This window comes from Sorex fumeus, unplaced genomic scaffold, assembly GCF_029834395.1.
Source record: "Sorex fumeus unplaced genomic scaffold, SorFum_2.1 ptg000097l, whole genome shotgun sequence".
NCBI lineage: Eukaryota > Metazoa > Chordata > Mammalia > Eulipotyphla > Soricidae > Sorex > Sorex fumeus.
In genome coordinates, this window is record NW_026606154.1 from 1,367,057 (window position 1) to 1,652,936 (window position 285,880).

Consider the following 285,880-nt stretch of genomic DNA (forward strand, 5'->3'; position numbering starts at 1 on the left):
CCAATCGTTCTAACTAGGCCACAGGAAGCCTGTTTCTCTTTAAGAACCCATTAGCAAGCTGGCAAAATTTCATCCCATTACCATGTAAATAAATAAGGATAAATTTTCCCACCTCAGCCTTCCAGGACTGAACCAGAGCTCTCCCTCTCTGCACATTTTTTGATAACCTGCTCATTCTGGAACACCTTGCAATTAAAGATAGCGTGCATGGAAAGTCAATAATTCATTGTGGGGTGGGGGGGGAGGGGGACGGGGGAGATAATTAACATTCTCTGGCTGGCTTTAGCTAGGAAATAGCTTAGTAAGCACAAAGACATTTTTCGGGTTATTTCCATCACGAGGGTAGAATAAATAAAATAGATCATTTTGAATTCTGAGTTTGAAGGATGCATCAGACTAGTTGGCCTCAGGGCTCAAACGAGTTGGATTAGGCACCCACCTGCAGTCAGAGGCAGGGTAGGTGCAGGGTGGGTGATGGGGTGGGTGATGGGGGAAGGTATTTCCGTGCTGTTCTTCTTCAGCGTGTGGTCTACACCCCAAGAATCAGCTTTTTCTGTGAATTGCTTCCAAACCGTCGTGTTTCTTTTTCCATTTGTGATCACCCATTCAAACCTTGTTTTCTCACTGAGCCTTCCTGAGATCACCTCCCCATAAGCCGGGAAAGCAGGCAGGGCATAGCAAGCAAGTTGCTGAAAACGGAGACCTCTTTGCAATCCTTATCATCATCGTTGATGATGGGACAGGTATTCTGGTGTGTTAGACATAGCATGTGCATGACAGCCTCTGATGCCTCACAGAATAAATGGTCACTCTTTGACCCTCACCCTAAGTAAGTGAGGTTTCAAAACATAAAGATCTGTGTTATGGGTTGGGGAATAAACGAATGAACACATAACCCCAGGGGGACGATAGTGAGGGCAGTCGGCTAGTCTTTGGGTATGTTCATGCGTGGCTGAGCCATAAATGGGTGCTGGGAGATTCCTAACCTTTATGGCTGACGTCAGGGGAAAATGGTTTTCTCTGTCTTGACCAAGACGGAGGGACGGCATGACTGTGTCCTCCAGTTGCCCCTCCCCTGGGGCCTCTGTTGGCAGCGGTGTCAGCCAGCAAGGACAAGGGGCCTGTCCCAGTATGGCAATTCCTGGGTTTTATGGTGTTGATTCTGGGATTTCAGTTTTCTTCAGCTCTGGATCTATTTTCTGTGTGGATCCACTCACCCCTAGCCAAATCTCTCTGGTCCTTCCAAAGTCCATTTTCTTGACCTAAGTAGCGGAGATTGACTATCAGGAGTCTTTCAATATTCAATCATTTTAGCCACAGCCCAAGGACTCATCCCCCACATTTAATCCTACTTATCCATCTTCTCCCCCCCCCCTCCCCCCACCCCTGCTCCCATATACGCCTGTCTTCGCCTCCTTCCCTTAAGCCTGAGAGAAGCATCATCTGTGGTCTGAGGGTTAGCCTTGGTAGCACTTTGGCCCCTTCCCCAGCCTGTCTCTCAGAAACCACATCTCACTCACATGGTTCCCTTCAGTCCCTCCTCTTCTGCCTCCTGTCTCCTTCCCTACAGCGAGGTGACCTACTCTCATCTTAAAAAATAACTACATAAAAGCCTTTCTTTGCTCCTTAGGCCACCCGACCCAGCCTTGCCAGCCTATCTTATCTCTTCCTTCCCTTCCAAACCCATGATGTAAACAAGTGTCTTCCTGCTTGAACCAAGTGCCTCAACCCCCATCAGGAGAGAGGGTGTCGGTGGTCTGGTTCCACTCCACTTAGCTGCTGCCTTCCCCTTCCCACTCCCCCGTCATCTCACAATTAATTCTTACGAATGAATTCATAGCTCAGTTATCACTTGCCCTCTCTAAAAAAAAGTCTTCCCTGCTGTGAGAGGTGGTAAAATTGGCCTGAATTCTTCACTCCTTCCTCTTGCCTTCACCCTGCCTGCAAGATGGCTTAACATCTCTGGATGGAGGTAGAATCTATTTCCTCACACCTTGGTTCTGAGTTTGGTCACATAACTTGCTTTGGCTGGTGCCATTTTTATAGTTGTTGTTTTGTTTAACAAAGAAAGAATTAGAAAAATGCACTTGCCTTTCCCCCCCGCCCCTTCATCCTTCACCATGAGGACCTGCCCAGGCTACCTTACTGAAGGAAGAGGCACGTAAAGCAGAGAAGACCCCAGCCAATGCCATCATGGACCAACCAACAGCCAACCGTGGGCACCTATGGGAGTGATCCCTAACAGGACCCTCAGAACCAACTCAGTGCAGCTCTCTAGTGAGCCCAGCCGGGATCCATAGAGACAGCCAGTGAACTTAGACCTCATGAGATGAATGAATGCCTCTAAAGCCACTGGGTTTGGGGGGTGATTTGTATGTAGAATTGTACTGATAGCAGACAACCTGCTTGGATTATGCTCCTTTTGTGTTCCACGTCCGGTGAGGTGTGCCACACTCAGCAGGCATCCTGCTGAAGTGCTCTGTTCTCTGTACCATCTTTCTCTCTCTCACTAAGCATGCATGGACCACGAGACCAGGTTCAAGACCGAATTCATTTTCGACTTTGTATCTCAGTGCCTACTGTAGCAGCTGGCACACAGATACCCTCAATCAAAAGTCCGTGGCTAGACTCTCCTAGCAAAGCAACTGCAGTGGCGTTATCTTTTTCTGCTCTCTCTGTGATTGGCAGTTGCAGCTGACTTTGTGCTTTTGTTTATCATTCAACTTAATTGAGCTGATGTCCCACCCTTTCAACCCAAAGCACAGGCGACCTGGTGTTGACTGGTGGATAGCCCAGCCACGGGGACGGCATGCACAAGGCCGTGGTGTGGCCTGAGTTGGGAGTGAGTCAGCCAGACAACGCCTTTTGCTGGAGAAGAGTATCATGAGAATCGTGGTTGGAACTCACTCTCAACCCGGCTTCTTATTTTACCCTGAAACAACACCACAAAATACCCTTTCAGCCTCGGTTTCGTCTCTTTCAGTGGGGAGAGAAGTAACCTCGTGGGAATGTTGAGCAGGTGGGCCTTTGGAAGTCAGCCCCCCACCCCCAGGGAGAATGAGAGTACTCAACAAGAATCCGAAGAATCATTTTAGCAAAATCATTCTAGCAAAACAGGAGCTGGCCCTGCAGACTGGTTCACTCAGTCTTCGTGCCCTCTTCTCTCGAGTGTGCAGAAGCTGAAAAGTGAAAATCTTTTTTTTCTCCCCCCAGACTCCCTTACAGCCAGTAGGCTCAGAGGTGATTTTAGTTCTGCCATTTAGATGTATGGCCGCAAGCTACAGCTGACTCCGGGAGAGAGGACAGTGAGGGACAGCGGGTGGTGACAGAAGTCTCATGGCTCCGGCATCCTTGTGGCAGTTTCCGCACTTTGCTACTCTGTGGGGGTCCTTTCTAGGCTGTCATTTATAGAATTGTTCTCTCCCTGGAAGCTGGCCCTGGACTCTGTTCAACCCATGTAACAATTATATGAACTATTTAGCAATAGGCCTCCAAGAATAACAACAAAAATAGTCCTCAGCACTGTTAATAGATATTGATGACTCCCTTTCTGTTTAAATTAGCTAGACTGGACTTTGTGGTCTGCAGTTGTTGTATCTGTCCAATGTGAAAGAGGATGAGGAAGGGAAGAAGCAAAGAGAGGAATAAAGTGGTCAAAAAAAGAAACATTGATTATGACAGCAAGGGTTTTTTTCTCTTTTAAATTTGTGAAGAAATATGGCAAACTCGGGGAAAGAAGGGCAAAAAGGGGGCAGCTTTTTAAGAATGTGTACAAGTAAGAGCCAGGGAGCTAGCTTGGTGGGGTAGACTACTTGCGTTGTGTGTCTAAGGGTTTGATCCTCCACCCCAGAGGACCTCTGAGCATCCCCCTCTGTAATGCTGGCGGCTCAAGCACTGCCAGGCCCACTGCCAGGCCCGTACAACTCTGGGACAGGCAGGGGCCCCAAAGAAAGGGAGAAAATATTCTCTTTTGTTTTAAACCAAAAAAAGTACACAGATAGCCATATGTAGTAATAATATACATTCTAAAGAACATAAAGGGAAACAGTAGCAACTGCTATTTCAAGATAATAAAATCACAAGAGATTTTTTTCATTACTTTCAATTGCTCTATAATGAACTTGCATGATAGTGAACTACATCACATTTCCTCTGGACTCTGCTCTTATTCTCAAATCCTGGTGGTAAAACATTTATCAGACATATTGGTCCTCGCAGATGGATGTTGAGGTAAATATACACATTAGTTTCTGAACTGTGACCATACTTTTACAAAAAGGAAAACTGAGGCTTGGAAAAATGGTGCTGGCTTTCTGACCTGTGTTGCCATCCCCAGGAGCGAACGCCGGGAGAGCAACCAGAAGCACTAGTTCTAGGAGATCAACCTAGCGTCTAGCCCGATTCGGTCATGTAAGAGTCATAGGACTTTCTGAACTTTTGTGAGCCTCATTCTTTCACCTGAATATTGGGTATAATAATGTAACCTGCTTGGTATGAGAACCTAGGGAGATACTGCATGTGAGAAGCTTAAGCACTGCTTGCAAGGTGTGCCCAATAAACACTAGCATCTGCTCATGTTATTACTGGTATTATCCTCTTATAATTCTGTTGCATCTTCCTTTAGTCCTATGAACAATGGGGCCAAGGATTTCTCTCTTGGGGCATATTGATCCATGCCCAGTCTGGGTTCTGCGGGAGTGGAGACGCTCTCCTTGTCTTTGTTTTCTCAGCATCCAGCAGAGCAAATGGTAGTTTTCACGAATGATTATGTGAATGAATATGTGTGCGGAGGGATGAATAAAGACCAAGTACATAGTTGAGAGGAAAATAGATGACTGTGTTTGTGGTGAATAGATCAAGAGGGTGATTTTTTTTGTCATTATCATGCCCTTTTTAATTTATTTTTTATTGAATCACTGAGAGATACAGTTACAAAGCTTTCATGTTTGAGTTTCAGTCATACAGTGATCGAACACCGATCCCTCCACCAGTGCACATTTTCTACCACCAATGTCTCCAGTATCCTTCCCCCTGCCTCTATGGCAGACAATTTTGAGAGGGTGATTCTTAAGTGACTTAGTATGTCAAACCTCTGATGGGAAGAAGGTGATTGAGTAGAGGGGCCAAAGGAAGGATGGGTGGATGGATGGATGGGTGGATGGATGGATGGATGGATGGATGGATGGATGGATAAGAAAATTTTAAAGGAATTAGCATCGTGAATGCCTGTATGAATAGGGAAACAGGTGGTTCTGTGGATCACCGGATAGAGATCCCAGTTAAGCAGACAGCTTCTTCTGCCTCTTCTCCTTCCTCTCAGGTCTCAGGCCTAAGAGTCACACAGATCTACCCAATGAGGTCAGGCAGAGGCACTGTCACCAAGGGCTGAGGGACAGGGACTCGGGCTGCTTCCCCCAAAGGCTTCACAGACTTGTCTGCATTCGCAGGGCACCCAGCGGGCACTGTAGTTTTAAAAAAAAAAGGAGGGGACTGACCCAGTGCTCTAGTCTGGGAACAGTGTGGCCTGAGGGTGCAGGGCAGTGCCAGGTGTCTTCCCAAAGCATCTCGGCCAGCACCATGGCCAGCACCGCAGCCAGCATCCCTGCACTGGCTCAGGAGCAAGTACCAACCCCCACCCCACATCCACCCCAACCCTAGCTCAGAGGGCCTCAGGGGGTGGCAACTGGCACTAAGCCTGGTGACCTGGTGCTTCCCTCTTTGTCCTAAGCACTCTGTGGGTCCTGATCCACTTAACCCCCCAAAGAGCCCTAAAGAAAGGCAATATGATTGTGCCCAAGTGGGGATACTAAGACTGAGAAGGAAAGGGACTCGCCAATGATGACAAGACCTTAATATATTCAATGGAATTGTCCTCAGGCAGTCACTGTGGCACCCCTGAGGTATGCCCGGGGCTGTGCTGTGACATTGGGAAGGTCTCAGAGATTGACCCTCTCCTGCTTGCCATCTCCTGCGGCTCTTGCCTGGGAGAAGGCAATACCCAGGCCTTTCTGCACACCCGCCCACATTTATGAGCCACTCTGCAAAAAAAAAAAAAAAAAAACAGGTGGCATGAGGGTCTCACAGCAGCCCAAAGCTCCCTTGTTTCACTTGTTTCTCCTTCAGGTCGTTTCCAAGCACCTGGCAGGAGCCAAGCGAGCAAGGTCACCCCAGATGACTCTGCCCTCCTGGAGCACCCACCCTGCAGGGAAGACAGCCTCCCCTCAGGTGTGGGGAACACTACCTGAGGGTGCCAGAGAAACCCAACACTCAGAGAGAGGGCACCTACTCTACCCCCTGGAAGTTACCGGGACCCAAGTCTGGGAAGATGAGTGGAATTAAAAATTGGGATGATTGAGGAGCCTGAGTGATATTATATCAGGCAGGACACTTGCCTTGCATGCAGCCTTTGTACCCCTTATGGTCCCATGAGCACCATCAGGAATCATACCTGAGCACAAAGCCAGGAGTAAACCCTAAATACAGCCAGGTATATCCCCAAAAAATCCATTGGGGTGATTAGAAGGCAGAGACTATCAGCTAGCCTTGAACTTTATTCACCAGACCTCATTTAACTTTGAGGAAAATCCAGATGCTTCTAATATCTCTGTGATAGTGAGGAGAAACCCGAGACTCGGGACAGTTGGGGAATCTCGATGGGGTGAAAGTCTGCCCCCAGAAAGAAAGTAGGCTCACAGGTTAGTAAGAGAGATAGTATAGAGGTCAAGGTGCTTGCCCTGCACACAGCTGACCCAGGTTCAATCCCCAGCATCCCATGTGGTCCCTTAGACATTTCCAAGAATGATTCCTGAGCGCAGAGCCAGGAGTAACCCCTGAGCATTGCCAGTATGACCTCCCTCCGCAAAAAAAAAAAAAAAAAGAGTTAGCGTATTGTTGGATTCAGATAGCTAGAAAGGCAACAAAGAAGGGCCGGAAAGGTAAGAATTCATAGGTGATTGAGACATGAGACTTAAGATCAGGCCAAGACCCAAGACAGAGATAGCCTGGGAGGTGCCCCCTAGAGCATAATGCAGGGAAAAGACTAGAAAGAAGCACACACAGAGGCTGCTCTAGGGATTATGGGTAATTGTTTACTTTTGTTTGACTGTGCTTTCTAAATTTTTCATAATAAATAGACATTGTGTAAATCGGGGAAACAGCAGCTTTTTTTTAAACGATTACTGGCTAATTGCTTTTATTTTTCATTACTCAAAGCAGCTGAAATCAACTGAGAATTCTATGAAATAAAAAAATCGTGATAAGGGAAAAGACCCCTCTCTATTCCCACTCACAGTCAAGGAGAATAAGGCCCTTTTCTCCCCTGCCCCCATCATAGATAGCCGAGCAGTCAAGGAAAAGTGAAAACTGCCAAAAACAGCCAGCCGCACCTGGGCTACGAGGGCAAGGGGGGTGTAACAGGAGCCATTCTATTTTAAGAGGATTCTATGAGCTTTGTTCAGTTATTACTGGCAACATTTATATGGTGTGTGTGTTAGTGTGTGTGTGTGTGTGTGTGTGCGTGCATGTGCGTGTGTGCATTTTCCTATAGAGAATGGTCCCTGGCACAAGCAGGTACTCAATAAAGTGAAAGGATGCAGTAGAAGCCAATCCAAATCCAGCAAGATGGTGCAAAGCCACATGTAGAATTTCATCCTGAAACAAAGTTCTGGCCCACTTATCAAAATTCAGTTTGTTGGGCCGGCGAGATGGCTCAGAGGGGCTGACTCGCTTGATTCTGCATGCAGGAGCTCCAAGTTCAGTCCCTGGAGCATCACATGGTCCGTCCCCGGGCACTGCCCATGTGCCCTGCATGCCTGGGGCTGTGAATTTATTTGCAGTTGTCTTCATTGCATGTGCAGACCACACTTTCATCGTGTGCCAGACTCACAATCCACAGATTTCCTGGCAAGTTTTAACTAAGATTTCCTTATGTATCCAGCCCCAAGTGGGTTCTCAGAGGCAGAGACCAGAGCCGTATCCCAGGGGCCCCCGGCCAGAGCAAATATTTTGGTGCTGAGTGATTTGGCGGCTCCCGCACAGGGGAGTTCTGAGCACATGCGCTCCGAAGGCTGCGTCCCCGCACCGAATGGCACGGTATATTCTGATGCTATAATATTAGGTTCTCAATCATGGGAACACTGGCATCTGTTTCGGGGGAAGCTCCCTCCCAGATGGTGCGTCCCACTGTTTTTTTTTTGTCATCTGAAACGGTGAGCGGCTTCTTAAATGGCTTTCGGCTTCCAAACCACCCTCCCTACAATGGCAGTTAATTAAGTGGTCCCTTTGTGATTGCGTTTGATAAATATGAGACAAGAAGGGCTTATTGAGATGTGAAGACACAGGCAAGGCAAAGCTATAGGACTCATAGGGGTGAGATTTTCGGTGGGGGTGGCCTCCCCTGCCCCTTCAGGAGACAGCTGTGGATGCACAGACAGCAGAAGCCTGGGGTTCACACCCACAAAAGGTGCTTCCTAGGCCACCATGGCTCCCCCAGCCCCTTCCTCAGAGGCCTGGGGAGGTGAGAACCTTCCAGCACTCTCTCTGAGTTGGCAGACACACTGCTCGCCCGAGTGCAGTTGTCAGTCACATCGCCAGGCACTGTTTTGACTGCCACCATCAACATGCTGGAAGCAGCAGCTCCAAAAAAGGGCGTCTGTACACAGAAGGACTGCACTCACTTGTGGAATATAAAATAACATGGTATGAGACTCACACCCAAGGACAGTAGACACAAGGGCCAGGAGGATTGCTCCATGGTTGGAAGCCTGCCTCACGAGCTGGGGGAGAAGGCAGCTGGAGTAGAGAAGGGATCACTAAGTCAAAGGTGGTTGGAGGGATTGCTTGGGATGGGAGATGTGTGCTCAAAGTAGGCAAAGGACCAAACAGGATGGCCTCTCGGTGTCTGTATTGCAAACCATAATGCCCAAAAGTAGAGAAAGAGTAAGAAAGAAAGTGCCTGCCACAGAGGCAGGGGGTGGGATGGAGTGGGGGGTGGCAGGAAGGATACTGGGGACATTGGTGGTGGGAAAGGTACACTGGTGGAGGGATGAGTGTTCTATCATTGTAAGACTGAAACTCAATCGTGAAAGCTTGGTAACTATCTCACGGTGAGATATATATATATATATGTATTCCAAAGCAGACGCCCTTTAAATATATATATTTATATAAATATATATTTATATAAATATATATTTATATATAAATATAAATATATTTATTTATATAAATATATATTTATATATAAATATAAATATATATATTTATTTAAAGGGCGTCTGCTTTGGAATACTAACTGTCCCGTATTCTCGAAGCATCCAGATCCTCATGGTAACATTCTCTGGGGTAGAAATGCTTGGGCCCTTGGGGCTGAAGCGATAGCACAGTGGGTAGGGCATTTGCCTTGCATATGTCTGACCCGGATTCAATCCCCAGCATCCCATATGGTCCCCTGAGCACCGCCAGGACTAATTCCTGAGTGCAGAGCCAGGAGTGCATCGCCAGGTGCGACCCAAAAAGCAAAATAAATAAGTAAATAAATAAATGGAAAGAAAGAAATGCTCAGGCCCGAGCACAGGACTTGGAGTTTGGGTGGGGTTTCAGATCTGACGCATGAGAGCTGGCTCACTTCATGGATCCAGCAACTTTGTGCCAAAACAGCCCCGCCGAGAGCCTGGCTCCGTGGCAGCCTCCCTCTGGCCGTGATGCAGCAGCCCGTCCGCCGCAGCTCAGGAGAGACCGATGCACTGACCGCCTCGTCTGGCCTGTGGTCTTAAGCCAGCTGCTCCCGCAGTGAACAGGGAATCTTCCTGGGGGTAGGTATAAATTGGGCTGTGAGAACGGGGCTGACCTTCTCCCTACCTCTTCTAAGGAGCCTGTGCAGCACGCCCCTCACTCTAGGAGAGGCTCTCTGGGCCCCGGCTGCAGAGTCAGTGCTCAGTTCGTTGAGTGACTGCAGGCTTCCCGCCTCCCTCCGCGATTAAGGTGGTCCTCTGGTTCGGGCACATTCTCCTAATGCTGTCTGCAGGGTTTCTTTTGCTGGCTGTGGAGAACCACTGTGTCTCGACTCTGCACCTCACGCTTCAGACACTAGACTGAAGCACCTCTGGGCCTTCACTCTGCCGTCTCACTCTAGTCTCCCATGACTGTCAGCGTTGGCTTGTGGTCATCAGGAGCAGGAAAAGCTGAGATGGTTCGCATATACGGGGCACTGATACTTCTCAAAGGTTTTTACTCACTGAAGTATGATTTCAAGGCCTGCAGAAGAACCCCAACAAGGTCCCACACTGCACCTAGCAGATAGATACCTCCCTGAATCCCCACCCCTACCCCCTGAGTCCCCACTCCTTAGTCTCTGAGTCTCTCCCCCTACAACCTTAAAGCTCAGCATCAGCAGATTTAAATCTTTATTTCACTGCTTAAGAAAAAAAAAGAGAGTGGGGCTGGAGTGATAGCACAGCAGGTAGGGTGTTTGCCTTGCACGCGGCCGACCCGGGTTCAATTCCCAGCATCCTATATGGACCCCTGAGTACTGCCAGGTGTAACTCCTGAGTGCAGAGCCAGGAGTACCCCTGTGCATTGCCAGGTGTGACCCAAAAAGCAAAAAAATATACTAAAATAGCACTGTAGCACTGTCCTCCTGTTGTTCATCGATTTGCTCGAGCGGGCCCAGTAACATCTCCATTGTGAGACTTGTTGTTACTGTGTTTGGCATATCGAATACGTCACGGGAAGCTTGCCAGGCTCTCCGAGAGGGGTGAAGGAATCGAACCCAGTTTGGCAGGCTGGCCGCACGCAAGGCAAATGCCCTACCGCTGTGCTATAGCTCCAACCCTTATACTAAAATAAATACATGAAAATAAAATTTTTAAAAAAAGGAAGGAAGGAAGGAAGAAAGAAAGAAAGAAAGAAAGAATGAAAGAAAGAAAGCATCTCCCCTCAACTACACATCACTTGCCATTTACGTGTTTACACTATCACAGAAATGTAAAATGATAGCGTGTCAGAATAAACCAGGCTAGACCCACTACGGAAGGTGCGCTCTAACACTGAAGAAAGTACTGGGAAACTTGACAGGAGAGCTGGTACAGTGGGTAAGGACACAGTCGACCCAGCTTCAATCCATGGCACCACATAGGACCCCTTCAGCCTGGAGTGATCCCTGAGCGCAGAATCAGGAGTATGGCCTGAGCACAGCAGGTATCGCCCCAAAAATTTTTTTTAAAAAGTGAAAAATTAGAAAATTACAGGCCACTCTAGAGAATAAACCTGACCATCTCGCATCTTGAGCTCTAACCGGGAGGTTTCCTGTTGCTTATACAGCGTAAGGATGAGGATGGCACTGCTGACCATTCGTCACCGTGGGTACCGCTGTCAACTGTCACGCACTGCCAGCCCAGCTCATCCTTCTTTCTCCGTGAAATGGAAGCCTGTCGATTGTGTTTGCACAGCACTCCACGCATGTGGCTGATCTTTTTGTTTTTACTCATTGTAAGTGTCAACAGCTGTTCTCTTAAAATATTCACAAGCTATATCAAAGGGAACTGTTTTGATGGCTGCTAAATTCAAACAGAACTGGGATGAAGAGGAAAGAATTTCTCCTGGATCCTGAGCTGAGTGTGGGGCCTAAATTCTTACTCCCTGAGGTGTTTTTTCTCATTGTCGAGTTTCTTCTCCTTCCCTGGGCTGGGACACCGAATTCAGGATGGCACGGTTACTTAAACTTTTCCCACTTGTGTCCCCTTTGCAACCAGCAGAAGTTTTTTGTTCTTTTTGTTTGGGTTTTAGACCATAAGGAGCTGTGCTCAGGGCCTACTCCTGGCTCTAGACTCAGAGACCATATCAGGGGTCTGGTATCGAGCCACGGTCAGCTACATGTAATGCAAGTGTCCTACTGGCTGTTCTATCTCTCCAGCACCTGGAGGAGTTTTTATGCAATCCTAGGTAGATAAAATAGGTGCATCAATCAAAAATTCATTGGTATTAAATCACAAAATAAAGCTTTTTAAAAATATTTTTAAAAGTTACATGACCCCATGTGGGGTTTTCACCCGCAGTATAAGTTGGGGTTTAGAGGGCTCTGTGGGAATTGGCTGACACTCTTCGCTGTTCTTCTGGGCCTTTTCCCGTCACCCCCGGAATCCTGGTCGCCGTCTCCTTTCACACTGGCTCCCCTATAGATGGGAGCTGGAAGGACTTTCCCCTTTCACTGGCCAGCTCCTCCTGCCGCTGCGCCGCCCCTGTCTATTAGTCTGGCGTCTGAGCACCTGCCTTCCAGATGCTGTCTGTGTATTTCCTGGTATGTTTGGGCTTCCCTACCCAGATGCGTCTGCAGTACACACTGCCCTCTGCCTCGATTTCCTCCAGTTTCCCTCCATCGTCCTTCTGAGCCATCCTGATCGTGGCCCCCACTGACCAAATACAGAGGACACAGCTGTCGCTTCCCAGACACCCCCTTGGAATAACAGGACGTGGCAGTGTGGCAGAAAGTTGCTAGGTGAGAAATGGGTCCCCGTCTGCAAACGACAGGGCCTCGCCTCCCCCCGGCAAGCTCTTCCTCACGTGGCCACAGCTCCCCTCCCCGACTGGCCTTCCTAGCAAGATGAAAGACCTTGAGCGGGAAACAGCAAACCCACAGAAGCATTGGCGCGTAAAGCATATTCCATCTGCTGTGTCCACATAGAGACTTAACTCCCTCCGGAAATGTGGGAGAGAGTGCCGTTGTATTTTTAACAGACTCCTATTCGAGCTTTTTTAGGTTCACAGCAATATTGAGCAGTAAGTATAGTCTGCTCCTTCCTGTACACATTCATGTCCTCCCCAACATCAACTTCCCCCCTAGAGCCAGACAGTAGGTAAAGTCCAGGACCCTGAATGGACACATCATTCTCAACAAAGTCTGTAGTGTGCCTTTCGCTTGCTGCTGTGTGTTCCATGGGTTAAGATAAAATATCGACTAAGTATATCCACCATTCTAGCCTCATATAGAATAATTCCACTTCCCTCGAGTCCTCTGTATTTTGCCTGTGTATTTTGCCTTCGCCATTACCTCTAGCAGCTACTGATCCTTTTACCATCGCCCTTAATTTGCCTTTTTCAGCATGGCATAGAGTTGCAGAGATAGAGTCGGTAGCTTCGCAAATCGTTTTCTTTTACCCTCAGTGATGTACATTTAAGGTTCTTCGTGTCTTTTCATAGTTTGATGGCCCTTTTTTTTTCCAGCTCTGAGTAATAATCCATTGTCTGAATGTACCACAGTTTATCGATCCATTCACCTCCTGAAGGACATCTTGGTTATTTTCAAGTTTTGGCAACTATAAATAAGTTGCTATAAACAGCGATAGCACAGCGGATAGGGCGTTTGCCTTGCACACAGCCAACATGGCTGACCCAAGTTCGATTCCTCCACCCCTCTCCGAGAGCCCAGCAAGCTACTGAGAGTATTCGATATGCCAGACACAGTAACAACAAAGTCTCCAATGGAGACGTTACTGGGCCCGCTCAAGCAAATCGATGATCAACGGGAGGGCCTTTACTTTACTTTACTTACTTTATAAACAACCCTAGGGATTGTTGTTTTTCAGTTATATTTCTTATCAGCGATTACTTCTTTGTGAGCAGGAATGAGTTACAACAAACATATGTATCTTGGAATATAGGGTTCAGAGCCAACCTAAGATTTGTCCTCACATTGCCTGTAGATAAATAAATCCAAGAGTTTGGCAAAAGACATCAATATTTGAGCACCACTCACGAAGACTGATTCAGTATAGGCCTAGAAGTCATCAGGTACGAGGAACGCAGGTTCATCCTCCAACAGAAGGGAAGCAGTAGAAAATCAAAGTCTTTGTTTACACCGGGAGAATTATGCACAATTAGGAGGTTGAGAACTAAACTTTCAAAATTCATTTGATGGAGACATTTTGTTCTTCTCAGAGTCTCTTGGGGAAATGACATGGTGGGTGAAAGAATTGTTGATATGTGCTATCCTCTCCCATTAAAAGGAGCTATAAAAGCCCTGGGCACCAAGATGTGAGCTGTTTCCTTCAGGGTAGAATGGAGCTGCTAAAAATAGCCTTGGAAAATAAGGAGTTGTAGAGGTTCAACAAGGAAAACAAATCAGAAATAAATTTGGCACTAAGAAAGAAAGGATGAGGAGACAGACTCACACGGGCAGCGGAGGGAACGAGGCGATTAGCTCGGGTCCATAAAAGCAGGTACATTTTTCCCACCCACAGAGCTGCTGGCCAGAGCAAAGGAAGATGAGTCAGAGAATTGGGCAGGATAGAGGCAGGGTTCGGCCAGGCTGATAAACAACCCTTCTTCTCAGAAGCTTAAAAGCACAGAGGTTGGTGCCTCTGACACGTGGCCTGCCCCAGGGCTAGCACAGAAGCATCGAGTGCCATTCGGGATCCCTGGCACGTGGTCTTTGCTCCCCATGCATGCTTCCAGGACCACTCTGCAGGCCTCGGGGTGCTGCCTTTCTGGCCACTGACCATTAGCTGAGTGCCTGGGAAGGACGCATGGCTCTTCAGTTTCCTTCTCATTGGCCAGTGCGGGCCACGTGACCTGAGTTGGGTTCAGCTGGGATAAGGACGTGAAATCATGCGGTGTCCAGGAGGAGGGGAATGAAACGGCTGTAAACAGCTCCGCCGACCCCTATAGTCGATAAAGGAGCTGAGACAGAGCAAGTGTGAGGCAGTGGAGGGGGACGCCATTGGAACCACCTGTTCGCAATTTGGGTTTCATCTCTGCCCTCCCCAGTCAAGAGGCTGAGTCAAGTCTCTGAGCTCACTGCCTGCCTGCCTGCCTGCCTGCCTGCCTGCCTGCCAGAATCAAGGATAGCGTAGTAGTGAATTGCCTGGGCCCCGGAATCAGGCAGACCCATTCATGCCTGGAACCCACCAGCTGTAAGATCTTATTCAGTGTACTTCTAAAATAATTAATACAGAATGATTAAATTAATAATTTAATCTGGAACGATTGCATTAAATAAGACTAATTTAATGGTTTTATAATTAAATAATGATAAGATGATTAAATGGTTTTATAACGATTTTTTTTTTTTTGCTTTTTGGGTCATACCCAGCGATGCATGGGGGTTACTCCTGGTTCATGCACTCGGGAATTACTCCTGAGTTTATATTACTTAACAATCCAGCAAGATTATTTATTTGACTGGATCCCGTGCCCCTTAGGTGGATGACAGCAGTGCCTCTCCTGAGCAGTTGCATGATCTCAATGAGATGATGAGCTTCTCAAACCCGGGAGATGGTACACATGCATTTGTGAGTTATTTTGGTCACTGTGCTCTGCAATGCTGTTAATGATAGGGTGTCATGCACACAACATGCCCGCCCACACCCTCCCCCAGAGTTTCCACTCCCCACCACCATTATTTCAGATTCTGCCACTAAGGCTCCCCAGGCCCTACCGCTGATGGAAAGGGGCCGGGTCTCCTGAAATGCTCCTAAAACACTCCTGCTGCTGGTTCACGGGCAAGAGTTGACATCAGCACGTGCCCAGCCATGGTAGATCATGGACGGTTTAAAACTGCATGGAGAGATTCCAAAGTTTCTGCTTCCACCACGCTGAGCAAATGGGAGTTTAGCTGCTTAACGGTACAGATGTCTGTGTCTGCTGCCCCCAGAGACTGTGGCTCCCCGAGCCCCGGGGTGGACCCGAGCAGGGGCAGTCAGGAGGCCTGGTTCTATGTCTGAGCTCGGAGACAAAGTGGCCCCATGGTTTGGATGAGCCGTGGAACTTCTCTGACCTATTCTCTCGACATCTGTAAAATCTATTTCATAACAAGATGTCGCTGCATTCTGAAAGGCATCCAGTCTGGCAGTTTTGGAGAAAGAAACAAGGAGTTCGGGGTTCTTCTTTCTCCGGCAGTTGAGGGGAGCAAGGGGGAGTGCATCTAAAACACCCAGATTACACCTGGCATAGGCGAAGTGCTCAACCCACTGGAGTTGGTATTGCAGTTTCTTCTTCACGTGGCTGCCGGTGCACAGAGTGGATGTGGGTGTGGAAGTAGGGGTCCCAGGGTCCCTGAAAGAGGGTCACATTTGTCCCTGGGTCTTCTATCCCTTGATTTATCTTCCTTTTTCTCAAAAAAAAAAAAGCATGAAAAGAGATGTGCAGTCATGCGTCCCCTGGCCACGCTTCAGTGAGTCACAACCCACGCTTACAGGGGTGGCCGCCAAAGGCTGCTCCTTGTGGCCTGGGTGTGCGGTTACATCTGTGGAAGTATATGGGACAACCAGACTTTTCTCAGAGCAGAACTCTGTGTGACCAGAGACCACCGTTTTCTCTCTTACCTCTCTGAGTACACTGTTGAAGTGTGTCAGTTGAGGAAGGACTATGGGCAGGGAGGGACCGTCCACTCACCCGCTGGGGAGAAGTGGTCCGCGCTCGAGCTGCAGGACTCTGGCCAGGGGCTGGGAAGTTGAACCACAGAAGGCAACGGTAGGTGTGGACACGTTTTGAAAGGGCGCATCTGTCTTTACAGGAGCTCAGCTGATTCATTGGGCTTGAGGCCAGAGCTGGGACAGAGGCAGTTTCGCATGACGCCGGTGAGTACACTCTTTTTTAAATTTTTTTTATTTTATAAGTTAGTTTACAGCAAGCTACCGAGAGTATCGTGTCCACTCGGCAAAGCCTGGCCAGCCACCCGTGACGTATTTGATATGCCAAAAACAGTAACAAGTCTCACAATGGAGAAGTTACTGGTGCCTGCTTGAGCAAATCGATGAACGATGGGGAGACAGTGCTATACAGTGCTATAAGTTAGTTCATAATATTTTATTACATTTAATATTCACACACCAATCCCACCACCATTACACCTTCCCACCACCAAATTTGGGATGTTTTCATCCCAAGACCCAGTCCCTGTCCCAAAACACAAATGAAAGAATATTATTTTGTATTCTCTGTTATGAAGAACTGCTGAACATGCTTTCAAAAAATTATTCATGTAGGAAGCAGTGTGAAGATTGTTATATTTTGGCAGGAGCCATTAAGACATTCTATAGGATATCACTAACAGGTTGTTAAAGTTTGGGTGATGTGAGCTTTGGTATATATGTCTGAAAATATGTATATATGCATATATATTTATTTCCCTCTATGATTGGTTGTCTGCCGTCTGAACCCCTTCAAATATGGTGTGGTAATTATGGAGTATGGGTAGGGAGTGTCTTATGATGATGAGTCCACTCTTTAATGCCTGTGGTAATGCACTGTTCCTCACACTTGGCCCCCTTACCTTGGCCAGAGCCTTTCTGCTTGTCAGTAGGTCCTGAGGGATTTAGTTTCCTCAAGATTCAGATGAACCCAGTTGCCTTAGCTCTGCCATCACTGCCAGATGACTTAAATTAAGCTTGGGACTATATGTTTGGGGGTAACAAATAAGATATTTGGGGGAAAAATGTCAACAGGACACAGAGTGAAGAATCTGCCCTTTCCACTTTCCTATCTTCGAATTTTTATTTATTTATTTAGTTTGCTTTTCGGGTCACACCTCGCAGTGCTCAGGGGTTACTCCTGGCTTTGCACTCAGGAATCACTCCTGGCAGTGCTCAAGGGACCATATGGGACGCTGGGAATCGAACCTGTTGGCTGCGTGCAAGGCAAACGCCCTACCCACTGTGCTATCACTCCAGCACCTCCTATTTTGTCAGCAGATCTGGGGGCTAAGAGGCACCTGTCTCATCGCTTTCATGTTCCCTCTTTTAGACCACTGGCTTTGGGCTCAAACCACCAGAGTGAGGCCCTCTCCAGTCTCTCTTCTGCCACCTCACCGTGTGGCATTTGGCACATCCCCAACTCTCTGAAGAACCTCCCCGGCTCCAAAATGAGATAGTAAGAGCTGGCTGGCTGCACTAGGTTTAGTAGATAAACAGGATGTTGGTGACACATCTCTATTGTCTGTAAACTCCCATTAAAGCCACACACTGTAACAGGATGTCAGCAGCGGCACGTGGTTCTCGACTCACCTGTGCAGGTGGGCGCTTAGGGTCCAGACCCGTCTTTGAAACAGGCTCTGTGGGCTCCTGTCCTCTCATTCACTCGGCATACTGCCGTCCCACGTGTTGACTCAAGGGTCTAAACCAGTTTGCAGTGGAGGCTGAGCCAAAGACCCGAGGCCTGAGTGGGCGCTGGGGGGGGGGGGGGGGGGGGCGCAGTGCCTGAGTGAAGCACTTGCCACCTGCAGTCAGTTTATGAGTAGGCAGAAGGCAAGGAAGCACAAACAGGAAGCAGGATTCTTCCAAACACTGCACCCCAGGACCTTCAGCGGACTCCCAAAACAGCTAGTACCCCAATATGCTAAACAGAGGTTCCAATTCCCCAGAGAAGACTTAATTTTTTAAAAATTTTTATTAGTGAAACACCATGAGGTACAATTGTAGACTTAGAAATTATTGTTGCTTGGGTTTCAATTATACTATCATCAAATGCCCATCCCTCCACCAGTGCCCATTTCCCAACACCACAGATCCCAGTATCCCTCCCACCCCCCATCCCCCCCCATTCCACCCTGCCTCTGTGGCAGGGCATTCCCTTTTGTTCTCTCTCTCCTTTTGGGTGTTGTGGTTTGCAAAAGAGGCTTTGAGTGGCAATAATGTTTAGTCTATAGTCTAACTTTCAGCATGCCTCTCCCATTCTGGGAGGATCCTCCCAACACCCTTTATTTGGTGCTTCCTTCTCTGTCTGAGCTCCCTTTTCCCCTAGCATGTGTGGCTGGCCTCCAAGCCATGGAGCAAACCTCTTGGTACTAATCTCAGCGCTCTTGGGTGTTAGTCTCCTATTTTGTTACTTTATGTTCCCCAGATGAATGCAATCTTTCTATGTCTATCCCTCTCTTTCTGACTCATTTCGCTTAGCATGATACTATCCATGTGGTACCACTTGTATGTAAATTTCATGACTTCATCTTTTCTAACAGCTACATAGTACTCCATTGTGTAGATGGGTCACACCAGCAATGATCAGGGGTTCCTCCTGGCTTTGCACTCAGGAATTACTTCTGGCAGTGCTTGGGGAGGGGGGACCATATGGGATGCCGGGGATCGAACCCAGGTCAGCCACGTGCAAGGCAAACACCCTACCCACTGTGCTATCGCTCCGGCCCCAAGACTTAATTTTTTAAAGGAGAAAAGGGGCCTGAGCAGGTTGCCTTGCACACAGCCAACCCGGGTTCAATCGGGGTCCATAGGGTCCCCTGAGCACCTCTAGTAGTAATTTCTGAGTGCAGAGCCAGGAATAACCCCGAAACATAGCTGGTTGGGACCCAAAAAATCAAAAAAAAAAAGGAAGAAAGGATAACAGTCCCACAGTATGTACCCATTACCCAGCAATGCAGAGAAGACTGGGGGTGTCCAGAAGGGGTCAGGAGAGTCAAGCAAGGGAATCAGCTCATGTCCCTTCACAAGATAACCATGTTGAAGTGGGCAGAGGGCAGCCCCAAGCAATGTTTTCCAGAGACGGGAGATATGCAGGAGAGAAGCTGGAACCTCACACAGTCCTTCAGTACTGTGGACCCAAGCCAAGAACACGGAGAGGATGCTGGGACAGACAGGCATGTGACAGGTGGCGTTTATGACCACAAAGGCTGACTGTGTGCTGGTGCTGGCTGGAGCCGTGTGTCACCCAGGGCCACAGGAGTCAGGATTTGGTGGGGAATCGCCTACCCGTGGGCAGAACAAGGACATACGAGTCCCCCCACGGGGCCCAGGGCAACCTGCAGAAGGCAGCAGGGTGGAAGCCCTCATGGAGGGTCCCCAGCAGAAAGAGGGACAAGAGCAAGAAGAGTGCAAGAGGCCTGCCTGCATGTCCAGTTGGTACCTCTGGGACTCAGCCTGGGTGCTCAGGAGTGTCCTTAAGGGCGCTTTGACGGTCAGTTCCATTAGTCCTTCAAGGGGAGTCCTTTCCCATCACCCTGCCCTTCCCGGACTCCAAAGAAATCCCCCAGCCACAAGGACAGGAGAGAAAAGTGAAATAGAAGAGAAATAAGAGAAACCCCACATCCCCTGGAAACACTGTGAGGGACACTGATTGAAAGGAGAGATTAAGACTTGGGTATAGGCTCCAGGGACCCACTTAACACCGGATATGAGTGTGAATGACAAATGGGCCTGACCTGACGAGAAAGCAGAGCATGGCTCTGTCACCAAGGGGCTGTGGGACTGCTGTCGACTGGTTTGGGAGTCCGCTGAGGACCCTGGGGTGCAGTGTTTGGAAGAATCCTGCTTCCTGTTTGTGCCTCCCCGCCTTCCACCTACTGATAAACTGACTGCAGGTGGCAAGTGCTTAAAGCAGCGCTGAGCCCACCCCACCCCGCGCCCACTCAGGCTTTGGGTCTTTGGCTCAGCCTCCACTGCAAACTGGCTTAGACCCGTGAGTCGACACATGGGTTGGCAATATGCCCAGTGAATGAGAGGACAGGAGACCACCGCATCTGTTTTAAACACGGGTCTGGACCCCAAGCACCCACCTGCCCTGGTGAGTCGAGAACCACGTGCTACTGCTGACATCTTGTCACTGAGACGGGGGATGGCCACTCTCACACCTTAGAACACCACACTGATGACGTGTCTGCCTCCCCCTGGCCACAGGAAGGAGATGCAGGGGGTGGGGTGGGGGTGGGGGGTGAGGTGGGTTTTCTTCCCATTGCCAGCAGCTCCCTAGTCTTTCTTCCCCTCCCAGGGCTTGGTCCCTCTGGACTCTGCTCGCCGGCTTCTCTTAGCATGTCTGAGAACCCAAGGTGTTGTTGACAGAGGTCCCAAAGGCCAAGAAGCCGACTGGCACCTGTGTCCTGTGATTGCTCTCGGGGCTCCGTTGGCAGTTGGCATCCTGAGCTCGGGCTCCCGCGTTCCCATATGTAACTGGGCGTGATACTGTCTGGTCTCTCCCATGGGGGTCGTGCTGGGGCTCACCTGCCGTTTGTGGGCATGGAGGCTTTAAGAAACTTCAAAGCACAGAGTAAGTGACCTCTGTAGAGACGCTTTGTTGTGTCACGTGCGTGTTCACTTGGCCCGGTGCTGCCCTGTGCTGACAGAATGTGGAGCAGAGGTAGATCTTCTAGCAGCCTGAGAAGGTCAACCACAAACACATGTTTGACAGACTTGAATCATGCTGCCAACCCCTTTAAGAGTCAGTCATTCTCCTGGCATTAGAATCCTCCTAGATGGCGTTTGATTCCACCAACTCTCGGATCTGCCCCCAGAGTCACTGTTTGAAAAGAATGAGCCGCACAGGAGGCTGTGGGGGAGTTTCTCCCTGTGAGCAGGGCCCCAGCTGGGCCCTCCATGCCTGGAATGCAGCCACTGTGGCCGCTCCCGGCCCCCCACCCCACAGAAGGAGTTGCGTTTCCTTGGCTGTCCCGGCCCACCTGTGTGAACTCACCTGTGCAGTCCCTGCCCTAGCCCAGAACCGTCTGAGGCGAGCCCTGTGTCCTCAGTGCTGACAAGCAACACAAACTCTCCTGAGCCAAGAAAAACATTTCCAATGGGCCCCAAGAGGTAACATCGTGGGCCAGTGTGGCTCCAGACTGAATCGAGCAATTAAATCTGAGTCTGCCCCTGCCCAAAACCTCAAATATGTTAACATCTTGCACGTGTCAAGAGGGTTATTTATGAAACTATTTGCTTGTCAACCCCAGGAGGACATTCTGTACTTTTTTGCCTGAATACTGTATATTTATGAACCATGGCTCAGAAACTAACTTTGGCAGGAATATATGTCCAAGGGGGTGGGGGAATACCTATCCTCAGTCGCTTGCATGGCCCAGCCTGCATGCAGGCCACTCCCTCACTCGTGGTGGCCGGTGTTCCACTGCTGCTCTGCGGCTCCCCGCTGCAGACAGTGGGCTTCGGCTGGGAGCTTCCTTGGGGGCACGGTCTGCACTGCAGAGGGGAAATGCCCTCCCCATCTCATCTCTCCCACCTCTCCCACCCACCACCACCTCGCCTCTCTTCCACCCGCCAGTCTCCCGTCCTCAGCCTGGAATATTTAAATCCTGTGGTTCCTTTGCTTCCTCTGCAAGGATCGGCTCAGGTGCCCAGCACTTTGGGAGGCCTCCTGGTTCTGAGAGCCAGCCTCCTGGTGTGCAGTTCTAGGCTCGCTGTTCCCCCCGCCATGTGACATGCAGAGAGACCCTCGGTTGGTGTGAGAGGGAGGCTAAGCCCATCCACCACCACAGCCTCGTGTGGCCTGAGCTTGGTCAGTGAACTTGGACTTCCTTTGTCTGCTCCATTCAGACTGAAGGGGAAGGGGGCGTGTGGGACAAAGGGGGTCTATAAGTCTATGTGTCTCGTTGTACAACATAGAAAGGAGCATGTGCCAGGGACTTAGAGAGAACCCCACTCTCAGAGGCTGTTGTCAGACCGAAGGTCCCCATTCCTGTCCCTGAAATGTCTGCCCGCGACTGCAGAGTCTGTATTTTCATTCATTTTTGGAAATTTTTTGTATTGGATATCCGTGACAAAGCTTTTCATGATTTGGTTTCAGTCATACAGTGTTTCAACCCCTGTCACTCCATTAATGTACATGTCCTAACACCAGTGACCTCACTTCCCTCCACCATTGCCCAACACCCCACCCCCCACCCCCCAGCCCCCCTCTATTTTTGTGTATTATGGTTTTCAATACAGGTACTAAGAGGTCATCGTGTTTGTTCAGGACATTCAGTATCTTTATTGGGATGGTTAGGCTGGAGTAGCTTTTGGACTAGATGGCACCTTTGGGGTGTGGACATGACCGCTGAGACTTCTGGAAGTACAGGGAGGTGGGGGAAGGTAGCCCATCCCGACCCCGAGAAAGCCTGGAGATTTCACATACCAAATACCCACATACCAGAATTTTTAGCAGATTATATCTCAGTGAGGACCGTCCTGAGACTGTGGAGTCAGGCCAGGGGCATAGTGGTGCTTTAGGATTGTGGAAGCAGGCAGCTGTCAGGGTCTCTGCTTGGGAGGGCACCAGACTGGCCCACTCCCCTCCAATTTACCCGGGTCTGTGCAGCCTTGCTCAGGTCCGAGATTAACTGCTGCTTTTGATCTCTTTTGAGATTTATTTTCATTCTTAAAGGACTTCTGAACCTTGATGCGGGCCTTACTCGCAGGAATCTCGACCCATGATGACATGGGTAGTAGAAATAGTTGAAGATGAACCCTTTTAACTCCTTTCCTTACCACGCCACGTAAAATTAATTCTAATCCTGCTGCCATTTCTCAGATATCGGCACGCTGTCTCAGCTTCATAAGACAGCAGACTGTAGCCTCCCGACTAAGTGGGCAATAAATGCCAAGGCCCAGAGATGCCAATTTGTTAGCCAACCACCACACAACTGATGACAACTGGAATTGGCATTTGAACCCAGAATGTACCAGCTCTGTGATAGGAGAAAGAGAAAAGCATTAACAAGTGGAAGGAAGAGAAAAGGGTGGGAGGGGGGTGAAAACACCAAAGACAAGCATCAGTGTTTGGCAGTTTGGGGTTGTTTGCCTGGTGCAGCCCTTCTAGCCGTCTGCCTGAAGGACCCTTCCCTGTATGCAGAGCCCCAGAACATACATGCAGGGGCTTTGGGGCGCAGGTCTCTGTGGGGCAGAGCTAGACTTTTTGGCATCTGTAAAACATCAACAAATCCAGCGAGGGGTTATTTTGGGCCAGGTCAGGAATCTGCAAAGCCTGGAAGCTTTGGGGATTGGTCCTGGGACTCAGACTCCCCCGACCGGCTCCCTGCACCGAGGTCAGGGCATCAGATCAAGCTGTCTCTCTCTGCTGGTTCCTCCGCTGCCCCGGCCGGGCCACGCCCCGCCCAAGGTGGCACCTTGCCGGCAGCTAGCAGAGCTTTCTGGGAGTGCCAAGGCCTCAGGCCATAGTCCAGGTCAAAGGCTGGAAAAGGGCGTCCAGGGTGTGAGGGCAGCTCAGGCCGGGGCATGGACACAGAGCCAGTGAGCTCATCTAGAGAGAAACCAGCAGAGAGGCAGGACCTCGAAGCCTGTAGGTCTTCGTAGGGGGTAAAAAAGGAGTGAGGGAGTGAAACTAAATGTAGTTTATTTCATGGATCCTCCAGATCCTTGTGAGTTTGAGCAGGGTCCTGTGGGAATGATCACAAACGCCAGGTCCATCAAGGGAAGGCCCAGGTTGGCTGGGTCTTTCTTAATCTAATACTGCCGCTGGGTAAGCTTAGACTCTCTGGGGAGAAGTGGCAGAGAATTGGGGAAAGATATTTTATATATAATCCAATAATCTATAAAACATTAGAAGGTAAAAGCAATGTACCTGAGGGTTTTTCTGTCTCCTTTGTTGTCTAATAGATGACTCCTTTTTTTTTTTTTTTTTGCTTTTTGGGTCAATGCTGAGTAACCCCAGCAATGCTCAGGGGTTACTCCTGGCTCTGCACTCAGGAATTACTCCTGGTGGTGCTCAGGGGACCATATGGGTTGCTGAAGATCGAACCCAGGTCGGCCACGTGCAAGGCAAATGCCCTCCCCACTGTGCTATCACTCCACCTCCCTATGAATGACTCTTGAGGAGTTTCTGAATCTGTTTCCTTGTCTGTCATTGGTCCATGGTGTGGACATAATGACTTTTCCTCCATTGAGTGTGGTGATGGTGAGCTAGAATCTGAGCATGAGCGAATGTGGCTCCTGTCACAAAAGTGCCCAGTAACTGAACTGTTTTTTGCACTGGCTTCCTGGGGACAGTATAGGACCCTGGGGATGGGACTGTGTTATTGACATGTAAGGACTTGTGAGTCCCTGTGCACAGACAGATAAATGACACTCAGAAATATTACCGGACTTGGCCAGATGAATAGCCAGGTGTTGCTGCAAGTAGGCACTGATGACTGTTAAAAAAAAATAATGTCTCCTAGGATGACCGTATCTAAGGGAAGTTGGCTGGCTTGGGGAGGGGTGGCCGGAACAGGAGCTCAGGACAGTGGTAGTGCCGTGAGATCTCCCTGGGAGATGAGACCTCCAGAATGTTCCTCTGTTGGGCCCTGAGTGCCCTGACCTGACTCAAGGGCGCTGCTGGAGGGATGAAGGGCTTCTCCCAGCTGGGAGAGATGAGTGTTCCAGATGTGGAACTGACCCAGTGTTGGCTGAGGCAGGGAACAGCTGCACAGAAGGCAGAGCATCCCAGATTCGAAACTTTAGAAACTTGCATGGCCTCTCTGAACCTCCGTTTCCCGTGTGGCCCCGGGCTTAAACCAGGTTCAGGTTCGCTGTAAGGAGTACGTGAAATGAGTAATAGGCACTGAATTTAGCAAGCGCCTCCCTGATGCTCTCAGCCGCCAGGACAGAGCGCCCTTCACCCTGATGGATGTCCTCACAGCTGTCTGCCAGGTTCTTAGAGGCACAGGTCAGTTTCCCGTCACAGTGGCAGAGCGAACGGTGGACAGGAGCCCTGCCCCAGAGCACTAGGGCTGCCAGACAAACTCTCCTCTTACTCTGTAATAAAATGTGAAGGCTGAAAATCAAGGAAGCAAACCCAGACTCCCCAGGGGTCCATGCCTCATCTGAACGAAGAGCTCCAGGCGTGGGTGAGCCTGCGGAGTTGGGAAGGCTCAGATTGCCCAGATCAGGGGCTTGAAGCCGTGAAATCCTCAGTCCTTGTGCTGCTGAACGAGTCTTTTTTGCAGGGCTGGATCTCTGCGAAGTGCTTGGCTGTGCTTGCCTAGTGATAACCCAGCCGCAAGGGTCGAATGGTTCAGTGCCCCTCCCCGCCCCGGTACTGGGGGCCAGCAGGAAGGATCGTGTGTACTGGGGATCAAATCCTGGGTCTTATGTGCGCCAGGCGTGTGCTCTAAGCTATCTCCCCAGCCATGGTATACGCCTCTTACAGTGATAAGAAGGCAGTCTTGGGTGCTGTTCAAAACATAGATCCTAAAATTCTATTACCTGGACCAGAGAGATTATAAGAGGGTAGGGTGCTTGCTTTGCACACAACTGACCCAGATTCGATTCCTGGCTCCACACATGATCCCCTGAGCGTGCCAGGAGTGATCCCTGAGTGCAGAGCCAGGAGTAAGCCCTAACCAAAGCCAAGCAAGGAGTGCCCAGCGCTGCCCCCACACCCAAAACAAATTCTGTTACCCACAACTGCACATTGCTGCTTTCATTTAGTCTGGGCTTTTACCATGCATCAGGAAGTGATGGAGCTGACTTTCTCTGGGGTTCCAAGTGGGATTATCATGAAAACAGGCAGGGCTTTCCTGTGGCCTGAGGTGGCTGTCCTTCGCTAGACTGGCTTTGTAGATGGAGTGAGGGAGGGTGATTGAGCTCTGGCTGGAGAGAGCTAGCGACTCAGTTCCAGGCCTGCCATTTGCCAAAGGAGTAAGAGAGGAGCCTCTCGTGTCTCCTTGTGGAGCACCGTGCTCTTGATCTGTAAGATGGGGATGGTGACTGTCCCTGACTCCTAGCAATGATACCTGCTGGGTATCATTGTCAGCTCCCCAGGGGACTTTTGTGTTGATTGGGGGGGGCAGAGGCAGGCCACAAACCATCAGGAAAGTGTGACATCTCTCAAGTGCTCAGCCTGAATCCGACACAGGTTTAGCAGGCAAGTGGTTCTAGAAAGAGTTTCCGTCTTTACCCACAGGCCATAAAAAATACAGGAACTAGGGGCTGGAGCAATAGCACAGTTGGTTGGGCATTTGCCTTGCATGCAACCGACCCAGGTTCGATTCCCAGCATCCCATATGGGTCCCTGAGCACCCCCAGCAGTAATTCCTGAGTGCAGAGCCAGGAGGAACCCCTGTGCATCGGCGGGGGTGACCCAAAAAGCGAAAAATAAAATAAAATAAATACAGGAACTGAGGAACCAGGGGTGGGGTGGAATCCACAGTACGCTCACGAACCACGTGTTATTACCAGCATAAGCACAGAAGAGGGATGGGGAGAGAGTACCGGGGAATGATGTGACCCTCCCCTCACCTCCACCACCCCCACTCCACTGCAGTGGCACCGCAGACCCCAAACAGCAGCCCCTTCCGGGGCCCTGGAATTCAGTCATTGACTCAGATTCTCCAGGAACGGCCCCTTATCCCTCTGAGTACCGCATAGGACACCTAGCCCCTCCCCACCTCCCTGAAAGAGGATAAAATGCTATTTTTGCGCTTGGAGAATGACAGAGCTGCTCGCATTCGAAAAAGCAGACATGTTCCGAGCTCACCTGAGCACAGCCATGGGGCAGGACGGGAGTGGTGAGGCACAGGGTCAGACATGGGAGCCCCGGCTTTGGCAGCAGAGGGGCACTTTAGGGACACACAGCCCTAGAGTTCTGGGGAGTCTGCCGTGGATCTCCACCCTGTGCACCCAGAAGCAGCACAAGTCCCAGTGCCAGAGCAGTTTCAGATGCAGAAATGCCGATCTCTCGTCTAACATGGTGACAAAAGTGCCTTCGTTAAAATACATTTCAAGGACTTTTATCGTGATGGTCAGCACGGGACTGCAGGTCTGAGCTTGGGCCTGCCCTCTTGGTCCGACCCACTGCCCTTCCCACTCTGAAGGTAGGCGCAGGGAGTAACCACATGTGACTTACAGACACATCCCACACAGGGACCCTAGTCTGTAGGGAAGCTCTTCCCATACAAGGGGCCGCAAACGCCCAGCTCTAAGGCCCCTTCATTCAAATGATGCTCCCGCTGTTGCTGTCTCCGAGTCACGCAATTCCTCTTCATTACAGGGGGCGGCCCAAATATCGGCAGCCGAGACGTTAATTCATGTTATTATGATCAACAAGGAAGTCGGGCCCAGAATTACCTAAAGTAATTCAGCGGGGTAAAATCAGTCTGCAGTAAACAATCCTCGCTAATTGTCCAGAAAAGAGACACTTGCATCTCTGCACCCTCCTTCTCCCATCCCTTTTGGAAATTTCGTTTCAGACATACAGAGACATAAATATAGATTCGAGCTGAAATAAGTGGCAAGCGAGTCAAAATATTGAAAAGGAAGGAATCTCTGCCTGTCTGCATTGGGCGCCTCTGATTGCAGCTTGTAATTGCTCCTTTCTCCGTTTAATGGGCTTCCCAGAGAAGCTGAGAAAGCCCGGAAGCCCCACACGGCAGCTGGGCCCTGGGTCTCTCCCTCACCGTCACGTGCCGACCGTGCCTGAGTCCATCCCCGCTGGAGCATCAGAGGAAGCGGCATGTGGGGCTGCAGGGTGTTGGACTTGCAGGTAGGGAGCAGTCAGGCCCTCCCTGACCACGTGACCTTGGGCCAGAGGCTGAGCCTCTGCAACCCGGGCCCCTCACTCAGCATCAACCGCACCGTCCAGGACCAGACACGCAGCACCTGCAATGCGGCTTCCCTTGACAGCGCATGCGCCACACTGTGACCAAAAACCTCGGGCCTAGAGGAGGCAGGAGCTTGCCCAGGGCTCTGCACCTGCTCCCCAGAACCTGGGGGCTGGACCCCGCACCTGTCCCATTTCCGTGAGCTGGACACTGCACCCTCAGCCTGTCTTCCAATTTTGGGGCTGACTCAAGTTTGTCCCTTTTGGAGACGGTCACCAACAGCATGTGACTTAGGGAGACACCGTGTTGACCCTCCCCTGCCCCGAGAGGCCTCCCTAATGGATGTCAGCTCCTCCCTTCTGCCCCGAGGGACCCCTTCTGTCAGGGTTAAACAAGCGGGCCAGAAAGGGAGTGACAAGGCCTCCATTCCATTCCCTTCCAAATGCTCTTCTTGGTGTGTGACAGTAAATGCATCTTGTCTATTTGTTCTTCATAATACCTTGATGAGGTAAATATTTTGTCCCTGGTGTTCAGGTGAATAAAACTGAGGCTCAGAAATTAGTGACCATTAGAGCTTGAATTGTTCCTTTCCCTAAAGGGAGAGGGGAACGGTGGGGGGGGGGGGGGGAGGGACATGGAATGTATGTTAAAGTTCTAACACCCAGTTCCTCAAAATGTAACCTTATTTGGAGATAGTCATTGTGATAAAATTACATAAATAAGATGGGACTGTTTGGGTGGGATCTAATCCAGTAGGTCTGGTGTCCTAATTTTACAGAAGATTTGGACCAAGGAGATTTGGACCAAGGAGATTTGGACCTAAAGGCTGACTCAGAGGAAGATGGCAAGTGATGATGAAGGCAGAGGATGGGGAGGAGTAGCTCTCGGTCTCTGTCAGATTACGAGCAAACCCCAGAAACTAGGGGAGAGGCGAGGAGGGCAGGAGACCAGAGGCCACAGCCCTTACAAGGAGCTGTCATGCTAGCAGCTTGACCTTACACTTCTGACCTCTAGGGCTGTGACAATGTCAAGTTCTCTTGTTCAGATCATCACACCACAATTCTCGATATGAAATTATATAGTAATTGGAACGTGAGTCCTGGAGTCCTTACCGACTCGTCTCTCTCCCTTATCCTCCAAACCAACCATTTCCACAGTGATCACAATGTTGCCTTTTCTCCCCACCAAAAATTTTGAGGAGTGGAGAGAATTGGGCCACCCCCAGAGGTGCTCAGGGGTTATTCCTAGGGCGCCATGTGGTGCTGGGCATCCAAGCCAGGGTTGGTGAGATGCAGGCCAGCCCCACTGTACCATCTCTCTGTCCCTCTCCTGCACCCTTCCGACTCCTCCCCTCTTCCTGCCTGTGCATTCATCTCTCAGCCGCAGGACCACAATCGCCCTCAAATAGGTTTCCCTGACTCCTGATAGATCCGAAACCAAATTCCTCTTCCTCCCAGCTGCCAGAGCAGCCATCACTAGGTTCAGGCCACCATCTGCTGCACTTCATGTATTCGGGCTTTGCCAATGCTGAGTTTTCTGCAAGTTGAAATTCTTGTAACAAAAGATGACGCCTCACACTGCAGCAGTGAATCCTGCAGTGACCCCCCCCCAAGTTCTCTTGGGGTGAGGCTAAACTTTTCAGCCCCCGAAGAAGGACAAACTGGAGATAAACCCCTGCTGAGTCTCCAGTACAGGCCCATCTATCTCCCCCTCTTATTAGACAGGGTAGATCTCTTCCTCCTTGGGAGGAAATTAAGTTTTATCTGCAAAAAGAAAACATCACCTGCCCCCGCTCCCCACCCCCACGATGTCTCAGACATAAAGCCTGCTTTGATTTTGTGGTGTGGCCTGACCACAGCCCCAAGAGATGCATCATCAGAGCAGCTTGACCTGCTGAATTCTACGCGCAGCTGGGTAGGCCCAGGCAGTGTCCACAGCGGGAGGGCAGGGAGGGCAGGATGCTGGCTGGACAGTGCTGACACCTGGAAGCTGTCCATGAGCACCCAGGTGCTGGGGTTTCTCTTGGGAAGTAAACGCTGCCACTGGCAGGCAGCTCACGAACAAACCCCGTCCTGTGCACAGCCCCTGTCAGCGGTGGTCCAGGAGAACACGGGCTTCCGGTGAGGGGTTCCTCTTGCTACATCTGGGCAGAAACTTTGACCCTTGGCTTCCCTTAACGGAGCCCCAAAGCCTCATGATCCTCCTACCTCCACACCCGCCAAAGTCAGGTGGTTCTTGGACACAGATGTCCAGGCTCCCTCCCTACCTCCCCCCTTCCCGGACACTTCCAGCCCAGATGCCTCCAGCCAGCAGCCCATCCACACTGCAGACATCTTCTGCAGAATCCGAAATGTCACTGTGGACGTCTGATGATAAATGTGATTCCTCCCCCGCAGAGAGCCCTAATGGGAGAATACAATGGGATTCCCATGGAATTAAATTCTTCATCTCCCCAAGGACACCACCGCAATTTCCCATTTATAGTGTTGTCCTCATAAATACAAAGGAAGTCATAATTCACTGCTATTATTTAACATAGCCCTGATGTTCTGGCTTTTCTGATGATGCTATGTTGGCCAGGATGTTTTCTATCAAGTCGCAGCTGGTTCTTTAAAAAGCATTAAGTCGTATTTTCTGTTAGTTCTGGGGGCCACACCCAGCAATGCTCGGGGCTTACTCCTGGCCCTGTGCTCATTTGATCACTCCTGGCAGGACTAGGGGAACCGTGGTGTGTGAGGGATGGAATCCAGGCCCACAAGTTAAGCATCTACCCGCTTTGCTAACTCTCCAATCCCTAAAGTTGTTATCTTGAAAATAGGCTCAAGGTGTCAGGCAGGGGGTTGAAGGGTGGAGTATGGGAACACTGGTGGAGGAAAGTTGACAATGGTGGTGGATTTGGTGTTGAAATATGATATGCCTAAAGCTCAACTATCAATAAACTTGCAAATCACAGTTTTTTAATTACTTTTTTTTTTAAAGAAAAGGAAATAGAGTTCAAACCTTCAAGTTCAGGGCAAGAGGCAACTTCATGGTTGTAGAAGAGTGGGGTCTCTTTCTTGCTTAGTCGCTTCAGGAAATCTCTGGCTGGAAATGATGTCAGCTCTATGCCCGGCTCTGTACTGAGAGCTGGCAAGCCCCTTTCTTGCCCCCTCTGATACCTTTCTGAGGAGAGGGCCGAGGAGAGAGACTAGGGACTTGGCGCTTGCTTCAGGCAGCGGAGCTAGTGTGAAAGCTGAGGTTCATAACTACTGAGTATCTGAATCCTTTTTGTTTGGTTGTGTTTTGTTTATTTTTACTGATGTCTTGTTGCCTTAGCTCCCTCCTCTGAGTGAATGCATGCAACCTCTCTGTCACTCAAAACAAAACAAAAACCATCACTCAGACATGTAAATAAGCGTAGCCAGTTATCTCCCTGCCCAGGGCCTGTGGCTGACCCTGATTCCTCCAAACCCGCCAGGACTAACCACGATCTGCAGATCTGCAAGTTCTATCCCTTATCCATCCCATACTAACTGTCCCAGAGAGAAACTCAGATCCTACATGTCAAAAACAGAAAACTGAGAGGAGAGAGGGTGCTGAAAAATGCAACTAGGAGTTTAGGGAACTTTCAAAACAATGTGCGAGGTCACTGGAGGAGTCAGCAGTGTAGCAGAGCCTTGCCCTGGCCCAGTCCCATCTGGCCAGTGATCAACTCGCTCTTTGCATTCCCCCAGAACCCCAGAAATGTCCTGGACACAGCAGCTCTTGCTATTTATTGAAGCCTGACCCTGATGGTTGGCCAACATTCATGGCCGCAAGGATTCACCTGGCAAAGCAGGCACCATTGTAGTCATATCAGAACTTTCTCTTAGGTGGAATCTTAGGCGTTTTGCCCGGGGTACAAATTTTTTTTCTATCCATTACATGTAAAGTAAAGGCTCAGAGTGGCCCACTGGATTCTTGGACCCTGAGTTCCATGGATGCCGTCTTTGCCAAATCCAGATGAACACTGCACACGCGTCCACAGAGCAGTGCTGAGAAGGTGCTGGGTCTTTGGGGTTATTTTAGCACTGTGTGGTCGCTGTGGCTTTTCCTGTCTGATGAGAAGCATTGATTGACATTTATGTTTCTGGTAATTTGAAAGAACTCACATAAATCCTTTAGTACTTAACATTTGTTCATTCACTCATTCAACAAATATTTTTATTGATCAGTTACTCTGTACCAGGCTCCTCAACTCAGTGATAAACAAGATAAAGTCTTTGCCTTCAAGGGAGTGATGACATACATTAAATAATAAACCACTTGGCCTACCGGTGTTAGATGGTGCCACTGGGGTCTTGGAATATAGGCTATACACCTGAGCCAAACCTAATTCGAATTTGATTCAAAGAGCCGTAATTAGTTCTGCAAGCCATTCTGTTAATGGCTTAACCTGAAACAACACTCTAGCCAAGGATGTGCGCCCAGGTGATGTTTGGTGTCTGATCCTCATTGAATTTGAACGTAAAGGTGTTTCTTTGGGGAGAGGACGGCCCAGCTCTGCTGTTACCTCAATGTCTGATTTATATCCTATGCTTCTTAGATCTTAGCTTTACCCTAGGTGCGAAAGCCTTCATCCAGAACAGGGAAAAGTCCAAGTCCATGAAAAATGGCTGAGAAAGAGCAGTGTTCTTCCAAACTCCTTGCTTGGGCTTTGATCTCCACAAAGGTGCAAGAGATCCCTCCCTCTGCTTTCTCAGCCTCTGTAGATGAGGGCTCGCTCTCCCAGCACTGTCAGTGCTTGAAACCCCTGACTTTCAGTGAATGCTGTTTCTCCATTGCGTTCTGAACACGAGGACAACGGGCTGTTCTTTTGCCAAGTGGAGAAGTGGGGGAGAGGGGTTTTGTGCAGTGAGGACGGGAGGCCAACAAGAGGCTCTAACCCAGGATATAGACTCCTGTGGAGTGGTTAAGTGCACAGGACTGGAAGCAGCCTCCTAGGATTTCATGGACCTGTAGGAGGTAGTACATGTGCTGCCGAAGTGAGCACAAGGGAGCGATAGCACAGCAGTAGGGCGTTTGCCTTGCAAGCTGCCAGCCCAGCAAAGCTGGGTTTGATTCCTCCGCCCCTCTTGGAGAGCCCGGCGAGCTACCAAAAGTATTTCGCCCGCAGTGCAAAGCCTGGCAAGCTCCCCATGATGTATTCGATATGCCATACACAGTCACAACAAGTCTCACAATGGAGACGTTACTGGGCCCGCTTGAGCAAATCGATGAACAGCGGGAGGACAGTGCTACAGTGTTACAGTAGGAGGTAGAGTTGAATGGAATCTGTCCAGTTCTGCGCATTGTTTAAAAGAAATCAGGTCCCTGAGTGAGAAACGCTCTCTTTCTAAGACCATATGGGTGGTTCACTTCAGAGTAAGGTCCAGAACCCTAACTCTCTGGCCTTCTGCCATACCCCGTTGTTTTCCACATCCCTTTCCTCATTTAACCTCTTCCGGGGCATGTTTATCCATGCCAGCACTTAACACCCTCCTTTAGTACTAAGCCAGATATTCTTGAATTCTCGAAGACCAGTGTCTTTTCCACAGGCTTCAAGACGTTAACCCAGCTATTCTAGGAATACTTTCCGCTTCCTTCTCTGAAACCCCCACATTTGTAATCTGAGTCACACATTTGTTTATGTTGTTGCCTGGAAAGTGACAATTTACAATTTAAATGGTCTTAAGCAGAAACTAAAAGGGATGATGCATTAGCTGCAAAACCGAACCCTTGGGGAAGTGAATCTCACATCACACGCAGAAAGAGCCCTGGAAGTCTATCATGATTTTCTCCCTGTCTCTTGCTCTCCATTTTGGCTGGATTGTGTCCTTTCTCAAGATCTCTGTGTCGAGGTGATCAGGCAGCAGAAAGCAGATTGTCTTTCCCAGGTGCCAAGTTCCCATGTAGGACTCCCACTGCTGCTGCGGGCGTGCAATGCTCCCCTCCTCCCAGACCCCAGACATCATTGTCATTAGATGGTGTGGTGGCAGATGGGGATACTTGGGTATTATTCCATGATGTGTGGACAAGGCACAAACTCGCAAGCTAGGAAATCTTCAAGGCCGTGAAGCTCCAGGTCTCCTCTGGGAGAGCTTCCCAAGCCTGTCAGCATCGCCTGCCAACAGGCTGGCGATTCCATCACCACTACCCCAGGAGCACTTTCCTTGAGAGACGAGTGCATCTCAAGAAGCTAAAGTCTTTCAGCATCCCAGGGCCATTTGTTTCCTAAATCTTGTAGATAGCATGTCTTTTGAGCTTACCAGGATATTCTGCAATGCCCAAGGGAGTTTGTTTCAGAAAGTGTGTTTTCCCCCAAATTTCGGTTAAACTTCTGCCCACCTCCGAAGCTGTCACGGTAGCCAGGGAGGTGATGCTGCAGCGGGTCAGGACCGGGTTCTGGAACACCCTCCACAACTCTAAAGGTCCATGACATGTGGCAGAAATGACGGTGTTGTTGCATTCTTCAATGACTGTTTCTCTAGAAATGACTGAGTTGCTCCTAAGAGTAGGAAATACAGTGTGCCAGTTCCACCAAGACAACCAGAGTATGCTGTCAGAAGAAGGAAATGAACGCTGTGGAGAGAGGAGAACTAGGGCAAAGTGGTCCCAGCATTCCATCTGTTGGAATCTTACTTTTTCCAAATCAATTTGAAGCTCCTTGAGGCTGAACAGGGAATCCCAACTTGTTGATAGCCAGTATGTTCTTGTTGATTAGTCCAAAGCCATTCACAGAGTGAGATGGTCTGATGCTTAGAGGGGTCTTAAAGATGAGGTTTTCTGAGTGCCCAAGAACAGATGACTGGTTAAAGAAACTCTGGTACATCTACACAATGGAATACTATGCAGCTGTTAGAAAAGATGAAGTCATGAAATTTTCATATAAATGGATCAACATGGAAAGTATCATGTTAAGTGAAATGAGTTAGAAAGAGAGGGACAGACATAGAAAGATTGCACAGGGCCTGGAGCAGTAGCACAGTGGGTAGGGCGTTTACCTTGCATGCAGCCCACCTGGGTTCAATTCCCAGCATCCCATATGGTCCCCTGAGCAACCACCAGGAGTAATTCCTGAGTGCAGAGCCAGGAGGAACCCCTGTGCATTGCTAGGTGTGACCAAAAAAAATAAGCAAAATAAATAAATAAAATAAATCAAGAAAGAAAGAAAGAAAGATTGCACAACTGTGGAATATAAAGTAACAGAATGGGAAACTAACACCCAAGAATAGTAGAGACAAGGACCAGGAGGTTTACTCCACGGCTTGGAAGCTGGGCTTAAATGCTAGGGGGAAAGGCAGCTCAGATAGAGAAGGGAACACCAAGTAGAGGGTGTTTGGAGGATCCACTTGGGTTGGGATATGCGTGCCAAATGTAGACTGTAGATCAAACACAATGGCCACTCAATGCCTCTATTGCAAACTACAACACCCAAAAGGAAAGAGAAAACAAAAAGGAATGCCCTGCCACTGAGGCATGTTGGGAAGGGGAAGATGGGGTGGGGTGGTGGGAGGGATACTGAGATCATTGGTGGTGGAGAATGGGTACTGGTGGAGGGATGGGTACTTGATCATTGTATGACTGAAATGCAAGTACGAAAGTTTGTAAGTATGTAACTGTACCTAAAGGTGATTCACTAATAAAAATAAATTAAAAATCAATTTAAAAAGATGAGGTTTTGCCCTGGATTAGGGCTCCAGCTTAGTACAATAGACATCAAGTAGACACTGAATGTTTACCTTAATGCCAGACCTGGGGTTAGCACTATACATACAAACTTGGGTACACAGAATCCCTACCCTTAAGAAATCTCCTCTAGGAATGGGTGTTGGAACACTGTAAGACTGAAACCTAATCATGAATAGCTTTGTAAGGGTCTATCTCACAGTGATTTAATAAAAAAAATTTTTTAAGAAAGAAATATCCTTTGGTGGGAATAAAAGCAGTAACACCACCATTTATCATGTGCCTGGGTGTGCTTAGGACCCCTGCACATCGATCTTATGTCTCAGAAAAATCCGTATAAAAGTAAGACATATTATTTCTGTATGACTTTACTGATACTCAGAGACTCAAGCTGAGAGGACAAGAAAAGCATTGAGAATGTCCAAAATCCATGGCCAATATGTAGTAGAGTGGAGAGTTCTGGATGAATTAGTCCCAGGTTGTTTCCCATTGATATTAAGGAGAGAAAAGGGAAGACAGAGAAGGAAGAAAGGGAGTGGGGAAAGGAAGGGAAGGAGGTTTGGGAGAAAAGAAGGAAATCCATTGCAGATGCATATTTCAGTCATCACTTCTCTGAAGAACTCTAAAAGACACTTAAGACCTTATTACTTGTTCCCATTTATACACATACAGTTGCTTCATTTTACTTTTGAGCACTTGTATCCTCAACCCTTTTCTGTACAAATTGCAAAGCCATTCAGCCCTTAAAGGAACTCAGTGCCAGATAAATACAAAATGTTATAATTACCATTTTGGTTATGACTCCTTTTTTTTCTCTAATGGAGCATATTCTTGTGGCCACTGAACACGACATCTAGTTGATTAGGTTCTTAGCATTTAATAAGTTTCAATAGGAAATGAGCGGAATGAGTACAGTATCTTGAGTAACGAGCTATTAATGTATTTTTAATGGCCAAGATGTTCTGACAAGAAACGTGTTGATTTTTGTCACTAACGTTATTGGGAAAGTGATGTACCGGTACACTAGAGAGCGTTTTAGGGTTTGAAGTGACATGATGTTCCAGTACATTCATACTCTTTTCGGAAACAAGCTTGGTAAAGGGAAGTTGTCGCAGAAAGAGGAGAGAATGTAGAGCTCAGAGTCGTGTAAGAACTTTAACATTTTTTCCACATACCAACATAGCAAAATATATTTTCCATAGAGGATCTCACTTAGTCTCCCCGTCCTTGTCTGGTCATAGCAATGAGCCTGGTGACTGAGGGGCAAAATAAAAAGCGTGTTCTGCTTCCTTTCCCTCTAAAAACTGGAAGGATCGTGTCTCTCTGTCTTTCAGCATCACGACAGTCACTGGTTCTGTTGTTATTGTGGTTGTCTTTTAGAGGAGATTATATCATTTCTTTGGATGTGGATTTCTTTTTCTGGTCAGTGGAGATAAGAAAGTGCACGTGCCAGCAGATGCCAAGGATCATATGAGATTCTTCTTCTTTTTTTGCTTTTTGAGTCACACCCAGTGATGCTCAGTGGTTACTCCTGGCTCTGCACTCAGAAATCACTCCTGGTGGTGCTCAGGGGACCATATGGGATGCTGGGAATCGACCCTGGGTTGGCCGCATGCAAGACAAACGTCCTACCCACTGTGCTATTGCTCCAGCCCCAAGATTTTTTAAGAACTCGATCTTGCTAACTCAATTCATGTGTCTATCTCAGATATTATTTCTAGGGCAAATTCTACCTTTAGTGGCAGTGAATATCCTACTTGTTAAATGTGAGCTCCCTGTGGACTATACCTTACAAGTTTTCCTGTTTCGCCCGTGCATTTAGCATAGCATGCGCAGGTTGATCAATAAATATCTATGAAAAGTTTACCTCCCAGTGCTTTTTAGCACTTTGAAGCTATGATTACTTCCAAACCACTTCTCAAGAAGATACACTAAGAGGTAAATTTATTCCCAGAGTCCTGATGCTTATCTAGCTAGAATCAGGACACATACATCTCATTCAGAGGTCATTCACTCTAACATTAAATGCCTCACTTCCATGATAATAATTAACCTGACTGTACTGCATCTAGGGTTAGACAGCACCTTTTCAACAACTGCTTCCTGAGGGAAATGTAAAGAGTTGTATTAAGTAGAGTTTTCTTTGTTTGTTTGGGGTCCACATCTAGAGGTGCTCAGGCCTTACTCCTGTCTCTGTGCTCAAGGTTTACTCCTGGCTAGCTCTAGGGACCATATGGGGTGCAGGGGATTGAACCCAGGTTAGCCGCATGCAGGGTAAGCACCCTATTGACTGTATTATCACTCCAGCTTCTATGTAGAGTTGATCCAAGAAGAACAGAAGGAAAGAAAGACTAAAGTATCAAGGCACTGTTTCATTCAAGATGGTGATATTTAGTATCTAACTAGATTGCAGTACTTGCGGAAAGAACATTTGCTCTTTAGTAGAATTTAGAGGATGGTAGTTGCCATTTTTGAGAAATTTATTCAAATATTTGCATATATTGTTTTATTTCATTTGCAAAACTAAGAGGGAAATACTGTTGTTGGAAATTACAGATGAATGAAGAGATTTACATCCCCCAGCAAAGTCATACTGCTCATATCTGGTAGAGAAAACTCTGTACCCCAGTCTGATTACCTTCATATATTGCATTGATCCAATTTTCTACCCCAGTTTTAGCTTTTTCCCTTCTGTAATGCAAACAGTAAATTAAATAGCAAGTTAACTGGAAAAATTTACTATTCTCTTTAGAAACAAGAAAACTGCTCTGCCACATAATAACTACAGTTGCCAAGAGTATATCTGAGGCTAACTGTCGGGCAGGGTTTTTTTTACAAAGACACTGCATGTGATTGTATTTCATTTAGACTCAACAAAGAAAGTGTCAGAGTTCTTTTTACAAATCGTAAAAGTGCTCACAACCACTGAGAAACAGTACTCACACCACCGAAACAACCCCCTACCCCCACCCTCTCAGCCCACCCATCTCTGCAGTGGTAAATGGCAGAGGACATATTGGACCTGTGTCATTTTCCTTTGACTCCTAGAGAAGTCTCTGGCTCTTAGAGTCTCTCTGAGCTACTTGTCTTTTGAGAAGGAAGTAACATTTCCCATGAGGGCAGAGGATTTGGCCTTCAGAGGAAAGGGCTATTGTCCAAGCCCCAAAGTCCATGTGGTTTGCAAACTGGCTGGGGCCAGCTCCTCCACTCCCTCGCAGAAGCTTGGCCCAGGGACACCGTTCAGTGCCCAGAACTGGATTCAGCTTCACCTCCACTTTCCTCTAATGTTCTGATTAAAATTCAGTTTGGTCTTTGAATCTAACTTTTCTCTCCTTGAATTATTTTTGACTCTCCTGAAATTTATTGTGCACACAACAGAAATGCTTTTTGAAAAGAGATAAAGAGTAGAGGTTCACTGTCACTGTCCTCCCGTTGTTCATTGATTTGCGCAAGCAGGCCCAGTAACATTGTGAGACTTGTTACTGTGTTTGGCATATCGAATACGTCATGGGTAGCTTGTCAGGCTTTGCCGTGCAAGTGAGATACTCTCGGTAGCTTGCCAGGCTCTCTGAGAGGGGCGAAGGAATCAAACTCGGGTTGGCCGTGTCTGCCGCATGCAAGGCTAATGCCCTACCCACTGTGCTATCACTCCAGGCCAAAGAGTAGAGGATATATATATATATATATATATATATATATATATATATATATATCACTGTCACTGTCATCCTTTTGTTCATCGATTGCCTCGAGCAGGCCCCAGTAACGTCTCCTTCGTCCTAGCCCTGAGATTTTAAAAAGTGTCACATTCGAGGCTCTTTCAGGGTCAGGAGAATGAGACGCATCATTGTTACTGATTTTTGGCATATTGAATACACCATGGGGAGTTTACCAGACTGCCGTGTGAGCAGAATACTTTTAGTAGCCTGCCAGATTCTCCAGAATAAGAACTAGATAAGAAGATGTTGTACGGCCGCAAATGCAGCCATGCGCTTCTGAGAGCAGGGTTTTATAGTCTCTGGGTCTTGGCCATTGATGGGATTATATATATATCACTTATCACTTATATCACTTAACTTCCCGTTAGTCGTCGATTTGCTCGAGCGGGCGCCAGTAACGTCTCCATTTGTCCCTGTCGCGTGCTAGTGTAGCCCAATGGCATCTGTTCGCTCCGGGAACATGAAGGGCCTCAAACCGATCGTTCATGATCTTGACGAAGAAGTCTGACCATCTGGTAGGTGGGCGGCCACGCGGTCTTTTGACATCCCGTGGAATCCAGTCAGTAACAGCTCTAGTCCAACGGTCATCTTTAAATCTCATTACGTGACCAGCCCATCTGATTTTCGACACCTTGGCAAATGAGACAGCGTCCCTGATCCTTGATCGTCGACAGATGTCAGAACTCCGGATTCGTTCTCTCATTTGAGTGAAACGTGATATTCCAAGCATAGCTCTTTCTATTCTTCTGTGGGAGACCTGAATAGCATTCTCATCCTGTTTGCGTAGGGCCCAGGTCTCTGAGGCATATGTTAATGCAGGAAGAACAGTGAAATCAAAGAGATGTGCCCGGAGCCGGAGGTTCTTCGTCCTCTTAGCTATTTCTTCGACGTTCTTGAAGGCGTTCCAAGCCGCTCTCTTCCTCCTGCGCAGCTCGGGTGCCAGGTCATTTGTCATGTTGACCTCTCAACCTAGGTACACATAGCTGTTGCATTCAGAGATGGTCGTTCCATTGAGAGCGAATGGGGCGTCAGGAACAAGGCTGTTTCTCATAAACATTGTCTTCGTGAGATTCAGCTGTAGTCCTACCTTTCCACACTCACGGTCAAAGTCGGCCAGCATTTGTGCCGCTTGGCTGATGTTTATTAAAACAATGTCATCAGCAAAGCGGAGGTGGTGTAGTTGCCGACCATCTATCTTCACTCCCATTCCTTCCCATTCCAGTCGTTGCATGATGTTCTCGAGGGTGGCACTGAAGAGTTTCGGTGAAATGGTATCACCCTGCCGCACCCCTCTCTTGACATCAACGATCACTTCTTTGTAGAATGGTGAGATCTACAAGATCATTGTGGGTGATTTTAATGCCAAGATAGGACCAAGAAGATCAGCTGAAGAACTTCACATCGGGACCCATGGCCTAGAATGGAACGAACAGGGTGAGAGACTGTCTGAGTTCATCATGTCGACCAAGACCATTCATGGTAACTCACAGTTCCAGAAGGCAGAATCTAAACGATGGACATGGGAGTCTCCCGGTGGACGATTCCACAACGAAATAGACCACATCATATTCAATCGACGGTTTTGCCTGACTGATGTCACTGTTGTCCCAAAATTTCGAACGGGATCGGACCACCGTCTCCTTCGTGCAAAATTCTACTTCACAGAGCGGGGAGAAAGGGCTGCAAAGTTCAAAAAGAGAACTCCCAGAATGACCACCAACTGGGAACTCTTTGGTACTATTGCGGCAACATGGGAAGATGCCATTGTTGACAACATTGACGAGGAATATGATCGACTGGTTCAGCACCTCCATGAATGTGCGAGGAATGCCGAGAGAGATAGCCACAAAAAATCGCCTATCTTTGAAAACTCTTGAGCTAATTCGCCAGCGTGGTTTGGCGCATGCCTCAGGCAACCGCAAGCTAACGTCTGAGCTCGCAAAGCAGTGCAGAGATGCGATCAAGGAAGACCTCAAAGAGAGAAGAGCAGAAGTACTGGTAGATGCGGCAGAAGCCGGGAAAAGTATTCGTAACGCCCGCCTGTCCTTCGCCAACTATAAGACCAAGATGACTGCCCTCCGACGTCCTGATGGATCCATCACATCCTCCAGAACGGCAATGGAGAAGATTATCTATGACTTCTACTCAAATCTCTTCGATAGCCATGTCCACTTGCCGACATACCAAATTCCACAGGATGGATATGTCGTTCCCAACGTTCTCCCTTCCGAAATCTGACACACCATTTCGTCGGTAAAGAAACAAACAGCACCCAGCCCAGACAAGGTCAGACCTGAACACCTGAAGAACCTGCCGTCAGTACTCATCAATACACTGGCTCGGCTCTTCACTCGCTACCTGTCTGAATGCAAGGTTCCGTCCCAGTGGAAAACCAGCAGGACCGTACTACTGTTCAAGAAGGGAGACATCCATGACATTGGCAACTATTGCCCGATCTGCCTATTGTCTGTCATCTACAAGTTGTTCACTCGAGTCATCCTAAATAGGATTGGCAGAACACTAGATGAAGGACAACCATGCGAGCAAGCAGGGTTCCACAAAGGATTCAGCACCATCGACCATATCCACACGATAACCAAGCTCATTGAGGTTTCTCGGGAGTTCAAGATGCCGCTCTGTTTAACGTTCATTGATTTAAAGAAGGCCTTTGATTCTGTTGAGACGGAAGCGGTCATTGAAGCCCTAGCCAATCAGGGCATTCAAGCCCAATACATCAGGATCCTCCGTGAGCTGTATTGCGGATTCACTACCAGGATCTCACCATTCTACAAAGAAGGGATTATATATATATATATATATATATATATATATATATATATATATATTCTACATTTCCTTCTGCTCACAAATTTTAGATAGCTGCCATCGAAATAGAGTTATGATTTTATATCCTACAAATCTCAATCATAAATTGGTTGTTACTTCAACTTGTCATTATGCCAGTGTCCTGAAGGTTGATTCTTAGGTTCTGAGGGATTGAGATATAGGTATAAGAAGTCAATAAGTTCAGAGCTCCATTTCTGGTTGGCCAGATGCAAGGCAAGTAAGTCCCTATCTGCTGTACTATCTTTCCACCCCCAGCCAACCTAATGCTTGATCCCCGGAACCACATATACTCCCCAAGCACCATCAGGAGGGATCCCTGAGCACAGAGCCAAGAGTAAGCCCTAGCTCCTCTGGGTATGACCCAACATCAGTAATCAAATGCCATGACAGAGGCCCTTAGATAGCGCTAACTTCCACCCAAAGATCTGCTTATGTCTCCTCCTGTCTTGCTGCCCCACTCTTTCTGGAGATTGGGGGTTGGGGTATCTTGATTCCATGTCCCAGGGGGCTCTTCTCCACATGCTCACTTTGTGATCTCAAAATAAATAAGTGAGAGACACAGTGGTGCTGTGGTCTCTCTCACCTGCCATGTGTGTTCGGTGGCTTCCCCACCCCGACCTGCTGCCCCCACCAACAGACGCATGAAGGAGGGAACAGGGCCACCAGGCTGGTTGGTCATCAGTTCCATTCTCCCCAGCGCCTGTTCCAATCTCAATAAGTGCCCCATTCCAGTCTCACACTGCCCCTCATTCCCATCTCCTCCTGTCCCTCAGCTTGGTCTCTCTGGCTCTGTCTTGCAGTCTTAGGCTAGCGCCCAACCTCCAAGCATTGGGGGTAGCAACTATACCCAGGTCAGGTAGCACAATCAACATTGAAAGCCCTTCTCTCCTTAGATCCCTGCAGCTAGGAGATCTGCTCAAGGGTGAAATACCATCTAGGGGTGTGTTTCTTCTTTCCTTAGTCCAACAACCAATTAAACTGTCACTGTCACTGTCACTGTCCTCCCATTGTTCATCGATTTGCTCGGGAGGGCAGAGTAATGTCTCCATGTTGAGACTTGTTGTTACTGAGTTTGGCATATCGACTACGCCATGGGTAGCTTGCCAGGCTTTGCCATGCAGGTGAGATAGTCTCAGTAGCTTGCCAGGCTCTCCGAGAAGGACGGAGGAATTGAACCCAGCTCGGCCAGGCCGGCCGCGCACAAGGCAAATGCCCTACTCTGTGCTATCGCTTCAGCCCAACCATTTAAACATTCATCTTAATTCTACTTTTTAATATTAGAGATACATTAAGCTTGTAGGGTGGCTCTCTGGAGACATCTTGCTATAGATCCCAACTACAGTGCTCAGGCCAGATTAGTCTTTCCTAACCCTAGCAGGGTCCTAATCCAGTTGTTACTCTTTGGATCATGACAGCATGTCCATGACCATGCTCTTAACTTATAGTTAAGTATTGCGGCATTTGGCCTGGCCCATTTCGATCCCTCGTCAGGTCCCTGCTTTTGGGGTACTAGGAACTAAGGGCAACTGAGGCTTAAGTGGAAAACAGATGCCTGGGAGTAAATATTATTCGGAGTTAATTAATTCCCATGTTACAAAAGCATAGCATTAACAGTCTTCCTGTGTCTATACAAAACTGGCATTTCTCTGAAGTAAACTATGCAAAAGGACATAAGAGAAGGAGAAAAGCAATATTTCACTTACAAAACCCAGAGTTCTTAGAAGTATCTGACCTTACAAGTCAACAGTGTCTGATTTGGGGATAAAGGTGATTGAGCAGTTGGGGAAGCAGAGCACAGAGAAGAGGTTAAAGATAAACACAGAGGAATTGGAATGCCTCAGGAGCACTGTGAATGATGTAACCCAACAAACCTAAGCTCCCTGTGACCAGGGAGAAGCAACAAACCAATGTTATCCTACACTCACTGTCTCCAATCAGAAAGGAAATGGGTGGGAACGGATCCTTCTCATTAAGACCATGACCAGCCGCTACGCGCATTCTCCACTCAAGTCCGTTGGTCAGAATTCAGCTGTGAAAATGGAGCAAGAAAATGGCTAGCAAAGAAAATGGAGACAAGAGTCTAGTCCATGCAGCCAACACCCAGCTCATACCCAGAGGTCTTCTGTAGTATGAAGGAGGAGAGACGGTGTTGTTGGAATATGATGGGAAGTCTCCCACCCATTTTAGAGAGGGAGATTTTAAGGAGTCACTTGCTGCAGCTTCCATTTGGGGTTTGAAAGGCAGAACCAGGGTTTGCAGGCCATCTCCATACCCCCAGGGCTGGGGAGCCTGTGCCTGTTGCTCATCCTTCCCTCCTCCGTGCCATCTAAACAGCTTTATTGAGGACACATAATAGAAGCTCAATAAAATTTGTTGAGTAAGTGTATGCCCAGTTCTCAATTTCCTCATTGTTTGGGAATGTCTGGGTCTGTTCCATTAAAAACACAAGTTAGAAATCATTTGGGGCCCAATTTGAGAGGGAATGTTAGGAATCTTGTAAAACAACTAAAGGGACAGCTTACATGAAAGGGGCCAAAGCAAAAAAGCCACCGTCTTCCAGTAAGAGCAAACTTCATGTCGATCCTGAGGTGCAGCAAATGCTGAGTGGGCTTGTCCCTCCTCCTGCCTGTGTCCTGAGCTGGGATTTTGGTCGCTCACCTCCCACTGACCTGTGCAGGTGCCTGGAATTCTGCTGTCTTTGGGCTCCTTAATGGGTGCATACACACACACACACACACACACACACACACACACACACACACACACCTTTCTAGAAGACCAGCCCATCAGACCATAGCAAGCTGAGGCTTGAATAACAAAGAACAATGAAGTGCCCAATAAACTTTCGATTGTAAGGAGGAGCTCAGATCCTTGGGTGTTGCCTAAAAGAACAGACCCGAGGGAGAGGGGAAGGTTAGTCCACTCCAGCGTGTCCCACCATGGGTGATGCCAGCAACTCCCTAGTGGGGAGCCACGCAGGGAAGCTGGAGCCTTATTGGGGGCAGCAGTAACCTCAGGTTCCCTTGGGGAACACTGTCTGCTTGTTGACTTAAAGAAGAGATTTCCCCGGGTCAGCTTGGGGAGGAGCTGTGAGGAACTTTTTTTTTCTGGAAAGGGGGCAGTAGGCCAAGGCTTGGAAACCTGTGGTCTAACTTTAGGGAGCCTGAGGACATGCAGGTGGGAGTGGGGGTAGGTGGAAGCAGAGTCTTAGGCTCACGGCCACACTCCCTGACTTCTGAGCGGCTAACAGGGCCTTAGAGACGTATTTGCTGCAGAGGTGAGTGGACTGTGATACTTACTCAATTAATTTCTTTAACGAATACTTTATTACCTTTACCCCGTGCTGGGCAGCCTTCTAAGTGTTTAACAATATTAACTTGAATCGGACCAGCCTTGTCTAAAGTCAGGACTTGTGCACCAGCTTCACCAGATTCTGGCTCTGTGCCCTGAGGCCCATAATCTATAGCGCCTACTCTATAGAAAGGGGGGGCCACAAGGAGGCCCCAGTGTCCCTCGGAAGAGCTGTGAAGATTTTGATGGACTGTGAACGATTTTACAAGCCATGACCAATGTTATAAAAAAGCCCAGGCCCGACTCCACTTCTCAAGCAAATGGCAATACTAACAGAAAACAATCAGCCTGGCAGTGTTTGGGATCACCACCATCTGGTACGTACCTTCCGGGACCCAGAATGATGACCGCATTCACGTCCCCCTTCCAGATCTGTTAGCTGCATTCTCTCCTAGTCATCCGGTGTTGTTCTTTGTGAAACACGGGATAATAATATATCTACTTCGGGGCTGGAGCAATAGCACAGCAGGTAGGGCATTTGCCTTACATGCAGCTGACCCGGGTTCGATTCCCTGCATCTCATATGGTCCCCCAAGCACCACCAGGAATGATTTCCGAGTGCATGAGCTGGGAGTAACCCCTGAGCATCACCAATGTGACCCAAAAAGCAAATATATATATATATATATATATATATATATATATATATATAAAGGTAAAGGTAAAGGCCCTCCCGTTGATCGTCAATTTGCTCGAGCGGGCCCAGTAACGTCTCCATTGGAGACTTTGTTGTTACTGTGTCTGGCATATCGAATACTCTCGGTAGCTTGCCGGGCTCTCCGAGAGGGGCGGAGGAATCGAACTCGGGTCGGCCATGTTGGCTGCTTGTAAGGCGAACGCCCTACAGCTGTGCTATGCACTGATCTATCCTGCTCACACGGCAGAGTCTGGCAAACTCCCCGTGGCATACCCAATATGCCAAATACCAGTAACAACGATGGGTCTCATTCTCCTAACCCCGAAAGAGACTTGAATATGGCACTTTTTAAAAAGTCTCAGGGCTAGGACGAAGGAGACGTTACTGGGGCCTGCTTGAGGCAATCAACGAACAACATCATGATCGTGATGGTGATATATATACACGCAAACACACTTCATGGAGCTGCTGTGAAAGCAGCTGATTGAATAGGATGATTAAATAAATAAATAAATAAATAATAAAGCACGTAGGACAACAGCCTGAATTTAAAACTGTACCATCAACATTGGGCTGGAGAGATAGCACAGCGGTAGGGCGTTTGCCTTACAAGCAGCCAACATGGCCAACCAGAGTTCGATTCTTCCGCCCCTCTCGGAGAGCCCAGCAAGCTACCTAGAGTATCTCGCCCACATGGCAGAGCCTGGCAAGCTACCTGTGACGTACTCGATATGCCAAAACACAGTAACAAGTCTCATGATGGAGACATTACTGGGCCCGCTCGAGCAAATTGATGAACAACAGGAGGACCGTGACCGTGACCGTGACCATCAACATTCCATCACTCTGCTCCCTTAAGCTCTTTTAAGACAGTTGTCCTGATTTTCCAGGAGGGAAAGTAGAGTAATACAGTGGTTAGATGATTTCGGGACTCTGAGCACTGGAATTCCTCGACAGAGCTGTCGGACTTGGGCATTTTTGTGGATGCTTCAGCAAATGTTCTCACTGTCCATCTTGGTCCCCCAGGAAGCCCTGAGGGAATTTCTCGGAACACTAAGAATCACGAGGATCGAAGAAGAGAGACAGCTGCCACGTTCCTTTCTTCCCCTTCAACCTTGCAAAGGGAAACACGAACCTTCGAACACAAATGCTCGGGTTTGGAGAGGCTCCCAGAAGCCATCTGCTCCCGCCTCCTGTCCGTGCCTGCCGGATTCGGAACCAAACCTAAGCCCTCACTCTCCTGGGCCATGACCCAAGCCCCGGAATGAGACGCGAGAGAGTTTCTCCCAACGAGTGGGAGAGAACGCCATGTGTTGCTCTTCCGGGCATGGCCCGTCACCCCCTCCTCCTCATCTGCTGCTCCATGCACTGAGCCTGCCATTCAGAAGGACCAGATTTTTTTTTAAATGACGTGGCAACAAATTGCAGGAGCCCCAGATTCCCAGACCACCCCCTTGAGCAGAGCCACCTCCCACCAGGAGCACCCCCGAAGCCTTGACTAATGCGAGGCTAACTCTCAGGACTGCGTTCTTATCTCTTTGGTTCTGTTCAAGAGGGCTCGCACATGGCTCCGTGGCTACCAAACGCCTTCCAGTAGCGGGGCAGTTCCTTTCGTTAAGTTCTCACTCATCCCATCAGCCACCGCTAGGTGCTGGGGCCCAGGCTAGGCCCTGCTACTCGTGGAGGGCAGTTGGTGGGCCCACTGGTCCTTGATTTTTGTAAGGAACTGGAGGGAAAACGACTAGAGCGAGTGTTGAGAGGGATGGGGGGAGGGGAGGAGGTCACAGAAGGCTTCTCGAGGACGTAACCAAGACCAGACACAACAGTTGGCAGGCAGCCTGGACCGTGAGGGGAGAAAGTTGGGTTTTGTTGTTGCTACTGTTTCTTTTTTTTTGCTTATATTAACAGAAACTGTGTCTCCTGGAGGGCTGCCTCTGGTCCTAATTATAGAGCTCGGGGTCCCAGGAACTCTGTCTTCTCCCATTTCCCACTGACAGCATCCCCCCCCCCCCCCCGCTCCCGCTGACAGAGGCAGAATGCTGTCACTTTTCTCCTCCCCATCCCCCCAGACCCCTCCATCCCTCGCGTTCCTCATGTATCCCCCAAGGGACTTTCTGTTCCAAAACCAGAAAGTCACCTGCAGCAAGCAGCCAGGTACATATTGGGGGGGGAGGGGCGTGGGGTCCCGTCTCCACACCCACAATGTGGTTCGTTCAGTTCAGCGGGGTGTCCGCTCACTGCCGGCTCCTGTCAGCTGTGGATTCCCCGTGGATCGGGGAGGAACAGTCCAGGTTAGCTTTCCAGGGCCCCCGCTGGAAGCCTTCTCTCCCTCTCTTTCTCTGGAAAACAATTTTTATTTTTTCAGTGTTAAAATCATGTCCCTGCCCCCTGGTTTGAACACCAAAACAAACCCAGCTGTTCCGCCCCCCCCTCCCCCCCCCGCCCCCCGCGCTGTGCCGAAACCACAGACTTTTGGCTGGAGAACCCTAAAGAGACAGCAGGAGAAACTGCTCAGTGCCCGCCCGGCCTCTTGGGGTCCTGCTCGTCTCCACTGGGGAGGTGGACTGGCCTTCCCCCCCCCCTCGGACTTAAGGGGCCAGCAGGAAGCAGAGGCCGGTGCCAGGCTTCTGGATCTCTGGGTGACCTCTTCCTCCAGCTCCCCCACTGCACCAAAGATGCGTCCAACTCTGGACACCCCCCCAAGAGGCCAGAAGATGGAGGCCCCGGCCCAGGCACCATGTCGACAACTGTTTTCCCTGCTGGTTTTGCAGATGAAAACAACGGCTGGGCCTTGCTCCCTCACACTTTCCACTGAGGTCACTTGGGACAGGACTGAGTCAGGGCTTCCCGAAGGTGTGGCCGCACCAGGGAAGCAAACAGGGGCCCTCTCAGCATTAGGAGGCCCCAGGCCCGGCTGCCTCCATGGACGGGAAGGTGGAAGGGAGCATGGCACCTGCTGAAAGGCCCTCCCGTAGGCTCTGCTAACCTGCTCCCTCCCTGTGAGCCCCTAATCCGGGTGCACAGAGCAACTGCAGTTTGGGATGCGAAGCCTGTGGCAAGACGGTTTCCCAGAGATTGGCCATAGGTACAGACAGCACTGACTGAGGGTCGGGAGGCCTCTGCCTCTGAGACGCTGGAAGGTGTTGACTGGAAATATCCAAAAGACTCATGTTCCCAGTGTCTGGCTAAGAAGAGTTGGGGACGGGGAATGTCTTTTCATGGGGATGGGAAGGTGTCTTTCTGTGGGATGGGAAAATATCTGTGGGGATGGGGAGTGTCTTTCTGTGGGGATGGGTAGTATCTTTCTGTGGGGATGGGGAGTATCTTTCTGTGAGGATGGGGAGTGTCTTTCTGTGGAGATGGGGAGTGTCTTTCTGTGGGGATGGGTAGTATCTTTCTGTGGGGATGGGTAGTATCTTTCTGTGGGGATGGGGAGTGTCTTTATGTGGGGATGGAGAGTGTCTTTCTGTGGGGATGGGGAGTGTCTTTCTGTGGGGATGGGGAGTGTCTTTCTGTGGGGATGGGGAGTATCTTTCTGTGGGGATGGGGAGTATCTTTCTGTGGGGATGGGGAGTATCTTTCTGTGGGGATGGGGAGTGTCTTTCTGTGAGGATGGGGAGTATCTTTCTGTGGGGATGGAGAGTGTCTTTCTGTGGGGATGGGGAGTATCTTTCTGTGGGGATGGGGAGTGTCTTTCTGTGGAGATGGGTAGTATCTTTCTGTGGGGATGGGTAGTATCTTTCTGTGGGGATGGGGAGTGTCTTTCTGTGGGGATGGAGAGTGTCTTTCTGTGGGGATGGGGAGTATCTTTCTGTGGGGATGGGGAGTGTCTTTCTGTGGAGATGGGTAGTATCTTTCTGTGGGGATGGGTAGTATCTTTCTGTGGGGATGGGGAGTGTCTTTCTGTGGGGATGGGGAGTGTCTTTCTGTGGGGATGGAGAGTGTCTTTCTGTGGGGATGGGGAGTATCTTTCTGTGGGGATGGGGAGTATCTTTCTGTGGGGATGGGGAGTATCTTTCTGTGGGGATGGGGAGTGTCTTTCTGTGGGGATGGGGAGTATCTTTCTGTGGGGATGGGGAGTGTCTTTCTGTGGAGATGGGTAGTATCTTTCTGTGGGGATGGGTAGTATCTTTCTGTGGGGATGGGGAGTGTCTTTCTGTGGGGATGGAGAGTGTCTTTCTGTGGGGATGGGGAGTATCTTTCTGTGAGGATGGAGAGTGTCTTTCTGTGGGGATGGGGAGTGTCTTTCCGTGGGGATGGGGAGTATCTTTCTGTGGGGATGGGAGAGTGTCTGTCTGTGGGGATGAGAAACGTCTTTCTGTGGGGATGAGGAAATATCTTTCTGTGGCTCCTTGCAGCCCTAGCGCTCTTGAATTTAATGCTTCCTATTCTTAGGTGCAATTATCCCAGTAAAAGAGACTCTAGTAGAAGAACATTGTTCTGGCCTAGCTTAGATAAGCAGTTGAGGGGCGCTCAGAAGCCTCGTTTCATTGATAGCCTGGAATTCTGCAAGTTTAACAGCTCTCTACTTAGCCTTCCGTAATTTCTCTGATGCGCTGAGAATATACTCGGAGAGGAGCTTCAACAATAGCCTGACTCAACACTGTCTTGCTCCGACAATGGCTTGTCTGCTCAGAAATTCACTTGGTGTGAAATCTCGTTTGCCCAAGAACTGCATCCCTGCTTTGAAGATGCCTGGGGAGAAGAAAGCTCCTTGGGCCTGCGGGGCGGTGATCTAAGGGGAATCCACTCCGCGGGCATCAGCCAAGTCTTTGGGGAGCTCTGTATGAGGTAGGGGCATGGGCGAGGGCCAGGCAACACCACCCACAGACAGTCAAGGCCAGTGTGTCCGTGACCCGCGTGGTCAGGGTCCTAATGCCTGGCAGTGGGGAGTAGGAGTCAGTCCCATCCCACACTGCTGGGGGAGTCTGAAAGGAAGGAGTCGGGCATGTGGGCCTCGGGAGATGGAAGGCCAGAGGCAGGAGGACACACGCGCAGCATTGCTTCTGCCTGCGGGAGCCAAGACGCCCAGGACTCATACCAAGGGGCAGAGGTCAAGGTTCACCTTCAGTCAGGCCTGGCCCTCTGTTACATCCCCGCCCTGTGTCTCGGCCCCAGGCTCCTGGGGATCAGCAGCAGAGGCTCTGTTCAAGGGGACTCTTGCCCTGGGCCACAGCGGGCCTCCCCATTGAAGCGAATGGGCCGTGCAGTGGCCTCACTGTGTCTCAGAGTGTGCCGGAAGCTTGCTCTCAGCTTTGATTTGGTTCTGTCAGAGTGAGCAGCATAAACAGGCCCTGCCAGCCTGGTCTTCACTCCCCAGCTCCCTGGGGGCTTTCTCCGCCAGGAACACCCCACCTATGTGGCAGGCTTCTTCTAGGTTATTCCCTAGGCCAGCCCCTGGCAGAGCACGGGAGAGTTCAAGGCTCTAGTCAACCCTGAGGGGGGGTGGGGGGTTAAGAAGGGGTCATTCCCACATCATTATCTCCATCATCACCTTTTTGAACCTCAGTTTGCTCATCAGTAAAATGGGTGTGCCCTGGGGACCCTAGAGCCTGCCCACTCTAGAGGGGCGTAAGGTCTATTCGCGATCTTGAGCCCATCAATCAATCGCCTGTGGTGGGCAGGTCACCAGAGAGTCTGATCAAGAGGGTTTAGAAGCAATTTGCAAGTCAGAGGCAGGAGCCCTGCTCAGGGGTGGAGAGAGCAACCAGCAGGCTGACGCCGCAGGTGTCTGTGCCGGGCAGCTGGTATGCAGCGTCTCTGGCCAAGCTCCTGGGCTTTTCCCAGAGGTCACATTCTAGAGCCCGCAGCCCTGCCCAAGGCCAGCGCCCTCCCTTGGCCCAGAGGCGAGTGCCTGGAAGGGCCCGTGTTTGTTCAGAGGAGTTTTGGGAGCCTCCGCCTTCTCCCTGCTGCCAGGAGCACACGGCAGACTCTTTGTTCCCAGTCAGCAGCGGGCTGGGCCCGGTGCCTTCCTGCAAACGGGCTGGGAGAAGCTGTGTGCAAACACGGGCTCTGAGCTGACTGCTGGGAGCTGGAAGCCACGTCCCGGGCTTGGTCACATCTGCTGTGTGCGTTTCTCAGCGCTGTCACAACCGAGGACCGCAAACTGGGGAGGCGAGTGCAAACAGATCTGTTTCTCAGCTCTGAGCCTCGGAAGCCAACACCGAGGCCATGGCAGTGCCCACGTTCCCTCCAGAATGGAGGAGACAAGCATCCCTCCTGGCCTTGCCCAGCCCCTGCTGGCCAGGGGCTTGTGCTTCCTTGACTCGAGGTCCCAGGTCTCGGGGGCCCTTCTAGTCAGTGGCCAGGGCTTTCTCTTAGCTCTGTACTCAGGGATCAGGGAACCATGTGCCCTTGGCAGGGTTCAGGGGACCCTGTGGGATCCCCTGAACTGCCTGCTTCTTCCCACCACTCTCTCTCTCCCTGCTCCTCCTCTGTGAGCATGTCCCCTAATCCCCCCGTATTCCGAGCTCTGGGTTGTTTCGGATTATGGATTAAGACTCACCTCAGTAGGGGCTGGAATAATAGCACAGCGGGTAGGGCGTTTGCCTTGCACGCGGCCGACCCGGGTTCAATTCCCAGCATCCCATATGGTCCCCTGAGGAATTACCGCCAGGGGTAATTCCTGAGCGCAGAGCCACGAGTAGCCCCTGTGCATCGCTGGGTGTGACCCAAAAAAGAAAAAAAAAAAGGACTCACCTCGGTTTACCTGGTTACCTCTCTAAAGGCTGTGTTTCCAAGTGAGGCATATTGAGATTACAGGGGTTGGAGTTTGGAGTTTGACATATATTGGGGGCGGGGGGGGAGTGTCGTTACAATTCAACCCATCATGCCTGCCCCCACCTTGCATGTACTAAGTAGAGGGGACCGGGCTCCAGAGATCTAGATTGAGTTTTTTTTCCAGAACTAACTCTTTGGGTTGGTTGGTTTTCAAATAGGAATCATTCTCACCGATGGTGATTAAGGGACCATTCGCTGCTGGATTGTTCGGTACTTGGGCCTAGCAGAGTTTAGGGCCACTCTGGAAGTGCTTGGGGTGTCTGGGTGACAGCAGGGGTCAAGCTCAGGGAGCAAACATACCAGGGCCTACCCCTTGAGCCATCCGACCGCCCTTTTTGACTTGGGCTTGTAATTATGGCCATGGTTCATAGTCATGCTGGCCGCAGAGGAAAGATTCAGTGGGGTCACTGGCTCCAAGATCATCTCAAGGCAGGAATCTCTCATCCTCCAACTTGAAATGACCTCTAAGGCCATCCAGCCATTCCCCGGATGTTCCCCAGGGCCCAAATCCTTCTCCATGCCCCAGGGGAGACCACAGGGCCTGTGCCTCGGGTCCCTGACAGTGAGGATCCATGTGTGTCCGCCCTGCAGTCTCAAAACCTTAGTTTGCCCCAATTCACCCAACCCATTTCACCACAGAGTCCTGCTGAGGGAGGCCTCGCATAACCTTCTCTTGACCACTGATCAAGGAAGCAGGAAGCTAAGTGGAACTCAACTCACCTTAAAAACTTCTCAACTCAATGGCCGGTGCAATAGTACAGCAGACAGAGCACTTGCCTTGCATGCAGCTGATCTGGGTTTGATCCCGGCATCCCATATGGTCTCTTGAGCATCTCCAGGAGTGATCCGTGAGTGCAGAGCTGCAGAGCCAGCAGTAACCCCCTAACAATTGCTGGGTTAGACCCCCCCCCCAAAAAAGTCCTCAGAACTCAGAATAACCAGCCCAGAAGAGATGTGCATGATTTCTCCACCTTTGGATTGCACGAGAAGGTGAGGGACTTGGAAGTGGCCGAGAGGCCAGACCCATTGAGCTCAGAAGCACCCACTGGGTGTAGTTCTTGTTCAGATTTTAGGCATCTCTGCCCACCCCCCAGGTTATTTACATGCACCTCAGCTTGCCCCACTCCCTATGGGAACGGCGTGTCTGTCTGTCTGTTGCAGAGCCTGAAGATATAGTAATATTAATGGATACCGAGCGGGGGGCGGCTATACTAGGCCTACAGCAGGTTACATTACACATCATTACACCCAGAAATGAACTTAATCTTTATAGGGAAGCAGGTGGGCACTCTGAGTTACAGCGACTTGCCTGAGGTCTTTAACTGGTAGCAGCGACAGAGCCAGAATTCAAACGAGATTTTAATTCCGCAGCTTTCCACAGAAGCGCAACGCCATGACTTCCCACACCACATGTGGCAGACATCAGTCATGCTTTTCCTCCTCCTCCTCCTCCTCCTCCTCCTCCTCCTCCTCCTTCTCCTCCTTCTTTTTTATATTGTATTTCCCGCCTTCCCCTCCCTTCTTGTGGTTGCTGCTATTGTTGTTGTGACAGTGTCTCGGGGTCACACATTCTCACATCCTTGGTTGCAGTGAACCTGAGATCGTTTGTGGCACCAGGGATCCCAGTATCTGTGCCTCCCTGGTGTCAAAGTAATGCCCGCACAGCTGAGGCAAGTCTCTGCCTCTCAGTCCCGTCGTGACCTCCCATGGGTCATGTGCTCTGACCATACAGTTCCTGTCATGTGGTCTTGCTGTGTCTGGGATACTTCCGGCCCAAGACCACCCCCACCCCCCCCACACACACACATACACCTCTCCGCAGTAGAATTATAAACCACATCAAGTTCTAGTGATCCTGCAACTTAGATGAAGATCTGTGTCTCAGATTCTGTCTCTGGCTCCTAAGAGAACACTCAAAAAAGAACTTTCCAGGAGACCCATTTTATGGGCAAGCATGGTGGCAAGGGTTCTGATCCGCGGGGGGGGGGGGGGGGGGGGAGTGTAAAAGTTTGGAAAGTTGAGATTCTGATAAAACCAGGGAGATGGGCTCCTCAGCCCCGAGCAATCTTTCCAGGGCTGTGGAGCAATGTTTTCATTGCACATGGATGCTTGACTTCAAACCAGCTCTTCATTTCTCCCAACATTTCTGACAACTGCTAATATCCTTCAGATAAACTCCCTTTGCAATCACTAGAGGTAATTTGGCTAACCACACATTGGCAGGTTCTGTGTCCATAAGAAATACTGCTCTTTGCACAGGACTGCGTAGATCTCTCTCTCTCTCTCTCTCTCTCTCTGACTTTGCATGTCTATACTCGATAAAGCACTGAACAGAGCTCGGTGACTTCTGTTTCATCTGATAAAGCGGATAACAAATTCACTCAGTCCTATAGGAATCTGCATTCATTGATAAGGAAGATGACTACAGTCTGTTAACACTGTTTAAAAATATTTCTGGCCTGTTTATTAAAATCCCCATAGCACAGCAGTAGGGCGTTTGCCTTGCACGCAGCCAACATGGCCGACCCGAGTTCGATTCCTCCGCCCCTCTCAGAGAGCCCGGCAAGCTACCGAGAGTATTCGATATGCCAGACACAGTAACAACAAAGTCTCCAATGGAGACGTTACTGGGCCCGCTCGAGCAAATCGATGATCAATGGGAGGGCCTTTACTTTACTTTACTATTAGATATGAATGACTATGGGTACATGTGCGTATATATGTTGCATCCATATTGTGTTTGTGCACATGTATTATACACAAGACCTCATACTCGTGTGCTCTGCTTGGTGGTAATAACTGAAGGGTGAAATTATGAGTGTGAACTCCTGGTTTTTAGTTTTCTCTCTAGCTCCAGCATAACAGAAAGTGTAATGTTTTATGTAAAATTTCAGTCCAAAACAAGTCTAAATCTCTCACCCTGCCATCCTCCACTCCTAGCCCCCCGCGCCCCCAAATTCTTGATTCTAGGACCTAAGACTGACCCCACCTACCATCCCTCGTGTCCTCTAGGAGAAACCTAGACAGCGAGTAAGGCCAGCCTCAAGATTCATCCCCCATCTGTGTACATTTTGCTTCGGCACCCCGGAAGATTTACAGCACCAGGATTTTTGTACTGAGAAGAGAAAGCCCTGGTTTTCATTTCATAGGCAATTGTAATTTTCGCTGCTTCTCCTCTCCCCAAGCCCTTCGTCAGCTCCCATGACCTCATCATGATATTTAGAATAATAGTCTTTTCCCACAGGTCATCAGCTTCTAAAATAAATATCTTTCCATCAACGGAAGCTGCAGAGCCACAGAATTATTATACCTCAGTTCAAAGTCACAAGCTCATTAAAGACTGATTATTATACTTTTCCAAAAAAGAATGACTGGGCGAAGCAGGACCGTTCTTTTCTGCTTAACCAGAAAGAGAGAGAGAGAGAGAGAGAGAGAGAGAGAGAGATTGCTTGGGCAGATTAATGCAGAAGTCCGTCTTCAGAGTGGTGGCTGAGATAGTAAAGGAAGAGAAGAAAACAGCCAACAACCCAAAAACTCTACTCCAAATCTTAATAAGCAGGACTGGAGCAATAGCACAGCAGGTAGGGTGTTTGCCTTGCATGCAGCCGACCCAGGTTCAATTCCCAACATCCCATATGGTCCCCCGAGCATCACCAGAAGTGATTCCTGAGTAAAGAGCCAGGAATAACCCCTGTACGTCGCTGGGTATGACCCAAAAATAATAATTTAAAAAAATCTTCATAAATATTTCACTAGCTTCTGAATTGAACTAATGACACAAATGGCAGTGAGGTGACTGAGACCGGAAGAATTCGAATCCAGAATGGAGGCTGGAATCCAGGGATTCTGGATCTCCTACTTCACCTTGGATAAGCTCCACTTGGAGCTTTTCCACCTCCCTAAGCCTTTGCAGTTGGGTGGAACGGGAGGTGGGGATTGGTCTGCATCCCTCCACCTCCCCTTCCTTCCCCTTCTGGCCACCATCACTCATCCTTCCCAGGTGTGGCCTGAGACTCAGTACCACACTCCCAGCAGCCTCTCTCCTCTAACCCATCAGCACAGCAGTGACCCATTTATCCTCCACTGAGGGTTTCCGAAAGGCCGTATAATTCTGACACTGGCTTGACCCTGACTGACCCAGGCCTCTTCCATTTGCTAAATGCTTATGGCTGGCACTTTGCAACCAGTCGTCACATTACAATTTACAAAGACTCTTGGTGGTTATTGCTTAGGAACTGCTGAAGGGAGACGGAAAGAAACAAACATTTGGCTCAGAACTTTGGGCGAGACTGTCATGGAACTAGAGACAGCACAGTCTGCAGGGACAGGCCCAAGAGCTGGGACAGGGGCCACCAAATGAAAGGCACAGGAGGTCTAATGGTGGCATGTGGAGGCCACGGGCAGGCTCACTGGAGCACATTTCTTCATCTCGGGAGGTATCTTGGGCCAAGTGGGCTCAAAATATCCTGGGGGAGGCTGTGGAAAAAAAGGTCACAAGGCCAGAGAGACGTGTAAGGGCCAAGCAGGTCACATGATTAGAGCCAGTGCCAGCAAGGCAGGGGACAGTGAAGCTAATGAGGACAAGCGCTCATACGTCTGGTCTGATCAGGGAACCACTCGGCCCCTTCGACCTAAAAGCCTGTGTCTGTCTGCTCACCAGCCGTCATCCCCTCCTTTCCTGTGTGCTGCTACTCGGTGTTTCCCCAACTTGGTGTTTCCACCACCACCACCACATAAATATGCAAGAAATGGTGTAACCTGCTGATGCAAAGCCCCATAGGGACACAGTAAGGGAGATAGGTAGGGTGTGCTGTGCTGACGTTGATGGGGTCTTATGTCATTGGTATCAGGATCTCATGGGCAGAATCCAGCAGGCAGAAGTAAAAAGGAAGTGTCGACCAGGCAGGGACCCAGCATGAGCAAAGGCACTGGGGTAACAAGGTGTTGGAGGGGTCAGAGCGATAGGACAGCGGGTAGGGTATTTGCCTTGTATGTTGCCAACCTGAGTTCCATTCCTGGCACCTCGTATGATCCCCTGGGCCCACCAGGAATAATTCCTGAGTGCAGAGCCAGGAGCAATTCCTAAGCACCAATGGATGTGGCCCCGAAACAAAACCAACCCAAAGGAAATGAAGAGAACAGGGGTAGAGAAAGTAGATGTGTAGATAGAGGGTGTGACATATGCCAAGGCCTTGGGTGTAGGAAATCTCCTGATGGGGGCAGTGGGGAGGGGCGTTGAAAGCAACCTGGGGCACCAAACCTGTTGGAGAATAGATGATCGTTCTCACAGCGACTGGTACCATGACCACACAAGAAACAAATCTGCTGCAACCCATGCCCTGCTCACTAGCCTTGGTTTTAAGGTCTTGCATCTTCTGGGAAATAATCTTCTGAGTATAGTGGGTTCCTCCCTGAAGCCGGATGTTCATGGCCAAAAGTAGAGCAAACAAGCTTTCCGATGTGGTGGTGGAAAAACAGATGTTTTTCCTGTCCTGTCAGGATCTAAATCTTCAAGGAGAGAAGAATATGTCCTTTGACTCTGTTTGTAAGTCCACAAAACTCTGCTTTCTTAGCCAGACCCGCCGCACCCCAGGAACCCCCCCCCGCCCTCCTGCCAGGTCCCCAATATAAGCATCTTTCAGGAATTTCCACCAGTAGGGCAGGGCTCCGGGTAGCTTTTCAGGAGGGAAGGGGAACATTTGGAAGATGAACAACGGGGAGTTTCAGTTCTGACTAGAAGGAAGGCTGGCAGGGGCATCCGCATTTCCTGGCAGTTTCTCCAAGTCAAGTCGTTCGGGTGACCTGGAGCAAAGAATAATAGGAAAGTTCTTGAAAACTTGATCCATCAAGATCTTGATGCTTAAAGCTCAGCAATTTCAAGAGCACTGGGGCTTCACATGTCCAGCCTGGACCTAAAGATGGGGACTCAGTTGGGTCAGGTGGGTCTTGCTGTCCACCAGGCAAGCACTGGTGTTTATTCCTGGCCCACCAAATCCTGCTGTAACATCTCCCCTGCCACCCCTCCTCCCTGCCTCATCCTCTTTCCTGTCTGCCCCAAGGCAGCCTTGGTCTTCTGGGCACCCTCTAACAGCTGCCAATCCTCCCGGCTGCAGGATCCCTGTCACCCCCCTGTGACCCACCAGTGGGTGCCCAGTCCTCACCCCCCCCACACTAGCATCCCTTCCTTGAACCCACTCCTGACAATGTTGCCTGCTTCCTTTTTTTTAATTTAATTTTATTTTTATAAAGTTGTTCACAATAATTCATTACATCCAATAGTCCAACACCAATCCCACCACCATTACACCTTCCCACTACTATATTTCAAATGTTCCCATCCTGACCCCCAAGGCATGCCCCCCAACCAGGACCTAAATAATTTATTTTGTATTGCTTGTTATGAATAATCCACTAAAAAAAAAAGTTTCCTTGGAGGGAAGTGTGTTAAGATTGTTGTATCTCACCCTGAAGCCATTAAACCCTGGTATAACAGATTACTAACATGTTGTTAAAGATTGAACCTTGTGTGCTAATACACACACACACACACACACACATATTTTTTAATTGAGAGTGGTTGCCTTCTTTTGCACCCCATCCAATGTGGCGTGCTATTCTTGATACATCAGTGGTATACAGCATGAGATGTCCCTCCAGGAATTCTAAAATTTTAAATAGGGTGATATACCTTGAGTTAATATTTTAATTGGATGGTGGCTTTGGGGTCGAAGGCATCTCTCTGTTGCTCTCTTTCTCTTCCGAGATTTATTTGTGAGTTTGTTTCTGCTCCCTTTTCTTTGGGGACCATCACTCCTGTATTTCCATACAGAGAATCTCCATATTCTCTCCAACTCTGGGTGTAGGAAGGCCCCCAGGCTCCTTCCTGGCTCCTCTCCGACTTCTTCGTTGACTGATTGGCTGATTTTTGCAGTGCTGGGGAGCCAACCCCTGACTTTTGTGCTCACTCTCTTGATGTTCATCAAACTTTAAACATCCCACTGTATCACTGTATCACTGTCATCCTGTTGTTCATCAATTTCCTCGAGCAGGCACCAGTAAAATCTCCTTCGTCCTAGCCCTGAGATTTTAGAAAGTGCCACGTTCGAGGCTCTTTCAGGGTCAGGAGAATGAGACCCATCATTGTTACTGGTTTCTGGCATATTGAATGCGCCACAGGGAGTTTGCCGGTCTCTCTCCTGATCGTGTTCTTCCTTGGAACTCCAGACTGGCTCTAACTCACTCAGCATTGCCTCCCCATTCCCCTCAAACAATAGCTGCCAAGTCAAGTTCTTTGGGATAACAATGTATTTAATCCTCACAATATACAACATACAAAGCAATTACAATGTATTGCCACAATGCATTTGATTCCCTTGATCACTTGATCACTTGATACCCTGTTATTCATCGATTTACTCGAGCGGGTGCCAGTAACGTCTCCATTCATCCCTGTTGCGTGCTAGTGTAGCCCAATGGCATCTGCTCGTTCTAGGAACATGCAGAGCCTCAAACTGATCATTCAGGGTCTTGACAAAGAAGTCTGACCATCTTGTAGATGGGCCTCCACGCGATCTTTTGACGTCCCGTGGAATCCAGTCAGTAATGGCTCTAGTCCAGCGGTCATCTGTAAACCTCATGACGTGTCCAGCCCATCTGATTTTTGATGCCTTGGCAAATGAGGCAGCGTCCCTGATTCTTGAGCGTTGACGGCGATTTTTTGATTTGTTGGCAGAACTCCGGATTCTATCTCTCATTTGAGTGAAACGTGATACTCCAAGCATAGCTCTTTTGATTCCTCTTTGATTTGATTCAGTATATTTAATATATTGGGAAGAAATTCCGATATAGAATAGAAATGTTCTAAGATGATTCATGACAAAAAGTGATGATCACAGTGATTCCGATAACAGATAACATGGGCAGAGTGACAGTACAAAAGAGGCACTTTCTTATAATTTTGTTTTCCTTTTTGGTTTTTTGAGTCACCCCTGTTAGTACTCAGGGGCTAGCTACTCCTGACTCTGTGCTCACTCCAGGAACTCAAAATAGATTCTTCATTTCCATCCCCATTCTCATTGAAGAGAGACAGAACATCTGGGTGGGGCAGGTGTTCTTGCCTGGCCACCACTGCAAGGAGTGATCCCTGAGCACAGAGCCAAGAATCAGCCCTGAGAACCACCAAGTGTCACCCAAAAGGGAGTGGGGGGCAGAGAGAGAGAGAGCGAGAGAGAGACTGCCTCTCCCCAGCACTTCACAGACGGCACTCATCCCCCCCATGTTCTCGGGCTCCAAATCGCTCATCCTTGGCATGGTGCTCCCACACACCCACACATAATCTGTCAGCAACATCCAGCTAGCCTGACCATCACAACGCATCCCAGTTCTGGCCGTGTTTGTGCACCTCCATGCAGCCTGGTCACACACACCTTCACCCTCCTGGGGCAACTGCAGACAGGAAAGCCGCTCAGCTGTGTGGAAGTCCTTGTTTCCCTAAGGCAGGAGCCCATGGACCACCCTCCCATCCCACCCCAACACACACACACACACACACACACACACACACACACTGTAAAAGAGCCCGCCTTGCCTCCTGCAAACTCACCTTCCTGTGTACCACCCGTGTGAAGCCCTGAGCCCTCCCTTCCTCTGTCCCCTCTTCCTTTTTCCAGCAATCTCAATCCTCTGAGGTCCTTCCTCAGAATGAGGACCCTCCACTTCTGGACCCTAGCCCCAGTCCTGGCTCCGTGGATTTCGTGCTCGCTGGAAGGAGCATCCCCGAACAGGCCAGAAGGTGGGGCTCTTCCGGGCCAGCTGCCCGAGGGTGTTCTTACTCCCTGCCATCTTGCCGCCGCTTTCCTAGACTGTCACCCTCTCTCTCTGCAGAGCCAAAAGCCACTCCATGTTCGACTAGTCTGTGCCTGGTAGACAGGCTCCTTCCCTCCTCCGATGCACTTTCCTTCCGCCTGCTCTTACAGGGGCCCAGAAATAGAATTCTCTGGAAGGCTCGCCCGACCAAACCCCTGTGAACGTTACAGACGAGGCTGGCGTGCCCCACGTCAGTGTTGTGGAGCCAAGGCCACCCCCTTCCTGCTCTGGATACAGCCTTCGCGAAGGGCTGGTCCAAAGGGCCACACAAGGACCTAGGAGCCTGTGGGTGTGTCCACTTATAAGAAGTTCCACTCGGCTTCGACAGCTTGCTGTGGTTTTGTCTTCACCTCTTCCCTCGTGACCACAGCTAGATCCGCCTCTTTACAGAATCTCGTCACCCTGGCTGAACACAGAGGAGTCATTGTTTCCGCATGTAACTCAGGTCCTGTGGCCTCCTGAGACGGAGGGGGGGAGGGGGGCAACACTGCGACCATCTCATCTCTCTGGTCTTCCCTGGCCTCGCCTCCAGGCAGCCCTCCCCCTTCTTCAGTGTCTGGGTCCCGGGTCTCCTTCCTCCTCTGTGCTCACACACTCCGCAAAAGGCCAGGGGAGTAACACAAGTCATTTTCCAGCGGGCCAGGGTGAGATTTCGAGGCGCTGTGAGGTGCACAAGGAAAGGAGCTTGGCCAGAACGCGCTCTGCAGGACGAGGCTTCCTGGCAGGAGGGGGAGGACATGGGGGGGGGGGGGGCCAGGCCAAGGCCCGGGAGGCAGAGCCGACCAGAGCGATGACAGCAGACATGCGAGTGCAGCCTGCTCCTCCCACACTGCCGCTCCCCCCCCCCACCACACCTCAGCCTCCCTTTCATCATCCGTAACAAGATCGGGGTCATAAAAGCAGCTCTCCCCGGGTGGCAGGGAGGATCAAATGAGCAGAGGAAAGCAAGCAGAGATCTCAGCGGAGTAAGTCTCCGAGTGCAGTCCTAATAACCGCAAGTGTTATTGTTCCTTTGACCACAGGGGCTTCGCTGAGGCTGCGGCTGGGGACATTGTGGCAGTAGGCTGGGGCTGGGTCACCTTACTGAGCAGTCACGGGGCGTGGGCGCCGGAGGGGGCAAGCAGTGAGCACACGATGGGGTAGGGGACCCGAATAAAGCCATCACACATCTTGGCGGCGCCTCCTGACTCTGTCACCTGCTGGTCCCTGATGGCTGGAGCCCTGGTGTCCCTTGGCCACCCTAGAGACCGTGCCCGCTGGTCTCCGTGCCAGTGAGTGCCGCCCAGCTGTAAATTGTCATTACCTGAACGGTTCTGGCTTGGGGAACTCAAAGCGCGACCGAATCGCAAACAAAACAAAAGGAGGTTCTTTGCGTGTATCCTTCGAAAGCCCTCCGCGACAAGGGCACTTTTAATTTCCCCTGCCTGTGGACTCCCAGGCCATCCGCTGCTCCCTGCCCTGTGATCTGGGCTAATCAGATGGCCTCTCGAAGCCCGCCTGCCCTGCTCAAAAGATTGGCTTCTAGAAACCCCGCCTCCCGTCCTCCCCTCCCGGCCTTCTTCCCTCTGGTCACCCCAGTCCTGTTGTCAACTCAGAGATGCAGTGTTTTTGCTTAATGCACCCCCCCTGCACCCCCACTCCTTACATTTCACTTCTAGACCAGGTGATGTCCAGAGTTTATCTTACTCCTGGGGCTGAAGCAATAGCACAGCAGGTAGGGCGTTTGCCTTGCACACGGCCAGCCCGGGTTCGATTCCCCAGCATCCCATATGGTCCCCTGAACACCACCAGGAGTAATTCCTGAATGCAGAACCAGGAGTAACTCCTTTGCATCGCCGGGTGTGACCCAAAAATAAGGGGAAAAAAAGTTTATCTTACTCCTTCTGACTAATTTTTCTTAGCACAGCCTCTTCCTTCCTTCCCTCTTCCTGGGCCAGGTTTCTTTTCTTTTCTTATGCCTGAGTAGGGTCCTTGTGTGTACCGACCCCATCTCTGTCCACTCAGCAGCAAGCATGTCGCTGGGGACCCCGTGTCTGAGCTCTTGCGAATAATGCTGCCGTGAGCATTAGGGTGCCTGTAATTCTTCACGTCGGTGACTTCATCTTCCTCGCGTAGATACCCAGAAGAGGGGCTGCTGGATTTTATGATCGTCCTACTTAGTGTTTTGTGGAAGCATCCGTACAAGGAGAAGGACAGTCTAGATGCACACACACACACACACACACACACACACACACACACACACACACACACACCGCCGTCATTTACATTTAAAGCTATGTGGCAGCCATGTTTGCAGATCACCTGGGCAGAGGCAGAGGCTGCTCCCTGTGTGGCAGGCTTGGCTTTCCGTGCTTCAGACAAGCCCCCTGGGGGTACAGCTGCTCTTGCCAAGGGGCCCACCCTTGGACCAGCAACCCGCTAGTGGTGGGCTCGAAGCAGCAGGAGCAGTGAGCAGTGCCAGTCCTCAAGTGGAGAAAGATTGAAATCCACCAGTCTCCCTCCTTGGTTATAACTGCTGGTCTGTGGACCTGCATGCAAGAGACGTGTCAGCTGGTAGGTGTCGGGCTGTGCTGGAGCGATAGCATAGCAGTAGGGCGTTTGTCTTGCACGCAGCCAACATGGCCGACCCGAGTTCGATTCCTCCGCCCCTCTCGGAGAGCCCGGCAAGCTACCGAGAGTATCTCGCCCGCACGGCAGAGCCTGGCAAGCTACCCGTGATGTATTCGATATGCCAAACACAGTAACAACAAAGTCTCCAATGGAGACGTTACTGGGCCCACTCGAGCAAATCGATGATCAACGGGAGGGTCTTTACCTTTACCTTTACTCGAGGGACAGGTATGGGGGGGTTCTGACAGCGTCATCTATGGGGATATCAGGACCTGACCTTGTGGACACTCAATCCGTGGCTTTTCCTGCCCGCCCAGCATGCACTGACCCACTGGGCAGAGACCTACTCATTTCATCCCCACAATACTCCTGTGTTCCCAGCGCTGGGTTTGCCCTTATTTAACAGACAGGGAGACGTTCGATTCTTTTCTAAGAGTTTGTGCTTCCAGACGCAGGGCTGATCCCAAGCAGAAAGAAACTGAACAAAGCATGTGGCCTGGTGGTCCCAGCCCTGCCGGCTCAGGCAGCTTCTCATCCTGCGCCCTAGCATGGGACTGTGTGGCCTGGTTGTTTTGCATGAACATTTGTCAAGAGTGCCCCCCCCCAGGGGCGGCGGTGGGGGACTGGAGCGATAGCACTGCGGGTAGGGCATTTGCCTTGCACGCGGCCGGCCCAGGTTCGATTCCCAGCATCCCATATGGTCCCCTGAGCACCGCCAGGAGTGATTCCTCAGTGTAGAGTCAGGAGTAACCGCTGTGCATCTCCGGATGTGACCAAAAAAGAAAAAAAAAAAAAGAGTGGTCCCCGGGCCTCTGAGCTCTGCTTGGGAGATCCAAAAACAACTTTTTAAGTCAGGTGAAAAAAGGTGCTCATGCCTTTAAGATTCATCCCCCTGCCCCGTGTTCTGCACAGACTCTGCAAACCATTCTTAGTGTGATGCAAAATCAGGTCACACATGCAGGCCTGTCCACCACCCCACTGTCTGTGAGCATTGCCCAGACACTCCGGGAACACCTCCCTCCACCACACACCCCCGGAAGGACGTTTTCCCGGGGGGAGGGGGGGGGGAGATGCTATTACCGCCCCCAGCAGGAAGTCCCAAGTCATTGCACCAGCCAGCTGAATCCTGGAAAAGGGAGAATGTGTCACGTTGACAGGGCCCTTTTATCGCACATCAGGGCTTTGCACAAATGTTTGGATCAACTCTCCATGCCTCTGGCCCCAGGCCTGCCATGAGTCAGCCTCTGTGGTCCTGACTCAGTGCTGTGTGCACTCCAGAGAGAAGTGTGAGGCTGTAGCTCCCACCCCTGCCTCCTGCCCACCCCCCCCCCCGTCTCTCCTCCCACATGCACCATCAGCCCCCAGCCTGAACCCCCCCGAAGCAGAATGGAAGGGGGAGATGCGGACAGATGTGAACGGCAGTTGCCGTGCGACCGCTCTCTCCCAAAAGCCTTCAGCACTATTAAAGATACCCCGACCCGTTGCGGTGGCTGGCGCTGGCTGGCGTCTGAGCTGATTGCAGCTAATCTCGGGCGCCCTTTGTGTTCCTAATGAAGGTGAGCGACCTCACGTGGAAAAATCCCATTTTGTGCCTTTCTTCTAAAATTTAGTTTAAGAAAAATAATGAGTGACAAAATGTGATATAGAAAAGGACTAAGATAAGGAGGAGCACCTGACTCCGCGAGCTTTGTCAGTCAGGTGGACACCGGAGAGAAGAGACACACAGGAACGTTAAGGCACAGAAGATTCCGGATCGCTTGGTGGGCGTGCTGTCCCCTTTTGGCCCTCTTTCGTGCCTTCCAGCTACATCCCCGAGAGACTTCCTTTTGGTGCTCACTTGTCTATCTTAAAACCCTCCAACAGGACATGAGCTGATCTCCCTCGTGGACCAGGAGAGCTGGCCCATATCTGCTTGGGTTAAAATCCCAGCTAAGGCGCATGTTGGCTCTGAGCTCCACCATGTTCATCAGCCGCTCTGTGGCTCAGTCTTTTCATCTGTAAAATGGGACACTCATAGACCCTCTGTCACAGAGGGAGGGAGGGAAGGAAGGAAGGAAGGAAGGAAGGAAGGAAGGAAGGAAGGAAGGAAGGAAGGGAGGGAGGGAGGGAGGGAGGGAGGGAGGGAGGGAGAGAAGAAGAGAGGAAGGAAGGAAGGAAGGAAGGAAGGAAGGAAGGAAGGAAGGGAGGGAGGGAGGGAGGGAGGGAGGGAAGAAGAGAGGAAGGAAGGAAGGAAGGAAGGAAGGAAGGAAGGAAGGAAGAAAGGAAGGGAGGGAGGGAGAGAGGGAGGGAGGGAGCAGAGAAGGAAGGAAGGAAGGGAGGGAGGGAGGGAGGGAGGGAGGGAGGGAGGGAGGGAGGGAGGGAGGGAGCAGAGAAGGAAGGAAGGGAGGAAGGGAGGGAGGGAGGGAGGGAAGAAGAGAGGAAGGAGGGGAGGAAGGAAGGAAGGAAGGAAGGAAGGAAGGAAGGAAGGAAGGAAGGAGGGAAGTAGGGAGGGAGGGAGGGAGGGAGGGAGGGAAGAAGAGAGGAAGGAGGGGAGGAAGGAAGGAAGGAAGGGAGGGATGGAGGGAGGGAGGGAGGGAGGGAAGAAGAGAGGAAGGAGGGGAGGAAGGAAGGAAGGAAGGGAGGGAGGGAGGGAGGGAGGGAGGGAGGGAGGGAGCAGAGAAGGAAGGAAGGGAGGAAGGGAGGGAGGGAGGGAGGGAGGGAGGGAGGAAGGAGGGGAGGAAGGAAGGAAGGAAGGAAGGAAGGAAGGAAGGAAGGGAGGGAGGGAGGGAGGGAGGGCGGGAGGGAGCAGAGAAGGAAGGAAGGGAGGAAGGGAGGGAGGGAGGGAGGGAGGGAGGAGGGGAGGAAGGAAGGAAGGAAGGAAGGAAGGAAGGAAGGAAGGAAAGGAGGGAGGGAGGGAGGGAGGAAGGGAGGGAGGGAGGGAGGGAGGGAGGAGAGAAGGAAGGAAGGGAGGAAGGGAGGGAGGGAGGGAGGGAGGGAGGGAGGGAGGGAAGAAGAGAGGAAGGAGGGGAGGAAGGAATGAAGGAAGGAAGTTGGAAGGAAGGAAGGAAGGAAGGAAGGGAGGAAGGAAGGAAGGGAGGAAGGAAGGAAGTCATTTTCAGAGTTTTCAAAGAATCTAGGCAGGGTTCCAAAGCAACTCAGAATCCGAGACACTGTTTTCTTCGGCGCATGTGAAAGTTGTGCCTTTGGGTCTCTCCCCCGCCCCCCCCCCCCCACCAGAAGCGTATTCCAGCTAAAGTAGAAAATACTGTAATGATTTTTTTTTATGAAGGCAAAAGAGAACCGCTGAAAGTCTGTCTCTTTGGAGAACGAAGAACGCATTTTCGTGGTCTGGTGGAAGCAAGGCAGAGCAAGGGCGCACCTTGGGGGAGAAGTCGGTTCCTGGGGATCTGAGTGCAGAAGCCAGGCCCCTCCCCACGCGTGATAGAAAGGCACTGAGTGGCGCCAGCACTGAGCAGTGAGCGCCCAGCACTCCTGATCCTTTCTCTTAAGCAGCAGGACTAGGGCCGAAGGGTCTAACTCTTTTCCGTTTTCTTTGGCTCTGGAGACCAGGGGGTGGGCTTTGCACTCCAGGTGGGAGGGGATGAACTTGTCCACAGTGGGGCAGTGGGCAGCACATCCCCCCACCACCTCCGCAGGACACCTTCCTGCCTTCCATGCAGAGCTGCAGTCCAGCACGAGTGCTGGGAGGGAAACCAGAATTGGGGTCTTGCTGGCACCCGGTGAATGTCAGTGTTCCCCGGAAGTGGGACCCACCCCTTCTTCTCCATGGATCGCTCAGCACCAGCCTCCCTCCTCTTGTCGGGACCAACAGGTGAAGATGGGGTAGGAAGAGCGGAGACTCGGACAGTGCAGCGAGACGGGAGAGAGGGTGATGTTGCTCTCTTGCCCTTCCTTAGCCCTGGCCCTACGTGCCACGCCTGGTGCACTGCAGACGCTTCGTGTAAGAGTGAGCATAGCGCAAATTGAAGGTGAAAAATGAAGTTGCTTGCTGTCCGTAAGGAGTAATGACCAGAATGTAAAGCAGAAAGCGTCAACCACTGAAATGGAAATAGATGAAGAGATCTGAAGTTGGGGCGTCAAACCAAGAGAGAAAAGTGGGTGGGGGGAGTGGGTGGCTGGAGAGATAGTACAGTGAGTGGGGTGCTGGTCTTGCATGTGACCAACCCTGGTTTGGTCCCCCAAACCTCACCAGGAATGATCCCTAAGCACGGAGCCAGGAGTAAGTCCTGAGCACAGCCATGGGTGGCCCCAATCCCCCCCAACACACACACACACACACACACACACACACACACACACACACACACACAAGCAAGTAGGGAATTGTTAAGAGTCCTGGGACATTTTTGGATATCCCAAAAGCGGGAATATATCCTTTGGAGGCAGGAAGTCTGCCTTTGAATTCTTGCTCTTCTAACCAGTTGGCCATTTGGTTTCATTTAGGTCCTAGAACCCCGAGGTCTTGATCTCAGCCTAGGAAGCCAGGGCCTAGACCATCCGGTTTCTAGGGGTGACTTGGGGCTGAGATGAGATAATGGGCTTTAAAATGCTTTGTAAACGGCAAAACACCCAGATGGGGTGAGGGGGCGTCTGGAGACTCGAGTCACGTAGAGGAAGATGAGTCAGATGGATAGCGCCGAGCCAACATGTTTCTTGGACCGTCTGCGCCATTTAACTTGTCAAGACGGCTGTTGGCTTCGCCCCTGGCTTGAGTCATCCTGATTAACAGGTGCCTGGCCAGCCAGGAGCCGGCCTCCAAGGTGATTGCATGACTGAATGGGAGGAAGTCCTGGACTTGGCCACTCCTGGAGACGGCTCGAACGGCAGCCAAAAGAGAAAGCAACCTTCCCTTCCAAGGGTGATGGGGCCATCTCTGAGAGTTGTCTCCAAGGGCACTTGGGACCCTGCTCTCCCAGGTTCTCAGTGGGCTCTCCAGCAAACGCATTAAGGGTGTGAATTATTTATGGTCCCAGTATGCCTGTTTACTCTGCTCTATTAATAAAAATAACATCTGGCAACCACTTCCAAACAATTACAGACACTGTGGTTTTCAGGTCGTGCGCAAGATATTAAACGAGAGCATCCATCCACCCTCCTCCTTGTAGAAGATCTTTCCCCAGGCCTCAGCTGCTGGCCAAGAACTAATCGGGTTAAGAACGTGGATTCGGGAGACAGCCTTAGTTCAGATGCTAGCTGTCACCTGGGGCATGCAGTGAACCTCACAGAATCTGTTTTCCTGGCTCTAAAATCGGAATAGTAACCACAATAACTGGAGCTACTTTTCAGGAGAGGCGGGTAGGAGTCATGAGTCGACCCTGATGAGATAGTAAACAAGGGATTTCTCTTAGGGGGCACCACCCATACCTGGCAGCTAGCCTGTGTACTTCTGGAGACGCTCCGGAACTCTTCCTCAATGAGGCTCCTTCCTTTCTGGGATTTGGAGGCTCCCAGACATGAAAAGTTAGAACAGCTATTTAATGAAGACACGTTAGGAGAAAGAAGATCCTTTCCACTGTGCCAGAGTAGGGATCGTGAAGGGCAGTGAGCAGCTCTCTGGGGGACAGACAGGACCTCCAATCAGAACAGCCCTAGTCCGCTCTTAACTCTTTGTCCCACAAGGCTCTTCTTCGGTCTGTCTCTCTATATTGCATTTCAGCACAGGAATCTGCAGGATGAAAAGTCCCTGTGATAGAAATACTGCAAGGCCTTTGCCTGTGTACGGAGAGAAGCTGAGACCCCAGAGAGTGGCCTCACCAAGGGTATCCCCTAGCATCCTCACAGGCTCTGTGCATTCCGTACAAGTGATAATTCTCCTCTTGCTGATGACTAGGTCATTAATGTCCCCAGTGCAACTGTGTTGTCCTTCATCGGGTCCAAATTCCACTCAGTCCAGTACACTCTTTTTGTTGTTGTTGTTGTTGTTTTGGGTTTGGTTTTGAGGCCACACCTGGCATTTCTCAGGGGGTACTCCTGGCTCTGCACTCAGGAATTACAACTGACGGTACTCTGGATACTATATGAGATGCCAAGGACCGAATCTGGGTCAGCTGCTTGCAAGGCAAGGCTCATGACCACTGTATGATCTCTCCAGCCGCCAAGTCCAATACATGGTCCTTTGAGACATGGGCTAGAAAGACGTTAATCTCACATCTAGGGAGATGTGAAATCTCACTTAAATATGTGTGTGGCATAGTTATCTACATCTGTCTTCATCTAGCTAGAGAGAGAGAGAGAGAGAGAGAGAGAGAGATGTGTTTTGTGCCTGCAATCTGTATTACAACCCAAGAGGGCCAGGGAGATAGCCCAGAGCTGAGAACATGCTTTATATGCTGTTCCCCAAGCTCTGCTGGGAGTGACTCCTGGGCACTAAATCTGGAGAAGATTCCAAACCAAAAAAATAATAATAATAATAACTGCGCACGTGTACACACACACACACACACACACACACACACACACACACACACACACACACCCTTCTCCCACTTTGCTTTGAGCTGTATTTTCAAATGAGTGGAAGAGCAAACCAAGCCAATTGGAAGAGATGGAGAGGCAACAGGGGCGGAGAGAAAAGAGAGCGCACAGAATCCCACATTTGAGGGATGTGTATGTACACACCCTGGGAACACCACCACATTAGCATGCCCTGCCCTCGTGTATCTTCAGAGCTGCAGCGTTGAGGCCGAGTGCAACAGCACTCAGCACGTGGTTTCTTATTTGAGTTTCGGAAGATTGTTTTTTCTTTTCTTTCTTTTTTTGTTTGTTTGTTTGGGGGCCATACCCAGCTATGCTTGGGGCTTCCTCCTGGCTCTGTGTTCAGAGCTCACTCTTGGCAGGACCGTCTGGGGTGTTGGAGATTGTGCCAGGTCAGCGCCTGAACACTCTAGTCGGTGTTAGTCTTCCCATTTTACAGGTGAAGAAGCACAGAGAGAACTAAGCGCAGGGCACAGACTTACAGGTCAAGGGCCACTTGATCTGCATTCAGACTCTGACTCTTAATGGGTCTCCCCAGCAACCCCGCCCCGGGCGTGACTTACTCAGACTCAGCTACGGGTGTTCAAACCTGTAGAACCTTGCCCAGTGGGCATGCAGGGCACACACTCACACATACACACATGCGCACACGCACACACACAGACACACACATGCAAACACGCAGAGACACATGCACACACAAAGACATACACACACACTCACACGCACATGCACACACACAAGCACATGCACACACGCACACACACACATGCACGCACACACACACACACACACACACACACACACACACACACTGCCTGGCATCTCCCTGTTGTTCAGTGGTGGAGCAGTCTCTTCCTGATTTGTACTGGAAGACAAAAGTCAGGGACCCAGTTGCAGCTGGCCTGGGGCTCAGAAAGAGGGCTGAGGAAGCAGACAGGCTGTACCCTCTTCCTCCGTGCTGGCCCCTTCCCCACCCCGGCCTCCAGGCCCCGCTGCCGCTCAATAATTCATCCTCTCCGCCCAAGAACCCAGGAAAGAGCTCCTTTCCAGCTGGCGGGGAGCTGAGCCGCTAAATTCTGAAGTTGATGGTATTAAAAATTTAAAGGTAGAAGAAAGCAGGTGTCCGGGGCTGATGGTGAGTCTGGGGGTGCCCAGGGCTGGCTGCCTGGTGAAAGTGATGACCTCACCACCGGCTCACAAGTTTGCACCATGCCACACCGTCCCCCACGGTTTCTTTGCGTTCTTTCAACAAATGGGCCCATTTTATTCAAACAAGCAAACCATTTGTTTGAGCGTCAGGCAACATAGCCTTCGGAGTCGCCTGCAACTTTGCAAACATTCTGAGGTAACAACAGCCTTGCTCGCCTGCCCAGGCTGAGAAAATGTACAACCTAGTCACCACCAACCGTGGACCCAGGTGATGGCCAAAGCAGGATTCAGACCTAACAGTGGGGGGTGGAACAAGGGTCCACGGCCCAGCAGAAGTCTGTGGAAACAATAGTCTCTGGACCTGGACCCTAATAATGGGTTCGACCCTTCCCACCCAGAGTTTTTATTTTGTTTTGTCTGGTATGGTTCTTAGGAATCTTGATTTACAAAAACGGTTGGTATAATACAGTTTTAGGTTTGCAGTGTTTCAACTCTAAACTCACCACCAGTGACGGTGTCCCTCCACCAATACCCCAAGGTCCCCTCATCTCCACTCCATCTCCTTAAAAAACACTTTTTAAAAAAGGGGGGTTTGGGGCATCACGCCAGTAGTGCTCAAGACTTACTCCTGGGACGATTACTGGTGGGCTCAGGGGACCATTTGGGATGCCGGATATAAATCCCAGATCGGCCATGTGTAGGCAAGTCCCCTACCCTCATACTATCGCTCCACCCCCACCCCCGTTTAATTCAGTTATCATAGTTTGGATCACATGCTTAGCATAGTGTTGACTTGTGGTTTTGATGTGCACATTATCTCACCTCTAGCCCACCAAAGCATCCAAGATCCTTGACTTTACTGACCCTTGTGTTACCCCTAGTCCGCCTCATCAGCCTCTCTCCCTTTCTTGGGATTCTAACCAGGCCCGAGGGTTTTCCATCACTTGATACCATCCATTCCCTTGTCTTGCCCCACCACAGATGAATGAGATCATCCAGTGTTTGTCCTTCTCCCTCTGCTTACTTTGCTGAATATGGTTCTTCTAGTTCTAGTCACATTGCAGCAAGCTGCATAATTTCTGCTTTTCTTGTGGCTGCATGGTATTCCGTTGTATCTACAACTCTTTTATTCTCTCACTTGTCATTGGGCATTTGGGTTATTTCCATATGGAAGGTCGGGACTAACACCAGCTTTTGCCTAATTTATTTCGGTCCTGTTATTCTTTACCCATTGTAAGTAAAATCAACCTTGTTTTCTTCCTTAGCTTGATTTTAATGGGTTTTTTTTTTTGGTTGGTTGGTTTAGTTTTTTTCCCCTCTGTGCCTGGCACGAATGCTTAACAAATATTTGTTGCATGAAGGATTACATGGACATACTTCGGACTCTGTCTTGCGAAGGAAAGCTGGTACCTTTTTGTAAGAGCCCATTTCTGAACCAACACAAGCACATTGCACAACTGCATTCTTGGTAGAAGCTAAAATGTAAAGCAAAATGCACGCAGTTGGCAGTGATGCAGAACATCCCCCTGTGGCCCTTTCTGGGAAGGCCCTGGGATCCTTCCCCATGGCTAAACCAGGAATTAGTCCAGTGGCAACAGTGAAACTACTTCCGGTTTTAAAGTTCCATCAGTCAGTCAGCATGCTCGCTGAACTCAAATCTAGTTAGATGCGCTTCCTCTGTAGTCACTGCAACACCGGGGATGAACAATAGCCCAGATGTGGAGGAAACCCCCTTCTCCAGCCACAGATAAGAGGAGAAAAGAGTAGCGGTATACACAATGGAATACTCTGCAACGGTTAAAAAAAAAAGGGTGAAATTACGCAGTTCACTGCAATGTAACTGGAACCGGAGGGGTGTTGTATGAAACAGAATAAGTTAAAGGCAGAGGAACAAATGCCAGTTAATCTCACTCATCTGTGGAATAGAGAGATTTCAAAACAAGGCAATAGACAGTATCGAATAATAACAAACCCTTAGCCTTGGATTGCAAAACTGATTAACAAACAGAAGATTGCGGGTGGGGGCGTGGGGGGGGGGGCGGCTAGAGTGCTGAGATCAGACCAAAAGTGAAAAAACAGGACAGTGGGGGAGGGTCATGGACACTTTGGAGGTGTGAAGTAACTTTGTAAAGGTCCTAAACTTTAACACGGTTGTAATTGTAGTCTCAAACTATGATTTTTTATAGGAGGGGATGAGAGATAAAATAATAATAATAATAATAATAATAATAATAATAATAAAGTAAGGCTGCTTTCATGCAGCACTTTGCATGGTTGCCAGGAATAATCCCTGAGCACAGAACCAGGAGTGATCCCTGACCACAGATCCAGGAGTAAGCACAGAACATCTCTGGGTATGACCCCCCCCCAAAAAAAAAACAGATAAACAAAGCAGATGTCTGTGCTTGTGCTTTCACGTTCTATTGGTACCTCAAAACACAAAGCAAGGTAAGGTAACTTGGTGAGGGCCTGTGGGGGTGATTTTTTTTTTTTACTTTTTGAGTCACCCAGCGAGCCTCAGGGGTTCCTCCCGGCTCTGCACTCAGGAATCACTCCTGATAATGCTCAGGGAACCGTATGGGATGCCGGGGATCGAACCCAGGTCAGCTGTGTGCAAGGCAGACACTCTACCTGCTGTACTATCGCTCCGGCCCCGATCATTATTTTGGACCGAAAGAACTCAGATAATTTCTGTCGAGAGAACCATCTCCCCATCTCCTACCATCCATGCCTGCCTTTCCCTGGTTTTACCTGTTTTTCCTGACACGAAGGCCTTGCAAAGCAAGTACGGGCTTCGTCTCATGTATTCTATGTTTTTTTTCTCCCACAGGGGACCATGTGGGGACCATGTAGTGCCAGGGATCAAACCATAGGCCTAGCATGCATGCTAGCCACTGTGCCATCTCCAGGAACCCCTGTCTTTGCTTGTTTATATATATATTCTTCCCTACAAAGCAGATGCTCACATTGAAGAAAATCAAATGGTTAGAAGCAGCTCCCCTATCCCTTCTCAGACTCCCTCTCCCAACATTTAAACGTCATCCCAGGGCAGGGGCAGGAGAATGGGGCCACAACTGGCAGTGCTCAGGTCTTACTCCTGGCCCTGTGCTCAGGGATCACTGCTGGTAGGTCCCCACTGCACTCTCGCTCCACCCCATGCTCTTTACACATGAACAAGGCCACGTCAAAGAAGCCCTTCCCCCTACACTATCTCACAGTAGCTGCCCCTTTTTGTACACTAGAAACCCAGAAGAAGAGCTCTAGGTGGCTATAGGCCACAAAGAGACTAAGAGACAAAACTGTGTGTCAGGCCCTTTTATCTGTGCAAATATTACAGCTTAAAAAAAAAAAAGAAAGAAAAACTGTCATTTTAAAAAGCATGTTTACTATGTGCCGTTCACTGTGCTCAGTGCTTTTATATAAATAATCTTACAGCTAGTCGATAAATAGGGCTTATTCTATTGCTGCGAAGGGTTGGGTGACTTGGCCAGAATCACAGGGCTAGTGAAAAGGCAGATGCTATCATGGAAGCCGGGTCGGGGTCGGTGACTCCCAAGTTCACACCTGTAGCCAGGAAGCAAGTGGGCACCCGCGGCTCTCCCGGTGAAGAACCAATTCTGCATAGGCAGGGGCAGACTGGACATAGGGATTGCTTCTCTCCTGAGGGCGCTGGATGTTTTCCAGTTCTCGTCTTTAGAACTTGAATTCCCATGGCTCAAATCCCGCTCCCCAGAGCTGGTTTAGTCCTGTCCCACCTGGTGTCCCCACCGCTCCATTGCAGCCCACACTTCACGATGACTCATTTTCAACCCTCTTGCCCTCTGTCACTCCTCAGCTCCTCACCTTGGTCTCACCTCTGGCTTGTCACCAGAGCCCAAACTTCAAACAGAACTGGGCCCTGGACACCAAACCAGCGCTGACCCTCATGAACTGACCCCTTCCGGGAGCTCTAGGGAGCCCACAGCCCAGTACGCTAACCCTTGCCACCCTCTGCAGAACGGACCCTGGCTCACTAAATAGGTCGACGGCATAAATTCCCTCAGATATACCCCCACTGCCCTGAACTGGCAAACTAACGTCCAGTGTTCTCACCCACTTGAGTGGGATGAGGAGAGTTCTTCATTCCTCCTGCCCAAGTTGGGGAGTTCTGTTTCTGTCTCCCAGTGCTGGGATCAAACCCAGGGTCATACACAAGCAAGACAAGTGCTCTAGCTCTGAGCTCTACAACACTTGGTGCCTGGAGAGTTCTCGGGAGATGCGCTCAGGCCATGCTGCACCTAGGCTGCACGAGGCCAGCTGCTCTGGGCAAGTCACATTTCAGCTCTCCGCTCCTCACTGTCTCTGTCCAGCAGCAGATAGAGAGAGAAGATCCCAGACCCCTGGACGTGCCCAGATTCTCTTAACTTCTGTTCAAAGAAATCACTTATATCCTAGGGGCCTCCAATTGACTTTCTGTCCAATCATTAACCTAACTAAAGAGACTGTTACTGCAATCTGACTGCAAAGTTCACTCGAAGGCTGGGGACAGTTGGATATTCCTGGACATTGCTAAGGCCAAACACTTAGTTGATGATCGTGTATTGGCCACAGTGAGAGGAATTCAGGGGGATCCTCGCAGAAATTGGGTGCAATTTGCAAGGAGGGAGCTCTTCCGGTGAGTAAAAAATTGATATCAGACCAAAGTCAAAATGAAATCTATTCTTCTGAAAATGTTTAATTTTTTTTTTTAATTTGGCTCAATCACTTGTTTTTCTCTGTTCCTTATGTAATCTTGTGGGATGCAGTGTCAGAAAGTTATAAATCATTCATAGTGCTCTGGGGGAAAAAATCACTTGTGCAAAGCAGATGCAACTTAAAATGAAAAGGGAGAAGTTTTTGCATGAAACCCAAAGGAAAATATAACTTGCCGGGTTTGGAGCCCACGCCGATCACTAAGTCTGTCATTGCAAGGTGACTTGGTCATTTGTTCTAGATTCTTTTAAGACATAGCTTGTCACAGGTGCCCTGGGCTCTCCCAGAGTCTTGGAAAAGATGCTATAATCGTAGTCTCCGCAGTGACAATTGAAGCTGGCAGACTTTGTTTCCTCCCTGAAGCCAATGAAGAAAACCCCCTTTTTGTTGAAAAATCCCCTTCTCAATATGCTGATCACAGCCTTCTGTAATCCCCATGGGTTAAATTCCCTTTGTGAAACATAAATTCCCATCCCCAAGCCCACATAAAAAATACAAAAAAAATAAATAAATAAAACAAGTAACCCCCAGGAGAGGTAAGCAATGAAGCTGACTCTCAAACATTAATGCCCTAAATTGGATTAACTACACAACTGGATGCCACGAGGTATCTACTACACAAGCAAATTGTAAGTTTTTACAATCTTTTTTATATTCACTAACTCATTTAAGCTTCTCAGAGCAGTAAGAACAGGTATGCCAGGCTCTAAGGACAAGGGCAAGACCATTCCACAGCCTGCGCTCAAGCCTCTCTCACATGTGGACTTCTGGGCACAGAGCGGTCATCACAGAGAGGTGCACCCAGTGTGTGTGTACCCCAGGGGGGAATGAGGAGCACCGCTGAGAAGTACTGAAGCAGGGACTTCCTCTGAGGCCTCAGAGACAAGTCTAACTTCAGAACACTCAGAAAAATCTTCATGAGTTTTGTAAGTAGACACCCAGTGGGGGAAGAAAGTGAAGAACAGAAAGGTCCTAGATGAAAGTTTGGCCTCTCAGGGGGACAGTCTGGATTAGCTCTCTTCAGAACCAGTGAGCACCATGAGGAGGAAGAGACGGGCTTCTCCACGGAACAAGTGACAGAGCATCACCTGTTCCCACAGGATGTCTTTTCCACATATTCCTGTCAGCCCTGCGATGGTGTTGGCCAATCACAGCACTCAGCATTGGGTCAGTCCTCAGGAAAGGTCGGTGTGGCCTTTTTTCAACTGAGTTCAAAGTAGTATCACCACTGAGGGTTATGAGACCAAATAATAGATGGCTCCACCCCCCCCCCAAAAAAACTCCTGAGCTCTCAGTGATACCACCTCACCCCCTCAATTACATAGCATAGCAAAGTTTTTAAAGATCTTTGTTCTTTTCCAGCATTGAAAGTCTGATCATACGGCCAACAATGTACCCCCACTCAATGCATCACTGTCGCCCATGCACCCCCACAGCCCAAGGCACTGACCCCTTCCCATTTTCCATGAGAAGTCTGCTTGCACCAACTTCCTGATATGCTTTTGAGGATCAGACAGTTCTAGGGAATGGTTAGCTCAAGCACAGCCAACCTGATTGGTTCACAAGTCTTGCCGGTTCTGTCTTCCTTCACCTCCTTCTTTTGTTTCTCCTTCTCTTTTTCCAGAGCAACAAGTTCATTATTCCTCTTTTTCCAGACACAGCTGGAGTATATACCCAGCTTCTGCCATCATCGGGCTTGCTAGCCACATTGACACCCCCGTCAAAGTAGCTATCTCTAAGATAAATAAATAAACATACCAACTGCCAAGCCAATAAAAAAAATTTTCTACTCTTAATTCCACCCAAGACTGAAACCAGGGACAGACCAGGCCTGGTGTTTTCAGTATTTCCTGCGACAGAGAAGTCCAGGAGTTCCTTGTTGTTCCCTTGCTTAGCCTACCAAGTACTTCACCTCAGTCCAACGCCCAGAAAATCTTCCTGAATGCAATCTCTGACTCAAAAGGCTTTTGATATTCTTACTGTAGTGTGGGGCTTTACTGGGACTGTGTTGATAAATAACATGGGAAGAGTAACATTTACTACATATAAAACAACAGGAGAAACAGGGAAATAAGTACTCATGGTCTCTAGCCTCCAAGTACTTGTGGGCTAAGTTCTGGCACCAACTACAAGGTAATCTTAGAAAACTTACACCTCCTGAGCTCCGTTTCCTCATCTATAAGTGGTGAATTATGAATACTTCATTTATTGGGTCACTGCAAAGAATGAGTAAGGTAAAATTGAGGCAGGCATTAAAGGGTTTAGTTTGGCATGTGGTTAATAACAAGTGGGATGCAGATAAATCAATGCATAGTATAAAGCAGGCTTTGATCAGCTTGTTATAAGCAAGTTACAAAGTGGTCAGGATGTGGGAGAGAAAAAAATTATTCTACTTGAAAGGGCAAGGGAAGACTACTTGGAATAAATAGAAGTTGAGGGAGGCATGAAGGATGAGCAGGCTTTGACAAATGGTCCTGGGAAGTTCCCACAGGGAGTCGATAACACAGTGCTGAAAAATAGTGTACCCTGGTACTGTTTCCATTTCCAAGGGTGATGAGCTTGACTCCTACCAGCTTAGACATGTTGCTGTGATATAATAATGTTGCGATTGTCAGAAGTGGTTCCGTCGATCGAATTCTTCAGTGTATGTGTGGGGGGTGTTATCGTGGCTGTTTTGGTTTTGGTGTCACAACTGGCGGTGCTCAGGGCTTACTCCTGGCCCTGCACCCCGGGATCATTCCTGGGAGGACTCAGGGGATCAGATGTGGTGTCAGGGATCGAACCCAGGTCAGCTGCGTGTAAGGGCCAGCGCCCTAGCCGCTGTACTATCTCACATTCCCCCTTTAAGAGCTTTAGGGTAGACCTCTACCTGACTTATTTTAAGTGACTGAAGCACAAACAAGCAGCCTCAGGAAGATGCAGCACAGAAGGGAATTTCACCGTTTTGTAAGGAAGAACATCCCGGTAGTTAGAGTTGCACAATTAGTACAGTTCAGGGGTCTCCGCCTCCCAAGCTTTTCTGAAGGATCGGGAGGATTCTCAGAGCAGCCACAGGGCACCTTGCTGCCCACTGGTGATTAACCCGGAAGATATGGGAGTGCCCAGAACCCCTCGGTACCCTGCACTATTTGCCCTAACTCACTCCATTCCTCCCGACTCCAGGACTCGCCTGGCCCCAGGGAAACCAGTGCAGCCGCTTTTTGACCAGCGAGGCTCAGGGCAAGTGCACTTCTTCCTGCCCCATCTCCTCGTCAGTCAAAGGGAGGACGGTTGGGTCCTGGCTTCCGGTACTGTTGTGAAGATGGAAGGGCGATTCTGGGAAAGCACTTTACACAGTGTCAGGGACATCACGGTCAGCTGATCAATGGTCACCGGGTGGCTGGGCAGGGTATGCCACTACCAAGCTAGAAGCCAGTCACCGGGGTTCAGGAAACAGACATGAGTATTACCTTTCTTTTTTATTTTATTTAATTTTTTTATTTTAATGTATCACCGTGAGGTACAGTTACACACTTACAAATTTTCGTGCTTACATTTCAGTCATACAATGATCAAGTACCCATCCCTCCACCAGTGCCCATTCTCCACCACCAATGACCCCCAGTATCCCTCCCTCCTGTCCTCCCCCCCCCACCCCCGCCCCTGGGCAGGTGCTTTCCCTTTTGTTTTCACTTTCCTTTTGGGTGTTGTGGTTTGCAATACAGGTATGAAGTGGCCATCATGTTCGGTCTATAGTCTACCTTCAGCACGCATCTCCCATCCTGAGCGGGCTCTCCAAGCATCCTTTACTTGGTGGTCCCTTCTCTCAGCATGTGAGGCCGGCTTCCAAGCCGTGGAGCAATCCTTCCTGGTCCTTATCTCTACTATCCTGGGGTGTTAGTCTCTCATTCTTTTATACTTTATACTCCACAAACATGGAGAGTATCTTGTTAAGTGAAATGAGTCAGAAAGAGAGGGACAGACATAGGAAGATTGCACTCATTTGCAGAGTATTACCTCTCTTAAGTTTAAGGTCAGCCAGGATGCAGAAGGGTTGCAGTGAGACTAAGCCCAAAGACACCAAAGTAGAAATCATTTCAGACTGTGAGGCTGGCCGCGCAGGGGCCAGGGATGCTCTCAGGGGGCTCACCGGGTCAGCAGGTGGGGGCTGAGTTCCTGTCATTGCAGCCCAGTGACGGGTTTATTTTTGGTTTGGGCTGTCTGGTTGTCTGCTCATGGGCTTGGTGCTTGGGGTGGGGGGGTCATCCTCTGTGGTGCTCTTGGGGGGCCAGGTGGTTCTGGGAATCAAACCCACCCCTCTTGCATGCAAGTGTGTGCTCTAGACCATGATCTGTCTCCCCGGTCCCAGCCCAATGATTTAAAGGGGCAACCTCGTGCCTGATCTTACTTTACTTCAGCAGAGAAAGAAAACCATCTGCTGCCGAGGGGTGGGGCCGCCATCAATCTGATTCCCAGTCGTGCACCTAGCCCTGCATTAAGCAGTGTAACTGCTGGCAGGCTGTCTGCCTTTGATTATTAGTATCCACCGGATTTTTTTTTTGCTGAAATCTATAAATTTATCCGTCTGTCCATCCATCTCTTGATCCATCCCGCAGAATGGAAGATTTCAAAAGACTTCGCTCCCACTCACACAGAGCCTCCTTCCTGTAAGGGCGGCTGAAATGCACACAAGCTCCTGTAAGCAGAGCTATATCGGGGAGGGGAAGGAAAATGCCATGGAAGTCGAAGATGCTAAAAATTCCAAACAGATGAGGGAGGGAGTGAAAGAAAAATTTTTTCAGAAAAGGTATCATAATGGAGTATGCCAGAGAATTCTAAGCAAAGTAAATTTAGTGGATTTCAAACTCCGTCAGCATTTGCTTCCAAGATCATCAGTACATAAAACCTGAACTATCAAGACTGGGTGATAGTCAGAAGAGCCCTAAGGGGCCCCAGAGATAGTCCGGGGGACAGGGGTGCATGCAGGGAGTCCTGCTTGTCGACCTGGTACCATAGAGCTCACCCCAGCATCTCCAGGTGTCGCTGGATGCCCCCCAAGCCCCACCAGGCATGGGCTAGTGGTCCTGAAGCACTCCCAGGGGGCTCTGGTGGGCCCCAGCACTGAAGCCTCAGCAGCCCTGACCTTTGGACCCCAGCAATGAGCCACCAGCCCCATTGACCCGTATCTCTGGGTGCTGCCCGCACCCCTGGAATACATGCATACAAGAGCACTCAATCCCACTTCCCCTCCTCCCTCCCACGCGGGTGGACCCCTGCCGCCAGCTCCTGTGCCCACATCCACCTCTGAGCAGCCCAGCCTGGGACAGGCTCACTAGCACACATGCCCGTGGGCAGTCTGAATCCATGGGCTTCCACACCTGTGCTCAGAGAGTTTTCTGCTTCACTTGACTGACAGGCCAAGGAGAGGGCCGGGGGGGGGGGGGGGCTGCCATCAGTTGGTGAGGGGTCGGGTAATCCCTCACCAGCCCCCTCAAAAGGAGTCACTGGGAAGTGCTTAATGAGAAAGTCCAGGAAAACAACTGCCAGCCCCTCACCTCACCTCTTGCTCATGGTCCTGAGGGCAGAAACTGTCTCCAGAACCACTGTCTGTGCTGACAGCCTCTCCGCTGGGGACAGGAGCACCTCCTGACATCCCCTCTCAGATCTCAGCCACCTGGAAGTGACCGGGACTGTTGGCCTGCCTCCCTCACACTGTCCAGCTGCAGAGGGCAGGCCATGACCAAGGGGCTTCCGGGGCCATCAGCTCCTCTCGCCCTCCGCAGCCCTACGTGGTTCCCTTCAGGATGACGGAGAGTGACGGTCCCCTTGGCCCTGTGCCTCAGCGGCAGTGAGCACCCCCTGCTCCTTCCGAGGGCAGCAGCCTGCCCCACTCCCTGCCCTTTCCATCCTGCCAGCTCGTCCCAGCCCACACTGTTATTCACAGCTCTGTTGACATTTCTTCCCCAAACCTGCCTCAGGTGGTGACTCATCCCCGCTGCCTCCGAGGGCATCTCTGGACCACACATGACACACGGCATCAACCTCACGTTAGCTCTCCTCCGACACCTCTGAACACAGGCACTGTGAAAACTTTGTAATTCGGTGGCCTAGGGGCAAACATGAAGACGTCCCCTTGTTTACCGGGCTGAAATCAGGCCACCCACCTGCCTGAGTCACGGAGAGACCAGGAATACAGACTTCCCCTTGGAGACTCAGGTCCCCAAGTCTGATTTAAAAAAAAATAGTTATTTTGGGGGTTGGGGTAGAGCAATAGTACAGCAGGTAGGACATTTGCCTTGCACACAGCATCCCCTAGGGTCACCCAAGGACCACCCGGAGTAATGTCTGAGTGCAGAGCTAGCAGTAACCCCTGAGTATCACCAGGTGTGACCCAAAAAGAAAAAAAAGTTTGGGGTCCAGAGCAATAGTGCAGAGGGTAAGGCGCTTGCATTGCATGTGGCCCAACTGACTTCAATCCCCCACACCCCATAAGGCCTTCCAGCGCCCTCAGGAGTCATCCCTGTGGACCCAGCCAGGAGTTGGATCACATAACAACTCCTCAACCAGCGAATGAGAATAGAATGGTCATCACTGGGAGTAGAATACGGTATGTTCATCGTGGAGCTACTTTAGGGTGTACCTTGGCCACTGCTGCCCATACCAGCCTGATAAAAAGAAGGGCAGGGAGAATGGAGGGTGTCTGAAAGGGGAGGCCATGAGCGGCCTCCAGGATTCTGTGATCTCGGCCCCCTGTTCACTGGGACACTGGGAGGGAGAGAAAGAACTGGACTGTGGCAGAGTGGCCCAAGCCTCGGTGTGTGCAAGGTTGGTAAGATTAGACTGGGACACCAGGTCCCTTCCTCTGGATCACGTGTGTGTCCAGCTCACAGCTCATTGTTAAGAGCCCCTCCGCCACTGCTGGGGGCCAGTGCCTGGCCTCAGATACACGCTTGGCCCAGAGGAGGGCCCCTTCCCAGCCTGATCCTCTTCTGGAAGGTGCCTTCCAGGTTGTCTTCTCTGAAGTGGGTCTGTCGGAAGAGGCCAGGACCCAGATTCAGCTTGGAATTCAGAAGGGCAGCTCGTCCACTGCAGACTCCTTCCCAAGGGGCCTGGTGATATGGCTGCTGGCATGGGAGCTTCGGCCATCAATCACAGCTTGTTGCCTGGCCCCTTGTCACCCTCTCGGCCTTGCCTCCCTCCAGACGCAGGCCGGGGGCACAGTCGGGGAAAAACGTTTGCTCCTGGTCCCGGGGCCCTCGCCACCGCCGCTGAGCTGCAGGGACCGGGCGGAGGGGATGGCCTCAGAAGGGGCCAGACTTCAGAAGGACACTCAGGGGCCCCACCCACACGGCCACCCCGGAGTGCAATGTCACACGGGGGTCTACAGGTGCTCTACAATGTCCACCCCTGCTGCCATGTCGGTGTCCAGCTACTCAACAGTCACCCTTAGATCCTCGTCCTGGTTGGTCTCATGCAAGGCAAGTGCCTTCACTCTGGCGCTGATGTCCCTCTCCCAGTGCCGGGACTTGCAGTGTCTGTTGTATTCTCTCAGTTCAGGAAGTGCTGTCTGAATGGACTAACTTTTTTTGGTTTTTGCATTGTTTTGTGGTTTGTTTGAGGGCCACGTGTAACTTAGATATAAGCCACACTTACTCCTAATTCTGTGCTCGGGGATCACGCCTGATGGGACTCAGGAGTCCATATGGAGTGCCAGGGATTGAACCCGTGACTGTACCCAACCCACTTGTATTATCTCAAAGGTCCCAGGAGTGACCATTCTCATAAGGGTGTGAGCCATGCCTTAAAGGGGCAGACCTCTATTTCCTGGTCCTCCCCGTCTCTCTCTTCCCCTCTGACCCCACGTCCCCCAACACCTTCCCTGCACCAGCCTTCTCAGGAGTGGCTCAAAGAATCAAGTGCTGGCTCTGATGCTTGGTCTCCTACTAAAGAATTTAAGTCCAGATCACTCAACTGGGTCCTCTCTGCACTAGAGATCACAGGTGAAAACTGTCAAATAGAACCGACGGCCAGGCCAGGCTCAGCACCCTGACCAGACACAGCGAGGCCAGGCCCAGAACCCTGACCAGATCCGGGAAGGCCCAGAACCCCCAACCCCTGCCACCACCAAATCAATAGAGTTCAAAGATGAGCAGAAGGTGTTGCCTAAGCCATGTTCAGGACCAGAGCCAAGGGGAGGGCTACAGGCCAAGAGGAAGAGCCTGGGAGGGCAGCATCCAGTGTCTGCCCTGGACTGTCATGTCCCTTCCACAGGACTGCCAACAGGCCAGGGATCCCTCGCTCCAAGCCAGGCCCAGAGTCACACAGGAAGCGCTATTACAGACAGACTTGGGGGTTCCCGTGTCCTACCAGGTTCAGTCCTCCCTGGATGCAACTCAGGTGGTATTGGCTGAGGACTTCAAACCCCGACCCTCCCAGGAGACACCTGTGACAGTTAAGAAAAAGAGCAGCACCCTTCTCATTCTGACCGGGACCCCCAAGACAGAGTGGGTGTCCCAGAGGGTCCACGCCATCACTGGTCAAATGCAGGCCTAGAGAGTTCTGGTGACCTGCCCAAGGCCCTCGAGAGGGACAGTCAGCCTTAGAGACTCCTGAGCCGATGTCCGTTCCTCTCCTGCATAAACTGAGTGGGGTAGAGGGTGCTGAGCAGGGTCTTCACCCTCTGGAACAGCTGACCGTGCATGCCGGGGGGGTCGGCTGGCACCAGGTGCTGCCTCTGTGTCAGGCAGTGTGTTGGGGGCTCAGACTCAACCGTAGCAGAGACTGGGGGTCTGCACCACCCGACTCTGCTGTGCTTTACAGCCCCCACCCACACTTGGCCACTTGCCCTGCTCATTACGGCAGGCACGTTGTTGACAGCAGCGGGACCAGCAAATTAGAACGTATCTCCTTTCATCTAATCGACGTCTTCCCGAGCTGTGGCCCATGCAGTCCCAGGGAGCTTTCTGTTTGTTTGCTGCTGGGAGCGTTTGCTCAGATTAGCCTAAAGAGCGTCTTGCGAGAGGGGGACCGGACCAGCTGACGCGTGCACAGCCACTGGACTCCTCCCGAGTGCCCCCAGCCCTAAAGTGACATGACGCTTCTCTGGGCTGCAGCGGCAACAGGCGCCTCTGCCACCGTGCCGGTGGGAATGGCCATCATTGCAGCTCCTCGGGGATGACTTCAGCCCCTCTCTAGCCACCCGGGCTATAAATAAAGATCCCCCCGGGATGCTCAGTCCTGCCCTGTGTCCCGGCTGCCTCTGTGACTCACTGCACACAAAGCCGCACACGAAGACTCTTCCATCTTCGTGACTATGGGCAGAGGGAAGTGCCGGGTGTTTGGCGTGTTGGCGCGTATGCACTCGCCAAGGTGCAGCCTGTGTGTGCTGGCATGTGTGTGTGTGTGTGTGTGTGTGTGTGTGTGTGTGTTGGTGTCTTGGAATTCTGTGTGAGCCTTTGGGCCTCTCATGACGCAGTGTTGGAGTCGGAAGGGTCAAGAAGAGATGCATTCTCGCGCACGTCTTGGCGTGGCAGCTGTTAGCTAATGCTCGGTACTCAATCACTCTCGCCAGTGTGTCTCAAGGCCCTTCTTTGTGCTCAGTTCTCTGCTAAGCAGGAGAATAAGACAAGCTCAATCATCACCATGAGCTATCGCAGCTAAAAGCAAATAAAAATCGCCGAAATGGCAGCAGAGTGTGAGAAAACCACATTTCATGGGAAAAGTGAAGCTTCACCTGTAACAGAGAAAAATCTAGAAAACGTTCATGTACTGAGTTTCTTCTCTGTCTGCCAGGCAGTTACTTAGAGCTGCATAAATTATTTCTCACAACAGCAAAACCAGAAAAAAAAAAAAAAGAAAAAGGTTTTTATACTATTTTTTCACGGATGTAAAAACAGAGAAATGAAATCATTTGCCTTGGATCATGGAGACCCTGAAGGCCCAAGGTCCTTGGGGCAGAACCTTAGAGGTTATCCCCTCTAATGCTTGCTTCTCATGCTTGAATTTACCCTACACAGTTCCCAGAACTGTCCGTTCAGCCCTTAGTAGGAGAACATTTAACTACATTTAACATATATCTGGGCTGGAGCGATAGCACAGCGGGTAGGGCGTTTGCCTTGCACGCAGTCAACATGGCCAACCCGAGTTTGATTCCTCCGCCCCTCTCGGAGAGCCCGGCAAGCTACCGAGAGTATCTCACTTGCACAACAAAGCCTGGCAAGCTACCCGTGATGTATTCGATATGCCAAACACAGTAACAAGTCTCACAATGTTACTGGGCCCACTCGAGCAAATCGATGAACAACAGGAGGACAGTGACAGTGACAACATGTATCTACGGGTGGACAGGCTATATCATCTGCAGAGTGCCCAACCCTTTGGAAACTTTCCTCCTTGGGTTCAATCTATCGCCTTTGTATCTCTGCCCATAGATTCTCTTCTGCCGTCTGGGGTTAACAAAGGAAATCTGATGTCTGGCCCAATGGCTTTCCTTCATGGTAGTGATGACAGCCATCACACTGCCTCCTTTCGGGTCTGGGTCCTTCAAGCCATTCCATACTTGAAGTAACTGTGAATCCCCAGATTTTTCTTTATCATTGTATCTTCAGAATGATATCTACCACGTGGGTACATTAAAGTAATTATCAGTTGAATGAAGAAAGAGATGAATAAACCTAGCTAGTACCGTGATTAGTTGCATTAAGTCTTTTGTCTTAATTAAGGATTGCCTGGTTGCCAGGAAAAGAACCTATTCCACAGAGCACATGCCTGTGTGAGGCCCTGGGTTAATCCCAGGTCTCTTCTCTCTCTCTCTCTCTCTCTCTCTCTCTCTCTCTCTCTCTCTCTCTCTCTCTCTCCCTCCCTCTCCCTCTCCCTCTCCCTATCTGTCTCTTTCTTTCTCTGTCTCTGTCTCTATCTCTGTCTTTCTCTCTCTCTCTCTCCCTCTCCCTATCTGTCTCTTTCTTTCTCTGTCTCTGTCTCTATCTCTGTCTTTCTCTCTCTCTGTCTCTCTGTATCTGTCTGTCTGTCTGTCTCTCTCTCTTTCTCACACATATACACACACACACACACACACACACACACACACACACACACCCTCCACAATAACAATAGAGGCTATCCCAGATGACTGAAGTCCGGTGGCAGGCTCCAAGGCCCTTTGATGGGAGTAGTGGGACGGAAAGAGAGGAGGACGTGTAGGGAGATCCCAGGCCCTGTGCTCTCTGCTTGTGCCTGCTGTTCTGTCCGCTCTTGCTGTGGTTCCCTGTCCTTTTGTGTGCTAACTTCCTTTGTTGCTCCAACCCTGTAACTGACCCGGAGCCATATTCACATATGACTCTATGTCCATCCTCATCTACTAGCTGGGGTTGTGTTCTATCAGAGAAGGAGTAGCAACGGTGTTTGAGGGGGAAGGGAGTGTGGGTGGAAAGAAACGCCAGTCCCTCCTGTGCACCTGTCAGTGCCCAAAGCCTCAGACTGCTTGCAGAGAAAAACACCTGCAGTCGGCCTCCAGACATGGGCTCTGAGGATAAAGGACCTTCAGGACTCCTTGTTCTTCCGTAACTCGGCTTCTGGCCCACAGAGCCCTGAACAGTCTGACCAGTCGCCAGAAGTGGCTGAGACCGGGCACATGAATTGTTTGAGAGGAACTCTTACTGGCTCTTCGGTGTCATTTCAGTGATCCTTGCAATCTGCCAATCTAGCAGGTCCCAGAAGTAGGTGATAAATTCCTCTTTATCCCTGCACCCCTCAATAAAATGCACTGGGGACTATGGATCGTGGAGCACTTGGAGAATGAGGGTCTGTCGTAGCCATCATCCAGCCATATCGTCATCAGAGTGTGTTTCTTGGATCACCCCTCCCACCACCTCACCTGCTATACTTAGCCGCAAGCATGAGAATTCAGCTGTCTTTCCATTAGATACTGGGTTTCATTCCTAGGCAGGTGAAGGGTCTCAGCTTACACGTGGACACCCAGCTCACTGGGGTCTGAATGGTGCAGATTCCCAGCTGTCCTCACCTCAGAGCCCTCGTTCTGCTGGCACAGGTCATAGTGAGACAGGAAAAGGAGGAATGATTTTTGACAGTGATAAGTATCGTGACAGCTAACCATCTGCGCTTTCCACCTGCAGCAAAGTGGAACACCTTCACCACTGACACTGTTACACCCCCCGCGACCCCTGGCGTACCTCTGCGCTTGGCCGTGTTCAAATGGCAGGACAGTGATGGACTGGTAACTTCTGGGCTCCAGCTCCCAGCAGCCAAATTTGTTCCTCGGGTGCTGTCTGTTTTGCAATTCATTAGCTTGTAAAGGGACCCTGTCACAGTTATGGGGATTCCATTGCAATCAGCAGAACCTGCCTCTGACTGAGAGAAACTGTGGAGGTGCTCTCCAAACTGAGCATTAAGGCACTGTAACAGAAATGAATGAAGCTCCCGAGATTCAGGGAAGGGAGAGGGATGAACTCAGTGCACCTGGCATCTCCTTAGAGGCCACCTCCTCTTGTCCAGCTGCTGGCCCTCGGCCCTCTGGGCCCTCATATTTACCCTCTTGAGTCAGGTCTCCTTGTGGTCCAAGCTGTCAGAGACTCACCCACACGTGAGTCCTGGTCCACTCTCCAGACTTTCCCAGTGCCCCTATGCCAAGAACCGTAAGACCCAACTCTTCTCAGAATGCCAAGCAGAGTTTCCTTGAGTCTAAGTAACGTGTGTGTCCTGTTGCATGATGCTTTGAATGGCCTTCCAGTGCCTTACCATGTGTTCTCCTCACAGAACTTGTGGCTGGGGCAGGGGTCTGGGCAGAGTGTGGATAGATTTCATTGGGACTCGGCTTAAGGTACGACATGCAAAAAGTATCCCATCCATAATAACCCCTTTCTTTCCTAGACTCTCCAGGAACTGGGCTCAGAATAAGAGTTCAGTCCAAGAGTTAAGGGAAAACCTTCCCCTCCGCCTTCCTTCTAGAATTTTGGCCCCAAACAGTCTGTTCCAACATCACTGGCCCTCCTGTCAGGTATGTAGGGACATCATGCCAACAGAACCTCTTCATCAGTCTCCCTGCACAGACTGATTAGCCCCACTCCACAGATAACGCCCCCAAACAGTGAAATACATACCCTCCCAAATCACTTCTGGCTCTGAGGTCATGACTCTCTGAGGAAATGCAGGGAATTTATTTCGAAGAAGAGGGTGATGAACATCTTACTCAGTGAGCCATAATTCAGCCTGCCAGATTCTGGAGACTTCTTGGCTGATCTTTGAGAGCACTCCCAGGGTGTTGAACTCCTGCCATTGGCCTGGGAGCTTATGATATCAGAGAGAAGGTCTGACTTGACCCCTGGAGGGGAAAAAACTGTTATCTCTAAACTGAGGCAGTAGATCCATGAGCACCCTTGGTACTAAACACAGCACTTTCCAGTTGATTTGGACCCTTTGGCCAGTGGGTGAAGACTTGCTGGGAGTTGACTGAGGTGCCCCTGGCAACGGGCACACGTGTCCCATGACATCTGTTCAACAAGTTATCTCTAATAGTGGCCAAAATCCAGGAATACATTTATAAAGAAAAAAAATCTATTCAGTTACACATGCAGAAATAAATTATGCTTCAGGGTGAGAAAGCTAAAATAAATAATAAAATAAACTTGCCCCTAGTAACTGAGGAACATTTTGTGAACCCCCCCCCCCAAATGAAATGTCATTATTTGGGGGATTATTTCTCCAAAATTAGACCACTCACATTGTTCCTTCTTTCTTTTTTTTTCTTTTTGGGCCACACCCAGAGATGCACAGGGGTTACTCCTGGCTCTGCACTCAGGAATTACTCCTGGCGGTGCTCAGGGGACCATATGGGATGCTGGGAATCAAACCCGGGTTGGCCGCTTGCAAGGCAAATACCCTACCCGCTGTGCTATCGCTCCAGCCCTGGTCCTTCTTTTTTTAGGAAAAAAATCTGTCAACCGCATAATCTGTGACTGCAACACAGAAAGGCATTGCAATGAGCTAAAAATGTTCAAATCAACTGCCCTTCAATCCAGAACACGGTATAAGGGGTGTTTGTTATCTGGGGTACAGGGAGGATTCCCAGGTATGTTCCTCGAGTGGAAAAGACAGATGTGTGGGCACATAATCAGCTGAATCATCGGCTCAGTTAGACAACTCACTGTTGGGAGAGACAGATGCTGGGATCTTGAAATCAATTTTCTCTGCCTGTTCTTGGCAGCTGCACACCTGGAGTGTTTGTCTATAGCGCTGGTGGTGTTTCTGAGACAGGGATGAATGTTGCAGGCAGAAATGATGCACTTCAGTTGCCATTCTTGTCTGAGGAGGCAGGGACCTCCCTCACCCCTCTGAGAATGCTGCAAAGCATAAAGAGCAGGACAGTGGGGCCACAGGCGACACTGGGATAAACACTGGGACCATCAGACTCCTAATATTGAGTGGGTGGGTAAAGTGGTAATGTGACCCAATTCTGGCCAACGAGTAGAAGCTTGCTGGAGGGATTCTTAAAATGGTTCTTTCAACATGGGAGAGATAGTCCAGTGGCTAGGGTGCTTGCCTTGCACACAGCAGACCCAAGTTCTGCATCCCATTTGGACCCCCAGGCAATGTTAGAAGTGATCCCTGGGCACAGAGACAATAGTAAGCCCTTAATACCTCCAAGTGGGCCCTCAAAACGGTCATGGTCATGGTCATGGTCCTCCCGTTGTTCATCGATTTACTCGAGCAGGCCCAGTAATGTCTTCATTGTGACACTTGTTACTGTGTTTGGCATATCGAATACGTCACGGGGAGCTTGCCAGGCTTTGCCGTGTGGGCGAGATACTCTCGGTAGCTTGCCGGGCTCTCCAAGGGGGCGGAGGAATCGAACTCGGGTCGGCCATGTTGGCTGCATGCAAGGCAAACGCCCTACCGCTGTGCTATCGCTCCAGCCCACCCTCAAAACAAAATTTTTAAAAAGTAAAGGAATTCTCAGCAAGTGAAACAAGTCAGCTGCTGTGCTTGTTTTCCTACATGTGTTAGTTCTCTTATGCCTTGTGGCCACCCTGTGGGTTGAATATTATTATTATTATCCCATTCTGCAGTTGGGGAAATCAAGTCTTGAAGAGATCAAATAATTTGCTCCTAGTCATTTGGTAAGCAATGGTGACCAGATTCAAACTTTTATCAGAGTCAGTTCATCTCCTCCTTCTCCATGTTATATAATCTAGAAGAGAAATTGTCACTCGTAAAACATCAATACCTTCCAAAGTTTTGGAGTCCTTCAACACTCATGTGGATGGCGATAATTTCAGAAGTTAGGGACAGTGAGATCTCTCCCTCCACCCTTTAACCAAGTCTCCCCTTCTCACTAACTCAGAGTTTGAGTCAAATATCTCTCTGTCTCTCTCTATGTCTCTCTCTGTCTCTCTGTCTCTCTCTCTCTCTCTCTCTCTCTCTCTCTCTCTCTCTCTCTCTCTCTTTACCTGCCTTTTGCCTCCTTCATTTCTGTCTTTTTATTAGGGAATGTGGGTTGGGGTTTGGCCACACCTAGTGATGCTCAAGGGACCCTATGCAGTACAAAAATCCATGCTCAGAGGCCACTCCTGTCAGTGCTTGGGGACCAATATGCAGCACCAGAGGTCAAACTGGTGTCAGCCACATGCAAGGCAATTGCTTTACCCCTATACTATCTCTCTGGCCTCATTTATTCCCTTTTGTGTTTGTTTTTTATCTTGGTTTTGGGGTCATGCCTGGCAGTACTCAGGACATACCCCTGGCTCTGCACTCAGGGATCACTCCTAGTAATGCTCAGGGACCCAATGGGGATTGAACCCAGGTCAGCCATGCGCAAGGCAAGTGTCCTACCTGCTGTACTATCACTCCAGTCCTGACATTTCTTCCTTCTTAACTTGATGACGTGTTAAAGAAAGGCATATGTTTCTCTTGGAAGAGTTTCCCTCCGTGTCAGAGGAAAGGGGAATGTTTCCCATGCCGGTGAGGAATTCTCACCGGCAGAAATGATTTTTCTTCTGGGGGCAAGGGTGGTGAGTTGGCTGGTTTCCCAGACTAATTGGTTGAAGTCTTGATTCAGGGGATCACCCAGTCAGGTAACAAGCTTAACAGTGCCCATTATCTCACTCATGGGAAGAAAGCAAAAGCTGAAGCTAACGATGAGTTCCGGGCGCTTGTCCATTGGGGATGAGGGTTCCTTTCTCATAGGACCTCATGGGTCTTGGAGGACCTCACAGCTCACACATGAGGACAAACTAACCCTGTAACATTATCATTCTTATAAGCCAAGCAGGAAAACGGACAATGCTTGACTTCCGGGTTTCTGGAAATGAAAATGCAATAGGGCATCCTGGTGGTCAGCATAGTGTTGTAATTAGGTCCATGGCGGTTGGACTCCCGGTTCAGTTACCTACTTGCTGATGGGGCGGGGGTAAAAAAATCAGTGTAGAATGGTGGTGGGGATCAGATATAATGAGCAGTATATCTGGCACGTAGTAAATACCCATTGCCTTTGGGGATAATGGTTTTAACTGAAAAGGGAATAATGAAAAAAATGATAGTGGCAAAATATTGAGTAGCTGTGAGTCTCACCTGCCCCCTTCTGGGGTGCCCCGCGTGAAACAGCCTGGCTCATGCACAATTTCTAATACCACACCCATCATGAGTGTACCCACCTCCCTCTTCCAAGGACCCCAACATTAACCAACATTCCCTTCCTCTCGAACCACCCCTCCAACTCAGCTGTGTACATCAGTTCTCCCATTATGTTGCCATTGGCCTTTCATTGCTCCCTTGCTGTGCATCTTTGAATCCCACATATGAGAGACTGTCCTGTATCGATCTCTTTTCTCCCAACTGACTTCACTCACCATGATATCCTCTAGTTCCATCCATGTTTGCTGAAACTTGTACGATTTTTGTTCTTTCTTACAACTGCATAGTATTCCATCATGTATAGTTGGTCATTGGGGTTGTTTCCATTATTATATTAAGTGCAGTGATATACTCAGTGCATAATATATCCTTCAAATGGATATTTTTGTGTTTGGGGAGTAAATTCCAAGCAGTGATTTCTCGGAAATGGCTGGTAGTTCTATTTTGACTTTTTTGGTAGATCTCCACATTGATTTCCATAAAGCCTAAGCTAGATGACATTCCCGCCCACAGTGGATGAGGGTTCCTTTCTCATCACAACCCCTCAACACTGGCTATTTCAAGACTTCTTGATACATACCATTCTTACAGGCATGAGATGAGACTTCATTTTCATTTTGATTTGCATTTCTCTCCAGGATTCCATTTACACCTACTTTTGAGTATGGGATGGTTATCTAGTTAACAGAAAAATAAGTCTTATTTGATTTTGCCTCAGGGAAGATTTGTAGCCAGTTGGTAGAAGTAAGGCTATGTGCAAACTATCACTTGAGTAATATAAGGGTATCCTAGTTTATTGACTTCAGCTCACTTCTCATGCACGGTCACGGTCACGGTCCTCCCATTGTTCATCGATTTGCTCGAGCAGGCCTAGTAACGTCTCCATCATGAGACTTGTTGTTACTGTGTTTGGCATATTGAATACGTCACGGGTAGCTTTCCAGGCTCTGCCGTGCGGACGAGATGTACTGAAGGGTTAGTTCTGAGTTAGAACCTTTCTCTGCTGAGAATATCATCACCCTACAGGTGTGGTAGAGGTGGCCCAAGGGTTTGGGAGTACAGGAGTGGTGGAGTTCATAGAACTGAAAACTATTTACCCCACTTCTGCCAGAATGTCTGTATGTTTTCTGTATTGGACTTTCACAAACTGTTGCTCACAACTGAAGAAAAAAAGTTTGGAAATCACCCACTTGATTAAACCCACTTATTTTTCAAAAAGAGGAAGAAACAAAACGCAGTGCATAAAAGTCAACTGATTTGCCCAAGATTTCAGAAACAACTCGTGATGAAATCTGGATTCAAATTCCAGACTTCGAGATCAGCCTATTTTCCTTTTAAAAAATATCCCCTGAAGTATTCTCTTGCAGACATACCCTTCTTTGTTGTTGTTGTTGGTGGTGGTGGTGGTGGTTGGTTTTGTTTTGGAGACACCCCTGGCAATGCCAAGGGCTTACTACTGGCTCTGCACTCAGGTATTACCTCTGGCAGACTCAGGACCATATGGGGTGCTGGGGATTAAGCCCAGGTTGGCCATGTGCAAGGCAAGCCCCTTTCCCACTGAACTGTCTCTCCAGCCCCGTTACAAACGTATCCTAACATTCCTAACCATCACTGTTGATGCCTGCAGCACCATGACATCCCTACCCATGAGTGTGTGGTGCTGGATTTGGCACTTTGGAGCCTGGCAGAGCAGACTGTAGGGATGTATCAGAAAATGCTTTCTGGGGAGCTAATGCCTGAATAACGGGTTTCTGAATAGGGCATATGAGTTCACCAGATGGAGAAGGAAATAACGGGATCATTCCACACATCAAAACTCTTGGCAGTTGAAAGGCATATAAATATGAGGCCGACTGCTCTTACCAAATTCCCGCATTTGTCAGTCAGTCCAGTCCGGAGGCAGACAATACCAGCATTTTAGGGGTTAACTCGGGGGATTTAATCCAGGGAACTAGTTACAAAGTGTTGGGAAAGCTAAAATAATCAGAAGAATAAAGGAGCCGACAGGGATGAAAGCCCCACAGAGCAGCTAGCTCTGGTGTGGGAACAAAGCTCAGAGCATCCTGCTCCATGCCCAGGAAGGTGCCAGGAGTGTCCCACAGTGGGCGTTAATCTAAAGGCCGTGGGTCAGTCTTAGGCATCTCAAGGAGGGCCCTCCTGGGGGCGAATGTTTCCACGCCTCTACTGTATGCATGGTGTTTTCTGGTGCCCAGAAGGGCATGGACCGTCTAAAACAGGCTGACTGAAGCACAGAGGTGGTTAGAGGCTTTTGTAAACATCAGTCCAGAGATGTAGGGGGCTGCTCTGGGGGGGTCCAGAGCAGAGCAGGGACCTGCAGGCTTCCTTCATGCTTCAAATGGCCTCAGAGGCTTTGCATTTCCCTCCATTCTTGGGAGGAACTAGAGAGACCCCTGTGGATGCCCTGTCCACTCAGGATAACATCAAGCAAAACTAGTCATTTGGAGACGGGCCTGGTCTCAGGCTGCCCCGTGTCCCCACACACGACACAAGCAGGCCCTAGACAGCCTGACGCCATCTTCGTTGGGCCTCCAGGAGCAACCTCCCTGGGCCCAAGTCCCGGTGGCCACACAGATATGTCCAGTCAGTGGCACCAAGGGACCCCCAGCACCTGTCTCTGGCCGTGACCTGGGGGTGGAGTGCTGGAGCAAACCAGCGAGGCACCTGTCCTCCTCGGGCTTAAGTTCAGGAAGTATCAGAGAGGGAACAGTCAAAAGTCACTGAAACCTTGGCCTGCCAATGTTTGGGATAAAGATGGGGCAGGCAGGGAGCGCAGGGGACAGTCCTTTTAGCAGCTTAGGAAGGCCATGCTGTTCAAATCCCATATAGCCTGTGACACCCCATCCAGTCCCGGCCAGCACCTCCCCATCAAACATGAAGCGTTCTATAACCACATTTACCATATTTGCACCAAACAGAGATAGATTATGGAGGCAGAGGTTGGCACCTGTCAAGGTCAAATTCTGCTACAAACACTGAAAAATTTCTGTCAAAGATAAACTGTTGAGTTGACAAACACGTTTTTAACGCCCCAGTTTCAGGGTGTTTTGGAATCTTGGAATTACAGAGAAGGATTGAAAACTGATCCATTTTAGGTAGGGACCCAGGCAGGGAAAATAATCAGTGGGGGCAGTAGATCCTGAGTGGGGCAGGCCAGGGGATGGTGGGCACTGCACCCTCCCTGCCCGGTGCCCTGCTCACATCGCCCCCGCTGAGAGGGAAGGGAATGTTGTCATTTCTATTTCACAGACAGGAGAGCCATTAAGAAACTTACTCTCAACCAGCATCTCCAAACCTCCACACACAAGTGCCACTTTGTAGTTTCACCGCGTTCTCATATCACTCTGCTAATGGAGTCTCCTTTAACTATCATCAGCTTTTAACTGATATAAGGAGTTTCTACTTTCTTTATTCGTTTGGGGGCCCCACCCAGCAATACTCGGGCCTTACTCCTGGCTCTGGGCTCAGGAATCACTCCTGGCAGGCTCTGGGGACCATCTGGGATGCTGGGGATTGAACCCAGGTTTGCTGCATGCAAGGCAGATGCCCTCCCCACTGTACTATCACTGCAGCCCCGGAATGAGTTGATTTTTAAAGGAAGCATGGTGGAAGCACCACCTGTGAACCGACGACATCTCTCTAATACACATACAAGTACACAGTTCCTAACGTGGCCCAGTGCCTGCCTGGACCACCTACACATTATCTCTGCAGGTCGCGCTGTGAGCAGTGCAGGACCAGGCCCCCAGTGGAGCCAGCCTGAACCCCATGCTCTTCCTCACCAGCACATGGCAATGACCAGGCAGCTGCCTTTCATCTCTGAACATCTCTCAGGCCCCACAGAATCGTCCCCTTCCTGGGAACTTGCCCAGAACGTGGGCAAAAGAGGAAGTGTAGCCAGGAAGGCAGCTGCCAAGTATTTCCTGCCTGGTGTCCCCTCTGCTACCTTCCTGTCACAAATGAGGACACTAGCTGAGGGGCAGCCAGGGTCACTTAGCTACTAGGGGCAGAGGTGCACTACACACTCAGTCTCAGCCCCCCAAACATGCACTCAGTCTCTATGGTCCGGCCTCCCTCCAGCACTGTCGGCCACACAGAGGCCCTGAAACCCTCCCATGCGGCCCCATCCAGGAAGGCCCAGGGCTGTTCCATCTGCCTCCACTCTCTCCCCAGAACTCAGCGCCGGGTACCCGCAGCAGGTGCTCAGGAAATACGTGCTGAGCTAAGTGCACAAAGAGAGATGAAGGGGGCGCAGGACTGTCCACCCCTGAATCGCAATCCCAGGACCCAGCATGGTGCGGGGCCTGCCGAAACAACACCTCAACAGAGATCTGTCAGATCAGGAAGCGACACTCCTCCTGCTTGAAGATCAAGTGGAACTGAGAGCCTTATCACTCCGTTTTCTAGAATGCAAAGGAAGGCGTAAATGGTGGTGTCTTTGGTTCCAGAAACAGACTCCCGGTGAGCGAAGGAAGAGGAGAGAACACTCTCCAATTCAGCTCCCAAGATCAATCGCGACAAAACGTGCCAAGCCTGGGAGGTGGGTCCCAGCCTGAGCCCGGAAGGGCTGATGCTTCCGGCAGCCTGCTTCCACAAGTAGATCCGCTCTAATCCCCAGCTCCTGGATCGATTCTTTGGAGAGGGATGGCACTGACTAATTCCAAGCGATGCAGCATGTTCCTGGAACCCTCAAGTGTCTCTCCTGACTCAGACGAGGAAGCATCTGAGGTTCTGTTGCTCAGGAGCGCGGGTGCAGATGGGTGGAGAGGGGGGGCGAGGGCACAGGAGTCCCGTATTTCACAGGCTGAGGGAGGAGGGAGGATGTGGAACCCATTATGCGTTGGCGAGCGTCATTGGTTCCCCCTCAATCCACTCCTGTTTAATGATTTCTGAGTAACACACTCATTAGCTGCCACATATGGAACAGCCCCCTCGACAAAATCCTCGAGCACAGAGTGTAGTGCAGCACGGGTCCAAAAAAAACAAAATGGAAAAGGAAAAGGAAACTCCTTCTACCAAGACACAAAGATGCAGGATCATGGTACAAGTTCCACAGGTGATACTTGAAACCCCGAGCAGGTAGGACATTGGCCTTGCTCGTGGCTGACGTACGTTTCATCCCCGGCATCCCTATGGTCTCCTGAGCACTACCAGCAGTGATCCCTGAATGCAGAGCCAGGAGTAACCCCTGAGCATCGCTGGGTGTGGCCCAATGATCCCCAAAAGCCAAAAAAAAAAGAAAGAAAGAAACCCCAGCCTCAGAAGCTGTGGGTCAGCACCCAAAAGGAGAGAGAGAACAAAAGGGAATGCCCTGCCAAGGGGGGGGGGGAGGGGGAGTGGAAGGAGGGGTTAGGGGGATGGGGGGTGGGAGGGATTCCGGGATCAGTGGTGGTGGAGAATGGGCACTGGTGGGGGGATGGATACTCGATCATTGTATAACTGAAACCCAAGCACAAAAATTTGTAAGTCTACAACTGTACCTCATGGTGTTTCACTAATAAAAATTATAGGAAGGAAGGAAGGAAGGAAGGAAGGAAGGAAGGAAGGAAGGAAAGAAAGAAAGAAAAAAAGAAAGAAAGAAAGAAAGAAAGAAAGAAAGAAAGAAAGAAAGAAGCTGTGGGTGCCTTCTGTGTCCCTGAACCCCAACTCTCTCCAGCTCCTAAAGCATTGGGTGTGTGATAGGGGTAGCTTGGAAACTGCCCGCGGATCTTTCCTTGAATGATATTCCCTGCCCAACACTCTGAGGCTTGCTATGATGCCTCATTATCTCAGACACGCCTCTTGATGGCCTTCAAGAAGTCACCCGAGCTCAGACCAGCAGGCAGCTAACCAACAGTCACACAGCAGAGTATGGCAGAGCTGTCAGAGACATGCAGGACTGTCCCTCTGGACTCCCGCCTCTTCCCCTCCCCCCACCCGGGCTGGCTGACCTGACTTTCTCCCACGGACCCCACCCGAAGCTGGAACAGGAAATCAGAAAGCAGAACGATTTTTTTTTTTTTGGTTTTGGGTCACATCCAGCTATGTTCAGGGCTTACTCTTGGCTCTGCACTCAGGGATCACTCCTGGTGGTGCTGGGGCGACCATATGGGATGCAGGGGACCAAACCCTCGTCAGCTGCGGGCAGGGCAAACTCCTGGCCCGCTGCTATACCTCTCTAGCTCTCTGCCCTTGAAAGCAGAACAATTTAGAACTTTTTTTTCTGCTTTTTTGGGTCACACCCGGCAATGCACAAGGGTTACTCTTGGCTCTGCACTCACGAATTACCCCTGGTGGTACTAAGGGGACCATATGGGATGCTGGGAATCGAACCCGGGTCGGCCACGTGCAAGGCAAACGCCCTACCCGCTGTGCTATTGCTCCAGCCCCTTAAAACTTTTTAATTGTTTGAAAACAATTTAAATTTTAGATTGCCTTTTTCTCCCCACTTCCTCAAACATCTCCTCTGCTGACCTTCCAGAGCTCCTAAAGCTCCCCACATCGTCTATGTCCAGGTGCCCACAGCCCACCCCACCGGTCCCCTGCCCAGGCCTTCAAGAGAGCCCAGAGCTCAGACCTGCCTGGGTGGGTCACATGTTTTGTTCCCAGACTCCCAGCGCCTTCAGTTATAAAGTGATCAGTCTGAGTCACGTGATCTTCCAGATTCCCTCCTGGCAGCACCTTGCTGTCACTCTGATCTCAGCAGACATCTAAGGAGTGTCACCACCCCTTCCCTGTCCACTTACTAAAGGAGCCATAGCAGGAGGAAAGAACATTGGTGTCTTAAGGAAAAAAAATACAGTAAAATAAAACGCTCCTGCCAGGGCTAGTGATTATATAGACGGCGCCGCTCCCCAGGCTTTTAGAAGCCATCCAGCTAATCACACTCACCACCCGCCTGTCCCCCTCTGCCGCCCTTCCTCTCTCCTCTCTCCGCCTGGCCAGGCACAAGCAAACCGCAGGCAGAGAAGCCGGGGTGAGCTGCTCTGCAATAGCTCCACTGCTGGCCCAGGAATCCACTTAAAGAAACCAGCACTGCCACTCCCGGGGCTCCTGCCAAATGTGTCTGGCCGCTCTGGGTTGCCGGAGAGAACCGGGAAGGGAGGGTCCCTGGGGAGCCCTGCCACCACCCTGAGCACAGAGGGCAGCGGGGAGAGAAGGGAGACAGAGGGGACATGGCTTGCAAGGTATCCTGAAGGCATCAGGACAGAAAACTGTGCCCTCTGGATTTTATTTATAAAGCCACTGGGTCAGAGAATCCGATTTCCAGGAGGATGTACATGTGTGTTCACATGTGTGTGTATGTGTGTGTGGTTTTAATAGTTAATATTCGATGATACTGGGCAATTCGTACCCCTGATTTGTATTTATACCCTGTGGGTTAGAGCAGGAATTCAGGCACTAGGAGCTGTTAGCATTCAGATACATATTATTCATCCACATAAGTTGGTCTTTTAATATTTCATTCACGGTCCAGTCCTCCCGTTGTTCATCGATTTGCTTGAGCGGGCCCAGTAATGTCTCCATTGTGAGACTTGTTGTTACTGTGTTTGACATATCGAATATACCACAGGGAGCTTGCCAGGCTTTGCCATGTGGGCGAGATACTCTCGGTAGCTTGCCGGGCTCTCCGAGAGGGGCAGAGGAATCGAACTCAGGTCCGCCATGTTGGCTGTGTGCAAGGCAAACACCCTGCCGCTGTGCTATCGCTCCAGCCCAATATTTCATTATAATCTTCAAATACGAAGTAGTGACCGGTTTCAAAATGCTTCTTGCTGTCTATGAACCTACCTATATTCCCTCGTCTAGTCCTGAAAATATTTATGACAGCATCACGGTGAAACCCATCACCTGTTTTATTTGGGGGTTTCTCACTCACCATGTTAGCTTCCATGCAGAGAAGTTAAGATAGAGGCTGGCAGAGGGTTACTCAGGATAAATCGGAGCTGCTTCTCTTCCATTTTAGAAGAGGAAGAGAAGCAGCGTTCAGCTCGACTGCCAACTCCCATTGAAAGGGCAGATTGAAAGGGAGTTTGGCCGGAGAAAGGGTCTGAGACGGAGTCTGGCTGAGTGGGAGGGGCCGTGGGGCATGAGTTGCTCCTGGCAGAGCTCTCGGTGTCTCTCCAGGTGGGCTCTGCACGACCCTCTGGGGTGTGGTCATGTAGCTCTGAGTGCAGAGAGAGCACCTGAGAGTCACGCATCCAGAACCTGCACGTCTGTGTCGGGCCACTTGGCTTATGGGATCCCGACAGGAAATGGAAAATGAGGCAGGAGCTGAGAGAGGAGCAGGAGAGGGGGGCCCTTAAAAGGACGGGTGCTTCGGTACCCAGACTCCCGTGGGGAGTCACAAGAGCTGTGGCCGCCTCTTAATCGAGTGTCCGGGCAGCAAGCACTTCCCCTGCCCCTGGCCTTCGGAGTTAGGGCACTGCCAACTAGATGCGTGGGCAACTTTGGTGGCCGATTTTGCCATTCAGCACCTTCATCCCTTCAATATGTCATAGTCTAACGGTGGTGACGGGGGTGGGGGTGGGGGTGGGGGAGAGCCCCCTCCCCAACTCTCGGCTGTTAAGCATTCCTGCTCTTCAGGAGCATATGAGTGAGCAAGCCAAGCTGTGCCTGCCAACATCTGTCCACCCCCAACTCCCAAAGGCAGCAACGACTTCTGGGTCTGCCCCTCAACCCACCCAGGGCTGATGAGGTTCCAACCCAAGGCGCTCTGTAACGCCAGCTGGCACGGTGGAACCTTGATCTCGCCGCCTGCAGGTGAGCCTGGAAGGGGTCAGCAGTATCTCAGGTGTGGGGGGAAGGGGGGCAGAGGAGGAAGTCCTGTGTGAAAACAGGGCTCTGACCCAAAGGAACAAAGCCAGATCGCGGAGAAGCTCTTGCTCTGGGCAGATTACTTGAGCCCTGTATCTGAAGCCAGACTCTATCTGAAGCCAAACTCTACCTGAAGCCAGACATTCACCAACATGAGAATCAAAAAAAAAATGGTAAATAAATAAATAACCCTTTGGGGACTGGAAAGATAGTACAAAGGGTAAGGCACTTGCCATGAACCCAGCTGACCCAGACTCTATCCCTGGTACTCCCTGTGATCTGTCAAGCCTCCCAGAAGTGATCCCTGAGCACAGAGCCAAGAGTAAGCCCTGAACAGCCAGGGTGTGGCCCCCAAACTCAAACAAACCCCCCAAATACCTTTGTTCTGGTACTTTATGTGGATTTTTCACTAACTGAGCAAGGGATAGTACAGGGAGGGGTTAAGATACATGCCTTGCATGTTCCTGATCCTGGTTCAATCCCCATCACCACGTGACCCCTGGAGGGCCCAGCAGGCCCTGAGCAGCATCAAGGAGGCCCGGGCAACCCCAACACTGCAGACTCCACTCCCCTGCATCCTCGGGGCCTCACACCGAAACTGTGAGGGCCATGGTTAGCCGAGAATCGCTGGGGGTGCTCCCCAGATTCCTTGAGTAGTGCTTGGGAAAGCCCCCCCAAAAAAGAACTAAGTAATCATTGAGAAGAATTGAGACAGGATTCAAGACGCTAAGGGGGTGCATCCTTTGTACCCTCTAGCTGCCCAGAACTGGCCTTGGTACCACCAGCTAATGAAGCTGCTCGTCGCATATCCGGGATGCACTGTCAATGCATCACCACCACACACGTCACATATGCGAGGGACGGCAGAGAGGAAGCAAGTTATTTCCACACTAACCCACAACACCCACTTCTAAATGAGAGCCGTCGGCAGGCAGTCACCTGGGAAGGAGGCTGTGGGTGTAGTTCTTGATGAAGACGTGCAGATGATTTGTAAAACCCCCAGTGAGAACATACTAAATCAAAATTGCTGCACGCCTTGACTGATCACCTGTTAGGTCATGGAGGTGAGCCGTAAGCCACCCAAGGGTCTGCCATGCATTCACTCCTGCTGGCTCTTCAGAATAACCTTCAAGTGAGGGTCGAGAAGGCAGGACACTCACCTTGCACACGGCCAACCCGGCTTTGATCCCCAGCACCCCATATGTCCACCATACCCGCCAGGAGTGACTCCTGAGTGCAGAGCCAGGAGTCAGCCCTGAGCATGGCCAAGTGTGCTCCCCGAAACAAAACAAGAGAGAGTAATCTTCAAATAACTTATTTCCTAGGCCAACCTTAAGGCTCTGTTCTCCTCCAATCCGGTGTGGGTCCTTGAGTGGCCTGCAGTGAATCTCTCATGAGACTGTCCCCCACTCATCTGTGGACACATCGGAAGCCATCCCTCCCCTGCAGAGGCCAGTGGCCCAAGCCTGCCTCTGTCAGCCCAGGGGTCTGCAGGCACGCCCTAGGGGCTGAGTGCCGGGCTCTGTGTGTCTGCCAGCATTCTGAGATGGAGAAGCCAAGACTACTCATGGTCTTACTTCTCCAGTGAAATAACGGGCACAGAAAACAAAGATGAGGAAGAATATGGGGGTAATTCAAACTGTCTTAGATGACTGGGTCCACTTATTCCCAAAGCCCAGACACAGGTCTGGAATCTTCTGCTCCCATCTGTTGGGGCCAGAAATCCCAACATAACCATCGTGAGAGAGTATTTCTAGCAGAAGGAGCAAAACGGGTCCAAAAGCCTGTGGGGGACTATGGTTAAGTGCAAGTTTCCAGCACCTTGAAACCAAAAGCCTTCCGTCTAGATGCTCGCATTATTGAGGAGGTTTGTGGGAAATGGACGGGGACCCACGAGTGGTACTCAACCTGCGTCAGAGACTTGTCACTCAGCCTGCTGATGGCTGGGGGGATGGTGGTGCCAGAAACCAAACTAGGGCCTTGCGCCTGTCAGTCAGTGCTCTATCTGTTTGAACTCTTCCTACCCCAGGGGGAAAAAAATGGAGGGGGGAAACCAATGATTAAATTGTTGTTGAAAAGGAAGTAGCATTGCACTGTCCTCCCGTTGTTCATCGAGTTGCCTGAGCGGGCCCAGTAACGTCTCCATCGTGAGACTTGTTGTTACTGTGTTTGGCATATGTCACGGGGAGCTTGCCAGGCTCTGCCTTGTAGGCGAGATACTCTCGGTAGCTTGCCAGGCTCTCCGAGAGGGGCAGAGGAATCAAACCTGGCTCGGCCGTGCTGGCTGCGTGCAAGCAAACGCCATGTTTTAAAAATATGAAAATTATTAAATAGCATCTAATCCCATCATCTACTCAAACTTGATTACAGCTAATATACTTGTAGAGATGGGGCTGGAGTGATAATCCAGTGGATATGACTTTTGCCTTGCACGTGGCTGGCCCGGATTTGATTCCTGGCACTCCTTATGGTCTCACGAGCCCGCCAGGGAGTGATCCCTGAATCATGAGTAAGCTCTGAGCAATGCTGGGTGTGACCCACATAGAATATATAATTGTATGTATGTATAGAGAGAAAGTTGTGCATTACCTCTTTTCAAAGCAGTCAGAAATTTATGCTATGAAAGATTGTAGCTGTTTCTTTAGTGTGTCATTCTGGTTTCAGCCACTTTTTTTTTTTTTATGTAGGAGTACTGCTATTTATTCAGCCACTGATTAGGCTAATTGAATTGTGCATGAACTCCGCCTTACTTTTTTTTCCATTTTTTATAATTTTATTTATTGAATCACCGTGAGAGCAGTTACAAAACTTTCGGGTTTAAGTCTAGGTCACACAATGAAACACCCGTACCTTCACCAGTGCCCACTATCCACCACCAAAATCCCCAGTATACCCCCATCCCACACCCTCCCCCTACCTGTAGGGCAGATGATTTCCAAATTGCTCTCTCAATACTTTCATTACACTCAACATTTCGACACCACACCCACCATTATTATTTGTGATTTTACCCCAACACTCATATCTGCCAAAAAGTCGAGAGTAGACAATTTGTTTTCTATTACTGGTTATAAATAACGTATGATGCCACGTGGCTGCAGTAGTGGCCACGCAATTTTGAAATTCTGAAATTTCAACAATTAAATCTGGAGGGATTTCTTGCCAAAACCTACTGGGTTCCAAGATTTGTTCCTGAGTCTCTGGGATCATGGTCATTAAGCAGCTTGATCAGGAGCCAGAGAGGTCGCTCGTGGGCGGTGACTCGTGGTCTCATTGGGGTGGGGAGGAAAGGGCCAGCTCCACCCCCATCCCATGAGGCCCGGCATGTCTCCTCACTGCGGGCCCAAACCTGACTGTCCAATTGCCTCTGGCGGGTGGTGGCCACTGAGTCTCCAAGCGGGAGCAGATGGAGGGACAGCACCCTTTCTCCCCTGGGGTAGCCTGGTGACAGTAACCTACTGCAGGGTCCGGACACATTTCTGCCAAAAGCCGCTGGGTTTCAAGATTTGTTTCTGAGTCTCTGGGATCATGGCCGTTAAGCAACTTGATGAGGAGCCAGAGAGGCCGTTCGTGGGCAGCGACTCGGGGTCTCGTTGGGATGGGGAGGAAAGGGCCAGTTCCACCACCATCCTGTGAGGCCCCGTGTATCTTGCCACTGAAGGCCCAAACCTGACTGTCCATTTCTGCCACTTTAGAATACTTTATGAATACTTTACGTCATACTATGTCATGCGTTGGCATCATTGTCATTTAAATAACTGAACTATAATAGCTTGACCAGTCCCCTATTGGTCGACGTCCGACTGCCTTTTACTTATTGTGAGTGTGTGTGTGTGTGTGTGTGTGTTCACTTGCATATCAAAACTGGGGTGAACAGATCTTTGCGTAGTTACCCATTTCTGAAAATGCCAGCAGACAGGATCACCGTGTTATATATGTAACATGTGCATGCATATTTAAAACCTGTATCCATGTTTTCAAGTCTGCTTCATGACTGTGTGTTGTGCTGTGCCAGGCGACTCAGAGCCGCCCCCATGCCAGGCCCGTTTTCTGTCCCTGAGTCACACACTGGCTATTTTCAAGTCTATTGCCAACCCATTTCCAAACACCCTTTTAAAATGAGCCCATTTATACACCTACCAATAAAAGCTGCAAGAAATGTTCCATTTTCCTCACCCTTTTCAGATTGTTCAGGCTTAGTTTTATTTCCTTTCATCTGACCAGAGGTGAAAGCGGCTATTGCCGCTGTGTGATTTGCATTTGCTTTTTTCCATCACAACTTTCTATGTGATGGTTGGTCATGCGTGCGGGGAGGCGCGGGTATCTGGTGCCACACTCCGTGCTGCTTAGGGGACCGACATATGTCAGTGCCGGTGACCAAACAGCTGTACACAAATAAACATCTGCACCCCTCTCTCTGTCTCTAGCCTGCAAGCATGTATTTTTAGACATATTGTTCGTGTTCTTTTCTGTTTTTATTTGGATGTTATTTATCTTTTCATGGCTGACCTCTAAGGACTTCTTAAATACCTAGGATATTAATTCGCTGTTATTTATAGAAGCAGAAGATGTTTTTAATATGTCCTTTGTGTTTTAGCCGGTACACGGTGATGTAGGGGGGGCTTGCCACATATATTTTGCTTGTTTGTTTCTTCATCTGTTTGTTTGCTTTAGAGCTACCCCCGGAAATGCTCAGGGCTTACTCCTGATTCTGTGCTCAGGGATCACTTCTGACAGCGCCCAGGGAACTATAGCCACATACGTTTAATATTTTTATTTATACAACGGGAGGACAGTGCTACAGTGTTTCTTTCATAGTTTCTGATACCATTGTTATAAAGGATTTCTTTACCCCTGTCACTGTCACTGTCACTGTCCTCCCGTTGTTCATCGATTTGTTCGGGCAAGCACCAGTAACGTCTCACAACAAATTGTGAGACTTGTTGTTACTGTTTTTGGCATATAAAATACATCATGGCTAGCTTGCCAGGCTTTTGCTGTGCCGGAGAGATACTCTCGGTATCTTGCAAGAAGGGCAGAGGAATTGAACCTGGGTCGGCCTCATACAAGGCAAATGACCTACCTGCTGTGCTATTGCTCCAGCCCTACGAAATTAAAATGTATGCAGCTATACTTTCTTCTTGAGTCTCCTGCCCCCGCACCTGGCTGTCCTCACCGGCGCCCCTTGGAGGGGGGTGGGTTGAGTTCCCCCCCACCCCGAGCAAAGCCCCAGCAGCCAGACTTCCAGAACCAGACACAGCCGTGCTGAGACCATTCTCCACACATCCGGACAAGCCTCATGCATGAAGGAACCGGCAGAGAAACCCAGGCATGAGGGTCCCAGGGCTGAGAACTCCAAGCCTGCTCGGATCGGGACTGGGCCTTCTCCACCCAGATCCCCCATCTTCCAGTAGGTAGGCATCACACCACACCCACCAGCTGCCGCTGGTGCCAGGTTGGTCCCATCAACGGTCAAGACGCAGAGACTATAAAACCCAGCTCCCGGAAGACATCTTATTATCTCTTTTTTCCCTTGGAGAACCTGGCAGACTACCGAAAGTATCCTGCCCGCATGGCAGAGTCTAGCAAACTTCCCGTGTCGTACTCAATATGCCAAATACCAGTAACAATGATGGGTCTCATTCTCCTAACCCTGAAAAAAGCATTGAATATCGCTCTTTTAAAATCTCAGGGCTGGGAAGAAGGAGACGTTACTGGTGCCTGCTGAAGGCAATCGAATAACAACAGGATGATCGTGATCATGATACTTTGTTCTTAGATTTTCATGATTTAGGTTTTTTTTTTTATTTTGGGGCCACATAAGGTGCTACTCAGGGATCACTCCTGGCAGACTCAGGGGATTATTTGGGGTACTAGGGATCAAACCTGGGTTGGCTGCATGCAATGCAAGTAGTACCCTACCCACTGTACTATCTCTGCAGCTTGATTTAGATTTTTATGTTTAAATCTCAAACTCGTATATATGCTTACAAATATATTTATAGAGGTGATAAATAAGGCTCTAGCTTTACTTTTTGCAGCTAGTCAAGATTGATACCATTTGTGAAGGAGGAAACACCCCATTATATTAATCGTCCTGTGTGGCTGGACCAGCTTTTAGACGATCTTTCTACTCTATGAATGCACCAGCCCAACTATAGTGCCCTCACCCACAGCCACTTTATTGGGCATCTTAATCTGATACAGTTCCTTCACATAGCTCTCTTTGTCTACTGTATTATTTTCCTGATATTCTTAAATATGTATTTTTCCCCCAAAGACCCTTTGGAATCTTTTTTTTTAAGTTCCCTCCAAATCCCATTGATATTTTGAATGGAATGATTTCGAATTATGGAGCAAAGATTCAAATTCAGAGACTCAAATTCAAAGATTTCAATTGTGGAGCATTGCCACTATGTGGCTGGAGCGATAGCACAGCAGGTAGGGCGTTTGCCTTGCACACGGCCAGCCCGGGTTCGATTCCTCCGTCCCTCTCAGAGAGCCTGGCAAGCTATCGAGAGAATCCCGCCCGCACGGCAGAGCCTGGCAAGCTCCCCATGGCGTATACGATCTAAGTGGTGGTGCAAGCTCGTGGCAGTGACAAGCCACGAACAGAAATAGTGAGGGGAAGGAGACAGACAGACGGACAGACAGATAAGTACCCTGACTCATCTTTTTCCTACCTCCACTGACCAAACCCAGCTGAAGCCAGCAGTGGGGAGGCCGGGTACCTGTAAGCTCGAGGCCAGGTGGGGGCAGTGCCCACAGAGGACACAGCACAGATGATGCTCAGAAAGGGACCCGGGTTTGAATTCACCTGGGGGTCACAGGAATGTGTATTCATTTGAGAACAATCTCGAAAGAGGAGGAAAAGTGTGTTTCATTAGCACACTGAAGGGCAAGGTCCGCATCTATGTATTGGTTTCTTCTTAAAGCTCTGCAACAGACAGCTGTCACTATCTGGGAGAGTGGGTTTCTCCAGGTGCCCAAATGATGGACCCCGTGAAATATCCCCCCTTTCTGGAATCCCAGACCAGCCTCTTCAGTGGGAAATCAGGAACCCCCAGCCGAAGGGACCAAATGGGCCCCAGGAGGAACGGTGCTTTTGTTTGTTTGGGTTTGAGGGCCCCGTCTGGCTGCGCTCAGGGCTTATACCTGGCAGTGCCTCAGATTGGACGGGCCCCTCTGCGGGCAAGGCATGCACTTCCCACGGAGCAGTGCTCTCAGTAACTGGGACTCGCATGCACCAGGACCCGAGTTCAAACCCAGGCACCACGAGGCCCCCCAAGTGCTGAGAGTTGTGATCCTAGAAGTGCCATACTGTCATATTAGGGTGGGGGACAGGCTTTGCGTCCTTGGGCCCTAGTGCTGAGCCAGCATGACCCCAGGTCCCCTGAGGACCGCTTGAGACACCCAGCAGCGTCGAGACTTGTGGGACACGGGCAACACCTACTCAGCCCACAATTAAATGGGATTTCCCTTCTGGATCATTCGCTCTTCCTGTTAAGGAGTTGACCGTGCTATTTGGCCTTTTTCAAGAACTCTCTCTAGTCCCGTCCCCATCCCCTCCTCCTCTCTATCATTCAGCTTTCATCATATCAACAGGATGCTGCCCCGGGGACAACCCCAGCACCTTTCTAAAAGCTTCTTTTGGGTGGAGGGGAAGGACACACCCTACCAGTGCTCAGGGATTAATCCTGGCTCTGCACTCAGGAATCACTCCTGGCAGGCTCGGGGACCATGTGAGATGCTGGGGATCAAACCTCGTCAGCCACGTCTATGCCCAGCACCCTCCCCGCCGTGCTATCTCTCAGGCCCACTAAAAGCTGCATGGGGGCTTTCTTGTTCAACTCGGATACCCTCAGCACCTAGAAGCACTGTTAAATGAGTGTTTGCAGTTAGGCTGAGTTGCTCTACATAGGAATGTCACGGGGGACTCTGGGAACCCCCACATTCCAGCTTTCCACCCCTGCAGCATGGACAGTGACCCCTGTGACAATGCCCCCCGATTTGACAGTCACACTGGCAGTGTACATGTGTGTGCATATGTATCCGTGTGTGTATATGTATGTGCGTGTGTGCGTGTATATGTGTGTCCATATGTGTGTGTATGTGCATGTGTGCGCACGTGTGTGTGCGTATGTGTGTGTGTCTGTGTCTGTATGTGTGTGTTTGTGTTCCCACCTGTGTGTCTCCCACACCTTCGGACGCTTGCCCACACACAGCCCACCAGTGTTCCTGGAGGAAACGAAGGCACTTGTGCCCTAACGCCCCTGTGTCCATCTCCTCGTGGAGCCCAGAGCATCTGCCTCTGTAGCCCTGTGTGTGATGGAGAGATGTCCCCTCCCTGGGTGCGTGCGGGAGGAGAGCGGTGGGGGGCTCCTTCCCCCGTGCCGCCCACATGTGTCTGCTCCCTTCCCGATGAGTCATGGAGAGCCAGACACCATCGCTCTCGGACAGAACATGTCAGGTACACGCTCGGGAGAGGGACCGGCCGGCTCATAAATCTGTGTGCGTCCCTGCGGTTACCTAGGGAACACTGGGGCACAGCCAGCAGAGGATGAGACAGAGCTTCTGAGCGCCTTGCAGCTCTCTCTCTCTCTCTCTCTCTCTCTCTCTCTCTCTCTCTCTCTCTTTCTCTCTCTCTGTGAGGTTCCCCACTGTTTGGATCCGGGGAGGGCACAGGTGGTCCACCCTGTCCCTAAGCATTCAGAAGGACCCATTCTCAAGTCTCACGTGCTCCAGGCAGGACCAGGTGCTGAAAAGGTGCTGCTTTTCTCCTCCACCACCACAGACACCCCTCCTTCCACTCTCCGTGGGGGTGTGGGCAAACACAAAGATGTATTGATCTGCTGGGCAATGAACATAGGTGGTGGCATGTGCATTGCCACTGGCCGTAGTAGGGAAGGGGACATTAGCCCCGCCGCCATCCCCAGGCTCTGCTCAGCTTTGCAGGTGGACACTGGACTCAGAGAGGTTTGTTGACTTGCTCCAAGCCCTCCACTGAGAACCGCAGCCACTGGGGACAGCCGGCCACCAGCTTCTCGGAAGCCCAGGGATTGCTCTGGTCACTCCATGGGAGTGTGTGGACGGCAGAGAGAACACTCTGCTCTGACAGCTGACACCTCAACAGGCCTTTCGCTGCAGTCACTGTCTATCCACGTCCCCAGCCACAAAGCCACGCAGGTCCTGAGTCTCCAAACCCCAGGACCAAGAGCTCTCAGTTTGGGCCAGGTGTCCAGTCAGAACCCAGGAGCTGGTCAGCGGGTCTCAGAGAGGTGGGAGCACAATGGCTATGCTGCAACAGTTGAAGGAAGGCCAAGTGCCCAAACAGGACGTGCTTGTGTGTGCACACGTGTCCAGGTATGCAAGGAGGCATGTGTTCAGGTGTGCGTGTTTTGTGGCATGTGTGTGGAACACATTTGTCAGACCATCTGCAGTGATGTTCTCTGTATGGTGATTTCCCTTTTTTTTTTCTTTTTTTATATAATTTTTTTATTTTATGAAATAATTCACAATATTCAGACACCAATCCCACCACCATTACACCTTCCTACCACGTATTTAGGATGTTTCCATCCAGAACCTCAATCTCTGCCCCAAAGCAGAACCAAAATAATGTATTTTGTATTGTTTGTTATGAGAAACAGCTGAAAATGCTACAAAAAAGTATCCTTAGAGGAAAGAGTGTGGAGGTTGTTGTATTTCATCCAGGGGCCATTAAGGCCTTTTATAGGAGATAATTAACATGTTGTTAAAGGTTGAGCCTTGTGTGATATATGTATATATGTATTTTACTGATGATATATATATATGTATATATATATATAATAGGCTGGAGCGATAGTACAGTGGGTAGGACATTTGCCTTGCACGCAGCCAACATGGCTGACCCAAGTTCGATTTTTCTGCCCCTCTTGGAGAGCCTGGCAAGCTACTGAGAGTATCTCACTCGCATAGTAAAGCCTGGCAAGCTCCCCATGACGTATTCAATATGCCAAACACAGCAACAAGTCTCACAATGTTACCGGGCCCACTCAAGCAAATTGATGAACAATGGGAGGACAGTGACAGAGATATATATAATATAAATTTGTACAGTATATCCTCGGTTGGTCCTCCCATTGTTCATCGATTTGCTCGAGCGGGCCCAGTAACATCTCCATCATGAGACTTGTTGTTACTGTGTTTGGCATATCGAATACGTCACGTCACGGGTAGCTTGCCAGGCTCTGCCGTGCGGGCAAGATACTCTCGGTAGCTTGCCAGGCTCTCCGAGAGGGGCGAAGGAATCGAACTCGGGCAACATGGTCGACCGGAGTTGTAATATATATATATATATATATATATATATATATATATATAGTAAAAAAATTATATTTCCCTCTAAGATTGGTTGCCTTCGACTTTGTGGTGTGGTAATCCTGGAGTATGGGTAGTGTGTGTGGTTTGAAGTATCGCGTGCCCACAAATGCGGCCATGGTCCAGGAATAGATTCACTCGTGGGTGGTGCTCTGCCCGAGCATACTGATTTCCTTTTTCTTTTCTTTCTCTCTCCATAGCTTTCCATACCATAAGTACAAGTTGCTTTCATCATTATTCCACAGGGTCTGCACCTGGTGATGTAGGGCAGGCCTGACATTTTGCTGCTTGGTCCCAGTGATGTTCAGAGGTCCCCAGCACCACCTGCCCAATAGTGCTGGAGTGGGAGCATGTTGTGACCTGGGTCTCACGTGTGCCAGGTTCTGTCACTGAACTATATTCCTGCTCCCTACTTTGGTCATGTTTTTAAATCTGTTTTTCTTGGTTAGTATTTAAGGAGGGCTAGAGCGATAGCACAGCAGTAGGGCGTTTGCCTTGCACGCGACCAACTTGGCCGAGCCAGGTTTGATTCCTCTGCCCCTCTCGGAGAGCCCAGCAAGCTACCCGTGACGTGTTCGATATGCCAAAAATAGTAACAACAAGTCTCACAATGGAGACATTACTGGGTCCACTTGTGCAAATCAATGAACAACGGAAGGACAATACTACGGTATTTAAGGAATGTAGATAATAGTTATTTTAGGTCCCAGTGGTGCTCAGGGTTGACTCCTGCTTCTGTGTTCAAGGATCACTTCTGGCAGGACTCAGGGGACCAGATGTCATGTTGGGAATCGAATCCAGGTGGGACAAGAGTGAGGAAAGGGCCTCTGCCGCTGTACTGTTTCTCCAGCCCTGGTAAATTAGTTCCTGAAGAGAGCTGGACATAGACAGTTGCTGTGTGCCAATAAAACTTTATTGACAAAAACAGTCAAAGGCTGGACTTCTTCCACACACTCTTATTTATTGGCCACCCCCCAACCAGATCATCTTTTCCTTTTGTTATTTGGTTGTTTGGGTTATTTTTGTGTGTTTGTGTTTGGGCCTAAGGCTCCAGGGAATGGAGAGATAGCACAGCGGGTAGGGTGTTTGCCTTGCATGCGGCCCACCCGGGTTCGATTCCTCTGTCCCTCTTGGAGAGCCCGGCAAGCTACTGAGAGTATACCACCCACACAGCAGAGCCTGGCAAGCTCCCCATGATGTATTCATCATGCCAAAAACAGTAACAAGTCTCACAATGGAAACATTACTGGTGCCCGCTCGAGCATCGATGAACAGTGGGACGACAGTCTACAGGGTGTTTGGGTCATCCTTGGCGGTGCTCAGAGGTCACTCCTGGTAGGCTCGGGGGACAATACCAGGTGCCAGGGATCCGGCCAGGGTTGCCCAGTGTGTACGGGAAATGCCCTGTCCTCAGTACTCCAGATGATCCTTAGGGTTCTTCTGTTGGGACATTCTGCAGGTCCTTGGTGACCCTGATTATGGGTGTGGACTCAGGGGCTCTGGGGGAGCGCAATGCCCACTGCCACAATTTGCTTTGTCTTAACCTTTGTTAGTCTCTACTCATATGGTTGGATGGTGAATCCTGGCAGGGGAGAAACAAAGAAGCTTGGCGGAGCTCAGCCCCGGTGAAATCTCCATCGGCTTCCTGCCCTTGATGTTTGGAAAGGGTCCAATTCTCACTCAGAGGAAAATCAATCCCTGCCCTCTGTCTTGGATTAAGACAATGGCACGTGTCTTGCAGAGAGCACGGTGCAAACACACTTGCACTCGACCTTCACATCAGATCCTAGGGGCTGGAGCGATGGTGTTTGCCTTCCATGTGGCTGACCCGGGTTCGATTCCCAGCATCCCATAGGGTCCCCTGGGCACTGCCAGGAGTAATTCCTGAGTGCAGAGCCAGGAGTAACCCCTGTGCATCGACAGATGTAACCCAAAAGGAAAAAAAAATCAGATCCCCTCCCAAGGAGCCTTTTCGAGAACGCTAGAGTCCTCGCATACCCTTGGCCCAAGCACTGTGCGGAGCCTGCCAGGGTCGGGGAGGGAAGGGTGGGCTCCTCCGTCCCTGGCTCACCAGCAGGCCGTGTGCGATGTCCCAGGGCCAGAGAGCCAGAGTCAGAGAACTTCTCCATGTACCTCCCATCCGCCCTCACATCCCGGCCCCGATCCCTGTGAATTTGACTCCTGGGGGACTTCACAATCAAAGGCCACCAGATTGCGCCAAGGGCTGCCTCCTGGAGTGGCAGCGCACTGGGAGCTCTGGGCGGGGGGAAGCCATGCTCACCCCCAGTCTGGATTCTAGTCCCCGTCATCCAGTCGGCGCTGAGGAGACTGGGGGCAGGATGGTGCAGTGGTCACCGTCACTCCCAGGGAGAAAGGCTGGCCGTCCCAGAGGCAGCTGCAGTTCCGCACCCCGGGAGCCTCTGATCACGGCCTCTGCAGGCAGATGGAATAATCTGCTGGTGCCTGTGTCGCCTGTCCAGAAGGAGGCTTACAGGGGGGGTGGGGAGGGCTGCCATCCCCAGAGGCCCCGGCGTCCTGCTCCAAGCCTCACACTGGCTGTTGCTTCTTCAGTGTCAGCCTCACACACTGGGATTTGCCCGTGAGCTGTGCCACCTGCAAGCCTGTGCCCCGAACAGCCACAGCGAATCCCCGTGTCCCCATCTTTCCCGACATGCCGACTGCTGGACCTGGGGGTGCACCTCGAGGGGCAGAGCGCGTGCCTAGGTGCAGCACAGCCTGGCCCCCCCTCTCACCACGGCGGGGGGCCACACCACAGGCCCCGAGCACTGCTTAGCCAGAGAACCCTGGGAGTGCCCTCACCAGAGAGCACATAGGAGTAGCATGCATCTCACAAGGCCGTGTCCGGTCTGAAGGACACAGGGCACCAAGTTTGGTGCCCTGGTTTGTGTCTTTGTTTTTCTTTTTCTTTTCTTTTCTTAATTGAGCCACGGTGAGATACACAGTTACAACGCTGTTCATTGGTTGGGTGTCAGTCATACAATGTTCCAACACCCAACCCTCCACTACAACACATTTCCCACCACCATGACCCCAGTTTCGCACCCGGTGCCCCCAGCCTGCTTCTATGGCAGGTACTCTCTCTCTCTCTCGCTCTCTCTCTCTCTCTCGCTCTCTCTATCTATCTATCTATCTCCCCCCCACCAAGACCCAGTCTCTCTCTCCCCTTCTTTCTCGCGCTCTTTCTCCTTCTCTCTCTCTCCTTCACCAAGACCAAGTCTCTCTCACTCAATCTCCCCTTCTTCCTCTCTTATTCTCTCTTCTTCACCAATCCCCAGTCTCTCTCACACACTATCTCTCTCTGTCTCTGTCTGTCTCCATCCGTCTCTCTGTGTCTATCTCTGTCTTTGCCTCTGTCTCTCTCTGTCTCTCACTGTCTCTCTCTGTCTCTGTGTCTCTTTCTCTGTGTCTCTCTCTCTCCCCTCACCAAGACCCAGTCTCTCTCTCACGCTTTCTCCTTCTCTCTCTCACCTTCACCAAGACCAAGTCTCTCTCACTCTATCTCGCCTTCTTCCTCTCTTACTCTCTCTCTTTTCTTCACCAATACCCAGTCTCTCTCACACACTCTGTCGCTGTCTCTGCCTGTCTCTCCGTCTGTCTCTGTCTCTACCTGTCTCTGTGTCTGTCTCTCTCTGTTTCTATCCCTGTCTTTGCCTCTGTCTCTCTCTGTCTCTCACTGTCTCTGTCTCTCTGTCTCTGTCTCCCTTTTTCTCTGTCTCTCTGTCTCTGTCTCTCTGTCTCTGTCTCTGTCTCCCTGTCTCCACCTCCTCCCCTCCCCCAAGGCCCTCAGGCACAGTGCCTAGCCCTGGTGAACACTTCACACCCCTGAGCTGAGGTTATCTCAGCCCCCCTGTGCCAGGCACTTCACACATGTTATCGTGTTTACACTCACCACAGCGCGCTGAGGTGCGCACGGCTAGACTCTTCTTCACAGACGAGGCAGCAGGCTCAGCGTGGTTGAGTGACCTGCCTCAGGATGCTCAGATAATAAATTCCTCAACTTGAGGCCTAACCCTAGGTCTGCTTGAGGCCAGATTTGAGCTTTCATCACTGCACTCTCCTGCCCTCAGTCTCCTCAGTGCCTGTGGGGTGACAGGGGGACCAGGATCCAGACCGTCCAGGGGCTGCCCGCCAGAGCACGTGCCCTTCTTGCCCAGACAGCCCTGCCTGACCCGTCCACCCCGTGGCTGCCCACTGCCTGGCCTCTGCCCTGCTCAGGACCCTGGTCACAGCCAGGCCTCGGCTGTAATTTCCTTCAGGGCCAAGGCTGAACCTTCTGCTGCCTCTTTTTCGTTTCCTTTTTTTTTTTTTTTTTCCCTTTAATCTCACTCAGTCTGGTTGAGAGCAAAGGATGCAGCAGCGTTGGAGCCAGATGCCAATGCTTTGAATACCAATGCCACTCACTCCGCGCACGGGCCTCGCCACACCACTGAACCCCTCGGAACCTCAGTCTCCACGCCTGTAGCATGGGCGTCATGTTGATGTGGCGTCGGCACGAGCATTCGAGCAGGTGCATCTGGGTTACCCAGCACAGCACCCGGCCCACAGCCGGGCGTCTCCCAAGGTGCTTTTCCCTCCCCGTTTCCCAGCGTGCAGCCTTACACAGGATGAGGGGATGCTCCTTCGTGTGCTGGCTGGCCAGAGAGCAAGAGAGCGCAAGGGGGGCCCTGCACGACCCCAGGTCCCACAGAGAATCCGAGCAGGGCTGTGGCTCTCCCGTGGCCCCGCCGCCGTCTCCCACAGGCCAAGCTCAGTGGCAGAAATGGGAGTGTGCAGCCTCGGGGCTCCTAATGTAATCAGCCGGATAATAAAAAGGTTCTTCTTCCCCCGGCCGGGTGAGTCAGAGCTCTGGACTTGGCTCTGCCCCAGCGAGTACCGAGAAAATGAAATATCGTCCGTATCCTCATGACACCTCAACAAATGGTCAATTCCGGGGGTCAGCGGTCAGCCCGAGGGCAGCAGGCAGGGACGCGGCGAGGAAGGGGTCTGTTAGCAAAGATTGCAGTTGGGGGGGGGGATCCCGGTGCAGGGCGGCTGTTGGGGCTAGTTCCTGTTTGCCTCAGGGTGGGGTGTTTGCTCTGCCTTCGTGAAATGCAATGTGTAATGAAATGATGGCGCGTCTTGAATCTCTCGGTCCCAATCTCTTCCACATTCTGACCCCAGAATCCAAGTGTGAGTTTTAATCAAGTACCAATTTTTTTTTTTTGGTGGTCGGGTGAGGTGGTCGGGATGTGGGTCACACCCAGTGGTGCTCAGGGCTCTGTGCTCCAGGACTCATTCCTGGTGGTGCTCAAGGACCATCGCGGCCGCTGGGGACAGACTCCAGGTGGGCCACATGCCAGGCAAACGGCCTTGTCGACTGGACTGTCTCCCTGGCACACAAATTATTTGCTTTCCTGACAAGGATGAACCGATTCTGAACCTTAAATTTGCTGTTTTCTTTTCTGGCCTTTTGCCACTGTGTTGAGGCGGGGGTTGGGGGGGGGGGTCTCTGATAGGCCCAGTGGGATAGGGAGGTTTGAGGGGGGTCTGTGACAGGCCTGGTGCAGATAGGATAGGGGTTTCCGATAGGCCCAATGAGGTGGGGTGGAGGGTCTCTGATAGTTCTGGTGGAGTGGGGTGGGGTCTCTGATAAGCCCTGTGGGCTGAGTTGGGGGATCTCTGATATGCCCAGCAGGGTGGAAAGGGATGGGGGGTTTCTGATAGGCCCAGTGGAGTGGGCAGGGATGGGGGGGGGGGGTCTCTGACAGGCCACCACCACCGAGACGTGGGCTTAGAACTCTCTCGTCATTCCTCAGTGCCCCACGCACCCCCCCCCAGCCCCCTGCCTCTGCGCGGTCTCTGGCTTCCCGCTAACTCAGGGGCTTCCTGCTAACTAAGGGGCTTCCTCCTCCTCCTCCTCCTCCTCCTCCTCCTCCTCCTCCTCCTCCTCTCCTCCTCCTCCTCCTCCTCCTCCCCCTCCTCCTCCTCCTCCCCTCCTCTTCCTCCTCCCCCTCCTCCTCCTCCTCCCCTCCTCTTCCTCCTCGTCCTCCTCTCCTCCTCCTGCCCCTTCTCCTCCTCCTCCTGCCCTTCCTCTTCCTCCTCCTCCTCCTCTCCTCTCACGCCCCCCCCACTTCCTTTTGTGAGCAGACTAGTTTGAGAGGTGCCTCAACGTCTCAGACCTGCCAATATGTGCCAAGTGTGGGATCCCCAGGGCCCCTCCACCACTCCCAGCTGACACTGTGGGTGGAGCATGGGAACGGGGTAAAGGGCTGCCTTCTGGGCCAGACACTTGATTCACGCTCGGGGGCCAGCCATGGAGAACTACTAGAAACCCTTGGAAGATCAGCAGTCCCAGACCCTCTCTCCAGACATGTTAGCGAGGAGCCACCTGAAGCCAAGCCCAGTCTCCCCTCCTGCAAGGACCCTTGGCTGAGGACTGCCCAGGTCACCCAGCCTCACCCCACAGCGGGTGCTGTGCGTGGCGGCAATGTGTGGCCTCTCTCAGGATGGGAGAAGCAACAGTGCTCTGAGTCAGGAACAAGCAGTGTGATTCCATCTTTGCACCTCTCCTTGCACACACACACACACACACATGCACACACACATACACTCCCACACACACATACATGTGCATACACACACGTATACATATGCGTGCACACACATAAACTCGTGCACAGACACATACACATACACACACGCGCGCACACACACACACACACACACACACTGCCTCAGATGGGAAGATGTTAAACTAAGTTACTAAAGGCTTTTAAAGAGCTCAACCTCTATAGACCCATGGAGCTCTCATTTAAAGGTCTTCAAATACAACAGAAACGATAGCACAGCGGTAGGGCTTTTGCCTTGCACGCAGCCAACATGGCCGACCCGAGTTCGATTCCTCCGCCCCTCTCGGAGAGCCCAGCAAGCTACCGAGAGTATCTCGCCCACACAGCAGAGCCTGGCAAGCTCCCTATGACGTATTCGATATGCCAGACACAGTAACAACAAAGCCTCCAATGGAGACGTTACTGGGCCCGCTCGAGCAAATCAATGATCAACCATTTACCATTTTCATGGGTGTCTCTACCAGGTCTTCCCCTCATTTTTACATCGACAGTGCTGGTAATTATGCTGTTCATGCATACATCATTCTTGTACTCCAACATCATTCAACACCACCAAAGTGTCTGCTTCTCTCCCCAAGTAACCGAAGGGCCCCTCGCAGCCACCGTCCCCCTCAGGAAAGCCTAGCTGGACAAGACCCACTTCACCTTCCCCCCATGAAAGTCACGTGGACAGAAACTACAGTTCCAACGACTTTGGCCATTTATTATTCCTTTGCTATGTTTGCTTATCTCCAATATGTGAGATTTTTTAAAAATTTATTGTATGCCCAAGAATAGACTGGTTCAAGAAGCTGTGTACATCTACACAATAGAACACTATGCAACAGTTAGGAAAAATGAAGTCACGAAATTCGCTTACAGGTGAATGGATGTGGAGAGTATCATGCTGAGTGAAATGAGTCAGAAGGAGAGGAACAGAAATAGAATAATTGCATTTATTTATGGGATGTAAATAACATCATATGAGACTAATACCCAAGGACAGTAGTGACAAGGGCCAGGAGGTTGGTCCATGGTTGGAAACCTGCCCCAGTTTGGGGAAAAGGCAGTTGGAATAGAAGGGACCACAACGACAAAGACAGTTGAAAATGATTGATCACTCTGGCTAAGAATTACATGCTGAAAGTAAGGAAAGGAACAAACATGATAACCCCTTGGTATCTGTACTGCAAACCATAAGCCATAGTGCCCAAAATCAGAGAGAGAGAAAGAGAGAGAGAGAGAGAGAGATGGAAAGTGCCCATGATAGAGGCAGAATGTGAGAGGCAGAGAGAGGAAAACTGGGGTCATTGGTGGTGGGAATTGGACACTGGTGGAGGGGCAGGTGTTGTAACACTGTATGACTGAAACCCCATCATGAACAGCTTTGTAACTGTGTATCTCACGGTGACTCAATTTTTAAAAAGGTAATTAAATTAAATTAAATGTATTCCTTTATTCACACATAGATGAATCAAGTTAAACTCCTGAAATTCAAAAAAAATTGTACATCAATCATAAACTGAAAAAATTTTCAAAAATTGTGTTTTTGCAGGTCTGTAAATTTAAAATTAATAGTAAGAATACTCCTATGATAATACATTAAATATGTACATAAAGATACATTAAAATGTACATAAAATAGATAAATCCTACAAATGCAAAATTTAGTAAAAGTGAGGAAAAGAGAATTAAGAAGGTTTAAGGGAAACCCTAGAGAGGTCTATAAAATTACAAAAGTGTGTTTTAACCTAAAAATGGAATATTGTTTTTTATTTATATTGCAAATAATGCTTAAGTATCTGCATTAGTAAGTAAAAGACTGTAGTGAAAATCTCTATAGTGGTAAAAAAAAATAATCACCCGAAGAGACATAAAACATTCCATGTAAGTGAAGTGTTATTTCACTATTGAAAAAGTATAAAATCCCTTAGCAAGTTTGAAATAAACAGTTCTTTCTTAATCTAGTAGAAAGCAAACATAAGCGCCAGGGGTAAAAGCCATACTCAGTAGCAGAGTGTGGAGAACTTTGTCTTGTCTTTGAAAGAAGCTCCTTTGATGCTTCCTGCAAAATTGGTTATGAATTCCTTTAACGGTTGCCTGGTCATAAAGCGCTAGATTGCCCCTTCAAATCTGAGTCATAATCTAGCGGGATAGAGTTTTCTTGGTCGCCTGTTCATTTCTTCGAGGCTTTTGGCGTTTGTTTTAGTTTTGTTTTGTTTTGTTTTGTTTCTCTCTCCTGTATCGCATCATTCTCTTGCGACTTTCAAGGTCTCATTTCCATCAGTCTGCCGTGAATCTTATGGGCTTTTCTTTGTGTGCAATTTCCATTTTTGATCTTGCTGCTTTCAACGTTCTTTCTCTGCCTTTGACTTCTGTCGTGCTGACGAGAATGTGTCTTGGAGTTTCCTCGGTGCCTGTGTTTCCACTGGCACCCTTCAGAAGGGTGGGGGACCAAGAAGAGATCTGAGAGGTGGAGGTGGAGCTGTCTAGATGCAGACGTCTGGCCTGGCGGTTCTCTGCCGGGTTTGTTTGGCTGCTGGATTGGGGGGGGGGGGGGGGTTCTGGCGTGAGGGAGATCTTTTTTGATTTGTTTTGTTTCGGGGCCACACCTGGCAGTGCTCAGGACTTATCCCTAGCTCTGTGCTCAGGGGGTCGCTCCTGGCAATTCTCAGGGAAGTATATTGGGTCTACCTTAAGCAAGGCAAATGCCCTACCCCCTGTACGATGGCCATCAGGTTTTGAATCGCAGGGTACACGCTGAATTTGTGTGCTTCATACATTTAAAAGTCATGTGTCGAAAGTTCGTAAGGTGGTAACTGTACCCCACAGTGATTCACAAATAAATAAATAAATAAATCACTGTCACTGTTCATCGATTTGCTGGAGCGGGCCCAGTAATGTCTCCATTGAGAGACTTGTTGTGACTGTTTGGCTTATCGAATATGTCACGGGGAGCTTGCCAGGCTCTGCCGTGCGGGCGAGATACTCTCAGTAGCTTGCTGGGCTCTCCGAGAGGGGCAGAGGAATCGAACTCGGGTCGGCCATGTTGCTCGCTTGCAAGGCAAATGCCCTACCACTGTGCTATCATTCCAGCCCAAATAAATAAATAAATAAATAAAAGCCTTGTGTATCAGTGGCAGATGGGTGAAGCCTTTTATAGGCGCAGGATGGCCACCTGGAAATTGAGGGACTCAATGTAAGTCACCCAGAGCAGCTTCCTGGGCCACCGCTCCCCAATGTGGAGGCCGGGATCTTCCACCCCAGTGAACCAGAGGCAGGAAGTCCCAGTGCAGCTCCCGTGCCAGAGGGAGGAGGCATCAGGTTTCACTTTTTAGTCTCCGGCTGTCCCCCGCTTTTTGCTCTGCCACGTGTCTGCTGGCCAGCTGACCACTGGAATGTTCCAGCTCTCTCTGAACCACAGTTTTCTCATGGTCGAGGGCGAATGGTTTTGACTCTCTCCAAGGGTTGTCATAAAGAGTAAAAGAAACCGAGGAAATGCTTGGCTGTCCCTCGCACTCAGTAAAGGGGAGCCCCCTGCCAGAATAGGCGGTCCCGAGTGTCCTGTCTCGTCAGCCTCCCCCCCTTCTTGAAGGGAAATTGGTCCAGAGACTGTGGAAAACAGTGTGCTGCCTCCTCAGGAGTGTAAGGTCAGGGAGATGGCTCAAAGGGCGAGTGCCCACGCCTGGGTTCAGTCCCCAGCACCCCTGAGCACCATCAGGAGTAGCCACTGGCCACCGCTAGGCATGAACAAATTAAAGACCAGGCTGCCAAGGGACCCAGCAGTCCCACTTCTGGTTCTCTACCCAGTGAAAATGAGAACAGGATGTTGAACAGTCTCCAGCCCCGGGTTCATCGTGGCAATAGTCACAGTGTTCACAGTAGCCAAGACCCGGGCACCACCTAAGTGCCCTTCGGCAGGGAGGTGAATGCTGGAGATCTGTGGTGATGTTGTAAATGCACACGCATACGTGTCCATGAGAAAGGGGGATAGCCAGCCATTTTCCGCAAAATGGGTGCAACGTGGGGGTATTCTGCGAAATAAAACAGGAAAATATAAATAATGCATGGTCTCACTTATGTGCGGAATTCCACAGAAGCCGAAACAGAGAGTTGAGTGATAGCTATCAGGGCTGGGGGGGGGGGGGAATGGGGGGGGGCCAGGAGGTGAGCCAAAGGGTACCCGCTTCCAGTTAGAAGATGAATAAATTCTGGGAACTATAGCATGGCGATGACAAATTATAGCAATACTGTATTATAAACTTGGATGTTGATAAGAGAGAGGACCTTAAAGGCTCTCACCACAAAAGGAAATGGTGACTACACACATGATGAAGGTGTTGGCTGAGTCTGTGGTGGTCGTCACTTTGTGGTATGTAGATCATTGAACACATTCAGATGATGGCCATATGAATGTGTTCAATTATTGCGTTGTACTTTTTAAAGTTGGACAGTGTTATCGGTCAGTTATATCCCCATCACTTAGGAGAGCGGGGGGATATAACCCCACCCCCTTTTGATTGCACCCTGGGGCCGGGGAATGTGATCCAGAGACAGCAGTGCTCTGCTGTGGAGAAGCCTGCAGAGGTCTCAGACTCCGCAGTGCCTCTCCTGGTCGTTTCGTGGTGGCGTCTCTCCACATCCCAGAATCCCACGCTGGGAATGGCGTGTCGGTCACCGCCCTTCCCTCAGAGGCGGTGAGAGAATGCAGAGAGTTCTTCACACCCTGTTGGATGGATGCAGGTACCCCAGTTCTCCCCGTAGTAGCGTTGATCCGGGGAAGTGTACCACCTGGGGAGGCAGATGGACCAGAGTGATGGTACAGTGGAGAGGGAGTTTGCTTTGCACCTGGCTGATCTGGGTTCGAACGCCAGCATCCTGTATGGTTCCCCTAAGCACTGCCAAGAGTATTTGCTGAGTATTTGCAGAACCAGGAGTAACCCCTGAGTATTGCCAGGTGTGACTCCTCCCCCCCCAAAAAAAAAGATTAGTAAAGGCCAACAAGGACTCCAGATTCCCCCGACCCCTGCCCCTCTATAGGCCATTCTTGTGGCCCTCCTGTTTTTCAGGACGTGCCTCAGATACTCCTTTGTTGAGGTCCCAGACGCCACATTTGGGAGACCCAGTGCCCACATTCCACTTAGTCCTCTGCACTGCGTTTCTGCCCTCACAGGACACACCACAGCACACTCCCCTGTTCATTATGTCGCCCCAGCTGGATTCCGCGCCCCTCCGAGCCTGAGGCAGGGCTCCTGGTCTTTCTGTTTGTTTGTTCTTGGGTGCCCCACCCAACAATGCTCAGGGCTTCCTCCTGGCTCTGAGCTCCAGGGATCACTCCTGGCGGGGATCCAACCCCAGGTGGGTTGCGGGCAAGGCAAGCGCCCTGCCCGCTGTGGTAGGGCCCCTGCTTGTGTGCCCTGTTCCAGGCTGTGTCTGTCCACAGTCACAGGGCCGGGGCTGCGAGTTTAGTTAAGGAATGAGTGACAGTGTTTGCATGAGCCGGGGAAGGAAGAAGGCAGGAAGAGTTGGATGGTGAGTCCAGAAATGTTGCACAAAGCTGAAGGATGCAGGCGGGGCCCAGACACGCCTCAAGTCCCTCTCACCTGCCTGACCCTCGGGCTTCTTCTTCCAGGTGCTGCCTAAATTGCATCCCACCCCGCCCAGGAGGGAAAAAAAAAATCTGGGGTCTGGCTGCAGACGCTGCCCCCGTTACAGGTAAGCCTGCTGGAGGGTGAAGTGGGCAAAGCAATTCCCAAGGGCTCCCTGCGGGGGAGGGGGTCAGCGGGGCGGGGTCAGGGAGACCCACCCCCCATGCCCGGGCTGGCGCAGGGGGCTGGCCGGGCAGGGGGGCGCGCCCGGCCCGGGAGGACCCGGGGGAGCGGCGTCGGGGTTGCGCGCGCCTTGGCTGGGCCCGCATTGCCCCCTAGTGCCGCGCGGAGTCAGGGCGCCGGGCTCCCCCGCCTGATGTCACCGCCGAGCGTTCCAGCCCAGAGGCGGCTCGTTGGAAGCAGACCCTCCCCGGCGCTGCTGGGCGGAGGCGCCGCTGTCCGCAGACCCGCCGCGGGCCGGCCCGGCCAGCCGGGCGCCCCTGCCCCGCGCCCCGCCGCGCGCCCGCCCGCCCGCCCGCCCGCGCGCGCGCTGCCAGCCCGGCCCGCGCGCGCCTGACGTGGACCATTGAACTTGGAGCTGCCGCCTCGTCCCCTCTCTCCTCCTCCCTCTGACAGGCGAGCGAGCGAGCGAGCAAGCGAGGAGAGAGCGAGCGGCTCCTTCTCCCGGTGCAGGGAGGAGACGCGCGGGCCCGGCTGCGCTGCCCGCGGAGATGACTTCTGGCCAGAAGGGCGCCCCTGGGAAGCCGACCACGGGGGCAGCAAAGTTTGGGCACAGCTGAGGAGCCTGGGCTGCAGCCCCGGCCAGTCCCATCACACCCCCCACCCCCCCGGCTATGGAGGGCGGACTCTAAGATGAATCCCGACCTGGACCCCGGCCACAACACATCAGCACCTGCCCCCTGGGGAGATGCCAACCTCACCGGCCCCAACCAGACCTCGAGCGACAATGCCACGCTGCCCCAGCTGGACCTCACCCGGGCCATCTCCGTGGGCCTGGCGCTGGGTGCCTTCATCCTCTTCGCCATCGTGGGCAACATCCTGGTCATCCTGTCGGTGGCCTGCAACCGCCACCTGCGGACGCCCACCAACTACTTCATCGTCAACCTGGCCATCGCCGACCTGCTGCTGAGCTGCACCGTGCTGCCCTTCTCGGCCACCCTGGAGGTGCTGGGCTACTGGGTGCTGGGCCGCATCTTCTGTGACATCTGGGCCGCCGTGGACGTGCTCTGCTGCACGGCCTCCATCCTGAGCCTGTGCGCCATCTCCATCGACCGCTACATCGGCGTGCGCTACTCCCTGCAGTACCCCACGCTGGTGACCCGCCGGAAGGCCATCCTGGCGCTGCTGGGCGTCTGGGTCCTGTCCACGGTCATCTCCATCGGGCCCCTGCTGGGCTGGAAGGAGCCGGCCCCCAAGGACGACAAGGAGTGCAAGGTGACGGAGGAGCCCTTCTACGCCCTCTTCTCCTCCCTGGGCTCCTTCTACATCCCGCTGGCGGTCATCCTGGTCATGTACTGCCGCGTCTACATCGTGGCCAAGAGGACCACCAAGAACCTGGAGGCCGGCGTCATGAAGGAGATGTCCAACTCCAAGGAGCTGACGCTGAGGATCCACTCCAAGAACTTTCACGAGGACGCGCTCGGTAGCACCCGGGCCAAGGGCCACAACCCCCGAAGTTCCATCGCCGTCAAACTTTTCAAGTTCTCCCGCGAGAAGAAGGCGGCCAAGACCCTGGGCATCGTGGTCGGCATGTTCATCTTGTGTTGGCTGCCCTTCTTCATCGCCCTGCCGCTGGGTGAGTCGGGGCCCGGAGGGAGGGCGGCGGGGGGTGGGAGCGGGTGAGGGGGGGTTCTCCAGTCTCGCGTGACTAGGAGTTTTACTGGGAAGTTGTCGAGGGGTGGGCAGGGGCCGGGGGCGTGGTGTGCGTGTGTGCGTGCATGGGTGTGCGCATATGCCTGTGTGTATGTGCGCGTGTGTCTATGCGTGTGTGTGTGCGCGTGTGCATGCGAGTGCGTGTGCACGCGTGTCCAGGCAGTCCGTGTGTGCGTGTGGAGGTTTGGAAAACCATGGTGGCTCTGCACAAGCTTTGCAGATGGGGTAACTGGCCGAGAACCAACTCAGGTGATAGTGGGGCTCGAGGAGACTCGAGTCACTCGAAATAGAAGCTCGGGAGGGAGAAATCTGGTATGCAGAGTGACTCACTCGCCCAGCCCGGGTTTAATAATTAAAGAAAGGACACCGGCCCCGCGTGGCTCTCCGGCATTCTTTCAGTAGTAGCGCGGTGCCGGCGGCAGAGGCAGCGACACTAATGCAGCATACAAAATAGTTTGTAGTTACCGCAGACGCGGTATTTGGGCAGCAGGGAGGCAGCTCGTACGCAGAAAGGCAGTTTTCATTCAGCATTTCCAGGGCTCCCGCAGAGGCGCGCTGCTCGGGGGCCGAGCGGGCAGGGGCTGCCACCTCCTTCCCTCCAGGGGCCTTCCCGTCCACAGGCTCCCTTCCTCCTCTGCTAAGACGGGGCTTTTTTTTTTTTAAGCCATACAGCCCCCACCAGCCCTGAAGTTATCTCAGGCTTGCAATTTGGCAAGAGAAGGTTCCCACACACCCTCCCCACACCCTCCTCCCCCCACACAAAAAAAAATATATATGGTGCTAACTCGTGATGTAGAGAAGAAACTAGAATTAAATGGGAGCTGCCCCTCACCTGCGACTGTCAAACCCAAACCCTGCCAAGAGGGAATTAGGTCCTTTTGCCCTCCCATCTAAACGCCTTCATCTTTTGTCTCCTGATCCTTCTCACCGAGTGGCTTAAAGGGCGCCCGGGCTCTTCCCAGAGAAGCTTGGGGTGCGGTCGGAAGGCGAGATGCTGGTGAGAGGGAGATCCCCGTGACTGGGGAGACCCCCGTCCCCTCTCGGGAGCACCGAGCCGCTTGACTTCCTGCTCGTCTCCCGGGAAGGGGGGGGCTCTCCAGACAAGGAGAGAGGGGCACAGTCATGGTCCCACCATGGGGGATCTCAGAGAGGGGGGAACGGATGGGGGGAACGGCCGCTCCCAGCTCTGGACCACGGCTGCCCGCAGCCACCCCCCTCCAGGGGTCTGCACTAGCCCTGGGCAGCACCGAACCCCTCTAGTCACTAACCTTCAGATGACACACTGCTGCCCAGAGCGGGCGGCAGGTGGAAAGAGCAAACTGATGCCAGGCGCTACCCTGCCATGTCGGCGGGCTGGGGGGCAGGGGGGCGGGGGGGGAGGAGGCAGGCGGCTTGGCCTCAGCCTTGCCTCTGCTGTTAGCACCCGCGCTCGCAAACGCTCACGCCTCTCTCGGAAGTGTCTGCCGCATGTGCTGTGGACAGGCTTGAAGTTCTGCCCCGCCGGGGACCTCAGCCCACTGCCTAGGAGCCTTCCGTTCCTGCAGTTCCCGGGGTCCCCTGTGCGGGGTCTTTGGGTGGTGCTGGGCGACAATTGCATTCAGCAGGACAGAGGCAGAGGGGGTTTGGTCACCGAGGTTCTCTGTGACCTTGGGCCAATGACCCCTCCTCATTTTGTTGCTGCTGTGTTGTTTCGTTTGGGGGCCACACCCGGCGGTGCCCAGGGGTGACGCCTGGCTCGGCACTAAGGGATCACTCCTGGCCGTGCTCGGGGGGACCATGCCGGGTGCTGAAGGTTCGACCCGGATCAGCTACCTGCAGGGCAAGCTGTACCGTGACGCCGGCCCCGACCCCTCCTCTGGGGACCTCGGTCTCTCCATCTGCCTAGTGGGGCTCTTTCTCTCGGTTCCGTGAACACTGCTTTCATGTGTGGAAGGGATGCGATACTGTGCCTACTGCGTGGACAGTGCCCTGACCCAGACCCCGCCCCCTCGGCCCGAACTGGGTTTATTTTTCCTCTCCCTTGCCAGCCCCTTGCCCACAGCCAGAGGTTCCGCAGAGAGCCAGATCTTTCTCCGAACTTCCTTTCACCTCTAACCCCCGGCCTGCAGAGGCTGTGACAGACACCCCCCTGGAGGAGAAGAAGACCCCGCAGGCTAGGGTGGGGGAGAGACCCCAGGGGCAGGCGCTGGAGAAAGAGCCCAATACCGGGAGAATGGCATGGCGTGGAGACAGCTCTGCCCAGGGCCAGGAGGAATCAAGGCCCGCTAGACCTTGCTTCCTGTCTGCTCCGTGACCTTGACCGTGTCGCTTTACCTCTCTGGTCTTCGTAACTCACTTCTGGAGGGTGGAGCCAGATCCAGGGCTCTCCGGCTGTAAAGAGGATGAGGAGCAGCTCGGGCCCCTGGATACGCATGTAGCTCCTTCGGCCGAATCCACAGAGAAACAAATTCGGCGAGTCAGGCGGATCTCAGGAATCCACGTGTTCCACTCACCTGCCAGGCGGTTCCGAAAGGACAAGCAGGCCTGAAGCCAGCCTGACCGGAGCTTCCTTCTGCTCCCTTCCTGCTCCAGCCTTCTGGACGCCTCCCCCGGCCCCAAAGCCAGCCCCCACTTCTGGTTTCTTCTCCCTCGCGCAATCCCGCCTCCCCACGTCCTGCCCACGCCTTTCTGAGCTCTCGCCCCTCACACCTCCACGCCTTCGAAGGCAAGATGCCACCGAACTCCATCTCCTGCCAGGAAAACCTTCGTCCATCTGTATCACCCTCCCAAAGTCACCCTCGAGGCTGTCCCTGAGCTGACAGCCCCCTGCCACATGCACACACACACACACACACACACACACACACACACACACACACACCTCCCCTGGAAACCTACCCTTTGGGAGGTGCAGGCTTTGGGAAGGGCTCCAAAAGGGACCAGAGGCCTTCCAGCAGCAAAGGGGAGGCAAGCGTGGTGGACACTGGGCTCCTGGCCTCTGCCCAGATGGAAGGCGCACACAGGGGTGCGTTGCCCAGCAGCCGTCCCCCATTGGCCTCTGGAGAAGCTTCCGAGTTGTGACTCTTCCACCATAGCTCTTTGCTGGAAGGAAGGAAGGAACGTGGGTCTGCGGGAGGCAGGCAGGAGCGATTCCCAGTGGGGGCAGGCTCCTGGGATTCCCAGAGCCGTGTTCGTCTGCTGTGAGAGGAGGACTGGGATCCTCCGGAAAGGGGGACGGGCCGTGCCCACCCCAGCAGCCTCATCCAGAGGCTTCATCTGTCTGTCTGCTGGGTGGGGGGCGGGGGGAGCAGGGTCCGGCTGGCCGCAGGGCACGGCTGCCTCCCGCCCTCCCCACCCGGAGCTGCGTCCCCCCCACACTCTCCCTGTGGCGCAGAGCCTCCAAAGGCCCGGGAAAACAGGCTGGACTCCTCCAAACAGTGACCCCTTCATGCGACCCCTGGAAGCAGGCCACAGAGGGACAGGAAGTCTCAGGAGTAGTGGCGTTGCCTTTCCCATCCTCTGGGCAGCACCTTCGGGTGAGGCTCCCACGGGCCCCAGAAGGCCTGGGCAGGGTGCAGGAGGGGCTTGTTTCTGAGGGGTGTGCATGGCACCGCAGGTCTCAGGGAGTCTGGGGGTGCGGAGTATAGGAAGTGCCTGGCAGTGGACGGGTAGCTGCGCTCAGGGAGCTGTTTGGAAAACACGAGAACCTTGCCTTGCTCCCAATCTTTCTTCCGCCTTTTTCTATGCTGAAAGGCCCTGGAAGCCATTATTGAGCTAACCGCTTTCCCCTCCAAATAAATGAAGGTCAATTTCAAAGAAACTGTCGGGCTCTCTGCAGCCCAGTTCGCATTCCGTCTCCGGGCCTTGTTTATCCCGACGTCCTCATTCACTCCGGGGCCAGCCAGTTGCTACCCTCTGACCAGAGGGGGGTGGAGATGGGGGTGGGGGGGTAGTTTCAGGGATGACTGAGACAGAAACACCACACACACACACACACACACACACACACACACTAATCCCCCAGCCCCAGGCTTTCAAACTCGGGGATTAGAGGAATTCACAGGGAAAGTGATTGGTTTGAGCAAGGGGAGTAATTTGCAGGCGGGAAATCCTTCCTGGAAGAGAGGCGTCCTGTTCCAGGAGAAGGCCTGCTGTTTATGGATCATTCTGAGAGGTATCCTCACGCACTTAGGGCACACCTGGCCCTGATGATGTCGGCCACACACACACACACTCACACACACACACACACACACACACACACAGGAACACAGGAACACTCACATATAGGAACATACATATGGGAACACAAACAGGAACACACACACAACACACTCTCACATACACACACACACACAGTAACACACACCCTCACTCTTACACACATACTCACACACCCTCACACACAGGAACACACACTCACACTCACATACATAGGAACACACACACAGTAACACACACCCTCACTCTTACACACATACACACCCTCACACACAGGAATACACACTCACACACATAGGAACACACACAGTAACACACACCCTCACTCTTACACACATTCTCACACACCCTCACACACAGGAACACACACACTCACACACATAGGAACACACACACAGTAACACACACCCTCACTCTTACACACATACTCACACACCCTCACACACAGGAATACACACACTCACACACATAGGAACACACACAGTAACACACACCCTCACTTTTACACACATACTCACACACAGGAACACACACTCACACACACATAGGAACACACACCGTAACACACACCCTCACTCTTACATACATACTCACACACCCTCATACACAGGAACACACACTCACACTCACACACATAGGAACACACACACTCAGATATACACTTTTACATACTCTCACATACACTCACACACACAGAGGAACACACACACTCTCACACACACAAACTCACACACACAAACCCAAACATACTCTCACAACAATAACACACAGAGAGGAACATAAATTGTGACAAGTGATTGGAAAGAGAGGAACGAGACGCTACTGGGATAGAATGGGGGGGGGGGTGTTGTGTGAGCAAGGCAGCCCACCCTGTTCCATCCTTTATACCACATTGGACCCCCGACTATGGCCAGGAGCGATGTCTAAGCACCCCCAGATTTCCCCTCCCTCACCCCCTCAAAATAACAAAAGAACAGAAAGGGGACCCACGTGGCACAGGGCCCCTGCGTGTTCGTGCTGGCAAGGACGGTGAGTTAGGAAACCTTTGGGAGGGGCCTCAGACAGCTGGAGCCAACGCAGAGGGCCCAGGTGGCAGGTGACCAGGAAGAGAGGGCGTTCAGAAGTGCTGAGGAGGGACAGGAAGGGGATCCACAGAGCCTGGAGGGCGGGGCAGAGGAAGGGAGGTGTCAGGAGGGACCCTTTGGTGACAGGAATTGAACTTGGAACAGCCACATGCAAGGCACGCACTTGAACACCTGCCTATGTCTCTGGCCCCTAAAATATCATTTATTTATAAATATCATTTATTTACAAGCTGAGGGAAGCTGTCAGGCACTGCACTGCTCATGGCTGTTGCCTGGATTCACTCCAGGGCGATCAGATGATGCTAAAGAATCCATCGCTGGGTACCCCCCGCAACCCACACAGAGCTGTGGGACTCTGCGCCCCCTGGAAGTGGAGGGAGGAAGTGGGGGACGCCGTTCTGAAGAGGAAGGGGGGGTTAGGGGACCTCCTGTCATTTAGCTGCCAAGTGGCCTCGTCCTGATGAGCACTAGAAGCCATAAAAATAATTGAGTCTTTCCTCGAGCGAGCTGGGTCAACATTTCTTCTTTTATTGTGGATACTTTAGACTCTTTTCCGCTTCACAGCCTATCATATAGGTAATGTCATGACTTTTATCAGATTTGGCAAAATACATAAAATCTAGAGTCTGTGTTTTGCTGCGTAGTCCCCAGCTGCGGGCACTTCTGCCGTAGTCCCTCCTCTGCCTCCACCTCGCCGTGTGTTTCCAGCACCCAGGGGACTCATGTCCTGTCTGAGGTCAGCCTCTGCTCCCACCTCTCGGGTCACCAGGCCGGGTGAAAGTTTTGTTAGAAGTTCTTTTCCACCTTGCAGTAGCTCAGTGCAATGACCGAAAACTAGGCAGGGAAAAAGGACTGTAAACCACACACCCAAGTGGTCAACAAACTCCTAATAAGATTTTTTTTTTAAAGATAAAGTTGGACTGGGAAGGGCAGTGGGCCTGATGACTTTAAGATTGCAATTAGGGCTGGAGAGATAGCATGCTGGGTGGGGAATTTGCCTTGGACACTGCCAACCCAGGTTTGATCCCCAGCATCCCACAGGGTCCCCCAGGCACCGCCACAAGTGATTCCTGAGTGGAGAGCCAGGATAACTCCTGAGCATCGCTGGATGTGACTCAAAAAGCAGGGGGGAAAAAGATTGCAGTTAATAGGGCCCAGTGCAGTGAGAGAGACAGTGCAGTGAGTAGTAGGGTGTTTGCCTTGTACATGGCCAACCTGTGTTCGATCCTAGAGTGTTCCCTGAACCTGCCAGGAGTAATTCCTGAGTGCAGAGTCAGGAGTAAGCCCTGAGCACTGCCAGGTGTGAAGGAAAAAAAATGCAGTTTATAGTTGTGGTTCTTTAATTTTATAAAAACCCGTGACCATGAAGAACGTTGCTGGGTCCCTGCCAGGGCCTTAGTGGCTCACCTGACAAAGGTCCCCTGCCAAGTGTCAGGGCATGGCTGACGAGCAGCGTCACGAGGGCGGTGAGCGTCGGCCTCTCCCCTGCAAACTGAGCTCATCTTCTCTAAGAACGAGCAGGCCCGGCGTTGTGGGTTCAGCAGAAGCATCTGCTTCTCCGGCTCCTTGCTTCCCCCGGTAGACCTGGCGCTCCCCTCCACACAGTTCTAGCTGCCCGGCATGCACCTCCCGTCTGCTGGAAATCCAAATTCTGGCCTTCCCGAACCCCCATCCTCCTGGATTCCCCCCTCCGGGTGCCCCCCCTTCTTCCCAACTCACTTCCTAGCAGTGGTTGCTCCCTTTCTACCCCCCTGTTGTGACATGTGTCCCATTGTCCACGGGGAGGAGGACTGGTCTGTGCATCTCCAGCGGTGCTACCAGGACTTAAAGCTGGAGCCCAGGGTCCAGCATCAGCACATCTTGTCCCCCAGGCCCCAGGATGGTCCTAGCAGATAGACACTCGGGGGGGAAATGGCCATTGTGGCTGCAATTCAGTCTCCTCCAGACACATCTGTCATTGGAACATCTCCCCAGCCCATCAAACTGGGAATCAGTTGCCCCACTTTATGGATGAGGACATGGGCTTAGAGTTAAGGGGCTTGACCCCATCTCAAGTGCCCAAGCTGGTCCAACCGCCAGCAAGTTAAAAGGTGATAAAAGGTGGTGGTCCTGGCCCTAGAACACCAAGAGGCTCACACAAGAAGGACTCACGTGAACCACTAGAGCACCGGGGGAAGACATGGAAACCAGGGGCTCTCATCCCACATCGCAATGTTGTCACACCTGTGGGCAAGACCTGTCCACTGCCAGCCAGCCCACCCGCTTTCCCTCATTTCTCCAGCCCTCTTACTTCTGGGTCAGAGCTCATCCCCATAGAAGGGAGTGACTTTATCACATCCCCAGATTTTTTTTTTCCTTTTTGGGTCACAGGCTGGAGTGATAGCACAGCGGGTAGGGCATTTGCCTTGCACACAGCCAACACAGCCGACCCAAGTTCAATTCCTCCACCCCTTTCTGAGAGCTCGGCAAGCTACCGAGAGTATCTTGCCCGCACAGCAAAGCCTTGCAAAGCTACCCGTGACATATTCGATACGCCAAACACAGTAACAAGTCTCACGATGTTACTGGGCCCGCTCAAGCAAATCGATGAACAACGGAAGGACAGTGACAGTGACAGTTTTTGGGTCACACCCGGCAATGCTCAGGGGTTACTCCTGGATCTGTACTCAAGAGCTATTCCTGGCAGGATCATATGGGATGCCGAGGATTGAACCTGGTTGGCTGCATGCAAGGCAAACACCCTACCCGCTGTACTATCACTCCAGCCCCACATCTCCAGATTCTGATCTTTAGAAGGGATCAAGGTGTTGAGAAGGAGTATCATCCCCAACTCCAACTGTAATTCCAGATCTCACACACATACACACACACATACACACACACACACGCACACACACGCAGGACCCACAACTAAACAGGAGGCCACAGCAATCTGAGTTACTCCATGAGTGTGTCTCGGAGTTGGAGGTGTGCAGTGCTGCTGGCTCTAAGACACTGTGTCTCAGTGAGCTAAGGACCAGCATAGCCCTGCAGGGTGGCTGTGCAGCTGAAGGTGCCCAAGCTGGTCCCTATCTATCCCTGTCATGATAGCCAGAGTGCTATTGCAGTCGTGCAGCGCTGGAATACAGACACATTCTGAGAAATGCGCCATTAGGCAAGTTGTGTCACTATGGGAACTGACTAGCGCCTAATTGCACCAACTTTGGTGGTGGATCCCTCCGCGGGCTCTGCGGAGGGATCTGCGGAGTGTACCTTGGTGGTGGACCCCTCCGTGGGCTATGCAGAGGGACCTGTGAAGTGGTGCCATGGCGGTAGAGCCCACAGTGGGCTCAGAGTGGGGATCTGTAGAGTGACACTGTCCTTGGTGGCAGACCCCACCGCACACCCAGGCTATTGATAGAGACCCGTCATGGAAGCAGGCTGTCATTGACTAAAACCTCACCTTACGTGGCTCGTGCAAGTGTCCCCCTCTAACTTTCAGAATGTGTCCACTGTGTGCTGTGGTATTCCCGGAGCAAGTGTTCCCTACGGAGCATTCCACTTGCCTCTGTGGCGGGGAGTGGGGAGGGGGGAGGGAGAGCAGAGAATTCAGGTAGCCACAGCCTCAAGAGCTCAAAGGGAGGCTGAGCATGAGAGTGCAGGGCCCAGGGAGAGAGTTCCGTGTGGTGCCTTGCACACGGCCAACCCCATTGGTCCCCAGAACACCATCAAGAGTGATCCCTGAGCTCAGAGCCAGGAGCAAGCCCTGAGTACCACCAAGTGTGGCCCCAACTCGAACCAAAACAGAAAGAGAGAGAGAGAGAGAGAGAGAGAGAGAGAGAGAGAGCCGTGAACACGAGTTAAAGGAAGAAACACACAAATTCATACGAATGCTTCTGGTGGGAAGGAGGCGTGTACACGCCTGTGACCGAGCGGGAGTCTGGTCCACAGCTGACTGAGTGGACAAGTGAGTCAGTGGCAGAGAGAATCAATTCCAGCCCAAGACAGACGGTGTGATCTGAATGATGAGTGACTCTGGAAGGAAGGGCGGGTGAAAACGGGCTGGGGGGGGGGGGGGGCGGGGGGAGAGACAGGGAGGACTGGCAGAGCCCTGAGAGCTGTCAGGAATGGGGTCTCTGCCCACCCAGCGCCCACCTCGGAGAGAGCCAGTGCTCTCAGCTGGCCACACTGGAGCACATGGGAGCCCCTTCAGGCTCTCATCGTGCATCTCAGTCTACACCCAGACTGTGCTCTCACCCAGCAGGCCAGGCCAGTGCAGAGAAACACGATGTTCCAGCACGCAGAAGGAGCCCGTTCTCCTCCGAGCCGTCTCTGCCTCCCACTGGGATGCATTTGGGGGCCTGGCTCCGGACACTTTTTGAAATTCTTCTTGAAGATAGAGTTTCTGCCAGGCTGATGTGCGTGACTTAGCGGCTGAGCTCAGCGCCCTGGCCGTGGCCCAGGAGGCGGTTAACATGGAATCAAGGGCAAGTGGGTCTCGCTGTCCCTCGCGGGCACGGGCCCAGGGCTCACACGAGCAGACGGGGCTGGGCACAGGGCCAACGGGCAGCTGGGGGGAGGAGGAGCCTCCACCCACGGGGACAAAAAAAAATTACATCTTGGATTTCTTATATTCGGGTCATATATCACCTCTGGTCTTCAGAGCAAGGGAACCCCTTGGCCACTTCCGTGTGTGAATCTAGCCAAGTCCCTTCTCACAAAAGGCACATAAAATGAGAGGCAGACAATTTCAAAGAAAACCAATTACCCTGAAATAGTTATACTTGTGTTGAAAAAATAAATTTATTATATGGCAGGGGAAAAAATGCCCTTTATTAACATATTAAATAAGCAAGATCCAACAGCAGTCAAATAAATAACAGCTCTCATTTTGAAGTAGTGACAAGTGAAATATTTCAAAAATATGTGAAATAAGTGCAATTTTCATTTTCATTTCATCATCCTGTTATTCGTCGATTGCCTCGAGTAGGCCCCAGTAACGTCTCTTTCATCCTAACCCTGAGATTATATTCAAGGCTCTTTAGGAGAATGAGACCCATCATTGTTACTGGTATTTGGCATATTTGGTACGCCACGGGGAGTTTGCCAGACTCTGCCCTGTGGGCAGGCTACATTCGATAGCCTGCAAGTTTGTCCAAAGTAGGAATGAGATAGTAAGATGTCATAAAAGATGTCCTGAGAAGATGTCGCGCAGCCGTGAATGCGGCCGCGCGGTTCCGGGAGCTGGATTTTATAGTCTCTGAGTCTTGGCCGTTGATGGGATTACACGGCGCCAGGGGGCCAGGTGGTGGGTGTGACCCCCGCCTACTGGAATTTGGAGGATCTGTGTGGAGGATGCTTGACTCCAATCCGAGTAGGCTGGGAGATCTCGGCCCCGGAACCCGCGTGGATTTGTCCCTCTGACAGTACCTTCAGGTGTGCGGAGAGTGGTCTCAGCATGGTGGTGGCTGGTCCTGGAGGTCTTCGGCTGCCGGAGCCCTGGTCGGGGCAGGGAGGAAAGCTCAACCCGCTCCCCTCCAACGGGCTCTGGCGAGGAAACAGCCAGGCGCGGGGGCAGACTGCACTGTTCTCGTCCGGGAGCTGGATTTTATAGTCTCTGAGTCTTGGCCGTTGATGGGATTACACGGCGCCAGGGGGCCAGGTGGTGGGTGTGACCCCCGCCTACTGGAATTTGGAGGATCTGGGTGGAGTGCAATGTGATATTATAAATCTGTAATCTATTGATGGCAAGTTCTGCTAATTCTACAGTGTCTACGTCCCTCTTGAAGGAAATGCTAGCTTTCAGCCAAGTATTAGTTTTTTAAAAATTCTTTTTTCTGTCCCACTCCCCCCCCCCCACCTGCCCCCAGGCCCTGGAGTCACCTAATGACTTTATAAAGGTGTGCTTCAGGAAGTGGGGCTTTCTATACTTACTTCTATACTTACTTTCAAATAGTTTTGGGGTCAGATAGAACTTGGATGGTAACAGCATGCACTGCAATCATTTTATATGACTTAAGGCAATTTTAATCAACTCATTACTCAAAACTAACCGATAGACTTTCGTTTTATTGGGGCCAGAGAGCTGGTTCTGAGGGCTGAGCACATGCTCTGCATGCCGAAGGCCTTGAGCAGAAAATTCCCTCCCCAGGAGTCCTGGGTGCTGCCAGGAATGTCCCCTGGGCACAGAGCCAGGAGTAGCCCCCCCAAAATGCCAGGTGTGGCCCAAAACCCAATAAAAATAACTATTGTAGTTTAGATCAGTGTTCCTTCAGCTTTTTCCTAGAGTGTGGTCTCCTGACTCTACTTTATTCCTGTGCTGTCCTACCTGTTAGCCCTTTAGGCTGTGCCCTTCCTGTTCACACCATTTTCACCCATTCACACCATTTCGCCATGCCTCCGCTCCCATTTGCACTATTTTCACCACTGACCCCTTGGAATATCCTGGGGACTGGCCGATCGGGAGTGGGGCTTATGGTCCCCAGCTAAGAACTCCTGATTTGGGCAACAGGCTACAAAATGTAGCCTGTTAACATTTAGGCTTCTGACGGACAAAGTTTCTGTGACACCTTCGCCACCAGCAGAGTGCCCGAGAACATCCACCACTGTCCCTGTGTCACCTCCAATCCAGCTTTTCTGCCCCTTTCAAGCCTTATAGACATTTTTCAATTGCAAAGAAGCTGGGGGTGGGGACGGAGTCGTGGAATCAAAGTTCTTCCTTTCCCAGACCCCAGGGCCACGTTCTTCCCACACTCAGAAGCGGACACTGTTACCCCGTCATTGGTGTGTGTTTCCGGAAACTCTCCGTTCGAAAGCATGGGTGTGCACCGGTGCTCTGGGTACATAGTGGAGACCGGATGTGCGTTTGGTTTTGACAGTGGTGACAATTCTGTCGATACTATGGTGAGAGTTAGCAACAGTCCCAGCCTCTCTCTCGGAGTCTAAATGCTCAGAGTTTTCGCTCACCCTTCCGCGGGCAAATGGTCAGCTTCTCTGTCTGCTAGTCAGTTTCCCTGTTGACTGACAGCTCGTCATTGGTCTTTGACTACCATCATCACTTTGCAGTGAATACGCTCATGTGTATGCCTGGGACCACGTTTCTCAGGATACATTCCCAGATATGGAATCACTTGGGCAAGAAGTATAATTTAGGTTTAGCCTGATGTGATGCTCAGCTATAAGGAATTTAAAATATAGTAATATGAAGTGTTATTAAAACCAATAGATTAGGTCTATTCACTAATCTACCATTTTGAGAGTTATTCATGATGTTAAAGTTTTGGAAAAGTAAGAATCCACAGCTGGAGCAATAGTATAGCAGGGAGGACATTTGCCTTGCATGCAGCTGACCCAGGTTTGATCGCCAGCATCCCATATGGTCCCCTGAGGACCATCAGGAGTGATTTCTGAGTGCAGAGCCAGAAGAAACCCCTGAGCATTGCCTGATGTGAGCCCAAATCCAAACAAACAAAAAAATAAGAGTCCCTATTAATTTATTTTTTTTAAGTTTCTTACTTGGTCTCCTTAGGAGGAAAAAAATGGAATAAAGAGAATATTAGCAATTTTGTATACTCTATTATCTCATATGTCAAAATGAGCAAATATTCCACTTAATATTTAAGAAAATATGATGAACTATTAATACATTACCAATAGATTTCTGATGAAGGCAAATTTAATGATTTCAGAAAATACATGAAGGGCCAAAAATAGGAGCTATTGCTGTCCTTAGTAATTCTTAATCTCATTTTTGGCATAATATAATTCCATTTGTATACATACACACACACACACACACACTTATATTTCTGCCCATGTGGTTCCCCCCATTCTAGAACATTTGCTTAATTACTTTGACCTTTTCACTGGTCATCATAGCCCATATGCTAGCTCAGGGGTAATAATGTTGTCAGCTTGTTTGTTGATTCTTCCTCTGCATTTGAGGGTGTGGAGGATGTTGAGGGCTCATGCTCAGAGTTACTCCTGGCTCTGTGCTCAGGGATTGCTCCCAACGGCTCTGGGGGAACTTGTGGTGCTGGGGATCAAACCTGGGTGGGCTCCATGCAAGGCAAACACCTTACCCCTATGCTCTCTCTCCAACCCTGTTTTATATTCTGTGTCAAAATGAGAAGTTTCTCCCTATGAAAATAACTAATTTAGATATAACAGAATGATATAAAAAAAAAAGAAAGGGAAAGTCCCTGTAATCCTTCACTCTATAGACTCCTGTTTCATATTTCCCAGCAGAACTTTCCAGATTTTTCCATATTTGTGCTTCAACACCCATTGCTATAAATGTTAATATTCGTTAAAACAATTTAGACCACCCTGTACTTTTTATCTCTACCCGTCAAGCATAGACTTTTTGCCGTTTCCATATGTCTGGATCTTCTTATAAATTTCATTTTTCGTGGGCCAGGATGATATAGCTCAGTGTTTTGCCCACACCACTGTCAGTGACTCCTTAGCACCAAGCCAGGACAAGTCCCTAACCAGAGCCAGGTGTCACCAGGACCCAGAAAATGCAATGCTACTATGATTGCATTCCACAGTAGAGAGTACCATGATGTCCTTAACCAATCCACTTATGACAGTTCATTTCTGCAGGCCAGGTGACCCACGCATGAATTAGTATCACCTTTTCAAGGCCCAGGTACACAGGGACTTCGACATCTGTGTCACTTTGATGGTCCACTGCCCAGTTTCCTTCCCTGGAGGCAGCTCTTGGTACCAGTTTCTTGCATCTCCTGTCAGAGCTATTCTGTGCCTATAAAATATAATTTATGCATTCTTTTCTAAATGGAAACAACATATTGTAAACACTACCTCGCACCCTGCTTTTTGTTTTTTCACTGAATAATGCATCTTGGAGATCTTTCCGCTTCCATATAAACAGAGCTACCTCATTCTTTTTAATAGTTTTGTAGTTTTTTATGGTGTACTCTTTTTTCCTAATAGGTTTCTATAGAAGGACATTTACATTGTATCAAATCTTTTGTTAGCACAAATACTATTGGAAAGAATGTTGCTGTACAAATTTAACCACCTTCTCCATTGCCTCCTGAAAGCATATCATTCTGAGCAAATTGTTTGATTTTTTTTTAATATTGCCAGATCACCCTTCACAAGAGATTCACCCACATTTCCGTAACTGACAGCAATAGTGCCCGCACTGCGCAGCAAACGTTTTGATCTTGGGACACCTAGAAGGTGAAAATTTCACAGAGGAGGTTGAAGTATCTCTTTTGTCCGTGTGAGATAATCTGTGCTCTCCAAGGGCATCTGTTTAGCATCTTCAGCTGACCAGCAGCTCTGCTCGCAGCTAGTTCCGTAATTCTCCCCCTGCGCCTTTCCGATAGCCTCAATAGCCTCCGTCTCAGGGAGTGACGGGCTCCGAAGGTGGGATTCCTGCCGAGGCACTCAGACCTGCGGCCTGGGGTTGTCCCCCTGGAAGGACACAGCCGTCTCTGACCCCATTCAGGGCCTCTCTGTACAGCGGACAGAAGCTCTTGTTAAGCCCCTCGCTACCTGGGGCCCCCAACTTCCGGCCACTCCCTACAAGTCAGCTTCCCCATAGAGGCGCTGAGAGGCCTCGAAAGCTCCAGATACTTCAAACCACACACTCTACCCATACTCCAGGATTACCGCACCACATTTGATAGGGTTCAGAGTAGGAGGCAACCAATCTTAGAGGGAAACATACATTTTTTTTTACAGATAAAGATATAAACAGCACACAAAGCTCAACCTCTAACAACATATTATTGATCTCTTATAGAAAGCCTTAAATGGCCCCTGGGTGAAGTACAACTTCCACACTCTTTCCTCTAAGGATACTTTTTTTTTTTTTTGCTTTTTGGGTCACTCCTGGTGATGCTCAGGGGTTACTCCTGGTCCTGCACTCAGGAATTACCCCTGGCGGTGCTCAGGGGACCATATGGGATGCTGGGATTCGAACCTGGGTCGGCCGCGTGCAAGGCAAATGCCCTACCTGCTGTGCTATCGCTCCAGCCCCCTCTGAGGATACTTTTTTGTAGCATTTTTGGCGGTTTTTCATAACAAAAATACGAAACATATTATTTCGGTTCTGCTTTGGGGCAGGGATTGGGGTTCGGGATGGAAACATCTGAAATATGGTGGTGGGAAAGTGGAATGGTGGTGGGATTGGTGTTTGAATATTAAATGTGATCAAATATTGTCAACTGTAGCACTGTAGCACTGTCCTCCTGTTGTTCATCAATTTGCTCGAGCGGGCGCCAGTAACATCTCCATTGTGAGACTTGTTGTTACTGTGTTTGGCATATCGAATACGTCACGGGGAGCTTGCCAGGCTTTGCTGTGTGGGCGAGATATCTCGGTAGCTTGCTGGGCTCTCCCAGAGGGGCGGAGGAATTGAACCCGGCTCAGTTGGGCTGGCTGCGCACAAGGCAAACGCCCTACCCACTGTGCTATCTCTCCAGCCCATCGTGAATTATTTTATAAAATTAAAAAATTAAAAAAAAAGAAAGCTCCAGGTCCCTCCACTGACCCCCTAACCACAGGGCTTCCATGTCGTCCTCTCAGAATACACAAGCCGCCCACCCCCCCACCCCCCGCCCTGCTCCTAGGGAGCCTGGAGAGGCCTTGGGCTGCATGTGTTTACCCAGGATTTAAGAAGGAAACACCATCACCTCTGTGTGTGTAAAGAAATTTGACCTCCGACCCACTCCCTACCCCACGAGCAGCCCTTGAGGGTGCCTCTTAGGCCCACCCCAGCTTAATAGCGAAAAATCAAACCCCAGGCAGCCATGCCCAGCCCCAGGCGAGCAACAGATGGCGGCGAGGTGCTCAGAGGATGAATTCACAGAGAATGATTCCTCTGGGCATCTTGGCCTGCCCTGCCCTGCCCTCCCAGGGGGCCTGTGCATGTCGGGGAGTGCAGTGGACAGACTAATATTTCAACAGAGCCATGGCCACAGCACCGCACTGGAATTGCAGCATTCAGATTGGCGCTGAGAGAAGCCAGTCACAGAGATGAGAAACCAGACCAAGTGCCACCCGGGGAGCGAGTCCGTGGGCCCTGGCTGGTCACGAGTGTCATCTGCTCCTGACCTTGAACCCCTGGCCTCGCCGGAGAGTCGGGGGCTATTTTCAGACTTCACTATCTCTAGAGGTGCTGGAAGCAGCAGTGAGGGGTGGGTAGGGAGAGAGAGGTGGCTGCGATTCACGTGGCACGGGGGTGGGAGCTGCAAGGGGCATCAAGGCCAGGGCGCTGGGGTCAGCCAGGAAGCCTCCTGCCTCCGTCCCTGCAGAGGACTCCCTGCCTGAGCCTGCTGGTGTTGGCAAGAGTCAGAGCCACGTCTGCCGGCTCTGCGGCTCCTCTCTCCAGGCCCCCGTCGGTAACGATGCCTGTAAAAGTGTCCCCCTGAAACCACAGCCCTCCCCCCCGAGCATGGTGACGGGGATGATGGATTCAGGGAGCAGCACACATGGGCCCCTACCACGTCCGCTTTGGAGGAGATGATTAGGAACACGCTGCTCAGGGCCGGAGCCATAGCACAACGGGTAGGGCATCTGCCTTGCATGCAGGTGACCCAGGTTCAATTCCCAGCAACCCATAGGGTCCCCCCGAGCACCGCCAGGAGCAACTCCTGAGTGCATGAGCCAGGAGTAACCCCTGAGTATCGCCGGGTGTGACCCAAAAAGAAAAAAGAAAAAAAAACAGGCTGCTCTTCTTGTTGTGATGCCGAAAGGTCCCATGAATCATCTGAGTCTTGGGGGGGCACACAGGCCCGAGGCTGAATCCAGTCAGTCAGAGATGGGGTTTCTTCTCCTGCTGAGGGAGAGGGGAGGAAGTGAGAGCTGAGTCAGTCAGAGTGACAGCCACGTGCTCTCTCAGAGATGATCCGGAGGCCTGACGAAGCATGTCTTCCGTGTTTCTTCTAGAACTTGCCTTGCTTTTGAGTTGTGAGGTAGCAAAGGTCTGTCCAGAACCTGATTTGAGAGCAGCCCGGGAACCTCCCACCCAGCTTTCACTGCTGCTGACATGCTGGCCGCTTTGGCCACCTCCCTCCTCTCCTCTTTTGAGAAACAGACTGTGGTGGCATCTCACAGCCCCTCAGACCGAGCCCCGGCCCACTTCCCAGTGTGTGCTCCTACAGTGAGAGCGAAGGGAGGCCAAGACCGGGGCCTGGGTATGGCAACCCTGAGCTTAACTTTGAGCCCTGCCTGCTTGCTGACTGCATGCTCCCGGGGAATGGCTTGACCTCTCGGTTCCTCCCTGAAAACAGGACAGTTAGCACCCAACTTCTCCGGGCTGTTGTGAGGATGCATTCAGATTATTCACATACAGCAGTGGTTCTCAAAAAAGAGTGATTGCCCCTCACTAATTCCCCCAACCCGGCCTCTGGAGCCCCCAGAGACTTTTGGCAGTGGCAGGAGATATTCTGGGTTGTTGTCGCAATGGGGTGTGAGACTGGCATCTAATGGGCCGGCCTGGGTAGGGCAAAAAATGCTCTGCAAAGAATTATCTGCATAAGATCTCAACAGTGGGAAAGTAGCAAAACCGTAATATAAAGCACGCTGTCACTTTCGAAATAGCTCTGTAAACATTTGTTCAATAAACATAAAAACAGATGATAATTTCTTTATCGGCAGGACATTATGTGAGACACTTTCCCAGGCCTTACCCCCTCTGGCTTCCAGAGGGTGCCGTCCTTGATTTCCCAAACCAAACCACACGGAAATCCAGCCCCACCGCCCCGGTGTGTCGGAGAATATCCCTCCCTTTCGTTAAGTGAACATGATGAACTTATTAAAAATGTAAAATTTCAGGCTGATGGATTAATCGGTAGTTGTTCCTGGCAGCCTCACTCCTCCTAACTTCGCTGTGAAGAACAAATTGTATCAGCACTGTCAGCCGCAAAATTGGTTCATTTAAACCACAAATATCCCTTCAACCAAAGCAGGGCCTGGGACTGGCATGCAAAATAAATAAGGTGTCATAAGGAAGCCAACGCTTTTGACAAGGACTCGTCCCCCCCCCCCCCAAGGCTCAATAAATCATAGAAAAGGGGGGTGGGGAGAGGCAAGGCCAGGCCTCTCCCTTTTCCCCAGGCCTCGTGGACTCAGAATATTCTGCCGGCACAGCCGTCCGTGTTTGCCAGAGAGGACCCATTTGGTGGGTCTCCCCGCTGTGACTCCCAACCCCTCCAAGCATCAGCACCACCCAGGAACCGGTTAAAGAGGACACTCTCCAACTAGGTACCCACCCCAGAACAATCCGACCCAAATCAGGGGGTGGGGGGCTTCCCAGGCAAAAACTGAGGGTCTCTCCAGCTCTCCTCATGACCCTAGTGCTCAGTCACATTTAAGAGCTGCCCCGCTTGGGGCTGGAGCGATAGTACAGCGGGTAGGGCATTCGCTTTGCACACAGCCAGCCCGGGTTCGATTCCCAGCATCCATAGGGTCCTCCAAGCACCACCAGGAGTGATTCCTGAGTGCAGAGCCTGGAATAACCTCTGAGCATAGCCAGGTGTGACCCAAAAAGCCAAAAAAAAAAAAAGAAAAAAAGGAAAAGAGCTGCCCTGCTCATCTCCCACAGCCCATGGCCTTGCAGGCCCCCTCAGGTCCAGGACCAGACTACAGGAGCTGGGGGATGCTCGAACCCACTCCCTCAGCTTCCACAGCCAGAGCAGCAGCCCAAATCCCATACACAGGTGGCCCCATCCAGCCCACACCTGCAGTTTAGGTGAGCAGGGGCCTCTGAGTGTGCCCAGATGTCCTGGTCACAGCCCCTTTTGCCGATGAGGAAACTGCAGCCGAGAGCTGCAACGGTTCATCCGGGGCTGTTCCTCAGAGCAGAATTTGGATCAGCCCACCCACCCCAAACCCTGCCCTCTCACCGCCTTGTTGACACTTAGAGGACAGAACACCAACAGCCCAACCCTGGGGGGAGGAGGCAGGAGGGTTCAAAATAGCTACCTGTTCTGGGGTTCACCTGCCCATAGGTAATCCCTCCGGAGTGCTGACACTGCCCCCTAGAGGTCACAGATCACCATTGCAATGCTCTCCTGCCCTTGGCCTGTTGTGACTTTGCTTGCTTTGTTTTGTTTTGTTTTGTTTTGTGGGGAGGAGGGGAAACACACCCGGCATTGCTCAGGAATTGCTCCTGATTCAGTGCTCATAAACCACTCATGTTGGTACTCAGCTTGACTCCAGCGATCAAATCGGGGTCAGCTGCATGCAAGGTTAAGTGACCACCCCTGTACTATTTCTCTGGCCCAGGCTGTGTGACTTTGAGACAGTCTCAATCTCTCTGTACCTCTCTTTCTCCCCTTCAAGTGATAAGACCTCCATATCAAGGCTGTTAATGGGACTGAGTGGGATAATGGGGAAATATTTAACCCGGGGGGTTGGTACCTAGCAAGAATACCTACCTCTAGGTTTTTGCCTCCTCTTCACTTCAACTCCTCTCACTGCTCAGTTCAGAATTCTCCTGTTGTTTCATTTGTCGTTCACTTAGCTAAGCTGCCAAACTAATCCCCAACTAAGTTACTAATTTGTGCCGATGGCTGTCTGTGCCCCAACATACCATTCGTATATCACCCAGGAGTTCTGTGTCCTCAGAATTGTGCAGTTTGGTGGCTAAGCGTGGCAGTATTTGAGTTGGTGGGGATTTCCTCCCCATCCAGCTTGTGACCCCAGTGCCGCTCCAGTGAGGAGGGGGTCCCCATGGAGCTGCCTCAGAGCCGCATGGCCTCAAGAAGAGATGATGATGGTTCACAGGCATCTGCATGGCAGGCGAGGAGGATACCACATAAAGAAGCAGTGAAATCAAAGACCAGTGGGTCATTTGCCGACGTTTAACACAATTGCTTGGGATCTGACTAGCGGGATGTAATAAGGCTTCATTAAAACGTAGCTATATTGACTAATAAGACCCTAATTAAATCAGCCTGCGCCAGGCAAGCTGCTGGTGAGACTCTGATGAGGTTCTCTGCTGCCAGTGGCCCGGCCTGAAAACAGAAGCAGGCTCTGTCCTGTCTCAGAGATGCCTCGAAAGTCCACGTGGCAGGGAGGCTCTGAATCTGAGTGGCACCAGCCCCAGCCCTGGGCCAGCACTAAGCCCTGACTCCCTGGGGCGTGGCACATGATGCCCCTTTACCGGTCCCATTTGTTCTTGGGATTGGACAGCCTCAAAGTCAGGAATCGGAGGGGGTTACAGAAGAAGGGGACCAGGCAGATAGTACAGCGGGCCTTGCGCGAGGCTGACCCGGGTTTGATCCCTGGCACCCCACGTGGTCCCCCAAGCACTGCCAGAAGTGATCCCTGAGCACAGAACCAGGAGTCAGCCCCAAACATTGCTGGGTGTGGCTCCTCGCAAAAAAAAAAAAATTGCAGAAGAGAAACTTTAGGCCATGTGGAAGTGCTTTGTCCCGCAAGGATCAAAATCCCCCGGCCCTGCCTCTGTCCCTGCTGCCGTGTGAACGGGTCTGTGCCTCTGAGCCTCCACACCGTGTGAAGAGAACTCCCGTCCCAGGTAAACCTCCCACTGTCTCAGTCTAGGCTGGGCTCTCTTCGTGCCAGGGTCTACTGTGCTCCCCACGGGGGCAATTCTGAACTCTCACACTCTGCCAAGAGGCCTCTTTGTGAAGGAGACCCAACACTGCCCATCACTCACTGGTCAGCAAGGGACAAATGACACCCTCTCAGCCTCTGCTTGCTGCCTGGAAAGCAGTGAAGGATCTCGCTTATCTCATGACCAGGAGCAGAATTAAGGGACCTTACCATAGATAAGACACCTTGACCAGGTGAGCATCCCTCTCTGACAGACGCTGGGCTCCCATATGCCCGATGCCCATGGATCTGGTGCCTGGCACCCCCTCCTCTCTGCAGCGTGACTTCTTCCAACAACCCGGCCCCGGGCAGGCCGCTCCCATCCTGTGCGATCTCCACCCTTGCTCCAGCCGCCCCCCTCCAAGTGGTTCTAGTGTTTGCCTCTCAGGGAAAACCAGGTGTCACCTAGCAAGGGCCTGGAGCACAGCAAAGATAGAGGAAGTGAAGAAAGCCTAGTCGCAGGAACTGGGGAGAAGGACCAGAATGGCCCAGTTTTTTCCCCAAAGCTGAAAGAGAAATCTCTTCCGTGCACACATCACACACACACACACACACACACACACACACACACACACGCGCGCGCACACACACACACACACACGCACATGCACACATGTGCACACACGCACACATGTGCACACACACGTGTACACACATGCACACATGCACGCACGCACACACATGTGCACACATGCAACACACATGTTAGCAGTAGTAACCTGCGGTGGTTTTATTTCCTTCTGCTGCTTCTCTGGAACCAGAGTGCATTGCTTTTGCGGTGAGAAAAACAAAACAGGGACAGTTCTTGATGTCAGGGGGTGCTGGAAACCTAACAGAGACCCAGAAAGCGTTAGTTTCCCAGACACCTTTCTGGCCACCTGGGAATGTCCCGGCTCTGGGTCTGGTGGTGCTGGTCAGGTGTTTGCACTGCACAGCAGTCTCTGATTTCTTCTCCGTGACATCCAAGACAGGAACTCGCTCGGAGCAGCCAGGTCAGAGGCCAGAGGGTGGGACACTCGTCCAGAAGTCATGCATCTTGAAGCAGCGGGCAGGATCTGAGCAAACATCCGAAAATGTGGTGACGGGAATCTGGAGGGGACAGCTCGTGGCCCACCTACCTAGGCACCTGTGGTCTGTCATTGGCCTCAGGACCCGTATATGCCTCAAGAGGCTGCGACTTTACCAGCAGTGGAGAAGAGCCGTATTGCCTACGTAAATCAAATTCACATCTGACTAAAATGGAGTAAAATTTAAAATTCAGCCCCTAGGTCCCAGCAGTCACACTTCCGGTGGCTCCCAAGCTGGCCAGGGCAGACCCAGGGCCCTCTCTTCATCTGGAAAGCTCTGCTCATGCGTCGTGTCTCAGCTCCCTCCGCCCGGGGCCAGGAAGTCTCGAGAGAATAAGCACTTGAGAGATGAAGCCATTCGCCCTGTGAATATTTTCTTTCTCATTAAAAAAAAAAAAAAGCCGTGGCCCTGTAAAATGACTTCAAAAGACAGTTTGGCAGTTCCTCAAAAATGTGGACAGACTTGCCTTACGACCCAGCGAGCCCAGTCCTGGTGTCCTTTCCAAGGGAAGTCAAACCCGAAGTGCCCACAAAAGCAGGCACACCAAGGCGCCAGGGCATCTTCCTCACAATAGTCCGAGACCATGGGAATATTATCTGGCAAGAAAAAGAGAAGGAGCCCACACAGGCATCTGGATGGAGAAGTTGCGCCCGGGGGGAAGAAGCCAGCACAGAAGGTCACGGTGGAAGCATCCGGAAGACCGGATGTTCTCACTCACACGTGGGATATGAAGACACAAAATCAGGGAGGGGACGGCGGCCAGTGACCACAGACCCTTGGACATGGAATTCAAACCTGAGGTTCCCAAACTGGTGGCACGGGCATGGGGAGGGCTGCATGGCACCGGGGGCAGTGATGGAGAGTCTCAGGCCGGTGGCAGCAGGTGGCCGTGAGCATGCCTGGCGACACTCTTGCAACCACGTCACTTCAAAAAAAGAGGAAAGTCGGGGCTGGAGTGATAGCACAGCGGATAGGGTGTTTGCCTTGCACGCGGCTGACCCGGGTTGGATTCCCAGCATCCCATATGGTCCCCTGAGCACCGCCAGGAGTGATTCCTGAGTGCATGAGCCAGGAGTGACCTAAAAGCAAAAAAAAAAAAAAAAAAGAGAGAGAGAGAAAAGTCCCCAGAGAGAAGTAAAGTCATGCTTGGGGGTGGGGTGGGGAGGGAACCGAGGGAGAGCTTGCGAGTGACGAGACCCTGTCACCTCCAGGGTGGCAGAAATGCTCTGAAATGAAGAGAAGAGGGGAGAGACCTGGACCCGGCTGTGTGTGTCAGTGATGCTCAGTAGAGCTTTTTTGTCTTCTGTGTGTTTTTTTTTTGGGGGGGGGGCGGGGAAGCAACCTGAACGTTTTTCTCAAGGCTGGTGAGGAAATCCCTTGTGCATAGCTACGCGGTGGCTCTTAAGGAGAAGTCAGGGAGAAAGGGCCCGGCCTGCATGCTAATTAAGAAAGGTCTTCACGACAAGTGGTGGGGGGGAAGCGTCTGGAGCAACCATCAGAGAGTCTCACACAGCATGAAATGTTAAAAAAAAAAAAAAAGACAAAAATCCCAAATATTTTCTTTTCTGTGAGCGTGTTTATAAAATGCATGGAGGCTTGCTCTCCAAGCCCATATTCTCGACCTCGGACATGGATTTTTTATTTATTTATTTATTTATTGAATGAATGAATCACCCTGAGATACAGTTACAGACTTAGAAACTTTTGTGATTACGTTTCAGTCATACAATGATGGAGTACCCATCCCTCCACCAGTGCCCATTCTCCACCACCAATGTTCCCAGTATCCCTGCCATCACTCCCACCTCATCAACCCCCCGCCTCTGTGGCAGGCACAGTCCCTCTTTCTCTCTCTCTCTCTCCTTTTGGCTGTTATGGTTTGCAATACAGGCAGTGAGCGGCTCTCGCGTTTGGTCCATAGTCTACTTTCAGCACGCGTCTCCCATCCCGAGCGAGCCCTCCAACCATCATTTACTTAGTGGTCCCTTCTTTATTCCAGCTGCCCTTTCCCCCAGCACATGAGACCGGCTTCCAATGGAGCGATCCTCCTGGCTCTTATCTCTCCTTTCCTTAGGTGTTAGTCTCGGACATGGATCTTGCTTTTGCCAGCCCGTTTCCACTCTGGCGAAGCCTGTGTTTGCTCTTGAACACATATGTCCTTTATTCATCTATTTTGTTTGTTTGGTTTTGGTTTTTCAGCCACGCCCAAGGTGCTCAAGGCTTCCTCCAGGCTCTGCATTCAGGGATCACTCCTGGTGAGCTCTGGGGAGCATATGGGGTGCCAGGGATGGAACCCATGCGCAAGCAAGCACCCTCCCCGCCATACCATCACTCCGGCCCCTATGCCCTTAACTGTAGCACTGTCCTTCCGTTGTTCATCGATTTGCTCAAGCGGGCACCAGTAACGTCTCCATTGTGACACTTGTTGTTACTGTGTTTGGTATATCAAATACGCCACGGGGAGCTTGCCAGGCTTTGCATGTGGGTGAGATACTCTCAGTAGCTTGCCAGGCTCTCCGAGAGGGGTGGAGGAATCAAACCTGGGTCAACCAGACCAGCTATGTGCAAGGCAAACGCCCTACTTGCTGTGCTATCGCTCCAGCCCCTTACTAGCCCAGAGAAAACTTATGTCCATATCACATGTGTAGTGACCGGTGTTGAAAGTGCTCTTTATTAAAATAAAAGCATGAGTTAGATCATCTCTGAGGGGGGAGGGGGAAAAACTCAATAATAAAGAGCAAGCTTCAAAAAAATAAGCTCATTCTGATCTGACCCGTGTTAGATGAACTCTTAATTTGCTCCCTGGAGGCTGCAGGAGCGGCTGAAACGCAGGCATGGGCAGCGCCCTCCGTCTTCCTGATGGGCCGCCCGGGGGATGCCCTCCCCGCCGTTCCACCTGTCATCACCCTCCTCCTCCGGCCAGATCTGTCCAGGCAAGGCCTGGAATTTCTTTCATGCTTCCTGTAGCTGCCGGGATGATTGAGAACACAGCATGTGACCTACTTAGGGGGATTTTTTTTTCTCCCCAGGGGTCAGAGAGAAGAAGAGATTTGCTTTCCATTTTATTTGTTTCCCAAAAATGTTTTTTTTTTTCAGCCTTTTTGTTTTCAATTTTTTTTTTTCAAATCAGATCACAAGGAATAAAAATAACGATTAGGGGGTGAGAGGTGGGGGCGGGGAAGGACACATGGGCATCCTTTCTCTTCCTGTAAACTAAAACCTGATGATTTTCTTCCCGGCCGGCTGCTCACTGCCTGCTGTTCTTTTCCTTTCCCTCTGCACTCCCCAATTCTGTTGCCGCGGACGACGATCCCTTCCTTCCTCTCGGACGGACGAGTTAGTTCTTGATCCTTCCAAGTGTCTCTTTAGCCAAGAATTGCCCATCTATTTATGTACATCAGTGTTTTTCGCCTCTTCAAACATCTTCAGGCAGACGGGTCTTCCTCCTTCCTGAACCTTTCACAATTTTTTTTTTAGCATTATGGCGGTGCTCATGCCCTCTGGGTGTCCCAGGAACAAATGCTTCCCTCTTGGCAATGCTCAGGCATTACTCCTAGGGGACCCTATGGGATGCCGGGGATGGACCCCAGTTGGGTCGTGTGCAAGGCCGGCGCCCTCCCCGCTGTGCTCTCTCCTCAGCCCCAGTGGTCCCATTTTTGACAACACTGAGCCCTGCCAGTCCACTGTCGTATGCCCACAGCTCATGACTCTCTGTGTCTGAGCAGGGCCGTGCCAGGCGCTCCTGTTTCCCTCCTTCCGTGTCTGAGCATGTAGCTGCCCCGCCAGCCACCCATTCACCAAGACACAATTCCATCTCTCTGCCTTGTCCTCTGAAGCATGGTGAAGTAGCAGTAGCCGCTCTGTGCCGGTCAATAGCTGGACAGCAGACAGGGAAGGGCCAACACTCGGCCAGAGCGGCATCAGGTTCAGGGCCGGGGTGACGGCGCAGAGGGCTGAAGCGCATGTCTTGAGCATGCAGGAGCCCCAGACACCAGCCCTAGCGCCATAGGGTGCCCCGAGCACCACCAGAAGTGACCCCTCCCCCTCCCCCACCATGGAGTCAGGACGTCTGGGACCGGACGTCTGGGACCCCTAGGGGGAACCCCATCTCTCCATGTCCCGGGTGACAGCTGGTCCAAGGGCCCCTGCTAAAAGGTCCAGAGGCCTGCGTGGCCCGATGAGAGACAGAGTATAATGTCCCCGGGAGCCCATCCCTGCTCTGTGCCCAGCGCTGGACTCTCAGCCTTCAGCAGGGCAGGGTGGGAGACTTGTTATGTATGACACAGTCTCACAACTACAGGACAGACGGGGCAGCCCTGAGGAAGCACCCATCAGGCACCCCCCACCCCCCGTGCTGACTGTGTCCAGGGCCCCTTGTCACAGACAGGCACTGCCCTCACCTTCCAGGCTGGATGAGGGCGGGGAGGGTGGGGGTGAGAGAATTGTAGGGTGCAGGGCACCCAACCGCAAATCCTCATTAAGTGCTACCGGGGAAGTCGGGTGAGTCAGTGCCGTGGCCAGCAAGCAGGAGGACATCAGGAGAGTAAAGAAAACTGGGGTGGGGCTGGAACAATAGGTCAGTGGGTAGGGCATTTGCCTTGCATGCAGCCGACCCAGGTTCGATTCCCAGCATCCCCGGGCATTTGCCTTGCACGCGACCTACCTGGGTTCGATTCCCAGCATCCCGTTTGGTCCCCTGAGCACCGCCAGGAGTAATTCCTGAACTGCAAAGCCAGGAGATAACCCCTGTGCATCGCCGGGTGTGACCCAGAAAGCAAATAAATAAAAACACTGGGTTGGACGGGCTGGTCAGAGCCACAGGCTCAGGTATGAGTGGGGGCTGGGGGGCTGCAGGCAGCAGGAAGTGCAAATGCGAGGCCCCTGGAGTGGGACTGTGTTGGCCTGGTGGGCAGGGAGAGCTGATGCGAGGGAGGAAGGAGCTGACAAGTGACAGATGAGGTCACAGAGCATGCGCGGTCCGTACATTCCCGCCCACCAGGAGGACTAACTGCAGCAGAAAGTCGCCGGAGGGCTTTCGGGAGGGAGATCATGTCCGACTTGCTTTTTTAAAAATAATTTTTTTTAACTCTGTGGATAAACAGATGAATGACTGTAGAGGCTCGAGCGTGGAGGCAGGGGGCTAGGGAGACCCTCCCGGGGTTTTGGCATGGCTTAAGTGTGGCAGAACCCAGCCCCATCCCAGCACTGTGCACGGTCCCCCAAGCACCGCCAGGAGTGAGCCCTGAGCACAGAGCCAGGGGTAGCCCCGGAATAGCACCCAGCGTGGCCCTAACTTCACCCCTTCCAAATACAAAAAAGAGGAGGCAGGGAGGCCCCTCGGTAGCTAGAGCAGCGGCCTGGGAGGGAAGGGGTGGGGTGGGATGCTTTACTCTGGCGTAGGAAAAGGGGGGGGCGTCCTTACAGGGAAGCACATAGAGGGGTTCACGGGAGCGCCGCCGAACCCCCAGCCCCGCCCTCTCTATCGGGGACCCCGCAGCCCTCGCCCTCCGGTCCTGAGCGTGCCGGGTACTGAGTCCCACCGATTCTGCCCGGTGGTGCCGGGGCCCCACCCCAGGATCCTGGGAACGCCAGGCGTGTGCCCTGGCACGGAGGTGCCTCCCCCACCCCCCAACTTTCCTCACATGGCCTGCATGCAGAAAAACACACCCACCGCCGGGGCGCAAAGGGAGCACAGGGCTGTGAGCAGTGCCCGAAACCCAGAGAAGCAGCCGTCCACACCCTGGGGCGCCCCGGTGCCCCTCCCAGCCAGCCTCTGCGTTCCAAGAGTGTTTGGCCAGAGAGACATTCTGTAAATCCATTTTCTCCCTCTTACTTAACCCATGACCCTGTTTTCTAAACTGAAAGTCCCTGTCCTCAGCCTCGGCGGGTCCCTGAGGCCAGCAGCTCGGAAGACGCGCAGTCTGTGTTCTGGGATGCCCCGCTTGCAAACAACAGGATTTGTGCATCCAATAGACCTTCGACATTACAGTGCTGAATACGGCACAAATTTCCTCTCCCAGATTCTCTTACTCCTACCCCACTTCAGAAAAAAAAAAAAGTGGGGGGCACTAAAGAGATAGCGCAGCAGAGGGACACATGGCAGATGGCCCACTTGGATCCCGGGCATCCCATAAGGTCCCCCAAGCATCGCCGAGAGTAACTGCTGAGTGCAGAGCTAGGGGTTCCCCCGAGTACCACTGGGTGTGACCCAAAAACAAACAAAATAATCGTGGCAAGGCCCCAAGAGACAGAACAGGGGTTCTGAGGCTTGCCTTGTACATGGCTGTCTTCAGTTCAATCCCTGGTACCGCAGATGGTCCCCCCAAGAACCACGGGGGTGGGTCTGCCATCCCAGAGCCAGGAGTAAGTCCTGAGCACAGCCAGGCATGGCCCAGAAAACAACCCAAATATAAGGATGGGGGCCAGGGGTACGGGGAAGACAGAGGGAGAAGAAGAGAATCGCGCCGCAGAAATGCTTACATGGGGGGCTGGAGCGATAGTACAGCGGGTAGGGCATTTGCCTTGCACGCAGCCAACCTGGATTCAATTCCCAGCATCCCATAGGGTTTCCTGAGCACCGCCAGGAGTAATTCCTGAGTGTAGAGCCAGGAGTAACCCCTGTGCATCGCCGGGTGTGACCCAAAAAGAAAAAAAAGAAAGAAAGAAATGCTGGCATGGCCTTAGAAGTCCAGTGAGGAAACCTGCCCTCACGGAGAGCTGGATTGGGGTGCAGGAGTGTGTAGTACAGAAGGAAAATGTGATTTCAGGGCTTGTTCGTGGGATAAGACAAGGAGCGAGCTGATGTGGGCGGGGCGCTTATTGTGTCCCTGCTGACCTGGGTGTTCTAGTGTGCTGTCCTAATTAATCTCCACGCCGCCTGAGGATGATGGCATTGTCTGTTGCACAAGTAAGAAAGCCAAGGCTGGGGAGGTAGAGCCGCTGGCCCGGTTCTCGGGGCTCACGGGGACAAGTGCTGTGTCTGGAGCCAGCTGGCTGCCCCCAGAGGCCTCATGCACGGCCTCAACCGGCCGCTCCCTCTCGCTCTCCTTCCCTCCCCGCCGGACTGAACAAACGGAAAATGCTAGTTTCGGTATTTGGTTTCCACAAAGCCCGTTCGTTCCTCCAGATAGTTTCCTTTCTACTTTTTTTTTTCTTAAATACACTTTCTTTGGGATTAATAGGGAAGCTTCTCATAAACGATTAGGGGGACCTGGCTGTCGTATTGCCTCTTTCCAGAAAGCCAGGACTCTTTAAGCCTGACAAGTCTAATACTTGCTCTAAATCCAGGAAAGAAATGAGTGAGCACAGTTCGAATCTCCCCGGCCAGAGCCTGGCCAAGGGACGGATACGGGAGTCACGCTGGGTCTCTGTTTTATTCACTATGGAGAAAGAAGCCAGCAATTAGCAGAGCCATCTAGATTAAGCATGTTGACATCTCTGGGCCAGCAATGCATGTTCTCCGGCTTTCTGGAAGCTCCGGCAAACTCAAGCTGGGTTCCTTGGCTCTGTGTCCTGCAGGGAATTGATTTGATCAATTACCCTGCTGCTGCCTAATTAGTAAGCATGGCCACACCGGCCCATCGGTTTCACTGAGATTAAACTTGGGATCCTGACTGCAGACCAATTTTCGTAGCTGAAAGTCATTGTGCCTCATCCTCAATCCATCCCAAGTTCCCCACAGTTAATCATCACAGGACTTTAGGCGAGGGCCGGAGGCAGATTTCCAAGGTCCCAGGGAGAAAGGGCCTTCGGGGTCCCCTGCATGGAAACAGCGATCGAGCTGTGAAAGTCCCTCGTGCCAGGAATCCTTCTCTGCACAGGGAAGGGGTTGCCCTTCACAGACCACTCTCTCTTGCTTTCTTATGAGTTTTCCAGTATCACAAGAGGGAAATGGTGCGATTTTTGTTTTTGTTTGGGGGCCTCAAAAGGTCTCTTCTCAGCCCTGGAGCTCAGGGATCATTCTCAGTAGTGCTCAGGGGACCAGGTGGCGTTGGGGATCAAACTTCAGCTTCCTGCAGGCTTCTCCAGCTCTGTGAGAACCTAGAGGCAGGAATCACAGAAATAATTATGCAGAATCATAACGTAGCTCTCAGCTAAGAAGAATCCTCCTTTGATAAGACACTTAATGTGTTAGTGTGTTTTTTTTATTACAAAACGTTCAGTCATCCTCCACCCATCACAAGAAGTGTCAGTGCCTGTTTCCTCAGCTCCTTCTGTATGGGGTAATAGCACAGCGGTGTCTGTCAGTTGCCCTTTGTCTCCTGGTCTATTATGGATACTTTTCTATCATAGTCACTGATTTCATCTTTAGTGGTTTTAAGTTCTTTTATTAGGGGGGTAGGGGCATACTCTGCAGTGCTCAGGGTTTCCTCCTGGCTCTGAATTACTCCCAGCAGTGCTCAGGGGACCATATGGGATGCCATTGTTCAAACCCATGTCGGGCGCATACAAGGCAAATACTGTACCCACTGTACTATCACTCTGGCCCCAGTGATTGGGTTCTAAGGATCAATAAGATAATCATTTGTGTGGGATATTTGGGGTGGTTTCCAATTTTCAGTTATGCTTCATGATGTGGCAAACGAAGTCCTCATATACGTAATAGTAAAAGGACACTGGCGTCAGATAGTACAGTGGGTAGGGCCTTGCAGGCAGCCTCCAGTCTCTGTTCAATCCCTGGCATCCCACATGGTCCCCTGAGCCAACCAGGAGTGATCCCTGAGCATCCCAGAGCCAGGAATAAGACCTGAGCACTGCCGGGTATGGCCCCAAAATAGGCTTAGTCCCGGCTCTGCAAACAGGAATCACTCCTGGCAGGCTTAGGGGACCACGTGGGATGCCGGGGATGAAGCTGAGTCAGCTGCATGCAAGGCAAGAGCCCCACCCACTGAGCCATCACCCTGGCCCCAGGACACTGTTGCTCCTTTATTAAGTTTCATTGCTCCTTTGATAAATAGAGCCCAGACTTAGGATAGGGCTGGAGCGATAGCACAGCGGTAGGGCGTTCGCCTTACATGCGGCCAACATGGCCGACCCGAGTTCGATTCCTCCGCCCCTCTCGGAGAGCCCGGCAAGCTACCGAGAGTATTCGATGTGCCAGACACAGTAACAACAAAGTCTCCAATGGAGACGTTACTGGGCCCGCTCGAGCAAATCGACGATCAACGGGAGGGCCTTTACCTTACCTTTACCTGTCTGCCCTTGAGAGCCTGCACAGAGTTCAGTTCCTGATCAGAAAAAAGTGTGATTTCTTTACATTAATGACTCTTATTTTTAGTTCATGATCCCTTTGAGAGGTTGACAGAAGCTGTGAAGCAGACACGCCGAAAATGCACACAAACCCTCCAAAGACTCCTTCTTTGTTTCAGGAGTTCACAGACAGTGTGAAGCACACCTCTGCTTGTACGACAGATCAACAACACTGAAATGGGGCCCGGGAGGTGGCTCAGTGGTTAGGGACCCATGCTGTGTGCACCAGGGCCAGGGTTCAAACCACGGCACCACACTGCTGGGTGTATCCCTGGCGGGCCCTCTGCACACTGCTGGAGTGATCCCGGGCACCCCCGGCATCACAGGCCCCTGGCAGCTCCAGGACTCCGGGCTCCAGCACTGAACCATCCAGCCAGGTTGCCCATATACCTCTGAGTGACCCCAGGACCGCACATACGCTCAAAAAAAGGAGCAGGGAGATTGTCCAAAGGACTTGAGTGCATCCTTTGCATGCCAGAGCCCTAGGTTTGATCCCTGGGATCACATGGCCACCCCCACACACACACCAGGCACTGCAGAGAGCAGCCCCCAAGCACTGAGCAGGGAAAAGCCCCAAACAGAGGTGGGGCCAAAAACAATTGAGATCATTAAAACTGAAAAAAAAAAAAAAAAAGCAGAACTCTTGAGCGAAGCCTCATGCTGGTTTTTCCAGATTGTTCTGACAGTCTTGTAGTGTCGGGAAGCAGATGAGAAGAGAGTAGCATGAAAAGCTCAGATCTTCAGAAGCGCATCGGCCCTGGGAGAAGGGAGGCAGGGGCTGGCCACTGATGAGCAGGCCTGAGGCAGGGACGCCACGAGGATTAAGAAAACAGACAGAGAAGAGGGAAGAAGCATGGAGCCGGGGGTGCTCCCAGCCTCAGAGACCGAGAGCCCCAGACTGTTGCTTAGAACCAGTACTTGAGGCTGGAGCGATAGCACAGCAGGTAGGACATTTGCCTTGCACGCGGCCAACCCGGGTTCGATTCCCAGCATCCCATATGGTCCCCTTAGCACTGCCAGGGGTAATTCCTGAGTGCAGAGCCAGGAGTAACCCCCGTGCATCGCTGGGTGTGACTCAAAAAGAAAAAAAAAAAAAGAAGAACCAGTACACAGCAGGAGAATGTTCTTTGGTCAGAGACCTAACTATCTAACTCTCTCCAGGCTAGACTTTTGTACCTCCCAGGACCCGAGTTCATCAGGACAAGCATCTGCGTAATGGGTTTTCTCAAGGGGAGGTTCTTCCAATAGAGGGATCAGTGACAGAGCTTACATACGTACGGGGCCCTGCTGGCAGCATTCAACCCCTGGCGCCAGCGCTCTGGCTTGTAAGGTCCTATAAACGCCCCCTCCTGGGGGGCCAGAGCAATAGCACAGTGGGGAGGGCCTTTCCCATAGGGTCCCCTGAGCACCGCCAGGAGTAATTCCTTAGTGCAGAGCCGGGAGGAACCCCGGAGCATCGCTGAGTGTGACCCAGGGAGCAGATGGACCTCCCACCCACACCTGCCTGCAGCCCCTCGGGTCCAGACCCCAAGCCTCCTGCCCCTCCACCCCTAAATTCTTCACGGTTTGGCAAACCAGCACCCCCACCCCACCCCACCCCACCCCCGACCACTGGAGGGGATCAGTCAGACCTCTACCCACCCTGGGGTCACAGGGACAAGCAATGTGGGGTGCAGGTGGGAGGGGGCACAGGCCCAGGGCTGCTCCCCGGCATCTTCTGCTAAGGCCACAGGGCCTGGCAGATGCCCATCTTCAGAGCAACAGTAACATTTCCAGAGTCAGGGAGGGTGGAACATCTGGTCCCAGCTGCGAGGAAGGAGGCGGGTAGAGGAACCAGCACGCTTGGCTGAGCCACCCCGGGGGTCACCCCACAGAGAACTGTACTCTGTGGGTGAGCACGGAGGGGGAGACGCTGCCCCCACCCACCCCTCAGCCTGCTCCCAGCACTCCGGCACTGTCCTTGTCTGGCACGGGGAACAGAATGAGCGCAGGGGGCTCTGTCTTTCCTCGCTTGATCTCCGTTCCTTTTTTTCTGTCCCATGAGTGGTCAGTGGCCCTTTGCCCTGCCCACCCGACCCCCGCCCCCCGGCTTCTGCGCTGGGCACTGCCCTGGTACAGAGGCTGGAAGGACGTGGAGCGTCACGGAGCCTGGCCTTTCTCCCACCACCTCCCCGGGGCCCTGGGCCTCCCAGTCACGACCTGCCAGCGGGCAGCAGAAGGATGAGTCTTCAGTTCCAGATAATCACCGTCCTCCTGGGCTGGGCCGGGGAAATGAGTCATCAGCAACGCTCCCTTTCCGTGTGCCCCTCCCGTGCACTATCCGAGACCCCAGGAGAGCGGCTCTGCTGGCTTGGGTTTGGGGAGGGCTTCCCCCCCCTCACGGGGCTCGGGGCTGACTCCTGCCTCCGTGCTCAGGGCTGACTCCTGGCAGGATGTGGGGGACCCTTGCTTGGCATGACTGAGGCACAAAGCTGGGTCGGCTGCACGCAAAGCTGGTACCTCACCTGCAGCACCAGCTCCCCAGCTCCTGCTCTGCTTTCTCAGCTGTCCTTAGAGAGCCTGGGTTCGGGCAGAGGGGCCCACAAAGAAGCAGAAGCGAAGCACGGGAACAGCCGTGGCCGTGAGACCTGCTGCTTCTCAGATCTGGGGCTGAGCACGCGTCGTCTCCTGGGGCCTGATTCCAGCGCCCGTAAGATGGGGGCAGTTAACAGTACCTCGCGCATAGAGCTGTGTGGGGGTCTTGAGTGAGATCGTGAGTATCAGGGGTGGGGGGTGGCGCATCCCCCTTCAGAGGGCTCCCTCGGAGGCCAACATCCCTGTCCTCACGGCTTTTGTCGCGGTTTGTTGGATTCCCACGGCCGCCGAGGGGCAGATCATCTGTGTCTGGGTTTTAGAGACTGGCCCCACCCGAGTACCCAGAGCACTGAGCACCGAGCCCAGGCTCCTCTCTTCAGAAGGAAGCGAGCTGCAGAAGTCACCGGCTCCCCCAAACGCAGCCCGACCTGTGGCCATTGCCCCCCACAGGCACAGAGGGGGCGCAGCGCCCCTCAAAACGAGGGAGGACGGAAACCCTTTGGGGAGGAAGGTTCTCTGAAAGCAGCCGCCTCTCCTCCAAATTCACCCAGGTGGGCGTCTGGGCCCCGGCCAGTGCGCCCAACCCCCCTCCCGGGAAGTAACCGGCCTCTGTGCTGCTCCTGTGGCCCCGCCAACCCTCCCCCTCACAGGCCGTGTCCCCGTGGCCATCTGGGTCAAACTGCAGATCATTCCCCGGTACATATACCTGGGAAGGAATCCTGGAGGGTTGAGCTCAGGGTCACCTTCCTGCACGTCCTTGAACCCAGACTGAGCTGCTGGCGCTTCACTCAGATCTAGCATCCAAGATGCACCCCTTGCTCGTGGGTACCGGAAGGCTGAAGGGGACCCTGGTGGCAGGACCAGCCGCCCTGGAGGGAGCCCGCTGGTGGTGCCCCTGGCTCTGTGGGTGGGAAACTGAGGCCGAAAGGACAGCGGGAGCCCCCGGGGGGGCCCCAAGCTCATCCCTTCCTCTTAGCCAGACACTCGGAGAGGAGCCGCAGAGCGGGAGGAGAAGGGGGTCCCGGCCCCCCCTGAACCTGGTGCACCCGCGTGGCTCTAGGGAAGGGCTTGATTACCCCCAGCTGAAAGGCAGAGCCCCTGGATGAGTCAGAGGCCGGGCCGGGGAGGCAGCAGACAGTGGCCGCAGGGGATGAAAGGGATGAGGCCTAATGGGCTAAGTAGCCCCATCTCCACATTTTTGCCAGCTGATTCCCCAAGGCCGGTAATTGTCCCCGGTCCCTCGCGGAGTCTTTCATGCAGCAAAACGGGCTCCCGGCCAACCTGCGGCTCCTCCGTCCCTGTCCGCCCAGGCGGGATCAAGTGCAGCCTGGCCTGTCTGTTGTAGCTCAAAGACACCTGCCAGGGGTCTGTGTGGACCGCCTCCTCCAGCTTCCGTGCCACCCCTCAGATGGGGCCGAATCAAAGCGTAGAAGCCAGAAAGGAGGGGGCTCTGGTGGTTAGTGCAGCCCACCCTCCTGTTCCCTCCGGGGGACACTGAACCCCAGAAAAGGGATGATCTCGCCCTCAGGCCTAAGCGCCCCTTTTGATCACTCTCTCTCTCTCTCTCCTCTCTCTCTCTCCTCTCTTTCATCTGAAAAGCCGCATTTGTACATTCCAATATATATATATATATATATATATATATATTAAAAAAACAACACAGTAAAAATCTTTCCATAAGCCCTTTCTCCCGAGATAGCCTCTTGGAACAGGTTGTTGCATGTTATCCAGATTTCATCCTACGAGCATACTAACCCACATACATACATGCGTGCACACAAATTTTAAAAGTCATATCCCCCTAGGCATGCTCCCTTGAAATTCGCTTTCTTTCTGCTCCGTTCTCTCTCGGCTCGGTTCCGTGTGAAGTTGGTGTGCCTTTTGAGTAGATGGGTGGTGTTTCATTATGGGAGCTACTTGGTTGATCTCATAAGCTCCTAATTTGGGGGGCCAGAGACACAGTACTGGGCTTAAGGCATATATGTGCTTTGCAGTTGACCAACCCTGGTCTGACCCCTGAGCATCACGGAGCGCAGCCCTAGAGACCCCACCCCCCACCCCCAAGCACCCTCAGAGGAGCACCAAATTCCACATCTCTCGATTGAGCTGCCAATCGGGTTCGCTGAGAATGGCCAGGAGAGGCCCCGAACCCTGGCACACTGCTTGGATCTAAAAAAATAAATAAATAAACTTAATGTTGGAAACTTGGGTTATTTCTGACTTCAGGGGAATATTACTATGATTCCTTTTACTTTCATCTTTGCTCTCTTTTAAGAGAGAGTCTAGAGTGTGTTTTCTTGGATGTGGAGAAGTTAGATCAAAAGCCAAGCTCATTTTAGCTCTGTTCTACCCTAAGTTTACAGAACTCCTCCTCTGCCTCACCAAACATAAGATGCTACCTGTCTTCCCATGCCTTCCCAAAACTAAGCATAAGCAACTTTTAAATATATGAAAAACTAAAGGTCCTGAAATCTTTGGTTCCAGTACTTATTTTAAAAGTAAATCTTAGGGGCTGGAGAGATAGCTCAGCGGGTAGGGCGTTTGCCTTGCACGCGGCCAACCCGGGTTCGATTCGCAGCATCCCATATGGTCCCCCGAGCACCGCCAGGAGTGATTCCTGAGTGCAGAGCCAGGGATAACCCCTGAGCATCGCTGGGTGTGACCCAAAAAGCAAATAAAATAAAATAAAATAGTTAGCCTCTTGTCCTGACACTGGTAAAGTAAAAGTAAAGGCCCTCCCGTTGATCACCAATTTGCTCGAGCAGGCCCAGTAACGTCTCCATTGGAGACTTTGTTGTTACTGTGTTTGGCATATCGAATACGTCACGGGGAGCTTGCCAGACTCTGCCGTGCGGGCGAGATACTCTCGGTAGCTTGCCGGGCTCTCCGAGAGGGGCGGAGGAATCGAACTCAGGTCGGCCATGTTGGCTGCGTGCAAGGCAAACGCCCTACCGCTGTGCTGTCGCTCCTGACACTGGTACAGGATAAAATTTCTTTTCCTACACTGAGATGGCAGAAAATTTTCATGGGCGTTTGGCTCTTTCTGAACTATGCTGTCTCAGAGATATGTCTGCCTTTTCTTGCACTTACTATGATTTGATGTTAGCTATATATTGGGGTGGGTTAACTCATGTCCCCCATCCCATTCATTCCCTTTTTTTTTATTTCATTCTAACGGGTGTGAGGGAGGGTTCTTCTTTTTTGCCCATTTTCTTCTATTCCTCCCTCCCCCACCAAAAAAAGAGAAACACTGGGTGGGGAAAAGACCCTGCCGTTGTCATTTTAATGAGATTGTCTTGAATTCACAGATTAATTTGGGGAGAACTAAAGTTATCTCTGATAGAGACTTCCTGTACTAAAGCAAACGATGTTTCTCCGTTTAGACATGTCTTCTTTTTATGACCCTGTGTAAAGTTTTATAGCTTCCTTCACAAGAACCAAGCAGTCCTCCGTTTCTAAAAGTGTCCTACCGGGAAAAATTGCCATACGCAGTGAGGGCGAGGAGTGGAACAAACTTTAGCGTCCACGATGACCCTTTACCTGCTGCAGAAACCACTTCATCCGGGACTGTCCCACTCTGGGCAGCAACTGAGGGGGCCGCCTTGCTCCTGGGAGGTGGCTATGATAGAGGGTGCTGAGGGCCCTGCCTGCACACCCAGCCCCCTCTACAGACCTGGGACTCAAAGTCTATCTTGGAAGGGGCCTGATCTGCCAGTGGAGACGAGTCGGCCGAGGCACAAAGCCCTTGGTAGGTGCTGCACACTGAGTGGTCCTGTGGGCCATGGGATAGAGACAGGGTCTGGACCCGTCAGGAGATGCCCGTGAGGGAGGTGGGAACTGAGGTGGGCGTTGGCACAGTTGGCAGTTACAGCCATCAAGAGGAAGGGGGGAGGGGGACTGGAGCCATAGCACAGTGGGGAGGGCGTTTGCCTTGCATGTGGCTAACCCGGGTTCGATTCCCAGCATCCCATATGGTCCCCCGCCCACTGCCAGGAGTAATCCCTGAGTGCATGAGCCAGGAGTAACCCCTGAGCTTCGCCGGGTGTGACCCAAGAAGCAAAAACAAAAGAAAGAAAGAAAGAAAGAAAGAAAGAAAGAAAGAAAGAAAGAAAGAAAGAGGAAGGGGAAAGAAGCCAGGTGCAGGACAGGCATGCCCCGAAGGCTGTGTGTCCAACCATGGCTGCCGCCCGGGGAAGAGGAGGGAGACCCAGAGGAGCAAGCTGAGCCCTGGCTTCGGGCAACTTGTGAACCTGGGAGATGGACGGACAGACAGACACCAAAATAAATAAGGCCAACAGCTGCTGTGCTGCCATCTCTCTGCCCCGTCCGATGGCACCTCCCGGGAACTCCGTGAGCCCCTGAGATTGCAGAGTGAGGCTGACTGCCTCCCCAGCGCCTGCACCAGAGAGCTGCCGAGGGACAGTGGCACCCAGTTTTTGGTTTTGAAATGTTTGTATGACCAGGAACCAGGCTGTATGTATGTACAGCCGCCCAGGTTCCATCCCTGGCACCCCAGATGGACCCCCAAGCACGGCCAGGCGTGATCCCTGAGGGCGGAGCCGGGAGGAAGCCCTGAGGACCACCTGGTGTGGCCCAAACCCTTACCCAAAAAAAAAAAATAGCACTGTCTGTAGCACTGTCCTCCCGTTGTTCATGATTTGCTTGAGCGGACTCAGTAACGTCTCCATTGTGAGACTTGTTGTTACTGTATTTGGCATATTGGATACGTCACAGGTAGCTTGCCAGGCTCTGCTGTGCGGGCGAGATACTCTCGGTAGCTTGCCGGGCTCTCCAAGAGGGGTGGAGGAATCAAACTCAGGTCGGCCAGGTTGGCCGCGTGCAAAGCAAACGCCCTATCTGCTGTGCTATCGCTCCAGCCCCACCCCCCCAAAATAATAATTATATGTGTGTGTATGTGTGTGTTCTCAACCCTTATAACCAGACCACAGTGCCCACCTCCTCGCTGCGCCCCTCACTGGGGCCCACAGTGCTCCGAGAGTGCAGAGGGTGGCGGCGGGGGCTTCCGGTGGGGCGCGACTGAAGGCAGGGGCAGCCGGGCAGTGCAGTGGAGTCCACGGTTCCTGATTCCCAGCACGCTGGTGTCTTGACTTGCACATCCCAGAGGAAACCCGGCCCTGTGGCTGTTGGAGCAGGGGGAGGGGGGCGGGATCCGAGGCCAGCCAGGCAGAGAGGTTGCAGGGCTGCAGCGGGGAGAGGAGGGAACTCAGCCCAGCAGACAGCGCAGATCAGCAGGAGGGCGCCAGCCAAGCTGGCCCTGTGTCGCGCAAGGAATTGGCCTGTGGCAGCCAAGCTGACCTGGTCTTAAATTTCAGCTCCAGCAGTTTGAACTTTATCCTATAAACCAGAGACGACTTGGGGGGGGGGGGGGGGGCGGGGAACGGCGGGGTTTGGGGGGGGCGGGGGGGGAACAAGGGAGCCAAGCCCATGGTGAGGTGGCTCTCAGCCCGGCCCCCATCATCCGCAGATCCCAAAATACCCAGGGAACACAGTCTTAAAAATAAAATGGTAATGTGGGCTCAGGGACCTCGTGAAGAAGTAGATTAGGGGGTCTGGAGAGAATAGCACCGAGAGTAGGGCGCTTTCTTTGCACGCGGCCCACCCGGATTCCAGCCCCAGCACCCCAGAGGGTCCCCCGAGCGCACCAGCAGTGATCCCTGGGCACAGAGCCAGGGGTCAGCCTTGAGCAGTGCTTGGTATGTCCCTCCCAAAAAGAGTAGATTTGGAGGCTGGAGAGATGATGGCTCCAAGGACTAGAGCACGCACATACTCGCCCTGAGGGGGTCCCAGCTTTGACCCCTTGGTCCACTTGGTCCTCTAAGTACTGCTGGGTGTGGCGGGGGGCTTGGGGAGGTCCCGACCCCTGGTCCCCAAACCCTGTGTATTAATAAGCACCCAGGCGGGCGGGCCACTGGGGTTTCACCTAGGAGTCTCACTGCGTAGTCGGGGGTGAACAGATTTCAGTTTTATTATTGTACTACTCTTTCACTCAGGTAACTCTCTTTGATTGAGAGTTCTTACAGGCCCCAGGCAAGGTGCTAGAACTGCAGGGGAAAATAAGCATCAAGCACCACAGTATCTCTCTCTCTCTCTCTCTCTCTCTTCTATCTCTCTCCCTCCCTCTCTCCCTCTCCTCTTTTCTTTCCCTCCCTCCTTCCTCTCTCCCTCTTGCCCTCTCTCTCTTTTCTTCTCTTTTCTCTTCTCTTCTCTTCTCTTTTCTCTCCCTCTCTCTCTCTCTTTCTTCTCTCTCTCTCTCTCTCTCTCTCTCTCTCTCTCTCTCTCTCTCTCTCTCCACTTCACATGCATCTCCGGAGGTGAGGCTTCCTCCTCTTCAGAGTTGAAGGTACAAAGGGACAGCTGCCACATTTTAGGTTCAGATAACTTGCCTTGACAATTCAGCGGAGGGATTATTCTCAGCTGAGGGACAAAGTGCCTGGTGCTTGGGGGCGGGGGAGGGGACAGGCGGGGGGGGGGGGGGGGGGGATGAATAGAAGCTTCTTTCCTCTTGTTTGAGGCACTGAGCGAGAACCTGGTTTCAGAGTTGGATTTTAAACCTGGCTCTGCCCCTTCCTCGACTTTGTTCATCTCCTAAACTCAGTTTCCTCGTCTAGAAAATGAGACCTGATAACCGCGGGGCTGCAGGAAGGCCGCGTGTGCCGATGTGTGTAAACAGCGTTGCTAAGGGTTCCCCGGATTGTCTCTACTGGTGGCCGAGAGGATTATTTCCCGCCTTCACTCTCAGATGCAGCCCTGGTCTTCGGGACCCACCCGGCAACACCGCATCTGCCGGCCCGACTCATGATCTCATTCCAGGGTTAAATGGCAAAGGGAAGTGGGAAAACATTGATGGGGATTTCCAAATCCAGAGGAAACCTCCTTTACAAGACTGGTGCTGAAAGGAGTAGCAAGTGTGTGAGACATTTCCAGTTTTTATTGGGCCAAACTTGCAGCCTGGGGAGGTGGCGGGGTGCAAGACTTGGCTTGGCTGTAGGTGTAGACGAAGGCTCCTATTACGGGTCGTGTTAAAAAGGAGTTCCTCGGGGCTGGAGCAATAGCACAGCGGTAGGGCGTTTGCCTTGCACGCGGCCGACACGGGTTCGATTCCCAACATCCCATGGGGTCCCCTGAGCACTGCCAGGAGTAATTCCTGACTGCATGAGCCAGGAGTAACCCCTGTGCATCACTGGGTGTGACCCAAAAAGCAAAATAAAATAGAATAAAATAATAAAATAAAAAGGAGTTCCTCTCTGTCTACAAACTGATCAAGATTGTTTGATCACCCACCAGCTCCCGCGAGGTCACTGCACAGTCTGGTACTGACTGTGGGAATAGCCAGATGGAATTTACCATCTGAGAGTACCAGAACGGCCGCTGGGAGGGGCTAGATCTTAGAGGCACGATCCTGGCGCCTGTCAGAGTCCAGGGCTGTGCAGCCTTCACCCCACGACAGTGAAGGCCACTGGATCTAGCCATCCCTAAGGGACCCAGAGTGAGATGGAGCGATAGGACAGCAGGTAGGGCGTTTGTCCTGCACTCAGCCGACCTGGTTTTGGTACCCTGAGCATCACCAGGAGTGACTCCCGAGTGCAGAGCCAGGAGGAACCCCTGAGCATTGCTGGTTGTGGCCTCACCCCCTCCCCCAGTCCCCAAAAATAATAATGCCAAAAAGGATCTGAGCTTCTGCCCCACAGTGAGTGGGCAAGGGCAGGGGGCGCTGGGTGCGCTGGGCGCTGGGTTCCTGAGGGAACTCATATTGGGGGGGAGGTAATAACCTGCTGGGAGTCACCTGTCTCCCACCTGTGTGGGACTCCACCTCCTCCCAACAGCACCTTGTCACAGAGCTGTCACTAAGTAGAAGACAGCCGAGCCGATAAACACGGGCCCTTTTGTCATTCTGCTTTGGTGCCTTTAAGCAGTATTCATTGGATTGCTCCCAATTACCGGAGCAATCCACGGTTCTCTAGACCGCGCAGAGAGGTAAGCCTTGGGCGCAGGTGCTCCCACCGTCTTGCTGTTTCCCCGTCAGCCTCCAGGGGGCGCGCATCCGCAAGGAAAGGCGCTGGGGGACCCGCCCGCGTCCCGTCCCTGCGCTGTGCCCCACCTGCTGTGTCCTCTGGCAGCTGGCTCCCAGGGGTGTGTGTGGGGGGGGGTGGGGGGCGGCGCTGTAGGAGTCTGAGGACAGGCCCACACACGTGCCCGGAGACTGAGGCCAGCGGTGGCCGGGCGGCCCCTGCTTTCACCCAGCCCTGCCCAGCCTCTCGGAATTGCCCCCTCTTGGGACAGGCGGGACCCCAGTGGAGTGCGTGCGCGCCCCTCTTTCCTTCCCACTCCTACTCCCCCCCACACCCCTGCCAGCACCCAGGCCCTGCCGAGTGGCTGGCCCAGGTGGGCTCCTAGCCAGCCTCAGGCAGAGACCAGGGTCTTAGAGTTGAGATGGAGTGCTCCCTACCTGCTGGGGTCCCTGGGTTTCTGCGCCCCCCCACCTCTAAAGACCTTGCACAAGAGGACGCCCCCAGGGGCTGGAGCAATAGCAGCACAGGGGGAGGGTGTTTGCCTTGAACGCGGCCTGCCCGGGTTCGATTCCCAGCATCTCATATGGTTCCCCTAGCACTGCGAGGAGTACTTCCTGAGTGCAGAGCCAGGAGGAACCCCTGTGCATCGCCAGGTGTGACTCAAAAAGCAAAAAAAAAAAAAAGGACGCCCCCAGATGCGTCAGAGGGGGAGCCGGGGGCCTCCGTGTTGCTGCAGCTACCTTCACTGTACCACCCTTCACCCATATCAGCTGCGGGGTTCACCCTGACCCCATGGCCCTGCATCACCTGACCTGGTGCTCGGTACTCACAATGCTTTATTTACTGCAAATGACTCTCTAGTCCCTTTAAGTATTAATACTTGAGCAGTGGAGCGCACACAGGGCTTTTTCAGACCCAGGGCTGCCGCACCGTTTACAAACTAACGTGTAAAAACGTTTTCCTTTGGTGAGTGTCAGAAAACCAGCTATGTGTGTGTGTGACTTATCGCGTCTGCTTTATGGGGGGTGGGTCTGGGACCAGACCTAGTAATTCTAAGGGGGGCCTTTATGCCAGGGTCTCCCTGAGCACAACATGTTGTGGGTCCCAGCATACAGGCTTGTGTGATGTGGACGTTTGTTCAACAACGATGTCACTTAAAGGCCCATTTCTCAGAAGGGAGAAGAGACTGTCACGGGGTCTTCCTGCTGTACCACTTCGCCAGGGTTCGGGCATGGGTAGATCGGGCATGGGAGACGACACTGACAGTGCCTCCAGCCCCCCAACCAATAATTAGGGATCCCCTACTTTGTACCCGGGCCAGGCTCTGCAGTGAGAGCTCTCCTGTTCACATGCCTCAGATCCTCCAGATTGTTCCTGTTCAGGGCCTGACCACACACTCCAGCCCGCCCTCAGCCCACCCTGTCCGGTCCTCCCAGACAGGTCGTCCTCTCGTCTGACTTTCCTCTACCGTGGCATTCACTCAGGCACAACAAGCAAGGCAGGGTTGGCGTAGAAAGCTCCCTTGAAACTAAAAATTCAATAAAAATGCAGTCGTGGTGCCAGAGAAATAGTAAAGGGGTAAAGACTTGCCTTGCCCGTGGCCAAGTGGACTCAAGCCCCATCCGGTCTCCTGAGCACCACCAGGTGACATCCCTGAGCACAGAGCCAGGAGTATCTGGATAGCACAGGCAGGTGTGGCCCCAGCCCCAAAATAATAGTAACGACAGTAATAATAGATTGAGAGGCAGTTGAGATCAGTAAGAGCTGGTGATTTACAGAAGAGCATTCAGTGACCGTGACTGGTGGCACAGTGAGGGATGCTTAGCAAGTCCTAATGTGAGCTGGGATGGGGGTGGGGGTGGCTAACCCCTGAGGTGAGGCTGACCCCCTTAAGCCCACCTTCATGGGCCAGGATCATCCTCCTCCCAGAAAGCGTGAGTGCCACATACACCCCGCCTGGAGCCCACTTCTGGCCCATTTTGACCCATTTTGGAAAAAGCAGTAAACTGAGAGGCACGCAGGACCCTCACCCCTTCTTTCTCTCTCTTTTTTATTTAATTTTTTTTTTGGCTTTTGGGGTCACACCCAGCAATGCTCAGGGGTTACTCCTTGTTCTGTGCTCAGGGATCACTCCTGGTCGTGCTCAGGGGACCATGTGGGATGCCGGAGACCGAACCCAGCTCAGCCTCGTGCGAGGCAAACGCCCTCCCCGCTGTGCTATTGCTCCGACCCCAGCCCCTTCTCATCACTGGCAAAGTCCCCAAAGGTCCATCTGGGTGGGAAGGGAGGAGGGGAGGCGGATAGAGAAACCCACTTACCCACCTTCCTTCGTGCCAGAGAGGCTCAGCCGTTAATTAAGTTTGGCTTCCCGGCTCTCGTCGAGGCAAGGGACAAAGCACCAGATCCCCCCAATCCCAGTGGGGACTGACCGTGCCTTGAAGGGCCACAGCAGAGGGCGGGAAAGGACAGAAATATGCAGAGAATGCGATGTCAGGCCAGACCCATACTGCCCCCGAGTGGTAGGTCTAGGGAACAGCAGGCTGGTAGCACACACACTACCGCCAGCCAGGTGTGGCTCTCTGTCACCCCCGTTCAGAAGGCAGTTGGGCAAGTGTCGCCCTGACAAGTAGGTGTAGGTCTGGGAGCTGCAGAAAGTCCCGTCACACCAAGCGCAGGGCGAACGCCCACAAGCGCTTCGGCCCTGCAAGTTTGTGACCACCTGAGCGCCCACGAGGGAAAGAGAAGCCAACCCCCAGGCATCCCGAGAAGCCAACACCCCAAAATGTCATGGAGCCCTTCCAGGCCACCCTGGGGGAACCTTCCAGTGGATCCAATCACACGTGTGTTTCGGGTCTCTGGTGTGTGTGGAAGGCATGTTCATACTGTCCTGCCGACTATAAAATGGTCAGCAGCACCATGTTCAACGATTCAGGACCCCTCCCGAGCCTGTGCTCCAAAACAAAACAAAACAGAAAGAACAATCTTCAAGGGAACTCATTGTCATTGTGTTTGTTTAAGACACCTCCACTGACAGTTACCAACAGTTGAGTCTTAAGCATACTGTGTTCCAGCACCAGACCCAGCCCCCTTCCATCAGGGTCCCCAGGTTCCCTCCATTCCCCCCACCCCCCACGCCCCCAGCCTGCCTCCTTGACAGGCACTTTTTAAATTTGTTTTTATGGGCTGGAGCAATAGCACAGTGGGCAGGGCGTTTGCCTTGCACTCAGCCAACATGGCCGACCCGAGTTCGATTCCTCCGCCCCTCTCGGAGAGCCCGGCAAGCTACCGAGAGTATCTCGCCCGCACGGCAGAGCCTGGCAAGCTCCCCGTGACGTATTCGATATGCCAGACACAGTAACAACAAAGTCTCCCATGGAGGCGTTACTGGGCCCGCTCGAGCAAATCGATGAACAACAGAAGGACAGTGACAGTGACCTGGCTCTGCACTCGGGATCACTCCTGGCCGTGCCCAGGGAACCATGGGATACCATGTGGGATGCTGAGGGACCTGACCTCTGGTTGCCCTTACCTCCCGCCTGCTTCTTCTCCCCCCCTCCCCAACCCCCTTGATTTCTTTCCTGCTCCGCCCTTCTCCTTGTACTCTGGGGTCAGGGGTGATCTCAGCATCCTCCCCTTTACTACGTTGCATTCTCTCGTTCTCTGCACCACACCACAGAGGAGCAAGATCCTCCTGTGTCTGTCTCCTTCTTCTGGCTTCGTTTTCTTTAAAAGTTCCACCTCCCTCCTTTGGGGATTTTTCATACGGTACCATCGTGGCCACGGACATAGATCAACATCTCCCGCGTGTCGCTTTTGTAGAACAAGGAGTAATACGGTCAAAAGAGCCAGGTCGTTAGCGTAGCGGGTAAGGCGTTTGCCTTGCACAGGTTCGATTCCCAGAATCCCATATGGTCTCCCCTGAGCACCGCCAGGAGTAATGCCTGAGTGCATGAGCCAGGAATAACCCCTGTGCATCGCGGGGTGTAAACCCCCCACCAAAAAAAAAGAGCCAGGTCGGGGCAAGAGCGATAGGACAGGGTGTTTGCCTTGCAGGCAGTCTCCCCGGGTTCGACCCCCGGCATCCCATATGGTCCCCCAAGCACCACCAGAATGAATTCCTGAGTGCAGAGTCAGGAGTAACCCCTGAGCGTAGCTCGGTGTGATCCAAAAAAGACACACACTCACACACACACAAAGGAGCCAGCACGGGGCCTCTAAAGACCCCAAAGAGGAGACGGCGCAGTCTCGGGTACCGCGCGGGTGGGAAGGGATGAAACGTGCAAGAACCGGGTGGATGCCGGCGCGCCCAGGGGGGATGAGCTAGCCGGAGGTGGGGGCGGAGGGGGGGAAGCACGAGACCCCCCCCCCCCCCGCAGGAGAAGCCGCCTGGGGGGCAGTTAACCGAGAGCCGAGTACTGACGCGCTGCTGTCTGTCTTTCTGTCTGTCCGTGCCCGCCCCTCCCGCCCTGCAGGCTCCCTGTTCTCCACCCTGAAGCCCCCGGACCCCGTGTTCAACGTGGTGTTCTGGCTGGGCTACTTCAACAGCTGCCTCAACCCCATCATCTACCCGTGCTCCAGCAAGGAGTTCAAGCGCGCCTTCCTGCGCATCCTGGGCTGCCAGTGCCGCGCCCGCCGCCGCCGCCGCCGCCGCCGCCGCCTCCTGGGCGGCTGCGCCTACACCTACCGGCCGTGGACGCGCGGCGGCTCGCTGGAGCGCTCGCACACGCGCCGGGACTCGCTGGACGACACGGGCAGCTGCCTGAGCGGCAGCCAGCGGACCCTGCCGTCGGCCTCGCCCAGCCCCGGCTACGCGGGCCGCGGCGCGCCCCCGCCCGCCAGCCTGGAGCTGTGCGCCTTCCCCGGCTGGAGGGCGCCCGGCGCGCTGCTCGGCCCGCCCGCGCCCCCCGGCCGCCGCGCGCGCCCCGACGCCGGCCCCCTGCTCGCCTTCCCGCCGCTGCCCGACGCGGCCGGCGAGGCCGACGTGGCCAACGGGCAGCCGGGCTTCAAAACCAACATGCCCCTGGCGCCCGGGCAGTTTTAGGGGCCGGGACGGGGGGCCCCCCGCGCGCGCACGCGGAGACCCACGTCGGGGAGGGGAGGGCGGGAGGGCGGGGAGCGCTGCTGCTTCTCTGGCAGGGGCATGGGTGCCAGGTACCGCGGAGAGCGGGGGCCCGAGCATGCTGAGAGCCTGGGGTGGGGGTCGGTGGGGGGGGGCGGCCGGGGCCCGCCGCCCGCCGTGTACATAGCGCCCCGGTGCTTGTATTTAACCGTGCGTACACGTGCGTGCGTCTGTGCGGTGTGCGTGTGTCTGCATGTGCGCGTGTGTGGGCCGAGCGAGTGGGGGGGCGCCCGGGAGGCCGGCGGGCGGGGGCGGGCGGGGTGGGGGTGGTTGGCCTTGGCCTGTCTCGTGGCTTTGTACCTCTCCGGCCCCCTCCCCGAACTGCTCGGAACCGTGGCACTTGGGCGGGGCTGGGAACCGAGTGGGACATTAAAGGTCGTTTCTCCTGTGCGCCTTTGAGTCCTTTTCCTGGGCCGGCCCGTGGCGTGGGCGTCACCGTGCGCGCGTGCGTTTCCTCCTCTTCTCTTCCTCGGGTGAGGGGCCCGATTTCTGACCGCGGGGGGGAGGGGGGTCTCCCGCCTCCCAGGCCGAGCTCAACCCAACCTGGGGCTGAAACTGGCCCCCACGTGGCATTTAACCCCCTGCTTGCCTGTCCTTGATCGGCAAGGCAAGCCGTGGGTGACATAGGGCTAGAAAGATCTGGGCCCAGCCTGATCCCTAGGACCCCCGCATTCGAGCTGGGGCTCGTGGGCCAGCACCAAGAGAGAGGTGGGGGCACCCCCCCCCCAGGCAGGGAGGGAAGGTCTTACCCTTCCCATCCTCCCATCCCTCGGTCACAAGCGTGCCCTTGTTTGCCTCGCCCACAGGACCTGAGAACCGGAATCCAGGTTGCAGGATTTTCTGGATAAGATATGGATCCCGGTAGAAAAGCAACCCAAGGGCCCCAGCGCCCTGCTCTGAGGCTCTGCTAGCTGGCCAGCGTGCCCAGGAAAAGCTGACCAGGGAGGTCAAGGAGAGAGGTGGGTCTCATCCCAGAGGAGGTGACCTGGGCGAGTTGAGAGTCCCCCCACCCCAGCCCCACCTCGGGCTGTTAGGGACCAGACCTGGACGAGAGGCCAGAGAAAGGCAGGCTCCTCTCATGGGCTCCTGGCCGCCGGAGGATGGGATTCATCCATCTTTCTACACAAAGGAACGAAAGATGGGTTACAAAACAGAGGGGCGTCTTTCTCCCTGAAGGTTTTTAAAAGGGAAAAGGAAGGGCGGAGAGCAGGTACAGCAGGTAGGCCCACCTGGGGCCCCTAGCCCCCCCTTAGGGTCCCCTAAGCCTGACAGCAGTGATTTCTGAGCACAGTCAGGAGTAAGTCTTGAGCACCACAGGCTGTGGCCCAGAAATCAAAAAGGAAAAAGAAAAGAAAAAACCTCCCTGATAAAAGGATTATGACTTCCCAGCAGGGGAGAAAAAAATGTCACCAGAGGCTCAGTATCACAGACTTGTGCATAACTCTGCTAAAAGTTCCTTCTGGGAAGGAAAGTCTTTAAAACTCTCATTGTTTCCACCCAGCTTCCGGGGACTCTCCTAAGTTAAGCTTCCTGTGAGTGCTCCAAGCCATGGGTCGCCTGAGCTAAACCACATTTTCAGCTCTATCTGGGTTAATCCCCTCACCTTTCTCTACGGAGGTGGAACGTCACCCCGAAGGATCAGGACTAGCATGACTGACCCTCTCACAACCCCTTGGAACCTTTCCATTCCCTTCTGCCACCCTCTTGGGGGTGTCATGCCTCCAACTGAAATAGTTTTTTTTTCTCTTGCCCCTGAAGAGAAGACCGGTGGGGAACAGAAGCCCATTCCCAAGGCAGATGCGACAGTTGGGTGCAGTCCTCAGAGAGCACTTTGTGTACAGTGTAAGCCTGGAAAGCCCAATTACAGAGTCCAGAGGGAAGTGGGAATGAGGGATAGGCCCCCCCACCCCACCCATTAGCTGTCCCCACCTCCCTCTGGCCTACCCCAAGTCTCAATTTTTTTTTTTTTTGCTTTTTGGGTCATACCTGGCGATGCACAGGGGTTACTCCTGGCTCTGCACTCAGGAGTTACTCCTGGTGGTGGTCAGGGGACCATATGGGATGCTGGGAATCGAACCTGGGTCGGCCACGTGCAAGGAAAACGCCCTACCCGCTGTGCTATCTCTCCAGCCCCAAGTCTCAATTTCTTTACAGAGAAATTGAGACCTCATGGGGTTGTCATGAGACAACTATGAAAAGACTTGGTCCAGAATGAGCACTATTTTTATTTCCAGGAGGCGGGGGTGACCTTACATATGCAGTTTTCCATATTCCCACATTTTTGTTTGGTTTTGTTTGGGGGGCCACATCCAACGATGGTCGGGGTTACTCCTGGCAATACTTGGGGAACCATTTGAGATGCCGGGGATTGAACTCCAGCGGGTCTCATGCAAGGCAAACACCCTGCCCGCTGTACTGTCTCTCCAGCCCTTTCTTTAATAATATTAAGAGAGGGGAATTTTATATAAGTTGGGGGGGGGGAGCAGACATTAACAGGCTAGATCTCCCCCCACAGTTCTTGCCCCCTCAATATCTCAGGGGACAAGGAGCCGGGACCAGAAACCTCTCAGCAGCTGCTGTTCCTGGGCTCGCCGCCAGGTGGAGCCGCCGCCGAGCCCGGGAGCCGCTGTGGCCCCGCGCGGGGCCCAGGACGCGTTTTGCGTGGCACGGAGCGCGGTGTGCACCGGGAGAGCCGAAGAGAGGGGGCCGCCCTCTGCCCCGCAGGAGGGTTTGCGGCTTTGGGAGGTAAGGGACAGCCGGATGAGCCCTGGTGCAACTTGCAGGGGGCAGCGAAGTTAAGAGTAAAGGACACTGGAGAGACGCCTGCTGGGACCCACGCGTCCTAACGCACAGTGGAAGGAAGGGACCGGGGGCTCCGAGGAGGCTGCCCTGCTCCGCGCGGGGAGAGGCCCGGGAGGCAGATCCCGGGTCCAGACGGCACCCCCATCCTCCAGCCGCCCAGCGCCAGGGGAGTCCCAGCTGCCTGCGCCCCCGACTCCCTCCTGCGCGCCCTGGTGCCGAGCTCTTGCAGACGCCCGCGGCGCCCGCTTGCAAAATTCAAGTTCAAATCAATGGGCGAGAGGTTTCCGACCCCCACACACGGCCCCCAGCAGGCTGGGGAATCGTTGACTAGGCTTTCGGGCCTATCTTGCCCTACATGGAGCCGCGGTGCCGTGCGCCCGGGTCCCGGGCATCTCCAGCTGCGCCCCGGAGCTGCTCCCGGGCACCCAGGCGGCCGCCCTTAACCTCCGCCCCCGCGCGGGGACTGGAAACAGCTGCGGGCACCGCTCCACGCCCCCTGCCCCGTCGCGGAGCGCCGTCTGCTGGCGGACGCGCCAAGCACCCCGAGTGCACAGGTACAGGAAGGCTCTGGCAATTTCGGGGCGAGCTGATGGGCAAGCTTCCTCTGCACACCCTCCTGCCCCCCCCCAAAAAAAAACACGCACAGGCGCACACATCCACGCAGGCTGGTGCTTCAGCAGCAGTCAGATATTCTAGTAACACCGGTTAGGAGTGGGTTTTTTGTTTGTTTTTTTGTTTTGTTTTGTTTTTGCATTTTGGGTCATGCCCGGAGATGCACAGGGATTACTCCTGGCTCTACACTCAGGATTCACTCCTGGTCGTGCTCAGGGGACCATATGGGATGCTGGGAATCGAACCTGGTCGGCCGCGTGCAAGGCAAACGCCCTACCTGCCGTGCTATCGCTCCAGCCCCTGTTTTTTTATTTATTTATTTATTTATTTTTTATTGAATCACAGTGAGAGAGTTACAAAGCTTTCAGGTTTGAGTTTCAGTCATACAATGATCGAACACACATCCAACAGTGCACATTTTCCACCACCGATGTGCCCAGTATTCCCCCCCCCCTTCCCAGCCCTCCCCTGCCTTTACTAAGGCAGACAGTCTCACCCATTCTCTCTTTACTTTGGGGCATTATGGTTTGCAATACAGATACTGAGACGCTATCACATTTGATCCTTTATCTGCTTTCGGTACACCTCTCCCATCCCAAGCAATCCCTCCAACCATCATAGACTGAGTGATCCCTTCTCCATCCCAGCTGCCTTCTCCCCCAGCTCATGAGGCAGGCTTCCAACTATGGAGCAAAATTCCTGGCCCTTGTGTCTACTGTCCTTGTGTGTCGGTCTCATATTATGTTATTTTAGACTCCACAAATGAGTGTGGTCCTTCTATGTCTGTCCCTCTCTTTCTGACTCATTTCACTTAGCATGATACTCTCCATGACCATCCACTTATAAGCAAAGTCCATGACTCCGTCTTGAGTTAGGAGTGTTTAACTTGGGGGTCTGTGCTGGCCTCAGGGGAGCTGGGAGTCCCCTTCTTTCCAGAAGTGGGGAGTGCGTCCTATGTGAGGACCGCGGCTCACCTGGAAGCACCTGGAAAGAGAAAGCAAAGGCCTTCTAGAGGGAGAGCTCAAGCAGTGCCACTGGGCTGGTTGGCCACTGTGTCCATCTGGGGGAAAAGTGGTCTGGGGGCTCTGAAGAACTCCGGGACTCAGCAGGAAAGGGCTGTTAACTAAGATACTATGAAGAACAAGGTGGTGACGGTGTCGCAGAACACTCAGGGGCCAACTGGCTGACCCCAGAGCTTCCTTCCTTTGCCATGCATACTGTGTGGTTTGCCGTGCTCAGCCACTACCACTCCCTACTCTGTACTCAGGAGGTGCTCCCAGCAGTGCTCAGGCGTTTGCCTTGCTCACGGCCGACCAGGGTTCAATCCCCAGTATCTAATATGGTCCCCCGAGCCCCGCCAGGAGTAACTCCCGAGTGCCGAGTCAGGAGGAACCCCTGAGCACCTGCGGGTGTGACCCAAAATGAAAAAACATAAAAGGAGAATCTGAAGGGTTTTTTTTTAAGGTTCAGGAGTTTGTCCAAGTTTCCGGACTGAGTGGAAGCTAAGCTGGTACTCTGTGGCAGCCTGATGCCACAGTTCTGCTCTAACGCAGGAGTTGATGACCTTCATCCCAGGGATCAAATCCAGCCAAGGCCTTCTTTTGTAAATAAAGGACTGAAATCCGGACTGCAGGACCTCGAAGTCTGGCACGCACAGCCGAGACCCAATGAATGACCCACAGAACCACAAATATTGGCCACCTGGCCCTTCATGGAAAAGTTTTCCAACTCTGCTATACTTTCTAGCAGAAAAGTGGGGTGAGAGAGATAAAAGAGAGGCTACCCGGAAAGAGAAAGAGAAGAAAAATGCCTGCCCTAGAGGCCAACTGCGAGGCTGCAGGGGAAAGGGGGGGTGATGGGAGGGAACCTGGGGACACTGGTGCTGGGTAACGTACACTGGTGCAGGGATGGGTGTTGGAACATTGATTGAAACCTAATCATGAACAGCCGCCTTGTAAGGGTCTATCTCACAGTGATTCAATTTAAAAAAAAAAAGAATAGGGACTGGAGCGATAGTACAGTGGGTTGGGCATTTGCCCTGCATGCAGCCTGCTGCGGACCTGAGTTCAATCCCTGTACCTCGAACGGTCCCCTAAGCACTACTCAGGACTAACTCCTGAGTGCAAAGCCAGAAGCCCAGAGCTGGGTGTGGCCCAAAACCCAAAACCCCGCCAGGAAAACCAAATAAACTCTTGAAGATAGCGTTCTGAAGTGCTGTGGTTTGCAGGCGGGGACATGACTCAGGAGCTGGAGCACGGGCTTTCGCCTGCAGGAGTCTTGGGTTTGGTTCCTGGCATCATCATCACCATCATCGCGCCCAGAACACTGCCGGGTGTGACCCTCGGGCCACAATAAATAAATAGCGTGAAGGGAAGTGGCTTGTGAAATGCAGGCACAGGAGAGGGAGCAACAGCTGGGCTGTGGTTTGACTAGAGATTTAAAATCATCCTGTTAGCAATAGCACAGCGGGCAGAGCGTTCGCCTTGCACGAGGCCGACCCGGACTGGATCCCTGGCACCCCATATGGTCCCCCGAGCACCGCCAGGAGTATTTGCTCAGTGCAGAGTCAGGAGTGACCCCCGAGCAGCGTTGCTGGATGTGAGCCAAAAATAAATGAATGGATAAATAAATAAATAAATAAAATCATCCTGTAAGGGGCCTGGGAGAGAGTAGAGTGGTTAGGGCATTAATGGAGTGGTTATGCGTGTACATGGCTGGCCGGGGTTTGATCTCCAGCACCTCATATGGTCTCCTGCACCCACCAGGAGTGATCCCTGAGTGCAGAGCCAGCAGTAAGCCCTAGGCACCATCAGGCGTGCTCCCTTACCTCCACACCAATTTTTAAAACCGTAAAATATTTAAGTTTTAAAACTACTGGGCCCGCTCGAGCAAATTGATGAGCAACGGGAGGACAGTGCTACAGTGCTACAATATTTATTGTTGGTATATTGAAGCTTTGACTTGCAAAATTGTGCACAAAACCTCATTTCGGCATAAATCCAAGAAACAAATTTTGTGTCTTTCCTAAAAATGTCACTCCCAGCGATCTCTGGTTTAGGTTCTATAAATTACAGAAAACGAATTCATGCTGCGCCGCTTTTGTTGGTTACCTGTCTGGTAGCGACCTAAAAGGAAATATAAATTCTAGGGCTGGAGCGATAGCACAGCGGTAGGGCGTTCGCCTTACAAGCGGCCAACATAGCCGACCCGAGTTCGATTCCTCCGCCCCTCTCGGAGAGCCCGGCAAGCTACCGAGAGTATTTGATATGCCAGACACAGTAACAACAAAGTCTCCAATGGAGACGTTACTGGGCCCGCTCGAGCAAATCGACGATCAATGGGAGGGCCTTTACCTTTACCTTTACCTAGGTTCCCAGTACAATGCCTGAGGTTTATAAGCATTCAAGAAACATTTCTTGGGCTGGAGCGATAGCACAGCAGGTAGGGCGTTTGCCTTGCACGCGGCCAACCCAGGTTCGATTCCCAGCATCCCATATGGTCCCCTGAGCACCGCCAGGAGTAATTCCTGAGTGCAGAGCCAGGAGTAACGCCTGTGCAATGCCAGGTGTGACCCAAAAGCAAAAAAAAAAAAAAAAAAAAAAAAAAAGGAAACATTTCTTGACTGAATATACAGGGAAACAACTCACTTTCCTCCCAAGACCCCTTTACAGCAGCATTGCACTGTCTTCCCGTTGTTCATCGATTTGCTCGAGCAGGCACCAGTAACGTCTCCATTGTGAGACTTGTTACTGTTTTTGGCATATCGAATACGCCAGGAGAGCTTGCCAAGCTCTGCCATATGGGCGGGATACTCTGGTAGCTTGCCAGGCTCTCCGAGAGAAACGGAGGAATCAAACCCGGGTCGGCCACATGCAAGGCAAACGCCCTACCCACTCTGCTATCGCTCCAGCCCATAATGACAGTACACTCACAAATCCACAGTGGCTAAAATGTCTTCATTTTTAGATGCTTCCTCCCAAGACCCCTTTACATAAGTAAACTTAAAACCTTTTGCTTGGGACCAGAAGGATAGGACAGTGGATAGGGTGTTTTTCTTGCAAGTGGCCAACTCGGCTTGGATCCCCGGCACCCCATATGATCCCACAGCACTGCCAGGAATATCCCTTGAGCATCACAGGTGTGACCCAAAGAGCAAAAACACAACAACACCAAAAAAAAAAAAAAGAAAGAAAGAAAAATCCCCCACCTTTTGCTTATGTAAGTTATGCCTATCACCATGTTAAAATTAGAACTGAGGGGCTGGAGCGATAGCACAGCGGGTAGGGCGTTTGCCTTGCATGCAGCCAACATGGCCAACACAGTTTCGATTCCCAGCATCCCATATGGTTCCCCGAGCACCGCCAGGAGTAACCCCTGAGCATCGCCGGGTGTGACCCAAAAAGCAAAAAAAAAAAAAAAAAATTAGAACTGAATTTTTAAAATTTTTATTTATTGATTGATTGATTTGGGGACCCCACCGGCGATGCTCAGGAGTTACTCCTGGCTCTGCACTCAGAAATTACTGCTAGCATTGCTCAGGAGATCGAAACCCAGTTGACCGTGAGCAAAGTAAGCACCCCACCCACTGTACTATTACTCCAGCCCCTAGAACTGAATTGTTTTAAGGATTCCGTTATTTAAGATAATACACAAACCATATGCAAACATAATAATTTTGTAAACAATAATTACCTTTACCAAAACAAAACAAAACAAAAAAATCTAGTGAGAAGAGTGGTATTGTTGTCCATGTCTGCAAAGCGCAATCTTAACAGAAGAAGGCTGGGTTCCCGGGGCTCCCTCATTCCATCCATGGGTCCATCCTGTGACAAAGCAACTACACGGAAATCCCTGAAGAGGAGTCAGGAAGTGGCAAAGGACAAACTTAGTATTATCATGAGAAATTATTTTGAGCAGCGGTTTTATTTTGTTTTTAAATTTTCTTTATTGATTGGTATTAAAAACGCCGTGACTTGCAAAGTTGTCCATTATACAGTCATTTCAAGCACGTGGTGTTCCAATACTGCCAGGGTGACCTTCCCTCCATCAGCAACTCCAGTTTCCCTCTAATCCTAACCTGCCCCCTTTGGTGCTTAATAAATTTACTTTACATTGCATAGTCCAACAAAATTTCAAGAACTGGGAAAATAGAATGATCAGAAAATAAATCAGTAAGGGAACCAGCAGTTTTGAAAGGCACCCCCAGATGATCCCCATGAGGCAGGAGATGAAGGGTCATAAACGGGGCCAGGTGCCTTTTTTTTTTTCATTTTTTATAATCTTATTTATTGAATCACCATGAGAGTAGTTACAAAGCTTTCGGGTCTAAGCAGTGCCCTGAAAGGCACTGGTGGAGGGATGGGTATTTGATCATTGTATAATTGAAACCCAAGCACAAAAATGTGTAAGTCTGCAACTGTACCTCATGATGTCTCACTATTAAAAAAATAATAATAATAAAAAAATTTTAAAAAAATAAAATAAAAATAAAAGCCCTGAAAGACACACTTTGGGAAGCTCCGGAGGGAAAACTTATTTTCGGGCAAGCCTTCAGTATTCCTATGCACTTTGCCAGACGGAGAGCGAGCAGCCAAGGGGCAGGGGAGCCAAAAAAAAAAAAAAAAAAAAAAGACCGACCCTGGATTAAAAAAAAAGAGACAAGCCTTGTTTGAAAAAGGGGGGGAGGGGGGTGTGCCCGAGTCCGTACTCCAAGATGGCAGCCCTCACGCCTGCCGACGCCTGCCGTACAATGACGTCACACAGCCAGCGCCGGGCACCGCCTCCCCTCCCGGGGCGGGGCGCCGGCGACGACTACCTTTCCCGAGATGCCTTGCGAGCGGCGACGCCATTGGCCGGCGCCGGCGGAAGTGCCCCGCACGGGGCGGACATGTACTTCCGGCGGCCGGGACAGCAGAGACGAGCGGAGCCGTGGAGCTGTGAGTGAGCCCCGGGGCGCCATCCCCCTGGACCCGGCGGGACCCTCGGCCCGGGGACGGGCGCTCGGGACGCGCGGGGTGACGTTTCCACGCCCGCTTGGCGGCCCCGTGTCCCGCCTTCGTGCCGCCGAGGGCGAGGTGGTGCGGGTCAGGGCGGCCTGACTCAGCGGCCCCGGCCTCGGGGCTGCGCCTTTTCCAGGCGCCTCCAGGCCGGCAGCGGGACAGCAGGACAGAGGGACAGCGGGACAGCAGGGCCCGGGTGGGCTCTCGGGGTTGTGGGGGTTGTGGGAAAGTCCCTTCCCGGCTGCCCCTTGGCACTCAAGAGCCGGGGCGCTTCGTCTCCTCGCCAGGGTTTAGCTCCACGTTTGGTTTTTGTCTTTTTTTTAAAAAAAATTATTGTTATTGGGGCTGGAGCGATAGCACAGCGGGGAGGGCGTTTGCCTTGCACGCGGCCGACCAGGGTTCGATTCCCAGTATCCCATATGAGCACCGCCAGGGGTAATTCCTGAGTGCATGAGCCAGGAGTAACTCTTGTGCATCGCCAGGTGTGACCCCCCCCCACAAAAAAAAAAAGCAAAGAAAAAAATTATTGTTATTTCCTGGGGCTTGAGTGTGCGTGTGTCTCTCTAAACGCGAGCGGGGGCAGCGTGGAAGGCCTCGAAGAAGTGCTGCAAGTTGGGGACTGGAGCGGCAGTACCTTGCGGCTAGGGCGGGTTTTTGTTTGTTTGTTTGTTTGTTTTGTTTTGTTGTATTTGCTTTGCTCATTGCATACCCGGGTTTGATCCCTAACATCTCATTTGGTCCCTGAGCCTGGAACCAGGAGTAAGCCCTGAGCAATACTGAGTGTGTCCCCTTCCCTACCCCCCCCCCCCCCCACACACACACAAAAAGTCATTCTGCAAGTTGGGGGCCAGAGCGATGTACAGCGCGGCTAGGGCGGTGTTGTTTATTTATTTATTTATTTTCCATTGGAGACTTTGTTGTTACTGTGTTTGGCCTTGCACGTGGCAGACCCCGGCAGACCCCGGTTCAATCCCTGGCATCCCATTTGATCCCTAAGCATGGAACCAGGAGTAAGCCTTGAGCAGTGCCGGATGTGTTCTTCCCCCCCCCCCCCCAAAAAAAAAAAGTTCTGCAGGGACTGGAGCGATAGCGGGTAGGGCGTTTGCCTTGCATGCGGCCGACCTGGGTTCGATTCCCAGCATCCCTTATGGTCCCCCGAGCACTGCCAGGAAGGATTCCTGAGTGCAGAGCCAGGAGTAACCCCTGAGCATCGCCAGGTGTGACCCAAAAAGCCAAAAAAAAAAAAAAAGTTCTGCAAGTTGAGGGCCGGTGCAGTAGTACAGCGCATCTAGGGTGTTTTTTGCCTTACATGTGGCAGACCCAGGTTCGATCTCTGACACCCCATTTGGTCCCTGAGTATGGAACCAGGGGTGAGCCCTGAACACTACCAGGTGTGTCCCCTCCCCGCCAAAAGGAAAAAAAGAAGTAGTTGTGCGGGCATTATCTCTGCACCCCTAAAACCGGGGGGCTCGGTGGGCTCTGTGTCGGAGGGGGAAGAGGTCGGCTTCAGCATCCAGCGTCTCCTAACATGCAGTGTCCTCTTCTGCTCCCTCAGAGCTTCAGTTCCACCTCCCTGGCCCTGCGAGCATGGGGGAGAAGGCGGAGAACTGTCAGGCCCCCGAGGAGCTGCTCAATGGCCTGAAAATCACTGAGCCCCTGGAAGCAGAGGGCGCTGGCGCCGCGGGGTCCCCCAGCTCGGAGGATGAGCAGGGAGAGGAGGAGCATTTCCACGCCTGCCGGTCCTCCTTCGAGGACGACGAGCCCGGCGCCGGCCAGGCGGAGGGCAAAGCTGAGGAGGATGCCAGCCCCACGGAACTGGACGACGAGTACCTGCTGGAGCTCGAGAAGAACATGCCTGAGGAGGAGAAACAGGTAAGCTTCCTTTTTTCTTTATTGTACACGATCTGCCGGCCTCTTTCATCATTTTTAAAGGAGGCGCATGCTGACTGGTCCTGCTGTCCACGACTGTGCTGTGTGCGGTGGAGCTGCTCGCATCTATGTGGTTGATTCGTGGCCATGGAAGCAGGACTGAGGAGTAGCGTAAAGGAAAGGGGTGAGAGTGTCTGCTTAGCAAAGAAATTCCTAATGCCGCCTCCTCCCCCATCTGCATGATTGTGTCATTGCTTTCTGAAAGTGGATGTACTTTTTTAGTTTAGGAATACTTGGTTGGCTGCTGAAGTTTCTGAAGTGAACGTTTTGCCGGTCAGACTTTAGAATTAGAGTGTGCTGCCTGTTTGAATTTCTTGCTAGCAGAAGACTGTGTGCCTGGATTTGCTGGGGATAGACTGGTAATGGGGGCCTCTGTCACTTATGTAGCGTTTCCAGTTCACAGGAAACAGTTGTGCACAGTAATAGCTGGTGTCCTTAAAGCACCTATAATGTGCCAGCCACTGGGCTTAAAACGTTCTTCGTTTCATAGTCACTTGAGTCTAAGACATGGGAATTAGCGTTCCCCACAAGAGAACAGAGCTGAGCATGGAGAGTAATGTGCTGGAGGTTAAAAGCGTCTTATAGATTGCAGAACTGATTCTCGGACCTACGCCAAATTGTAGAATTCTGCGATGAACTTTTTTTTTTTTTTTTTTGCTTTTTGGGTCACACCCAGCGATGCACAGGGGTTACTCCTGGCTCTGCACTCAGGAGTTACTCCTGGCAGTGCTCAGGGGACCATATGGGATGCTGGGAATTGAACCCAGGTCGGCCACGTGCAAGGCAAACGCCCTACCCGCTGTACTATCTCTCCAGTCCCTGCAGTGAACCTTTTTATCGGTCAGATTTTAGAGGTACAAACAGGTGTGCTGCCTGTTGGTTTTTAATTTCTTGCTAGCAGAAAAATGTCTGCCTGAATGTCGGCAGCTTGAGAGACCATATGGGGTGCCAGGGACTGAACCTGGGTTGGCTGTGTGCAGGCAAGTGTCTTGCCTGCTGTATTATCTCTCAGCTCCTCACGAGCATTTTGTTGGTTTGTTTTTGTTTTGGCATCACTCCTGGCATTGCTCAGGGCTTACTCCTTGTTCTGTGCTCAGGGACAACTTGCAGCGGTGCTCAGGAGACCTGGGGTGCCCAGGATCGAACCCAAGTTGTCCATATGCAGAATATCTCACCCCCTGTAATATTGCTCCAGCCTTCCCCACACCAACATTTTTAAATGCACGTCATACTTTAATGTTGACAAAAACAGGACCTAGGAACTCATGCCCTAGAATTGTGGTCTGGGCTAGGGAAATGGGGCGGGGTGCGTGCTTCGTATACAAGAGTCCAGACCTTGATCCCCAGCACCTGGAGTCCTGCAGGGACCATCCCCTACGCCCTGAGCTGAGAGTTACCAACTCTGTTTGACCCTGAGCATTGCAGAGAGGCCCTGGGCACTTCTGGGTGTGAATCAGACACCCCCAAATAGCAGTAAACTAAAAAACCCTCAGAAGGATTGGATTCAGAGGGTGTCCAGGTTAGTGAACACAGGGAGGTGAGTGCAAGGAGGTTGGCACCTGCAGAGCGCATGGGACTCATTGCCCCTTCCTACTGCCCTTCCGGGTGCATCTCTTCATCTTCATCTGACAGTTGTTGCTTTCCATCCTCTCTCCTCCTCCCTTCCCTCTGTTGCTTTTTTTTTTTATATAGTGGTAAAGGTAAAGGCCCTCCCGTTGGTCGTCGATTTGCTCGAGCGGGCCCAGTAACGTCTCCATTGGAGACTTTGTTGTTACTGTGTCTGGCATATCGAATACTCTCGGTAGCTTGCCGGGCTCTCCGAGAGGGGCGGAGGAATCGAACTCGGGTCGGCCATGTTGGCGCTTGTAAGGCGAACGCCCTACCGCTGTGCTATCATTTTTTTAGTGAAGGAGTATTACTATTTAGTCAGCCATTGATTAGACTGATTGAATTGGGCATGAACTCCACTCTGTTGCTTTGAGGGCGTGGGGAGGGCACACCTGACTGTGCTCAAGGATTACTCCTGGCTCTGCACTCAGGGGTCGCTCCTCGAAGGACTTAAGGAACCATATGGGATCAACCCTGGGTCAGCTGCGTGCCAGGCAAGTGCCTTGTTTGCTGCACTCTCTCTCTAGCCCCTTGAGTTACTTTTTAAAATTTATAATAAACCAGGGCCAGAGCAATAGTACAGTGGGTAGGACACTTGCCTTGCAGGCGGCCAACCTGGGTCTGATCCCTGGCACCCCGTAAGGTTCACAAAAAATTTATGACAAACCATTTCTTCTTTAAGTCACCTGCTTGCTTGAGTGAACAGAAGGGAAGGGGAGGGAGGAGAGAGGGGGAAGAAAAGGAATTGTAAGTTTCCTTCTTAAAAATACTTTTGACTGTCTTAAATTCTAGCATTTGATTTGATTTACTTAAAAGTTGGGCTGGAGTGATAGCACAGCTGTAGGGCGTTTGCCTTGCACGCAGCCAGCCCGGCTGAGCCGGGTTCGATTCCTCCACCCCTCTCGGTGAGTGTGGCAAATTACCAAGAGTATCTCGCCTGCACAGCAAAGCCTGGCAAGCTACCTGTGACGTATTCAATATTCCAAAACACAGTAACAACAAGTCTCAAAATGGAGACGTTACTGGACCCGCTTGAGCAAATCGATGAACAATGGGAGGACATGAATGAATATCATGAATGAATACTTAAAAGTTGCCAGTGTTCGCTTCCCTTTCATTGCTGTGAGGCTCCACACAGTCCTTTGTGGGGCTCACTGGGGGTCTGCACCCTGTGATGCCAGGGATCCCAGACCTCAGTACCACCAGAATTGCACTTGACAAGTTTTGGGGTGCCAGGAACAGGCCCCAGGTCCTCCTGCTTGCAAGGCAGGTGCTGTGGGGATTAACCCCCCGTTAATCCCCACCCCAAGCCCTTGGAGTTCCGACCCTGCATTCAAGCATGGCGAAGCAAACATTCTGTGCTCCAAAACCCTCGGGCGTTAGTGGAATAAGCTCGGACTGTTTGCTGACGGGAAAGTTTCAAAGTGCCACCCACTCTTTTCTGTGCTTATTGATCTAGAGGATGACTTTGCAGATCAGTGTTCTCAAAGTTTATTATACCTGAGAAGTCAGAGGAAACTTCTACTCCAGGCCTGAGGGGTGGCACCGAGGCTCTGCTTTGTTGGCGGGCGTCAGTCCGATGAAGTCAGAGCTGTGGCCGCATGACTGTTGTGGGACATGGAGAAGCTCGGGGGGGCACAGGCGACTACCAGCCTGGCCAGTGTACTGACCGCATCCCATGGCAAAAGCGGGTTTTCTTCTACCGTCTTCTCTTCTCCGCATCTAAAAGCTCCTGCTCAGGTGTGAAGCAATATCAAAATAAGGACACCTGCTTCTATGAAGTGTGTTTTGGGAAAGAGTTCTGAGTTAAATATTTCCCAGGTGTGTATGTGTGGGAGCGAAACAAGGAAAGTATTTCCCAGGCCAGAGAGGTATACAAGCATTAAAGCACTTGCTTTGTGTTAGGCCAGTTCTGGTTCCATCTGTCACCACATATGTCCCTCGAGCACCACTAGGACTGGTTCTGATTCTTGAGCAAAGCTGGACATGCCCCTCCCCCCCGAAATATTGGAAACAAAATAGTTCTTTTAAAGAAAAAAAATTCACAGGCAGTGAGAGATGGCTTGGCTGGTTGGAGTGCATTTCTTGCACACAGCGGGGCTTTTTTTTTTTGGCACCTCAGGGTCTCCAAAGCAAAGGGAGAAGCCCCCTCTGAGCACCTCTGGGTGTGACCCAAAAAACGAACAGGAGAGATATTTATCTTCCCTCGAAACGGTACGCCTTGCTGAGCTTGACCGGAGGCCTGTCCTCTGAGGGCTTTTGAAAGTCACTTGTGTCTCTCTGTAGCAGTAATGATTCTTTTTTAATGTGATCAGTTCCCTTCGGAATCATTTGTCTGGATTGCTGTCCCTGCCATTTCAGCTTATTTTTCTGCTCTTACCCAGGAAAGAATGCCACCTGTCTTGCTGCCTGTGCTGCCATTGTTGAGATCTTTTTTAAATGTTGTTTTTCAGTGGAAAGGCTCACCCATTGCAACGCAGGGTTTCTTCGTGGCTCCGCACTCAGGGATCACTTCTGGCAGTGCTCAGGGCGTCATAATGGACTCCAGGGATGGAATGGAACCCAGTTGGCCATATGGAAGGCAAAACTCTTCCCACTGTGCTATCACTCCAGCTGCCTCCTCTCCCCCATGTTCCTTTTTATTTTTTTCTCTTTGGGTCACACCCAGAGATGCTCAGGGGTTACGCTCCTGGCATACTTAGGATTGACTCCTGGCAGTGCTCATGGGGACCATATGGGATGGTGGGGATCGAACCCAGGTCAGCTGCATGCAAGGCAAATGCCCACCCTGCTGTGCTGTTGCTCCAGCCCCCTCCCTCTTGTTCCCTAAACACCCTTTTTACCCAGATGTGATTGACAAGTCTCCGACCATGCTGTACTTGGTATAAAAGTTCCTGCCAATTTTGCTTTTGTAGCACTCACTTTATAAAGCCACAGGGGGAAGCAGAGAGCTGCTGAAAACTCAGTGTGGAATCAACGTGGTGCTGATTGTGGTTTTGGTTTTCCTTTGTTGCCTGTGAAACAGACAAGATTCTTGAAGTGACTGTCTCTTAAAACATCTATTTAGCACAGTTACTCCGTGATGCTAGAAGCTGTTTGTGTTGTGTTCACCGGCTGCTCTAAGGTACGGTCTCCCCGGGCAGTCGCTGCCTTGAGGGGTCCCTGGTGCAGATGGTGGAGGTTTTATGTTATTTTCGGCATTCCTGCCAGATTATAACCAGTTGAAATGGAAACAGCTGGAACTGGATTGCCTCACAGTTGGAAAGCCTTTCCCCACGCCGAGGCGGAGGGCCATCCACCTGCTCTCTCCTGCTCCATGGCTTCCTGTTTCTCCATGTCGGTCCCCAGCCCATCTGGAGGCTTCGTGTGCGTGCTGTGGCATGTGTATCTCATTTTACCTGCGTGTCCATATCACCGCCAAGGTGGCTCGGTATAGCTTCTTAGCGTCACAATTTCTTTCTTTCTTTTTTTTTTTTTTTTGTTGGCTTTGGTTTTATGGCCCCATTCAGCGGTGCTCAGCTTACTCTTCCTTGCTCTGCCCTCAGGGATCACTCCTGGCAGGTTCCAGGGGCCATGTGGGATGCTGGGGATTAAACCCAGCCAGTTGCCTGCGAGGCGAGTGTCCTACTCGCTGTACCTTCCCTCCCTCCCACTGCCGTCCCTCCTCAAAAAGATCCTTCTGCCTCTTCCGCCCCACACCCTCCCCTTTTCCTTTGGGTACCCACCATGGTTTTCACTGAGTCTGGGAGTTCACTTTGTTGGGTTTTGTCAGTGACTGCCATTACTTGTGAGTAAAAGCATCTGGTAACCAGTGCTCAGAGCCACTCCCGTCGGTGCCCCATGACGTGCCAGGCTCGAACCCAGGATGCTTGCACAGGCTCAACACTCACTCTAGCCTGTTCCACCTTCTCCTAGCACCGTCCTCCCACACATTGGCCTTTCTCACAGATGTGAGGTGTGGCTTTGATTTGTAACTCCCTACTATGTGGTGTCACACTTGCTTTTCCCATGGGTCTTCAGCCGTATGTTTCTTTGGAAAGTGTCTATTCAGGTTTTTGCTGTTGGTGCTTATTGCTGTAGTTGTGGAGGGTCACTCTTGGGGCCACCACGGACACTTCAGTGGTGCCTGGCAGTGCTTGGGCGACTACGTGGTGCTGAGGATTGGACCCAGGGCCCATGGATATAACACGTATGCTCCACACTTGGACCTCCCTCCCTCCCTCTCCCTCCTTTTCTCCTTTGAGTCATTACTGAATTTTGTCCTCGGTGGCACTTTTTTTTTTCTTTTTTGCTTTTTGGGCCACACCTGGCGATGCACAGGGTTTACTCCTGGCTGTGCTCTCAGGAATTACTCCTGGCGGTGCTCAGGGCACCATATGGGATGCTGGGAATCGAACACTGGTCAGCCACGTGCAAGGCAAATACCTTACCTGCTGTGCTATTATTCCAGCCCCAGTGGCGCTTATTTTTTTCCTCTTCTTCTTGAAGAACCTATTTTTGTGGAGCCTTCCTTGGAGTTTGCATATTATCAATTATGTTTTTTTATAGCCAATAGCTCTGTTGGGAATTTTTCAAAAATTATATAGTTAAGGTAATATGGTTACAATAGTGTTGATGTTTGTGTGGGGTATTTTGGGAGGGGCGGTGGCGGGGGCTGTGCTCAAGGCTTAGTTCTGGATCTGCACTCAGGGATCACTCCTGGTGGGCTCAGGGGACCCTCTGCGGTGCAGGGTGCTGGGTGAGTGAGATCATCTAGTATTTGTTCTCTTTTTGTTTAGTCTTATGCCCTCCAGTTCCATCCAAGTTGCAGCCAACTACAAGATTTCATCTTTTCTTCTAGCTGAGGAGTATCTTGTTGCATAAGTGCATTTATGTGTATTGCATATGTGTATGTGTGTATGTATGTCATAATTTCTTTATCTGCTAATCTGTCTTTGGATAAAGGTAAAGGTAAAGGCCCTCCCGTTGATCGTCGATTTGCTCGAGCGGGTCCAGTAACGTCTCCATTGGAGACTTTGTTGTTACTGTGTCTGGCATATCGAATACTCTCGGTAGCTTGCCGGGCTCTCCGAGAGGGGCGGAGGAATCGAACTCGGGTCGGCCATGTTGGCCGCTTGTAAGGCGAACGCCCTACCCGCTGTGCTATCGCTCCAGGGGGTCTTTGGATATTTGTGTTATTTTCTTATCCTGGCTATCCAATTTAACACTGCAGTCAATGTAGATGTGCACAGTGGAATAGTATTTTTATGTTTGGGAGTAGATGCCGAGAGAGTGGGTCTCTCTTTGAGCCGGAGATAAAGTACAGTGTCTGGTGTGTGCCAACCCCAGTTCAGTCCCCAGCGTTGCCTGTGGTCCCCCCAGTGCAGAGCCAGAAATGATCCCTAAGTGCAGAGTCAGGAGTAGGCCTGAGCACAACTCATTGCAGCCCAGACTCTTCACCCCTCGTATACACTCCGCAGAAAAAAGCTCCAGTCTTAAATTTGAGGGAAGACTCCCGGTTGTTCTCCATAAGAGGCTGAGCGTTCCCACCTGCAGTGACCAAGGATCCCTTTTTCACCAGACATGGGTTGTTTTGGGTTGTGTTGGTAAGTGTGAGATATCGTCTCATTGTCGCTTGGATTTGCATTTCCCTGATACTGCGCGAACAGTGAGCATTTTTCCGAATGCCTGTACTCTTTGGCAAAGTATCTATCTGTTCATCACCTCTCCCAGTTTTCAATGGGCTTATTCAATTGCGCTTGATCTTTGTCAGTATTTTATATATCTTGGATATTGGCCCTTTATCCGATGCAAATATTTTCTCCCATTATATGTACGCAAATATTTTCTCACAGTAGAATGGCCTTTTGTTTTTGTCCAAGTTTCTTTTGCCATCCCCAACCTTTCTAGTATGAAACAGTCTCATTTTTTAATTTTTGTTTTTATTTTCTCTCCCTGTGGGATCGAGTCTCTGAAGATACCTCAGAGGTCTTTGGGGGCCACACCCTGGAGAGCCCCATCTGTGTGTGCTCCTCGGTGCGCTTTATTCTGGTCTAATATTTAATCCTCCTTGTGCAGTGTTAGGGATCCAGTTTCTTTCTCCCTCCCCCGCCTCTCCCCCCAGCCCGCGCTCCCCCTCCCGTCATGGCTATCCAGTTTCCTCAGCATTCGCGGAGGCCCTCCTTACACCCAGCACCTTTGTCATACATTAATCCTCTATCTAGCAGGGTTTGGGGTGTTTTTCAGTGGGGGTGGTTGTGGTGGCTGGAGGGTGTTGGGCCACAGCTGGCTATGTTCATTGCTTCCTCCCGGCTCTGCATGCCTAGCTGGGCTCAGGGGACAGTGCGATGCTGGGGATTGAACCCAAATCAGCTGTGTATGTGGCAGGCTCTTTACCCACGGTACCGTGCTCCAGGCCCTGGGATTTTTCTAACAGCCTAATGTGTTTGGTAAAGAGGTTCCCTTCCTTTGCTTCTACATTTCCTTTCTGTTTTCATTGTTTGGTTCTCCATTGGCGTGCGTTTGCAGCATTGCACTAATTTTGTTCAAAGGGTCTTTTTTTTTTTTAACTCATTGTTATGATTCTCCATTCCCTTAAAAGGAATTTGAAGTGATTTCTTTTTTCCGATGTGGGTATATGCGTGCACACACGCACGCTTGTGTGTGGCGCCCAGGATAAAACCAGGGGTTACATGTGAAGTACGCGCTCGACCTTTGAGCCATGCCCTCCATCCAGTTGATGTCTACAGACTTGCCTCGCCGGCGCTCACCTTTCTGAGCATGTGGTTTGTTTCTCCACGAGGAGGCACTGTAGCTCCTGGATTGAAATTTCGTGGGTTGGGTGTTTCGTTTTGTTTTGTTTTTTTTTTTTTCCGGGGTAAGCAAGGGCCACCCCAAGAGAAGAAGACATTTTATATTTAAGTTGTACTTATTCTTGTATCTTAGATCAGTGCGTGCGTTTCTTGGGGCCTCGGTAGGCAGAGAAGAAGGGTGGGTCTGCCGGGGAGTCCTTGGGCAGTGCAGGTGTTCGGCCTGACCCGAGTAGGTTGGGGTGCGCTGGTGAAACAAAGACGATTCCTCTTCTCCTTCCGTTTGGGCTGTACACTGGCAGGGCTCGGGGCTGTTTCTGGCTCTGTACTCGGAGTGTTGGGGGTGCCCAGGGGACCTTGTGCTGGGGATCTGAGCCAGGGTGGGCTGAATGCCGCCCGAGCACTTCTCCCCTCTTGTCTCTCAGGCCCAGTCGTTCTTGTGTTTGTTTTCCATTTGTGGTGGAGTTTTGGGGGGCTTTTTTGTTCAGTTGATTTGGGGGCCACGTCTATCTGTGCTGAGGACTTACAGCTGGTTCTGCACCTAGGGGTCATTCCTGGAGGGACTCATAAATGGTCCTGGGGATTGAACCCAGGTTGGCCCTGAGCAAGGCAAGGGTCTTACCTGTTGTACTAGTGCTTCAGCCCCTTAAAATTCTTTGGGGTTTTTTTTTTAATATTTTATTTATTGGCTTTTGAGGTCACATACAGTGATGCTCAGAGGTTACTCCTAGCTCTGCACTCAGGAATTACTACTGGCGGTGCTCAGGGGACCAAATGGAATGCCAGGGATCGAACCCAGATTGGCCAGGTATAAGGCAAACTCTCTGGCCCCTGACCTATTGCTCTGCCCCTAAATTCTTTGGTTTTTAAAAAGCTACAGTAGACTATGTCTTGTAAAATTCTTAGGATCTAAGAAAATCATTCCCTAAGAAAGCTAGAGTAAAATTAAAGATCCCGGGCATCTCTGTACATTATGAGGGCAGAGGATAAATGTTAACCAGGTATGAGTCGAATTGAACCATCTGCTCAGTATCCGTTCTGACTAACCCTGTGAAGAGGCCTGTTAGCTGCAGAAGAGCCGGGGGGCTGGTGCCCTGCCCTGCAAGAGTGGACGAGGATCCAGGCCCTGGTGCTCCTGCCGTCTGGGACCCTGGCCTGCCAGCGATTCCACCCACAGCCCGTGGGCAGCTCTGTGGGCCCAGCAGTTTAGAGTTCCTTTCTCCAAGGTGGCAAGTATCAATCGTCACTTCAAAGTATTTGAATGCTGTTTTTATTTTTGTTTAATTTTTGGTGAAGGGTGGGGAGGCGGTGTTTAGGCCACACTCCTGGCTCAGGATTCACTCCTGGCAGTGCTCAGGGGACCAGATGAGATGGATGGAACTTGGGTGGGCTGCACGCCTGGCCAATACCTTCCCTGCTGGACTGCCTCTCTGGCCCTCTCAACTTTGGTTATTCATCAACAAGATGTGTTTGATTAGGCTCCTGGAGGAGTTGGGGATGACTGGGTGGGCGGGGGTGTTAGTCTGAAAGGGGCACGTGAGAAGCTTGTGTGGTCCTGACATACCATGAGAAGTAATGGAGTGTATGGATATTTTGCCACTGTGTGTTCAATGGTAGGTGGTACTGGGTCACTCCTGGCCCTGGATCCAGGCAGGATGGGGGAGGGGGGGAGTGGGGGGGATTGGTGTCCTTCCCTGTGTACTCAGTCAACTTCTGTCAATTTCCTTTTCAGATAGATATCTCTAAGAGTTGATAGTTTGTTTCTGGTGGAATTGTCTGTTGTGACTGGCTACACTTTGAAACTCTGTAGTCAAGTGCGATAGGATCCTTGCTCTTAGAACCCCCTCCTCAGCGAACTCCCATTCTTAGCTCTGTAGTATGGTTTGATGCCTCAGTGCTTAAGTCAGTGCTGAGGGGTTCATTGGAGCCACATCTGGTAATGCTCGGGTCATGGTACCAAGGAGAGAGTTGGGGGGTCTTACAGAGAGAGCACTAGGGGTAAGGCATTGGGTTCCAGTCCCAACATCCCTTGTGGTCCCCCATGCTGCCAGGCATGATCCCTGAGCACAAGAGCCAGGAATAACCGATGTGCGTCATCAAGTGTGACCCCCAAACAAAAACACTCAAAAAACTGGAGGCCTTATACCTGTGAGGCTTCACCCCTGTTAACTATCTGCTTGACACTCTCTACTCCTAGTGTTTTCAGGAGTCTCCATGCTGTTTTCCGTAGAGGCTGAACCAGCATGTTCCCCCCGACAGTGCGGGAGTCGTCTGAGCAGCTCTTGTTCCCTGTCTGAGTATATGGTCGGTTCTCTCGGCCCGGAGGATCCCTCGGGCTTGGTGAGCAGGCCTCCGCTGATGAATGCTCCGAAGCTTTTCCCTCCTCTCTGGGGCATCTGTGTAACTTCTCTGGAGAAGTGTCTGTTTAGGGCTTCTACCCATTTTTTTAAATCCCCATTGGTTTGTTAGTTTTGTTATTGTTGAGTTTTAGAGACTCTTCGCGTCTTTTGAATGTTCCCCCTTGAGAAATATCTGATCTCAGACATCCTTTCCCAATTTGTAGGTCTCCGTTTGCTTCTGTGGTACTTTCTTTCAGTGTGCTAAGAGCCTTTTAATCTGATATAGTCCCATCTGTTTATTTACTTATTCTTTGCTTTTTGTCCCCTTGTGGGTTGGAATTTTCAAAAACATGTCTGATGTTAGGGCCAGGAGGGTATCACCCATGTTTCTTCCATGCTGCTTGTGTCTGGTCTCCCGGCCCTACCCCTCCCTACATTAGGACTGAGGGGTCACACCCGGGGTTGCAGTGCTGCCAGGATCGTGCTCCGGGATTGAGCGGTGTCCCTTGCCTGCCGAGGTCCCTGACGGGTGGAGCTGACGGCAGCATAGCTTTTCTGCGCAGCCTCTGCGGACGGTGTGAGGTGCAGGAGGCCCACGGCCCCTGGCGGGTGCAGTGACCAGTCCACACCCCCACTCTGTCCTCGGCTCCAGGAGCGTCACACACACCCGACCCGTCTTTGTCCTGGGATCAAGTTCGCCTCTTGGCACAGCTGGGAGATGGTGCAGCTTTCTCCTCAGGGTGCTATTTTTAGCTGTTTCCAAGGAGATGTTCAGCGTGATATTGATAATTGCATTAATCCTTCATTTCCACAACCTGTGGAAGCTGCTGCTCTCCCAGTGTTGGCTGCTCGTGGGCCGCGGGGCTGTGATTCTCCAGCTGAAGATGAAATGCCGTCCTTGGACCAGTTGGCCTCAGAAGTGTGTTTGCCAGCCCAGACTTTGTAGCTGTAAATAGCGCCTGAGCTTTTTGGGGTGGTCTGCCCAGGCTGGTCCTTAGCAGGCCTGCCTTCTGGGTTTATCCTGGATCTAGGCTTTGCCTCTTGGTATTTTAATGTTTGAAGTTTTCCAAAGACTTCTGATTTTTCCTCCTCTCTTTGACTGTGCTAGGGATCAAACTCAGGTCCTCATATATCCAAGCCATGAGCCCTACCTCTGAACAACAACCCCAACCAGACTCTTCCCTTTTTTTGGTTTTGTTTTGGGGCCATGCCCAGTGGTACTCCTGGCAGCCTACAGGAACCATATGTGGTCGAATCCTGGTTGGCTGCGTGCAAGGCAAATGCCCTGCCCACTGTGTTGTCACTCTGGCTCCTCTTTTTCTGGTTTTTGAACCACACCTAGTGGTACCCAGGACTTAACTCCTGGCTCTGTGCTCAGGGATCACTCCCGGTGGTGCTTGGGATCAAACTGAGGTTGGTCATTTGCAGGAACCCTGTCCTGTCTCTCCAGCCCCCAAAACAGTTAACTCCACGCATGCCCACACACAGGAGCCTGATCACAGGAGTGGCTGGTGCCTTGGCGCTGGGGAGCAGGTTACAGAAAGCGGTGAGGGCCAATTTAAGTAGAATTGACGGGTGGGCGTTAAACTTGATGAGTTGCCCATCTCTGAAGAATTTGGGGTTTTTAGAGTGGGGTGACGGCTCAGAGGGCTGGAACACATGAACCAGAACCTGGAGTGTTCTCTCCTGCACCCTAAATCACTTAATTTATCAGGGATTTTTCTTGGCCTCCAGCCTCTAGTGCCCTTTCCTGCTGAACTAATGGTCCTATGCTGGGATCTCATTGAGTGACAGACAGTACCCACTGTACCACCTGTCTCTGCCACTTGGCTTGTCAGATGTTTCCAACCATCCCCTAATCTGGGCAGGGAGGGTTAGTCTGTGATTCTCAAGCTCTGTTCTGGCCAGGCTTTTCTGCTTAAAGACATTTGCTCTCGAGGCTGGAGCGATAGTACAGCGGGTAGGGCATTTGCCTTGCACGCGGCCGACTCACGTTTTATTCCCAGCATCCCATATGGTCCCCCGAGCACCGCCAAGAGTTATTCCTGAGTGCATGAGCCAGGAGTAAATCCCGTGCAATGCCGGGTGTAACCCAAAAGGGGGGCGGGGGGAGATGTTTGCTCTCTGCAGTTTCTTATTCCCTGATACCTGCCTTCAAAAGACTGTTGTTGTGGGCCAGAGAGTACAGTGGGTAGTGGGTAAGACACCTGTCTTGCATGCAGCCGACTGGGTTCAATCTCCAGCATCCCATATGGTCCCCTAAGCACTGCCAGGAGCGATTCCTGAGTACAGAGCCAGGAGTAATCCCTGAGCATCACCAGGTATGCACCGCCCCACCCCCCCAAAAAAATAAAGACACACATTGAGTCTTCAAGCCCTCCTTGGCGCTGGGGAGCAGGTTACAGAAAGCGTAACATGCTCTTTTCAACAAATCTGTTTGCTTTAAATAGTTTGCCTTGTGGGCCAGAAAAATAGTACAGTAGGTAAGACAGTTGCTCACCTGGGTTCAACCCCTGGCACCACATGTGGCCCACCCCCAACACAAGCAAGGAATGAGCCCCAGGCATGGCTGATCATGTATGACCCCCAAACAAAGAGTTTACCTGATAAGATAGTTAAAAATCCTGAGAGTACAGTAAAGCAGCATTTTTTTCCTTTTGTTTTTTTTGTTTGGGGGCCACACCTGGTAATAGTCAGGGATTCCTCATGGTTCTTTGCTCAGGGGTCACTCGGGGGCCTATATGGGGTTCCCCCAGGCCCCACCAGAAATAATTCCTGAGTGTATATGGGTTGCAGGGGATCGAACCTGGGTCGATCATGTGCAAATCAAGTACCCTACCAAATGTGCTGTCTCTCCAGCCCCAAGCCAGCATTCCCAGAGTGGGCAATACCTCCTACCCCAGCACAGGGGTCCCCCGCTGGAAAGATCAGGGGTATGGTATAGCCTTGGTGCAGTTGGCGGCTGCTTTGTCTGTTGACTTTAAGGAGGTGGGTTGGGGGCTGGAGAGATGGTAAGTGTGAAGCACGTGCCGCGTGCAGGCTCCCCGGCATCCTGGTGGTCCCCGCAGCCCCACCAGGAGTGATTCCGAGCACAGGCAGATTGCCAGCTGCACCCAATGATCCCCGCCCGCCCCCTCCCGGGCCAAGCCTGTCTGTGCATTTCTGCTCTGGAGCCGGACTTGAAAGGTCTTTGGTCTCATCAGCATGCTTCCAAGATTTCTCCAGAGAGGGGATGTTTTCGTTGGTTTCTAGTCTTGATACTTCTCTTGCGTATGTATATATACCCTGCTAGCTGTGTTTCCTCTCATGGAAGGCTTCAAGAGTGAAAGAAAGACATTTCAGAAGGTCTCTTCTCTTCGGAGGGGGCGGGAGGCCTGAGCCGGTATCAGGCCTGCCCCCTGCAGGCTGCACGCTGGCCTTCTCCACACGCTCCCTTTTACACTGCAGCACTGTCCAGGATGGGTCAGGGCACAGACAGAGCTCGATGGCTTTGTGTGTGCAAGGGCCCAGGTTTGGTACCGGCACTACATGGCCAATTGAGCACTGCCAGGAGGAGCCCCTGGGCACTGCTGACGTGTGTGTCTGTCCCTCCTCCCCTTAAAGGTGGAAAAAATAGGAATAAGGGCTGGTGGCCTCACAGGGCTTACATGGAGCACGCGCCCTGCCTGTGTGGGGCCCTGGACTAGCCCCGGCACCACCTGGACGAAGCCAGGGCCAGGCTGACCGCCCCTGCCAGCCGTGCTACACGGTGGTGTGCAGAGACAGCCAGTGCCAGTTGGAGCTGCAAGAGGACGCTGACTCTGCCTTTGAGCTTGAGGGGGCCAGGGGGCATCTGTGGGTTTCAGTGTTGTCAGAAGCAGCTCAGAAAACAGATGGTTGGGTTTGGAGTCCCAAGCAGCCTTTAGCCTGGCCCTGCAGAGGCTCGGCCCAGCGTGCACCCAGCGTGGTGTGTGTCTCCTCCTGACACGCCTCCAGTGTAGCCAGGTTGTTAGCGCATACATGTTCCCAAACAATAGCAGCCTCTCGAGCCCGCCTCGTGGGGGAGCTTCCGTCCCTGATCACAGGCGTCCCATAAAACTTCTGAAGCCTCGGGCTCAGGAGAGCTGTGTGCCTTCTCCAAGGCCACGCGTCAAGGAGCAGCTCAGCTGAGCGTACGGTGGGGGCTGCCCATCCCGGTGTGTTCGCAACTGTGTGTTCTGGGCAGGGGTGGGGAAGAGGAGAGAGAGAGAGAAAGAGAGAGAGAGAGACTGCCTTAGAGGCAGGTGGGGGTGGGGGCGATGGGAGGGAACCTGGGGACACTGGTGCTGGGAAATTACGCTGGCAGAGGGATGGGTGTTGGAACATTGTATGACTGAAACTTAATCATGAACAGCTTTGTAAGGGTCTGTCTCACAGTGATTCAATAAAGAAGTTTTTTTTAAAAAAAAAAAGGAAGTAAATGACTTCCGAATTCCCATTCCATGCAAAAGATAGAAATCTAGAAAGACTGGGTGTTGTTATATTTTCCTTATTTTTATTTTGGTCTTAGGGCCACACCTGGTGGCACTTGGGCATCACTTTAAGTGGTACTTAAGGGACCCTGTGATGATGAGGGTCAGACCTGGATCTCCTGTGGGCAGAGCGTGTCTTCAGCCCGTTGACCTCTCTGTACTTGAATACCATAAACTGTAAACTGTTCTAGCTGTATTGCATAAACTATAATTTGAAAAAAAAAGAACTCTCTCTTATCCGGTTTGTGTTTTAAATATCAAGATGCAATTGAGTGGCCAAAGAGCTAGTACTGGGGGTAAGAAGCCTGCCTTGCATGTAGCCAGGCCTGGTTTGATCACGGGCACTGCATATGGACCCCTGGGCACTACTAGGAGGGGCCATCCCCCCCCCCAACGCCACACACACACACACACACACACATATACGCAACGGATGCAGGTGATTAGCTAGGCAATCAAGTGGCTAAATCACTGTGTCTCTAACCTCTGTATGTTAGAGGTGTGGATAAAACTGACCCAGCTCCCAAAAGTTAACTCAGCGGCCTGGAACTTCCCAGTGACTGAAAGCTCCTGCCTTGCAAGTCTGTGGTGTCGAGTTCCAGTGGTGCTGCCCATGCATTGAGTGCAGTCCGAGCACCTCCAGCCCCACTGGAGCCAAGCGTGAGCACCGAGACTAGAGTGCCGAGCTCGGGGAGTACTGAGCATCTGTGCTCAGTCTGCAACACCAGCAACTAAGTAACATGCTTGGGGTTTGGGGCCACGTCCCATCGGTGCTCAGGGCTGGCTTACTCTTAGCCCAGTGCTCAGGGATCCCTTCTGGCAGCCGGGGTGTCGGGGATCATACCCAGTTGGCCATGCAAGGCAAGCACCCTACTCACTGTATGATTGCTCTGGCCTCCTGAGAAACATCTTTTTAGTTACAAGGAAAAACGCTGGAGTATGCTAACCGGGCTGATGTGTAAGAGGCTGAGCTCTTTGCTCACTTGTGATAACGGTGTGATAATTGAGATTCTCTGGTCTCGCTCAGAAAAGAAGAGAAGAGAGCACCCGTCTAAAGGAGCAGGGCAACGAGCAGTTCAGGAAAGCAGGTAAGAAGGCCCCTCTCCGCCGCCTGCCTGCTCGCCACTCCCGGGCCAGTCTGTGCCAGGCTGCTCGCCGCGCGGGGTGTGCCCACTGCTCTCAGCGGACAGGGACCCTTCCCGCGTGTCTCCTGGCAAGGGCAGGTTTTCCCCTTTCTGTCCTCGACGCTCTCTAAGTCCCTAGGAGGAGGACAGACTCCAGCCATTGCCTTGGAAACCAACCTTGGGTGTCAGGGGGCTGTTGGTGCCTTGGCTCAACACTCGGGGACCCAGTCCTCACTGACCTGGCTTGAAGCCTGGCGGGGACGCTGGTTGCTCTTTCCTGAGTTTGTCTCTGGATCCAGAGATCCGGGTGTTCTCCATAGCCCTCGGCCTTCCTTTCCTCGCTGGGCAATGGTTAGGTTCCTTCTGCTACACGGAGCTGTGGTGGCCGACTTGGCTTCCTCGCCTGGCTGTGTGCTGTGGGAAGCAGTAGGGGTAACGTTGCCCCACTGTGAGGCTCAGATGTTTTTATACCTCCGCTTAACTAGCATCCCTTTGCCCCACGTACCTTGAATGTGTCATTTTGAACTCTGCGTTTTAGTGTGAAAAATTACAAACCTGATCAAGGCATGAATAGACCATTTCTCGCAGTGCCCAAACTAAAACTATGCCTGGGAACCTATAAACTTAAAACCATTTCTCTAGTTTTAAGTTTTTGTACTTGTTTGCTATTTGGGGGGGTGTCGCACCCAGCAGGGCTTACTCCTGCTTGCTCAGGGATCACCGTATGCTATGCCAGGAACCTGTCTGTGTGCAAGGCATGTGCCTTACCAGCTGTATTCTCTCTCTAGCCCCAGAGTTTTTTTTTTTTTAATCCCAGGCTTTGAGTTCTAAACTTGAGTCTCTTTTGTCCGTGCAATTCTCTCATCTTACGAAATTGGCAGAATTGACACCTACCTAGTGGGTGCTGCTCAAACCATCACCCTGAGTGGGCCAGGCGGGGACACACAGACCCTGTGGGGCACTGCAGGATTCCACAGAGAGAGAGAGAGAAAGACAGCTCAGCAGAGTGGACATACGCTCTGCATGCAGGGGGTCCCGGGTGCAGACCCTGTCATTCTCGAGCCCCGGGACACTACTAGGTGTGCCCCCCAACGGCAAACAAACCCGTGACCTCTATCTCCTCCATCCTCAGATTACTCAGAAGCTGAGAATTCTTACAGCCAAGCCCTCCAGACATGCCCCTGCTGCTTCCAGCAAGAGAGGTCCATCCTGTTCTCCAATCGTGCTGCCGCCAGAATGAAACAGGTACGGCTTTGCAGCCCCGCTCCCGACAGGCGTCTCCAGAAGAAACCTCAGGCGGCTTAAAGCTGCCGCCCCAGTTCGTCCCGGGACAGAGAGGGCACAGAGCGGACTGAGAAGTATCTGAGGAAGTGAGTCAGCGTTCTGTTCTCGTTCTCGTCCCCGGGGACTCTTCTCTCACAGAGCAAAGCCTGGCATCGTGGCCTCCAAACTAGGGCAGGTCAGCAAAGCCGAGGGCCAAGTAGTGCGTGTCCTAGAATAGTGACCGCGGCTATTTCTGGTCTCCAGAATGTGAGCTGCAGGCGCCGGGAGACTGGCAGCCACCCACCGGGACTCTGGTCCGGGGGATGCTCGTCCCTCACGGCTGGTCTCTCTGCGCGTGTGGAACATGCACGGCAGCGGGGCCTGTGATGTGGAGGTCGGGACAGCCAGGCTATCGGGCTCCTGGAGGTGTGAGGGCTGGGGGTGGCAGTGGGGGTGGCGTGTGTCTAGCATCTACATTTGCTTCCTACCACCTGGGTATTTCTGTTTTGCCATGCCTGGCGATGCACAGGGCTTACTCCTGGCTCTGCGCTCAGGAGTGATTCCTGGCGGCGCTCTGGGGACCCTATGGGATGCCTGGATCAATTCTGGGTTGGTCACGTGCAAGGCCAGTGCCCTCCTCACTGTACTCCAGCCCTCTGGAGTCACTGTCGCTCCAGCCCTCTACCATGTGGGTATTGAGTTAAGTTTGGTGGGGCCAGAGTGATGGCTCAGAGGGCTAGAGCAGATGCTTTGCAGACAGATACCTCGGTTGCATTCCTAACATCTCCAGCACGCCTGGAGTACCAGTGAGTACAGCACTGGTACAAGAGCAATTGAAAAATAAAAGCTTAATCAGTTGTGTTTTTGTCTGGTGTTCCTCATGGGTTTCTTGTTGTTTTTCTTTCTGGGTCACACCAGCGATGCACAGGGGTTCCTCCTGGCTCCACACTCAGGAATTACTCCTGGCGGTGCTCGGGGGACCATATGGGATGCTGGGAATCGAACCTGGGTCTGCCGCATGCAGGGCAAATGCCCCACCTGGTGTGCTGTTGTTCCAGCCCCTGTGTTCCTCATGTTTTTGAGTGGGAGTGGCCTCCCAATAGTTCATGGCGTCTGGGGACCACTTCCAAATATCTTGGCCCAGCTCTGCAGCGTGGATGGTTCCGTGTTTGGGCCTGGCAGTGGGGTGCCGGATCCAGAGGTGCTGGTGGCAGTCAGGGCCATCCAGAGGATACTAGGGCTGTGTCCAGTGGTGTTGGGGGACCTGGTGGTACCAGGAGCTAGACTTGGGACCACGCCCACACAGGGCATGTGTTTCAGCCCTTCGAGTGAACATCTCCCTGTCTGCTCCACTATGCCTGTATAATCCACAGAACAAGTTTTGTTGGATTGGAGTAGGCGTCTTGTGGGAGAGAAGAGCACTTGTGGGCTGGAGATAGCTCTTAAGATACCGTCCTGGACTTAAGGCGCTCGTCTGTACCCCATCGGGCCCAGTTCCACCTCCACATACAGCTTCCTGAGCATCACCTGTGGAGCCGCAGGCCCAATAATAATACCACTTGTTTAAATTGTAACTGCTCTTTCCGAAGTGTCCATGCCTGTAACCATTCACAAAGTGAGGTCGAGCTTGGGGCTTGGGTGGGTCAAGCTTCTGGGTGGCCAGTTTCTGCCAGGACACTGTCTCAGCTTTGCTTTCCATGTTGCCTGAAATTCTCCTGCCAAACGCCGTGTGTGGGGCCAGGCTTGGAAAGGGGTGAGAAGTATCCGTGAATATGGTACAGATGGAAAGGGTTGTCTTTTAAGCCCAAATCTGTGTACTATTGGATTCATCTCTAAAGTGAAGTAATTTTATAGTGATTCTTACAGCATGAGAGAAGAAATAATTCTAGAATATAGAAATTTTTTTTGTTAGAAACAAAATCAATAGCACAGTGGGTAGGGCCTTGCATGCGGCCAACCAGGCCAACCCGAGTTCGATTCCTCCGCCCCTCTCGGAGAGCCCAGCAAGCTACTGAGAGTATCTCACCTGAACAGCAAAGCCTGGCAAGCTCCCCGTGACGTATTCAATATGCCAAACACAGTAACAACAAGTCTCACAACGGAGATATTACTGGACCCGCTCAAGCAAATCGATGAACAACAGGAGAACAGTGCTACAGGAACAAAGTAGTTTTAAGTTTATATAAAGCATTACTGATTACTGTATCCTATCCTTGATCAGAATTTACAACATACACTAACGGTTTTACACCTAGCTGGGAAATTTTGGTCTTTCATATGTGTTTCTCAACTAGATCTTGCCATATTTGGGGGTTTTTGGCTTTTGGTTTTGGGTCACACCCGGCAGTGCTCAGTTACTCTTGGTTCTGCGTTCAGGAGGAACATATTCCTGGTGGTGGTCCAAGAACCCTCTGGGACGCCTGGGATTGACCCGGGCCGGCTACATGCAAGGCAGGCGCCCTGCCCTCCCCGCTGTGCTGTCACTCCAGCCCAAACATCCTGCAGCATTCTAACCCTGGGAGCCTCAGCATGCATGGGCATGAGAAGACTTTCCATGTCAGAGCACATGAGTCGCCCTGCATCTGACTTCTCTCTCATCACAGATTCCCAGTGACTGGTCGTGCTCGGGTGGGCCCGGGCGAGCGACTCACAGCTGAGTTGGGAAAATGTGGGCTACTTGTCTTTCACCTGGGGGCAAGCTCCAAAGGGCAGTTCGTGCCTGTTTCCCTGTGTGGAGGCGCAAGTCTGCCAGTGTGTTCCAGTTGTCCTTGTCAACTTCTGACTATGTAAGATCTGGCTCGGAGGGCTCAGGTCTGTGCTTCGCATGCAGGAGACCCAGGGTTGACCCCTGGCACCGTGCACCACACTTTGTGTAATGCCCACCTCCACTGACTCGGGGGGATGCCAAGAGCAGGCACTTGGCTGTGGTCCTGGGGACCCCTCAGGATGGGAGCACAGACCTGACATCATGACGTCACCAGTTAGTCCCCAGTTTGATCTCTCGCACTGCACAGCTCCCCCTGAGCACCATTTCAGGGCCATCCCCCCCTCCCCCCCAAAATACATATGTATAAAAAGTAGGCTCTTAGATGTATGGAATTCTGCTAAGTTAGATCGATTTTCTGGGCACTTTGGAAGGAAGCTTGAGTAATTTGTTTCCAGGGGGCCTTTAAGTCAGAGCTTTGTCATAGTGTGCATTTTAGCTTGGAAGACCTGTGTATTTCCATGAGATTTCTTTGAAGAGAAGCAATTATTATTGGAGAGTTTCATGTCTTTGAGCCCTGGGCCATTAAGATAGAACATCTTTTGATGCTGTATCGACACCTGGTAATGCTCTCTTTCTTTTTAGGACAAGAAAGAGGCGGCCATCAGTGACTGCAGCAAAGGTACAGCTTTTGGGTGATGTTTATGCAATTAGCTCCAGAGCTGGGCCGGTGTGTGGGTCAGGTGGGTTCCCTTTGGTCTTTGCCATTAAAGCAGCCTCTCTCTGCTCTGCCCTTCCTGGTGGTGGTAGCCGTAGACACTGATCATTGGAGTACGAACGTGGCTCTGAACGCACAGTTCCATTGTTTTCCCTGTTGGTAAAGATGTGAAGAAAGATCAAGGCTGCCTTGGCCATGGAAACTCTTAGGACAGAGTTTCCTTTCTCTGGTGTCCTGATGATTTTCCTTTTGGGGGAGGGGGGGTTGGGGCCACACCTCCTGGTGTTCAGGGGTTACTCCTGGCAGTGCTCAGGGGTGCCAGAGATTGAACCTGTGCCCTGCCTGTTGTACTCTCTCTGACCCCTGTCAGAAATTTCTTGATTGGGGTCAAAGTGGTAGTACGGCAGATAGGGTGCTTGTCTTGCAGACACCGGCCTGGGTTCCGTCCCCAGCACCACACACACACACACAGAGTTCCCGTGAGCCCTGTCAGAAGGAAGCTCTGAGCCATGCGGGGCGTGGCCCGCGAAGCTCCTAACACCAATTTCTGGATGGGTTTGGAGCAGATAACTGGACTGAGCACATGCGTCACATGCGTGAAGATCAGGTTCAGCACCTGGCACTCAAGAGAAAATCCCCCGCCCCAAAAAACAAATGCAGCAGAGCAAAACCAAGATAGAACAGTGATAATAATTTCTTGATAGGCCAGATACCTATTTTGCTTTCCTAACCGGCCTTTGAAGGGAGCTTGTGTAATCGCTTGCTTCACGTCCTACTGCCTTCTACTCCTACTCCCAGGGATGATTCAGGCTAATCACCGTTTGTTTATTTATTTATTTATTTTCTGTCCTCTCTGGGTGATAGTTTCTCTGCGAACATAGAGCTAAAAAGAATCTAATATCTAGTCCCAGTCTCATACTAAGCGTGAGTTACTGTTTTTAGCTTTAAATTAACTTCCTCCCCATCTCGGCTCTCTTTATCGTATGTGAGTGAAACTCGCCACGTTCCATTCTAGTAAATCCTGTCTGATCTCATTCTGGATGTACTGTTCCGTTGGGGAGGGGGTGCTTGACTTTGCTTCGTGTGAGCTCCCACCAGGAACATCTGCTGATTTTCGGAGCTGCGTTCTCTCTGAGCGATGGGGAGAATGTGCCAGAAAGTCAGGGTGGAGTTCCTGTCCAGCGCTGGCCAGGAACTCAGGAAAGGCAGGCAGGAGGAGGGCGTTTTCTGGTTGCAATACCCAGAAACTGTGTGTGTAACCGAGCAGATGTGTGCATTGTCCCCATGGATGAGATGCTTTGAGGGTGGGGTGGGGGGAGTGCTTCTTTGTAATAAAAGGTCCATGCTCCCTCATCCCAGTGCACACCCATTCATTCAGTCAACCTTGGCAGCAACCGCGGCCATTTATTTCCAAGGTCGTATTAGAGCTCGTTGCCGCCCATCAAGTGGAACAGTATTTATTGCTTCCTCCACGTGAGGATTTTTCAGCCTTGCCACAGCATAAGCACATTCTTTCTGTGAATGAGGGGTGGAGATTCATGCTGGAGTGGTGTGCTGCTTGCAAGCGGCTGCTTCAGCCCAACTCTGATTCCATGCCCAGTACTGAGCACCACCATGGTGGCCCCAAGCCCCTACCCCCCCAACCCCACCAAAAAAAAAAATTCTATGAAATAACCCTGGGGAAAAGCCCCTTATTTGCATCATCAGAAGCAGGTGGAAGTGTCTGGAGTCCATTTTCTAAATACTTGTGACGCTGATAGAGAATGTGTGCTGCATGCCGGGTGGGGTTCCTTGAGTGAACCTCCTTCTGACCCCAGCCCCCTGCCCCTGCGGGACTCTTTCTCTAGCCCACATTGAAGGGCTTGCGGACATGCAGAGCCGCCTTCTGCTCCCATGGCTTCCTTTGGGCGTTTCTCCCTTAGGCCACTGCAACCGTCTTGAACTCAGGACCGAGGGCGTCTCCAGAAACCCCGTGGTCTTCACAGGGAAAGGTGCCAGGCACCCATGCAGACCCTGGCAAAGGACTCTGCCTGGGGCCCCCTGGGTGGCAGGGACCCTGGACCCCCGGAAGCTGAAGGCGCGTGGACCCTTTCTCCTTGTGACCTGGGGGTGTCTTCTCTCCGTAGCCATCCAGTTAAACCCCAGCTACATTAGAGCAATCCTGAGGCGAGCAGAGTTATATGAGAAAGCCGACAAGCTCGATGAGGCGCTGGAAGACTACAAGTCCGTGCTCGAGAAGGACCCCTCAGTGGCCCAAGCCAGAGAGGCCTGCATGGTAAGAGCCTTTGCGGGCTGTGAGGAGCAAATCCCAGGAGCTCGGACTCGGCGGAGGTGCCCACAGACACCCCCAGACCAGGCACCCGGGCCTCTGCCCTCTGCGGCGGCATCTGAAGCCCTTTCCCTTCACTGCGGGCCTTTGAGGCCTCTGCTCTGTGGCTCGTTCGAGCTGTGCCTTGGCACTGTGGGCTAGCCAACTCCTGGCTTCTGTCCGCCCTTTTTGGTATTCAGTCACCATTTTTTAGTAACTGTCGTGTGCCTGTCTAGTTGCGTGTACCCACATATAACCTCAGCTTTCTTAAAAATGACTCTTACTCTTGTATTTGCACTATTTTTTTCTGATTATTTTTATTTCAGCTATAAGGTAGCTACTGTCTTGTACCCCTTTAAAATGAACTCCAGGGGCTGCAGAGATTGTACAGTGGGTGCCGGGCTCCATTCCAGCACTGCCATGAGTGATCCCTGAGCACTGAGCCAGGAGTAAGCCCTGAGCCCTGCCGGGCGTGGCCCCCAAACAAAAACTGACCCCCCAAAAAAGGGACTCAAACACAAGGAGAATCAGGAACGATGTATGTGCTAGGGATTTTGCTTCCTGGAGAGTGTCGTTCCACCCGTCCCCGAGTTCGGTGCCCGGCCCCAGAGCAGCACATGACCCCAGATGGCCCTGTCAGCACCTCTCTCAGGCTTCCCGCACGGCAGTGCTGGCCATGTTCGGGCCGGCGCGGGCGGTGTCACCGAGGAGATGCACTGCCGGGTCTCCGCCCATCACACCAGGACAGCAGGGCCCTCACTGACTGCACTCTCCGGTCGAGGGACGTTTCACCCACCCGTGTGTCCTTCCTCCCTCAGAGATTGCCTCGGCAAATCGAAGAACGGAATGAGCGGCTGAAGGAGGAGATGCTGGGTACGTGTGCTTCCTTCCCCTGCCTCCCTCCCGCCGGCATGGGCGTGGGTGCGCCCTCCCACCAGGGGCTGTGCTCAGTGGCAGCCCTGCCCTCGCGGACTTGGGCCCTGGGCGCCGCTTTTGACTCCAGGGGCGGCCATTGTGGTAGACAGAAGATGTGACAGCACAGCAAGGTGGGCGGCTGCCTTGCATGCACCCACCCGGGGTGGGGCCGCCAAACTACTTTGATCTTGCTCCTTCTCTTGGAAAACTTGCTGCCTTTGGAAACCAACTAGTCCCGCCCAAGTGGCAATGCTACCGGCCTCCGTTTCGGGTGACAAATTTCAGTTGCATTTTGTCACATGAGCTTGGGCTTGGGTTTTGTCTTTCTGGTGGTGCCAACGCTTGAACCCAGGGCTTCACATGTGTGAACAGTGAGCATCCGTTCCGTCCCAGCCACAGTCACTGTGAGGCCGAACTCTGCAGAACCAAGGGCGCTGCCAGTCCGGAAATGGTACTGAGGGTACGGGAGACCAGAAATGTGGAGGAGGTTGTTGCTTCTCTGCCAGAGCCCACTCGGCCTGCTCTGCCCCCTGCCCGAGACCCCACGAAGCTCACTGAGCACGTCACAGTCCCCGGGACCTGAGGGGACATGATTTCCTGTAGATTGGACCTTGCCTCCAAGGCTGCGGTTAGAACCAGCGTCCCAAAGGCTTGCCCAGCTGGTCGGGTTACTGGACTCGGCCATTCACCCAGCCGGCCGGGCAGGTGCAGACCACATGGAGAGCTGCGTCATACCTGACCGGGTTCTGGACCCTCCCTCAGTTTCTCTTTTTAAAAACAATGGGTAGGGCATTTGCCTTGCAAGCGGCCGACCCGGGTTCGATTCCCAGCATCCCATATGGTCCCCTGTGAGGTGCCAGGAGTAATTCCTGAGTGCAAAGCCAGGAGTAAACCCTGTGCATTGCCGGGTGTGACCCAAAAAGCAAAAAAAAAAAAAAACCCTTTCCCGGGGCTGGAGACAGAGTACTGCGGGTAGGATACTTGCACTCAGCAAGCCTGGGTTCAAACCCCGACACCCCGTACAGTGCCTTGAGCACCGCCAAGTGTGGCCCCACTCCAAAAAGAAAGGGGGTCTGCGTTAGGCTGGATTCCTGCTGCCGATGGCTTGTAGGGGACTTGGCGTGTGTTTTTCTGGGGCATTGTCCTGAGTCCCTGTTGGAGGCCATCCAGAACGGTGCCAAGGAGTCTCCCTGGAATCGGTTCCAAGCACCGGCCTGGCGTGCCTCCGTCTCCTCTCTTTCTCTTACTTTGAGATCTTCGTGTCTCGGTGCTTCTTTCTGCAAGGGCCTCCGTCAGGCCTAGACGCTTGTTTGGCAGATCTGCCGGTGGTGGCCAGGCTCCGCTCCCCGTGAGTAGGATGGTGACGGTGGTGCTTCCCAGGTGAGGCGATACCCCCGACGGCCCCAAAGACTGTCACCTGCCCCACGGCCCTCGCCTGGGCTCTGGGCTTCCTCCTACTGTTGGCAGTGGGACCGTGGCCAGGTGCAGGGAGCCAAGAGGTACGTGCTCCCCCGTGGCCCATGTGCGGCCGCTGCTTTCCCTGGGTTCATGGCTTTGCTCCTGGTCTGGCAGCACAAGGTGCACAGAGTTGCTCCAGAGCGTTTGTCATTGGCATTTAGTGACTTGCCTGATTTTTTGACACAATGAGTCTCGGTTTAGGTTTCGGTGACTTTGACTGGCTTGTGTCTGTTTCCTCGGAGCCTCGATGTCCTGCCAAGTAGTAGGGGAGCTCTGCCCCGCAACCCCCGCAGGGACCGGGGCAGCCCCCATTCCCTGAAGGCGTGGGAACTGCCAGCCTGGCCGCCCTTTGCACCCACACAGTCCTGTGTGCTTGAAGGGACAAGGGGCCCACAGGGCACAAGGCAGAGTCCCCGACCGCTCCCCCTACCCCTGCCAGCCTGTGCCCACCCCTCCCGCCCAAGCCCCCCGCCTACGGCAGCTCTGTGGCTCCCTGCGCCCTTCCCTCCCCTCATGCTGTTCTCGGTGCTCCACGGGAGTTTGCTGTCGCCCGCACCATGGCCTGCGTGCCTACGGCCCCCTCATGCGCGCCCCCCTATCCTTGCCTATGGCCTGCAGGGGGCTGAGTGAAGGGAGCCAAGATCGGATTAGAAGTTGTGGGTGTTTATTGAGGGGAAATAGGTGGGAGAGAGACCTGGGCAGGGCTGTGCCGCGGCCTCTGCCCCATGCAGGCCCCCGGCTCCCTCCCTCCCGCGCCAGGTGACGTTCATGGTGTCTTCACCATGTCCTCCCACTCCGGGGAGGCCCTGTCCTGTCTGTGCTGTGACCTCCTCTGACCAGCAGGTCAGCCGTCGTCGCTGCGTCCCTCGAGTGCCCCGATTTCCAGACTGGTTGGGGACCAGCAGGGCAGTCCTTGGCCAGCGCCCCTCGGGACTCGGCGAGCTGTGGGCTCAGACTGAGGATGAAGGTCTTTCCCTGGGGCGTTTGGCATGGACAGGCCAAGCGTCTTGGAGGGGTTTGGGTTCCGATCACTCCTGGCTCTGCTCAGGGGTTGCTCCTGGTGGGTTTGTGGGTACTGTCGGGTGTCGGGTATTGAACCCAGGTCGGCCACATGCAAGGCAAGCGCCCGTCGCTCCTGCCCCTCCCTCCACCCCCCATCCTGAAGTTCTTTACCTGGGACTGTGTTCAGAGTAGGAAGGAACCTGCATCTCTGGCAGTTGGGGGGTTCTTCCCCTGCCCCCCAGTCTCCTGAGAAACAGACCTGCAAGAACAATAAGAACAGTTAAGAGTGAGACTGGCCAAGACTTCCCAAGCATGACTGCTGTCCCATGGCCCGCGGACCCCCGGAGACCCTGCCCCGTGCGTGCAGGCATTGGGGTGTGCGTCTGTGGCTGTGGGTCGGGGCCCGGCAGAGGCTGAGCAACACGGCCGAGGTGCTGGGTGGGGACAGGCCCCCTCGTCCAGGAGCATGGCTCTTGCACACAGAGTCTGATGCTCTCTGGAGGATGGGACAGGCGGGTACAGACTGAGTAGCACCCTAGCAGGCCGGCCTGAACTTGCAACTGAGTCAGAGGACAGGTGTGGCGGGACCTCTGTCCCTCCCGCTCACTGGCTCGTCCCCAGCTGAGCAGCTCGGGGCGCCCGTCACTGCCTGCGGGGTGAGGTGAGCTGGGCCGTTCCCTCGCCCCCGTGTCTGAGTCTCTGCCTTTCCCTTGCAGGTAAGCTGAAAGATCTCGGGAACTTGGTTCTCCGGCCCTTTGGACTCTCCACAGAAAATTTCCAGATCAAACAGGATTCCTCCACGGGTTCCTACTCCATCAATTTTGTTCAGAATCCTAATAATAACAGATAGCAGAGGCGACGGTAGCGCCCAAAGCGGGCTTGGAAGCTGCGTGCTGCTCGCTGTGTGCCAGGGGACAGGCCCTGCTCGTGTGCCCTTGCCCAAGCGTCCTCTCCAGCGGCCGCCCAGCAGAGCCCCGGGCCCCCGGTGGCCTGGGTGGGGAGGGTGGCCAGGCCTCCCGATGTCACGAGCCTCATTGATTTCCCTTCAAGGTGGTGTCTGTGCCGTCGTCCCCGTGACCTCCCTGTTCTGTCCGGGGAGCACCTTTCGCCCAGCCGGAGTCCCCCGGGCCCCCGCAGCCCTGCCGGCTGGGAGATGCTCCGACGGGATTCAGTTCATGGGACGCTTGCCTGCCGCCCTGTCCCTCGGCACGTGTCCCCAGGCTGCCAAGTTGCTCTGGCGGTGCCTGACTCTGCTGTGGTAATAAATGCTTTCTCTGATGGTCTGAGCTGCCTTGTGAATTTTGTGCCCGTCGCGACAGAAGAGAGCGAACGACGGTCCGACCCCAAAACAGACGCGGCTTCCGGCGGTGTCACCGCACCCAGACTCCTCACACACGCCCTGAGTCTTCGCAGCCCCGGTGAGTGTCACTGTGGCCCAGAAGAGCAGAGTGCTACCCGCAGCCCGGTCCCTGGTTAGTGGCAGGGTGTTCACCCCCTAGGTAAGGCTGCTCTTGCCCCTCGGTGCTGGGGGAGAACTGTGTTGCGGTTTGGGAGTTGGAGGCAGTGATGTCTTTCTGACACGTGGCACTCAGCGTCCCGCGTGGGGCGGACCTTGGCTAACACTGGCCTCGGCAGCCCCCAGGCCATGTGGCTGGTGAGGATGCACTGAAGCCACAAGCCAGCTGTCTCTCGGGGCCCAGGGGAAGAGAGACAGATCGTGCAGAGTTCTGCTTTGCTGTTTGTGAGAAGTCTGGCATCAGCTGTTCCCCAAAAGGGAGGGAGTGTGGGGGGGGGAGGGGGAGAGAGAGAGCGAGAGAGAGAGAGAGTAAAAAGTATGTCTGTCTGGTGAGCTGTGGTGACGCTGCGGTTGATGGCTGTGGGCAGCCCAGATTCTCATGCAAAATAGACCAACTCAGAACAAAATAGCTGTGTGGGTTTTATAGGTTACATCTGTTGGTATTTCCCATCTAGGAAAAGACACTTCTGAAATAGTTAATTTCTTGTAAAGTATTTTGCACTCATTTATTTTTAGGGAACCATCTTTCCCAAAAGTGACGTCATTTTCCGTCTTCGCAGACTTCCCTAACATGGGGCCTGGGAGGAGGCGGGTTCTCATCCTGCTCCCATGCTCTTTCTCACACGAACGGGGATGGTTTTTGAAAGTTGGAGCTCACGAACGCTTCGAGAGTCACAGGCCTTGGGGGCTGGAGCGATAGCACAGCAGGTAGGGCATTTGCCTTGCACGCGGCCGGCCCAGGTTCAATTCCCAGCATCCCATATGGTCCCCTGAGCACCGCCAGGAGTAACCCCTGAGCATCGCCGGGTGTGACCCAAAAAGCAAAAAAAAAGTCACAAGCCTCACTGGGACACTCGTGCTCGATGGTGTCAGGTTGTTAGTTGTTCTCGGAACCACACTCAACAGTCCTGCCTGGTGCTGTGCCACCCAAGCCCCTCTACTAGCCCCATGTTGCGACTTTGGAGTCCAGTGGCCACGACTGAGAAAGTCAAGTCTAAGATAAAGGCGAGATTTGTTTGCCTGTTGCGTTGTCTCAAGGGTTTACTCCTTAGATGTCTTCTGTTTCCTCCCTCGTTCTAATGAGAATAGCATGTGGATCACAGCGGGTAGGGCAGTTGCCTTGCCCATAGCCAACCCAGGCTCAATCCCCAGACCTGATGTGATCCCCCAAGTCCCACCAGAAGTCATCGCTGAGTGCAGTCAGGAGTAAATCCTGAGCACCACTGGGGTTACCCAAAAACCAAGCCAAAACAAACCCAACAAATGCTTGCGGTGCTGGGCTCGTGTTGTACGAGAAGGGAAGGGGTTTGGGTAGGTGTGTTGGCAGGGAAGAGCCTTCCCCATCACTGTGACTGCCTGCTTCCATATGGAGGAAAAGATACTCAACTTTCTACAATGCTTGAGGTGTTTAAACGTTTGCAAGGGAGAAAACTGACTTCAGGCCTTCCAGCCCCCACCGCAATAGAAAAAAGTTTCAGAATGTACTTCTAAGGTAATCACCCTGTGACACCGTATTTTCTCATTCAACTGATAACAGTGAGTCAAAATAATTGTGCTTCTCCTAGAATTTCCTTAAAGACTAAGATGCCCTTTTTTTGTAAAGCTTTGATGTTTATATGACACATTTAAATTTTAACATCAAACATTTGTTCTTTCAGAAAGTATAATCACAGTATTGCTACAGATCTGTAAAGTACTCACAAAGATCAACCAAAAAAAAACCCTCAAAATCCCCATTTTAAAAAAAATGCAGAGAGGAAATGAACAGACATTTCTCTGAGGAAGACCAACGGCTGGCCAACAGGTACATGTAAAAATGCTCACCGTGGGGGCTGGAGCAATAGCACAGCGGGTAGGGTGTTTGCCTTGCACGCGGCCAACCCAGGTTCGATTCCCAGCATCCCATATGGTCCCCCGAGCACCGCCAGGAATAATTCCTGAGTGCATGAGCCAGGAGTAACCCCTGTGCATCGCCAGGTCTGACCCAAAAAGCAAAGAAAAAAAAAAAGCTCATCGCCCTGACCTGTGCACCCCCCCCCCCCACTGTCCACCCTCAGCAGGTCTAAGGGCATTCTCTAGTCTCTTCCATGCTACCAGCTGTGGGGTGAGGTGGCACTGGGGGCTGGCCTCAGGGGGGCCTCTCACTGCCTGCACAGGCCTCCCCGCTCTGCCTGGCAAGGTTCCTGCCTCCCTGGTATTCGTACAGCCCCGGGGCTTGACCCTACCAGCACCACCAAAAGGCTCACATAGCAAGATTATAATTTTCCTCAATTTGTCCTTATTTCTCTGGTTTCAGTGCCCCGCTCAGTGAGGCTAGGGTCACTTCGAACAAGCCCAGGACAGAACTAGGCCTTCTGCATGCTTTCCAGCCCACTGGGCCATCTCAGTGGCAGGAGCCCACACCCAGATTCGCTCGGGGCTTCTGGCTCAGGAGTGAACTGCGCTTGGCCTGCATGCCAAGGCAGACGCCTTCCCCCCAACCCCACCCCCCACCCCGTGCTGGGTCTCCAGCCAGCCCATGTCCTGTGCTATTCTAATGAGGATGGTGGGAACTGTAAGCGCACCCTGACCCCCACTGGCTCCCAGCATTGTTTCCTGTGAAATGATTCGTTTCTTCGGCCCCTCCCAGCCTACTATGGGCCAAGTCCTCTTGTGCCACCCAAATCCTCAGGGCATTCACGCTGCCTCTGCACCTCTAGCTTAATTTTCACACCTTAGGCTATTTCAAGGTCTTTCTTGAGACTTTAGAATCCATCTGCCTCTCCTTTCGGCCTCCCACAGCTGCCCTCTGCAGGACCGTGCCCGTCACAAATGGCAGGGATGGGGACCTCCGTGGTTGGCTCAGGGAGGGAGAGCCTGTCAGTAAGCTGGCCGCATCGTATGCCACGCCGCTTTCCAGCTTGACCCCAGACCCCTCGGAGAGTCCTTTCGTGGCGGGGGGCTGGCAGCAGGTCTCTGCAGCAGATGGGTTCCCGCCAGGTGTGAGCACAGGCTCTGCTGCTTCTCGCTGCCTGGAAAGGTGGGACCATTTCCGGCACTGAGGCATGTCTGATGTTCCTCACCAGCCCACGCCCCGGCCCCCGCCCCAGTGGCTTCATGTGTGCTTTCCAGGCCAGGGCCCTAAAACCCTCTCTCCCGTATCCCCTTCACATCTCTCAACACTGATAAACTCAGTTGCCTTACTCGGATCCTGTTCAGGACCCCTGGAGTCTAGAAGCATAAGGAGGAAGAGGACGACAAAGGGAGAAGGAAGATGAGGAAGCACAGGACGGGGGGCAGAGAGGGGAGCTGAAAGGTCAAGAGTCATGCGTGAAACCTTAACAGACACTGGTTGGGGAAGGCAAAGGGGGGCATTGTATCCAGATAAGCAGTACTGGGGTATCTGCTGGCCGATTAGGGGCTGCCCCAGAGTTACCTATGACCTTCCCACTTAACTGTCTTTGGGTCTCCTAGTGTTACCAGGTCCTTCGCCAGCGAGCCTTAGCACAAGAGCTGTGGAGAGTTGTCTGTGGGCGCAGAAACAGACCCGGCATATTTGGGAAGTAACCGATCAAGAAGGCCTCCCTGGAATTACTGATGAGGCCTGTGAGTAGGCAGTCAACAGAGGTCTCAAAGGAGAAAAGATGGGTTCTCTCAATGAAGAATGAGTGCAGCACTTGAGTGGGGGTTCAGTACCCTTAAGGAGCTTTTGGGAGCAGGGGACATAGGGAATGAATAGCCCTGTTGGTTGAGTGTTGGGTCTTGCAAGCAGGTAGGGGTTGAGTTCAAGGCCAGGCTCCCGTTGGGACTGTTACCAGCTCAAAAGATGTCTGTGTGTATCTGTGTCTTCTCTCAAAGAAGACTAAAAGTTCACGTGCATATTTGGCCAGATCGCCCTCACATCCGATAGCACAGCGGGTAGGGCGTTCGCCTTACAAGCGGCCGGCCCGAGTTCAATTCCTCCGCCCCTCTCGGAGAGCCTGGCAAGCTACCGAGAGTATTCAATATGCCAGACACAGTAACAACAAAGTCTCCAATGGAGACGTTACTGGGCCCGCTCGAGCAAATCGACGATCAACGGGAGGGCCTTTACCTTTACCTTTACCTATTTAGGAAAAGGAAGAGGAGACTAAATAGTCCCTTCTTAAAGACAAGCTCTGGGAGACATAGCTCAAATTCAAATATTCAAATTTATGTGGAGAATACGAGAATACACTAGTATCCTCCTTTTGCATAAACTTGAAAATGCAAATGACCTATGAGAAAGTGATATATTTAAATTAAGTGGGTGGGAGTAACATTTACATATTCAAAAGCTGCTACGTGAGCTAAAGGAGTATTCTAAGGAAGAGACTCAGAAGACTAATTCATTTACATATGTTTATGTGGATAACATAAGCATATATAAGTATTATATATAAAAATTACTTATAGCTATAAATCTATTAAGTATAATTTACACATGTAAATTCTTGCTAGGAACAGTCTCTTAAAAGACTGCGATTGATTTGCATCTTCAAATTGTGTAGACTGTCCCCACCACATAAATTTGAATGAATATGTAAATGAGCTGTGGTCTTCCTTTGCATAAGTTCAAATACGTAAATGACTGCAGCTTCTTCCAAGGAACCATCGCTAATTTACATATTCAAATAAATGCAAATGACAGGACCCGAATAATTTCTTGTTTGCATGTATTTGAATATGCAGATGACCTGTGAGTGCCACACCTTCTGAGAGGCTAGACTTCCTCTTCGCAAGTTTGAATTGCTGTGTAAATAAGCTATACATACATGAATCTGAGATTGTGTGTATTCTTACATAATAGTTTACACAAATTTACATAGTAAATTATAACAGTAAATAGTTTACATGATTTGAATATTTAAGTGAACACTCACGGTCACTTGTTTGTGTGGCTCATTTGCATATTCATATACATGTAGCTTATTTTGCACGGGGGTCGAATGAGCTCTGGATGTTTTTGCATGTTCAGTCTTGACAGAGATGGTTCCGGGGGGTACAGTGACCACCTCTAAAGACACCGGTCTCACCAATGAACCTGAGTTGGAATCTTGCCTCAGTTATCTTCTCAAGAGCAAAGAAGTTGTTAGCCCGTGACGTTTCAAGTAGATTAATGTGTATAAAGGTAAAGGTAAAGGTCCTCCCGTTGATCGTCGATTTGCTCGAGCGGGCCCAGTAACGTCTCCATTGGAGACTTTGTTGTTACTGTGTCTGGCATATCGAATCCTCTCGGTAGCTTGCCGGGCTCTCTGAGAGGGGCAGATTAATGTGTATATTAACCTCAAAAGGAAGCTTCCTGGGAGGGAAAAGCCTACTTTAAAACCATGTCCCAAGCATCCTGATCTGAAAGGGACAGGTGTCTACTGGAAGTCACCGTAGAGAGCACAGGCTCTTAGTTTCCCTGATTCTCTCTATCCCACTTTCACGAGTGGAAACTTGAGGGAATTAAGATCAAAACGAGAGGCCTCTTTTTTCCGTTCACTTAGACTGAAATGGGAGAAGGTTAGAGATGAAAAGCTCCATGCACACTGGAACACTAGGCCACTTTTCTCAGATGGAAAAAGCCAACTCCACTGACAAGGTTCTAGGTCAGTCCTGAAAAATCAGAGATGAAGCAGCCAACTTTTTCCTTCTGGTTGTTTCCAGTCAAATACACATCACATATTGTACATGCTCGCCTTAAAAAAAAAATGCCGCAAGATATTTCCCTGTAAGGGTCCAACTCCTTAATTGAAAATGGGACCGGGGTCAGGGCTGGAGCAATAGCACAGCGAGTAGGGCGCCTTGCACATGGGCCGACCTGGGTTCGAGTCCCAGCAACTGCCCCTCCCCCACGCCAGTAGATAACCTCATTGACAATGATTGTTATTTGCTTCTATGAGAAAGTGTTTGTGCATAGGCTCCTAATGATACAGCTTCCTTTCTATTTATAAAAAAAAAGTTCAATAAAATCTACCCCAGTGATTAAAATCCTACTGGTTGTTCTCTGGAGACTCTGCTACTTACTTAGTTATCCTTATAACTTATTATCCTTATAAGTTATCCGTACACAGTTATACTTACTGTTAATCCCTGACGCGGAACGAGTGATGGGATTTTAACAATCTTTAAAACCTAACACCTAGGAAGTAAACAAATCATCTTTAAATAATTCTTTAGAAAAAAATCAAGACTTTATTGGATAAACGTTACAACAATGTTCTTGAACATTTAAGTCTCAGCATACTTCACATGAGAAACCATTTTTGTCAATTCAAGTCTACAAAATGAAATAGGCTTTGAAGATTTGGAAACAGACAGGCAGCATGAAGCAAAGCTTAAATATTAAGCAACTAAAGCAGTGATGTGAAATAGCAACATGGGATGTCTAGATTCTAAATACCACCAAGTTTCATTTTTTCAAAAATGAAAGTATGGTTTAGAAAGAAAAAAATACTTAGATGGGAGACATCAGGTTTTAAACAATTCTTTTGCCTTAAATTACTTCTTGGTCACTTCAGCACAATGACTTCTCTGCTTCATTTAAGATCTGGTTGTGCAATCCGTCTCAGCTCGGGAAATCGCCTGGTTCTCAAAGGTACTGCGGCGGTTACACACCCGAAAGACCCAGTGCTGGCCCCGAGCAGCCCCACGGCAAGGCCTGAGCGGACTGGTCAGCTGTATGACTGGCTGCATTGGGAGTTTCCCAAGAAAGACCAGTTGCAGACTGTGACCACAACTTCTGATTACCTGTATTGAGAGGCTTTGTTTTAAGCATACAAAAAGCAAAACTGCCTACCTTATCTTTCTGAGTTGTAAAAGAACTCAATCCCAAGCAGGGATGGTAAAAGTGTCCTAAGACTCACCCAGAACCGTCTGCCAATCCTGAGTGTGGAGTTAAAGAACTCCAAATCTGTAAGAGTAAAATTATGGAAGTCTGGGAAGTCTCAACACCTCCCCGCAATGCTCACCTCGCTGTTGTTTCAAATAAATTTTGTAAATTTTTTTTGGCATTTTTCCCTTTTTTTTTTGTATTAAGTAATCAATATGAGTTATCTTTCTGGTTTAAAAAATAAATCAGTATTGCCACTAAAAAACTTTAGTTTTATTATTAAAAGTACGGCACCATCAAATATAAAAATGCCTTAAAAATGTACTAACAGGTCCATCTGGTATTTCCATTCATTAAAAAAGAAAACGTTTTTTTCATAATACTTTTTTCCAAAAACAAGGAAAACATCACGGTCTCCATTAATAAGAGTTCATGCTCCATGCATGAAAATTTGACGCTGTCTCTGGGGGGCTGTTCCACCTGACACCTGGAAGAAGGGCTTGCAGTCAGAGGGGTCTCTGGCAGAGGACCACATCCCGAGGGGCACATTCTGTGAACCAGCTAAAACCATGAGGGCAGGGAGATGAAGGAAAGCAAACTCTCTAGCGCAGTAGAACTTAGAGCCAGCTGCCGGGAGCGTTGCAGGCTCACTCCGGGACCCACCCTAGCCTACTGTCCACTTTCAAGTCAGTCTGAAAGGGAAGAAGGTCGTTACAAAAATGTGCACGAAATGATCAATACTGGTGGCAAATAAATACATCTTACAATGTTCTAACAAGCAAACAGAGTCACGGCAACACCGCCCTGCCTCAGCATCCAGGACAGGAGGGGGCCACGTTCTCGTCGAGGCGCTGGGCCCCTTGGCCTCCGCCGGCACCTGAAGGGACAGGGGTCTCCGCACAGGGGGCGGCTGCTGGCGCGGAGGCCAACAGCCACTTTCGAGAACACCTTTTTTGCTCACATCTGAACCAATGAACAGAAACCTTAGGAAGAAAACAAAATTTGAGTATGAAAAATAATTCCACATTTCTGCCGCCATCCCACGCCTTGAAGGCCTGTCCAAACGGTCTTGGTAAGAACTTCACTGTTCGGAGGAAGTTCCTGTCAGTGACTCTTCAAACATAAAATTCAAGTCAGTTCTTTGTATGCGTATCTCATCACTTCTCTCATGCATAACTTATTGCAATAGTTCATGGTGGGTGGTTTGTTTGTTTTGTTTTTTGTAATAAAATATTCCCCTAATACCTTTTCTTCAGTTTCGCATAGCACAGTCTGAAAGTGCCCCTGTATAGACTGTTGGTTTTAAACACTACTTCTTAGTGCAGCTTTAAAAATGAGGCTCCAACTGCATTCAGTCCTGAAGCTCTGCTGTTCGCTGTGGGATTTGGTACAGGTCCACGAAACCAGCGGCCTGCTAATGTCTTTGTGCTGAAATATAGCAAAGAAGAGGAAGAAAATGCAGTTAAGCACGAGTATTATCTGAGATGAAAAAAAAAGATTTTGTTGTCAAAGCAAGCCCTGGAGAGCCGTGGCTCATACCTGACGTTAAGGCAGTCACACTTGAAAAAAAAATAACTGCCACTTAAAACCACAGCACCTATGCTGTAAGCTGGCCAAGTCTCAACCCAAATAAAGTGGCTGTCACCTTCCGTCAGTTTGTACTCGTTACGGGTATTTTTCCTGACGATCTGCCTGGTGAGAGGGCCAGCTGTGCCTTTCCGTCGCTATTTCACAAGCGAAATGCCAAGCGTGGGAGGCCGGCAGCTAGGAGGCCAAGGGAGCCTTTCTCTGGCCTCGCTACCTGCAGACTGAAGCAGCAGAAACATGTCCGGGATAGGAGGGGTCAGCCAGACGCCACTGTCCACACACGGAACCGGGGCAGAGGGGCGGCAGGAGGCAGAGCGCCTTAGACGGAGACAGCCGGCCTGCTCCACCCCACCCGGTCGGCAGCAGAGACAACACAGCAGGCTCGCGAGAACACTCGCCGACAGACACACAGCGTCTCCAACCTCCTCGTGAGACTGTGAGGCTCTGCCCTCTGCACCCCAAACCTGACTGTTGCAAGCCTAGACCCCACGTCCCCAGTAAGAGCCTGAATTCCGGAAGAGCTATGATCTGGAGAGGGGGAGGACTCTCTGTCTTCGTGTATTTTTAAGCCAAAGAGATGGTACTCGAGATGGATTAACAGACAACACACAGAATAGAATGTAGAAAGGAAAAGAAAACCCCACCCCAGTACCAACTGCATTTGCAAAATTTCCAAGAAAGCACCTTCCTGCTCTCAGCGATCTTGGTCTTATACTCACTTCTGAACCGAGGCCTAGGAAGCATTCTATTGGGTTCCTTCTCAAACATTGGGAAGTGACCTCTAGCCATGAAAACCACACACAGCAGAATGGAAGGGGGGGCGGGGGCAGGGAGGAAGACGGGTAAAGGGTAGTCCTGGTTCTGGAGAAACAATAATTAACAAGTGAAACTTGACATAATAGTTATTTTTGAGGACTACGGCATGCCAATATGTTGGTGTCAGCAAATATTCCCAGTTTATAAAAAAAAAAGGATAAACCACCAATCCATGCGTAAGTCCACTTCCTTCTTTTTAAGACTCAGTACTTGACCAAACTGAGTCCCATTCACGTTGTCTGTGAAGCCAAAGATTAAAAGCAGGTCCCGTGATTTCCTGCGTGAGGTGCAGAAAACTAAACAACACTTGCCTCGAAAGATCGCCGTACCAACCCCTCTACAGGAAAGGCAGCCGGATCGTCCTAGTCTGGCTCTCCATAAACTGTCCTTTCCGTCCCACATACAAACCCACACACGCCCCCACAGCCAAGCCCACCATCCACACACACCGTAGGGTGAGGCCGTTCTCCAGGCCGGAAACAGACCAGGAGTTCGAAAGCAGAATAAAAACTCCCAAACGTGTGCAGCCCTTGAAGCGCTTAAAACAAACCTTCTATATATTTCCCAGGTTTTCATACATGTATTTTTTTCTCGCAGCATCTTTTGCCCCTTTAGTTTTGACTTGTTTCTCTTGACAATGGTTTGAGGTTCACACACCAAGAATATATACATAATATATAGGTACGTATGTGCTCACATCTGTATATACATTCTTACACAATCACTTAATTACGATGACTGCGTTACAGTCCTGAACCCTCAATGACCAAGACCGAGAGAGTGAAAATAAGAAAACCCATGATCTACTTCCCCTCTGCAAATACGCAGTCGCTCCTAGACATGATTCTGCAAAGTGACCCGCCTGTCCAGGAGAAACGTTTTTGCCTAAAGCTCACAGCACACCCACAGAAGCAAGGATCAGTGAAATCATTTTCACCCATTCAAACTCTCCCCTGTGTGCAGTGCGCCCGGCCAGCAAAGACAAGAAGCAGAAGGGACGGGCGCTAAGGCAGCTTTCAGAGTGGCCTGCTCTGCTCTGGAGAATGACCGGCTGCTGGCGGGACGGCCTCCTCCACTCGGCAGGGCTGCACAGACAGACAGACAGACCTGCCCGTCTCACTGCCCACAGTCTGAATCCACGGTGGTCTGTCAGAGGGGCGAGGGGGGGAGTTTCACCCCCCCAAAAAAATGTTTCATTTGCCTATATATGTATACCTATATAGTGGGCTGTGTAAAAATCTCACCGGCCACACCTCAGAGACTGGCCCACATTCAAAAGAACAAAAGCAACCGATGCTGGCGTGGATGTGGCGAGAAAGGGACACTCCTTCACTGTTGGTGGGAATGTCCACTGGTTCAGCCCTTCTGGAAAACAGTATGGACGATTCTCAAAAAATTAGAAATTGAGCTCCCATTTGACCCAGCAATACCACTCCTGGGAATATATCCCAGAGAGGCAAAAATGTATAGTCGAAGTGACATCTGCACTTGTTTGTTCATTGCAGCACTCTTTACAATAGCCAGAAACTGGAAGAAACCTGAATGCCCAAGAACAGATGACTGGTTAAAGAAACTTTGGTACATCTACACAATGGAGTACTATGTAGCTCTTAGAAAAGATGAAGTCATGAAATTTACATACAAGTGGTACAATATGGAAAGTATCATGCTAAGCGAAATGAGTCAGAAAGAGAGGGATAGACATAGAAAGATTGCATTCATCTGGGGGATATAAAGTAACAAAGTATGAGATTAATACCCAAGAATAGCTGAGATCAGCACCAGGAGGATTACTCCATAACTTAGAGGCCAGCCGGGTATCCTAGAGGAAAGGGCTATTCAGATAGAGAAGGGAGCACCAAATAAAGGATGTTTGGAGGATCCTCCCAGGAGGGGAGATGCATGTCGAAAGTAGACTATGGACTGAACATGTTTGCCACTCAATGCCTCTTTTGCAGACCACAACACCCAAAAGGAGAGAGAGAACACAGGGGATTGCCCTGCCACAGAGACGGGGGGATGGGGGGATGGGGGTGGGAGGGATATTATCCATGGTGGTGGAAAATGGGCACTGGTGGAGGGATGGGTATCTGATCATTGTATAATTGAAACCAAAGCACAAAAAATTGTAAATCTACAACTTTAAAAAAAATAAAATAAAATAAAGGGGAAAAAAAAAAAAAATCTCACCGGCAAAAAGGGATCCCAGGTAGGGAAAGTTGAAGCCGCCCAGATCCAGATAACTTTCCCATTTCCTTGAACCAAAGTACAGCCCTGGGGAGGAAGAGACTCAGGCGAGGTGTGTACCCCCAGGCTTGGCCAGGAGAGGGCACTCTCCAGCCCAAATGGATTCTGCAGAAGGTGGACAGCAGGGGCACTGCCCTCCTTGGCAAAACATTCCTCACCAAACTAGCCGAGCACTGCGGGCCGAGCACTGCACCACGCCCAAGCACTGCGGGCCGTCCTGGTCCCCCCACACTCCAGGTGGGCTGAGGTCAGCGCCCGCATCTTGCTGAGCGCTAAGCCCTGTTCTGCAGAGGGCCACCACACGCCTGAGCTGAGCAGTGACCTTGGCACGGCGCCAAGCACAGGGTAGCGGGCAGGACTGCACGCCCCCCTCCCCCACCCCATGCCAGGCGCCTGCATGAAGACGCCTTGACCACAGCTGTCACTCCTGACAGGAGGCGTGGTGCAGGGAAGGATTCCGTCAGAAGCCTGTGTAGGCTCCAGCCCCCGCGATGCTACAGGGCTACCTGGGGGCAGGTTAGGTGATGGTTAGCGATCCGGGCCCTTAAAGGCCTGAAACTTCCGAGGCCTGAACTCTGAACCCAGGTTACATACATGCAGGGCATGGGGTCCGCCACCACTGAGCCACACCCCCAGGGAAAGCCTGGTAACCGTCTAGGGGCCACACCCCACAGGGCTCAGGGCTTCCGGCCAGCTCAGCGGTGACCCCTCCCTGCTCAGAGCCCCATGTGGGGCCAGGAATGGGACCTGGGCTGCGTCCACACAGAGCATGTACACTCCACCCCCTCGAACCCTCTCTGCAGCCCCCAGGCCTGACTGGGGGGCGGGGGCCACGCCTGGCTGTGCTCAGGGCTCACTCCTGACTCTGCACGCAGGCACCAGTCCTGGCAGACTCAGGGGGCCATATGGGGTGTCAGCTGCATGCCAGGCAAGCAATTTGCCCGCGGGGCTACCTCCAGCCCCTGAAAACAAACAAACAAAAAGAACTTGAATTAAAGTAAAATATCATCTACGCCGTCCACGTAGTCCAATTGTGAGATCACTGCTTTAAATCATGTTCGGTCCTTAACATATCTTAAATAAGCAAATGCTTAATAATAATTTTCATTAGTTTATTTTAAAATTTAATTTAGGAAATTTTAATTTATTATTAGTTATTTTTATTATGTCTTATGAATAAGCAGTACTGGGGGGGGGTCAACACAGCAGGCTGAGTGAGACTGCCTTTCCCTGAACGTAGTCACCAGGGCATGAATGGGCGTGACCCCTGAGCACGGCAGGAATAACCCCTCTGGTGTCACCCGAAAAAACAAACAAAAAATTATGTATTTTAAATCAGAAGAACAAATAATCAAAACATTGTAACAGGGTTTTCTGGGACAAAAGGAGACTATATATACACCTGATCCGTAATTCTGAATTTTAACTGAGAATATGCCAAACACAGTAACAAGAAGTCTCAAAATGGAGACATTACTGGGCCCGCTCGAGCAAATCAATGAACAAAAGGGAGCACAGTGACAGTGAATTTTCTTCAGACTTAACAGGTTATTCACCCTTTAGCTCCCAAGGAAACTTAAATTCAGGAAAGTGTAATGAGCACAAAGTCAAATAAGATTAACTATCACCCCAACGGCAATCACAGGAGAAACCAAGTGCAAAGCCATAAAAAGAATTTTTTCACCTCTCGGCCCGTAAGCAGAAGAACCAAATAGTCTCAATTCCCACTCTCCAGAATCTCCTTCCATGCCTAAAGGAGCTATAGTCTGAGAAGTGTTCAAACTACAGACACATCCTGGTCAGAAAAAAATGCATTTTCACACTAGTTGCCGCAGCCCCGGGGCCAGGTGTATCTTCCCCTGGGCGCAGGGCTGCCTCAAGTCATGCTGAGGGGAAGAGAACGCTCAGTGCTCAGTGCTCCGAGAGCCAGAGGGACAGCGTGGGGCTTAGAGGACTGGCCTCGCTTATGGCCAGGACAGGTTTGAATCCTCTCTCTCTCTCTCTCTCTCTCTCTCTCTCTCTCTCTCTCTCTCACACACACACACACACACACACACACACACACACACACGACCCGCTGAACACAGCCAAGGTCACTCCCAAGCTCCATCCCTCTACCCCCACCAAACAATAAACAAACAACAAAGATAGGATCCCTCAGTGGGTCCCTTCACGACAGGCCGCAGTGTCACGGGCACCCAGAGCGTGTTTATCCCTTCAGAGGAAGCTTCTCTGCAGCACGGGCAACGCCTGCCAGAAGACAGCAGACACACCAAGGGTCAATGAGCACAAGGCCATGAGACGTTCCCCTTTAGAGAGCAGCGAGTCTGGAAGCGCGAGATCATGGTGGTGGGAAGGCTGCACGCAACAGGCCCTCGCTCACCACACCGGCAATCACGGCCACCAACAGCAGCAAGTACGGGAGAGGTCACGGAGCTCAAGGGCAAGTGCTTGCGGGGCAGAGACACAGGACGGCAGGTGCTGTGATTGTCGCGGCCCTCAGCACCAAGTGCGGTACCGGGAGCCCGGCCAGGAAGTGATCGATCCCTGGACCCAGTTAGGTGTGCCTCTCCCCACACCCCAAAAAAACCCCGGTTATGAGTCTATGCAAGTCATTGTTAGCCTGAACACACAATGTAGATCTCTTATTACGATATGGCAGGAAGCAAGTGGAGGTGTGCAGTGGCTCATTTTTTAATAACCATGCTGTTTTGCTAATATTTGGAGGACGGGGACGACATGGTAATGAGGGGCCGGCATGCCAAGCAGACTCTGCGCGTGCTCAAGTCAATGGAATCCTCAGACATGCTCCTTCGAGGGCTCTGGACAGACTGCGGTTATTCCCTGTATTCTAAGACTCACCGGGATATGACACACCAGGCTGGATCCCACGATTACAAACCCAGCCGCCTGGAACTGGGGAGGGGTCGGAGGGTAGGAGGCCTGGACTCAATCCCTGGCATCACATGGTCCTAGGAGCACTGCGGGGAGTGACACCCCACCACACACACACACACACCCGGAAGTACACTAGAATCACTCCCGAGAGGAACACAGTGTTCCTAAACCAAATGAACTGTGGGGGCGGGGATGGGGGGGCAATCAAGGCCCCAATCAGCAGCACGTCAGAGCCCAGGCGCAGACTAGAGCCCACTCCCCTCCCCAACAGAGCGATGCCGTCTCCTCCTCACTCACAGCAGCCGCGAGACAAGGAAGGAGTGATACGATTTACATTCATTTCTTCACCGTTCCATGAAGTGTTTACTAGAACACCAAGGGAGGGGCAGAAGAGGACGCGGGGGGACGCTGCCCTTAGCCATCCACGTTTGGTCACCAGCACCCCAGGAGTGAACCCACCAGGAGTGAACCCCTAGACCCAGGAGGAAGCCCCAAGCACAGCCTGGTGGGTCACAGGGGCCCACCCCGGAAGCAGCGAGGCTCAGGGGGTCAAGCAAAGCCGCGTGCTGCAGACCCTGCCCCCATCCTCCCCAGCCACCTCCAGGCCCAGCCCTGCGCCTCCCTGCAGACCCCGGCACTGCTAGGCCCACACCATGGAAGAAGTGGTGCTGCCGGGTACGACCCTTTATTATTCTTAAGAAAGGGGGTAGGAGGGAGGGGGACCAGACACATAGTACAGCAGGTCGGGCGCTTGCCTTGCACAAAGCTGACCCGGGTTCAGGCCTGTGGACCCCGAGCACCACCAGAAGTAACGGCAGCGTGCAGAGCCAGAAATAAGCCCTGGGTATCGCCGGGTGAAATTCCCAAGCCGACCTCAAGTGCACAGAGCCTCCTTCCCGGCAGGGGGCCCGGCTGCGGGCCGGGCGGGAGGGGCCGTGAGTGCCCAAGCAGCAAGAACACCCACAGAGGCCCTGTGCGGACCATCAGGATTCTCCGGGCACTTGTGCCAGGGGAGAGGGGGCCGAGCTGAAACCTGACGCCTGCTATGGGCTGTCCGGTCAACACAACCTCCACACCAAATGCCTCCAGCAGCCAGAAGGCCCTGCCCAGTCCCAGAGCCCAAGGACAGACTGGGGCCCAAGGCTTCCCCCGGAGGCTGTGTTCAGGGATCCCCACCTCGTGGGGTTCAAGGGAGTCTGGGGGTACCGGGGTTCACCTAGAAGGTCCCGTCGCTGCACAAGCGTGGCGAGTCCACAGCCCCCAGCGGCCTCCAGAGGGGCACTGTTCTCTCCTTTCCCTGGTGGGGGTCACCTGCCGGAGAGCCGCTCGGTGGCAGATGCCTGCCAGGCTCAGCCGTCTGTCCCGTCCACCCAGCGCCTGAAAGCCGGAAGCCTGGTGTGAACACGCCGTGCTGAGCCCCCGCTGGAAGTCCCAGCACTGGAAGGCAAAGGGCTCCCACCTTCACAAGCCACAGGGCAATACCACCACCCCGCCCCTGCCCCCATGCAAGCCAAATCCTTGGTTCCAGTCTATTCCTTCCCGGAGCCGGAGGGCTTGGTTCGGCGGCTTTGGACCACACCCGGTGAGGAGCTGGGGGGGACCCACTCTGGCGCAGAGCTGCCTCTCCCGTTCTGGCCCCTGCTTAGCAGGTTCCTGGTTGGTTTGGGTCTTGCCTGGTTTTGTTTTAGGCTTTTGGGCCCCACCTGGCTGAGGTCAGGGTTTACTCCTGGCTCTGCATAGGAATCTCTGTGAGCAGAGGGTTAGTTTTTTAAACATTTTAAAATCTGATTTGCATAATTATGGTGGCTTTTTATTTATTTATTTTTGCTTTTTGGGTCACACCCGGCAATGCACAGGAGTTACTCCTGGCTCTACACTCAATAATTACTCCTGGCGGTGCTCAAAGGACCCTATGGGATGCTGGGAATCGAAACCGGGTCGGCTGCGTGCAAGGCAAATGCCCTCCCCGCTGTGCTATCGCTCCAGCACCTATGGTGGCTTTTATACCATCTTATCTCCAGCCCCCAAAATCAGATATTTTTCAACAGGCCTGTTTCACACAGCAGAGCTTTACAAAAGTATTTTTACAGAAGTACAAGAGCGGGTCATCTATAAATTCAGCAGTATTAGCCTTCCAAGTCACTATGGAAAAACAGAAAATCCTGGTTAATTTTCTGTTTAGGTTTTCCTCTTTTCCTTTTTATCTCCCCACAACCAATTAAATTCTGCTTGGGTCTAACCAAAAATCTACTCTAAAACTCGACATCACACACACACCCTTAATCAGAGAATCACCCTAAATCAGAGAATATCAACTTTCCTAGATAGCCTGAGAGCCTCTTCTGGATACTAACTAAAAGTGAATACACCAAAAGTGAAATAACACAGAACAAACCACAAAAAATAAAATAAAATAAAATAAATAAAATAGTCACCCCATTCTAGATCTAAACGACAGATTCCTTATTTCCAGCTGCCATTTCAGTGATAGACTCTAAAGGCAGGTACGTACATGCCATCAGACCACGGCCAGTAGTATACGCATGGCCCACTCAACCGGGAGCCAACACCTTGGGTCCCTAACTTAGAAACGCTCACCTACTAACTCCAAGTATTCCTGGCCTTGAGTAACATTGTATCCTTTGCTCATCTGTCCTATTACTCTTAAGATCTCTAGATACTCCAGGAAAATCGTGGCAGGGGAAGTATAGGAGCTAAGTGAGACTTTAGGACGAAGTTAATGCAGTCCTAAAACCAACCGGAAATCTGCCCACCTGAGAAGTGAGAGTCCTCCTGGCGGGCACACCACTAACTAGGTCCACATCCAAGGTGACCCTAAATCAAACCAGCATCAATCAACTTTCCCAGATAGCCTGGGAGCCTCCAGGGGCTGACCCTGATACTGGCACAGCATATGGTCCCTGAGCACCTCCCCGTGTTCTCCTCCTCAGAGACCCCCACTCAGCCCCCATCACACGGGAACAAGCACCATGAGGCGCGTCCACGTGGCCTCCAGACCCGTAAATTCTGCATCTCACTTCCCATGCGTCTGTTTAAGGTCTATGGTTTGGGTCTACTTACGAGCGAAGCAGAGGTCCCTAAGAAACAGGGCAGGCACAAAGATTCTGATGCTCTAAGTGTCTTAGAATTTCTAGAAACGAAGACATTTTTTTACCTCTTTTAACACTTCTTACTCCACTTGGCTTCTCCCTTGCTAAACTTTGATATTAGCAAGCTTTTGTTTTGTCTGCTCTTAACTCTAGTTTTCTCTCTGCAGCGGGGGATAAATATCCATTTGATTATCTCCATACAGAGGTCCACCTTTTATAATTTTAAATAGAAACGGACAAGAATAAAAGGGCTACCATCACCCAACTCAGCTCTTACCTCCACCTGCAGTAGAAACCGGACCAACTTAACTGCTTACGATATTTTCATGTGAGTAAAATATTTAATAGGCAGCTTTTTGGGAAAAGCTTCTTCACATCTGGAAACATTTTAAGCTGATAGAAGTTTCTTTACAACTTGTTACCCCATTCAAACTTTGGACAATTACCAGTTCAAAACCGAGGAGGGGGCAAGGGACGTGGGCCAATGGTCGAGCACTTGCCTTGCAGGTGGAGAGTCGGGGTTTGATGCTTGACCCCCCAAGCACTAAGCCGAGAGTCCCCACACAGACAGACCCTGTGCCAGGCCCTGCTCGAATAATCTGAAAATACAAGTGCCGGGATCAATAGGCCTAAACAAAACTGTATTGCACACATTTATGATTATGTTTCGACCTTTTCTTAAAGGCATGACTGGGATATTTAAGTCTGTTTCCTTTTGTACTCAACAATCATGATTCTTTTTTCCAAGCTTCTTTGTCAAATTTAAGCAAGAGCTCATTTGTCGAAGCACATGTCTATGTTTCAATACCCAGTCCAAACTCACCTGAATCGTGCACCATCCCTGAGAAATTCTATTTTAGGTTAGCTTTTTGCTGCATGTTTAAATCTTTCTGACCTTGTAAAAACCATCTTACTAACTGAAACAAACAAAGTCTAAAACCCTTCAACCACACTAAGCTACTTCCAACCTGTTAGAATCAAAGAATTCTTAAACAGGAGAGTGGTTTCTGTTTGCAGGAAAGAATATACTCAAATGAAACAATGATTTTTTTTTTACAAATGTGTGTTATTATAATCAAAAAGCATTGACTTCATTCCCCACAATTCTCACTTGCATGTACAGAAATCAGGACATACACCATGCAAGTCTGTAACTGCCCATTTTTCCATTCCATTGACTTTTTCTTTAATTCATAACTAAAAAGTTGTATTAGTCAGCCACAGTTTCTCAAGCTTCTGACATGTCAAACTGATAGTATAGCAAATTTTCAAGTTTCTTATAAAAGGCATGAGCTATTTTTTAAAGTCTTGAAGGATCTGCCTCCACAGGCAATCGGATATATAATCCACCAACAGTACACTAAAAACGTAAACGGAATCAAATCTGAGGACAGATGGGCCATGTTGGAAAATGTGAGCTTAGTTACTAGCCCCAGAAGTAAAGACAGCTGAGGCAGAGACCGCACGCTAGCGATAACTGCCGTTATCCACATGGAAAAAACGGAAGCGCATAATGCAATAGTAAAACTAAAAATTAAAAAAAATTCAAACCTACACACTGTCTGAAAGCCTCAATTGAAGAAGCATGTCGGACCTCTAAGCTACACACCTCATTTTAAGATATTGATTGATCAGTTATTAGTTTGATTTCCATCAATGCTCAGATAAAATATTCCCAGATGGGGCAAGTAGGGTAATAACTTTGATTTTTGACCTTCTCTACATGCTATTACAAAGAGTAATTCTCTACCATCTTAAAAATTTTCAAAGCTTTTTGAGAAACACACACAAATAATTTGGATTTAGTTGATTTTATTTACAACTTTGTTTTGATACATTTCATAGCATTACACAATTACATTTTCTCATTTTCTGACCTGCAAACAGATACCTTAAACGGAAATTTTTTTTAATCATCAAATTAGGTACATCCAAAAATGCAACAATTACACATGACAATTCACAAAGTGTAATTTACCAGGACGTATCCTAAGAATTTAGGAACAGCCAGTCAGGAGAAATCTGACCAAATTTAGCAATCAACTATTTACATATCCAAAAACACACCTATCTAAACGGCCCAAGCCAAAAGTTCACAAATTTTTGTTACGTTCCCTACTGGGCGACAGTGACGATTCAAACCGAGCCAGCCTTGGACCATCGTTGGCCCAAGTGAGCACTGGGCAAGTTTCCCAGTCTAGAACGAAGAGCAAGAATCTCCATCTGTCAAACACCTAAGTCTCAAACTCTTACGCCAATCTGCACACAGAACGGCTAAGTATTCATTAATTTAAAAAAAATAAAATAAAATAACACCAAGTAGTCATGAAATAGCCACACTGCTCCCCCAGCTCACCAGCCCTTCCTGCGGTCCCGAGCATCCACTGATGTCACACAGTGACGGGTTTTGTGTGATCCGTGTGTATGCGACACTCATACACACTCAGGTACAAATGGCAATGAAGAGTCCCTGCAAATATTCATTTTCCGTTGAGGCTATGGCTCCTGCAACCTGGGGATGCTTTTTAAGACTCCGAAACTGGAAAATACTGCTAAGGTCTCACTTCCTGAAGACAAAAGCCCAACGCTTGCTCAGCTGAAGTGTCTCAGTCTGAAAATGGCTATCAGAGGTCAGTAATTTTTTTTTTAAAAGAAAAGCAGCCAAATGAGGGCGATTCCCCCCCACCCTGCCCTCTCCCCTGGGCCGAGTCCCCTCACGCAAGTCGCTCCTAACTGGACTCGCAGGCCCGCGGGCCCCACAGCTGTGCTCGCCTACCTTACTGTCCGGGGGGAGGGTCAGGTCTCAAACTGGGTCAGCAGAGCCCGCACCTCGGGGGTCAGCTGCTCGGCAGCCCTGCCCGCCTCTGTGATCGCCCTGCGGTACAGGCCCTTTCTCTTCTTATTAAAGCGCGCCTGGAAGTTTTCTAGGAAGGGGGAGAGTTGCGAGAGAGCAAGGAAAGAGGTGGTGGGGGACCCGAACCAGGAAATGCGGGCCTCCTGGCGGACCAGGAGCCCGTTATCCTTGCGGCTCACAGTGATGGAGAGCACCCGGGCGGGCCACCAGGGGAAACCATAGATCTTGGCCCAGACAATGTCCCCTACGCAGATGGTCCTGCCATCTGGCGTGACGCACTTAGAGACGTTTTTGGAAAAGACTTTCATTTTCAAGGAATCACTGAGCTTTTTCTCTTCCCGCGGAGGAGAGGAGGGCGCGGAGGAGGTGGACGGCGCATGCAGGCCGCCCGCAGGAAAGGCCAGGCCCTCGGGGGAGCTACCCTCGGAGGCGGAGGAGCGCGGGTCCTCGGAGCTATCGCCGCTCCACACCGAAGCGCTGGGGGAGCCGCGCCTCTGGTTTAGGGCCACGTACACCGAGAGCTGGCTCCTGCCACCCCGGCTGCCCGCGGTCTGCGGCTCCTCCTGCTCACCAGCGCCCCGAGCCTCCCCGCGGGCCGGTCCGGCGCCCGGCGAGGGGCTCTGGCTTTCGGAAGGGGCCTCACCTGCGGCGCGGGTGGAGGTGCAGCGGGCCGGGGGCTTGGGGGCCACCTTGCCGCCGCGCACCTTCTCCAGGCCCGCCTTCAGGGAAGAGTCATTCTCCTCGTTGCGGTACCGCTGCGGTTTTAAGCGCACCCGGGGCGGGAGGGCACCTGAGCTGGGGTTCTGGTAGCGGCGGGTGAAGTGGACTTTCGAGTGCGCGCTTTTCGACGTGGAGGTCTCGCTCTGCTTCTTCTGCGCCTTCTCTTTGGCCATTTTCAACACTTCGCGCGCCTTGGCGTGGTCCATGTTCTTGCTCTGCAGCACCTTTTTCGTACTGAGCTGCGCCTTCGACGTGTTCGCCTGGGCGGGCACCTTCACCACCCGGCCCCTGCCGTGGGCCATGCTGGCGACCTTGACCACGGCGGCGCTTCTCCGCTGGCTTTCGTTTTGGTGCTTCCCGTCCACCTTCGGGTCGGTTTTCAGTTTTTTGTTGACGGTCGTCACGCTGTCGTGCCTCCGTTTCTTGTCTTCGTACTTGGAGGCGTCACCGGCGTGGCTCCCTTTCCGGATCTCCTTTTTCTCCGCCACGACGCTGCTCTTGCATTTGTCGCAGAGGACCTGCCTGGGCCGGAGCTTGATGGCGTTCATGATCGACGTGGGCTCTTCCCTGTACATTTTCCGCTTGGGTCGCTTAATCTTCCGAGGCGGCGGCTGAGGTATCGACTGGTTGTACGTGTCCCTGATAAACAACGGGGGAGGGTAAGGCGCGCCTTCGTGGAAGAGCGGCGGCGGCTTGGAGGCCCACGGGCTCGCGGCCAGGCTGGGCTCGGGAGGCGGGACGGGAGAAGGGTCGTTGGGAACAGCACCATTGGCTTCACACTTGACCTCGGGCCCATCTTGGAATGTACTACTTTGGAGCTGCGTGGCCTCGGGTTTGTCCTTATATTCCCTTTTGGGAAATACTGTCACAGGGATCCCATGAGGCCCAAACCTTCAAAAGAAAAGAAAGGAAAAGGAGACATTAATGTCTGTGATCCGGGTCTGAGGCACCACCTGGCAGTCACATGCCCACCCCTGAAAACAACCTCACCTCAGAGGCGGAAGGCTACTAGCTGCCGTCCCAGCTCGAGGCCCACAGCCCTCCCTTTCTTACCGATCCCACATTTCAGAATAAAGCACTACTGAGATGCTTGCTCCGAGCGCTTGTCTCCTTACACTGTGGGTCATGACCCAAGGTGGGGACATAGAACCTTTTTTTTTTTAATTTGCTTAAGGAGGGACTGGCACAGCAGGTAGGGGGCATGATTCACAAGCAGCTTACATGGGTCTGACCCCAGACACCCTTAAGGTTCCCCAAGCCCTGCCAGGATTGTTCCCTAAGCAAAGGAGTTAAGTCCGAGCACCACCAGATGTGGCCCAACACACACACACACACACACACACACACACACACACACACACACACGCGCGCGCGCCAAATAAGAGCTGGGAAGACAGTGTAACACATCAGAGTATGTGCTTGTTAGAATTGATCAACTGATCAATCGATCCATCGGCATTATAATCAGGGGCCCTTGAGCACCACCAGGAGTGACCCCCAAACACTGAGCGGGGTATAGTCCTTACATACCTTCAGACATGGCCCAGAAAAAAATTATTTTTACTTAATTTCTTTATGATACATTGTCAGTAAATGTTTTATTTGTAAGACTGGGATCAATAAAAACTTCTCAGCTTTGGGGTTTGAGCATTAATACAGCAGGCGGGGTTCTTGCTCTCACGCTGCCAGCTCAGGTGTAATCTCCAGCACCCCCTAGAGATTGCCAAGCTCCACCAGGAGTAATCCCTGAATGCACAGCCAGGAGTAAGCCCTGAACACCACCAAGTGTGGATCAAAAAGAAAAAAATCTCACCAGTGGCACAAGTTTATGAAGCCCTGCTGGACACTAATGTCAAAAGGATGCGGGCTGGAGCGATAACACAGCGGGTAGGGCGTTTGCCCTGCACGCGGCCAACCCAGGTTCAATTCCCAGCATCCTAAATGGTCCCCTGAGCACTGCCAGGAGTGATTCCTGAGTGCAGAACCAGGAATAACCCCTGTGCATCACTGGGTGTGACCCAAAAAGCAAAAAAAAAAAAAAAAAGGAAAGAATGGGCCTTATTTAGAACAGACACTTCTGGGGCTAGAACAAGAATACAGGAGTAAAGACGATTGCTTTGCAGGCAGTTGACTGGGTTCGATCCCTCGGACTGACCACATATGGTTCCCCAAGCACTGCCAGGAGTGAGCCCAGAACACAAAGTGAGGTGTAAGCCCTGAGCAACACCAGGTGTGCCCAAAAACACACAACAGGCATTCCCAGTCTTGAATCAGAGCGGGGACCAGAGACACAATACAGTGGGCAAGACACTGGCCTTGCACACACCCAACCCTTGGTCACTTCCCGATGCTGAGTATGTTCTCAAGCCCATGAGAGTGACCCCTAAGTACACAGCCAGAAATCCTGAGCACCACCAGGTGTGTCAAAAAATAAACAGCTTCACACTGTGAGTCACTGGTCACTTGATGCTGTATTTGCTGTAGAAAAGACAACATATACATATAACTTGACCCATATATAATGAGTTCATTTCCCTTCTGTAACAAGCATACACCTTCGTCGCCTTGTAACTACTTGCGAAGGTTTCACAAAACAAAAATCAATGGGCTTTAGGCCCGAACAAAAAGTACAGGGAGTGTGGGGCTTGCCTTGCACACGGCTGACTGGGGTTCAGTCCCTGGCACCCTATATGGTCCCCTGAGCACTGTCAGGAGTAATCCCTGAGCACAGAGCCAGGAGTCTCCCTTGAGCATTGCTGGTGTAACCGCCCCCCCCCCCCCACACACACACAAAAGAAAAAGAATGAAGGGTTGTTGAAAGTGCATGACATAAGGGCTGGAGAGATAGTACAGCCAGGGGGGTCCTTGCCTTGCTCTATATGGTCCCCTGAGCACAGGTCACTCCTGACCAGAGCCAGAAATATTCCCCCAAGCTCTGCTGGATGTGACCTGAAAACAACCAAAAATATCACTGGGAGTGGACCCAAGTCCTCTAAGCACTGCTTGGTGGGCACCCCCACTACTGCCCTTGTCCAAAAATTACACATACACACAATACACTGAAATATTTAAGCTTCACAAAATACTTAACCCTATATTATATGTAAGATTACTTACTCTGGTCTAGTTCTTTTGTTTAATGTTAGTCAGACACAGATTTTTCCCAAATTCCCAATGCGTCCGGACTGCAAAGCCGTGACATGGAATACTGATTCTTACCATCGTGTTTCTATTTTTAACAAAACAGATCAATAACTTTGCACACAGCCAAACCAGGGTTCTATTCCTGGCTCTACACATGGTACCCTGAGCCCACCCAAGAGTGATCCCTTCGTAGAGAACCAGGAGTAAGTCCTACAGATGTGGCACCGAAACAAAAACAGAGATTAGGGGCCAGAGGGATACGAACAGCGGGCAAGGAACTTGCATTCAGCTCACCATGGTTCAATTCCCAGCCCTGAGTTTAATTTGGCCCTGAGTACAGAGGCAGGAGGATAAGTCTAGAGCCCTGTGCAGGGCCCCAAAGCCAAAGAAAGGGGGACTACCAGAGATTTTAGGGCTACCAGAGATCTGGTTCTAATTCCTTCGTAGCATTTTTTTTTTTTTGGCTTTTTGGGTCACACCCGGCGATGCTCAGGGGTTACTCCTGGATCATGCACTCAGGAATTACTCCTGGCAGTGCTCGGGGGACCATATGGGATGCTGGGAATCGAACCCGGGTCAGCCATGTTGGCTGCGTGCAAGGCAAACGCCCTACCGGCTGTGCTATCGCTCCAGCCCCCCTTCATAGCATTGTTCCTAAAGTCCTACCAAGGTGGCTCACACAAACCCACCAAAAACAAATATTTATAAACTGCAAGAGGAAAACTAGTCCATTTTCACAAGGGGGGGACAAACTTGGGCAGATACACAAGGAGGGAGCCCCCAGGTAACAGCAGACTGGGTCTGTTATTCAGAGGCGACTCTGGGAACTCATCATCATTTTGTTTTCAGTTTGGAACCACAGCCCCACATTCAGGGCTTACTCCTGGCTCTGTGCTTGCGGATCTTTTTTTTTTTTTTTTAAAGAAATAGGGGGCTGGAGTGATAGCACAACAGGTATGACATTTGCCTGGCCAACCCAGGTTCAATTCCCAGCATCCCATATGGTCCCCCAAGCACCGCCAGGAGTAATTCCTGAGTGCAAAACCAGGAGGAACCCCTGTGCATTGCCGGGTGTGACCCCTCCCCCACCACCACCACCGACCTCCCTGGGATGGGGAAAGGGCCTGAGACTACCGAACGCAGGCAGCAGGAGAGACGGACTGCTGTGTCCCTTTTTGTGTTTACACTCCCCCCCCAAAAAAAATTGTTTATTTTGCATTTTGAGCTCAGTTGTTACTTCTGACTCTGCACTCAGGAATTAGTCCTGGCGGTGCTCACGGGACCATATGGGACTATGGGACGCCGGGGATTGAACCCAGGTTGGCTGTGTGCAAGGCAAACGCCCTACCCACTGTGCTATCGCTCCAGCCCTCGGAGATCAGTTTTGAGAGGCTCCAAGCACCCTCACATGGGATGCCAAGGATGAAACCCGGGTCGGCTCTGTGCAAAGGTAAGTGTCCTATCTGCTGTACCCTCATTCTGAATGAGGGTCATTCTGGACCCTCATTATCATTCTTATAATGAGATATTAAAATGATACTTAAGTGTGAGGATGACCCAGTTGTTCCTTTTAGAGCTTTTTGCATCAAATAAACTATGGAATCTGGTATTCTTAGCCTCACTGAGTTTAATAAAATCACTAATTTCAAGTCGTGGTTGTTTTCCCCTGCATTCCTCTTCCATCATCGGCATATAAATATAAGCATTAACATTTTTAGTAATGTAAGCACTCAGCTATACCATGATGAAGAGAAACCGCTGAAAGGACTGGGGGGAACCAGCAGCGCCGAGTAACCGTGCATGGTGTGTGACTGGCAGAGAAGGCTATTTAAGGAACAAGAAACTTCCGCTGAGCACCAGAAAGGTGATCAGTGTAGGGGGGCAAGGCGGGCCCAGAGAGGTAGGCAGGAGTCCTTGTGGGCCCTCCAGGAGTGACACCCACCCAAGAAAAGCTGGGAATTGACGCTGAGCACTGTCGGGTGTCACCCAAAACTAAAGAAAAAGGAAAAGGGCACAAGGCATGGGGTCTGTGGTTCCAACACCATCGCAGGGACCATGCTTACACGGACATTTGAGATCACGGCAGTTTTAAACATGAAGGTGGGGCTAGAGAGACAGTACAGTGGGGAGGGGAGGGCACCTGCCTTACACACGGCCCACCTGGGTTTGATCCCGGGCATCATCTGGATGGTCCCCTGAGCACCTTCAGGGCTGATTCCTGAGCAGAGTCAGGAGTAATCCGTGAGCAGTGAAGGATGTGTCCCAAAATACACCTCCCAAAATACAGTTAATACGTAAATAAAAAATAAAAACAGTGATAGAGGGGTCAAGAAAGCCTGGCGGGGAGAGTGCCTGCCTTGCAGGGAGCTGGCCTGGGTTCAATCTCCAGCTTCCTATATGATCCCCCAAGTACAACCAGGAGTAATTCCCCAGGGCAGAGCCAGGAGTAACCCTTAAGCATAGCTAGGTACGGTCCAAAAATAAAACCAAAAAAAAAAAAAAAACTTTAAAAAATGAAATTGTTGGGTATGTAAAATTTAAGGTTTACAACTATCAAATTAAAAAGCCAAGAATCCAGAGACTGGAAGACAGTGCGGTGGGCAGGGGGCTTGCCTTGCAAGCAGCCTAAGCCGGTTTGGTCCCCTGGACCTATTAGAAGGGATCCCTGAGCACAAAACCAGGAGTAAGCCCTGAGCACCACCAGGAGTGATGGAAAAACAGAAATCAAAGTATAAAATACATACAACAAATATATTTCTTCCAAGCATGTATGTGCACATAAGGATCCATATACAAAACACAATTTATCCGCAACCATGTTCCTTAGAAAGCCACTAACTGGGGGCCGGAGCATAGTACAGCGAGGAGGGTGTTTGCCTTGCACAGTGGCTGACCTGGATTCAATCTCTGGCATCCCATATGGTCCCCTGAGCACTGCCAGGAGTAATGCCTGAGTGCAGAGCCAGGAGTAACCCCTAAGCATCATCAGGTGTGACCCTAAAAGCAAAAACAAAAAACAGCCACTAACTTATAAAACTGTGACATGAAAGAATATGAAGTCCAACAAACCATGCCCTCCTGGTCCTAGGGTCCTAGAGATGCTTTGCAAGCAGGACGCAAGACTAAATTTGACCCCTGGGGAACCCCAGGGGCAGCCTCATCACAGGACCCAAAGTAGCCCCTTAGCGCTGCCTGGATTGGCCCCCCCAAAATACAAATGATTGCTGGGGGAGATTACAGATGTGGGCTGGGATGTACTCAGCAGCAAAGCACTTGCCTTACAAGTATAAAGCTTGGGTCTGGACACACACAGACACACAGAGAGACACACATACACAGAGACACACACAAACACACACACAGACACACACACTCCTGCTGTTCATGGTACCCCTCTCTCTGCATCTTCCTGTGAATCCATAGTTTCTAAAATAGGTATCTCCTTAATAATTTAGGGGGAATGGGTGTCACAAGCACTAAGGGCACATACCCAGCAGGGCTTACACCTGGCTCTGGGCTCTGCTGGTGCTTGGGACTCCGTATCAAGTGCCAGGGACCAAACCCAGGTCTACAACATTTAAAGCAAACTTCTTAGCCCTCGTGCTAAAATTCTGAGAGGCAACACTGAGACTCAAAGCAAGAGATAAAAACTATAAAAAGATTCCTCAGCTAACATACATGTGAATTAAGTCAAAATTCAAAATGGGACTATTATAGGAAGTATGATACTTTCTAGTATTTGGATTCCATTTTATTTATTTATTTTGCTTTCTGGGTCACACCCAGTGATGCTCAGGGGTTATTCCTGGCTCTGCACTCAGGAATTACTCCTGGCGGTGCTTGGGAGACCATATGGGACGCCGAGGGTCAAACCCGGGTCGGCCGCATGCAAGGCAAATGCCCTATCTGCTGTGCTATCACTCTGGCCCTGGATTCCATTTTAAATGTATGAATTCACTTTAGCTTTGACTAAAGTCTTTACTGACCTGTCAAAAAGCTTTAAAAAAACAAAGGTACTGCTCAAAATTGCAATCCTTGCTTAAATAGGCGTTATCTCTGAGAGCAAAGTTGATAACTGTTCTCCAAACACCCCTTTCAAAGGAGCAGCACAAAGTTAAACAGTCCAGGGGCTGGAGTGATAGTACAGTGGGTAGGGCGTTTGCCTTGCACACGGCCAACCCAGGTTCGATCCCCGGCATCCCATATGCCGGGTGTGACCCAAAAAGCAAAAAAAAAAAAAAAAAAGTGAAAGTGTCCAGCTCCCTCATCCACTGCTGATGGGAATATAAACTGGTTCAACAGTTTTGGCAAACAATGTGGAAACGCCTTAAAAACCTGCACTTCCATATAACTTTGCAACTCCCCCTCTGAGCATCTACCCAGAGGGCCCAAAAACTCTACTCCAAAGAGACCACTGCACTCCTATGTAAAAATTTAAAACTGTGGTATAGAGACACAACGGGATACTGCAGGGCTACTAGAAAAGACAAAGTCAACCCCTACACGAACAGAAGTCAGCCAGGAGAGGGACAGATATAGAGTAACCTCTAACACGTCTGGGATATGAATAAGCATAACACAAAAACAGCAAATGGTCAAAGACAGCAGAACTAAGGACTGGCCTGCCGAACTGAGCTTACCTTGGGTCAGGGGAGTCAGGGACGCTTAGGAAGGGACGCAGAGACAAAGCAGAGGGAAGTGAGCACAGGAGCCCTAACACTGACCATTTTTATCATCAAGTATCATCAACCATGGGGACAACAAAAAAAAAATTCACCATCAACTATCACTGGTATCACTGTCCTCCCGTTGTTTATTGATTTGCTCAAGCGGGCCCAGCAACACTGTGAGACTTGTTACTGTGTTTGGCATATCGAATATGTCACGGGGAGTTTGCCAGGCTTTGCCGTGCGGGCGAAATACTCTTGGTAGCTTGCCGGGCTCTCAGAGAAGGGCGGAGGAATCGAACTTGGGTCAGTCATGTTGGCTGCGTGCAAGGCAAACGCCCTATCCGCTGTGCTATCGCTCCAGCCCACCATCAACTACTCAGTACAAATGATCAGACATAAATTTACAATCCTTACTGCTTTCTGAAACTGTGTTTTGTTTTGTTAGCTTTCCGGGTCACACCCGGCAATGCTCAGGGAGTTGCTCCCGGCTCTGCATTCTGTGCTCAGGAGTGATTCATTCACATATACGCCCCAGCCCAAATCCCAGTCCCTGACACAGTTCTTCAAATGCTCAACAGCATTAAGTTCCCAACAATCTGCACGAACCTATCTGACCTAGATTCTTCTCCTTCCTGTTTTTACCGGGTCGTGCTCATAAACCATTGTGCTCTTTTTCTCCCCTCTGATTCTGGGTGCCAAGCTTCAACCAACTGTTAGAGCAAATTTTTTAAGTACTGTATCGTTGGGAGAAAGGACCGGGAAATGAAGAGGTGGACGAGAAGTTAACTTCAGGACACTAGTAGAGGGCTGGCACCTCGGTGCTGAGACGGAACATCAGTGTGGGGGCCGGAGAGACAGGGCAGCTGCGAAGGCACCGGCCTCCCACATGGCTGACCCGAGTTCGACCCCCCGGCACCCCTTGTGGTCCCCCAAGCCTGCCAAGAGCAGAGCCCAGTGTAAGTCCTGACCACAGCCAGGGGTGCCCCCCACAGGCCCGGCGCCACAGAAAAGAAACCCAAAACTAATACGACAAAGGTAAACACCTGACAGACGAGGTGATGTAAGTGAAGCATGAGATGAAGTTTGAGTTTCAAAAGGTAAAATTCTTGCATTGGAGAGATGCTGCAGCAGCGAGGGCTCTTGCCTGGCATGTGGCTGACCTGGGGTTGAGCCCTGGCACCCACATATGGTGCCCCGAGTCCTTCCTGGAGTGACCCCTGAGCACACTGCCAAGGAGTAAACCCTGACTAGTAACAGATTCAAGAGGTTTAAATAGGGGCTGAAACAACGGTACAGCAGACAAGGCATTTGCCTTGCGGGCAGCCAACCTGGATTTGATCCCCAGCACCTCATAAGACCCCCTGAGCCTCCAGGAGTAAACCCTGTGTACCCTGTGTACCACCAAGTGTCAGCCATAATTTAAAAAAAAAAGGCGGGGGGGAGTCTAAATAAATGTTTTCAAAGACTTAATTCAAGTGTTTTTCAAAGACTCAATTAGTCTGGACAACATTTAATAAGTACAGAAGAGCACCAAAATATTTCTTACCACTAACTTTGATCTGTTATTATCAATAGTGAAGCAAACCCTTTCAGCTGTTTGAAAGTGTACTGGAAGCAGAGCGCTCCAAGGTTGATAGTCTCTAGTGAGACTGCAACTTTCTCTTCACGACAAAGCCCTGAATTTCCTCTCAAGTCATCCGCCCTGAGGAATCACTGGGAAGGAAAGACTGAGAAACATCCCCACCCCTCTCTCGGCCAGCAATTTCTAGTCACCTCACTCCCCAGTGAAAGTTAAATATCATCCTATCTCAGGGCTGGAGCGATAGCACAGCACAGCGGGTAGGGCGTTTGCCTTGCACGCGGCCGACCCGGGTTCGATTCCCAGCATCCCATATGGTCCCCTGAGCACCGCCAGGAGCGATTCCTGAGTGCAGAGCCAGGAGTAACCCCTGTGCAACGCCGCGTGTGACCCAAAAAAGCAAAAGAAAAAAGAAAAAAAAATCCTATCTTTTATTTTTTTTAATTACAGTTTTTATTCAGAGGTTCTGAAGGGAAGGAGCAAGAGAAAGTGGGAGAGTGGAGAGTAAGGTGCTCAAGAGAGAACCCGGGCTTCTCCAAGGATGGAGAGAGCCCTACACACACCACAGCATTAGACACAAAGGCATGAAAGTCCACATCTCAAGAGGGGAGATGCGGGCGACACATGTGCTCGGGCACCACATGTGCTCGGCCACGTGGATACAAGCAGCACATGGGCTCGAGGAAGCATGTGCGCCCATCCTACCTTATGAAAAAGGAAAACTTATACTTGACAGTGTTACCTGAAGCTTCGACAATCCTTTCAAGGTATTTAAAAGATGGAGATGATAAACAAAACTGCAGACCACCACAGGGTTCAGGCGGGGTGGCAGGCTATTCAAGCAGACCCATGTGAGGGGACCTTAATAGCTACTGTCACCACTAAGTCGCTTCGCTTCATTAAAGTAGTAACAGTCAACACCTGTACACACCACTTATGTGCCAGGCATTATTCTAAATATATAATCATTCATATCAATTGACCTAATCAGCAAAACTCTATTTAGTCTTTTTTTTTAATTTATTCTTTGCTTTTTGGGTCATACCCAGCGATGCTCAGGGGTTATTCCTGGCTCTGCACTCAGGAATTACCCCTCGTGGTGCTTGGGGGATCAGACGGGATGCCAAGGATTGAACCCAGGTTGGCCGCGTGCAAGGCAAACACCCTCTACCCTCTGTACTATCACTCCACCTAAGTATTCTTAACTCTCCCTCTTTTGTAGTTAAAATGACAGCAAAGAAGGAAGAGTTCTTTATGATGACCGCTCCTCCAGCCCAACACTGAAGGGAAGTGGTTTCGATGAGCTAACAGGCCCACAAAGCTCTTTCCTGAACCCCATGAGGTCGGGAGTTCAAAATTCTGGTTTTGGGTCAGATGAGACACTTGTCCTGTGTGCCACTGCCGTTGCAGTGACCCTGGTTCAAGTCCCCTGCCGCACCTATGAGTGACCTTGCAAGTACTTCCAGGTGTGGTTCTCCCAAATCAAGAACAAGACAGAATTCCGAATCTTCCCAGATTTTTTTTTTTTTAAAGATAAGGGTCAGGAGCAATAGCACAGCAGTAAGGCGTTTGCCTTGCGCGCAGCCAGCCCGGCCGAGCCGGGTTTGATTCCTCTACCCCTCTCGGAGAGCCCGGCAAGCTACCAAGAGTATCTCGCCTGCATGGCAGAGCCTGGCAAGCTACCCGTGACGTGTTCAATATGCCAAATACAGTAACAACAAGTCTCAAAAAAATGGAGACGTTACTGGGCCCGCTCGAGCAAATCGATGAACAACGGGAGGACAGTGTTTGTTTGGACAGTGTTTAAAGATAAACCCATCATCAGGCATGTTGATTCAGGTCAGGTTTAGGCTCCCAAAAAATTGGGGCTGGAGCAATAGTACAGTGGGTAGGGCATCTGCCTTGCAAACGGCTGACCCAGGTTCAATTCCCGGCATTCCGTATGATCGCCCAAGAACCGCCGGGAGTAATTTCTGAGTGCAGAGTCAGGAGTAAGCCCTGTGCATCGCTGGGTGTGACCCAAAAAGCAAAAAAAAAAAAAAAAATTAATAAAAATTAAGGAGCTGGAGAGATAGCACAGTGGGTAGGGCGTTTGCCTTGCATACAGCCGACCCAGGTTCGATTCCCAGCATCCCATATGGTCCCCTGAGCACCGCCAGGAGTGATTTCTGAGTGCAGAGCCAGGAGTAACCCCTGTGCATCGCCGGGTGTGACCCAAAAAGCAAAATAAATAAATAAATAAATAAAAATTAAGAGACTGAGATTCAACTCAGGGGGTTAGTGCCCAGGCTGGGCATGAGACACAGCTTTGATCCTGAGCTCTGCCGGGAGTAGCCGTGGATAGGGTCACAGGACAAAACAGAAAAACAGTCATTTTAAAGTGCAGTTTTGAGCAGAGGATGTAGCTTAGCTGCAGAACACTTCCCTTGCCAAAATAAAAGTGCAGTTTTACGATCCCTTTGGATTTTGGAATTTCAGCTAAGTACCTTGAGGATAGGACTATTATCAAGATTAAGAATATACAAAGTTGCCTGCCATAAAGTCTAGTCACTCTGCAGTTCCTAGCTACTTCATGTGCCAGCTGTATTAAAAGTAAAATGTGTCACTTGATTTCTTCTCCCGCAGTGCCAGGGATCAAGCCCAGGGCCTTGCACATGTGAGTTAGGAACTCTACACGGAGCCACACCCCCAGTCTGGATGGTTTTAAATTGAAAGCCTCAAGTATTCCAAGAGACATCTGCAGGAGCTAAGAGGACCCAAATGTGGGAGGAGGGTCGGTGAGTAGCAGCATCAGAACAGAACAAGCACTGGACCTGGCACCGAGTTCTGAATGAAAAAGGGGGCGGGGGTCCTTACAAGTGGGGCGTGTGAGCTGGCTGACCGGCTAAGCCCCTGCTCACCATGGAGGAAGCCGGTGCCCCCAACACCACTCAGTCCCGTCCAGCCTCCCGCCAACTGCCACTCTCCCCTGGGCAACCTCCAGAACCAAAAATAAAGGCAGAAGTCTTACAAGAACCTCTCTCTTAATCAGAGTGTGCCCTAAGGTTAAGTGTTTGCACGTTGTGCCTTGAGACTATTCTTAATAGCTTTTCGGATGCTGTTTCCAAATAAAGCCCACTTTGCTCCAGGAGAGGCTGCTTTTGTGAGGCTAACGACCCTTTTGTCTATTTTAAATAGGAAACGTGAATAGGAATGTGAATGGGAAATGTGAGCTCTGGAGAAGAGCCCAACAGGCCCGGGGAAGGTGCCCGGGCACTGCCAGGAACAACCCCCAGCAAAGCTGAGTGTGACAAAAAGTAAATAAAATAGAAAGAGCTCTTTGAAGACGCATCCAGAAGCCAGAGAGAGAGAGTGCGCAGGAGTTAAGCAACTTGCCTTACGGAAGGCGACCCTGGTTGGATCTCCAGTCCCCCACAAGGCCTCTGAGCACCGCCAGGAATGACCTCTGCATGGCCAAGTATGGAAGGAGTAGTCCACCTCTCAAAGACAGTTCACAGGGCTCAAGTGCAGTGGGCAAGGCACTTAGGTTCAATACCCGAGCACTGCCAGGAGTGATCCCCTTAGAACAAGCGAGGGATAAGCCCAGAGTACAGCCAAACGTGGCCCCCAAACTAAAGATAGTTAAAATGTTCCCTGCTCCAGTGTTGACTCAATCCTCTTGTTCTCTTACAAAATCACGCATGTCTTTTGGAGGGAGAGCAAAATGTAAAAACATTTTCTAATTTAGATGTTTAAATACTCAATTGCAAACAGATCTCTTTAAAAATTTATGGAAAGCTGGAGAGATAGTCCAGCAGTTAAGGACTTGCCTTGCACGTGGCTGACCAGGGTGTGGTCCCCAGGACTCCATAGGGGCCCCCAAACCTGCCTGGATTTTTTGAGCATAGAGCCGAGAAAACCCTGAGCACTGCCAGGTGTGACCCAAGGAACCAAGAAATAAATATTTATTTCAGGTAATTCTATCTATTCAGTGCTACTCTATTCCAGTAACACTGAATGCCTGAATCTCTTTTTAAAGCTTGGAGGCTAAAGGGCAGCTAGAGACACAGTACAGAGGGTAGGCCAACCTGGGTTCGATCCCCGGAGCCCACAGGTGTAATTCCTGCATGCAGAGCCAGGAGTAAGCCCTGAGCATCTCCAGGTGTGACCCAAATGCACCTACACACCCACACCAAAAGCTTCGCTAGTAGTAACCCCTGAGCATCACCATGTGTGACCCAAAAGTACGCACATACACACATACACCCCCCCCCCCAAAAATCTCTGTGGGTCAGAGATCTTACAGCAGGAAAAGCGCTGGCTTTGTTATGGGTAGAAGTTTCTAACTCTACAGAATCCTGAGACGAAGCCAGGAATAATAACTCCTGAGCACTTAAAGTTGTGGTTCCAGAAAATGAAACTTTCCAAGTCATGGTGCCTACGTAAAATAGCCACCCACTGAACAGGACGGTATGTAAGCTAAGGAAGTCAGAGGAAGGAGAATGAACGGATGATATCATTCATCTACGGCACGAGATGGGAACAACACCGCAGGATGACAAACACTTGCCTTAGATTATGGGAAGGGGTGGTGGTGAAGAGTGTTCAAAGAACTGGGGTGGGGGGGGCAGGGTACTGGGCACTTCTAGTTTAACTGTTCAGCCAACTGCAAACAGTAACACTAATGTAAACATATTACCTGAACTACAACAATAAAGCAGCCATGCGAGAAAGTAGCAGCCACAAAGTAGCAAAATAACAACAGAGGACAAAAGCTTAACTGGCTTTTGAACAACAGAGTTGAGCATATCTGACATTTTCTGCCCTCAGGACTCATTCCTCTTGGGCTATGGGGGGGCCAGGATCATATGGGGTGCCCGGGATCAAACCGGGTCGGCCCTGTGCAAGGCAAACGCCCAACCCGCTGTAGCATCACTATGGCCCAGCAATTCCAATTTTAAAAGCAAACAGTTGTTGCTTGGTCATGGGAGAAACAGAACGCTGCTATTTGTAATTCCCAGGGTTAACTCCCACTAAAATTCATGAGCTAGAGGGTAACGGTCAGGTCTGTAAGCGTTCCAAAAGGCATCCTCGGGGCTGCAGGGTTCCAAAGGCCCAGATTCCATCACCATACTACAGTCCCCAGAACACCGAAAGCAGTGACCCCCTCCCCGAGTGCAGAGCTGGGAGTAGCTCCCAACACCACCAGCTACGGGTTAAAAGGGGGGTTGGCAGAAGGCGCAGTCAGAGCCCAGGGCTGTGACTCAGTGAGATCTTTATATTCGGGAGGCAGAGACAGTGCTCAGCTTCCAGCGAGGCCCCACATGTGCAATCTGGTCATCTCTAAAGCCACAACGGCCAGACGCCACAACAGAAAGGAAAGGAAAAGGAAAAAGTCAAGCCGCCACCAAGTCCTTAAAAATAAAGTCTATATAGACCGAACATGATGGCCACTTAATAGCTCTATAGCAAACCACAACAGCCAAAAGGAGAGAGAGAGCAAAGGGGAATGCCCTGCCACAGAGGCGGGGTGGGGTGGTGGGAGGGATGCTGGGACCACTGGTGGGGGGAAATGGGCACTGGTGAAGGGATGGGTACTCGATCATTGTATGACTGAAAGTTTGCAAGCATGAAAGTTTGTAAGTCTGTAACTGTACCTCACGGGGATTCAGTAATTAAAAATTTAAAAAATAAAAAATAAATAATAAATAAAATTTTTAAATAAATAAATAATAAAGTCTAGGGAGCCAGAGCAATAGCACAGCTGGGCGCTTGCCCTGCATGCAGCCTACGGGTTTGATCCCCGGCCCCTCATATGGGTCCTGCAAGGCCACCCGGAGTGATCCTGAGCACAGAACCAGGAGTGAGCCCTGAGCACCGCCACGTGTGGCCCCAAAACAAACAAAAATAGTAACATAAAGTCCAGAAAGTTAAGCGTCAAGTGGGGTGAGGGGGCCTGTGTAGCATGCTAGGACCCATTCTATCCTTCGTACCACATACAATGCCCTGAGCACTGCCAGGGGTCACTTTTGAGCACAGAGTCAGAAAGAAGCCCCTGAGAACTGCTGGGAGTGGCCCCAAAACAATCAATTAAATATCTAAAAATCTAAAATCCTAAGTTCCGGGGGGCTCCACCTGGCTCTGTGCTCAGGGGACATCGGTGCCAGTGCCAGGATTCAAACCAGACACAGCAGCAGCTGCATTCAGGGCAACGCCTTAACCTCTGGACCTCTGGCCCGACTGTGGACGCCTCGAACAGATTAAACGCAAGCTTTACATGCAGAAGGCCTCAGTTTCATCCCAGTAAGCAACACCAGGTGGCCTGGTTTTGTGCTCAGGATCACTCTGGGTGTGTATGGCACCCAAACACACACACACACACACACACACACACACACACACATTTTTACAGGCATCTTCTATGGATGAGATAGTACAGGGGTTAAGACAGGGGTTAAGACACTTGCCTTGCATGCAGACAACCCAGTTCAATCTCAGACAGAGCCTACAGTTCCCCTGCCACCATGACCAGCCTTTTGGGACAAAGTCAAGAAAGTCAAGAATAACACTGATCACTGCCAGGCAGATCCAACCAACAATGAAAAAAAATAGATATATAGATAGATAGATAGATAGATATAGTGTTTAGTGTGTATCACTTAAAACTTTTAAGACAATTAACCCCCTCCTAGACTTTTGACTTTAATCAATGAAGATTAATAGAACTGGCATCAGTCGAGCTGCCAAGGAGTAAAACGAAACCAAGCACTCAAGACTAATTCCAGAGAGTAATTAATCGCGGCAACTTTCTTAGAAGACTGGAATACACAGACAAGTGCAATCAGGTATTGTAAACAAAGTTCTTCAATCCGTTAACCCCCGCGGACTGGGCCCTGGATGCATATGGGTCGCGACACACACAAGTCCACAGACAGGCAGTTAGAACCGAGGCGGGAACCAGAGCTGCCAGTCATAACCGAGTGGCTTTCAACTTTTGTACACCTGTGGGAGAGCACCAGCGCATGGACTGATGGTTGCAAAGAACCGTGAGAGAGGACGTGCTTTAGGAGGGGCTTAAAGATCAGGCAGAGAGCCCAAAGAGACGGAGCGCGTGCTCTGTCTGCAGAGGCCCAGGATTAATTTTCAGGGCTGCATGATCCCCTGAACAAAAACTGGAACCTCCGAGCAATGAATCAGGAGTACCCCTGAGCACCACCTGGTATGATCCAAAAGCAAATACAACGAAAGGTTATTTAAAAAAAAAAAAAACACTCATCTTACTATAAATAACCACTTCCAATCTAACAATCTAAAGACCAGTTTCCAATCAAGGTGTGAAATCTGCCAGCCCACACAGCTTACCCCAGGAATTCCTTATTTTGGAATTGCGGTTCCTGGGAAATTCAGCAATAATTTTCGTGAAAGGTTTGAACAAAGGTATGTCATTCTACTTTGTCATTTCTACTACCCCCTAAACATCAGCTTTGCCAAATAGGATCCCAGACTCATCTGCATCAAATTCATTGTTAAAATGCAGCTGCGGGGGGCTGGAGCCATAGCACAGCGGGGAGGGCATTTGCCTTGCACGCAGCCAACCCGGGTTCAAGTCCCCCAGCATCTCATATGGCCCCCCGAGCACTGCCAGGGGTAATTTCTGAGCGCAGCACCAAGAGTAACCCCTCAGCATCGCTGGGTGTGACCCAAAAAGCAAAAAAATAAATAAAATAAAATGTAGCTGGGAGGTTGGGGGGGGGGGGGTTCCAGAGCACATGCTTTACGTATGGGGGGCAGTCAGAAGTTTGATCCCTAACACAGCATGGCCCCCCAAGAATGAAGCCAAGAGTAGCCCCTGAGCACTGCCAGATATGACGTGAAAAAATTAAAATCACAAATGGGAGGCGGAGTGGAGATGAGGGGTCCTGCACGGCGGTCAGGATCGCTCCCCCAAGTGTGGAGGAGAGGCAGCAGCCACCGGTATGGCGGGGAGGTTGTTTGCCAGGCACGAGGGCGACCTGGGTTTGATTTTCAGCTCCCCACATGGTCTCCCAAGACCACCAGGGGTGATCCCCGAGTGCAGAGCCGGGAGTAATCCCCGAGGACCACCATGTATGGCCCAAAACCCAAAACACAGAGGCATATTAAACCCACCCAGAATCTAACTTAACCATCACTAAGGTCTGTCACTGGAGCACACTGTGTTCTGGGAACACGGGTCTGAGTTCCCTCAGGATTCAGGCAGAAGAGGGACAATAAACATCCCTCATTAAAGGTCCGCGCTGCACTCCAGACACTAAGAACTCCTCAGGACTGTTTCCATTAAACCCGCTTGAGAGAAGAGCTCATACTCCACAAACTTCAGTTTCCAAAAGACTTACTTAGGAAGATTAAAATTGGGGCTGGAGGGATAGCACAGCAGGTAGGGCATTTGCCTTGCACGCGGCTGACCCGGGTTTGATTCCCAGCATCCCATAGGGTCTCCCTGAGCACAGGAGTAATTCGAGTGCAGAACCAAGAGTAACCCTTAAGCACTGCTAGGTGTGACTCAAAAAAAAAAATCAAAAAAAATAAATAAAAGATTAAAATTTAATCTGTAAAGTTTCGCTTTACAGAGTGGGAGCATATGCATTTCATATGGGGAGCCCTGGATTTGATCCCCAGCATCTCACAGCACCCCAGCGTTGCGAAGAGCAGCTCTAGAAGCACTACCCAGGGGGTCCAAACACAAACACCAAAACGATACGCAGTGAAGTATGGTCTCATTTAACACAAGAGGATAAAGACATTTCTCATCAGGAACCCCCCAGACCAATAAAAACCCAGGGATCATGTAAGTCATGAAGCCTAGATTTTGAAATTCAGTTTAAAAATCTACCCTTCACGTGTTGCGGATTACTTTATGTCCAGATTCAAGTGAGATTTATAATGGCCAACTAATGACTTATTAAAAAAAAGCCCCCCAATTGCTGTAATCCAGTTTGCAATGAAAGACTCCCCTCAGCCCAGCGAGTGTTAGGATAGTACCAGGGATCCCAAAGCTGACGGGGACATTGAGGTCACTGGCAAGTGTCTCTGTGTCATTTTCCTGGTAGGGAAGCTATTTTCACACCTTTGGATTTAAGCAGAATGACCACCCAAACCCAAGAATATACAACTTGACAGGGACTAAGTGTACGCGACTCAACCTCTCTCCTCAGCCTGGATGCTCAGCCTACGCTACTGAGGCCGCTACTCACTGCTCCACAGAATGGCTGTATATTTTTCCCACCAAAAGCAGAGCTACTGCACCATATGTACGTTTCATGGTCTCTGTAAAGGAAAAAAAAATGTCTTGGTTTGTATTTCCTTTGAAAAGACAAGCAAATTTTCTACAAATTATTGTAAGAACATAGAGATAATCACTACCTTTGTGTTACTGCAAGTCTGTGTTAATCTATTCTGTAACTAGCCACAACCTTTAATAAGCTAAACTAAATAACCATAAACTAAAACGCACAAATGTTTTTCAAGCGTCAGCATTTACTTCAGGATTCCTTCACACTTATCAGGTCCCACAAAACTTTCAGAAGGTCTCAGAAAGCTTCTTTGACATTTCTCAAGCAAGATTCTCTGGCCAGCTTAGGGACTATCACGCCAACTCGCTGTCCTATTGCTCAGGCCCCAGTAATTGAGATGTTAATTTTGAGATAATCTGTGACACCTGACTGACGATAAGTATTTAAGATATACAGTAATCAACCGCTTATATAATTCATCAGTGCCGGAAGAAACCGCTGGTCCCAGCAAACACAGCCCTTTCCGAAACGAATTAAAGACTCAAACTGCCTCTTCAGAAATCTGGGCTACAAGGCTGTTCCCCGCAGGCCACTGGGACTGGTTACAATAGCTTGCGATACCCAAGCTGTAGGTGTGCTGGCGGGATATAGGCCTAAGAGTCGCAGTCAAGTAAGAGACATCCACGCCGTCTCTACAGACCCCAAATCAGAGACGTGGCTTTGAGGGAGAGAGGCCCGGGGACACTTCACCCGCTATCCTTTCCGTTTGCTCCTGAGGGAATTTAAAGCTCAATGGAAATGCATCCAAGGGGATGCAACCAGGGGAAAAATCCAGAACGTGGAAAGTTCTTCTAAAGTCTGGCTTAAGGAGCTGCATGGGACTCGAAGAGCCGGCAGACAAGAAAACCAGCTAACTGCTATGAAAAACTTCACTTGGATGTTAATTTCAACAAAATTTAGCAACTGAGATGTTTTGTATTTTGGGGCCACACCCAGCAGTGTTCAGGGACTTAGTCCTGCTCAGGAATCATGCCTGGCAGGGCTCAGGGGACCATCTGGGGTGCCAGGGATGGTACCCATGTTGGCCACATGGAGGGCAAGTGCCAACACACTGTACTAATTTTAATGTTAATTTTGAGATGTTGATTTTGAGACAATCTGTGACACTGACTGAATATAAGTATTTATTATAATTATTACAACATAATAAATACCTTATTGCTATAATCTGAGGCAACGACTTTTTTAAGATAATCTCTTCCTATTCCTTATATTTTTAGGTTTAAAACAAAATATATGTATGGTAAAGGGGCATTTTTGTAATTCCTTGGAATTTCCTTCAAAATAATTCAATGCTAGGATTGGGGATATAACTCAGGAGAATACTTGGCTAGTACAGGAGGAAAAAAAATAATAAAAAGAGGCTGGGGGAGCCAGAGTATAGCGGGGAGGGCGTTTGCCTTGCACGTGGCCGACCCGAGTTCGATCCCCGACATCCCATATGGTCCCCCAAGCACCACCAGGAATAATTCCTGAGTGCAGAGCCAGGAGTAACCCCTGAGCATTGTTGAGTGTGAACCAAAAAAAGGGCAAAAATAAATTAATTAATAATAAGGGGCTGAACCAACAGTACAGCGAGTAAGGCACACTTGACTTGCACCAGCCAACCAGGGTTCAATCTCCAACATCGCATATGGTCCTCTGAGCACCACTAGGAGTAATTCCTGAGTGCAGAAACAGGAGCAACCTCTGAGCATCATCAGGTATACCTCCCCCCCCCCCCCAAAAAAAAAAAAACACAATTAAGACAGGGCAGAAGGCCGGAGAGAGAACACATGCCTTGCATGCAATGACCCTAGTTTGACTCTGTTACAGCTCTGATCCCCTGAGCACGGCCAAGAGTGATTCCTGATGGGCAAGAGAAATGGTAGAGTGGGTAGGGTGCTTGCTTTGCATACAGCTAACCCGGAACCCCACAGGGTCCCCTAAGCTCCACCAGAAGTAAGCCCTGAGCACTGCTGGGTGTGGTCCCAAAACAAAGTGATCCCAGAGCACAGTCTGGAGTGGGGGAGGCAGGGGTTAAGGGTCAGAGGCTGTAGCTCACGGACAGAACGCAGGAATTGCTTACATGAGGCATACGGTTTAAGACTTGCCACCATTAAAAAAAAAAAAAAGGCAGAGGTTAAAGCCATGGTAGGTAGGCCATTTGCTGTGCATGGGTCCAACCTGAATTCAATCCCCAGCACCCCACATAGTCCCGAACAATGCACTCAGGAATCACTCCAGACACCGCAAAGCCAGGTATAAGCCCCAGCATAGCTGGGTATGGCCCAAAAAGGGGGGGAAAAATGTTTGGTTGGTGGAGGGAAGTGGACACTGGCATAGGGATGGGTTCTCAAAACACACCACGACTGTAACTATCACAAACAACTTTGTGTAACTCTATTTCACAGTGATTCAATAAATGTTTTAAAGCGATGTTTTAGTCCAGGTGCAAGAAAGATCGTACAGTGGCACGGAGTTTGCCTTGTACTTGGCTAACCCAGGTTCTACCCCTGGTGTCCCATATGATCCACTAAGCAGAGCCAGGAGTAATTTCTGAGCACAGAGCTCAGGAGAACCCCTGAGCATCACTGGTATGGTCTTAACACACACAAAAAAAAAACAAAACAAGAAACTTACAGTACAACTGTCAATTCTCCCTAAAATAAATATTTTGAGTTGTAGCAACTGGACAAAATGCTTATGTTAAATCATCCAACAGTGGGAACGGCAAGCTCATTGGGCTGAGCACATGCTATGAAGGTCCAGGGGTCATCCCTGGAACAAGCACAGACAAGAGCTATCCCCAGGCACTGAGCCAGGCGTAGACCCTGAGCACAGCCGGGTGACATACCTATGTTGAAATCTCTAAAGCACAACGCTAAAAAGGGGGGGGACAGAAATACTGATTTTAATTTGTGAGTTATCTATTCATATCAGACTACAATGCAAGTAGTAGAACTCAAACTAGCTAAAATGGGCTGGGTATAAGACAACAGTGCAGGAGTCTGAGATAAACTAGAGAAGACATCTCTCACCTTGGAGACAGTTTTAGCCAAAAGGCGTATGAAAAAGCGTTCTTCATCACTAATCATCAGGGAACTGCAAATCAAAACAACAATATCACCTCACACCAGAGACACATGAAAAAGAACAAAAACAACCAGTGTTGGTGTGAATGAAGGTTAAAAGGGACCCTCATTCACTGCTGGTGGAAATGTCGACTGGTTCGGGCTTTTTGGCAAATATGGACATTCCTCAACAAGACTCGAATCTGGGGCTGGAGGGATGGGCTACTGTGGGTAGAGCCTTGCCCCGCACCAGGGGGGCCCAGCTTTGATCCCCGGCACCCCATATGGTCCTCTGAGCACCGCCAGGAGTCAACCCAGAGTGTGGCCCAAAAATAAAAACCAAGAAGACTGGGAACTGAGCTCCCACGTGACCCTGCAAGTCCACTCCTTATACCCCAAAGGTCCAAAAACACAATCCAGAAAAGACATCTGCACCACTATGTGCACTGAAGCACTAATCACAATAGCCAAACTCTGGAGAAAACCGAAGCATCCAATAACAGGCATGTTATCAGTCTGGCACACGTTCATGATGGAATCCTGCTGCACAGTTAGAAAAGGAGGTCACGAAGTCTGCTGCTCTGTGGATGGAATTAGAGAGCATCACACTGAGTCAAGTTAGACAGAGGGAGACAGACACAGAATGATCTCTCTTGTATGTGAGATCTAAAGAAACACAGTAGGTTGAGCAGGAGTGAGAGAACAGCAGGAAGGCCATTTTCCCTACACCCAGCCGACCCGATTTGTTCCCAACATCCCAAGGGGTCCCTTTTGAGTGCAGAGCCAGGAGTAACCCCTGAGCATGCCAAGTGTGGCTCAAAAAAGCTCCCCCCCCAAAAAAAAATAATAATAAACATAGTAGGGAAATAACCAATGCCCAGAGGTAACCGAAACGAAGGAATATGAGAGCTGTGTTCATCAGGAAGCTTGTCATGGCAGGGGAGGGGTAGGAGAAGGTGCTGACCGCTAAGGTAATGGTGGAGGGAAGGGGTCACTCTGGAGGAAAGGGGTGCTGACAGGTGGTAAAGTGAGATGCATGATACCTTACCAGAAACAATACTGAAAACCCCAGTGCCGTAAAGGGGAAAATAAAAGTGCCTGCCAAGAAAGCAGGGAAGCAGGGTTGAGGGAAACTGGGTAGATGGGTGGAGGGAAGGGGACAGTGGTGACAGGATGGACAGGTATGGGGATACTGGAAGCCTGAACACAATCGTGAATAACTTTGTAACTCATGGTGATGCAACTGAGAAGAGAGGGACTCGGTTTTAAGTACTATTAGAGACCAGAGACAGTCCAGTTGCTAAGTCACTTGGCTTGGAGGCAGCTGACCCGGGTTCTACCCTTGGCCCCCTCTATGGTCCCCTGAGCCTAACAGGAGCGATCCCTGAGCCCAGAGCCAGGAGTTAAGTGCTGAGCACAGCCAGGTGTGGCCCAAAATATGAAATTAATCTTACAGCATACGGAATGTACCTGTACGGGGTACCACAGGCTCACCCCCTGAGGTTGGAGGCCGGGCAGCCCCAGGCAGCAAACTCAGGGCACTGCACTGGAAGAGTCACGTGCGACCGCCTGGGCTACCTCCCCTTCCCCGCAAGATGCCTCAGGATTGGGGGCACTGGAGGAGGGAGAGGGCCGTACCTGCCTTTATGCTTGGGGGTCACTGCCAGCAGACACAGGAACTGAACCCTGGACTTCGCATGCAAAGCACACATTCCAGCCTCTAACTAGATAATCTAATATCCTCATTTTTCAGTGTGTCGTGTAACTTCTCAGCCAAAGCAAGCTACTTTGAAAAAGACCAAAAAAAAAAAAACCCATAATCAAATCAAAATGTAACTAAAACCTAGCCTTCCTACTAGCTGCAAATATACATGAAATTAAGAACTTTAAGTGAACATCAGTTGACTCAAATCAAAATTAGTGGACCCCGTAAAGCAGATCCTGGAGCCCAGAGAGCCAGCCACTGAAGTTTGCCCGAAGTCGCGGTCTTAACATCAAGAGACCACATTCTGTCCTTACCAGCTTCAACACGGCCCGTTCTTTTCTGTGCCTCTGAGTTATCTGCGTGGGCCCTGCCCCTTCCCCACCAAAAACAAATCTCAAAAATGCGTTCTTCGATCAAATGACTCTAAAAATGAGGCAAAACACAATTATAAAAAAAAGTGAACAGACTCCAAATGCTGATAAAATAAGCAGGCTTGACTAACCCACATAATGTATGAAATTCTGTATCTGGGATCAAACACTTTGCACACAATGAACATAGCTTACAATTTCAAAAACTTTTTTGCCACAGGCTGGAGAGATGACTCAGAGGACCGGGTGCAAATGGCAGCTGGGCACACAGGGGGTCCAGACTCCAGCCCCTGCACCTCACTGCTGAATCCTCTGTCCTGCCCCTCTCTGGCAGTGCCGGGTGCAGTCCCCAAGCATCCTACTGGGAGTAGCGGTCCCCTTCCTATCCCACCAGCAGCACTGCTAGGTGTAACCCCAAAAAACACTCTTCTAAAGCCATGATGCTGTCCAAATAAAAGTGATAACTGTTCCTCTCTGAGAAAAGCCTGGATATACTGATGTACTTAGCTGTCTCCCAATTTAGATGTTCATTCTTTCCGGTCACTTAGAAACTAAGTTGCAAAGGAAAAGGAAAAAGGAACAGTTGCGGTTCTCTACTCAGAGGGGTTTTTAACTATCAAAGGACACAAAGTTAGCACCTCAAGACAGGAAAAGTACTCTTCCATTTCCAGAAGCAACTTACCTTTCTGGACCTTCCTTTTGCAGATTTGAAATCCAGATTCTCACACAATCACTGGCATTCACTTCTGTTTAATTCAATAGCAAACACACAACCGAGTCTCTCTTTCTAATAAAAACATAGAATATAAAGGAATACATAGTAGAAAGCATACTGGTCTTATGGTGCTTTCTATCAAAACAACAACAAAAAAGAAAAAAAAAAATTTCTCTGCTGATTAAACAAAATTTTAGAACTGTAAAAGTTCCCATGTCCCTCACTTTCCCGGCAGCAGACTTCCACATGAAATTTTTAAGTGACTTTCTTCCCCAAGTGGGAAAGGATTCTTTCTTATGATGACGGAAGGGCAACTAAGGGTAAAGCATACCGGGGGTCCGGGATGTGGCTCAAAAGATACGAGCCCAGGCCTGACATCTGTGAGGCCCTAGTTCCATCCCTAGCACCAAGCGGACTCCAAGCGGCCCACCCCCCGACCCCAGCTCAACAACGACGACAACCACCTCCCCTCAAAAAAAAAAAAAAATGAAGTAAAGCGTACTAAAATCAGCCCTTTCCCAAGAGGTGAGACACCGTCAGAGAGTGTGTGCTGTTGCAGCAAACAGAATGAAGAGCCGTGAATGGGAGTCTCTGCACTTCATATCTGCAAAAGAAGAGAATGAAAAGATTAACTCTATATTACGCTTGGAACAGGCGCTCTTCTTCACCTGTTGAAAGCAACGCGCACGAGCATTTTCCACCCAAAAAAAAAAAAAAAAGAGATGAAACCGTGCCGGCTGAGAAGGTTGGCGGGTGCCAGGCCAACCCTCTCATCCTCTTAAGTTCGAACCTCCACCTAGAGCCCTGAAGAGTCGGGACTGAGACATTTTTTTTATGCCGTTGCATCTTTTGGTTCAGAGTCCCAGAGCAATCCGAGGCTACCTTTAGAACTTTTCTATAAAAAAATGTATATAGTACTACCATTGGCGAGAGAGGAGAAGTGAGAGAGAAAAAGAGAAAGGAGAGGGAGAAAGAGAGAGAAAGAGAAAGGAGAGGGAGAAAGAGAGAGAAAGAGAAAAGAGAGGGAGAGAGAAAGGAGAGAGAGAGAGAGAGAGAGAGAGAGAGAGAGAGAGAGAGAGAGAGAGAGAGAGCGCTTTCCCGGCTGAAAGTTATCTAGGGGGTCTCCATTCTCCCAGAGTTAACAGCAAAAGAAGCCTTGGTTTCTGATGGAAGCTCTTGAGTGACAGGGAGAGCCTTTGGGGCGCCCGGCGCGCACACCCCCTTTTCCTCCAACCCCGCTCGAGCTAACGGGCTCCTGGGAGCCCAGGTGCGCACCCGCCGCCACCTCCCGCGCCGGGCGCCCCGCGCTCTTGCCCTTCGTGGTCCCCCACGGCCCGACGGGGGATGTGGGGGGGGGGGGGGATGCCGGGGGGACCCCCCGGGGCGCGCAGGTCGGCGGGGAGGGTCGAGCGCCGCGCGCCCCGCGCCCACCTGCGCCAGGGTCGGGCCCGCCCTCGGCCGGGGGCGCGCGGGGGGCGCCCCGGGGGTGAGCGCGCGGGAGTGGGGGGCGACGGGGGGCGCGGGGCCGCGGTACCTTTTGGACAGATCCATGAGGACCCCGGAGAAGAGCTTGTCCCCGAGGCGCAGCGACACCACGAGCGCGTCCTCGATGATGTGGTCCAGCGTGACCCGCACCTCGGAGCCGGGGATGAGTCGCGACACGGCCGCGTCCCCGGGCGGCGCGAGCGCGGGCGCGGGCGCGGGCGGGGGCGGGGGCGGGGGCTCGGCGGCGGCGGCGGCGGCGGCGGCCGGGGCGGGCGCGGGCGGCCCGGGCGGCTCCCCGGCCCCGGCGGGCGGCGGCTCGGCCGCGTCCCCGCAGCGGCCCGGCTCCCCGGGCGGCGGCGGCGGCGGCAGCGGCGGCGTCGGCGGCGGCGGCTCGTCGGCCCGCGGGGAAGGCGGCTGCCCGTCGGCCTCGCCGTCCGGCACCGACGCTTCCGTGGCCGTGCCCGGGAGCGGGTCCGCGCCCGCCTCGCTGCCGGGGATGGGCTCCATCTCGGGCTCGGCCTCGCCGGCGCCCCCCTCCCCGGGGGACGCCGCGGTCGCCGCCGCCTCAGCAGCCACGGCCGCCATTTTCTCCCTGGCTTCTCCCTCCTCCGCTCCCGCGGCTCCCGCGGCTCCCGCGGCTCCCGCGGCGGCGGCGGCGACGGCGGCGGCGGCGGCGGCGGCGGCGCTGCTGGCTTCCCCGGGCCTTTCCCCTCCCGCCGGCGCACACTTTGGTCCCGCCCCTTTTCCCTGATGCTCGCTCTTGGCACCGCGCCATTGGCGGCGTCCCGCACCCCTCCCGCGATCCTGCGAGGCCGTTGGCCGCCGGCGGCCGTCCATCACCCGCCCGGCCCCGCCCCCCCGGCGGAGGAGGAACTTCTCATTGGCCGGAGGCGTTGTCAAACGCCGACTCTTCGGAGGCGGAGTGGGGAGGGCGGGCTCAAAGGGGGCGGGGAGCGCGGCGGCGGGGGGCGGGGCAAGCCACAAAAGCGGAGCGCCCCGGCTTGCCGCCGCTTCCGATTGGCTGGGAGAGGAAAGCGCGCCTCCAGGTTGGCTCCTGCACCTGCCCGTTATCGGCGGGGCTCGCCGAGGTGAGAGAAAGGAGGGAATCACGTGGCGCGCCCAGTTCTTTCAAAGGGGCTCGAGGGGAGGAGCAGCACGCGCGTGCGGGAGAGGAACCGCTTCCCAAGAATCCCTGCGCTGATGTCCTTAGAATAAATGTTATTTCTAGGCGCGGACCTGCTGGCGGCCGCGTGTGCGCACGACGAGCTTCTGTGGGAAGGACAACTCGAGTTTTCGCTACGGGCAGGTCTGGGGCGCCTGCGGGGCCGGGCGCCGTGCTAGTCGCTGGAGGCAGAAGGATGTGCAAGGCAGTCTCCATGGCCGCATGGCAGCCACGCCGGCTCCCACACACACACACACACACACACACAAAGTGTGTTCCTTGACTTCTCTCCACTTTCTAGGAACAAAGTATGAAAATGCTAATGAAAGAGGAGGGACACCATGCCCACTCGATTAAGCTGATGAATAGTGAGCAGTGCCGAGGCGAGGCGTTGCCTAACTGCCACTTATCTGCCCTGGAAAGCCAGCACACCTGCTTCCTCCAGCTCTTTGTGCCTTGAAAGATACAAAACCTCCTGGAAGGTCCTGATGACCCTCATTCCCTATCAGTTTTTTTTCTCCCCCACGTTAAATCAGCTTCTTACTCCTGGTTTTTAAAAAAAAAAAAAATCTTCAAATTCACTGCTCTCAAATGGAACTTCAGCAAAGCCAACTTTTTCTTCAAAAGAGATTCTAGGCATTAAGAATGCCCAGGGCAAAGCAAGGAGCAGAGTTGCCAGCACTAAGGAAGTTCAATAAGTTTAGGAGAGATAGCACAGCCGGTAGAAAGCTTGTCTGGCACGCAGCCACCGGGGTTCAATCCCTGGCACCCAATATGGTCACCCAAGCTCTGACAGGAGTTATCCCTGAGCGCAGAGCCAAGAGAAAGTGCTGAGCACCTCCTGTGCGGCCGGATTGGGGAGTGTGTGTGTGTTGAGGGGGGGAGGGGGGGTGCTAGAGAAGAAACATTGTCTGACTTGAACACAGGAGATCTAGGTTCTATGGTAGGAACTAGAAAAATAGAAGTTCCGAGTTGTCATCCTCTGTATAGATGAGGAAACTGCCCCTGAATCAGGTTGCAGGTCTTAGCAATTCCAGGTATTGCACCAGATGAAGCCTATCTTGACCCTCCCTAACAGGGGATTCCTGTTTCCTGCCCCCTCCTTCTCTGAACAAAGACTTGACACACAAGACCCCCATCTCCTGGGGCTTTCACCTTGTCACTCACTCGATATACTCCATTAATTAAACATAGCATATCTAGTTTCACATTTGAAACTAGACCACATTTGAATGTCTACACTGTACAGTCTCCCAAAGGGGGAAGAATATAGTTGGGATCCTAAAACCTGATTACCTCCTGCAGTAATTCATTGCAAGATGTTGCAATGAATCGTTTCCATTAAAAATGTATTCCAGGTTGTAGCTTACCAAGTTGCCCTCCTAAAGCACCATTTTCATCCTACAACTCCAGAAACTCTGCTAGCTCTGAAGTCCACATTCATCAAACCCTCTCCCTATTCCGGCATTCAAAGTCTATTTCCATTTTTTGACAAGTCCCCCTTGCTGAGAAGGTTTGGTCATGTATCCATCATCCTTCTAATTTGTTCAGAGAGCAGACAGACTGCTAAAGGGGCTGAGCATGTGTTTTGCTCATGGTTTGTGAGAGGCCCAGGTTTGATCCCTGACACCAGGTCACAGAGTCAGGAACAGCCCCTAAGTGCACCAGGTGTTGCCCCAAACTAAAACAAAATATAGTGAAGTCATCAGGAATGTTGTAGGAGAGAGCATGCTTTGATGGATGAAATCCTGGGTTCAGTATCTCTTGCACCAATAAAAATCACTGTCACTGTCCTCCCGTTGTTCATCGATTTGCTCGAGTGGGCCCAGTAACATCTTCATTGTGACACTTGTTACTGTGTTTGGCATATCAAATATGTCACAGGGAGCTTGCCAGGCTTTACCGTGTGGGCGAGATACTCTCCGTAGCTTGCCAGGGTCTCCAAGAGGGGAGGAGAAATCAAACTCTGGTCGGCCATGTTGGCTGTGTGCAAGGCAAATGTCCTACCCACTGTGCTATCACTCCAGCCCCACTAATAAAAATAGCACTGTAGCACTGTCCTCCCGTTGTTCATCGATTTGCTCGAGCGGGCCCAGTAACGTCTCCATTGTGAGACTTGTTATTACTTGTTTGGCATATCAAATATGATATTCGATATGCCAAACACCTGCTATCAATATGCCGAACAACACCCTACCCGCTGTGCCATCGCTCCAGCCCCACCAATAAAAATAAATAAAATAAATAAATAAATAAAGGCCTATTATGGGTCATTTACAGAAATCAGGCAGACAGAATACAAACCAAAAGACCACCAATGACAGTTCCTGGGCAGTTAGGAAGCAGTCTATTATAACATGATTTTATAACATAATTTTAGATTGTGAAATCATAAACTGAATAGTGAGAGCTAGGTAAAGGACAATGTTTCTCTATGTAGGTGCTCAGAAAAAGTTTTTCTGAGCCAAGACATTTTAGTTAAGAAGCAAAGGCCAAGGAGACGGTACAGCCGGTAGGGTGTTTGCCTTGCACTTAGCTGATCCAGATTTGATCCCAGACATCCCATATGGTCCCCCAAGCACTGCAAGGGTGATTCCTGAATGCAGAGACAGGAGTAAGCCCTGAGCGTTGCTAGATGTGGCCTCAAAACAAAAGTAACAAAAAAAGAAGCAAAGAATAGGAATGCATTAACTGGATAGGAACAAAATGACCTCTCATAGTTGGGATATAGCAGGAGGATGACAAATGCCCCAAATCAGCATAAACTGGTCTTCAGTAGGAGGCTTTTACCATGGTCTCCCAAGCCCTTCCAGGAGTGATCCCTGAGTGCACAGAGCCAAAAGTAAGTCCAGATTATTGCCGGGTGTACCCCCTCCCCCCCAAAAAAGGAGCAGCAAATGCTCAATTCAGAAGCAAAAAAAGAGGCAGCTTATTCCATGAATAAAATGGAGGCCCACTGAAGAGGAATGAGTAAAATGATGTGTAGATGAAAAAGCGGGAAGATGAACATGAAAACCCAAATTGTGACTTTTGCACTGCACAAAGAAATTATTCCTTGAGGGCTGGAGAGAGAGCTCATTGGACTGAGCATGGGCTTTACATGCAGGAGGTCCAAGTTCAATCCCTGATACCAAATGGTCCCCCAAGTACCTTTGCAAGCAACCCCTAAGCACCGAGCCAGAAGTAGGTCCTCCAGCACTGCTGGGTGTGACTCTCCAAAAAAGGAAAGACTAAACCCTCAAGCTCTTTAGATGAATTACTATTTCCTTGTCATCTCTACGTGCATGGGGCTAATCTTGATTGACCCCCCGAATTGCATATCATTCCCACAAGTACCGCCAGGAGCAGTCCCTGAGCACAGAGCGAAAAGTAGCCCCGGAGCACAGGTGCATACCCCCCAGGCCCCAAAAGAAATGGTATAGAGGATGTCCCCTGCTATGTGTGGAATGGATATTTGCATGACCTCTGAATCATTCATTCCAACTGCTGCCCCCGTTCATGCCAGGATACATGGAATGGGATGAACGGATGGATGATGGGAAAATGGAATCTAAGTCTGTTTGGACTGGTGGGACAAATGTCCACACTGGGACTTTTATTTATTTATTCTTATTTCTGACAGTTCTGAAAGCTGGAAGTGGGAAATCAGGGAGCTGTTATAGGGATGAGCAGTCCCTCTGAGGCCTCTTCTACAGAGGTACTGATCCTCGGAGAGTTCTTGCACACTCATCACCTCGCAAAGGCCCACCTCCCGATAGCACCGCCTTGGGGGTTAGGATTCCACCATATGTAGCTGTGGGGTGAGACAAGCATCAGATAACAGCAGATGGATAGTTGTTTGCTTAACCAGATTGCCGAATGCATGGATGGCTGGGTGGGTGGTGGGTGGTGGAAAGATGAGGCATCTAGCTAACAACTCAAGCACACATCCTCATGGTCACAGGGAGACTCTGATCTTGAGTTCTCTGGGGTACGGTAGTTTGGTGGCTAAAAATGCACAGTGGAATTAAATGAACCCACAGGTGAGTCCCTGTCAGGTCTCAGAGTACCTGCAGGATCTGGACCTGATCCGAGGCAAGTCGCTCACGTCTGCTTCCTCATTCATAGATTATCTTTTTGGGTTTGTTTGCTGTTTGTTTGGGGGTCATACCCAGAGGTGCTCAGGGCTTACTTCTGGCTCTGTGCTCAGTGATCATTCCTGATAGGACTCAGAGGACCACAGGGGATCAAACCCAGGTCAGCTGTGTGAAAGGCAAGCACTCTACTCGCCTCTTAAATTATCTTTTAATTTAATTTTTTGCTTTTGAACCATACTAGGTGGTGCTCAGGGCTTACTTCTGACTCTGTGCTCAGGGATCATACATGACCATAAGTGCATATTAAACTTGGGCCGGCCACCCCCTGAGTACTGCCCAATGTAGCCCCCAAATAAACAAATAAAATTTTAATAATAACTACCTCCCTACAATTTTTTTTGCTAGAATTTTCTGTGGCATATCTAAATGTTCAGCATAGCCCTTAAATCTGTAATTTTCTAAGATGCCAGTGGACACCTGCCCAAACACTGACCGCTGAAAAATATCCAGAAGGGTTGGGGAGATAGGCCAGCAGGGAGGGCTCATGCCTTGCATGCATGGACTGACCCAGGGCTCAATCCCTGGCATCCCATCTGGTCCCTGAGCACCACCAGGAGTAATTCCTGAGCACAGAGCCGCAGGGAGGTAACACCTCCTGGACATCATTGGGTGTGGCCCCAAAATAAAAAAAAAAAGAAAAGAAAAGAAAAGAAAAACTTCCAGAAGAATAGCAGCTTAGTAATACCTGCCTTGCAAGCACGAATTCAAACCCAGGTGCTTCCACTTCCACAAAAGCACAACTGTGGCCGTTTGAGCTGGTAGCTATGACTCCAGATGCCACAGTGATTTCTGGCTGTGGGTGGAAGACAGCTTAGGCCATACCCAGCAGTCCTCAGGGGACTATACTGAATCAAAGTGAGGCTTGGCCCCACCAAACTCAGCACCTTACTCCTGTATTCTCTCCCTATGGCCCCACAATTAATTTCTCTTCTTGTTTTGAGGTTTTGCCGGTTTGTTTGGGGGCCACATCTGTCTGTGTTCAGGACTTACTCCTCTGTGCTCACAGACCAAACCTGGTGGGCTTCAGGGACCATAGAGGGTGTCAGGGATTGAACCAGGGTGGGCCACATGCAAGGTAAGTGCTCCATCTCTTCAGCCCCTGCCACAATTGATTTCTGAACACAATGGTTAGGGGTGTGTGAGCACCCCAAGAAGGACGCCACTGCCGATGAGCACCAGGACTTCTGGTTAGTGCCACCTCGTTCTCTCCACCCCTCAAGCAATTTTTTTTCTTGCCCATCCACAGGTCCCAACTTGCATTTTCTTATTTTTCTGCATGTATCTTTTTATTTATTTGTTTTGAAGCAATAACCAGTGGAGCTCAGGGGCCACTCCTGGCTCAGTGACTGGGGCACCCTGTGGTGCTTGGGATCAAATCAGGACTTTTAACTTCTGTAAAGCACATGCCCCATTCCTCTCAGCCACTTCTCTGCCCCTCCAATTTATTTTCTTTTTCTTTTTTTGCGAGAGATGGGGTGATACCCAGTGGTGTTCAGGGGCTACTCTCAGCTCTGTGCTCGGGAACCATGAAATGCCAGAGCTCCACCCCAGGTATCCAGCATGCAAACCAACTCTGGGGGCCCTTCTGAATGCATTTCCTGGGAGGAAATGCTTCAGTTCTTCCTTCAGCAAACACACACACACACACACACACACACACACACACACACACACACACACAACTCTGGCCTAAGAAGGCTCGTGTATAACAGGATTCCAGACACATGAACACAGGTGCCTAGCTAGAGCCCAGGCATGACCAGGCAGACTGGGGTCTGTAGAAAGTGGTTGGGGGTGGGGGGAGGGATGTGGGGAATGTGGCCCCCCCTCCTTCACCCTGAACCGTCACAAAATTCATCAGTCTTTGCTCTCATATTGTCTGCGGGGTGGTACAGGCGAGAAGCTGGGCCCAGAAGAGTTTTCCTAAATGACTCGGAAGGCGTTTCCCACAGGCCACCCGGCCCTGGATCTCTGTCACGCCGCCACCTGGGAGGTGGCACCGCTCCCTGCCCGCGCTCCACCGCTGTCCCAGGAAGTCTCAGAGGTGACCCCCTTCTTGAGCAGTTGGCTCCAGCATCCAAATCTGATTCTTTCCAGACGGGGCCCAGGCTCCCCGGGTCTAGGGGTGCCAAGGAAAGGGAAATGACAAGCCCATTTAGTTGTCATTCTCTCTTTGTTCCCTTGACCTTGAGCACTTAACTCCGTGGAGCCCGCGAGGCGGGAGCCGGCCGAGTTCGGGAATGAAAGGCGGGAGACCCGGGAGGGCGCGGCGCCGCACTCCTCGGCCCCGTCGCCATAGAGACTCGGCTCTGAAGCCTCGCCCCAGGCTCGCCCGCGTTCATTCATAATGGGGCCACCCCTGCGCGCTTCCCGCCCACCGGGGAGCAGGGACGCGCGCACTCACCGCCACGTGGCCGGCGCAGGGGGCTGCAAGCCGTGCGAGCGTGAGTGAGTGTGTGTGAGTGAGTGTGTGTGTGTAGCGTGAATGTGGATGTGAGCGTGTGAGTGTGAGTGTGTGTGTGTTATGTATGAGAGTGTGAGTGTGTGTATGTGTGCGACTGTGTATGAGTGTGTATGAGTATGAGTGAGTGTGTGTATGAGTGTGAGTGTGTATTTGTGTGACTGTGAGTATGCGTGTGTACGTGTGAGTGTGTGTAGGAGTGTGGTGTGAGTGTGTGAGTGTGTGTATGTGTGTGTGACTGTGTATGAGTGTGTATGTGTGAGTGTGTGTGAGTGTATGTATGGGTGTGTGAGTGTGTGTATGTGTGCGACTGTGAGTATGTGTGTATGAGTATGAGTGAGTGTGTGCATGCATGTGAGTGTGTATTTGTGTGACTGTGAGTATGCGTGTGTACGTGTGAGTGTGTGTATGAGAGTGTGGTGTGAGTGTATGTATGAGTGTGTGAGTGTGTGACTGTGTATGAGCGTGTATGTGTGAGTGTGTGTGTGTATGTATGGGTGTGTGTGAGTGTGTGTATATGTGCGACTATGTGAGTATGTGTGTATGAGTATGAGTGAGTGTGTGTATGAATGTGAGTGTGTATTTGTGTGACTGTGAGTATGCGTGTGTACGTGTGAGTGTGTGTAGGAGTGTGGTGTGAGTGTGTGAGTGTGTGTATGTGTGTGTGACTGTGTATGAGTGTGTATGTGTGAGTGTGTGTGAGTGTATGTATGGGTGTGTGAGTGTGTGTATGTGTGCGACTGTGTGAGTATGTGTGTTTGAGTGAGTGTGTGTATGAGTGTGAGTGTATTTGTGTGACTGTGAGTATGCGTGTGTACGTGTGAGTGTGTGTATGAGAGTGTGGTGTGAGTGTATGTATGAGTGTGTGAGTGTGTGACTGTGTATGAGCGTGTATGTGTGAGTGTGTGTGAGTGTATGTATGGGTGTGTGTGAGTGTGTGTATATGTGCGACTGTGTGAGTATGTGTGTATGAGTATGAGTGAGTGTGTGTATGAGTGTGAGTGTGTATTTGTGTGACTGTGAGTATGCGTGTGTATGTGTGAGTGTGTGTATGAGTGTGAGTGTGTATGTGTGTGTAACTGTGTGAGTATGAGCGTGTGAATGTGTGTATGTGTGTGTGAGAGTGTGGGTGTCTATAAGTGTGTGTGAGTGTATGAGTATGTACGTGTGAGTGTGTATGAGTGAGTGTGTGTATGCATGTGAGTGTGTATTTGTGTGACTGTGTGTATGAGAGTGTGGTGTGAGTGTGTGTATGTGTAACTGTGTGAGTATGAGTGTGTATGTGTGAGTGTGTGTGTGAGTGTGTGAGAATGAGTGTGTATGTGTGTGAGAGTGTGGGTGTCTATGTGTGTGAGTGTATGAGTATGTACGTGTGAGTATGTATAAGGGAGTGTGTATGAATGTGTGTGTGTGCGAGTGTGTGTGAGTGTGAGAGTGGGATGTGCAGGGACTGGAGCAATAGTACAGACAACTGCCTGGCATCACCCAGGGTGTAAGCATGGCCCTTGGTGTCTTTCAGATTTTTCCAATTTGGCCTCTGGTGCCAAGTACGACCTCCAATAAAGGTTCCGGCAATCTGGGGCCTCAGCTCAGAGCCCCTCGCTGGGAGGGCGACAGAGAGCTCCTGCAGTGAGACAAAGCACTTCTACTCCCAATGCAGATTTGCAAGTAAATTAGCTCATTTAATCCTCACAATTACCCTGCACCGGGACTATTATTATTCCCCATTTTAATGGAGAAACTTGGGGCTTCAGGGAGTGGTAGAACAGATCAATTTGGGGTGAATTCGAATCCTATCTCTGCAATGCACTCACGCTAAAGAATGACAGTCATAGTAATGATAGTCGTAGTAATTCTCAGACTGGAGCTCAAGTCCTGCCCCTTCCCTGCTGTGTGATTTGGGGAGATTGCTCAGCTTCTCTGAACCTTTACTTCCCCATCATTAAAGCAGCTTAATAACAGAACCTATTTGGTAGGGTCCTTGTGTGGATTAAATAGAGTAATGCATGTTAAATCCTTACTCCCTGCCTGACAATAAATGGCTCCTTTTATTCCAAAAGGAAAAAGTGCTCTCTAGCTAGAACTGCCTGGGGATTGAGGCCTTTTTTTTGGGTGGGGTGTGGAGGGGGAGGGGATCACACCCTGCGATGCTCAGAGGTTACTTCTGACTCTGCACTCAGGAATTACTCCTGGAAGTGCTCTGGGGGACCACATGGGATGCGAGGGATTGAACCCGGTCAGTCCCATGCCAGGCAAACACCCTCCCTGCCATGCTATCGCCCTGGCCCCAAGGACTTCTTTCTTGGGCAGTAGTAGAACTGAATTCTTAGTGGGGAGAAGCAAACAGAAAGGAAGCTAGCTTGGTTTGGGGGCCATGCGCAGTGGTACTCAGACACTGTTCTCAAGACTTGTGGTCAGAGGTCACTTTGAGTGGTCTCAGGGGACCAGAAATGCTGGGGCATGAGCCCGGACCCCCTCATGCAAACATTGCATCCAGTCCACACCGTATTGTCCAGTCTCTAGTCTTCTTTTTTATTTATTTATTTTTTTTGCTGGAGTGATAGCACAGCGGGTAGGGTGTTTGCCTTGTATGCAGCCAACATGGCCGACCTGAGTTCGATTCCTCCACCCCTCTCGGAGAGCCCGGCAAGCTACCGAGAGTATCTCGCCCACACGGCAAAGCCTGGCAAGCTACCTGTGATGTATTCGATATGCCAGACACAGTAACAAGTATCACGAAGGAGACGTTATTGGGCCCGCTCAAACAAATAGATGAACAACGGGAGGACAGTGACATAGTTATCTTTTAAATTCTTATGACCGGGGCCAAAGATTTAGTACAGGAATTAAGGCACTTGTCTTGGCTGATCCTTGTTTAACTCCCCCCCCCCCAATGCATATGGTCCCCTGAGCACTACCAGGAATGGTCCCTGAGCACAGAACAAGGAGCAAGCCCTGGGCACAGCCGGCTGTGGCCTTAAGGAAATTAAAATTTTAAACAAGCAAACCAAAGGAAAAGAAAACAAGCCACGCCCCCAAATAAGTCTGTCAGACTTTTTTTTTTTTTTTTGCTTTTTGGGTAATACCCAGCAATGCTCAGCGGTTACTCCTGGCTCTAGACTCAGGAATTACTCCTGGAGGTGCTTGGGGGACCATATGGGATGTCAGGGATCAAATCCGGATCAGCTGCATGTCAGGCAAATGCCCTACCCGCTGTATTATTTCTCTAGCCCCTGGTTTGTGAGACTCTTGACTAGAAAACTTGTAATTCTAACTGAGTAGGGCCAGAGGGAGCATACAACGGGTAAAGCATTTGGCCCTGCATGCAAGCCAACCTGGGTTCGATCCCTGGCATCCCACATGATCCCCCAAGCATTGCCCAGAGTGATTCCTGAGTACAGACACAATAGTAACTTCTAAGCATCAGTGGGTGGGCTCCAAAATAAAAAAGAAGAAGAAAAATCTGTAAACTGGTTTGCTCAGGGGCATATGATTTGTTAGCAAATGACAGAGCCAAAATTCCTATTGAAACAAAGGGGGGGGGGCGCTGGAGAGATAGCCCAGTGGGGAGGGCGGTTGCCTTGCAGGCCGCTGACCGGGGTTCGATTCCCAGCAACCCATATGGTCCCCTGAGCACCGCCAGGAGTAACTCCTGAGTGCAGAGCCAGGAGTAACCCCTGTGCATCGCTGGGTGTGATCCAAAAAGAAAAACAAAACCAAAAAAAAAAAAAAAAGAGGAGAGGGGATTGGAGAAAAATAGTACAGCAGGGAGGGCGTTGGCCTTGCACTGGCCGACTCAGGTCTGATCCCCTCCATCCCACATGGTTGCCCAAGCCCTGCCAGGATAATTCCTAAGTGCAGAACCAGGAGTAATCCTGAACACTGTGGGTGTGGCCCAAAAGTTTCAAAAAAAAAAATCAAACCAAGAGGAGAGCACCTGCCTTCCCCAGCGACCTGCCAGGAGAGACAAAGGTATAGAACAAGTGTGAGTCACGTAAGGGACGAACTCTCCCTCAGGCTTTCAAGCCTCTGCAACTCGATAATTCCCTTTGGAAAAAGCAATTTGATGGTATCTGCAACTTAATAATATCTAAAATTTTCAATTCCACTTCCAGTGAAAGATTTTTTTTAAAGAATTTTAAAGGGCCAGATAGATAACACTGTGGTTAAGGGGTCTGCTTGGAACATGGCTGACCCCAGTTTGATCCCCGGCACTCGTGTGGGCACCCGGCACAGCCAGGATGGCTCCTGAGCAGAAAGGCAGCAGGAAGCCCTGGACACAGTGAGATGTGACTCAAACAGGAAAAAAATATATGTGTGTGAACATAAAAACATAAGAAAGTAAAATAAAAAGCCTCAGTGTCTAAAAATGAGATGAGAGAGAGTACAGAGATGAAGGCACTTGCTTTGCATGGGGCTGACCGTGGTTCGAATCCCTGGCACCACTGATGTGCTCCCCAACCCTGGCACTGCCAAGGGTCACTTCTAAAACAGTTAGGAACAGTCCCGGAGTACCACTGGTGTGTTGGCCCCCAAATCACACACACACACACACACACAACACAATGTTTATTACACTGCATATTTTATAAAAGGAGCGAAATGAGCAATTTAAATTCCATCAGTAAGAGTTTGTAAGTCAAAATATGGCTGCTGTGGAGGCCAGAGCGATAGCACAGCGGGGAGGGCACTTGTCTTGCACACGGCTGACCTGGGTTCATTCCCCGGCATCCCATGTGATGCCCCAGCAGCACCAGGAGTAATTCCTGAGTGCAGAGCCAGGAATAAACCCTAAGCACCGCTGGGTGGCCCAATAAACCCCCCACCCACACCCACTTTCACACACACAAAAAAATAAATATATATATAATATGAGCTGAAGCAATAGCACAGCGGATAGGGCATTTGCCTTGCATGCAGCCAACATGGCCGACCCGAGTTCAATTCCTCCGCCCCTCTCGGAAAGCCCAGCAAGCTACCGAGAGTATCTCGCCCGCATGGCAAAGCCTGGCAAGCTACCCATGACATATTCAATATGCCAAACACAGTAACAACAAGTCTCACATTAGAGACGTTACTGGGCCCGCTCGAGCAAATCGATGAACAATGGGAAGACCGTGACATATAATATATATATATATTTATTTATATTTATATATGGCTGTTGAATGGTATGTGATGCAACTTTAAAAATTGAGGTTTCTTTTTTGTTTTTTTTTTTTTTTTTGCATTATTGGGTCACACCCAGTGATGCACAGGGGTTACTCCTGGTTCACTCCCTACCTGCTCTGCTATCACTCCAACCCCTAAAAATTGAGTTTAAGGAACTGGGAGATAGTAAGGGGGTTAAGGCAGATGACATGAGGCCCATCTGGTATGGCATGACCCGTCTCCTGAGGATTGCCAGGTGCAGCTCTGGAGGCTTCTGGTGTGGCTGATTCCCGGCAGCGATGTCTCCTTACTAGCCTGGTCCCTTCCAGGGCACTTCCAGGATCAATACCAGAGCACTGGGTGTGGCTCCCAAGCCAGCCAACAAGATAAGATTGATGTTTAGGGCCAGGGATGTAGGTGAGCAGAACACTGCCTTCCGTGGGTGTGGTTTGGAGTTGGATTCCCCGCATTGCACAGTTCCCCGAGCACAGCTGGAAGCAACTCCCAAGCACCACTGACTGTGGCTCCAAGACCAAATTTGGGTTTTTTTTGTTTTTTTTTTTTTTTTGCTTTTTTGGGTCACACCGGGCATTGCACAGGGGTTACTCCTGGCTCTGCACTCAGGAATTACTCCTGGCGGTGCTCGGGGAACCATATGGGACGCTGGGAATCGAACCTGGGTCGGCCGCGTGCAAAGCAAATGCCCTACGCACTGTGCTATCACTCCAGGCCCCCCCCCTTTTTTTTTAAAGATATCATTTGCAGGGCTGGAGCGATAGCACAGCGGGTAGGGTAGGGCGTTTGCCTTGCACATGGTCGACCCAGGTTCAATTCCCAGCATCCCATATGGTCCCCCCAAGCACTGCCAGGAGTAATTCCTGAGTGCAGAGTCAGGAGTAACCCAAGCATGGGGTGTGACCCAAAAAGCAATATATACATATATATATATATATATAATTTGCTTGAAAAATGTCTAATCCATGAGTCTAAGAAGATAGAAAGTAAAAGTATTTTAATGCATAAAGCATCCTGGGAAAAAAGTGTTAACAACAGTCACGTGTGAGCGTTAGGAATAAGAATCTTTGTCGTTTTTCCTTCTTTCCATTTTTCTGCCTGATTAAAATTTTCCATAAGGCTCTTTTCCCCGTCAGGGCTACTGACCAAGACAATTTCAAAAAACATTCTCTGCTCTGAGGAAGCTGGATTGGGAGCACGCTGTGTAACACCACCCGGGACTAAGCTCAGAGCTGTTCAAAAAGGGATGCTAGTTTGGTTCGGGGGTCACACCCAGTGGTGTGGGGGGCGGGGGGGGGGGGTAAAGGGGCTTTGAGGACCACGCCGTGACTGGGTTGGGCCCTGGGCTTCCCGCACTCCAGCCCCTTGACCCAGGTTCAAGGTTCAAGTCCCTGAGCACTAGAGCGATCTGAAGGGAGCATCACATTCGCCTGAGGCCACACTCCTCCCTCCTCCTGCCCCTGGCCTGGTTTCCCCTTCCTCCCGGCGGCCCAGATCACTGTGGGGAGCGGGGAGCGGCAGATTGGGCTGACTTCTGTGTGGAGCTGCTATCCCTGGCCTACTCCTCCCCCTCCGCCAGCCTGCTGCACCTAGAACAGTCTCTGGCAAGCAGAAGGCCGCTCACTGCAGATCTGGAGCAGGAATGAATGTGCTCCCGCCCAGACATTCCCCTAAGGCCAAAGTGCTCTTCAGTTCACTTAAGATCTGTTCCAGGAGGAGGAGCTGAGGAGGAAGGGAGGCAGCACCGAGCTGCACTTGAGGAACCCTCTGCCCAAGACTGGGCAGCTGGCGTCAGCACCACTGGCAGCTGCAAACAGGGCAGGATTCCCCGACTGACTCATTCCCCTGGGGCCCACTCGCCCAGGGAACGCAGCCTGGAGCGGCCCCAAGGTGCAAAGAGAAGGAACCACCATGTCAGCAGGCCTGGGGGGCTCCCAAGATTCCATCCTGCGCCCCTGGTCTACCCCTCGGCAGGCAGCAGGGTGGGGAGAGGGTGGCAGGGGGTTTGCCCAACGGGGAAGATTTAGGTGCAACTGAATCTTTTTTTTTTTTTCTTATTTGGGTCACACCCTGTGATGCTCAGGGGTTATCCTGGCTCATGCATTCAGGAATTCCTCCTGGCGGTGCTCAGGGGACCACACGGGATGCTGGGAATAGAACCTGGGTGGACCCCATGCAAGGCAAACGCCCTACCTGCTGTGCTATCACTCCAACGCGGGTCCAGCTGAGTCTTAATTCCAAACTCACCCCTATTTCGTGTCCTTGCTGCCCAGAGACCCATGGAGCCTGCACACAGGCCCAGAGGGCCCAGGGAAAGGAGCTTAGAGACCCAGAGGGCCATTCTCTTCCCCCTCCCTTTCCTCTCCCCACTTCCCCCTCTCCCTACCCCTCCCTCTTCCCCTCCCTTCTTGCTCTCCCTCTCCCTTTTTCCTCTCTCTCCCTCCTCTCCTTCCCTCTCTCCCTCTTCCCTTCCTCCTCCTCCGCCTCCCCCTCCTTCCCTTCACCTGCACTGCTGAGCCCTCGTGCTGGACCAGGTCTCTCTCCTCTACCTGCCTTGGGGTCACGGCTTCCTGTGATGTGGTTACCCGTTTCCTGCGCACTGCACGGGAGAGAGGAGCTCCCGCCCCCAAGTGCTGAGTCTAGCGTGCCACAGATGTCAGTAAACTGTGTCAGTCAACTGTGGCTTCCCCCAGCCCTTGTCACGGCTACCTTCTCACACGTGGAGTGCTGGGTCAGGGGTGGTACCGAGACTTCGCCTATGTTAGCCCCACTTTGTTGTGCTCTTGCCTTACCCTCAACTGCCCCGGGTTCGATCCCTGGCACCCCATACGGTCCCTGAATCCTGCCAGAGCTAGGAGGAAACGCTGGACACACTCAGATGCAGTCCCCCAAACAAAAAAAAAAAAACAAACAAACAAAAGACATTTCAGTCAGGGCCAGAGAAATAGTACAGGGGTTGTGGAGGTCCCCTTGCATGGGGCAGACCGTGGTCTCATCCCTGATACAGCTGACGGTCCCCTGAGCACCACCAGGAGTGATCTCTGAACACAGGGCCAGGAGTAAGCCCTGAGCACCGTCTGCGGGTGGCCGCAAAACCAACCAAACAAACATAAAGGACTCTCACACAGGGGAACAAAGGAAAGGGGCCCTGATGTGCTGGAAGGGGCGCCCCAGAGCCTCTGAGCACAGGTCTGTGGCCCTGCTTTGGCCAAGCCTCTCCTCTCTGTGTCCCCGGAGCCTGTCGCCTGTGTAACAGGGTCTGAAGCGAGCATTCTCCAGCTGAGACACGAAGGCAGCTGGGGCCTCTGCTCCCGTGCTGCTATTTCTAGCTCCTTTCTCATCAAGGCCCTTGCCCTTTCTCCAGGGTAGCTAGGAGACAGGCCCTGAGTCCCCTGAGCTAACCAGACGGCCACAGGCAGGAGCTGAGAAGGACCGAATAGGTGGACAAGAGTGTCCGGTGCAGGGTATTTGATCATTGTATAATTGAGACCCAAGCACAAAAAATTTGTACGTCTACAACTGTACCTCATGATGTCTCACTAATAAAAATTAAAAAAAAAAATAAGGCTGAAGAAAGAATACAAGTTTTGGGTGCTTTTCTTTCTTTCAGTCAGGTTTAGATTAAACGCCGGCACTGAAAAAAAAAAAAAAAGAGTGTCCGGTGCAGGGGGCAGCGCCTGCCACACTGGCCCTCTCTTCTCTATGGGAATTAGGAAAAGGATTAGGATTAGGAAAAGGAACGAACTCGGGGGCTGGGAAGCCCCAGAAGAGCCAGGAAAAAAGCCAGAATATGGAGCAGGGAGTGCACTGGCCCCTGTGCCCAGAGCCAAACTTGGAAGGGGAGATGAGGGCCTATTCTTCCTTTCTTCCTTCACCTTCTTGCTTCTTTCTAAAGATAAGCATTTTTTATTTTATTATTTATTTATTTATTTATTTACTTTTTGGGTTACACTTGGCGATGCACAAGGGTTACTCCTGGCTCATGCACTCAGGAATTACTCCTGGCGGTGCTCGGGGAACCATATGGGATGCTGGGAATCGAACCCTGGTCGGCTGAGTGCAAGGCAAACTCCCTACCTGCTGTGCTATCGCTCCAGCCCAAGATGAGCATTTTTGTAAAGGATGGAAAGATTCGGGACAGCTGGGAAACAGCTGCATGGAAATTAAAAGGGAAGGGCTGGAGACCTAGTACAGGGGTGAAGGCATTTTCCTTGCCTGGTGATAGCAGGGACCATCCCACCCTCCTACCATCCTACCATCCCCGCCCCCCCCCCCCCCAGGAGTACTAAGCACCACCAATCCCTCCCACTCATTCCAAAGAAAAGAAATGAAGAGGGCAAGCACCTTCTCTGGGCCTTCTTTGGTTGGATAAACTTCCTGCTTGGCAGTGCATTCACTTGCCAAGTGAATTCAACTGCCAGGGCAACCGGCCCTGAGGTTCTGAAGTGTGCACCTAACCACACCCACACCCCCGACCCCTGCCGCACTTCCCAGTCCTGAAGACAGAGGAAACTGGGACCAAGGAGAGTCCATGCAGGGGTTATTCTTGGCTCTGCACTCAGGAATTACTCCTGGCGGTGCTTGGAGGACCATATGGGACGCTGGGGATCAAACCTGGGTCGGCCGCGTGCAAGGCAAACGCCCTACCCGCTGTGCTATCGCTGGACTATTGCTCTGGCCCCAATACACAAAATCTTAGAGTAGGTAATCTGAGAAAGACTTTTCTTCTTTTTATTTTGTTTCTGTTGTTGTTTTTATGATTTCAATCATGGAGACCCAGGATACACATCATCGAAGTCTGTTCTCTAATGCTGAGCCACTTCCCTGGTCCTAGAATCGTTTTTCCCCCCCCCCTAAATTTCCTAGAGGTGTGTGATGGCTCCGCAGTCTGTCCCTCTGTGTCATAAGGAGTGCCCGTGATAAGCCGGCCCCAACGGCTGAGATCTGGGTTGATTCCAGCGTGGCGATTACCCACAGGGTTGCTATGAGCCTGTGTAGACCGGCTTTTTGTATAAGCCGACATTTTTCCTTCTCTGGGATAAACACCGAGGAGTGTTCTTGCCAAGCTCTATGGGAACTGAATGTGTTAAGCTTTTATTTTTAGGAAACCATTAACCTGTTTTCCACAGTAGCTACCCACCTGCGTTGCCACCAGCCGCACACCGTCTCCAGACTGCCCGTGGCCTCTCTACCACTAGTTCCACGGGGATGGGTCTCGGGGGACCTCCCGCTGTAGCTTTTTGAATTTGTTTTTGATTTCTAATCTTGATTTTTTGGGGGGGTTTGTTTTTAGGTTTTTGGGCCACACCTGCTGTGCTCAGTGCTTACTCCTGGCTCTGTGGTCAGGGGTCACGCCTAAAATGCTCAGGAGACCAGGTGTGGCGCTGGGGTCACACTCAGGTAAGCCTCAAGCCTCAAGGCAACTGTCTTAACATTGTCCTATCTCTCCGATCCCTCTTTTAAATTTTTTATTATTATTGTTTAGAAGTGTCAATACTTATGCCTTTTCCCCCCCCCTTTATTGGGTCACATCCAGAGATGCTCAGGGGTTACTCCTGGCTCTGCACTCAGGAATTACTTCTGGCGGTGTCCGGCGGACCCTCTGGGAGGCTGGGGATCGAACCCAGGTTGGCTGTGTGCCCACTGTACTATCAATTCGACCCAAGAAGTGTCAATGCACATGCTTTAGATGTATGGTCATTATCACACCATACCTACCACACCGCCAAAGGGCCAATACTGGATCTGGGATATGACTAGAATGGGCAGAATGTCTGCTTTGAGTTTCTGAGTTTGATCGCTGTCAACACACACACACACACACAGTCACACAGCAAAAAAACACACACACACACAAATCAGGCTTAGGTGATGCAGATACAGCTTAAAGGACTGAGTATATGCTTCACTCCTGGATGCTAATATGGTCCTCCTGAGCTGAGAGTCGGAGGAACCCTCAGGCATTGCCAGGTGTGATCCCAACCCCCAAATAACTAAATAACATTCTGAATAATGCACTAGTATTTGGGGCAGGAAAATGGTTCAAGGATAGGAGAGCCATGCTTTGCATGCAGCAGCCCAGTTTGATTTGGGGCACTGCATGACTGCATGGTCCCCCTGGGCATGACTGGGAGTGACCCCCAAGCAAAGGGCAGGGAATACCCCTGAGCACCACTGGATATGGCCCAGAAACCAAAACCAAATGAAAAAGAAACACAACCAAAATACAAGCAGGCCAAAAGCACCTATAAATATTTGTCCAAGAAGCGGGGAAACTGCACACAAACGACCAATAAGCACCTGAACACCCCCAGCCACCAGGAAACTGCACCTCAGTACCAGCAGGAGATGGCTGGCGTAGAAAACAGAGACTCCAGGTTGGGATTGGGGTGTGGGCAGACTCCCTGTGGAGGGGCATGAGAGAGGGACGGTAGCTCTGGGAACCGGAGGTGGAACAGTTACACCACAGCCAGTCATGAAGCGCAGAGAAACAGACGCCCGTTGTTCATCGATTTGCTCGAGCGGGCCCAGTAACGTCTCCATTGTGACAATTGTTACTGTGTTTGGCATATCGAATACGTCACGGGGAGTTTGCCAGGCTTTGTGCCATGCGGGCGAGATACTCTCGGTAGCTTGCCGGGCTCTCCGAGAGGGGCGGAGGAATCGAACTCGGGTCGGCCATGTTGGTTGCGTGCAAGGCAAACGCCCTACCCGCTGTGCTTTCGCTCCAGCCCACTCAGATACGTACAGGTGGAAAATTTAAAGATCGGTGTTACAGTTGAATTATATCTCAATAAAAGCATTTATAGGGGCCAGAGCAATTGCATAGTGGGTAGGGCACTTGCCTTGCATGGGTTCAATCCCCAGCACCTCATATGGTCCCCTGAGCACCACTGGGGGTAATTTCTTAATGCAGAGTCAAGGGTAAGCTTGGAGCATTGCTGGGTGTGGCCCTCAAACAGAATCATTTCTAAAAAGTTGATTGGTGATAAGGTCTCTGTTATCATGACTTTTCAGGACTTAGTTCCTTATTCAGTGGCTGTTTATTAAATACCCACCGGGTATAGGCCGAACAGCACTGAGAAAGCTACAAACCAGACAAGAGCCTGTACTCCGAGGCTTAACAGGATAAGGAGAAGAGCAAGGATTTAAAGAGAAAAACAGAGAGATGGGTAGTAGTGCAGTGGGCAAGGTGCTGGCTTTGCCAGTGGCTGACCTGGGTTCAAACCCCTGCACCACACTGGCCCTCCAGCATTGCTAGGAATGATCCCTGAGCATAGAGCCAGGAGTAGGACATGAGCACCAGTAGGCATGGCACAAAACCAAAATATAACCACAACAAAAAGGACGATAAAGGACATAACTTTAAGATCGTTTCAGATATGGATACACTATAAAAAAAAATGGCAGGGACAGAGAAATAGAATGGATGGAGGGCACTTGCCTTGCATGTAGCCGGTCCGGGTTCGATCCCCTGTATCACATATCTCCCCTGAACAGAGCCAGGAGAGATCCTTGAGCACACCTGGGTGTGACCTAAAAAAAAATACCAAAAAAATTAAAACAACAACAAAAGAAATTAAAATGTGTGTATGGGGGTGGGAGTGATAGATAGCACAGCAGGTAGGGTGCTTGCCTTGCATGCCGCCAACCTGGGTTCAACCCACAACATCCTATATTGTTCCCCCGAGCACTTCCAGGAGTGATCTCTGAGCATTGAACCAGGAGTAACCTGTGAGCATTGTTGGGTATAGCCCAAAAAGGCAAAAAAAAAAAAAAAGCTGGGGGAAGTGTTAAGATAGAAAGTAACTAACTGTGGGTCTGCAGCGATAGCACAGCGGGTAGGGCGTTTGCCTTGCATACAGCTGACCCGGGTTCGAATCCCAGCATCCCATATGGTCCCCTGAGCACCGCCAGGAGAAATTTCTGAGTGCAGAGCCAGGAGTAAACCCTGAGCATCACCGGGTATGACCGAAAAAGCAAAACAAACAAACAAACAAACAAACAAAAGAAATAAAGGGTTGTGGGGTGAGGGGGTGGGGGAAGTCACAACTTTAAAGGAGGCTGATGTTAGCATCATCCACTAACAAGCCTTCCTGGAAGAGGAGGCCTTGGACTGAGTTGTACATTTACTCAGCAAATATCCTCTGAGCTCCCATGGGTGTTGTTATGGGGAGCCCTTTCCACCCCTCCCTCAGAATCACACACTCCTCCCCACTTCCTGCTCTGGTCAGTGCTCACTTGGTGACTCTGGCTCCTTACACTGACCCTCACCTGAAATCAGGTCATCAAGTTGTGTCCTGGTCAGCTTCATTCCTTTCTCCTCCAATATGAGATTTTGGTCGTTCAAACTGACACACGTCCACTGGGCACTTTAGGTGATTCATTCCAGCCGAGAAAGCCATCAGCCTCAGGAGATATTCTTTTTTTTGGGGGGGGTGGGAGGGGGGTCACCCCTGGCAATGCTCAGGGGGTGCTCCTGGCTCTGCACTCAGGAATTACTCGAGGGACCATATGGGATACTGGGGATCAAACCAAGATCTGCCGCGTGCAAGGCAAACGCCCTATCCACTATACTACTGCTCCGGCCCCACTCAGGGGATATCCTTGGGGTGGCCAGACGAGAGCCACTTATCTCTGGGGCCTGGACAGGAAGAGCACGAGACCAGCCTTCATACCAGCCTCTCCTTCACTGAACCCAGAGTCCAGGGAAGCCGGCAATGGCCCCAGGGGCTGGTGAGGTGGACAGGGCAGAACATGTGATCACCCCCCATAATTAGCTTTTTTTTTTTTCTCAATGGGATACTTCTGGGTTGAGTTCTTAGGATTCCTGGTGTCACTATTGCGGGTGAAGCTCAGAGGCCTGGGGTCGATGGTTCACTCCATTTCTGACTTCTCGAGTGATCTCCCAGGGCCTCCGTCTCCTGATCGCCATGGTTGAACGCCATGGTTGGTCTCTCCGTGGCTCAGTGGGGCCAGCCACCCAGAGGCAGGTCCCCAGGCACGGCCACATCCTCTGCAGCCCCATCTTCATTCAGAGGAAATTCTGACCGCAGTGACGAGGCATCGTGGGACTAGTCTACAGTCTGAAGGGCTCCTTGACACAGAATTCTTGGTGATCTGGGCTGGGGAAAGAATGGGGTGTCCCAATGTCTCTGATTTTTTTTATCATAAAACGTTTGAAAGGTAACCAGACCCCAAATATCTTCCTCTGACCTCCTCCAACAGCCCCTGCAGGGATGTTGGTCTTGCTTAAACAACCCCCCTCAGGGCTGGAGTGATAGTACAGCGGGTAGAACGGGTAGAACGTTTGCTCTGCACACGGCCGACCAGGGTTCGATTCCCATCATCCCATATCGTCCCCCGAGCACCGCCAGGAGTAATTCCTGACTGCAAAAGTCAGGAGTAACCCCGGTGCATTGCCTGGTGTGACCCCCCCCCGAAAAAAAAAAAAGAAAGAAACTCCCCTCCCCCCTCCCAAAGCCCCGCAAGAGAAACTCCTTGCCTCGCCAAGCAGTATTCCTCTGCAGCAACAGAAACGTGTCCCTGCATGAACTGGGGTGGGACTCAGAGAACACAGACACCCACCCCCCACCCCCTCCAAACCCAGCCGGATCCCAGATGCGGCAGCCCCTGTCTCTCCCTCTGCCCCGCCCCCTTCAGAGGTGCCCCAACTCTCCTTTCTTTCAGAGTGTGTGTGTGGGGGGGGGGGGGGAGGGAAGGGTGGGGGGGGGGAGTGGATTGGGTCACACCCAACTGTGTCCAAGAGTGCATCTGGCTGCTGCTCAGGGAACCACATGCAGAGCCGAGGGCTAACTGGGCTTGGCTGCATGCAAGGTGAGTGCTTTACTGCCAGAGTGCCCCCGAGCTTTTGAACTTTTGTTTTCCTTGGGGCTCCCCACCTGTGCTACCCCTTTGGGGTGCCAGGTGTGCAGGACAGACCCTGAGCTCCCTCCCCTGCGCTGCAAGGTGCCGAGAGGAGGCTCCGGCTCCTGAGACCCACATGCCCTGCTGAGTCTAATGCTCGTCCCGTATGTATGTATCTTTCTGGACTCAGATCGTTGGCAAAATCCAAAGGGGACAGAGGAACGATGGCCCTGGTCTGCCTCCAGGGCTGCAACAGGGCTGACGCTTAGTATCATCCACTTGGGTCATGGACACACAGACGACTGTGCTTGGCGCTTCCTGAAAAAGCTAAACCAGGGGGTCAGAGAGAAAGCTCCGAGGAAAAGGGAACTTGCCAGAATGAGGCTGATGCTCCACCGGTTCTGCAATCTTGGAGGCCGGGTGTGATCCTAGGACAACACGGTTCCTGGGCCCAGCCCGGAGCAAACCCCATATACAGAGCCTGGAAACCCCCACCCCTACCCCAACACCGCCAGGCGTGGCCCCGAAACCAAACCGAAGTTGCTGAAGGAGGTGGGGGGGGGGAAGGGACGTTTCTGTGAAATCCGCCTTTTTTCCGTGTTGGCTGAATTTCTTCCCTGAAACAGTGGGAGGGCCAAATACAGCATGTTCTGAACGGCGAGTCTCTGGAACGACTGTTTCTAAAGCTCCTTGGCGGGCCAGAACAGTCCCTGGAAGGAGAAGGGGAGGAAGGAGGGATAACCGCTGCCCTAGGGGATCTGCCTCTGTGGGCCTAGGGACGGAGGAGGGGAGGCGGGAGAGGAAGGCGGCCCTCATTCAGGACGGTCCTTTCCTCTCCCTCCCAGCTCTCACTGGGGAGAGGCACCATGGCCCCAGGCCCCAGAGCGTCGGGCAGAGCAGGTCTGAACAGGATGCTGGGTTCATGGCTGGCGGGAGGGCACCATGCTGGGGGCGGGGGGAGGGAGAGCATCACCCACAGCCCCAGACCTCAGGCTTCTGAGAGCGCTGGGAGCCCCCCGGACGCTTCTGTGCTCAGGGTTGGCGTGGCTGACCGCCAGCCTGGCAGGTGGCCAGAGCGCAGAGCTTGCTGGGAAGAACATAAACAAGGCCCTGGTGGGCAGATGTGACCCAGAATCGACTTGTGGAACTGCAGCGAGGGAGGAGGCAGAAGGCCAGGGGACCCTTCCTGGCTACCCAGGACTTGGGGATCAGCTTGGGACAGACAGGATGGGGCTCTTGTGGGGGGGGGGTGAGGGCACAGCTACTGCAGAAAGGGTAGCAGGTACCTGCTTTCACGGCTCTTTCCGCCGGTGCCCACTTTCCCTGGCCTCTCAGCTCGGGCCTCCTGAGAGCCTGACTCAGCTTTTTTCCCCTGGAGCTGTCTCTGCAGAGGCCATCTGCGGTTTTCCCGGTCCTGGAATCCGGTCCCTCCTCCTCTGAGCGACTCCCCAGTCATCCTTCCTTGCAAAGCCTCCCCTCCTCCTCCTCTTCCATGCTGCAGTGCACGCGCCTGGCTTCCCTGCGGGCTCCCTCTGGCAGGCTACGGGGGTCTGATGGGGCCTGGCGGGCCAGCCCCCTTGGTCCAGCTGGGCCCCCCGAGCCTCAGTGCCAGTACGCTGGCTGCAGCTCCGAGGGAAAGGGAACTTGCCAGAATTAGGCTTGATGCACATCTGGAGGTGCTGGAGAGCGGCCGGCGATGTACTGGAGCCAGCCAGAAGCCAGCGAGGCCGAGAGGGTGCAGATCTGTGGGTTCCCTGCGGTGCAGAGGGGAGCCAGAATCACGAGAGACTCTCGAAGAGATGGTTGCATACCCTGGATGCAGCTTCACCTGATGCTGGATCCAATCCTGGGCCCATCAGTGAAAAAAAGAATATGCCACGATTATTGTTACATAATATATATTATATAATACCCTATAGTATGCCATCACAATAATCAACGTTATTCTGAGCTGAAGACGCAAAATAGGTTCCCGAATCTTGCATCTACCTTGCAGGCATTGCCTCCGGAAGTGCCCGGTTGGCCGGAATCCTTCCAGGGCACAGCGGGGATCCAGGCTTGGCCCTCCTAAACAGACTCGGCTGGCACGGTCCCGATTTCCACTGTTCTCCTAGGGGCCCGTTTCTCTTTGCTTTGGATTTCCTTTAAGTATCCTTATTCTGTGCCTCTCCGTCTGCCCCCATCACCACCGCCATTAAGATGGTAACCCCAAGTTGTCACAACCATAACCAAAACAAAAAAGTAAGAAATCAAACCAAACCGAGAGAGAGAGAGAGAGAGAGAGAGAGAGAGAGAGAGAGAGACTAGGGCACAGAGATTAAGGCTTTTTTGTTTCACTTGCGGCCAACCCCGGTGTGATGCCTTGCACTGTGTATGTTCCCCCAAGGCTGCCAAGAGTGATTTCTGAGCAGTCAAGAATAAACTGTGGGGCTGGAGCGATAGCACAGCAGGTAGGGCGTTTACCTTGCATGCGGCCAACCTGGGTTTGACTCCCAGCATCCCACAGGGTCCCCTGAGCACCGCCAGGAGTAACTCCTGAGTGCAAAC

The 285,880-nt window shown here is 51.4% G+C and overlaps 3 protein-coding genes across 5 annotated transcripts; 2 read left to right on the plus strand and 1 right to left on the minus strand.

Moving 5' to 3' along the window:
- Positions 1–76,918: 76,918 nt before the first annotated feature.
- ADRA1B (adrenoceptor alpha 1B) lies at positions 76,919–173,816 on the plus strand. Its single transcript, XM_056133086.1, has 4 exons — positions 76,919–77,021; positions 125,138–125,220; positions 125,730–126,909; positions 173,241–173,816. Exons 3-4 carry the CDS (start codon positions 125,967–125,969, stop codon positions 173,807–173,809), a joined length of 1,512 nt encoding a protein of 503 aa, XP_055989061.1. The 5' UTR covers positions 76,919–77,021; positions 125,138–125,220; positions 125,730–125,966; the 3' UTR covers positions 173,810–173,816.
- A 9,330-nt stretch (positions 173,817–183,146) lies between these two features.
- TTC1 (tetratricopeptide repeat domain 1) lies at positions 183,147–213,156 on the plus strand. Of its 2 annotated transcripts, none has more exons than XM_056133100.1 (8): positions 183,147–183,237; positions 184,856–185,172; positions 201,482–201,542; positions 202,711–202,823; positions 206,191–206,227; positions 208,390–208,538; positions 209,390–209,444; positions 212,663–213,156. In XM_056133100.1, exons 2-8 carry the CDS (start codon positions 184,888–184,890, stop codon positions 212,794–212,796), a joined length of 834 nt encoding a protein of 277 aa, XP_055989075.1. In that variant the 5' UTR covers positions 183,147–183,237; positions 184,856–184,887; the 3' UTR covers positions 212,797–213,156. The 2 variants fall into 2 exon arrangements, with proteins under 2 accessions (XP_055989075.1, XP_055989076.1); XM_056133101.1 differs by having other exon boundaries at positions 183,172–183,241.
- An 8,025-nt stretch (positions 213,157–221,181) lies between these two features.
- PWWP2A (PWWP domain containing 2A) lies at positions 221,182–261,202 on the minus strand. Of its 2 annotated transcripts, XM_056133090.1 has the most exons (3): positions 260,591–261,202; positions 234,432–235,399; positions 221,182–221,704 (listed from the first exon to the last, which is right to left on the minus strand). In XM_056133090.1, the coding sequence occupies exons 1-3, from the start codon at positions 261,124–261,126 to the stop codon at positions 221,691–221,693; spliced, it is 1,518 nt and encodes a 505-aa protein (XP_055989065.1). In that variant the 5' UTR covers positions 261,127–261,202; the 3' UTR covers positions 221,182–221,690. The 2 variants fall into 2 exon arrangements, with proteins under 2 accessions (XP_055989065.1, XP_055989064.1); XM_056133089.1 differs by lacking the exon at positions 221,182–221,704 and having other exon boundaries at positions 233,728–235,399.
- Between the last annotated feature and the right edge of the window lie 24,678 nt (positions 261,203–285,880).

What these genes read in the sequence shown, in the direction of transcription:
- TTC1 (XM_056133100.1), top strand. Translation starts at nt 184,888, where the DNA reads ATGGGGGAGAAGGCGGAGAACTGTCAGGCCCCCGAGGAGCTGCTCAAT. An exon ending in TGCCTGAGGAGGAGAAACAG is followed by an intron (nt 185,173 to 201,481) that starts GTAAGCTTCCTT and finishes GGTCTCGCTCAG; the next exon opens with AAAAGAAGAGAAGAGAGCAC. An exon ending in CGAGCAGTTCAGGAAAGCAG is followed by an intron (nt 201,543 to 202,710) that starts GTAAGAAGGCCC and finishes CTCCATCCTCAG; the next exon opens with ATTACTCAGAAGCTGAGAAT.
- PWWP2A (XM_056133089.1), bottom strand. Translation starts at nt 261,126, where the DNA reads ATGGCGGCCGTGGCTGCTGAGGCGGCGGCGACCGCGGCGTCCCCCGGG. An exon ending in CTCATGGATCTGTCCAAAAG is followed by an intron (nt 235,400 to 260,590) that starts GTACCGCGGCCC and finishes TTTCTTTTGAAG; the next exon opens with GTTTGGGCCTCATGGGATCC.
- ADRA1B (XM_056133086.1), top strand. Translation starts at nt 125,967, where the DNA reads ATGAATCCCGACCTGGACCCCGGCCACAACACATCAGCACCTGCCCCC. An exon ending in CTTCATCGCCCTGCCGCTGG is followed by an intron (nt 126,910 to 173,240) that starts GTGAGTCGGGGC and finishes CCCGCCCTGCAG; the next exon opens with GCTCCCTGTTCTCCACCCTG.